At 45.6% G+C, this 243,189-nt stretch overlaps 3 protein-coding genes and 2 long non-coding RNA genes across 15 annotated transcripts; 4 read left to right on the top strand and 1 right to left on the bottom strand.

Annotated features, from left to right (window-relative positions):
* The first annotated feature begins 3,406 nt into the window (after window positions 1-3,406).
* On the top strand, window positions 3,407-35,844 carry Atp6v1c1 (ATPase H+ transporting V1 subunit C1). Of its 2 annotated transcripts, none has more exons than XM_048457129.3 (13): window positions 3,407-3,567; window positions 17,173-17,336; window positions 18,473-18,540; window positions 19,944-20,029; window positions 21,308-21,402; window positions 21,957-22,048; window positions 23,652-23,750; window positions 25,642-25,710; window positions 29,999-30,091; window positions 30,210-30,303; window positions 31,846-31,943; window positions 33,533-33,659; window positions 34,971-35,844. In XM_048457129.3, exons 2-13 carry the CDS (start codon window positions 17,205-17,207, stop codon window positions 35,064-35,066), a joined length of 1,149 nt encoding a protein of 382 aa, XP_048313086.1. In that variant the 5' UTR covers window positions 3,407-3,567; window positions 17,173-17,204; the 3' UTR covers window positions 35,067-35,844. The 2 variants fall into 2 exon arrangements, with proteins under 2 accessions (XP_048313086.1, XP_048313087.1); XM_048457130.3 differs by lacking the exon at window positions 3,407-3,567 and adding an exon at window positions 3,626-3,762.
* A 43,978-nt stretch (window positions 35,845-79,822) lies between these two features.
* Window positions 79,823-138,053, top strand: Baalc (BAALC binder of MAP3K1 and KLF4). 3 transcript variants are annotated; one of them, XR_015735585.1, is made up of 5 exons: window positions 79,823-80,873; window positions 124,658-124,806; window positions 134,013-134,167; window positions 135,244-135,327; window positions 135,866-138,053. XR_015735585.1 is itself a non-coding variant. In XM_087898736.1 (3 exons), the coding sequence occupies exons 1-3, from the start codon at window positions 80,714-80,716 to the stop codon at window positions 135,974-135,976; spliced, it is 420 nt and encodes a 139-aa protein (XP_087754862.1). In that variant the 5' UTR covers window positions 80,562-80,713; the 3' UTR covers window positions 135,977-138,053. The 3 variants fall into 3 exon arrangements, 1 of the variants encoding a protein (XP_087754862.1); XR_015735584.1 differs by lacking the exon at window positions 135,244-135,327 and having other exon boundaries at window positions 79,825-80,873; XM_087898736.1 differs by lacking the exons at window positions 134,013-134,167; window positions 135,244-135,327 and having other exon boundaries at window positions 80,562-80,873.
* Window positions 138,054-139,152: 1,099 nt separating this feature from the next.
* Window positions 139,153-153,462, top strand: LOC146891116 (uncharacterized). 2 transcript variants are annotated; one of them, XR_014998085.2, is made up of 4 exons: window positions 139,153-139,346; window positions 139,476-139,550; window positions 141,211-149,327; window positions 152,147-153,462. It is a non-coding gene; the product is annotated as an uncharacterized LOC146891116 (long non-coding RNA). The 2 variants fall into 2 exon arrangements; XR_014998084.2 differs by having other exon boundaries at window positions 141,211-148,717; window positions 149,205-153,462.
* Window positions 153,463-170,222: 16,760 nt separating this feature from the next.
* On the bottom strand, window positions 170,223-186,394 carry LOC146891115 (uncharacterized). Of its 2 annotated transcripts, XR_014998083.2 has the most exons (4): window positions 186,250-186,394; window positions 185,997-186,085; window positions 171,546-171,680; window positions 170,223-170,423 (listed from the first exon to the last, which is right to left on the bottom strand). It is a non-coding gene; the product is annotated as an uncharacterized LOC146891115 (long non-coding RNA). The 2 variants fall into 2 exon arrangements; XR_015735586.1 differs by lacking the exon at window positions 170,223-170,423 and having other exon boundaries at window positions 170,485-171,680.
* Fzd6 (frizzled class receptor 6) lies at window positions 185,343-216,622 on the top strand. Of its 6 annotated transcripts, none has more exons than XM_087898742.1 (7): window positions 185,343-185,366; window positions 186,513-186,828; window positions 204,163-204,359; window positions 209,248-210,265; window positions 212,017-212,165; window positions 213,338-213,766; window positions 214,861-216,622. In XM_087898742.1, the coding sequence occupies exons 2-7, from the start codon at window positions 186,652-186,654 to the stop codon at window positions 215,027-215,029; spliced, it is 2,139 nt and encodes a 712-aa protein (XP_087754868.1). In that variant the 5' UTR covers window positions 185,343-185,366; window positions 186,513-186,651; the 3' UTR covers window positions 215,030-216,622. The 6 variants fall into 6 exon arrangements, with proteins under 6 accessions (XP_087754868.1, XP_087754867.1, XP_087754864.1 ...); XM_087898741.1 differs by lacking the exon at window positions 185,343-185,366 and adding an exon at window positions 185,448-185,770; XM_087898738.1 differs by lacking the exon at window positions 185,343-185,366 and adding an exon at window positions 185,448-185,730 and having other exon boundaries at window positions 186,486-186,828.
* Window positions 216,623-243,189: the final 26,567 nt, after the last annotated feature.

The raw sequence follows: 243,189 nt of genomic DNA on the forward strand, positions 1-243,189 counted from the left end.
AAGGGTTTATGTCATCTTACAGCTTACAGTCCATCACTGAAGAAAGCAAAGTCAAGAATTCAAGCAAGAACCTGGTGGCAGGAACTGAAGCAGAGACCATGGAGGAACCCTGTATGCTGGCTTGCTCTCTAGGGCTTGCTCAGTTCGCTTTCTTATATAATCCAGAACTACTTGCCTAGGGGTGGCAATGACCACAGTGGCTATGCCCTCCCACATCAATCATTAATCAAGAAAATACTCCACAAACATGCTCAAGGAGGTCAGAGAGGGTACTAGCATCCCTGAAGCTGGAAGTGGTTGTAAGCTGCTTGGTGTGGGTGCTGGGAATGAACCCTAGTTCTCTGGAAGAGCAACAAGTTCTCTCAACCATGGAGCCATCTTTCTAGCCCTTTAAGCAGTTGTTTTTGAAGAATGAGCCATTCGGCAGTATTTTCCTTCCTTTCCAATGATTTTGTATTTTCACAGGTTGGAGCTATCAATGGAAGTCTGCTTTCTCTACACTGACCTTGTCTGCCATGATAAGAAGTTCAAACTTCTTCAGTCAAACTGCATTTTTCATGGTTTTCTTCTTTCTGATGAAGAGCTAAGAGCAGTCGGCGGTAATTGTCCCGCAGGCTGGATGTTACACTGTCATTAAATCCCTTGCTGAGCAACGTACTCTGTTACTTTTGAGTTTAGCCTTAAAATTTCAGGGCACAGCCAGAATGCAACCAAGTTCTTTTTCAGAACTGGATACAAAGGACTTCTAGCCTAGTTCTCAAAGAAGTCCTTGTTCGCCACTGAAATCTCATGAGCCAGTACTTCACTTACATTTTTGTGGGCATTCTGGTCTTCTGAAACCCACTCGGTATTGACTCATTAAGCTCTAGGTACAGCATTGTAGAGCTGCCCTAGCCCACAGTTTCAAGCTCTCCCACACTGTTTCTATAAACCTGTTTCAAAGGCTTAAGAAGCAATGTGTGTATTTATTAGACTGGCGATCCCATTTTTCCTAACAATTTGGGGTATTATTCGCCTTTTTTTGTGGTTGCCACAAAAGACAAAAAGCAGTTTAAAGGCAACAAACTGTGGTAGTTTGAATGACCTCTTGCACAGCCTCGGGCATTTGAATACTTGGTCCCTGGTGGGTAGGGTTGTTTGGGGGACGTTTAGGAGGTGTGGCATTGTTGGAGGAAATATGTCACATTTCCAATGTGCTTCCTGCTTCCAGTTTGTGGTTTGGTCTGTGAGCTCTCAGCTAGTCCAATTGCTATGCCTGTGAGCTGCCACACTTCCCCGCTGTGAGGGGAATGGACTCTTATCCTTCTGGAATATAAACCCAAATAAATATAAGTTGCCTTGGCCATGGTATGTAGTGATATTTTGTTTGTGATCTAACAAATAAAGCTTGCCTGAAGAGTGCAGAGCTAAGCCACTAGTTAGCCATAGAGGTCAGGCAGTGGAGGCAGGCTGGCGGATCTCTGTTAGTTCAAGGCCACCCTGAGCAATGTGAGATTGAACCTGTCTAAAAGAGAAACAGAGCTCACACAAAGCTCTTGGGATCACAGGGCTCTAATCCCAGTACTAGGGAGGTGGAGGCCGGAGTGAGATGACTGGGTGGAGAGAGGAATATAAGGCAGGAGGAGGCAGGAGCTCAGGGCAGTCTGAGGATTCGTAGGGACAGGATCTCCCCTTTGGTCTGAGCATTGGTAGAGGTAAGAACTCTAGTAGCTGGCTGCTCTGCTTCTCTGATCCTTCTGCTTTCACCCCTGATAGCTGACTCCGAGTTTTTATTATTAAGACCAATTAGAATTTGAGCTACGATGACGCTTTATTCCAACAATAGAAAAGCAACGAATACAGAAAGGGTTATTTTGCCTCACAGTTTGTAGCAGGGTGGTAAGAGCAAGCTAGCTCTGAAGGCAGGAGTCTGAGATGAGGGTCACGCTGTATTTATAGACAGGAAGCAGAGAGGTGAATGTTGGTGCTTAGATTGCTCCTTAAAAAAAAAAAAAGAATATGCCGGGCGGTGGTGGTACACACCTTTAATTCCAGCACTCAGGAGGCAGAGGCAGGCGAATCTCTGTGAGTTTGAGACCAGCTTGCTTGGTCTACAGAGAGAGACATGCCCTTCCCCCAGTAAAACCAACCAACCAAAAAAAAAAAAACAAATATTTTTTAAACATTTTTTAACTACATTTATTTGTATGTACACACGTGGGTGCTACCATGTATGTGCGGGGCCTGGAGACTATCTTGGTTCTGGCCTTCTACTATGTGGGTCCCGGGGTACAACTCAGGTCATCAGGCTTGGTGGCAAGTGCCTCTACCTGCTGAGCCTTCTCTCTAGCCCTTACTTATTTTTTTAAAGCCCTATTTTATTTGTATTTATGTGTATGAGTGTGTTTGTCTCCCTGGGTGGAGGCCAGATGAAGCTATCAGATCCCCTGGAGGTAGCTGGAGTCATAGGCGCTCCACGTGGGTGCTGGTAACAAACAGAATTCAGATCCTCTGCAAGAGCAGAATAAGCTCTTAACTCCGGAGCCATCCCTCCATCGCCGGCAAAAGTCATCCTGTGTTTGCTCCCAGCCCACGAGATGGTGCTGCCCATTCAGGGCGAGCGTTCTAAGTTAAAGTTGGCTGGAAACTCCCGCAAAGACACGCCCAGAGTTGTCTCCAAGTTGACAATGAAAGTCTATCATTACACATTCTAGTAAGGACAGCCAGGACTTCATGTCAGGAGTGCCCATTCCTTTGTGCATGGTCTCCATGACCTTTGGGCCTCCAGTTTGTTAAGCTGTAAATCTAAAAACAATTAAAATAGAAAAATCCTCCAACCCCGAGTTTCTAAAATTCTGAGATAGGTACCACCTATCTTCCCGTGGTTTGAGAGAGCGGCTCCATATCTTCTATTCTGGGACCCTAGGCCGATGGTTTCCCCGTCCTTGCGTCTATTATGAAACCGTCCTTGACCACCTGTAGTCATTTCGCTACCGCCTAAACCAGACACGGAGTTCCCCTGCTTAGCTAATCCTAAAAAAAAAAAAAAAAAAAAAAAAAAAAAAAAAAAAAAAACAGGTTGACAACGCTTGGCGCTCAGTAGCTAAAGCTGAACATTTCACGGAACGAAGGGGTACCAGATTGGATGAAACACGTCAATACGGCGAAGAGAACTTCTAGGGAGATTTCCCCGAAAGCTGAACTGTCCAATAAAACTTGCCATCGGGGCAGAAGGCTGGTGAGCCTGAATCGCGGGAATCTGCAGGCGGGCACGGGCCCCGGCAGCCGCCAACCCCGATCCGGTGCCACCGGGGGCGGAAAGCCCTGCCCACCCGGAAGCGCGCGCTGCTTCCTCCCAGCCCCGCCCACTTCGGCGGCCGTCACGACCGCGCGACGTAGGCGGAGCGGCGTGCGCTGCGGTCAGCTGACTGCTCGGGCTGGCACGTGACTCGCTCTGGGCGCAGGGGTCGAGGAAGCCGAGAGGCCGGAGCTTAGGTCCGGGAGGGATGGAGCGCTGAGCGGTTAACGTCTGCCCGGCTTCCCACCTCCGCACCCACCGCCACCGCCGCCTCCGAGACACCTTCCCGGGTCAGTGAGTGACAGCCCTGCCGGGAGTTGACACTGCAGTAGTTGCCGGGGAAGGATGGGGGCGGGCGCGGGGGCCTAGACTGTGGCGTCGGAGCTACAGCCGGCCTGGACGCCGGGTGTCCGCATCTCCGGGCCCAGGGTTGGTGTCTTCGGAAGAAGGGGCTTTGACGGGAACTCAGTGTGCAGAAGGGAGAGGTAAAGTACGTTCGGGTCCCTCTTGGGTTCGAGTCCCAGCCAGTGCTGGCCACTCGCGAGGGGGTGGAATGTAATAGAATGGCTCTCCAAGGAGGATCTGGGCTGGAGTGTTGTCTCCGCTGGGTGTTCTCGCCTCTCCGGGAGGAGAGGAAATGACAGTTTTGAGGGCCGAAGAGGTGCCTACCGCTGGCAGGGGGCGGTCATAGAGGACACAGGGTCATTGTAGGCAGTGGATGGAACAGGAACACAGGCAGCTAAAATCATTTCACTAGAATGTGGGGAGGGTAGGCAAAATCTCCTGAAAAGGAACTTGCGGGCAGCCTCTCATAAGGCAAATTGAATCACCTATGAGGCATAAGAGGGAAGCGGGTGCTCATTTTCAGAGGAAAAATGTAATGTGTGTGTGGTGGGGGTGGGCACTCAGTAGTTAGTGGTGTGCTGGGGTGTGACTAGCCAGGCCCTGGAGTTCGCACTGACGGTGAGAAGATAGGTCACAGGAGAACCGATGAAACTAGTAAAAACAGAGAGGAAAAAAGTATGGAGGAGAGAAAACTTGAATTTGGGTCTTGGCAGGCTAGCGGGGTTGGAGAACCGAGGAAGGAGAACTCTCTATTCAGGGAAGGCTCCAGGATTTGAGGGCTCCAGGATTTTGACGAGAGGGAAGGCATGTTTCGGGGTGCCACGGCCAGGTTTGAAGTCGGCTGCATTGTGGAGAAGTGGGGTTAGCTCTGAGGCGGAGTGACACCTGTCAACTAAGTGCACGCTCGGTACCAGATGCTATGGGGACGCCAAAGCTTAGAGAGCAGACTGGGTCTCTGTTCTTACCGAGTTTACTTACAATTATGCAGGAGGGAGGTTTTAATAATACTTGTACGAGTTGGGTGTGGTAGCACAGACCTTAAATCCTAGCACTTGGGAGGCAGAGCCAGCCAGAGCTGGATAGTGAGAGCCTGCCTGAAACACGGAGAGTGTTATCCAAGGGTAGACTGTGCTCCAGAGGAGCAATAGCGTGCTGCAGAGGTGTTTCCTAGGAGTAGGACCTCCGCGGGAGGGTCACAGAAGGCTTTGCAGAGGAGGTGACCTGGGGGAAGTTCTGAGAAGAGGTTGGTGTGAAGAGGGGATGACCAGGCAGGAGTGAAAAGAGCATACCAAGCTGAGGGAACAGAATCTTTCAAGGCCCTGAAATGAGAGGAGGAATATATCTTTCTAGAAATCAGGGGGAGCCTCGGATGGGGAGTGGACAGACTGGCAGAGATGCATGCACCTGTCGAGAGCTGGCTCGGGAGGCTCTCCAGGGCTTTCGTGTAAGAAGCACAGAGGATCCAGGGAAGATTGTAGGCTGTGGGGAGAGTCGGGCTGTGGCTTTGGAAGACATAGTTTTGTGAAGATATGGGTGGTGGTATAAGCCAATGAGACTAGCTCAGGGGCACTGCCGTCCACTGAAGGACTGTAAGGAATTGGGGAGGGAAAGGAAGATTACGTTCCACTTGCCCCTATCGGGAGCTCTAAGTCGACCTGAAGTGTACGGTGGAGGCCAGATCTTTCTGACGTTTGTTGGAGGAGACTCTTGTCAAAATGTGTTTAAATTTATCTCTTTGTAATGCCAACTATTGCCCTTTCCTGATTCATTGTGTAGATAGGAACCTATTTAGACTCTTGGGCTAGAAGCAGAGAAGCCGCGTAACTTTCATGGTTTTAGACCTCAGATGCAGTTCATGATGATTACCTGTGCCACATAAGAAGGGTAAGGTTTGGAGGTGCGTGGCATCTCAGATTCAAAGCTTCTGGTGAAACTTTACCTGGTTAGGTAGGGCCGCTTCAAGGGATTCTGCAGTTGGAGTTTGAGCTTTAGAAACAGCTTCTGGGAGCTGGGCCTGGTACCTGGTACACATTTAAATTCCAGCTCTGGGGAGGCGGAGACAGGAGGGCCTGCCCAAGTCTGAGCAGCCTGGCATATATAGTGAGTTGCAGACCAGCCAGGGCTGCATAGTAAGACCCTGTCTGGGAGAGCCCAGGGCTGCTTTCCTGTGAGCATGGGCAGCTGGAGAGATGAGGAGCAACAGGGCTAGCTGAAGTGCACCAGGTGTCCATCACAGCTCTGGCAACAAGCATGTCTTCATTGTGCTGAAGGATCCTTTTCCCTTTTGGTTCCTTTGCAGATACTAGATCAGATCTCAAGAAACAGTACTCTGCATCCTGAATGTTGAGAGCTGGGTGATTACTCTAATTCCAAATTTAAAACAAGGCAGGAGATTTTTATTTTATTTACTTATTTTGAGACAATGTCTCACTATGTAGCCCTGGCTGTCCTGTAACTAACACACACACTCTCTCTTTTTAAAAAAGATTTATTTATTATGTATACAGTGTTCTGCCTGTGTGTATGCCTGCACACCAGAAGAGGGCACCAGATCTCATAGATGGTTGTGAGCAACCATGTGGATGCTGGGACTTGAACTCAGGACCTCTAGAAGAGCAGACAGTACTCTTAACCCCTGAGCCATCTCTCTACGCCCCCTGGAACTCAATAATGTAGATGAAGCTGACTTCGAACTCAGAGATCTGCCTTCTGAGTGATGAGATTAAAGAACTGCTGATTGTGATGCAGGTCTTAATCTTTATACTTGGGAGGCAGAGGCAAATGAATCTCTGTGAGCTCAGTATCAGCCAGGGCTACTTATTGAGACGCATGGGTGAGGAGATAGTGGGAGTGGGCGGGGGGAGAGGCATTTCCTAAGTATTTAAAGTAGACTGAATGAATAGAAAGTTTTTGTTTTTTAATGAATTAACCCAATTATTTGGTATGTTAACTTTTTAAAAGAAATTATTTTTGTTCTGTGTGTATGAATGTTTTGTCTGCATGTATGTTATGTGTACCACATGTTCCCGGTTTCTGTGGGAGCCAGAAGAGGGCATTGGATCCCCTGGAGCTGGAGTTACTGGTGGTTGTGAGCTACCGTGTAAGTGTTGGGAGCTGAACCTGGGTCTTGTGCCATAGCAGCAGGTGCTCTTCCCTGCTGAGCCGTCTCCAGCCGTCTGTCAGCTCCACCCTTTAGCTTGTACTCGCCCGGTGCTTCTGAGCTGCAGTGCTAACGACAGTTTAGACATTTAGGCTGTCCTACGTCTAGACCATCCACCACGTCCTGATTAGCGATCCTCACATCTGAACAGCTCGAAATAGTCCTGTGCATTTCTCACGGAGACAGATAAGCATGCAGTATCCTATCTTGGACAAATACATGATGAAGATACAGAAAACAAGAGTAATATTTCTGTAAGCTCAGTTTGTCTTGATGGCTGTTAGTATTGACTACAGAAACTACATTTTACTATTTCTAATTGTTTGAAAACATTTGAGTTCTCTGTCAGTCTCGGTGCACTTACTAGCTGTGCCTTTGGACAGACAGCTTCGTTAACTGTTCTCTGCTCTGAAGGATCAGTGCTGACATCTGCTCTGAAGGAATTTAGCACCAAATTGCTGAACATACTGAAGCGCTTTTCATTACTCACGATTCAGTGTGTTGTCCTTGAAGCACTAAGAGGGGAAGTAGGGTGGGGTTCGGGGGATTGAGTCAGACTTGTACTTAGCCAGGCAGGCGTGCACTCAACAGGTTAGCCCTAGCCCTGATTTTAAGCCTTTAACTTGAATTTCAGACTTGGAGAGATCACCTTAGAGCAGAGTGCACCATGGTCTAGTCAGCATTATCAATGATCACCCAAGAGCGAAGGGAAGTGGCCTTCTGGGAGGGGTATGGATGGCTTCGGCTGTTCCTGTGATTTGCTTTGAGTGGCGGCAGGTAGGAGCGCTCACCACAGTTGCCCCTCAAGCCATCTTTTACTCAGGTTCTGGAGATAGAGCTTGGGTCTCCCAGTGGTGCAGCCAGGGCTCTTATGTACTGAGCCATCGCCTTGGCTCTGCTCTTTTGTTTTATGAGCTGGGGTTTCATACTCTAGCCCAGGCTGGCCTGGCGCTCCCTATAAAGTCCAGGCTGCTAGCCTCAAACTCCACCTTCCTGTCTCCTAGATGCTAAGATTCCAAACACGAGCCCCCTTAATGACTTTGAATAATAGACATGTTGGTCAATGTGTCAGTTCACGTACAGTAGCATTACCAGAAATGACTAGGCACTTTCCAATGTTTTGTTTTGCATGACTGACTGACTTTTATTCTTTTTGAATAGTCAGTGATGACCTTGAACTTCGGATCCAGCCTCCCTAGTGCTAGGAATACAGGTTTGTGCAACCACACACCGTTTATGTGGTGTTGGGGATAGAACTCGGGACTTCAGCCTTGCTAGGCAAGCACCGTGCCTTCCCCAGCTCCGAAGAGTGAATTTTGAGTAGACCGCAAGAGGACAGTGGACTGGGGTAGTAACTAGCAAGGGTACCATTTGCTGGGCTGGCTCTAACCGGCCTCAGTTTCCTGTTTGTCTGGTAGTCATCTGCATAAAAGCAAGGCTCTTTTTTCTCAGATCTGTTTCTTGACAAGTGGGATGACGAGATACTAGTTTATAAACTAAAGTGATCAAAGATTGTTTTCTTTCATATTTAAATGCACTGAAGACGTTTAGGTAGTTCCCCAAAATACAAAAACAGGGTTTCTCTGTGTTGCTCTGGCTGTCCTGGAACTCACTTTGTTTGGAGCCTGTCCTGGAACTAGCTCTTGTAGACCAGACTGTCCTCGAACTCACAGAGATCGGCCTGCCTCTGCCTCCCAAGTGCTGGAATTAAAGGTGTGCGCCACCACCACCCAGCAGGTTTATGTAGTTAATATTGTTTCACTTGAAAATAAACTTGAAAAAGTTACAATGTATTTATTGATTATACATGGTCCTAACAATTCTAAGAGCTCATGAATGCTGGAAATATCGAAAGGTGAGCACTCCCTGTAGTTGCTAGAAATGTTTAAACAGGCTAGGAATAAGCCCCTCCCACAACCACAAGTAAAAGGCCTTTGCTTTGAAGGTAAAATATTTTGTAATCAAAGAGGAAACATTCATTTTTATTTATAAAGCTTTAATGATATCGTAGGGATCAGATGTGTCAATTTTAAAACAAGTGTGTTGTGATAACTGTCTCATCTTGACCAAAGTTGAAGTGCCATTTGGAAAGCTATGACACCGCAGCCTGCAGCGGGCCATTTCCTTGGCCTGTTGAATGAGCTGCCTTTAGTCAGCATGGTTGTCCTTGTTGTCTAAGAACTTCATTTAGTATCCTTCCCTCTTCCTTGGTGGATGCCAAAATCAAAGAGGCCTCTGTCTTCTGTATCATGGCCCAATATTTCCACAGGACGCCACATACCCTGCACACGCTCAGTCGTTCCTGTTAGTTCTCCTACCTACTGCAGCAAGCACGGAAAAGCTGTTCTACTGTAGGGAGTAGTGGTAAAGAGAGAGGCGGTACGTCCTCATCTCTGGGACACACTTTCTCACAGTGTTTTCTTGACCTTTAAGACCTTTTTATTTAGTGTGTATATGTCTATGTCACAGTGCTTTTGTGTAGGTCATACACCTTTCGGGGGGTGGTCAGTCCTCCCTAACATGTGAGTCCTGGGGATTGGATTCAGTGGCAAGTGCTCCTCCCCACTGAGCTATCTTATGGCCCCTCCTCCCGATATTAATCCTTGGATCTGGAAGGCAAAGTATATTTTCAAGGACCAAAAAGGAAGTTATTTTGTACCTAGACCATCTTCCAGCCTTAATTCATGTGGAATTTAAATTACTGTTAGAGATGAGTGTATTTAAAAGAGAAGGTGTACTGCTAACCCGCCTGCCTGTCTGCTGTCCGTTCTTCCTTCTGAGACAAGGTCTTACTGGGTAGTTCAGGCTGACCTGGAACTTGGTTGTCACTTAGCCTAGCCTCAAACTTGCCTCAGTTTTCCAAGTGCTAGGGTTATAGGTGTGAGCCATGCAGCTGGGCTAATTATAGGCGTGAGCAACCGCAGCTGGACTCAAGCACTAACATCAGTGCAGCTTGGGGTACTTACTGGGACACGTTCCTGTTCTCTGCAGTTGTTCCTCTTTGGGGTTTGTCATCCACTCTCCAGTCACAGCAGCAATGCTAGCAGATCTGTGCAGGCCCAGTACACCCACCTTTTATGGTCCTGTGCAAGTTGCTACATTGTTGTTTTTATTTTACATTTAAGTTAGTGTGGTATGAGAGTAATTCTAGCCTTCAGATCAGCCTAGGTAAGAGACGTGACAATTAAACAATTCCAGAGCTTTGAACCCAGGCTTTCCCTTCCTTCTTGTGCTTTGTTCCCTTGGGCTGCTCCTGTGTTGGACTGAGGTTGTTTTCCTGTCTTGGCCTCTGCATGAGCCTCTCTCTCATCCCTTTCTTTATCTGTGTGCCTTTGCCTACCAGATCTGTGGCCATCATCGGGAGTTACTTGATAACAGGGGCTGCAGTTAATTTGTTTTGCTTCCCAGAGGCAACCCCATTCTGGGACTTGAGATGAATAAGATCCTGAATTGAAAACAGCGACTAGTTAAGTAGGAGATGAGACATAAAATACAGTTATAATGTTTACCTGGGTTTAATGAACTTGGATTGAGAGTGGTATAGTGAAATATATGTTGATTGATTTGGACTTAGTTGAGAAGATTACTTAGATACTTTATTTTTATTTTACATGCATTGATTTTTGCCTGTGTGTGTGCCTTTGTAAGGCTGTTGGGTCCCCTGGAGCTGTAGTTACAGACAGTTATGAGCTGCCTTGTGGGTGCTGGGAATTGAACCCCGGTCCTTTGGAAGAGCAGTCAGTGCTCTTAACCGCTGAGCTTGCATGTTTTTTATAAACAGAGGGTAATTTGTGCCGAGTGGACCTGAAGAGAGAGGCAGGCTTGAGGAGTGGCAGGAAAGCCTCATCTAAGATCTGATGGGCAGATTCAGATCTCGTTCCATGTGGAGCCAGAACTTGGTACATGTGTGTAATGAGTTATTCAGCCTCATGTTACCTGGAGGAAACAGCGTGGGCACAAAGCCGTCTGTCACTTGTCCATGTGACATTCAAAATGTTTTGTATTCTGTTCTTGGTAAGTTCACATACTCACTGAAGACAGGAATTCACTGTGTTTCCCAGCCTGGCCTGAGTTCCAGATCCTCCTGCCTCAGCTTCCCAGTGTTGGGATTATAGCTAAACTGTTTTCTCTCTCAAGACAAGCTCTCACTGGAATTAAAAGCACTTGCCACCATGTCTACCTAGCAAGTGTTCATTCTTGAGAAAAGCGGAAGTTTACCTAGATTTTATTTTGTTCTATACTCTTATCATTTGTTTCTGTTTGCTTAATAAGTGTGCTAGTTACCATCAAATGCATGCAAAAAGTGGGTTGATGTATATGTCTGTATGTGTTCAGACATGTCCACACACGTATCTTTCTAAATTCAGTGTAGTTAAAATCATTTTAGTGTTACAACTCTAGTGTTGCTGTGTGGTTCTTTGGAAACACTCTGCAATTAGCCATTTTTTTGTTTTGTTTTGTTTTTGTTTTCCAAGACAAGGTTTCTCTATGTGGTCCTGACTGTCCTGGAACACACTCTGTAGACGAGGTTGGCCTTGAACTTGGAAATCTGCCTGTCTCTGACCCCCAAGTGCTGGATTCAAAGGTGTGCTCCACTATGCCCAGCTATCTTTTGTTGCATAGTATTGCCAGTATTGCCACCTCTTACAACGTTAAACTCACTGTGTTAACATGGGGACACCTTCCTCCCCCGCCCCCAATATAAAGTCTCACTATGTAGCTCTGTCTTGGAACTCACTATGTGGACCAAGCTGGCCTTGAATTCGCTGATCCACCCGCTTCTGCCTCCTGAGTGCTGGATTTAAGGCATGCTCTACCATGCCTGCCTGGAAATACCTTATTTTGATAAAGTGATTCTGAAACTTGTTTATAATCTGATTTTTCTGTAGGATATTTTAAAAAATAATCTTTAAATTATTTAGTTTATTGTTACAGTGTTTGTGATGCATATGTGAGTTTGGATGCATGCATGCTGTGGTGTACATGTGAAGGCAGAAGACAACCTGCCAGAGCCAATTCTCTCCTTCCACAGAAAGGTAGCTTCAGTGTTAGGTGCTGTTCATCTCTCCGGCCTCTTCCTTTCCTTTTTTATGCAGTGATAAGCTGAGCTGGGACAGCTCCCGTCTTTATGTTGTCTGTGCAGTGCTGGCTCTGGCCCTTCTGTGGCATTGTCTGGAGCAGGCATGGGGTGGGTTTTCTCTGGCTGTGGTTCATGGTGAGATGACATTGCTGTTGGCCAGCCTTGATCCTGGTGCTTCACACATGGTTATAGTAGTGTAATGTAGTCTTGTCTTTCTCTTTTGTTTTATCTCCCCACTCTTCCTTTCTTTATCTGTGTGGAGCATCTTTGCCGCAGGCATTTGTGGAGCCAGAGAACAACTTTTTGGAGCCCTGTTTTCTCTCTTTCCATCTTCACATGGTTCTGGGAATCAAAGTGACGTAGTCAGGCCTGGTGGCAAGAGCCTTTCCCACTGGGCACTCCGCCTTGGACTCTGCCTTCCCACATCAAGAATCAGGAAAATGCTCCTCCAGCTTGCCTACAGCCTGGAGGCATTTTCTCTATGAAGTTTCCTCTTCCCAAATGACCTTAGCTTGTGTCAGGTTTACAAAAAGCTGCTCAGTACTGTACCCCAGACTGGCCTTGAACTTTTAATTACAAGTGTGTGCCACCACACCTGATTTTGTATATTTAAATCAGTGGTGACAAGATGTTACAGCTTCATTAACTCTTTTTTTTTAATATTTATTTATTATGTATACAATATTCTGTCTGTGTGTATGTCTGCAGGACAGAAGAGAGCACCAGACCTCATTTCAGATGGTTGTGAGCCACCATGTGGTTGCTGGGAATTGAACTCAGGACCTTTGGAAGAGCAGGCAATGCTCTTAACCTCTGAGCCATCTCTCCAGCCCCAGCTTCATTAACTCTTATGAGTGAATTGTATTTTGTTAGTCAAGACAGTGTAACACGAGGGCCGGGCTCTTTGGGGGTTTCTGTCCCACCCAGTCCCCCAGCCGTTTAGTCCCAGAGGAAAATCACAGAGAGATCTCCATAAGTTATAAAACTGATTGGCCCATTAGCTCAAGCTTCTTGTTAACTCTTGTAGCTTATATTAACCCATTGTTCTTATCAATGCTAGCCTCACGGCTCGGTACCTTTCACAGCTGGGCAGGTTATATCTTGCTTCTCAGTGATCTGGGCAGGAATGGCGAAGGGAGATTCCTGCTTCCCAGAATACTCCTGTTCTCTTTGTTCCACCTCTATTTCCTGTCTGGTTTACTTGCCTATACTTCCTGCCTGGTCAATCAGTGTTTATTCAAAATAAACAGATTGACAGAATACAGACAATTCTCCTGCACCAAGACATCTTATCAATAGAGTATGAATTTTATTTGTAATAAAATGAACATTTCTCTCATTATTACTCAAGTAATTCATGTTCATTGTTGCCCTTCTTCACAGATACAGTATTGCTTCTGTCTTTCTGCCTATACTTGTGAAATTTTTGCTGTCCATTGTCATTCATCCTGTTTAATGCTTTTTATTTTAAATTAAATGCAAAACACAAGACTGAGAAAGGGGGAAAGCTGGAGAACGTGACTGACTCTCCACACGGAAATAAATATCAGTTAGATCACAGTATCAAAGGTCATGACTAGCATGTCCACCAAACTAGCTTCTGACTAAAATGGGCTCACTTTCCCAACACAAACAGCTACAGATGTGGTCAGGCTAGGTGGAGACACTGCTTGTAGACTGCGGGTGACAGGAAGTGCCGGAGCCCAGAGAGTGACCGCGAGCTCTGTGGCCCCTCCCGACTCTCTCCCTTGCAGGTGCATTGCACTGAAGTTGGGAAGGAGACGGGGGCGGGGGGGGGGCAGAGCAGTTGATCTCAGACCGATTTTACATGGGAAGGCCTGTCTAGTTAGTTAAGTGAAGTTGACAGAGAAATACCAGGAGCCTGGAACGAGTAGACAGCTATAAACTGGCGTTGGTAGTGTGCCTCTGAGACCTGTGGGGCTCCTGTCCCTCCTCTTTCTTTCCTGTGTGTTTCTGCCATGATGTGCTATCTGACCACCTGCCTGAATGGAGTGCCGTCTAGACTAGACCTCTGTAGTATCGAGCCAAGTCAACATTTTATCTATAAATCAGTTATCTCAGGTTATAGTGGTACAGGGCTAATTGTGCATGCAAAGCCGATTGCGTTTCAAATTCTACCAGTGTACAAAACTCTAGAATTCAGTAGTAACTCAGTCTCAGTATTGTATATGTGTGTGTGTGTGTGTGTGTGTGTGTGTGTGTGTGTGTGTGTATGTATTTAATTTGTACACAGGAACTGGGGAGATAACTCCATCAGTAAAATGTTTGTTGTGCAAGCATGAGGGCCTAAATTCAATCTTAGGACTCATTAAAAAAAAAAAAAAAGCAAACAAGAAAAAGACCAGGTGTGCCTGTTGGTGCTTGTCATCCCAGTGCTAGCGAAGCTGAGACAGGTGGGTCCATGGGGCTCACTGGCCGGCCAAGCCTGCTAGGTGAGCTGAAGGCCAGTGAGAGGCCCTGCCTCAGAAAGGGTGGTGGATGTTGGAGGAGCACACCTAGGACTGCCCTCTGGCCCCTGCACTTGCACACATGTACATATATGTGAGCAAGTAATTTTAAAAGGAACTGTAAGAGAGGCATTCAAATGGCTGGTAACGTGAAAAGATAGTGAATTTCACACCTCGTGGGAATGTATTGTGGGAATGCAGGACACCCTGCCGCCCCTGGCGGCTGAAGACGGAGCAGGCGGGGTGACTGGAGCTGGAGCACGTCAGTAATGGAGAACAGAAATGCTCTCTTGCTGGAAAACAGTTTGGCAGCTGCTCTGAGGTCAAAGAGACCATAGTGATCTGCTTAGAAAGTGCACTTCTGGCTGGCAGTGGTGGCTCACGACTCTAAACCCAGAACTCGGGAGCCAGAGGCAGTCTGGTCTATAGTGTAAGTTTCCGGACAGCCAGGGATACACAGAGAAACCCTGTATTAACACCCCTCCCCCCAAAGTTCATTTCTGCAACGTTATCCCAAGATAAATGGAAACATGATTTCAGAGAATTCTTTGTTCATAAAATGTCTGGTGAGTTCCAGTGTCCATCTGCAGGTAAACAGAGCTTGTGGAGGCGCGCAGTGGTGTGGCAAGCAGTGCAGGAGCGTTTGCAGCGGCAGAAGCTGGGCCCACAGAGCACATTAGCAGTGGAACTCTGTGCCCGGGCTGACCGTGGAGTAGGACTGATTGGACGAACGAGGTCTGAGGTCGTAAGCGTGTGCCACTCCGCGTGCCTGACTTTGTTTCTGAGTTCTGGGACAGGGTCTCAAAGAACTCTCCCTGCCTCTGCCTTTCTTGTCTGGGGGGGGCTAAAAGCATGAGTCACTACAAAGGTTTATTTTGGTTTTGGCAGTGGTTTAACAGGTCCATATGTGGCTCAGGATTTGATTGAAGCCTTAAGACGGGTCTATTTAATTATGTGTAGATTAGATCAAGAGCAGGGAAAGGGAAAGTAGATAAGCAATTATAATTCAGTTTATCTCTTAGTTTATCATGCAATCCTCAAGGTTATTCACTCAACTATATTGAAGAAGTGCAGGCCAGGAAGGTGTGAAGTGGGTGAGGTGTTAGCTTTGCGAGCTGGGCCCAGCCAGGGCAGCCTGTGGTCACAGCTCCTGTGGTGAGGTGGAGACAGATGGAGGTCCCTCCAGAGAGCACAGCACAACAGAAACCAGATACTGCCTCAGCAAATAAACAACCCCCGTAGTCAGGTCTCTGACCTGCACACATGTGCAGTGGCACGCATGAATGCACACATGCACATGCTAGCATTCCTCTCTGGCCCAGCACAGGAAAGAGCCCTTTAGAGGACGCAGCCATCTGAGTCCAGGCTAGACCCGATCCCTCAGCTACACGACTAAGCTGTGAGCTTCTCAGGGTTATTGTGAGAACGGAACGTGGCAGCCTGGAGACCTGTGTGTTTTAGTACCAAATGCAAAGGCCACTTTGCCATCTTTTCTCATCTCCCTAAAGGGCTCCAGTTCAAAGCGAGACTTAGAGAGCTTTCTGGTTTTCCCAGACTCTGCTCTGCTGTGTGGAGAAAGATTTGTGACATTATTTCCTTTTATCCTGGTGAAAGCTTAGTGGAGGAGAAAGGCGTGTGCTATTTATAGATGCAAAATAGGGTCTTCAGTGTTTCTGGGAGTCTTTGGGACATCGTGGGCCAAAACGTTATAGAGTGGGGACATGGACATCTACTAGCCCACACAGAGTTAGAGCAGTTGGTTTCCTTACCTACTGTCTGAGAAGAGAGCACATAGAAAAATACACCCACAAGTACCCTTCCTTCACCAGATTTTCTGGTGTAAACATACAGCAAAACATCAGATTTCCCCTAACTGAGGCCACCAAGGAAATTGGTGTTATTAAAGGTGGCTCAGACTGGGCTGACATACAGGCTTGTAGCCCTATCTACTTGGCAGGCCTTGGATTTCTCCTGCCTAGGGTATAAGAGACTCCAAGCCTAACATAGGCAATTTAGTGAAACCCTGTCTCTGGGGGACTGGGAAAGGACTTGGTGTTTATCTGAGGTGCCTAAGGCCCCAGGTTTAATCTCCATATTGTTAAACAAACAAAACAACCAGAGGCTTAAAGATGCCAGTAGATTGTCTGATAGACCAGTGATAGTACAGTCAGAACAGTCTCCTGATTGCTATCTGGAGTAAAATAGTTTAGTGACTGTAGAGTATTAGGTGGAAGAAACCAGATATGGGAAAATAGCCCAGGCCAGTGGCCAAGACGGCCGTGCAGAGGCTGACAGCTGAGGGGGCTGCTGTCTTAGTACAGCAGGCCTGCCGTGCAGCCAGAAAGCCCTGTTTTCTTGTGTGTGTGCTTTTTGAGATGGATTCTCTGTGTAGCCCTGACTGTCCTGGAACTATGCAGACCAGGCTGACCTCAAACTCAAGAGATCCTCTGCCTCTATCTCCTGAGTGCTGGGATTAAAGGTGTGCACCATCATCACACAGCCAAGTCCTGTGTTCTTCACGGCAGGGAAAGGAAGAAAGAGGTGCCAGGCTTGGTGGCATGTTCCTGGGATTGCAGCCTTGGGAAGCCAAAGTGGGAAGAGTGCTTGAGCCCAAGTTTGAGGCCAGCTTGGGCAAAACATTGAGACCCTAGATTAAAACAGAGGTGAAGGAAAGAGGGGCCAAGATCCCAATATCCCCTTCAAATGCATTTCCCACCTTCCCTCCCCTTTTGTAGTCTCCAGTAGCAACTCTGGCTGGGGCCTCTGGGGCCATTTTAGATCCTGACTGATATAAGGTTGTACTTTAGATATTCAGTGTTACTGTTCTGCTTTAATATTACAGCTTCTCCGTTGATTTCCAAAGAGATAACAAACATGACTGAGTTCTGGCTCATATCTGCTCCTGGGGAGAAAACCTGTCAGCAAACATGGGAGAAACTCCACGCAGCAACTACTAAGAACAATAACCTCGCGGTTTCTTCCAAGTTCAACATTCCTGACTTAAAGGTGCGGCTGCGCGGTGCAGAAAACTGCAGTTGGGGAGCCCGGGAAGGGCATGCTTTGTTCTGTCAGAAGTGAATTCCTAGGTTCCTTGAGAAGTAAAGTCATTCCTCCCTGGCTGTTGACGTAATTTAGAATGGCTCCTGGTCTCTGGATGTCACAAGGAAGTCACCGAAGTCACATCTCATTCCCCTGTTTCTCTGAGTTATAGGAGAATCTTAGCATTTATTTTTAAATATGCAGGAATATTTCTGTTGTCGTTTATAGTCTGTTACCACAGTGCCTAGTTAGATATTACTTACCCCATTGAATTTTTTTTTGTTTTTGTTTTTTGAGACAGGGTTTCTCTGTATCTTTTGGAGCCTGTCCTGGAACTAGCTCTTGTAGACCAGGCTGGCCTCAAACTCACAGAGATCTGCCTGCCTCTGCCTCCTGAGTGCTGGTATTAAAGGCGTACACCAGCAGCCAGGCTAACAGCATTTTACTTCTAAAGCATGATCTTTGGCACACAGTTATGCATACAGAGTCATCAACAGGCCCTGATGGACAGCCACAAACCCACCCTGGGGCCTTGTTGTAAAGCAGGACTTCACATTACCATTGTCCCTGGCCTGTTTAAAGCAAGAACAGGCCTGCTTACTAAGTGCCAAGTTTTCATGAGTGGTGCTTTCTCCTTAGGGAATTAACTCATACATAAAAATGCACTTAAATGTCCCACAACCTTTTCTTTCTTTCTTTTTTGCTGTATTTTATAAAATAAAACTGGAGACTGTAAGGTTTGTGGCCTCTTCAAATAAAGATATATCATCTAGGTTTTGTTTGTTTTTTAAAGGTAAAGGGTGTGGAGCTGGGAGGACTGTTGTAAGCCTGGTCCCAGCCCTCTGTCAGCAGGGGCAGGGAGAGCAGGAGTTCAGGGTCAGCCTTGGCCACAGGGACTGGAAGGGAGACTGCCTCAAAGCAAAATAAAAACAGCCCCTCCCCTCTTAAGGGGTGGGAGCCAGATGTGTGCTGTGAGCCTGTCATCCCAGCACCTGGGGAGATGGGATGGGAGCCTGAGGTTCACCTCGATTACATGGTAAGACCTTCAGTTAAAAAGAGTGACAGTGAGGGAAGCTGAATACTAAGTTGAATTTCCCTTCTAGGTTGGTACGTTGGATGTCTTGGTTGGCTTGTCGGATGAACTGGCTAAACTGGATGCATTCGTAGAAGGGTAATGTATCTGCATGTGTGGGATTGGACAGTGAGATTCTGTTGTCAGCATCGGGTCTCTGGAGAGTCTTCCCACATGCTGTGTACTCTGCTAGGTGGATGATTTTGGGGAATGAGTGGATTCTTTTTTCATATGTCAATGTTTTGTGTATATTTGCGTGTGTGCACATGTGCATCTGTGTGTACCTGGGGTGTAAGAGCGTGTTCATGGAGGCACACGTGTGTGCAGGTGCCCATGGCAGTCAGGAAACAGTCTCTCAGTGGAGCCTGTGGGGATTGCAGACTCGGGTAAACCAAGCCCCAAGATCCTCCTGTCTGCTTTCCCTACATTGGGACTGCAAGCGTGTACCACTATGCTCAGCTCATTTCTTATTAGCAGACAATATTTCCTTATATTCATTATTATCAAATACTCCATTATATGTCATGTTTTATTAATCCATCAACTGATACACATTAGTTTATTCTTTTTGACTTATGTGTTGTTTTTTTTTGGTATGTATGTGTGCTCTGGTCCCATTTCTCATGAGTGCGTGTCTACCTGGGGTAGAATCGTTGGACTCTTTGGTTCTGTTCTGAGGAGTTATTTTGAAAGTGGCTGACCAGTTCACATTCACATTATCAGGGTTTGTTTTGTTATCTGAGACGTCTTCATAACTGCTAAGACCTCTATCTCTGCAGCCTCTTGTTTTTGCTTTGAGACAGATTTCACTGTTGAGCCCAGCCTGGCTTCCATTTGAGCATGATCCTGTTGCTTCAGCCTCCGAGGCTGGGACTGCAGTGTGCACCACCGTGCCCAGTTTGAGGAGCTGTTTTACAGAAGCCGGTGCAGTAAGGGAGTAATAGTCTCGGCCTTGTACTGGCAGTCTGTAGTAGTACGGAGCAAGGCCTGCTAGCCCCAGTCATATGGAGCAGTGAAGGGGTGAATGCCTGGACAGTGCTACATACCTGTTTCCGATCTGAGAGGCCGAGGCATGAAGACTACCTGGTCAAGCCTGGGCTGTGTAATGAGACCCTGGGTCATAAAACCAAGTTGGGGAAAAGCCTAAAATGAGTCAAGGTCTTACCCTTTAGAATGAAAAAGCAAGGAGGAAAAAAGCCAGTTGCTCTTAGAGTTGAAATTCCGCATGCAGCAGAGGTGGTCTTGACGTGCTGATTCTCCTGTGCCCACCTTGCGAGAGCTAGGATTGCGCAGTTTGCATGGCCTTCTTTCTAGATTGAGAAACACATTGCATTCAGTCCGTATACAACAGTTACGCAGTTTTTTTCCTATGACCAGATCCTGATCCACTTTATCCTTTAAATGTTTTATATAAGGTAGGAGTCATTATATAATATATCCTAGTATGACAGTTATTTTAATAGCTTTTTTTCCCTAAAAATGATTTTTTTTTAACTTCCTAGCGTGGTCAAGAAAGTGGCCCAGTACATGGCTGACGTGTTGGAGGACAGTAAAGATAAAGTTCAGGAGAACTTGCTGGCCAGTGGAGGTGAGCTGATCCTTTACGACTTACAGTTGTATATAATGTGAGTGGCTTAGAAACATAAGCAGAGAGGATGAGAAGCTGTAGGTGAGGATGCTCCTTTACCAGGGGGCTGTGAGGCTGCTGCTGCTGCTGCTGCCGCCGCCGCCGCCGCCGCCGCCAGTCACATCTGTCCCCTGGAGCACACTCTTCATGTCACTCTTAGGTGACACAGAATGTAGGGGAGGGCGCAGTGTTTGCTCTCCTGTCTGAAATGACTTACAGAATTAAAGCTGAGCTGAGCTTCTCAGCATCATTGCAGTTAGGTGCTCCTGTTTTCTGCTTAGTAGAATGATTGATTTATTACAGGGTAATGCCTCTTTCCCCTCAAAATGCTGCTTTTCTTAGTGCCCATAAGATAGACTACCAATGTATGTAGTCTAATAATAATTTATACTGAGCCTGTTCTGTAATGATGACTTTATAAAGAATGCTTTGATCTCATTATTGTTGATTTTATTTATTTAATTAATTTTGAGACAGGGTCTCACTGTGTAGCCCGGGCTGGTCTAGAATTTGTTAAGTAGACTAGGTTGGACTTGAACTCACAGAGGTTCTCCTGCCTCTTCCTAGGATTAAAGGTGTGTACTACCACAACCAATAATACTACTTTAAAAAAAATACTGGGGCTGGACAGATGGCTCAGAGGTTAAGAGCACATACTGCTCTTCCAGAGGACCTGAATTCAGTTCTTTGCACACACAGTGGATGACTCACAACAACTTGTAACTTCAGGAATCTTCTCTGGCCTCTGCAAGCATATGCACTCATCTGTACATACCTGCCCCTCCACCTCAGATATGTGACTAGAACATAAATTAAGTCTTAATTTCATTGTTTTTCTAATCTCATTCACATTTATTTTATCTTTGCCTATGTTAAAAAACAGCCTTGGTGTTAGAGAGATGGTTTAGGTTAAGAGCACTGGCTGCTCTTCCAGAGATCCTGAGTTCAATTCCCAGCAATTACATGGTGGCTCACAACCGTCTGTAATAATGAGGTCTGGTGTCCTCTTCTGGCCTGCAGGCACACATGCAGGCAGAACACTGTGTACATAATAAATAAATAAATCTTTTTAAAAGACTAGCAACAAAACAGACAGATGTAGTGGCTCGCGCCTTTAGTCCCAGCACTCAGGAGTCAGATGGATCTCTAAGTTTGAGGCCAGCCTGGTCTATAGAGTGAGTTCCAGGACAAAAAATAGTACAACTTCTCTTCAGTAATTAATTTATTACCTTATTTCAGTTGACTTGGTTACTTATATAACAAGGTTCCAGTGGGATATGGCCAAATATCCAATCAAGCAATCCCTGAAAAACATTTCTGAAATAATTGCCAAGGTAAGACAAAAATTGAGGCAGGTGGGATACACTGGTTTATAGAAAAATTTGTTTAAATTATATATTGTATGTTTTTGGTGTATGTGAAGTGTGTGTGTGTGTTTGTTTGTTATAGCTATGAAATGCTTTTTAGGATTTTCCTCTATTTTTTGAGGCAAGGTCTCTCTATGTAGTCCTGGCTGTCCTAGAACTCACTGTGTAGTCCAGGTTGGCCTCAAGCTCACAAAGATCCTTCTGCCTCTGCCTCTTAAGTGCTGGGATTAAAGGCATGTGCCACCACATCTGGTCTTGAGCCCTTTTAATTAGTAATCTTCAAATCTTGTGGGCTGGGTGCTTTTACTTGGTTGAAGAATTAATGTGACAGTAGCAGTCGAGTACATGGACTAATACAGTGTAAAAGATTCCTATGAAATTTTGTTAAAAACAAAGTTTCTTATTTTTTAAAATGTGCTTTTAAAGTTGTACTTTTAGTGTAATCACATACTCTTAGCTATTTAAATTGTACTAGTAGAGGCAAACCTTGGAAACGCTTGCCTGTTTTTCTTCTTTTGAAGGGAGTAACTCAGATTGATAATGACCTGAAGTCTCGAGCATCCGCATATAATAATCTGAAGGGGAATCTTCAGAATTTGGAGCGAAAGAATGCGTAAGCTCTCAAGTGTTGTGGCTGCTAAGTGTGTGGGAGTGTGGGGCCAGTTTGTGCTGTTTCTGTAATCAGTGATTTGTAGGGAGCTGGACGGACGGCTCAGCAGCTCAGAGTGCTGGCTGCTCTTGCAGAGGACCCGAGGTAGTCCCAGTACTCGCCTGTAACTGCACTTCTGGGCATCTGATGCCCTCTCCTGTCCGCAAGCTCCTCTACACAAGGCGTGCACAAAAACACTTCTTAATATTTTGTTAAATTTTCATGGAGAAAGTTAAGTAATTTTACAGAATTTGAGCAATTCAGAACAGATATGGAGCTGATTCATTAAACTTAAATGAATAAACTCATAAATTTATAAACTCATAAATTAAACTCATAAATTTACTTGTCACCTGGATGCTGGCTTATTTCCTTATCCATTTGGTATTTCACTGAAAATTTTGTAAGGTTAATTATTTTAAATCAAATCAATTATTGCATAGCAATTACGTACCACTTAAAATTTTATATAATAAACTGTTTATGCTGTAATGATTATTTTCTACTTTCTCTGTTTTCCAGGTTTAGGATTTGAAGCATTTGCTGTAACCATATTTAGATGATGTAATGTCACTGCACGTGTGGTTCAGGCTGTTTTCTTGTTGATTTCTGTGGGGGGGTGATGGGGGGACCCATACGAGTCAAGTGTTTTGTTTTTGTTTTATTTTAAATGTGTGAGAGTGTGGTGTTTGAGTGAGTGGTGCGCATGCTTTTGTGTGTACATGTAATGCACAGAGGAAGTCATCGGGTCCCCTCTGTCACTCTTGCAAGCCTCAGGGACCATCCTGTCTTCACGCCTCATAATTCTTGTGTTATAGGTATGTGCATGACTGTGCACAGCTTGTTACATGGATGCTGGTGTCTGGATTCAAGTCCACATGTGGCATAGCAAGTGCTACTAACCACCAAGTACAGTTTCAAGTATATAGCTATTGATAGCCAAAGGAAAAAGCTGGCTGGAGGTGGTCTCTGGCACAGACGAGACAGGACATTCTCATTCCTGGAAGACCAAATGAGGGCTGATTGGAAAGTTGATTATTGTGCTAGTTAACCAGAACTGTCTGGTAGGCGATATCAGGGAAGGGAGAGAACACAGAGGTGTGCTTAGGTGATGTAATTTCATAATTAGAATGAGTCGCTCTGGTGTCTGGTGACTGCTCCTTTCCCCGTCAAGGGGTGTAATTAGGAGACCTGAGCTGCAGTAATTAAAATAAGCACAGAGGCAGACATGAGAGGCAAACTTTGACAGACACTGACACTTCTCAGGTTGCAGGGTAGGATACACCTGCTACTGTTGACTTCTTAAATAAAATCTATGTATGACTGTTCTGCCTGCATATGTGTATGTGCACACCAGGTGTATGCCTGTTGTCCTTGGAGGTCAGGAGAGGGTGTCAGGTCCCTTGCAACTGAGCCGCTGTGTGGGTGTTGGGAATTGGACCTGGGTCCTCTGCAAGCACAAGTACTCTTAAGCAGTGAGCGTTTATGATGTGTGTTTAGCTTCTTTCTTTTCTTGTGTCATGGAAGCACACACTTACCCACCAATGAATCTCCTCTCATTCTTTAGGGGAAGTTTGCTGACTCGGAGCCTGGCAGAAATTGTGAAGAAAGACGACTTTGTTCTTGACTCAGAGTACCTGGTCACGCTGCTGGTGGTAGTCCCCAAGTACGTCTGTTACCAGAGTCTCTAAAACTCAAGTACAAATGGAACGTTTGTTCATGTGACATCAGTACAATTCGCTTCACAGTGTGGAGACCAGTTATAAATCAGTAGGCTAGGCTAACTAATAAACTAAGTAATTTTGTTATTAAAAGTTTAAACATACATATTTTAGATTTTTTTCAAAATCAGGCCATTGAATTGTTATTCTGATATTTATGATTAGTTGAGGTGAACTTGAACCCTGTAAGAATGAAGAATGTGTGCCGGGCGGTGGTGGTGTACATCCTTAATCCACACTCAGGAGGCAGAGGCAGGCAGATCACCATGAGTTCAAGACCAGCCTAGTCTACAGAGTGAGTCTCAGGACAGCCAAAGCTACACAGAGAAACCTTGTCTTGAAAAACCAAAAAGAAAAAAAGATGAAGAATATGTTTATTTGTTTTTTTCTATGAAGGGCTGCATAGTCTTTGTGGCCTGGCCAGCTGTCGTAGCTGCTCAGCTGTACCGTGTCAGTTGGTTATAGAGCTGAAGCAGCTGCAGAGGTGTGCAAAGAAATACAATTTTGTTTACTAACTTAAATGGACATAATTTGTTGACCTTTATATTTAATAACCCTTTGAAAACTCCTTTTTATGAGGCCTTCTATATGCCTATTTGAGCATGTGTAGTTTTGGAGAGGCCTGGTAAGAGCAGAACTGAGTTGTATGGCTTGTATGGTAGTGGAACGTGTCTTTATTTCCAGCACCCGGCAGACAGAGGCAGACATATCTCTGTAAGCCGAGGCCAACCTGGTTTTACCTAGCAGATATCCGGCCGGCCAGATACATAAAGACCCTGTCTCAAAGCAACAGCAGCAGCAAAAGCCTGTGTGAGAGAGAGACAGTCTTAATGGCCAAGGTCTTGTTGACATCTCTGGGGGAATCTGAGCTGCAATGGCAGACTGCATGAAGCTACCTTTGCTCAGTGTTTTTCTCTGGCTAGGTGGCTGGAAGGAAGAGAAACCACTGGTTCCCGGAGGAGGGCGGAGAGGAATAGTAGGGACTAGGTTTCCTGAGTTGGTGCATGCCTCCTCTGTTTTCTGCGTGTGTTGAGAAGAGCTAGGCTCTGCAAGGGTTGTCCTTGAGCTGGCACCTGGTCTGGCTGGCCTGGAGCATCTGCTGCCGCCTTCACATCCAGGCACTGGGCTCACGGGCAGCCCCGCTGTGCCCAGTGTGGAAAGCTTTGTTTCTTGTTTTCCTTACACAGCTCTTCCATAGAACATTGAGAACATTGGAGCACATTATTTATTCAAAATTTCTATTTATCTTTGCTTTTATAGCTTACAGGAAAATAACTTTTGCCCATATTTTTTTATTTGGCTTTCTTTAAAATTTATGATTAGAAAATGTCAGCTTTTGTACCTTAAAGTGGAACCCGGAGCCCTGCAGGTCACTGTACACAGTGAATCCCCCGTGCCTCCAGTACTGCACTGTAAGTCACACATGGCTGTACCTCAAGGGCCCGAAGCCAGCGGCCTTTCCTGAAAACTGTTGCACAGTATTCTGAGGCAGCATCATTTACTGCCACTGGCTTCCTCTCTGCTTCCTGGGGTGCACCCTGTTTTCTGTAAATAGAATTTTATTCAATCCGTTACAGTGACCACCAAATGGTAGTGATTTCCCAAGGCCTCTTCTCTTTTTAGAATGAGGTATGTTTTCCAACCACGTAGTTTAAGAATAACATAGAATCTGTACTGTGTTTTTCCACCTTAACAAACCAGTCCTCGGCTGAGCCTCTGTTGCAACAGTTATTAGCTTCGAGGGAGGCAGGCGATGTGTACTTCTTGCTTCACTCTGTGGGTTTGAGGCATGTTCTCAGTTTTGCTACATATATGTTTACTGTGCCTTTTTTGCAGGCTGAACCACAACGACTGGATTAAGCAGTATGAAACACTCGCGGAGATGGTAGTCCCAAGATCAAGCAAGTAAGTAGCTGTCTGGCAGCTCGTGGGATTAGGAAATACCTTCGTGGTCTGTGTTTTCTTTTCAGTGAATCTGTAATTTTAGAACCATCATTTTTACTTCATAAATTGTCAGCTCTAGTTATCATTTTATGTCTAGAAGGGACTTGGCACAGCCAGTTTGACCCCTTCATTTCTGTAGATGGAGATGTTTGAGGAGAATGAGATGAAGTTGTTTGCCCAGCCACACTTCTAGCTAACGGCAGGATGAGGACCAGAATAGCTACACCTCGATGCCTTCTGATTCTTGTCTGCTGTACACTCTGCCCACTAGGAACTAGCTGCATTTGCCTCCCAAAGGAATTGCACCAGGCATCTCCTGGATGCTGCACTGATCTCCAGATTTCATTATCAATTTGAGAAGAGATACGAGACTAGATCTGTACATCTTTAAAAAGCAATGGAATATTTGCCTTTTCAGTAAACACGTAGAGTTGCCACTTAATGTGTATTGCCATTTGTCACCTAAAGCAGCGTTGTGAAGCAGTTCAGGTGCTAATTTCCTCACAAGTAGGAAGCCATGTTGAGGTGATCTAAAGCACATGACTTTCAGTGCCCAGGGGCAAGGTAGTGCCATTGTAGCTCATGACCCATGTCATCAGCCCATGCCAGCTATTGCTGCCACAGATGTTCTCGTAAAAGAAGGCGTGGAAGACAGGGAGGAAGTGACGTTAGAAACGTCAAGCCAAGAAGTACTTTTTTTCCAGTTCATTGGGAGTTAGCTTAGTGTAATAGGAAATCATGGAACCTGTTGATGGTTCTTCTCAACTTGCTGTGTGACCTGGGCGAGTCTTTGAACTTCTCTGAGTCTCATTTTCTTGTCTCAAATGACCTAATTTGGGAGTTAAAGACTTGATAGAATGTATAAAATATAAGCCTGTACCATTGACACTTGACAAGTGTTGGTATTTTGAGAACTACAACTTTAGCTCATTATTTTTCCCGTCCATCTGAGGTAATACTCTCCATTAAAGCCAACTCTTCACATGGTAAACTGGAGACAGTGGTGTGTCTTGACAGGCATTCTCATTTGGGCTGTTGTTCCTGACTGTTGATGTGGTATTTAGGAAGCAGGTACCCAGGAGGAGGGTGAGGGGTCAGTGCGGAGTCTGCTAGAGGCAGCCATGCAAGGCAGGCTTGAGGGTTGGGTGTGGGTGCTGTGCAGGACGAGCAGCAGGAGGACTTTGAACACACTGTTTAGAGTTAGGTCTCCTGCTGCTCACTTCAGTGATTAAAGGCAGGCAGTGCTTGTCTCACTGGCCTTCTGGGTCCCTAGTCCGCCCCAGTCAGGGTGAACATTGCTCCTTCAGGTCCACTGTGTGAAGTGCACTTGGCACCACTGACTACGAAATGTGGCTGTTGAAATGTCCACGGAGGACTTAGAGCCAGCTCAGTAGCACCAGGAGGATCCTGCACTTCACATAAGCCAGCTAGGCGAGCTAGGCCTGGGGCACTGCCTGGACACCCACTGTTGAGGAGAGGGCCGTGTGGCTTGCAGCTGACACTTTGTGTGTGTGTGTGTGTGTGTGTGTGTGTGTGTGTGTGGTGTTGGGGGTCAGACCCAGAGCTAGGCAGGTGGTCTATTCTGAGCCTCATCTCACCCTGGTAACAAACATTTTAGTGATTTTAGTGGTGGTGGTGTTTTGGTGGGTTTTTTTTTTTTTTGAGTAATTACCTTGAGGCAGCCATTGTTTCAGTTCTTTACTCGAATTAAGTTAGTTAAATATGGATAGTAACAGGGCTAGAGAGGTGGCTCAGCAGTTAAGAGCATTGGCTACTCTGACAGAAGATTCAGGTTTGGTTCCCAGCACCAACATAGTTCACAACCATCCGTAACTGCAGTCCCAGGGAATCTGACTCTCTTCTGACTTCCAGTGACACCAAGCCACACGTGATGCACAAACATTTGCAGGCAAACACCAGTACTCTTGGTTTTGTTTGTTTATTTTTAGACAGGGTTTCTCTGTAGCTTTGGAGTTTGGAGCCTGTCCTGAAACTAGCTCTTGTAGACCAGGCTGGCCTCGAATTCACAGAAGTGCATCTGCCTCTGCTTCCTAAGTGCTGGGATTAAAGGTGTGTGCCACCACCGCCTGGCTACCCATACTTTTAAAAATAGATAGTAAAGAAATATGGATGGTATCACTTGACTGGCCTGCCTACCTGCCTTCCTTCCTTACTGTTTTTATTAAGACAGGTTCTCATGTAGCCCAGGCTAGCCCTGAACTCTTAATTTGCCTGCCTATAACTCCCAAGGACTGAGATGATAGGCCAGTTCCATTAGGACAAGCTTGACACGTTTTGTGGCTGTTTTAAATGTCTTCTGTTTTGCCTTCGTGCAAGATTTTATTAAATGGCCTTCCCCCTCTGTGCAGGATTTTATTAAATGGCCTTCTCCCTCTGTGCAGGATTTTGTTAAGTGGCCTTTCCCTCTCTGTATAAGGTATTATTATATGACTTTTCCCCCTCTATACAAGGTTTTATTAAATGGCCTTCCCTCCCCTGCTCTGTGCAGGATTTTATTAAATGGCCTTTCCCCCTTTGTGCAAGGTTTTACTAAATTTCTTTGTTGTTGTTTTGTTTTTAATTTTTTAAAAAACTTAAATGAAGATACCAACAAGAAATAACTGGAAGAGTCCTGTTCTCAGTAACCATGGTAACTCAGTTCTGGCAGGTTCTGTTGGAGGGCATCAACGGGCTCACAGAGCTTGAGCACAGCCTGAGGGATCTCTGCCTCATTCCTTCTGTAGGTAGTGTGGCTCACTCCTGGAGCTTTGGAGGCAGCTCACACGTTGGGTACACTGGGTTGGGTCTTTTTTTAAAAAAAACAAAAAAACTTGCTATATCAGTGATGACTCTTGGAGTAATGATTGAAAGAGGAATTTTGAAGTAGAAAAAAACTTTAAAATACCGTTTTCAGAAAATGCCATAATGAAACATAATACTGTGTATGTTAACTTTTAAAATTAAAGATGCCACCTTCAAGCCTGAATGTGGGAATAAGTTTTTTGTTTTGTTTGTTTTTGAGACAGGGTCGTGTCTCTCACTTTGGGCAGAATCATCCTGCTCCTGCCTCTACTCCCAGGTTCACGTTATACAAAAGGGTTTTTTAAGTGTGGGTGGAGCAGGCATCTGCGTAGGCCAGAGGGCAGCTTGTTTGGCAGTGGTGGGATCAGTTTGTTCCTTCCACCCTGTCAGCTCCAGGACACCAGACTTGACAGGAAGTGCTTTGATCTGCATTACCTTGCTGGTCTCCTGGCCTTCATTCTTCAATACACAAGCCTACCTGTTGACGAGATACTCTATGTTCAGGTTTTCAAATATCAGATGATTTGAAATCCTGCTGAAACCGGGATGTGTCTGATGTATGTAAAGGGTCTGTGCTGTCTCAGACGTTTCCGTGGCACATGCTCAGTAGATGTGACACTTTCCCTCTATGTCTCTCAGGGTGTGTGTGTTTGAGATGAGGTTTCACTATGTCACCATGACTGGTCTGGAATTCTCTCTGAAGACCAGGCTAGCCTCAAACTCCTGAGTGCTGAATGCTGGGGTCAAAGGTGTGCACCACCATGCCCCTCTCCTCTGCTTTTTAACTTGTCTGATTGGAGCGACTGGGGGTCGCTCGATGGTAGAGCTTTTGCCCAACATGTAGGAGGACCTGGTTTCCGTTACCTGCACCAGAAGCTTACAAAAGGCAGACTGGGCATCACATTTCTGTGACAGCTGGAGTTTCCTGGCGCTTGTGTCTGGAAAGTCTTTCTGCAGTGATGTCCATAGAGCTGTGGCTGGAAGTTAGGAGTTCCTTGACCCCGTCCAGCCTAAAAAGGAGCCCGGCACACAGAAGTGTATTCATTCGGAGCTGTTGAGATTGTTGCTTGTGAAATTCTGATTGGAGTGAATACCTGGGGTGTGAGGTGATGGCGGTGGAGCAGCCGAGCCTGACCTGATGGGCTTGCTGGGTTGGACCGGAAAGAGGATGAAATAGAAATAGCCCATGAGACAAGAACCGACAGTTTGACCAGCCAGCCTGGTGCTAGAAACTGAGCAGTGTGCTCTGTAGTGTGGCTTCCCTTAGGGAAGAGGGCGTTTAGTAAGTGTAAGGGAGGGTGTGTAGGCGTCCTAACAAGAGAGCATCGTAGACAGGACCATCTTCCCTGTTGGAGGCAGTGCAGATGAAGAGGGAGGCACTGCTTTGAGCTCCTCCCATTTCTGAATTCACAATAGTGTATAACTCACAGTGACTCTCCCCCTCTAGTGTTCTTTCAGAGGACCAAGACAGTTATCTGTGTAACGTCACCTTGTTTAGAAAAGCAGTTGATGATTTCCGACACAAAGCCAGAGAAAACAAGTAAGTTTGTCTGTGCTTCTCATAGATATATGCACGTGATCTTAATCTGTTGGATTGGCTGTATGTGGTGTGGACAAACTTGTTTGTTTTTTTTTTTTTTTTTTTGCTCCAAATTCAGGTTCATAGTTCGTGACTTCCAGTATAACGAGGAGGAGATGAAAGCAGATAAGGAAGAGATGAACAGGTTGTCTACGGACAAGAAGAAGCAGTTTGTATGTGACGTTCCTTAGCATGGCCAGAGCTCAGCAGACCATATGTGCTCTTGCCTGTCTTTGACTTGGAAAAGGGCAAAAGTTCTGGTTTTTCCTTTTAAGATAGTTGATTTTGGTTACTTTACTTCTTTTTTGAGATAGGTTTCATCCCAGAGGCCAGGCAGAGCTCACTCTGTGGCCCAGAGCTGTCTTGAGCTCTTGGTGATTCTCCTGACTCAGCTTCAGAGTGTTGGGATTATAGGCAGCCAGCAAACATCAGATCCCAACCGGTTACCAGTTCCCACGGCACTGGGGTTACAAACGTGTGTGTCCATGCCTGGCTTTTTTTTTTTTTTTAACTTGGGTTCAGGGATCTGACCTCAGGTCTTTATATGTGCACAGCACATGTCCTTTACCCAGAGCCATTGCGCTCCTGTTGCAATCTTCATTGGAACTTTTAGAGTTTATTTTACTTTTGAGTCTTAGGAAACTGGAAAAATGCATTCTAGAGATACCGAGTCTCAGAGAGAAACATCATGAAAAGCAGTTTATAATTTGGTACTAGAAAAATGAATGTATTGAGACTGAAGGTACGGCTCAGCAGAGTGCTTAACTAACTTACAAAGGCCCTGTGCCACACTGACAAAAACTGGTTGTGGTGGCATATACCTGTAATCCCAGCATTGGAGGAAGAAACAGGAATATCAGGAAATTCTAGGTCATTCTTGACTACACGAGAACTTGTCTCAAAAAGAAAGAAAGAAAAAGAAAAACCATATGTATTGATGTCCATCTGTATGAATTCCCAGAAGCTCGGGTTGTGTGCCAGAGATGCCTGTGTGAAGCACACCCCAAGTCCAGTGCAGGCCTTCTTCACAGCAGGGGCCAGGCTGACGCTGCTCGCTGCCCACCAGCCTGCTCTTCTTTGTAGCAAGTAAATGTCAGTGCCGTTGCCCACAGCAGATCAAAGAGCAAACATTTTGATCAGAACTTTTCACTTTATTGTATCCTCTTTGCCTTAATTAATTGCTTGGCACATCCAAATGATTCCATACGTTACCTAATTTAAGTGGTAGCTGAGTCAGTAATGATGTCTTTATAGGTGGACAGGAGAGGGATTGTCTTTACAGAAGTTTTTGATTGTGCTAAGTGCAAGTTCAACAAGAACTTGCTTTGTCAGGGAAGCAGGAGAACGCAGAAGATGAGCAGGTTTCAGAGCCTCAGAAGAAGGCATGGGGAATATCTGTGTCGTGAGAAGCTGCAGGCTGAGTTCTGTAAGTGCATTAACTAACTGAGTATTAGGTTGTGTGTTCAAACCCAGTTTTAACTGCTTTCCTGAAGACATGCCTTTTGCTGTCAGTAAGCCCGGCTCACCCGAGTCTGCTGAGGGTACAGCGTGGTAGCTTACCCTTCATTTAAGAGCGTGAAGGAAGGGGGTAGGGTGTCCAGTGTAATACCTGAAACTTGCATAATGTGGCTATTTACTTCTTTAAAAAGTTTGACTTTTCTAATTGCCATTTGCAAACCAAATTTGTGGTAATTTTGTGTTTTTTCTTTTTAAAGGGACCACTTGTGCGGTGGCTTAAAGTGAATTTCAGTGAGGCGTTTATTGCGTGGATTCATATAAAAGCACTAAGGGTTTTCGTCGAGTCTGTTTTAAGGTAAGAAAGTTGAGAAAGTTGGAGCTGTAGAGTTCAGTGTACTTCTCTGTCATGACTGCAGCCATGCAAAGGTGATTGGAGCAGCCACAGAGACAGGAGGCAGTGACTGTCAGGGTCACACAGCTTGTCATGTGCATATTGTCCTTTAACACCAGGCTCAGGAGAAGAGAGCCACACTGCTGCACTCTGTCTCTAATGTGTGGTCATGTACCTGTAATCCCAGCATTGATGAGAGGAGGTCTGAGCAGTAGTTAGTGTTTTCATTGTGGGGTACACAGTTATGCTATGTGCTTGTCTGGTTTCTGTGGTATCAGTTATTCAGCATGGTCACTTGTTTTGTTTGATACAGTCTCTTCCTGGCGGATTTCAAACTCATTTTTACCATAGGCCTCCTGAGTGCCCCACCACTGCTGTGCTTGCTCCACATGGCCTTTGGTGCAGTCTGGGATGTGTGATGCAGCACAGCCTTATATAGTAGAGCTTAGACCTGTAATTAGAAAGGCCTGAACTCCGCTAATGCAAAGGCAGTTTGGTAAATACTGAACCAGTAACCCAGTCATTTCCATGATAATCACCCAAGGAGTGTGCAGTGATGGACCGCACTACGCAAAGAAACCTTTAGCTCTAGCTCCATTGTAATTAGGTGTGCACTATCATTAAAAATTCATTTGTATGGTATTTTGCCTTTATGCACGTCTTGTGTGTCACAGTGCCCATGAAGTCCCGAAGAGTGGGCATCATATCCATTGGAGCTCAGTTCACTGAGTACATCTTGTGTGGTACATGATTGGTAATTAAGTGCAGAGTGAATTAATTATAAGGTACTAAACAAGTTGAGTGGGGTGGTTCACACTTTTAATCCCTACAGGCAGGCCACAGAGGCAGGAAAATCTCTGGATTCAAGGCCAGCTTCTGGTTTACACAGTTAGTGAGACCTTAACTTTTTTTTTAAAGCCAATGTTTGTTTAAATGAAGATTTCTTTCAGATATTTTGCATGTAGTTTGATTTTAAGATATGGTATAGAATTTAAATGTCTTTTTTGTTTTATTTTTATTTTTTTCAGCAAATTTTTTATTATTAAAAATTTCCACCTCCTCCCATCGCCCTCCCCTACCCCCCCCAAATGTGTTTTGCTCCTCTGTACATGTTGCTCCTATTAGAAATTATTTAAAAACTTACCTGCAACCATGCTTCTCATCTTTAAATTTTTAAAAATGTTTAAAGTAGGTATAGAAAGTCCCAATTTTTAATTATAAACATCTAGCCCTATGTTATTTTTATGTACTGGGCATATTTGTAGTTTACTGTGAAATTGAAAATTAATTGCATGATTGGTTTGCTTATTTTCCCTTCTGCTAAAGCCTAGGCTGGCCTCAAATGCACCCAAGCCTTTGTCTTAGCTTCCTCAGCATTGAGATCATGGACGTGAGCTGCCACCCCCAAAGTGGCTCAGTGTTTTTACATGCTAGTGCAGACTTGTAAAGGGATTATTAACATGATGCACGCTGTGTTTGCAGAGAGCCTTGCAGAGAGGGATATAAATACCTGTGTGCATTTACGCTCCGTACCACTTCTGCTGCTTTTTAAGGTATGGTTTGCCGGTGAACTTCCAGGCGATGCTCCTTCAGCCTAACAAGAAAACAGTGAAGAAACTAAGAGAAGTTTTATATGAACTGTACAAGCACCTCGACAGCAGCGCAGCCGCTATCATCGATGTAAGTACACGGAGGCTCAGCAGACGGAAGGCACTGCTGCATGAGTGTTCACTCAAGAGGGCGGCCCGTGTGTGCATGACCCAGGCCGCTTCTGTTCCCTGAGTGTCTCCCGCGGGGAGACTCAGCAAGGGCTTTCTTTTTTATACACTAGGTACAGCTGTTCTTGTTTGTAGAAGCCCATGATTATCTTATGATGGATCAGATGTTCACAGCTGCAGAAGTTCAGAAACAATCTTCACTTCTAGTTCTTAAAACTATAGATTGCAAAGAGAAAGAAAATAAGAAATTATTTTAATTTTGTTTGGTAGAAATAATGGAGTCAATAGATTAGCAATGTACATTTTTTTATTTGTTTTGGGAGGATACACATATGCCATGTGTATGGTTTTTTTTTTGTGTGTGTGTGTGTGTGTGTGTTACTTTTCCTTCTACCATGTGGGTCCCAGGGTTCAAACTTAGGTCATTGGGAGGCTTGGGGGCGAGCACCCTTGTCTTTGGCTCAGGTTGATCATTTTGAAGGGAATCGCCATTTCTCTGAAATGGTTTAAAGTTTTATGTTTGAGTGTGTTTGGCCTGCATGCATGTCTGAACATCAGTGAGTGCTTAATACTCAAGAGGCCGGAAGAGGGAGGCAGGTCCTCTGAGTCGAGCTGTGGGCAGCTGTGAGCAGCCCTGCGGGAGGCACCAGGTCCTGTGGAGGAAGAGCCCGTGTTCACGCCGCTCTGAACATGACAACAGTGTGTGTCACCATGTCAGCAGGCTTTTATTCACAGTTTAAATTACACATACCTTGCTGTTTTCACTTTAGGTGGTATCTCGTGTGTGTATTGGAATAATGAGAAATTAGGGGTTCTGGTAAGAGAAAATGCAGGAAATGACTTGCTATCTTTTCATAAAATCTTGGAGAAAATAAGAATCCTAAGTCTTTGGACAAACTTTGCTCTCAGTAAATTCTTACAAGGCACAAATAGACCTGAAATCTTTAAAACCACACTTGGTTTATTTGGATACTACATTTTGTAAGCCTTATCCCCTAAATCCAAGATTTGAAAAGTTAACTTTTACAGTTTACATGATAAAACACGGTTCAGTCACGGTTCAGTCACAGCTTTCAGCACTGGAACTCTGCTCAGTCCGGCCTTCCTGCGCGCCGTGTTTCCCAATTGACTCAGCAGCCTCAGACTCTACCCGTGCTTAAAGCAAAGAGAATGCCTAACTCAGATTAAATTAGTAAATGCTTAGCTTCAGCCAGATGAGGGGTCCATGTAAGGTCCTGTCAGGGGCTAACTGGCGTTTGTGATTTCTCCGTAGGCTCCTATGGATATTCCTGGCCTAAACCTGAGTCAGCAAGAATACTACCCCTATGTATATTACAAGATTGATTGCAACTTGCTGGAATTCAAGTAAAAATGAGCTCCTCCTAGACAGTCCTGTTCTTGTGTTGGTGTGTGCTCACAGAATTAAGTCTCGTAACCTCATGCCCTCTGCTTGCTCCTTCCCTTTTCCCTAGGTGAATTTTCTTATGTGGTCCACATCTCAACATTTGCTTTTTAAAGGAAAAGAAAATATATATATATATATTGTTTCTTTTTATTGATCAGGTCTGTAAATGTGTACTGAAAAAAATCAGAGTTTATTTATAAATAGAATAGCTTATTTAAAGAGGTATTTTCCTCCTTGATATCATGGTATGCATAATTCTGTGTGTTACTATTGTGCACAGCCTTGTTTACAGGAGAATGGTGTAAACATACCGTTTTGTTCACTGTATTTAGTAGACATAACTGTTTAGTAATTACTAAGTTGTGATGTAGAGCAATGTGACAACATTTGGGTGTGCGTTCTGAATTTTCCCAACTCTCTGTCAGCACTGTTGATCCCCACAGGACAGAATAAAGAACCTGTGCGCAGTGTGCTGTGTGTGTGACTTGAGAGGATGTCACTGTAGTACGGGCTCAGTGAAGGCACAGTCTAACTCAGTGGACTGCTTTCAGGGCTTCACTACTGCCGAGCTGTGAGCATTTGTGTCTGACTTGCATAGGATTTAATTGTGCCAAACTTGAGCCAGAGCACAAATTTGAGGGTTATTTTTCCAACACATGGTGATATTTATATTTGGACACCGGATGCCTAGTTCTCTTAAATAAGAAGAGGGGCCAGTTTTGAATAAAGTGTAGCAAAACTATGCAGCATTAGTCGTTTGTCTAATTCTTTATTTGTTCCCTAACATTCATAATCATAAAGACCGCACTCTGACTTGTTTGTTCTGCCATGGTCTGAAGATAGGCGGTACTGGCCTTTAACATTCCTGAAATGTGGTGGTCCTGTCCTCACCGTGTACTGCTTACAAGAGGGAGAGCTAGTCTCCACTGCTCTTCCCTTTCAGAAAGCTAGCCTGCAAGGTCTTCACTATTTGGGATTTTGTATTTTTGTTTCATAATTAGTTACTGTCTCCAAACATACAGATGTCTACACGATAGAACGGGAGAGATACCCCGTCCCTCTGATTTCCACCTTGAGAGGAAGTCTGTGGCCCTTTTCCATGTCCAGCATCTATCTGTCTATCGCCCCACTTTTCCCTCCTCCTTTCCTCCCTTCCCTTTCCCTCACCTAGAGCTTGTTTGAGTAGGCAAGGGTTATACTACCCACTCCCGTCACTCCAGGTCCACATGGCTGAGATGAGAGCGAGATCCTCCCCCTCCTGATCCTGCAGATCTACCGAGTCTCGCAGAACCAGTGGTGGGTGTTCAGGCTGTCAGAGTGTTCATTCTACTGTTGACACACCGTTGTGTACATCCGTGCACTTTGACTGCCGCCCTGTAAGGACTCTACGTGTGCACATAGTTCAGTGTTGACACTTGCTGCCAAATTATTGTCAGGGCTCTGAATTCCACATGAGTTAGAAGACAGGGTGTGGTTGTTGTTGAGGCAGAGTCTCAGGGTAATCTAGGTGGCCTGGAACTCACTGTGTAGACCAGGCTGGTCTTGAACTGAGAACTGCCTGCCTCAGCCTCATGCTGGGATCAAAGGCATCTGTGACACCTGGCAGGGGTGCAGCTTTGATTTTTTGTTTGTTTCCTGTAGATAAGAGAAAGCTGAGAACTGTTTTATTTGGTGTCAGAAACTTGGGGGATTTTTCTATCTTCCTTATTTTGCAAGTGTCTGGTGTTAATTCGTGTGTGTTTGAAGTTCTGGAGCTTCACTGTCCTTCTATCCGGTATCGTGTCACAGAGGGCTAAGAGGTGATGCTGAAGCCAGACCCACTACCTAAGGCTGGGAGCCGCTTCCCCGTGATTGATACAGGAACTTCAGGGCACACGCACTGTTAGGGGTTAGAAATGCTTACAAGTAGGGTTGGAGTTTGTGCCTGAAACACAGTCTTCAAGCCACTTGAGTGTCATTGAGTTCAGCCTGTGTTGAGTATTTACATTGTTGGTGGTGACCACCGTTGTGGAAAAGGACGGCTCCTGCTCACTTGTCTTCCCAGGGAGTCTCCTGAGTCCCCTCCTGTGTGAAACCTGGGTAGCTGTGACATCCTGGGAACACATGGAGACCGTTTTTACCTGTTGCTTCAGCCTTTCTCTGTGGTGATGGGAAGACTGGTTGGCCCGGTTCCACAAAGAAGTGAAAAAGCCACAAGTGCGCGTGCGCATGCATATGTTTATTGGTTGACTGACTGAACGTGTGATGCTGAGGATAGCACCCAGGGCCTGGCACATGCTAGGCAATCATTCCACCACGGAGTTACATTCCCCTGCCCTGACAGCTCGGGCTTCCAAACTTGAGTCAGTCATATTTGAACCTAACATTTCTGATTGCTGAGATCTTCCCATCCCCCTGTCTAATACAGACAGTGGTAGAAATGAGTTTGGAAGATGGACTAGACTGTTGTAGGAGACTGCTCGTGTGCTCTGGCTGCCCAGACTCCTGAAATAACCACACAGAAACTAAATTTTTTGCAAAACTGTTTGGCCAATAGCTTAAGAGTATTTCTGGCTAACTCATATCTTAAACTAACCCATCACCATTAATCTGTGTATCGCCACATGGCTGTGGCTTACCAGCAAAGTTTCGGCATGTCTGTCTGTTGCTGCAGCTCCATGGCTTCTCCTTGACTCCACCTTCTTTCTCCCAGTATTCAGTTTAGTTTTCCCCACCGACCTCTGTTCTGCCCTGCTCTGCTCTAGGCTCAAAGCAGTTTCTTTATTAACCAATGGTATTCACAGCGTACAGAAGGGAATCCCACCTTACCAGATCGTGTTGGTGTTTGGCAGAGCCAAGAGCAGGTCTAGGAAGGTGGGTTGTGCCATGTTAACTAATGCATGCTGGCCGTAGTAACCTACAGCATCAGCCCAGGTGGTTTTGACAATGCAAGCCTGCTGAAGCTGCTCTTAAACATGTGGAACATGTCCTGAGTGGATTTGGGAATGCACATACATCAAGTAGTGTCTTCAGGGATATACTTTGTGGATATTGACTCAGTAGTGTGAACATCTCTGTCTGCCCTCCCTCCCTCCCTCCCTCCCTCCCTCCCTCCCTCTCTCTCTCTCTCTCTCTCTCTCTCTTTCTTTCTTCCTTTCTTTTTTTCTTTCTTGACAGGCTTTCCTGGAATTGGCTTTGTAGACCAGGCTGACCTCTAACAGAGATCTTCCTGCCTCTGCCTTTCAAGTGCTGGGATTAAAGGTGTGTGCCACCACCACCTGGCCTACCTGCGCTCTAAATTATACTCAGGTGTTGGAAGTGAAGTAGGAATTGATGTAGAATTGAGAGTTTACTGTCAGCTTCTTTTTCGTTGTAAGAAAATGTACACAGGTTAAAAACCATATGCAAAAATATTGCAGACTGCCTACAGTGAAAACCTTTGCTGCCTTTTGAAAAAAACATGGTTGTTGTTTTATTAACATCAGTGAAAGAAATCACTTCTTCATTTCTTGATTAAAATCAAATGTAGTAAATCAGTGAAAGCCAGTTTGTTGTTCTGTGGAAAACACTAAAGTTTAGAGACCAGCACTCAGTTAAAAATTACTCAGTACAGCCTGGTCTGCATAGAGATTTCCAGGACAGCCAGGACTGTGTAGCGGGAAGATCCTGTCGCAAAAACAAACAAACAAAAAAACCAACAAAAAGAAAACAAAGACCTTAGAATATTTTAAATGATAAACTTATTCATAGTTTACATTTTTATAGTGTTAGGTCCTTTGTAAACATTTGGCTGTGGCGGCTTGAGAGGTGGCTTGGTAGGTAATAAGAAAGACGATCACACTGGAACCATTTCATTTCCCAGAAAGCCTGCCTTCGTAGTGTGTTTAAGTCCAAGTTCATTGTCTGAGAGAGAAGGGCTTGGAGCCAAACCCTAGTGTCCATCAGTCAGAGCAGCCTTTCATTGTTGGGCAGCTCTGCAGAAGAGCCAGCGATGGTCAGGATAAAGCATTTTGAAGTAGAAGGCAGCAACAAACGAGATTTCCTGCCAGTTACTGTGTGCTAAAATCAGCCGGCCTGTCCATGGGGACCTTAAGCTGTCTAATGAAAGTGCCATTCGTTATTAAACCAAGAGAGGTAGTTTACAGTCCTGCATAGATCTGGGGAGTAGTCCACATTGGAATCCATAGGCCTGTCGTCAGCCGGGGGGCCTGTCGTCAGCTGGGGGGCCTGCCTTTGTGAAGCTGCCTGCAAACTCTGCCTTAGGGCTCCTCAGGCCTGATTCAAACAGTGATTGCCATCTGTCCCAGACCGCGGTGGTCAGACCAGCTGCTCTGCCTTGTCCCCCATCACATCCCCACCATGTCTGGTCCACAGAGCCCTCTGAGCCTGCCTCCTCAGGCTGGTCCAAATACAGTGACCTTCCCTACCGAGCAAGGTCACATTTTATCTTTGGATTGAGAACCCCTGTTGCCATGATCCGTATGTTTATGAAATGTAAAGAAAATAAGACTTGGAAGGAGTGAATGGCTTGTATGAGGAAACCATAGAAGGCAAAGAGTGGAAGAAGGAACGCTGTCAATGACAGTGAAGGTAATACAGCACCACTGTGAGCCTGGAGGTGCTCACATTCTAAGAACAGGGGTCATTGTTTTTTCCTGGGAACTAGGTCCTCGGTTGGCCTCAGTGGATAACCTGTGGCGATTTTCTTTATAGGGGGTCTTAACCTTGCTCACTTAGTTCCGTTTTCCATAGCACAGATATCCCTGTTTTCATACTTACCCATTTTGTATTTGGATTGTACAGAGTTAACGTTTATTTGAAGCCCATAAAGTCACTTCCTATAAAAATCACGCCATGCAGGGCTTGTGTGTTGCCACAAGAGGGCACTCTAGTGCTGCTGAAAAGTGAAGGCTTTGCTTGTCCTCTGCCCAGGTGGTGGTTCTGAAATGTGTGTGTGGTTAAGAGAGGCCTACACTCAGTAGCATTCTGATTGGGGGTATTTTATTAAATCATTTTAATAGAAAAATTCTTAAAAAACACCAACTCATTCTGTGACTTAAATCTCTCACTCTGTCTGTCTATCTATCTATCTATCTATCTATCTATCTATCTATCTATCTACCTATCTATCTATTTCAGTCTCTCTATCATCTATCTATCTATCTATCTATCTATCTATCTATCTATCTATCTATCTATCTATCTATCTATCTATCTATCTATCTCAGTCTCTCTATCATCTGTCTGTCTGTCTGTCTACGTACCTACCTATCTATCTCTATCCATCATCTATCTTTCTATCATATCTATCTTTCATCTATTTATCTATCATCTATCTTCTGTCTGTCTGTCTATCTATCTAATCATCTATTACTATTGGCTGTTGTTACTGAGCTTGTACCATGAGCCATGCATTACTTTGGGCTCCTCTGGTCTAGAGTTCCAGACTGAGTGGGAGGAAAAAGCTGGGAGGGTACCAGTACTTATGTGCCTCCTACGGTCAGGGAATGCCACTGGCCTCTTCATGTTCCTGCCACCACGCCTGCCCACCGTGGTGACCCACCCCCTTTAAACTGTGAGCCCACGTGAGCCTCCTTCCCTTGAGTTGCTGTTGTCAGGTGTTTGATCACAAGAAGAAACGTACCTAATATGGTATCACGTGCCTGTCTAGGAAATCCAGCCCATAGACCCAGACTTTTTCAAATCCAGCCACACAGATCTAGCTGAAGATACCATTGCCCAAAATAATTGCGATGATACTGTAGATGGTCTGGGTTTGTTGCCAGTTGTGGTGGCCCATAGCTGTTGATCACCCGAAACACAGCTAACGTGACAGGAACAGACGTTTGACTTTTAATATGGTTAACCCGTGGCTCGTGGCCATACGGTGGCTATGCCTGGTACCGAGACCCTGTATCCTGTGTGTCCTCACACACCTGTAGCTCGTGGCCATACGGTGGCCGTGCCTGCTACCAAGTCCTTTATCTTAGTGCTGCCACGTGGCCTATGCCCTTCTTCCTTCTTGATGTCCCTGTAACTAGAAGAACCAGCCTCTCTGTGCCTTGGTCACCAGATGGGATTTCTCAACACTAAGAAGTGGAGAGGAAAGAGTGGCTCTCAGAGTCACTGTTGACGTGCCTTGGATTGCTGCAGACAGCACTCCCTTTATCACAAGAAGCACTGCATGCATTCAGTGCCCCCCATGCACGAGGATAAATGGTTACAGCACTGAAAGACCAAAAGCTGTTTCTGGTGGGAAATATTGAATCAGCAGAATTGAAAACACAGCTGTGTGCTTCTGATGGGAGCATCATTTCCTGTCAGGCAATGCCTACTTAGCGTTTGTTTTGTGCAGGGAGGGCTCTGCACCGGCTCTCGGGAGGCATCAAGGAGACGCTTGCTCTGCCCGGGTCCCTGAACTACATTATTCGTCTACACTGAGGATTTGTGGTTTCCAGAATGCCAAACAGGTGTGGCCTCTTGCGAGAAGCACAGAGGCCCTCAAGAAGAGACATTTGTCTAGGAAAGAGGTCTTGTTTCATGAGTGGTGTGCAGGTGAGGGCCTTGTCACTTCCTCAACAGAGGAACTGCCATGCCCAGCAGCAGGTTGGGGCCAAGGCGCTAAAAGTCACCATGCATATGCAGCCTGGGGCTGCCATCTGGCCCTTTGTACCTGCTATGTGGGACATTTGGGACCTATCCCCCGTCCCTCCCCTAGCTCTTCCTTTGCTGTCTCTTCCGTTCGCGTCCCTTCTCCAGTGTATTTGCTAGACCCTTAGTGGCCACTTTGTCCCCATCTCAGCTCACCTTCAGTTGGTCCTCTTAGCTCCGAGGCAGGAAACTCTGGCCACTGTTCTGAATCATGAGCTCATCTCCCACAAAGGGCTGTTGTTCAAGCTGGATCTTCTCACCTTTAAACCTGGCCTCTCTGGGCTTCCTGGAAGCAGAATCTTTAATGTTTGTTTTTTAACTTGATGGGAACATTTTTTTCTTTATTCTTATTTTATGTATAAAACATTCAGAATACTTTGCCTGTGTGTGTGTCTGTGCACCATATGGTTCAGTGCCTGCTGAGAGCAGAAGAGGGCATCAGATTTTCTGGTCCTGGAGTACAGGCATGGGTGCCAGGAATTGAACCCAGGTCCTCCAGGAGGGCAGCTGTTAAGCACTGAGCGTCTCACACACCTAAGAAAATTGAAACCACACAAAAACATAGGAAGTTCAAAGCAGCTAAACATGTGGATGAACTTTAAAGACATGCTAAGAAGCCAGACATGCACATACACACACACAAAAATCACACAATTTCATTATGTGAAACATAGGCAAATCCGTGAATTCAGAAAGCTTAGTGGTTGGCAGGCATCAGAGAGGAGGACATTTGTGACAACACCATTGGTAGAGGGTTTTTAAGAAAATGGGAAAGATTAGATAGTGTGGTAATGGCCGCACAACTTTGTGAACATACTAAAAAACCATCAGTGACACAATTTTTAGTTTTTATTTTGTGCGTATGAGTGTGTGAGTATGGTGTCCTCAGATGGCAGAGGAGGGTGTTGGATCCCCAGGAACTGGAGTCAGAGTTGGTTGTGAGCTGTCACATAGGCACTGGAAACTGAGCCAGGAGCCCTGGAAGAGCGACCATTTCTCCAGCCCCAAATGACACAACTTTGAAAAGATTAATTGTATTCTATGAAACTCAGTTTAAACAGCCTACCCAGGGCCACTTCAGCCTCCTGCAAACCTTCTTCTTCCCTGCTTGCTGTTCCAGAGAGTTCCCTTTCTTGGTCGCAGTGTCTGCAGAATCATTTATTCTTAGCGCTCTGAAGCTGCCTGGCTGAGGAGCTCCAGTCTGCGACTTGCCGAAAGATGACATCTTTGTTGCTCTAGTCCCTGCCATGTCCAGGTCACGGTGCCTTGGGCATTCATTCAGCAGTTGTTCACTGTGGGTGGGATCCTTACTCAGCACCTTTTGTTCTTAGTGGGGTTTCTCTGTGTAACCCTAACTGGCCCGGAACTTAGGACGTAGACCAGGCTGGTCTCAAAGATCTGCTTCACTCTGTCCCTAAGTGCTCGGGATTAAATTGCCACCACTCTCAGGCCTTGCTTGCTTGTTTAGAAAGCAAACCCATCTAGCTGGGCAGCACAGCAGCCCTTAGCCTCACTGGAGGGCTTTGGGGAGCTGTGTTAGTTCCTCATCGCTTGATAGGATGCCTGAGAGAAGCAGCAAGGGAGGAAGTGTCCTGGCTCAAGATTGGGGGTGAGGTTCACCATGGTGGGCGGGAGCATGGTGGGGTGTCTGCTCCTGTCTGCTGGCAGTAGTTGGCAAACAGAAGGGATGGTGCTGGGCTCTGACCCCCAACTGACCACTTCCCGCTGCAGGGCTCCACTTCCAAAACATCCCACAAGATGTCCCCAACAGTCCCAGCAGCTGGGGCCGACATTTTCAAACCAGTGGTGGTCGAATGGCCATTGTGGGGGCATTTCACGTTCAGACTATAGTGTTCCACCTCTGACATCGTGGGGCCATGGTGCAAAATGCGTTCAGTGTGACGTCAGAACTGGAGAGTTCTGTAGTCCCGGCATTGTTCAGATGGCCGAAGTCCCTGAGACTCACAGTAGTTTCTTGATCGACCCTGTTTTTAAAAAAGCGTGTGTGTGTGTGTGTGTGTGTGTGTGTGTGTGTGTGAGAGAGAGAGAGAGAGAGAGAGAGAGAGAGAGAGAGAGAGAGAGAGAGAGAGATAGGGAGAAACAGAGTGACAGTGTAAACATTTCCCATTCCAAAAGAGAAACGGGGCATAGCAAGGAGAAATGGAACAAACTGCAGGCCAAATTCCAGTAGGAAAACATCTAATCCGATGGGTCCTTGTCCAGCAATGTGGGCCCATGGTGACACGGCCCCTCTTCTGGGGCCCTTCTGCTGCCTGTGGCACAGGTGACCTTTGTCGTGGCCCAGCATCGCTGTCCTTAGAAGGACCCCTTCACTCCCCTCCATTGACCTCCTACAGGCTTACCAGCCTCCCTAAACAGTGCCACCAGCTGGGCCCAAAGGGTTCAAAATCCTCGCTGGCGCTGACGGTGCCGGGTCCGGGAGGCGCATAGGCCTGGAGGTTTGACCTTGCTGGAGGAAGTGAAGTGAGTCACTGGGCCTGGTTCCCAGCTTTGTTACCTTTCTCTTCCCCCTGACGCTCTCGTCTCGCTTGCTCCGACTTGCTCCCACCACAGTGCTGCTCTGCCTCTGGCCTGGCCCAGAATCAAGGAGACCAGTGGATGCAACTGAGCCAAAAATGCTTTCCTGCTTCAGTTGTTTCTCTCAGGCATTTTGGTCCCAGCGATAGAAACTCAGTACCGCAGGTTCGTCCATGTTTTCAAGGACAGCCCTGGCGGTGTTTAATCTATTCCTTCTGTTGTACCCAGCACATTCATCGTGGGCTCTGGGCCTGGCTCTCAAGTGGGTGAACTTACTGAGTCTAGTCTGCTCCAGGAAGCGGGCTAGACTCTGTGCTGGAAAGTTCTCTCCACCTTTCCCTCTACTTCTCTTTCTTTTTTTCTGGTGCTAAAAACTGCACGCAGGACCCCGTGGCTCCAGGCATCGACAACTTTTCACTTTGCAGCAGACATACTTAATCCTGTCCTACAAGTGACCATGAAATTGCAGATAGAATTCTATAGTTTGTAAGCATTATTTACTTGTTTATTCCATGTGTATGGATGTTTTACCTTTGTGTATGTCTTGTACCAAGTGCATTTTTGGTGTCGGGGAAGCCCTGCAGATGGTTCTAGGTCCTCTGGAACTAGGGTTATAGACAATTGTTAGCCTCCGTTTGTGGCTGCTGGGAACCAAACCGGGTTTTCTGCAGGAACAAGTGCCCTTCAGCACTGAGCCAGCAATCTCCTCGGCCCTGACACTTGCAAGCTTTATGTCTCAGTTCTTTTTCCATTGCTGTGATAAAATACCACAAACAAGGCAACTTACAAAAGGAAGGATTTATTTACTTTATGTACATGGTGCTCTATCTGCATGCACTCCTGCACACCAGGAGAGGGCATCCAGTCCCATTACAGATGGTTGTGAACCCCCATTTGTTTGCTGGGAATTGAACTCTGGAAGAGCGGCCTGCTCTTAGCCGCGGAGCCAGCTCTCCACCCCTGGAAAGTATTTTGAACTAACAGTTCCAGAGGGTTAGAGCCCACCCCCTTCATGAAGGGGAAGCGTGGCAGCAAACACCGCACGATAGCAAGAACAGCTGAGAGCACACATCTCAAAATGCAAACAGGAGACAGCAAATTTGAAATGGTGCCAGTCTTCAAGCTCTCAAAACCCACCCCTACATATGTCTTCCAGCAAGAACACCCCTCCTTGGCCTGCCTGCCCAGACAGGGCCACCATCTGGGAACCAAGTATTCAAATGCCTAAGACTAGGGGGCAGGAGCATCTCATGCAAACCAACACACTTTATTACCAATGTTTCGTAACTGTTCTGTCATTTCAAGTAATCACTGGCTCTGTAGCCCCCGTAGTCATACAGCATAGGACCACAGGTGGCTTTTTGTTTGCTTGTTTCGTGATAGGAGGTGATACTTCTGTCTGTCTTTTTTTTTTTTTTTTCTTTTTTCTTTCTTTTTTTTCCGAAACAGTCTGGTCTCTCTTTGTAGCCCTGGCTGTCCTGGAATTCACTCTGTAGACCAAGCTGGCCTCAAACTCACAGAGATCCTCCTGCTACTGCCTCTCGAGTGCTAGGATTAAAGGCGTTCCCCACCATTCTCCGTCAGAATAATGTTTTGCCAGTTCTGTGGGGAAGGGGCTGGAGAGATGACTGACGCTGTCTGTCTTTGGGATTTTTCCAGTGTGTTTATGCTTCTCGCTTCTGCTTCCTCCAGTGGGAAGAGCTGTCTTTATTTTAAACTGTCCCAGCACTGTGCTGAGAGACAATAATGATCACTACCTACTCCCAAAACAGAACACTTACAGAAACTCCGGCCTTGCTTCGCTCTTACTGCGCACACCAGGCATTTGCTTGGACGGCAGTGCAGAGTCCTTCACTACTACTTCTACTACTTCCTCCTTCTACTCAGGAGCGGAGTAGAGTCTAAGGCGAGATGGCGCCCTTGAAAACCTGGATTGAGAGCCTGAGAAGTGTTAGCTGACCTTAGGAATCTGAGCCCAAGCCCATGGAATCAGAGCTACCCTGAAAGGAAATGTCAGATTCTCCGTAGCTACAGCTTTTCAGATTCAGGCTGGCCGTGCGCCCTCACGTCAGTTCCGGCTCTTATATCCACAGCCAGGCTCACAGCTCCAGTCGCTCCTGACCCCCAGAGTTAGTTCCTGAGCTCACCACACGGTGCAGGGTGCTGTCCACACCCCGTCACCATCCCTCACTGGAAGGGAGGAGGCAGCGAGATGTATTTTCCATCTTCTTTCTTTTTAAAAACTGCCAGTGATTATTTATGTGTCTTACCGTTTGTGTGTGTTTGCTTCCTAGCTGCCTGATACCTACCCCCATCCTCTACTTTGTAATTTATGTGGCCAAAATGATACTATATTCTTTAATCTTGCTTCCTTTCTAGCTAATCTGATTTTCTTTTCCTCCTCCTCTTCCTTCTTTTTTCCTATAATCTAGAGAAATCCCTGTTAGTAAAGCAAGATCGGGTATTGTCTTAGGGTTACTGTTGCCGTGATAAAACATCATGTCCAAAGCAACCGGAGAAGGAAAGTGTTTTTTTGGCTTCTGCTTCCTCATCTCTGTTCATCCTCCAAGGAAGTCAGAACTGGAACACAAACAGGGCAGGAGCCTGGAGGCAGGAGCTGATGCAGAGGCCATGGAGGGGAGCTGCTTACTGACTTGCTCCCCATGGCTCGTTCAGCCTGCTTTCTTATAGAACCCAGGACCACCAGCCCAGGGATGGCACCACCCACAATGTGCTGGGCCCTCCCCCATCAACCACTAATTAAGAAAATGCCCTACAAGCCTGCCTACAGCATGATTTTATGGAGACATTTCCTCAATGGAGGCTCCCTCCTCTAAGACGAATCCAGCTTGCATTGGTTGACATAAAAACAGCCGGCACAAGGGACTATGGCAATGCATTAGAGTTCTTTAGAGAAAGGAAACCTCATATTTATGTGTAATTACAAAAATATCTACTACACAGAATTTGTCCTTCCTCTGTCCCTGTCAAAATCTGAAAGCCAAAAGGAGCCAGTGTCCCAGTTTGGAGGTCTTTCTCCCTGAGGCCAGCTAGCTGGGCACCCTAAGGCCGAGTCACACTGGCAGCTCTTGGGGCCATTTGTTGCTTGGTGTGTGCAGAAGTGACATCCAATGCCTCGAGACAGTGGTTTGCGTTTGAGGAGCGGCTTGAGTCTTACCCACGCCTGGTTGTCGCGAGGCACCTGTTACATTCTGTGCGTGCACTTTTGGCTGGTCTGTGCTCACCTATCTCCCATTGCCCACAAGAAATTCCCCAACTTTTCTCTCCCCAAACTCCTGCCCTCTCACCCTGTGCTTCAGATCTTGTCTTGTGTTGCACAGATTGGAGACACTGGACTCCCAGAGGTTAGCTGCTAAGGCCCTCCAGCTGAGCAGTGTGAGTGGCACATTCAGAACTTCCCCGCACTCCCTGTGTGTGTGCATGCACATGCATTTGTATGAGGGTGGCCTCGAGCTTCTGACGATGAACTTCTGATCATCCTGCCTCCGTCTCCTGAGTGTTGGGCTGTGCCACGATGCCTGGTTTATGTGGTGCTGGGGAATCAAACCCAGGGCTTCATGCATGTTAGGCCAGCACCCTGCTAACTGAGTTATATCTATCCCCAGACACAAATGGCAAATTGGGAGTTGATTTGAAGCAATTAATCTTACTGGACCTTGAAGCTGGCAGAATTCTGGGTGCTGGGCAATTGGACAAATGCTCACCACACTCCCCAGCATCTCTAGACATCCCTTGACAATGTCTTCATTGCTGGAAAATCTTCTTTTGCCAGCCTGCCTCTGCCCCTTCACCCATCTCTCTGTGTGTGTTCTTCTGTAGCTTTGCTTCCTGTGCTCTTGATTTTGCTGGGAGTGCTGAGTGTGTGTGTGTGTGTGTGTGTGTGTGTGTGTGTGTGTGTGTGTAAGGGAGCTGGGGGCTCTTTGTAACCCTCACATGCCTGCGGAGAGGCAACCTAAGGGAGGTCAGACAGCAGGTTGGTTCAGCATGGCTCAGTAGCCTTGCGATCGTGGGAGTCTCCGCAAGCTCGGCTGCTAGCAGAGAAATGAACTGTAAAGGCGAGAAGGCAACTCAGTTCAGCACGGCTTAACCAAACTGGTTCAAATTTCTGAAGTCGGACACCAAGATGGTTTATTTTGGACATATTTAAGTACAGTACAATTTCGGAACACTGTTTCCTGGTAGCGATCATCCCAGTCCATGTACACAACAAAGCTTAAGGTGTGACTGTATGGAAACTCTTTTGCAAAGTACATGTGACTTCTACCATGAATATGGGTTCTATAGCTTTAAGGGCCTAGGATGTGGTGTGTCATACAGATAGCATAGATGTCACCAACTCTAAAGGTGCATGTGACATCTCCCCTAAGGATGGGGTCCACCGGCTGTGAAACAAAACTGAAGATAAAGGCCTGCCTAGGGAGGAAGGGTCGGGCCAAACATTCTAGGGATTCAGATGTGGCCTGGCCCTACAGATAGCAAAAATTCCCAGGGTATTAACTACACTCAACCCCAGACTTCCGGGTGGAGAAACAGGTATACATCCCTTCCATTGAAGAGATAAGCCTGTGTGAGTTTAACATTTCTGATTTCCCTAGCTTATCTGTGAGCCTGTGCCCTCTCCAGTTGGTTTAAGCTTCAGGAGTCTGAGCCCAAGTCTGACTTGTCTCTGCGTGGTCTGGGAAGCTCCATTCCTGTTTCTCTCCAAACCCCGCCTGCTCAGAGAGTCTCTGAACAAAAGACAGACACCAGAAGCCCAGTTTTGCAAACTTGGCAGCTATGGCAGTGTCCTCCCCCAGGCTGTCAGCAGCCCAAGTCCCCACCTAAGCCCTCAGCTTTTGCCCACACACAGGGCACAAACCCAGCTTGTAGTGGACCCATCATCATTCCTCACTTACAGCCTATAAAGTCTCCCTGCCTTAGCTCGAGCGAGCCACTTCTCTGGCCTCATTCCGAGACCAGTAATCCAGCCAAGAGTTGCTTTGCTCAATATACCTGTTGTTACACTTTTTCAATTTGGTTTGATCTGGCTCACAGTCAGCAGAGAAACTCATTATGGGAGGGAGGAGCAGAAAGCCCATCAGCCTGTTTCTGCAGAGAAGAGGGTACTTCCAGGGCCCCTCCTGCTGCTACTGGACCCCACCAGTCATCGGTTTCATTCCTAAAAACCGCACAGTGCTGTCTTCGCTAGCCCCAGATGTGTGAAGACTGATGAACAGCCCTGACTGAGAGACGCCCAAATCTCGAAAGCAAAACTGAAAGCAGTTGTTATTGCTGGTGTAGGTGTTTGTCTGCTCCTGCTGCAGGCTCTACCTGGACCACGCTGGTCTAAGTTCACAAGGGAAATAGAACTGGGGCTCTGGTGGGAGCTTCATCCCACTGAGACTGTCCGTAGCAAAACAGCAGAGAACATTCATGATCGGAGGCTTTCCTGTTGGTCAGTAAAGGATTCAGATTGATACTTTTTATTCATTTGCTTTGGCCTTTTTGTTTTCATCATTTGTTTGAAACAGGGTCTCACCGTGTAGCTGCCAGTCTGTATCAGATGAATTAATGTAGCTCAGGCTAGTCTTGAACTCATGAACCTCCTGATTGCTCAGGAAGCTGAACGATTGCATCTTGATGTCACATTGTTTGGGACAAGCTGTCCAGCCCCCTTAATTGTTTAAAGACGTGGCAAGATTTACCCAGTAAACTGAGGGAGTCATATCAACCACACAGGATTTGATAAGCCAAACATGCATGACACATGTTTAAAACAGGCTCCCCTGACTTGTCTTCTGTGGGACTGGGGTGGACTAGCGAAGCAGCCACTGCAGGGCAGAACTGGAGAGGGGAGCTGAAGGCCACAGGGCGAGTGCCAGACCCTTGGGAAACCCTGCTTCAGTGTGTCCAAGGCTGAGTCACCTTCAATGTGTCATTTCTGCTCCCTCCAAACGAGAAGAGATTAAATACTCCATAGTTCCAGAAGCTATTTAATCATGTGTTATATTATGAGTGGGTGTGCTTCTAATATAATTGTGATTGTTTGATGTGCTATTTGGTATTCTGTTTTCTCTTATTAGTGCATTCTTATTTAATGTGCCTAATTATTCATTCTTAATCTTACTGCAAATGTTTTGTCTATTTGCTTCCAATGGAAAAGAAAGTGGAACTAGGTACTGATGATGGTGTTATCTGAACCATTTTTACTTATAGATGAAGTGCTCCCATGGCTTGACTTTTAGAAAGCAGTGAGGCCAGGGCTGGGGTACCACTCAGTGGTAACGCCCTTGTCTAGCCTGTGCAAGACCCTGAATTCAGCCTCCAGCATCTCGGGGCAGGGGAGGAAGAGGAAGAAGAAGAGGAGGAGGAGGCGGTCTTGACTCACTGCTGGGCAGAATGCCTGCTTGCCCACTGCCGCATTCCCAGATCCAAGCCACTTTTCATCTGCATGACTTCCACATCACTCGTCAGTCTGCACTGCTTCTACCAGCTGAGGCTGGTGGTGGGGACCATCTTCAGTTCTGTGCCGGTCTAGTGCTCATGGTGATGGTTCTGTCGGCAGGCCTGGATGCCTAACCCAGAGCTCTCCAGTCTGGGGTGCTGGTTTGCTAATGCTGTTGGGAGTGAATTGAAACATAGGAAGGAGTTGAGTCCAGAGCAGATTCCCCAGGGAGCCTGCCCAGGCTTGGGGGAGGGAGGGAGCAGGGCGGGTTTAGTTCCCTCTCTCCTTCATCCTGACAGGAAAGGGTCTTCAGACCACTTCTCAAAGATGCCTGTGCCCACCCAGGATGTTAAAAGGTAAGCTGGGAAGGGACTGATTGAGTCGGCATGGATGGATACCTCTTCGGGAGACTGCTGTGGCGGCCAACAGACCCTGTTGTCAGGTTTCAGCACCCACTGCTGGTGTCCACTCAGTAGACAGTCTGCCCCCACCCCCAGCCCTGTTTCTCTGTGGAAGAGCTCACTCTCCACACCACAGAGACAAGGGCCATTATGTTGTTTCATAGGGCTGGAGATCAAATCCAGGACATTACATATGCTGTGTGCATGCTCTACTATTGAGTTCCAGCACAAACAGACGAAAAATGTCAGATGTCCTGCTGGGGGCGGGGAGCACGTGACTGAGTTCTAACTAATGAGGTGTAAAGGGACCCTTACACCTAAGACTTATGGCCTAAGCGCATCTAGAAGACATGCCTTCTGCGTTTATTTATCTTGGTGCACGTGTGTGGGTGCACACGTCTGAGAACTCGTGGTCAGTTCTCCTTCCACCCGTGTGGGTCTCGGGGACTGACCTCTGGTTAGTTCGTGCCAGAGCCCTCTTGCTGGACGATGTTGCTCTGCTTTTGGATGCAGGGCTATGACCATGTAAGACTTGGCGCTGTGGCCATCATTCTTGCACTCATGAGGTGATGAGGAAAACCTCAACCCTCCGAGAGTAAGCTGCTCAAAAAGCCTGGAGATTGGCATCTGTTGCCAGGCTGTCTGTAGGCAGAAGGGTTATGTGGTCAGCAGTGTTGGTGTGAGATTCAGCCAGAGAGGGATGCATGTGTGGGGTTTGGAGGATGTTTGGCACACTCCAGCGGAGGCTCAAGGATGCTGACTTGATCCGGATGATCCTGACTCAAGGGCACCTTTGTTTATTGTTCATATTTTGAGATACGATCATGTTGTGTAAACCAGGCTCATCTCAAAGTCACTGTGTAGCCTAGGCAGGCCTTGAACTCTTGCCCCAGTCTCCCAGGTACGAGACTCCCAAGCTTTCATCACTGTGCCCGGCCTCTTGGCTCTTCCAGGGATCAAAGTCCCCTTCTTACAGGCCTGCTCATTCTCTCTTCTTCACCCAGTCCTTGCTGCCCTCCAAAGCCTGCTGAGAGGTTTTTCTTGCCTTAGCCAGACAGGTCTGGCCCAAACCTGTCAGTTTTTCTGTTGCTTGATTTGGTTTGGTTTGGTGGTTTTTGGTGAGACCGAGGCTTTTGAAGCTAAAGCAGGCACCACACACACACACACACACACACACACACACACACACTGAGCTATAACACTCTTTCTCGTACTTTATCAAGGAACCCAGGTGCTTCAGTGAGGAAAAGCCAAGAAGATGAGGCTGGGTCAGGGCAGGGTGTTGTTTGTTTGTTTGTTTGTTTTAACTCGTTCACTCTTTGCTCTTTCCTCTTTTGGGACCCCGCACCCAGCTCCCTAATAAATAACACACGGAGACTTATTATTACTTATGAATGCCCGGCCTTAGCTTGGCTAGTTTCTAGCCAACTTTTCTTAAATTAGCCTGTGTAATTAGCCTCTGGGCTTTTATCTTTCTCTGTTTCTGTATAACTTTCTTTACTTCTTACCCCATGGCTTGCTGTGTAGCTGGGTGGCTGGCCCCTGATGTCTTCCTCTTTTTCTTGATCCTCCTATTTACTCTCTCTGCCTGCCAGCCCACCTGCCCTTCCCCCGCCTTGCTGTTGGCCATCCAGCTCTTTAGTAGCCCATCAGGTGTTTTAGACAGGCAGAGTAACACAGCTTCACAGAGTTAAACAAATGCAACATGAAAGAATGCAACACATCTTTGCATCACTAAACAGATGTTCCACAGCATACAGGAATGTAACACATCTGTAGCTAAGATTCCACAATACAGGGGTCAGATGGTGGCAAGAGAATGTGGCTGTGTTTGTGAGGCAGGGTCGGGATGCTGTGTGAATGTTTTACTCTTTTGGCTTTTACGGGAGCCCACCAACCAGCTCTCAAATAAATCACACACAGAGGCTTATTCTTAGTTGTGAATGCCCGGCCTTAGCTTGGCTTGTTTCTGTATCCCTTTCCTTCCCTCTTACTGTGGCTGGCTGGGTGGCTGGCCCCTAATGTCCTCCTCTTCCTCGTTTCTCCTTTTGTTCTGTCTTCCAACCCTGCCTATCCTTGCTCCTGCCTCACTATTGGCCATTCATTTCTTTATTAGGACATCATGTGTTCTAGACAGGCACAGTAACACAGCTTCACAGAGTTAAACAAATGCAGTGTAAACAAAGGTCACACACCTGAAAATAATGTTCCCCAACATAGGGGTGAGGTGGGGTGGCGGGAGGATGGGGCTGTGTTTGTAAGGCAGGGTGGGGGGAGGATGGAATGAGGCTGAGGCTGTGGTACCAGGCCTGGTTTACGCTGTGCCGGGGTTTGAACCCAGGATTTTGTGGATGGTCAGCAAGCATGCTCACAGCTGAGCTGTTTCTCCAGTTTACACTTTGCTGTGGTCTTTTTCTTTGCCTTTTTCATCTGAGAACCATTTTTCCTAGCCAACTCTGCCAGGGGCTTCCCTGTGGGGACGAGGGGAAGACATCTCTGTCCTTGAGAAGAGGAGGTGAAACAGCGTACGAGGGTTAGTGGAGAGACAGCACAAAGCGGGCAGGGGATGGCAGCGAGGGCTGGTTGGTTTGTTTTGAGTTTTCCTTTTTTTAATCTCGTGTATGGGTGTTTTACCTGCATATATGTGTATCGTGTGCATGCAGTGACCGTGGAGGCCAGAAGAGGGCGTATGACCCATTGGGACTGCAGTCAGAGTTGTGAGCTGTCATGTGGGTGCTGGGACTCGAACCTAGAACCTCTGCCAGGGCAGCCAGTGCTCCTCACCACTGAGCCGTCTGTCCAGCTTTCAAGCAGGTTTGCTCTTAACTAATATGTCAGCATCACCAAAGAGAAGAGGTGAGGCAAAGGAGCCACGAAAGTGGGCAGTAGAGAAACCTGGAGCAGGAACACCCACTCTATGGCAGGAGACTGCCAGACAGGAATGGAAATAGTTGGCGCTGGTGTGGTTGCATGGAGGAGCAGGGGCAGGCAGATGCCAGAGGGCCCTGCCTCAGACAACAGGAACTCAGGGAAACACTTTTAGGGTGATTTCCTCTGGACCCCAGCTGGCAGAAGCCTCTGTGGGTGCCATCAGCACCTGCTCCTGAGGATTCTGTGCAGTGGTAGACACTGACGCAGGGAAGGCTGCTTTGCAGTGTGCGTGCATTTGTGACACTCATGAGAAGGAATTTGTGGAAACCCCTGGAATTCTCCTCCTCCTCCTCCTCCTCCTCCTCCTTCCCCCCTTCTTCTTTTTCCCCTACCCCTGGAACTCGCCTGTAGACCAGGCCGGCCTTGAACTCAGAGATCCTCCTACCTCTGCCTTCTCCAGTGCTGGGATTAAAAGTGTGTGCCATCACCACCCAGCTAGCAAAATAGTTTTAAGAAATTCTTTTTATTTCATTTAAATTTTAATTTTTAGTCAATATAATTTGCATTTTAGGAAATAGGACTTTTAAAGATCCAAACTCATGTTTTTTAGAATATTTTTTAATTTTTGAGATTGTAATTACAAAATTTCTCCCATAATTTTTAAACCTCATTTGAAGCTGGGATCTTTCTCATTTGTTTCCAGTCCCTAGTATTTTCTCTTCCTCAAATGCAGCAGTGTTTAATAAGGACTAAATATGCACACACTCAGCCATTGCAGATAGAAGGAAACCAAAACTGGCACTAAATCTTGTCAAAATGGCATTAATTGACATTAAAAGACATTAAAATCTTAATAGTAAAGTCAGACGTTGTGGTGTATACCTGTAATCCCTTGGGGGACTGAGACGGAAAGATTTTGTTTGAGGCCAGCTTGGACTACACCATGGGACTCTATTTCAAAAATCGAGAGCTGTCACCTGGCAGATGTTTGTCTGGCATGATGGGGTGCTAGGGTGGGATTGGTGTGTGTGTGGGGGGGTGTGGGTGTGCGCGTGCGTGCGTACGCACACACGTGCTCATGTGTGTGCACACGCTCATAGAACCAGAGTTACATTTCGTTTGTCACCTGATCTAGCCTCTAAAATTCTGGGCTGATAGGAGTCAAGGACACCCATCTTCACCCTGTCTTCAGCCAATGGCCAAAGAGTTGGTAATTGTACCAGGCCAGTCTGTCTTACACTGCCTGTGGTGTGGGGTTCTGGTTAGAGCCACCAGCTCGCTGCTCATCAACCATACACTGAACCAGGGTTGTTGTTGAACCATGAGTTCCTGAAGGGGAGCCTGAGCACAAAGATCCCCACATGGAAGGGACATCTGCTGGGTGCCCACTGTATGCTGGGTACCCACTATGTGCTGGGTGCCCACTGTGTGCTGGGTGCCCACTATGTGCTGGGTGCCCACTGTGTGCTGAGTGCCCACTGTGTGCCCACTGTGTTCTGGGTGCCCACTGTGTGCTGAGTGCCCACTGTGTTCTGGGTGCCCACTGTGTGCTGGGTGCCCACTGGGTGCCCACTGTGTTCTGGGTGCCCACTGTGTGCTGAATGCCCACTGTGTGCTGAATACCCACTGTGTTCTGGGTGCCCACTGTGTGCTGAATGCCCACTGTGTGCTGAATACCCACTGTGTTCTGGGTGCCCACTGTGTGCTGAGTGCCCACTGTGTTCTGCTGGGTGCCTACTATGTGGTGGATACCTGCTATGTGCTGGATGTCCATTATGTGCTGGGTGCCCACTGTGTGCTAGGTGCCCAGTGTCTGCTGGGTGCCCACTGTCTGTTGGCCCTTGTCAGCTACAGGAGATACAAAGAAAATAAAAGCAATTCTGACTCTGGAGACATCCCTGTCCTTTTCTTTAGCAATATAAGAAGGTTCAAAATATGGCTCTTCCTTCAGCTCAGCCCTGTGGAGCCTGTCCTTGTGCATGAAAAATGTCTGTGTCCTGGTCCATCCAGAGGAGAGGGAAGGCGGAAGCTCAGGTTAGGGATACTGGTGATTGACAACATCTCAGAGAGGACAGGAGGGGGTTCCGGGTTACAGATGTCCAGGGGAGGAAGCTCTGCCCTTCCACCTCCTCTGTTTGTGTAGGAGTGCTGGTCTGAGCTCTGTAAACCCATTTGAGCAAACCCATCTCTGCCCTGCCCTTGCCAACGCCCTGGGCCTAGGTCCAATCCCTTTGCCGTTTGTAAGTAGACTTGACTTTGAAGGATGGAGGCAGGGCGTGTCACTTCCTTAGAGAAGGGTGGAGAGGGAAAGGGGCTCTCTGTCGTGGATAGCTCTGTTTTTACCCAGATGCCACAAGTCCTCTGACACTCCCAACACAGAGGTCATCCCCCGTGGGAGGATAGAGCCTCCTCCAAAGGCACGTCCTGTTCTCCACAGGCTCCTAACCCTGGAGAGGCAGGTGTTCTCATGTTCCTTGTGCTGTGTGCTTAGTGGATGCAGTAACCAACCCACCTGAGCCTCGTCAGAAGGGTCTCAAGAGTTCGCAGATGGAATGAATCAAGCACCCAGACTCCACCACACCAAACTAAAAACATCAAAACCCATAGGCCAGGCTTTTCAACAGTAGGGGGCTCTGTTCACCCATACGATAAAGGGGGAAATTTCTTTTTTTTTCCAGTACAGACTTTCTATGGTACCTTGATTTTTAAAATTGCTTAGGGATAGAATAGCACATATTAAATTTAACAGATATTTAAGTAATTACTAAACTTTAAATTATGCTTTGAAAAATAAAACTACCTAAGGCTGGGAGTGTAGCTTAGTGATAGAGTGCACACACACATACACACGAGGCTCTGGCTTCACACCCAGTTTGCCCCTGCACAAAAGCCATTACAGAAAATTCTTAAAATGTGAGATCACATCTGCCACTTGCAGTGTCTGACCCTCGCCAGCCACGTGGCCGGGGTAATTGTCATAAATTCACGGTAGTGGCTCCAGCATTTGCAGATGGTTTGCTAAGTGTCACCCTGAGCTTCCGTCACTGTCTCGTTCAATCTTCAGAGCGGCCCTGTGGTGATCGTGGTGGCAGGAAATTGAGGACGGAGTCAGTCACCACCCGCAGTCACACCAGTCCTCCGCCGTCTGCCTGGCTCCAAAGTTGAGACCTTAACCACCGGCCCTACCACCCCCACCGTGTGGCAAATTACTTTTCCTTCTGGACTCTCAATGGTGGCCTGGAAAGCAGCCAGGCCTTCCTGGGGAAGCTCTCATTTAGAACTTGGAAGAGTAGGGAGCGATTATTACTCGTGATCTGAAAAAAGTTGGGGGCAGGAGGAGACACTCTAGCTTGTTCTGAAGTCTGGGGGAGCACTGTAGTTTGTTCTGAAGTCTGGGGGAGCACTCTAGTTTGTTTTGAAGTCTGGAGGAGAACACTAGATTGGTGTGAAGTCTGGAGGAGCACTCTAGCTTGTTCTGAAGTCTGGGGGAGCACTCTAGCTTGTGTTGAAGTCTGTGGGGAGCATGCTAGGTTGTCGTGAAGTCTGGGGGAGCACTCTAGCTTGTGTTGAAGTCTGCGGGGAGCATGCTAGGTTGTCGTGAAGTCTGGGGGAGCACTCTAGCTTGTGCTGAAGTCTGCAGGAGCATTGTAGCTAGTTCCAAAGTCTGCAGTTGAATGCAAGGCCACCAAGCCATTTAAGCCATTGCTGTTTTACCACTGATGGCATTTTGGGGAGATGTTTTTACTTTCAGGCCCAAGAGCCTTATTCTCTCTGTTGTCAGTTCAGGGCAAGGCCAGGTGGAAGGAAACTGAGATTCTTTACTTAGCTGAGGGTCAAATCTTCAGCCTTCTAGAATCCTCTTGGAAAGTAGAGATATTTGTGAGGCCTTCCCAGAACTCAGGTTGGACCGGTCAAGTGTTGCACAGGTGGACAGCATCATATGGTTCGGGCATCGCAAAGGGAAGGTTTTCTGTGGAGGATGTCAGCATTTCCCTCTGAGAGAAGCTTGGCGTGCCACCCAGAGAGGGCGGCTCTGCACGGGAATATTTTTGAGACTGATGCAGAATCCTCAGCAGTGACGTTGCAGTGACTCAGCTGGTGGGTGGAAGTGATTTAAATAATGATGGGATCAGCATCTCCCTCCTCCTACAATGTCACACATCACACATCACCGAATGCATGCTCGCTGGCCCGGGACCACTGACTCAGCGAGTCTGCGCAGTGTTGAAGTGGGGTGGGTCACAGGCCGTGCCTCAAAACCACGCGAACCGTTTCGCACGTGGGGAGCCATGTTTTTCTCTTCCTCAGAAACAAGCACAGAAAAACAAGGGTGGAAAAGGTCACCTTGTCCATCTACCCTCCAGTTTTGAAGCAGCCCCCTAGGAGTTAAGTGCAGCATAATTAGAGCCACCATTATCAGGAAGAGGCCACTTGAGTTAATTAGAAAGGGAAGCCACCCAATTGCAGTTAAAAACATGTAGAAATTGGTAGCATTTCTGAGAGCAAGAAGCTGCAGTGACTGAATAGAGCCGTTTACAGATATCTGTTCCAACGGAACAACAGGAGAATCAGTTCAGCTGAGAAGTGCAGGTCACGGCCCTGCTTGGAGCTAATGAGTGACCCAAACAGTGCCTTCACCAAGGCAGTCTGTGTCCTCCCTGACCCCCGTGCCTTCAGAGGTAAGGGGTCAATCGAGGACTCTGCTGGGGCCTGTGAAGGATTGCAGTGACCCCAGCAACAGCTAGCGTGGGAGGAAGTGAAGGGTGGTCTCCTAGGAGCCGCCTCCTCATGGATAAACATGAGTTTGAGGTAGAATAGAGATGCCAAGCACGGCTAGGGTGCACCTTATGAACTGGAAGCTGCCATGGTCAGAGGCTTCAGCTCCACACACACCCCCCACCCACCGCGTCGAAGTCAGGGGCTCCTGGTGCAGGGCTGAGCCCTGGAGGTTTGCTTTATGAGTATTGTGTTGGGCAGCATTCATACGCTGGGGGCATGGCTCGGTGTGCTTGAGGCCTTGGATTCTACCCCCAGAACAACCACGCAGCGAACAAATAAACTGCTGCGACTGTAAGGACGCATACGGATCGAATACGGTCTGGTTTTGCTGAAAACAAGCACTGTAGTGGCCGGGATCTGCAACACCAGCATGTGGGGGGCTGGCAAGGGCCCCCAAGGTCCAGGCCAGAGAGCCAGACTTCTCTCCCCTTTCCTTTCCCTTCTGTCTCTCTGAGCACTCACTTTAGGAAACCCGGAGCTGGAAATTCCTTCTTCCTTTCGGAGAGTCTCCTGCCATTGTTGGCTCTGTGACCTGGAAATGTCTCTCAAGCTGGCAGAGGCCAGGAAAGGGTGTCAGGTCCCTTGGGACTGGAGTTACAGACAATTGTGAGCTGCCCAACATGGGTGCTGGGAATCAAAGCTAGGTCCTCTGGAAGAGCAGCCAGGACTCTTAACTGCTGAGCTCCTGTCTCACATTCTTTTAGTAATTATGCAAAAAAAAATCTGTCTGTCTGCTTGTCTGTCCGTCTGTCTGTCTGCCAAGATGGCTTTTGCTCGCCATGCATCCCAGGCTGGTCTTGCCCTCCCTCATGATCCTTCTGCTTCCACTTCCATTTTATAGCTATGTGTCACCATGCCTACCTTACTTTTTTTTCTTTCTAGACAGTGTCTCACTATGTATCACTGGCTGAAACTCCTTCGTAAATCAGGCTGGCCTCTCACTCACAGAGATTCTCCTGCCTCTGCCTCCTGAGTGATGGGATTAAAGGTGTGAGCCACCGTACCCCACACCTGATATATTCTTAAAAGTCCAGTCAGCTCCACTCTTAGGAGTGTGCAGGAGGGGGTCGCGCTCCTGTGTCCAGAGAAGGACGTCGAGATCATGCTCACAGCAGTTTGTCCCTGGTAGCGCAAACCTGGAAACAACCCCAGCACACTCACTGAGAGGAGCCTGGATGAATGGATTGTACATCCACATAACAGAATACTGCTCCGTCATTGAAACAAGTCAGCCACATGTCAACTCACATTAGTGACTCTCCAAAACAGTGTGTTGCTCTAAAGAAACCAGACACAAAGACTACACACTGTGATCTAAAATGACAAATTAATCTCCAGTAGAGGAAGTGGCTTGATGGCCGGTTGCCTGCAACGGGAGCAGGAGACGTTGGCTGCAACGGGAAGGAGGGGTCTTTGCGAGATGAAGGCATGCCACGCTCTATGTCTGTGTTGCACTGAGGGTGCACATGTGTGCAGGTGTGCAGAGACCAGAGGTCAACCTGGGGTGTTGTTCCTCAGTTGGTACCTACCTTGTTTTGTTTGCTTAATGTCTTAAGAAATTTATTTTATGTGTATGAATGCTTTGCCTACATGGACGTATGTGTGTAACTGGGACCCAAAGAGCTCAAAAAAGAGCGTCAGATCCCATCCAACTGGAGTTGCAGGTGACTGTGAGCCACCATGTGGGTGCTTGGCATTGAAGCTGCGCCCTCCACAAGAGCAATTGCTCTACTTCACTGAGCCATCTCTCCAGATCCTATTGTTTAAGGTCATAGAGTAGACTGGGCTGGCTGGCCTCTCCATCCTGGGGTTATAAGCACGGCCACCAGACCCAGCTTTTTAGTTGGGTTCTGGGGACCAAACTTGGCTCCTCGGATGTGCAGGCAGGCACTTTTTTGACTGAACTAGCCCTGCCCCCATCGTTATGGCCTGTTTTGATTAATGGAGAGGAGAGTGCGTTGCGTGTATGGAGAATGACTGGAAGGTATTAGTCGTGTAGAGCATAGTTAAACTTGAACTATGCACAGAATTGGACATCTTTATCCATTCGTAGAGCCATGCTAAAAGACCTTGGACCAGGTACCTTCTCAACGATGGAAATTTAGTTCTTGGAGTTCTGGAGTCTGGAACCCAACCAGGATACAGCGTGCCAGGGTTGCTGTATCCTCACTGATGAAGGCAGGGGTGAGAGGGCAGCAAGTCTCTGGGATTTTTTTTTTATCAAGATGTGGGTACTATTCATGAGGACTCTGCTGTATGAACTAATCATGTCCAATGACCCCACTTACTGATACTGTCACCATGGGGCTTAGGTTTTGGTGGGAAACAGAAATACTCAGTCTCCAGCAGTGGGTATAACTGATTGACTATGAAACTGACTATGAAGTATACTTAAGTAAAGTTTATTCTAAGAAGTAATAATACATTTTCCTTTAAAAATTCTTGGAAGAAAAAAATTGCAATTTCTTTGTTCTCCAAGGTGAGGTCTGGTTCACATGGTGGCATCAGGGCAGATGCTCCAGTGTGTGTGGAGTATACCCAGTGCAGACCTTGCCCAGGGTCACCCCTAGTCCATCCCTGGTCTTTGTGAAGATGCAGGCAGAGGTTGGTTCATGAGAAGCACAGCAATCGCCGGCTTCACGCAGCTCCCCGGGGAAAGCCTTCGCTCTCAGAGTCACGTGCAGCCCACAGTCACGGTTTGCGTGAGTCACGATCATCTGTCTACAGGGCGGAAAGCTCTCTGATTCACTCGTGTCAAAGCTGATGGAAATATTAAGGGGTCTCTTCCTCAGGGGGAAAATAGAAAACCCTGTCTTTAAATATGTTGCTTCTTTGAAGAGATGCCACATCAGTTCACTGTGGAAGCGTTGATTTGCTTAGAAGAAATGCTTGTCAGGGTTTTGTATTTGGTTAAGGACAAAAAAATTTTTTCTTGGCAAAGACAGCGAAGGGCTTAGGAAAAGCAGCAGATTCTTGTCAGTGTTTGTGAAGGGCAGAGAAAAACCTGCTTCTTTTCTGTTGCAAGAGCCCGGGATCCTGCTTCTAAGGTTGGTGGCACGGTTGTATTTGCCATCAGCTGGGCAGAGGCTAGTTAGCTCACCTTCACCATAGCACAGGCAGGGCTAAAAGAACCTGAATTACAGTTCATGTAATTAAGGAGTCCCCACAAAGTTGGCAGATATCAGGATGGGATCTAAGAGAAGTGTTGAAAGAGGGTTGTGCACATTGGTCAGATACCCATTCCCTCGAAGGGGAGAGAGTGCACCAGCCTGCTGTGGTCAGCCCAGAAATCCTGCCTGCCAGAAGCTTATGGTGCCTGCCTGTCACTCCTGAAGTGGAGGAAAGAAGCTACGGTAGAAATGTGAAGTGTGAGTGTGGCGAGAGGAGCGGGGTGTCCGTGTGAGAGCGTGTATGTATGGCCGAGGTTAGTTTGGCTAGGGATACTGCTTCTGGACAGCTCGGAGCCCACCAACTTCACCCTCCCATGGCCATCCTGAGGTCTCTTTAGATTCTGGAAACAGGATCTGTGAGGTCAGTGACATTCTCAAACCGCTTCGGAAGAGTTGTGTTTGCATCATTCTTAGAAGCCAGGGTAACTGGAGAAGGAGCAGAAAGAGAAAGGCTAAAAGCCAGCTCTAAAGATTTCGCTTTCCTGGGCTTGATGGCAGTTCTGAATACTCATATGCATTAATTAGTAATTAAAAAGGAAGGGAAAATGAATTTGTTACGGTCTTAGTTAGGGTTACTGTTGCTGTCATGAAACACCATGACCAGAGTAACTTGGGGAGGAAAGGAAGTTTGATGCTTTGATGGAAGCATAAGGTAAATTAACCCTTTCCTCATCATGGAAGGAAGTCAGGGCAGGAACTCAAGCAGGGCAGGAACCTGGAGGCGGAGCTGATGCAGAGGCCTTGGAGGGTGCTGCTTACTGGCTTGCTTTTTATGGCTTGCTCAGCCGGCTTCCTTATAACATCCAGGACCCCGAGTCCAGAAAGGGCACCACTGACAATGGACTGGGCCCTCCCCTAGTCATTACTAACTAAGAAAAAATGTCCTACAGATTTGCCTACAGCCTGATCTTCGAGACATTTTCTCAACGGAGGCTCTCTGTTCTCAGGTGACACTAGTGTCTGTCACGTTGACATGAAGCTATCCAGGACAGCTATGAAGTAATTGAACAATTTAATAGAGAAAGAACACTAATTTGCTATGAGGTAAATTTTATTAGACACCAGAAAGCCAAGACTCATGCCCTCCTGCAAGAATGGGCCCAGCATTCCGCATTTTAGAAGCAGTAACAGTGGTGACAGACCGGAGGATGGTGGTTGAGATATAGAAAAGAAATGGAAATAGCATCTCTGGTCCCAAACTTTTGCTAATAATAAGTTGTATTTCTGAGTGGTACCCTGCTGTGGGACAATGGTCTAGTACCCTGTAAAGATTTGTTACTTGTATTGCATTGTATTAATAAATTAATCATAAATAATGTATTAATAAAATGCTGATTGGCCAGTAGCCAGGCAGGAAGTATAGGCTGGCTGGCCAGAACAGGAGAATTCTGGGAAGAGGAAAAGCTCAGTCTGCAGTCTTCATCCAGATGCAGAGGACACAAGATGAGAATGCCTCATTGATAAAAGGTTTCAAGCCATGTGGCTAACACAGACAAGAATTATGGGTTAATGTAGGATGTAAGAGTTAGTAAGAAGCCTGAGCTAATAGGCCAACCAGTTTATAGTTAATGTAGACCCCTGTGTGTTTCTTTGGGACTGAACGGCTGTGGAACGGGACGGGACAGAAATGTCAATCGACATTTTCAGAGGCAATGGGGTTGGTCTCCAGGCCTTCCCAGCACTCTGTGAGGGAAGTGGTCACCACCTCCATTCTGAGGAAGGCACTAGAGCATGAGGGGAGGTGCCCCAGCCTTCTTGTCAGGGGGCCTGGTGTCAGAGGCATCCCCGAGGAGGAGCTCTTCTGTTCTTCCAGAAGCACTTGACTGTCACCATGGGACCACAAATTGTCCTCTGACCTCCACAAGTACACTACTGGCTTGGGTGCAACACACGCACCCACACGCACCCACAACCCCTCCCCCCCCCACACACACACAGAGAGAGAGAGAGAGAGAGAGAGAGAGAGAGAGAGAGAGCAAGCATTCTGTAATGTTGAGGTGGTGGAACCTAAGTTGTATGGAGACCTCAGGCTGTTGGCGAGGGCAGGACCATGGGACATCCTCCAAGGGCAGACAGGCATGAAAAAGAGCCAGCTCAGGAGATGGGACAAGAGAGCTGGAGAGATGGAGTTACCAAGCTTTTGGTGCCCAGACACTTGCTCATTATCGCGAGGTGCTGGACACGGAGCCAAAGAATTTGGTATGTGCCTTGCTGAGTCTTGCTGTTGCTTGGGTCCCATCTTTCTCTGCCCCCGTTGCTCCCTTTTGGTGTTATTAGTTAGAAATACAGCAAAATCAGTTTCAGCTGATGCAGAAACTAGCCTAACCTTCTCAGGCTGTCAGTTCAAGCAAAGCTGGCTAAACTTGCGGGGAGTAGTTAGGTGTACCGAGTCAAGGGCTGTGTATGGCTCTTGCATATTTGATGATTGACAGCTATCCCGACATCCACTCCCTGTGGGGAAGGGTTTCATTCCCTTTAACTGTTTCAGATACCCCAATATTATGTGTATCACCGTGCTCCAAAACACCTTCCTAACCCTACAATCTCCTTGACTACTGTAACACTTGAAGATAGTTTAAGAAAATACATGTTAGGGCTGGAGAGATGGCTCAGCGGTTAAGAGCATTGCCTGCTCTTCTAAAGGTCCTGAGTTCAATTCCCAGCAACCACATGGTGGCTCACAACCACCTGTAATAAGATCTGGTGCCCTCTTCTGGTCTGCAGACAGAATATTGTATACATAATAAGTAAATAAATAAATATTAAAAAAAAAAGAAAATACATGTTAACCCAAGTCATATGGTCCAATAAATGGCAATGGTAAGAATATCATATCTCATTGCATTTTCCAAAAAATTGCCATATTTTTCTCTCCAGACACGTTCTTTCAGAACCTTGCTGCTCTTTCATCAAGAGGTGGAGCCTTCATCCCCACCCCTTAAGCCTAGTCCGAGGAAAGGGATGCTGGTGCTCATGAAAGATGGTGGTCCTGCCTGTCATCCTCCTTTGGAGGAGAGATAGATAGATAGATAGATAGATAGATAGATAGATAGATAGATAGATAGAGAGTAGGAGCCCTGCCATTGGTCGGCTGCGGCTTTCCAGGCTGAGTGTGAGTCCCAGCTATGAATTTTCGGGTAGCTCTTTCTCTGGTCATCATGTGGGTACAACTTTGAGAGGGGAAAGGGGAGAGGGAGGATGTATTGAGGGAGAGAGAGCCACATAGCACTAGGCAATAGTGCTTTGCTATTATTATTTGAGACCACCAAGTTTGGAACCAACTTGCTATGCAATAACAGTGAGGATGAAGATGATGATGATGATGATGGTGTGTGTGTGTGTGTTTATGTATACACAGTACACTTAAATGCTTTGTGGAGATTGCCTCATTTAATTTTGATTACCTCATAAGCATCTATACTCACTACAAGAGAAGTAATCTCTCCAAAGTCATATGGCTGTGAACCCGAGATTTCAGATCAGACAAGCTCTCTAACACCCAAAACCGAGCCCAGCTCCTAAAGCATCCCTGTCTTCTGCTGGGTCACAGCATGTTCTCTGAGTCACGTTTTTATTGCCCTGTCTCCCAGCAGCACAAAAGCACAGAGAGTGAGCAGAGGAGGATCCAGCAAGCCCTCACGCCTCTCTAACCGATGCCTGAACCCCAGTATTGCAGCCTTATTCCTTTAGTTTTCACATCGCGAGTTACTCATAAAAGTTCCGCCCAGGTGGTGGGATGTGGGTGAAAGCATGTTATCTCATATTAGTCATCATGTGTGGTCATACGTGATCGCTGAGGATGAGTTTAGAGGGAGCTAGGAAGCTTTCCTCTTGGAAGACTTTTTGTGTTGATGTTAGTTAGCAAATAAAGAAAAGGGCTTCACTCTGGGGTTTTCACGCACATGCGTCTTTATACTTTGTTCTTCATCCGCACCGCTGCCTCTTGTCCACCTCTCCCCTTTGCTGGAAGGTTTTTATGACAGCTGAGGCAGGGAGGGGAAGAAAGCAGAGCAGGTGAGGAGAGGAGCCGTGCAAACAGGACCAGACGCTCAGGAGGAACACGGTGCTGCTGAGTTTGGAGGACAGAGGCAAGCCTTCATCCCTACCATTGAAGATCGCATTGGAGGAAGAGCAGGCAGGATGGCTCAGTAGGTAGAGGCTGCCAAGCCTGAAGCCTGAGTTTGATTCCCCAGGACCCACATGATGGAAGGAGAGAGCCAACTCCTGCATTGTTCTCTGACCTCTGAACGCACTGGGGCACGTGCTCTCCATCCCGCCACACCCCAACAGTCACACTAGCAGGCTACAACAGGCAGGCCCTTCACTCATTCCAGGTGAGTGGAGCTGTATAGAGTACCGGATGGAGGCAGGTACTCCTCCACAGGCTGGGATATCGGAGGACACTTCCTGAGGAAGCCACAGCAGAGTTGTGGCTTAAAGGACAATGGTGAACCAGGCCAGCAGGAGATAGGAAGCCTCTAACAGAGCCCCCAGGCCAGCAGGAGGGAGGGTATCTAACAGAGCCCCCAGGCCAGCAGGCAGTGGGGCCTCTAACAGAGCCCCCAAGGCCAGCAGGAGGGGGGGGGTCTCTAACAGAGCCCCCAGGCCAGCAGGCAGTGGGGCCTCTAACAGAGCCCCCAGGCCAGCAGGAGGCAGAGTCTCTAGCTCGGCTGGTGCAGTAATTCACAAAAGCCTGGAGTGTTTAGCGCTGGAGGGCAGAGGGCTTGCTGGGGAGTACTGCGGGAGAGCCTGGTCTGGAGGTGGCAGGGGACCCTGGGAGCTGACAATTTTGACGCTGTCTCCTGGGTGATGGGGAGCCATGACAAGTCCTCCGCTCCTTTGTCACTTCTCTTACCTGGTATGGTTAACAGGTTCCTGTTAGCACCAATCCTGAAGTTAGGCCACACATTTCTTCAAAGTAGGAATCTTTCTTTTTCTTTTTGTTGTTGTTTTTTGTTTTTTCCAAACAGGGTTTCTCTGTGTAGTCATGGCTGTCGTGGAACTCAGTCTGTAGACCAGGCTGGCCTCGAACTCAGGGATCCACCTGCCTCTGCCTCTGTGAGTGGGGGATTAAAGGCGTGCACCACCATTGCCCATCCAAAGTAGGAATCTTGGAATGAACATTTTCATTTCTTTTTCTCACTTGTGCTAAGTAAGGTCTGCTGGGTAGGGTGCCCAGGACCGGATGTGGAGATAAGACATACTGGTCCACCCTCAGTGTGCTCAGTCTGCAGAGAGTTGGGGAGGGGCAGACACGCTCCACATAGTGACATAATGACAGACCGTCCATACCATGTGAGCCCTGAAGACCTCCATGAGGCTGAAAATGGCCCCTATTTCCTAGTGAGGTCCTACCGCCATGTGTCTCAGCATAACACATTGCTCTCATGCGTGTGGTGATGCCAGTGTAAACAAGCCTACTGAGAGGCCAATTATATGAACATATAGCAGATACAATTAATGCATGATACACACGGTGCTTGAGAATAAATGACTACATTACTGTATGGCATATGGGTTTGCTCTATGATACTATTGATTAAGTTTGCTCTTTGATAATTTCATACACACAAACATACACACACACACACACACACACACACACACTGCATTCTGATAACCTCCTACCCCCTCTTATTCCCCTCCCACCTCTGTTCCCTCCCCCTTCCCATGAGTCCATTCCCCATGTTCACATTATTTTATTTTGTTTTGTTTTGTTTCTCACTGATTTCCACTAGGGCTGTCTGCCTGATTCCAAGTTTAGAACCTACTCATTGCAGCCAGGTGGGCTCTCTGTAGGGCAGACAACTAAAGATGATGACCATCTGGTCCCTATAACACCAGTAGTCAATGGGGAAGGGTAGGGCCCTATGAGCCCCTCCCGGATTCACGATTGGCTGTGGACTCACACAATCTTGTGCAGACCCAGGGCAGGCCACCTTTGCTTCTGTGAGATCATGTTCGTCACAGCTGTATCTGAAAGATTTTCAGCCTTTAGGAAAGGAACAGACTTAAATCCAGAGGTGACACGCACTTCGGCTGTCAACAAGAACCTTTGCTATTGCGTCTATTTTGTTATTTATTGGTGTTTCTGTGTAGGTGTCTATGGGTATATGCAGTGTGTGTGAGTGCTCCCAGGGGCTAGATGAGGACATGGGATCCCCTGGAGCTGGAAGTACAGGTGATTGTGAGCTGCCTGTCATAGGTGCTGGGAATAGAACTCAGGTCCTGGGCAAGAGCAGCGAGTGTTCTTAACCCCTGGGCCAGGCCTTCATCCCCGTGTTCTCATTTGAAGTAATTTTATGTAAAAGAAGACCATTTCTCTGTAGGCAACCTTCACAGCAAGTTTTATTGTGCTGAAATTCTTGACTCTCGTCTGGTGAGAGCTTCAGCCAGACTCTGGCTGGGGTGTACCTTCTCTTTCCTTTACTTCCCCCTGATTCTCCACCCTGCGTCAGATCAACAGAAGATGCCATGAGGTCTATATTGTAAGAGAGAAATTAAGGATTCTATGCAAACACAAGTCTCAAATGTATGTGTTCTTATGTGTTTGTGTGTCTCTCTGTGTATTGTATTCGTGTCTGTGTCTCCCTGTATGTGTCTTTATATGTGTCTGTCTGTGTTTATGGTGTGTGTGTGTCTTAGTGTGTGTGCATCTGTGTTTGCAGGGGTGTGTGTGTGTGTTTGTATATGGGTCTCTGTGTCGGGTGTGTGTGTGTGTGTGTGTGTGTAGGATATAAACCTGAGCTCAGTCTTTAAAGACCAGCAGGAGCTGGTGCAAGATGTTTCTGGCAGGTTCTGAAGCAGCATGTCTGCACTCGCCCCCTAACATCAGGAGATGTCAGTCCAGAAGCCTCCAGGGCCTCTGCACCCAAACTTCTCTTGAGGAAAAAAGTCCTTCAGAAGGTGTTAATAGACAGATGTGCAGACAGAAAGCCGGCTCTGGAGAGCACAGTCAAGCTAGTTTGTCTTGTTCATTTTCTGGGAGCCTTTTATATGTTAATGTGCCGTTAACAGCAGAACTTGAGTTCTGCTCTCTGTGGAAGTTCTGGTAAGTTTATTAAGTGCACTCTTCAGCGGGTTGTGGAGTGAGGACCCCTCCCATCTCACACTGTCCTCAGAACCAATTACAGGGTCCAGAGACACTTCCAACAATCCATTGGGTGAGCACTGGTGGTTGCTGTGGCCTTGCTTATAGTTCCTTTCTTGCAGCGCACAATGCCTGTCTGTGCTCTATGCGCTACCATACAGTTCGCGAGCTTCGGGCAAGGGGCTGGAGGTTGAAACACACAAACACACAGAGACAGAGAGACAGAGAGACCGACCTCTAGTCAATAGCACCACGGAGGCTTATATACCCAACACAGTCAGGTGGGCCAACAGGTGAAAACCTTATCCTCTGATCCTCAAGGCCAAGGCAACACCTGCTAGTGAAGCAGAGCTGGTAAACAACTTTGACACAGCCTTTAGTAACTCAAATCAGAAGGAAAGTAAAGATCGCTAGCAGGGAAGAGCAGCTGGAGGCCAGGACTCCAAAGGGTCCCAACACTTCCTCACATGGCCTTTCTCCTTGCTACAGATGAATAGCTTGTGGCATGGTCTGTCCCCTGGAGTTCAGCCCCCATACTTGGTTCAGTGAAATGACAATGAACACACATTGGCTTGGCTAGTGGGAAGCCCAATGTTAACCACGCTGCTGAGGCCAGGCAGAAAGACAGGAAAATTAAGCAGCCATGGGAAGGAGAAAGGAACCCAGTGGAACCCAGTGCAGACTTTCACCAGCTGAGAGCCAAGAACTGCAGCTGTGAAGGCCACACAGAGACAAGATTGCTTTCATATAGGGTATCCTCAAATAAACACACTAAAATCGTGAGCATGCGTAAGACTAGGCCTGCGTGACTGTTGAATGCGACCTTTTCCCCTCCCAGATATTTTCTGGGAATCTCAGAGGCAAGACTAAACCTTTGTTTACAGGAAACACCTCCTAAGGTCCCCACAAGGCTGTGACCTAGGGTTTGATTTTACCAGCTGAGAGCCTAAATCAAGCATGTCATGAACACTCCATGATTTAAAAAAAAGAAAAAGAAAAGACTTACTTTGGGCTCCGCTGGAGAAGCCCACACCCAAGGTCTAGGGCGTGTCTTGTTCTTTCCTGAGTGTCTCTCTACTAACGTGCATATTTAAAACCTGTGTTTAAAGTGTCTGTTATGGTGAGGTGAGATGGTCAGTAGGTAACAATTTGTTGCAGAAATTTGATGACCTGAGTTTGACCCCCTAGAGCACATGGTGGAAATAGAGAAAACACACACACACACACACACACACACACGTACACGTGTGCATGCATACACACCATACACACGCAGAAAAAGCATTTTAAAAAATGCCAAAGCTAGAGAAATGTTTTAGAGGTTAAGAGCACTGGCTGCTCGTCCCAAATAGCCAGCACCCACGTCATGGCTCAAAATCCTCTGAAACCTCTGTTCCAGGTGATCCAGCACCCTCTTCCGGACTTCCTGGGCACCAAGCGTGCACATGGTGCACAGACTCACATGCAGGCAGAATACCCAAACAAAATAATTAAGTATTATTTCTAAAAAGTTATAAAATGTCTTGAAATTCTCTGCGGTGATGCCACGTATCCAACTTTGCCCGAGCGCAGGACCCTAAAATATGAGCAAGCTCCTTGGGCTGCGCTGTGGAGCTGCATCTTTGCCTCTGAATGTCCCTGACCCCGTGAAAGTCACAGAGGGAGGTAGGCGTGTCAGCAGGAGCAAGATCTGTGCTGTAGTTTTCAGTGCAGCAGAACCAGGAGAGGTTCCAAACTAGAGTCTCAAGACGTGGGTCTTAGTCTCCGGCAGCTGGCTGTGTGACGCTGGACAGTTCACACCGTCTCTGTTCTCTCTCCCGTAAAAAAAAAACAAAACAACAACAACAACAAAAAAACGGGAATGCTGCCGATGTGCCCACCTTAGGAGACTTGAACCAAGGGCGTGAACTTGATTTTGAAGCTAAGAAGTCTTGGAAGTGGCTCCTTACTACCATTCCCTCAAGAATGAATCAGCCTGGATCTAAGAATAAGATTACTTGCGCAGGGTCTCTGCGGTGCGGCTCAGCACCGATGCAGCCCACCGAGCTCCTCCCAGTTCTGGTCGGGAAGCTCGTACTGCCGAGCCCTGCACGCAGGTCCTCGCAGCTTTCATTTGACCCTGCGGCCCTAACTACACTTAGGGGAAGGAAGGTATGCCTCTTTTCTCAGGGATGCTGGCTGTGTCCTGGAAACCCTGGTGCTTTCCTGAGCAGCTGCTTGGCCTCAGGTGTAGTCACAGGGAGCCCAGGACAGATGGAGTGGGAATTGCTATCTGAGGCTGGGTGCCTCCTGGGTGCCTGGAGCCCAGTTGCACTACCTCCTCCCCCCACCCACCCCCAAGCTCTGTTTTGGCTCCTTCCCTTGTCTGACTTGTCCTTCTTCTCCATTAAATACCTGATGCTACAAAGGCCAAGGGTGTGGCTGATTCTCATAGTCAAAGAGCCTGACTCATGGGAGTCGTAAGAGCCCAGGATGGAGTGCAGTTTGCTCTAAGAATGGGATTGCAGTTAATGGCTGCTAACCGGCCCAGCAAAGAGGATCACAGGACCTCACACCACAGCGGAGTCCTGCCCCCAGAGGACAAAGTGGGGATGGAATGGGCCGTCGACCGCTTTCCTCACTGGAAGTAGGATGCTTGTGATGGCGCGTGATTAGCTGTCACATGTGTAGAAGTGAAAAATCAATAACGTATCCCTGAACTATCACAGCCTCTTATACTGTCGGTGGTTATGCTGGTTTGAAAGAAAATGGCCCCAAAAGGGAGCAGCACTATTGGGAGGTGTGGTTTTGTTGGAGTGGGTGTGACCTTGTTGGAGGAAGTGAGTCACCGGGGAGGCGGGATTTGAGGTATCATATATGCTCAAGCCACGTCCAGTGAGACATACTGCTTCCTGTTGCCTGCAAGATGTAGGACTCTCAGGTACTTTTCCAGCACCGTGTCTGCCTGCACACTGCTGTGCCCCACTGTGATGATAATGGACTGACCCTCTGAACTAAAACATTTTGTGCATGAGGGAATAAAACAGAAATTCTTTAAGACAAGGATGATAAGCCAACTCATTTTTTGTTTAATTTTTAAACTTTGTTTAATGTTTAATATTTTAATATTAAGGCCACAAACATTCAGGCTCCACATTAGCACAATCTATTTTTTTATTTTTTAGGATTTATTTTTATTATTTTTAATTATGTGTACATGTGTAGGTGTGTGTGTCTGTATGTAGGTATGCACATGTGAGTGCAGATGCCAGTGAAGCCAGAGGCATTAGATCCCCCAGAGCTGCAGTTATGGGTGGCTGTTGGCTGCCTGACTTGGTTGTTGAACTGAACTCAAGTCTTCTAGAAGAGCAGCAGGTGCTTTTAGCTGCCAGGTCCTTCATCAAGTGTGCTGTTTCTTCATATCCTTGTTTGAGAACCCTTCAGGAGAACAAGCACTGTAATTTCTACTTCTATTTATTTATTCATGGTTTATGTGTGTGTTTGTGTGCCTGTGTGTGTTTGTGTGAGTGTGTATGTGTGTGTGTGAGTGTGCCAGAAGTCCACACTGGATGTCTTACTCATTGCTTCTCATCTTATTTATTTATTTATTTACTTTGCATTACTGGGGATCAAACCTAGAGTATCAAGTTATAATCCCAACTCACTATTTTATTTCTTAATTTCTGCATTTGCGCGCGTGTGCGCGTGCACACACACACACACACACACACGTCAGAAGACAATTGGAAAGAGTATGTGTTCTCCCTCTACCACATGGGTCAGGCCTCCCCAACCTGATGAACTCTCTTCCAGGCCCTTCACCTTTTTAAATACCAGGTCTCACTGTGTAGTCCTGGTTGACTTGGAACTTGCTGTGTAGACCAGGTTGTCCTGGAATTCATGTTGATCTGCCTGCCAAGTGCTGGAATTAAAGCTGTGCACCACCCCTGCCAACTTTTCCACCGATCTGCGCATATCTTGTCTGCTGGACCTGGGATCTGAGGACCTGAAAGAATGCTGTAGACTACAGTCTAATGCTGTAGACAGTCTGGCTTCAGTTTCTGTGTACTTTTATGCATAAATGAAACAGAGAAAGCAATGATCTAAGGAAGACGGTTTGTGTTCAGAAAACATGTAAATATGCGTCGGTAAGCACATACTAAGCACCAACAGAGCAGTCCTTTCCCAGAACTTTCATGGGACAGAGCAATTGAAGCACAGTTGCCTGGTACATGCTATAAATTCTATCTGGGAAAGCGTGAAAGCAAGACAGAAGCCCACATCCAGATCTGCAGGCTGAGATGGCTCTTTTGTTTCCCAGCTGCCCAGACCCGAATAGTAACACAAAGACTGTATTAATAACAACATTTTTCAGTAAATAACTTAGGCATATTTCTAGCTAACTTTCACATCTTAAATTAACCCATTTCTATTAATCTGTGTATTGCCATGTGGGTGTGGCCTACAGGTAAGGTTCTGGCTGGCAGCTGGTGTCTTTCTCCTTCAGCAGCAACATGACGTCTCCCTGACTCCGCCTACTTTCTCTCTATATCTCTGTTTGTTTCCCATCTGACTTTACTCTACTAAGGCATTGGCCAAAACAGCTTCTTTAATAATCAATGATAATCAAACATATTCATAGCACACATAGGGGAATCCCACATCATCTCCCCTTTTCTGTCGAAATTAAAAGGAAAGTTTTACCTTTAACATAGTAAAATTACATATAACAAAACAGGTATCAAGTAAGAATTACAGTGACAATATTTATATCTACTTTATCTTTTATCATAACTAAGGAAAAGTATAATTATAACAATCTATTCTTCACCTCCATCAAAGACCCAAGAAGAATATACTATTACCTAAATTAATAGGAAGTACATTATAAGCAACTTCCAAAACTCTAGAACTGACAGAGATATCTCACTTCCTGGACAGTCACCAAAGTTCTTCTGTATTGTTGGGGCATCCATCTTCAGTCTACAGGCCCATAGTGTCCAGCAGGCTATGATCTGTGTGTGTGTGTGTGTGTTCACATGTTGAAATGTTATCCTTGAAATGTGAAACCTTTGGGGGAAGTGACCAAGTCATGGAAAATTAATTTCAGTTCTACAAAACGGATTAGAGGTCTTATAAAAGATTGACAAGAGCTAGCTTCATCTCTTCCACCCTGGGAGGACATCACAAGCAGAACGCAGCTTCAGCAGACACCGAATCTGCTGGGACCTGACCTTGGACTCCCAACCTCTAGAGCTGTTGTATTTTGTTGCTACAGCAGAAGTGGACAAAGACATTTACTGTCGGCATCTTCATCAGTTACGGAGGAAAGCACGATGAGGTTGCTGAGTGGTACAAGGCTTAGAGAGAGCAAAGTACACAGAATGCAAAGCTTAGAGCGTGCAAGGCAGAGAGTGCAAGGCTTAGTGTGTGCAAGGCTTAGAGAGAGCAAAGTACAGAGTGTGAAAGGCATAGAGAGTGTAAGGCTTAGTGTGTGCAAGGCTTAGAGAGAGCAAAGCTTAGAGCGTGCAAGGCATAGAGAGTTCAAGGCAAAGAACGTGCAAGGCTTAGAGCATGCAAGGCTTAGGCCTTGCACTTAGAGCACTTAGAGAATGCTCCCTGTGTGGAAGATGTCATAACCAGGAAGTCTGTTCTTCCTTTTTCCTAAAGAGAAGCAAAATTCTATGTTTATTGACTGAGATCTAGCTTCTAATTACCCTCTACTTGACATTTAATTCTTTGGCAAATTACTCAGATTTTCTTTGTTCTATTAGATGAGACAGACGCAGAGAACAGTATTATGAACTCACTCAGTGTTCTGTTAGAAGAAACAGTGGGGACTCTAAAGGTAATGCCAGCCAGGCATCATGGGGTGTGCCTGTAGCGCCAGCACTTGGGGGACTCAGGCTGAAGACAATAACTTCAGGACAGCCTAGGTGACGGAGTGGGAGGAGTCACTGACTCAGCTGCTCCCCTGGGCTGGGAAGACCGCTTGGTCAGTAAAAGCGGTGCTGATATTTCATGAGAACCTGAATTCAAACCCTCAGTGCCCACCTGATAGGTAGGCCTGACCATGCAAGGACCTGTAACCCCAAACATGTTGTGGGGGTGGAGACTGGAGGATTTCTGGGACTTCTGGCTGCTAGTCTAGTTTTTGGTTCAGTGAGAGAAACCCTATATCAGAGGAGTAAGATGCTTTCACAGGGGGTCTACACCCACCAGTCCATGTGCGTATGCCACACAGACACATGTACACAGACACACACACATGCATGTACACACAGAGACACACACCTGTGCACACACACACAGACACACATGCACACAAGACACTCCAGACACGCACGCGCACACACACCTGTGCACACACAGAGACACACGTACACACACAGACAGACAGACAGATGTATACACACACACACCCTGACTGACACTCTCAGAATTCACTTCTGAACAACTGGGGACGTGTCTTTCTGAATCTATTTTCAATATAGCAACCTTCCCTCTAACTATTTAACCTACAAGCTGAAGTTTTTTCATAAAGTTTTAAGAAATTGCCATCCTCCATTTCCCTCCCCAGATCCTTTCCGTGGCCCACACTTCCTTTTAAGAGAACGAATTGGATTTTCTTTGCATCTCACCAACGTGGGGCATAGCTACAGCCAAAGAAGCCATGAGCACAGGTGCTCGGAAACACGGGGAACGGCGTTCCCCCTTTCCCTGCGTTCTAATTGTGGGTGTATGACAAAGTGTTACCAGATATCAATCTAGGCACTGAGAGATCCTGAAGACCTTTCTCATCATTGAAAGAACCTGCTGAATGCCTAGAATCAATTTAAAGGAGCTAGCCACTCTTCTCGTGAGGACTGTTCCGTTTAAAGATTACCAGGCGGAGGAAAAATTAACCATGTCGTATTCAATTTAACTTTCAAATTTCACTTAAATGGGCAAATGTTCTGTGGCATATGAAGCTCCTTCCTCCCTCACTTCTCCCCTCCTTTCTTCACTCTCTCTTCCTCCCTCCCATCATGCAGTCTGTCCCCACACTCCTTCCTTTGTTCTCCTCCACTTCCCTCCCCCCCCCCCCCGTCAACTCCCCCTTTCCTTCTTTCTCCTCCTCCCTTTCCTCCCTTGCCATCCTTTCTAGCCTTTTATACCAAATAAAAAAAAATCTCCTTTCCCTCTTGCAGTTTTCTTCTTTTAGCCCCCCTCTTTTGGGACTGTCACGGAATGTTCCCCATTCATCGGCACCACCTGCATCCCAGGTGTACCGCTCTCTTCCTGGGAGATGCGATTGTTCTTTAAAGGCCGGACGCTTTTTCTCCAGAAGTAGGAACTGAATCAGTTTTCTGCTTTGGGATGCTAATTTTGGCTTCCCTTTCTTCGTAACTAAATTATAATTTGTAGATCAACAGGAAGCCATCTGCTCTCCGAGACTGAGGACCTGGAAGGGGTGTTTGGTGGAAAGGGCTCTCGGTGGGTGGAGTGGAGTGAGCTGGGGGCTGCAGTTCCAGTAGCTCCTTGAGTCTGGAGCAGGGAGGGCAAGACTCTTAGAGGCTGGGAATTTAGGGGTAAAAGCAATGCTGGGTGTATATATAGAGAGAAGTATGTCTACTCACTGGCCCAGAATTACTGCTGCTATTGCCTGCCACTCGGACCACTGTAAGGTTGTGCATTCTATCTTTACCCCTTTGAAGACAGGTCCTGGAAGACAGGCTAAGGTCCTGCTGAGCCCTCTCTTCTGGATGATTGTCTGCCACACCAAAGGTCTCCTTTCTAGTCACGACAGTTGGACAGAGCCCAGTTGCACTGGGCCAGAGAAATGAGACCTTGGTGGAAGAAGGGCACTGTGCCCTAGAGGCTCATTTTGGTTTCCTTGGAAACAAGTCGGATGTGGTACTCACCAGTTGGGGTCTTAAAGCTACAGATATCTAGAGAATCCCATCATATAACAAATACCCTTCAGCAAATAAAATATAAAATTATATTTATTTTTTTATGCCTGCATGTATGTCTGTGTACTATGGGTGTGCCTGGTGTCTGAGGAGGCCAGAAGAATGTAGAATCCTGGGACCGGAGCTGCCATGTGAGTACTGAGAATTGAACCTAGGTTGTCTGGAAGAGCAGTCAGTGCTCTTAACCATAGAGAAATCTCTCCAGTCTTCTCACTATTTTTAAAAAGATTTATTTATTTATTATGCATTTAGTGTTCTGCCTGCATGTATACCTGCTTGCCAGAAGAGAGCACCAAATCTCATTACAGATGGTTGTGAACCACCATATGGTTGCTGGGAATTGAACTCAGGACCTTTGGAAGAGCAGCCAGTGCTCTTAACTGCTGAGCCATCATCTCTCCAGACCCCCAGCAATAATTTTTAATACAGAATTTACTTCATTGCTCTAAGGACTTTGACCAAGGTTTGTTGATCCCAAGTTGCAGCTTCCACTCTTCAGAATTCTTCCTCCTCCTCTTCTGTTGTCTTCTCTTGGAATAGTATCTTAATGGACACCAGGCTGGCCTCCACTCTGTCTTGTATCTGAGGATGTAGAGAATGACCTTGAACACTTGTGCCTTCCGCCTCCACATCCTGTGTGCTGGGACCACACTGAGTCACCATCCCTGGTGCTGGGGATGGAACCAGGGGTTCATTCATGCTACCCATCTGAGTTAATCTAGCCACAGAATTCTCTCCCTCCAACCCGCTGCTTCGTTTCCCCTTCCTTGCTTCTTTCTTTCTAACTTTGTTCTTTCCTTCCTTCCTTCCTTTCTTCCTTCCTTCCTTCTTTCCTTCCTTTCTACCATGACTTTCCAGCTTTGTGGAAAATGATTGCTAGTTCATGGTAGTCAGGCTAAAGATTCTGAACAGATACTATATGATTTATGACATCTACTAGATTTTTACACAATTACATCTAATTTATTAAAGTTTATTTCTGAAGGCTTGGAAGGAAATTCCATTCCCAACTAGAGAATTGTAATTAAAAGGGCAGAGAGCCATTCGGTAAGCAGAGGCTTGACAGTCTGATCAAGACTCCAGCTCCGTGGAGAAAGCATGTGCTCTGACTTCAGATAGTCCCGCAGAGCTGCCTAGCTTTCCCCTCTTGTTTTCTCATTTTCCCACATGGCCCAGGCTGACCTTGAACTCCTCATGTACCTACAGGTGACATTGAACTGCTATCCTGTTCCTCCTCCAAAATTCTCGGATCATAGGCATAGACCACACACTCGAGTCTATGTGGTGCCAGGGACCAACTTGGGGCTTTATGCATGGTTGGCAAGGATGTTAGCAACTGAGCTGCAAACCCAGGAACCTCATTTGTCTTCAGACACGACGTTTCCCAGCTACTTGGTGAACACAAGATTGGCTCTTCCCTAGGTTTCACAGGACCAAGGCTCTTTGAATCTTTGGTCTTAAATACTAACAAGCAGGGAGTCCTTGGAAAAACAGAACTTTGCCCGGTAGATGATTCTGTAGGAATGATAGGAGGAAATGATATTGGTAGGAAGCAATCAGAGGTAACATCAGAAAGGAAGGAGAAAGGAACAAAGATGACCGCCCTTACCAGACTTCAACACTACGCCAGGAAAACTCACAACCATTGTCTTGTGAGGATGACTCCTTCAGAGATGCTGATGTTGCGTGTCTTGTCCCACAAGAGCAACGATAGCAACACAGTGCCCTCCACGTGATGGACACTCGTCTGTGTCCTTTATCTACACTCGTACAATTGTTGACTTCATTGGCAGTGACTGGAAGACTTCCCAGTGGTCCCTACAGCTTAAAGCTTCCTCAGCCTCACCAGAACCCATCTGAGGACTAAGCCTTACCCCACGGGCCTTGGAGGGGCATTGCCGGCCCACTTTCTGGCTGGGCAGGTGCAGAGAGAGCATGAACACACCGGACAAAGGAATGGTTTGTACTCTTGCAGAACAGATTGTGACGGTGTAAGATTTCATCGCGCTCTTTTAGAAGGGTATGTGATTAAACCATGAATTGTTCATTGCATGTGATAGTTTTGGACTTTAGTTGACTGCAGCTAGCTAAACAGAAAAAAAAATAAAACAGAAAGGGGGGACAACTGAGTCTTGACTTGCCCATCATTTCTAGACCCCTGCACCTAGCAGGCATCTCTAGTACTTTCCTCCTCAGTAACTGGCCCATTTTCTCACCTCCAAAGGCTCACCAGAATCTACGCTGGCCCCTCTGTCCGTTCATTCTCCCCTGGTTTTTGAGTAACAGCCTCCTAGAGCAGACCTGGTGATGCTGGTGAAATGTAACTTCAAACCTTCTACCCCCTCCCACTATTTTTTACAGCAAAGCCTACACCCTTTCCTTTGGTCTTTTCCAGCCTCGTCTACCTCATCCCATGCTCATGTAGTTTCCTTTGCTCAGCAGGTCCCAGTTGCAGGGCTTGCTTTGATTTTCTAGAGCTCTCCAGGCCCCTTCCAACCCAAGTACCTCTGTTCCAACCGCTCTTCAGGCGCTGTCATGGTAAAACACCAGGGTATAAAATAGTTCTTTACTGCCGAAATGAAGAAAACACAGTCTCTGTTAGACAGAGACGTTGAGACTTCTCTTTGGGAGCAGGTGCCTTCTGACATCATCATTATCATCATCATCATCATCATCATCATCATCATCATCACCATCAGTGTGATACTGGAGATTGAGCACAGCACCTCACAAAGACCCAATTGTTTTTATACCCGAGTATTCAGGGGAGGAAGCAAATGACGTCAGAGGACCTGGCCTAGTTTGCCTGCTCACCGTCTGTCTGAGGTTGCAGAGGCCTGTTGGGGCAGCCTAAAGGGAAGATAAGCCTGGGCTTTGTCTGGAGTATCCAAGTCTCTTTTCTGCCGGCCACAGGGACCTCCACCAGAGACTGGACTCTTGATAGCTTGAACCTAGTCTCTCCAAGAGGCTGTTTTATTACTATTCAGTGAGCACTCATTGGTGCTCTCACTGGTTGACGGTCCTGGTGGTCTTTTGCTTCCTTGGGACCAAAATTCAGAAGATCAGGAAGTTGCAGACCTGGCAGGGGCATTAGTGACATGCGTCTAGCTGCGTGCACTGTCTGAAATCATGGGCCCTGCTTACTACCCACCCTGTAAATAGGCACTGACTCTAACTTAACTTTCGGGGAGAACACCATCTCCCCAGTTTTCTAGTGATGTTTATCCATTGCTTTGAGAACAAGTGGCTCGAAAACTTGGGAGGTTTTCTGTGAGCTGTCAGAGCAATCCAGAAGGAGATGGTATGATAGGATGGATGGGTAGATGGATGACTGAATCAGCGGGCGGTGCATGGGTGGACCGATGATGGCTGACTGGTTGGGAGTCTAGGAGGTGGACTGAAGACCGAAGAGGGACCCCTTCCTTCTTCCCACCACCTGTCTGCTTCTCCTTAGCATGCTCTTTTGCAGAGCACTGAAGGAGGAACTTGCAGCGGGGCGGTGGGAGAGGCGAGGTTGGGGGGAGCTGGGGAAGGAGAGTGGAGAGGAGGAGGAGGGCCTTGGAGGCGGAGAGGAGGGGCGGCGGGCGCCCGGGGAGCCTGGTGCTGGCAGCGGCTCTGGCGCTTAGGGGACCGATGTCGCTGCCGCTGCCGCTGCGGCCGCCTCCTCGCGGGCCGGAGCTGCGTCGCTCCGGCTGAGCTGCAGCCGCAAGCCGCAAGTCGAGCGGCCGCTGGGTTTGCCCGCAAGACTGGAGGATGGGCTGCGGCGGGAGCCGGGCTGATGCCATCGAGCCCCGCTACTACGAGAGCTGGACCCGGGAGACCGAGTCCACCTGGCTCACCTACACCGACTCGGATGCGCTGCCCAGCGCCGCCGCCCCGGACAGCGGTCCGGAGGCGGGCGGCCTGCACGCGGGTGAGTGAGCCCCGTGCCCGCGAGGCCCGGCTGCCCGCAATCAGCTAGAGCTGCAGGGGAGCCCAGGGCAGCCAGGACCCCCGTGGCGTGCTTGCGGGTGGGGTGACAGAGGGACAGAATAGGACCTGCAAGCTGACCAGCTGCCAGAATGGAGCCCAGGGAGCGAGGTCAAGAACAGCTTCCCAGAGGACTGAGCTACCACCTCCTCTCTGCATCCTTTTGATCCAAAGCTTCTTGGCCTCAGCCAGCCAGTGCATATGCATTGGCCCGGGCGTGGGAGGGCGGGATAGGAGGACAGCCCACTTCACCCACAAACCTAACCCTCAGCTCACACCTCGTTTCCCACCTGAGCCAGTGGGCCTTTACCCAGCCATGGTCCAGCTTCTCTTCTGGCCATCTCTGTACTCAATTGGGTAATTCTCCATGCCCTGGGTCATTTGGCCCTCACATCTTTGATGTATGGACAAGAATCTTGAGCAGAATGTTCGGGGTGGAGCCTTTCTGTCTCCTCCTCCATCCCACCCTGCTGGGAATGAGCCCGTGGCTGGGCTTCAAAATTCTAACCTAGTTCAGGGCATCATTCATGCCTGCCCACCACCAGCGTCGCTCTCCAGCTCATTTGCCAAGTCGTTATGTCATAGTGAAGGACTTTTCTCCTATCCCAAGATGCTTGAGTGCTCTCTGTGAAGCAAGAAATAAATGGTTTCGACTATACAAGCTCTCACCTAGGTCATTCCTCGGACAGCAGAAATCAGACAAGGGTATGCAGAGAAGTTTCTGGTCTAGGCATGAGTCAGGATTTGAGTTTAAAGCAGACACACACACACACACACACACACACACATACATTGCCGAGGTAGATACTGTTGAGGTAGACGGATCTTTGATCCTAAATGTGTTGGTGATGTCTCAAAGAGAAACCAATGAAACCTCACCTCTTGTTACATAGATCAATATTTGGGTTTTTAAAGTTCTGTTGCCTGATCCCATTGTGTTGCATTACTTTATAATCTTGGGAATCAATATTCCCTTTAGTCCCAGCAATTGCTCCTTTTATTTTCTTACGGACACCAGATCTGGCTATATTGTCCAGACTGACTCTGAGCTCCTGGGCTCAAGTTTTCTTCCTCCCCCAGTCCCTGTCCTCCATGGTTGGGAGCCAGGCATGAGCCTCCCCTGCTTGCCTGGGAAAACTGTGGTCACACTGGATTCATCTGAAAACTGCTTGAGTCCCAATGACCACAATGGCTATTTGGTGGTGGTGCTGCTGCTGTGCCCAGTGGGTTCCCAAAGGATGTTCTGGCTGAATTTGGAGTCAGAAAGAGAATGAGCAGAGCCTCCGAAGGCTTCGTAAATGTTTGCTGTGCCAGCACTTTCCCAAGAAAGGGTCACCCTTCTCTGTAGAGTCCAAGGCCAGGGAAGCCCTGCCAGCAAACATGGTCGGAAAGATTGGGCCTGGAAAAGAAGGAAGTGCAGCTTCAAGGAACAGGTGTTTGGCTGGCACTCGCTCGGCGCACGTGTGTGTGTGCATGTGTTTATTGTATGGGTACAAAAGTTGCTATGGATTGGCTGAATAAGCACATACGTGTTCCTCATATTTTTCCCAGCATTTATTCATTATTTTCTGTTTATATATCATGAAATCTGGTTGCCTGTCCCAAATCTGGGACAGGCACACTCATAGATGGAACCTTGCCAAACAGGAACAGCCTTCCGAGGTCCTGAAGACAGTCTCATTCAGAGAAGGGCCTTACTTCCAGTCCAGGGACAGTGTCCGAGATGACCGCAGTGCCAATCAGTGTCAGAGTGGGGGGACACTCCTGAGGATCAAGAACGAACAAGGCGTGCATGGGCCTAAGTCCCCCCACCCCCGGCATGTGCCATCTGTTTACTTAGTAACTATTATGTGTTGCACATTCTGTTAGTCTGTGGACTTAGCAAACGCAGAGCGGAACCAGTGTGGTGAGTACATATATTCGTTTTCTACCTCCGCGTGTGGAATTACACTGGAGCAGCTCAGAGCAGCCCACGTTGTGGACGTTGTCCCCGTGGTTGGAATACAGGCCATTGCTTGGCTAGATCTTTGCTTAGGGTCCCGAGACTTCAGGCTTGCTCCTTTTTTATTGTTAATTAATTGAATTTTCCCAGCCTGATCATGGTTTCCCCTACTCCCAGTCCCCTTCCCTTGGTCTCCTTCTTTCTCTTTGAAAAGGATAGGCCTCTCATGAATATTGGTCAACCGTGGTATAAGAAGTTGCAGTGAGACTAGGCTTCTCGTCTCCTACTAAGGCTGGATGAGGCAACCAGGAGGAGGAGGAAAGGGTCCCAAAAGTAGGGGACAGCCAGAGACAGCTCCTGCCCCCACTGTCAGGAGTCTCCCAGGTGGACCAAGCTACGCAGCTGTAACATATATACAGAGTGCCTAGGTCAGTCCCATTCAGGGTTCCTGGTTGTCAGTTCAGTCTCTGTGAGCCCCTATGAGCCCAGATTAGTTGATTCTGTGGGTTTTCTTGTGGTACCCTTGATCCCTTTGGCTCCTATAATTCTTTCTTCCCCAAGCTCCCCTTAACGTTTGACTGTGGGCCTCTGCATCTGTTTCCATCAGTTGCTGGGTGAAGCCTCAGATGGCAAATGAGCTAGGCAGCAATTGATGAGTATAGCAGAACACCATTGGGAAACGTTTCATTGACTTTTTCTCTTTTTATTGCCAGTCCTGTTTGGTTCTATCCTGGGTCCCCAGGATGTCCAGTCTCTGGGTCCTGGCCCTCCAGGCACTGTCAGGGATGGGTTCCCTCTCACAGTATAGGTCTGAAGCCAGACTAGTCATTGGCTGGCCACTTCCGTAATTTCTGGGCCACCTTTGTCCTGGCTTACCTTGTAGGCAGGGCCAATGGTAGGCCGGAGGTTGTATGAGCCTAACTTTTATGGAGTGCGCTGGTACTGGTGGGGAAGGAAGGGGGGCTTGTTTGCTGTGGTTTCTGTCACCCTGGGCCAGGACTCCCCATTCTTGAGTTCCTCCCAACCCCCTAACCCCCACCCCATTTCATCTTTTGTGTCCCCATGTGTGAACCCAACCCCATGGCCTACGGTGCCTGTGCTGTGTAGGGAACCAGAATGCCAGTCTTTGTAACAATCCTTTTCTGACCGAGGCAGGCAGAAGAGCTGGATTTAAGACAGTGCAGGTTGTCAAATAACCAAGATGCCTTTGCTCTAGGATGGAGCTGGAGAGGACCCTAGAGGTCATCTGTCCAGGGCCAATGGACTTTCAGATCAATTGTCCCCATCTGGAAACTCCCTCAACCATGTACCTTCAGTTCCTCAGTTTTCCAGAAATCCCTCTTCCCGGGGTCCTGGTCCCTCTTCCTTGGTGTCAAATGGGCGCCACCTTTCTCATGGTGACCTTAACCCCTCTCTGTCTTCTGCGTTTAGAGGACGTGTGACACAAGGCTGGGCTCCAGGAAGGTTCTCTCCAGAAGGCTGAGAACCAACCGAGAAAGGTTTTCTCTGGATGAGCAGCACGCGCTCCACCCTGCCCTCCGGGTATCTCAGCTGTTCCATGTTTTCTTTTTCTCTCTTCCTTGTAGTTCCTGCAGCCGGACATCCCCCAACCTGAGTCAGCTTAGGGAAGTTCTCCCGGGTGTCTTTCTGACCCCACAGCTTCTGTTAAGAAAGTCTCTCCCCCAACTTTAACCCTTCCGTGGTTCCCCGCATGCCGATTCCACAAACCTGTCTACTGAGCAGCTCCATTCCAGCACAGGGGCCTTAGACTCTCACTCAGCTCCCACCCACCTTCCAGACTGAGGGGGTGTCATCTTGGTGTCATCTGACAAGCGTTCCGCGGATTTGTGCAAGAGTTCCGCGTTTTCCTGTGGGCGGTGGGAGGCTTATTTTTATGCCGGTTCCACAACTGAGTTTCTTGCCCGCCCCCCATTCCTCTCACGTACAGCCGACCCTGAGGTTCTGTTTCCTGCCTTTGGAGGTTGTTTCCAGCAGCCAGCAGAATGCAATTAAGTTTTCAGGTCCCACTGTCAGTAGGTTGGGATGGAAGACCTAGCTGAAACTGCAGCCGCTGGTGGTGTCCTTCCCCGGCCCGTATTTCTAAACTTATTGTAGAAGGGAATGGAGCTGGTCTGGCGTGGGTTGAGTCTCCTAAGATCATCAGTCTGCTGGACTGGACTGGTTATTTTGTTGTGCTTCTGTTGTGGAGGGGGGCTCTCCCAGGAGAGTCTGAGGTTGCCACAACCTGCCCAGTGCAGCTGTCCACTCACTGATGCCCCCTTAGTCCCTTTGCCATTTCATTGTCAGTCTCTCCTGAAAACTGCAAGTGTTGCCCATACATTTTTTCTAATCTATTTAGCGAGTAAAACACCTCAAGTCTTTCTCAAGTAGTTCTTTACAGTTTTAAATAATTGTGTTGGTATATAGATGGCACTTTGGAGAGCTGGGGCATGATTTACCTAAATGAGCTGTAAGACAAAGTGAAGATATTTAGTATTATCTTTAGCTACCATTTGCTGATGACTTCTGAAGGATCAGGCACTGTACTTGACATTTGATGTAAATCACCCCACTTAATGTATACAAGGATGAAATAGGAACCATTTCTTCCTGTGTTTGTAAGCCAGGGAAAGAGGCTTAGACTGTCACGAACAACTTCTCCATCCTAGAACTGGGATCCGGCTTTCTCTGATGACAAACTCCACTGTGGTGGTTTGAAAGAAAATGGCCCCCAAAAGGAGTGGCACTGTTAGGAGGTGTGAGGTGTGGCCTTGTTGGAGGAGGTGTGTCACTGTGGGGCCGGCTTTGAGGTCTCTTTTCTCAAGCTTCACTCGGTGTGACAGTCAGCCAACTTCCTGCTGCCTTCTGGTCAAGATGGAGCCAGCACCATGGCTGCCTGCACACTGCCATGCTCCCTGTCATGACGGACTGAACCTCTGAAACTATAAGCCACCACTTCAATTAAATGCTTTCTCATAAGAGTTGCCGTGGTCATGGTGTCTCTTCACAGCAATAAAAACCCAATGAAGACACCCCCACTCTTAAACGACCCCCAGTTAATGAGGGTTGGTTTTAGGATCTTTGATTTTCAGTTAGTGGAATGCAAGGTCTGCCTAATCTCTTGATGATCCCGCCTGATGTCTGATGTCTGGCAGCACGGTCCTCTGTCTTAGCCTCCTTCGTGTAGGATGCTTCTTCCACCTCTGCAGAGCACCTTCCTCAAAGACTCTTCCTATTTCCTGTCCCCACCTGATGAACCCCAGCCCTGTGGGCTCACAAACAGCTCTCTCAGTTCTGGGAGACGCAGTCTCCTCCTAAGGCTATGCCAGGTCAAATGTGCAACACTGCAATCTTCTCCCCTCTTGGGGCTTGACTTCATTCTCTAAATGTGTTGCTCACTCCATCCAAGTCTTTCCTTGACACGAGTGACCTTGGGTTAGAGCTAGGCTCCTGATGTTTGCTTAGCTGCATAAGACAGCACAGAGGACATCCTGAAGTGGCCCCTGAGTGCCCCTCTCCTGGCACAGGGAAGCGTCAGGTGAGACTTTGTTTGTCTGCTCTTGTTGGCATATTACCTTGATGACTCACAAACACTCATGATTGCTTAAAACTCTTAGATCTTCCTTTGTAATTAAATTGAAGTTCTGTGGCATCAGGAATATTGAGTTTTCTCTGCTGTAGATAGACCCAGCATTTGGGACAGTAATTGAATATAGATGGCACTCAATAAAAATTGAATGGGTGACTCCTTCCCTACCCTGCGAATCTGCATTAACACTCCATACAAAGTAACCCTATTTTGGATGTTTTTATTCTAAAAATTCATCTTAGTGGCTCCCAAATTACTTTTTTAAAGTTTATTGGCTTTTATTCACTTTGATAATGCTATGAAGAGAACCTTCTAGGTCTTCTCTCCTGTTCAGACTGAAGATGGAAGATCATTTGTTGCTCTGTTTGTTCAGTAGTCATTTAGTACAGGGATAAGTAGGTCATGCTTCTTTGTTTCAAGAAGCGAATCATAAACAAGAGACCAACTCAGAAACACCAACCAGGTCAGCATGGGCCAGGCTACAGGAGAAGGGCCGAGTGTTTCATTCAGCCTGGGGAATTGCTGTGTACATGGATTCTAGAAGAACCAAGGAAGCATGTGCCCTCATTGTCCCTTCCGAGAGGGAAAAGTGGAGGAAGGTGGTCTGACTTCACCGAGAGGTTTTCCAAGAGGGACAGTCCTGGGGAGAACCTCCAACCTAGGTCTTTCTGGGCATGAACCCCCACTCAGGTCCCACTCTCTAGACATCGGTTACAGCTGGTGCTTCTGTCTTAAGACAGTGATTGACTCATGTCTGCCACCATCAAGGGTGCTGGTTAGGTTAGGTAAGGAATGCCTGGCTGAACCGTGCCGGTGAGGGAGCTCCCTGGATGAATAAGCTAGGCAGTCTGTGTGTTCCCTTCCCCTCTGCACACCCGAGAAGATGTTCCTCCTCCTCCTCAGTTCCATTTATTCAGCTTTTTTAGTTCTTGCCTACTCTTGGTTCTATGGCGAGAAAATATTTCTTTCTGCTAAATGCATAGCTTTTATTTTATTTTTCTTATTATTTTTGTGTGAGTGACAGTGTGCATGGTGTGTATGGGCACGCATGCCACAGTACCCTGCAGATAGCGTGTATGGGCATGCATGCCACAGTACCCTGCAGATAGCGTGTATGGGCACGCATGCCACAGTACCCTGCAGATAATGTGTATGGGCACGCATGCCACAGTACCCTGCAGATAGTGTGTATGGGCATGCATGCCACAGTACCCTGTGGAGGGTGTGTATGGGCACACATGCCACAGTACCCTGCAGATAGCGTGTATGGGCACACATGCCACAGTACCCTGTGGAGGGTGTGTATGGGCATGCATGCCACAGTACCCTGCAGATAGCGTGTATGGGCACGCGTGCCATAGTACCCTGCAGATAGCGTGTATGGGCATGCATGCCACAGTACCCTGCAGATAGTGTTTATGGGCACGCGTGCCATAGTACCCTGCAGATGACGGGTATGGGCACGCATGCCACAGTACTCTGTGGACGGTGTGTATGGGCACGCGTGCCACAGTACCCTGCGGATGTCAGATCTCTCCTTCCCCCTTTCCGTGAGCTCCCAGGGTTGATCTAGCCTAAGATCATGGCAAGTTCCTTACCCACTAAACCATCTATCTCTTCAAGACAAACCTTTCGGTTATGAGGGATTTGTTTGTTTTGTAAATATTACTACAGGAAACAGGTGATAACAAACCCCAAGCGGTTTATACACTTCCAGGACGCCCCAAGTGGAAACCAATGCTGCAGCCGAGAATGTGTTATCCGCAAAGCTGCATGGCTCCTCTGGCAAAGGAGAAAGGAAGAAGGTGGCTAGCAAGATGGCTCCAGTTCTCATCCTAAGGGGATGGGTGGAGAGCAGGGGCAAGTAGCAAGGGCAAGAGAGGAAAGGAAGAATCGACGAGAGGGAGACACAGGTCATCCCCAGGAACTAAGGTGATGTGGCTGTTAGGATCAATATTTTGCTGTACTAGCATTTAAACTATTCTCATGTGTCAAAGGAGTACATAAGGTGAACATTTGTTAAAACGATGCGCGGCCACATGGAAGACACTGCTTAGATGGCAGCATGTTTTTCAAGCATGAACAATATCCTGGGTTTGAACCCAAACACCTCATAAAACCACATGTGGTGACAGACTTGTAGCCCCAACATGGAGGTAAAGATAGCAAGGTCGTAAGTTCAAGGTTATCTTCTTCTAACATAGCAAGCGTGAGTCTGAGCTACAAGTGTTAATATTGAAATACGTAACTTTTTTTATTTTGCGGTTTCAGGATTTAAAATTCAGGGCCTTTTACATACTAGGCAAGTCTACCTCCCCACCCCTGGAAATAATTTAAAAATAAGGTCATGCTTTCCTAACCTTAAATCTTGTAGAATGGTCCTCTGCCATGGAATTCTGTGTTGTTTCCTTCTGCCTTGCTTTCCTGCAAGATTAGCATGGTCCAGAGGCCAGGGCACTGCTTCATGGCAGCCGTTTCATGAGAGGGAATGTTTATGGAGCAAGCTTTCTGTCTTTCTCTCCCCCTCTGAGACATGTCTCTCTATGGCTGTCCTGGAACTCACTCTGTAGACCAATCTAGTCTCAAACTCAGAGATCCACCTATCTCTGCCTCCCAAGTGCTGGGATTAACGGTGAGCACTCCCATTCCTATACTATGCCTGGCTTGTGGAGGTTTCTTGTGCAGGGCGATGTGTGTGCTTAACCTGGGGGCTTCTGTCAGGGATGCTTCAGACAGCCAGTTGGCAGACTAAGAGCTGACTGCATTCCCTGTGGAAGTTCCAAATAAATAAATATATAAATGAATAAATAATGAGAATTCCGTGCTTGTGGGCTTTAGCACAGGAGGAAACCAGAGGGTTGTAGAAAATAGCAGGGCTGTTGGGAAAACCGGTTGCCATAACAACGGGGCATGGCATTGGTTACAAAGGAGCTGCAGTGGCCTATGCACACTTCCTAAGAGGAGGGATGCAGGCTTCAGGACCTCAGTGAACTACAGGCATGTCTGAAACCAAGGCCCCATTTAATTATTTTCACTAAGAACCGCCTTCCAGACAGTCAGGGTGTTGCAGTGAGGCTCAGGCTCGGGCTTGTTGGTGGGGTTGATAAGGGATGAGCGTGCCTCCACACCTGAATGTAGTCATTGTCTCACGAGCATTGTTTGCATTCATTGAATACCTCTCCAGGGCCAAGCACCCCACAGTTATTACCTAACCCAGTTATCTCCGTCTTACAGATGGGGGAGGCAAAGAGGTAACGTTGCCTGTCTAAACGCCTGCAGGTTGTAAGAGGTGGGTGTGTCTGAGGACCCAGCCTGTCTCACTTTGTACCCGGTGGTCTTTCCTAATGGCAGCTCCTCGGTCAGGCTGCTAACCCTGCTTCTCGTTGCTGTTTACCTAATATCTATGGCAGCTGTCGGGTTGACCCCTCACAGCTCCGTTCCAGGGCTTTTTGCTCTGGCTGGGGGAGTGTTTTGACGGAGCTGGGATCACTGTCACGCTATTCTCAGGGGATCATGACTTCCTGTTGCCCACTAACTGTGGAGGCAGCCGCCGCCTGCCTCTGGAGGCTTTCTCTCCAGCTGTCATCCAATAATTTCCCCGCAGGTCTCCCACACTCAACTTGACTAGAAAGCTCTTAGGCTCTTTGTCCTGTGGCCTCTGCCACAGCCACTTTCCATGCCTGCCCCCACCACTGTCTCAAGCTGATGAATGCTGATGATACTGCTGGTTGTAAACTCACGGAGACGGGGAGGCTGTAGGTCAAGGTCTGCAAATGTCTGTAAAGGCTGAATAGTTGATATTCTAGGCTGTGGGGGGGCCACATGATGATTTCTTTTGCAGTTTCTCCAGCTTCTCAGTTTTCAGTGCCAGCTCAGCCACAGACAACTCAGGCACAAACCTGTCTGTGCTCCAATGCCGACTTTTGGTCTGGATTTTAAAATGTTGATTATTTTTTTATTCTCTCTCTCCCTCCTACCACATCTGTATCTGTGTGTGTATGAATACATGTTTGTGTGTGCAGGTGCCTTGCAGAGGCCAGGAGAGAATATTGAGTCCTAGTTTTTTTAAATTAGCTTATTTATTCAGCGTCTGTTTTTGAGTATTTGCAGGGTGGGGGTTAGAGAACAGCTTGTGGGAATAGACTCTCCTTCTACCAGGTCGGTCCCAAGAACCGAATTCAGCCATCAAGCTTCCATACCCACTGGGCCATCCCACCAGTCCCAACCTGGTCACACTCTTGTCCTAGGTAGATCTTTGGTGTTGTTAGATTTCAGACTCAAAGCCTTCAAGGTCAGAGTTGGTAGAGAGGACAGAAAGGGGGGCTGGGTTCTGCTGTTACTAGTCCCAACACTCGAAGACACTTTTTGAGAAATTGTCTCTATATGTAGTTCTGGTCCAGAACTCTTTGTGTAGACCAGGCTAGCCTCCAGACTCACAGAAATTCACCTGCTTCTGCCTCCCAAGTACTGGCGTTAATACATGCACTGTTACATGTGACAGAAGGGAGTTTTTTTTTTAAAGACTGCTAAATAACTTCTGATAAGTTAGCATGCTAAAGAATGTGTATTAGAGACTATTTATTATTCATAATTCATTTTATACTCTTAACTGGAGAGGCAGCTTGTGGCATCACCCACAAGCTTATCGGTAGGCGTGAGGATAAATAGAGTGTGGCTAGATGCTGTACCGGTTTAGGAACGTGGCGATAGGGACATTTTCCTCTAAGATCCAGGAATGACCTCACTTGTCACAGGTAGCTGACTAGGTAAGCTTACAATTCTGCATAGGATTTCCCTTCTGTTAAGTGTCCCTAGGTCCAATTAGACAACTGTTGGTTCCGTCCAAGGTCTAAGTGCCAGTATTGTCCCTTTAGGGATGTCGTGCCTTGCTGGTCATGACTGTATGGTGTTACGGTTGGGCAGGACTACTGACTGTTTCCTCCCTTGGCCACTCACATATTGCTTTTTGGTCCTAAGAAAGCCTGTCCTCAGAGAGCAGGCTTTCAAGCGAGATGCAGCCCAAATCCTCTGAGTTCTGTGTCCAAAGCCACAGTGTCTTCAGTGTCCCCTCCTCTCCCCAGGAGCCGTTAGGCCTTTGGAGGTGGAGTATTTGAGACTGAACTGCACTGAGCAGGTTCTCCTCCTACCTGGAGGAACTGTGCCTATCCAAGTGGGAGAAGAAGTCTGGTGACTCAGCGGTCACATCTTCAGTCAAATAACTCAGTTTCTCTAAGTTATCTTCAGGGCACAGACTTTTAAATAAACAAAACAACAACTTTTTTCAGGAAGGAGTAAGGGCAGCCATTAAGATCTGCTGTGTTGGGAAAGAATCTGGAATTGTTTCTTTATGAAGAGTTTTCTCTCCAACCCCTTCTCCTCCTTCCAAGGCTATATAGTGTCACCGGCTCCCCAGTTTCAGACACAGAGGTATAGCTCATATTGCATCTTTACTTCTGCTTAGACTCAGCTAACGGAGTCAGTGTTTGCTGATCTCTTTCCTGCTTTCAAATGTCTAATATTCTTGGTAGTTTTGATCGGAATGTGTTATGGGCAGAATTATTTGCTCAAGAAAGGTGTGCTCAAACCCCGATTCCCTTATTTGTAGGGAATTTGCTCACAGAATTGAGTAAAATGGTATCATAAAGGATTAAGGTGAACTCTGATCCAATGATTTGTAAGAAGGATGCCATTGGATACAAGCCCAGAGAGGGAAATGCCACCTGAAGATGGAGGTAGGGATTACAGGAACACCAAGGGCTACACACACACACACACACACACACACACACACACGAAGCCGAGAGAGATGCCAATGATGATCAGGTTCCATCTTACAGCCTACACGAAGGACCCACTACTGACAACTGTGACTTCGTGTCTCACTTCCAGATAGTGAGCTAGATGATGGGATTCTGCTTCAGGCCATTTGCTGATGCTACTGCGGTGTCCCCTGTCAAGAGAGCAATGCCCGTGGGTGGGGAAAGGGTGCTGAGATGGTTTCAGGATCTGCTGTGTTGCATGCAGGCAACCATTCACATAGTGGAAGTCTCCCAACCGTGACTGGTTAGCATGCCACCTCGGACAGGATAGCGAGTGCTTATCTCACCAGGGTCTCTGTGCCAGAGAAGCATGGAAAGGAGACATGGGGAATGCGGACTCCTCCGCCGACCGGCTACTTAAGCTGCTTCAGAGTTCAGTGCTCTGGCTTCCAGAGTGCGGTGTGCCATGCTTCTTATTTAGAAGTGCGGTGTACAAGGGAGGCTAGCCTCCAGGCCATGCCTGTGTTTTCTCCCTCTGGTTTGGGGTTCTTTGTTATAATAGCTCTTCAAAGCTAATATGGATGGGTATCAGGTTATACATTTTAGCCTTCTTAGAGGGATGTGCTTCAAGAACTTTCGGTGTTCTTCTTCTTAAAAATGGAAGGTACTTTGAGAAGGGGCAGGTGGTTTTCTCCAGAACAGGAATTTATGTTATATTATTTTTTATCTGGCAATTTTATTAAGTAAATACGGTTTTCCTTCAATATTATGAAATTGTTGCTGTGTAGCATACATCTGTACACATCTCAATTTTCTGGGTAAATTTTTTAGAAACCTGTTTGAAAACGATCAAGCCAGACAGAGGCAGCTGAGCTTGAGAGAGGATAGCCGGGAAAGAAGTACCCAAGCAGGAGACACGAACAAACATGCCTCCCTCTACTGCGAACCCACAGTCCCTAACTGCCTCTTCCCTTAAAGGCTGCCAGAATTCCAACTTGGTTTTTCAGATTCTCCCATGCAATGCAGATTTTAGCCTGCACACAAAGGCACCTACTTCTAGAAGTCCTTAGAAGGAAGGACTTTTAGGAATTTTGGAAAGATTTCTGGAAACTCTTCTAAGGACTTCCCGTTGTATGTGTGGCTTCCTCTCCCGTCCAGGCCCGAGCACGCATCCGTCACCAGCGGATTCACTTGCCCTGAGGCTGGCGCTCTTCAGTTCTAAAGGACACATTCATAAAAGCTGGCTCCACAGAGACTGGGGTGAGCTAAGGACAGCAGTGAGGAAAGGCTGCCCGGCAGGCCTCCCCCTCTGTACCTCTGCAAACCCCTCTGTTCAAGTGGGACCTGAATGAACTCAGGAAACCCAGACAAGAAGAGTGCAGGCAGGGCTCACTAATGGGGAAGTACCCAGAAATCTGGTTTCCATGACAAGAGCAGATCCTGTGTCAGCCAGAATGCTAATTCTCCAAAAGAATAAATTAACAACTTCCTGAATGCACCTGGGTACCCAAAGTTCCCCCGGAATTTTCTTTCTGCCTCAACTTCCTTGGCATCGTTAGTCCATGTTTTTAAAAAATGACAAACAAGACATTCACAAGCCGGGGCTGTGTAGCCAACAGTACCAACCTGCTTATTTTTTTTTTTTTGTCATTTCTTTTATTTGAAGGGACTTTTGTTTTTACTTTTAAAAAAATGTTTATTTATTTATGAGATAGGGTCTCACTATGTTGCCCCGGAACTCATTCTGTAGGCCAGGCTGGTCTTGAACTCTCAGAGATCTGCTTGCCTCTACCTCTCAAGTGCCGTAATCAAAGATGTGCAACCACACCTGGCTGTTTTTACTTTATTTTGAAGTTAACATTGTTTGTGTACATATTTATGAGTTACAGTGTAAAATATCTATACATGCATACAGCACGCAATTGCTTAGTCAGGGCGGTTAGCATTCCATGCCCCTCCTTAAAGTCTAGGATCTTCAGTGTGTGTGGCCAGGCCCCCTGTTAGCTCCCCTTCATGAGTGCTGGCTCCCTCTTTGGGCCTTTGCTCTGTTCTTCCTGCTCCAGACCCAGCTCCTGCCTGTGTTGGCTTCTGCTGCTTCAGTTCCAGCAAACTTTTCTAGACTAAGTTGAAAACAATGATCGGATCGTATTTCAGACATCGATCGCTGACCCCCATTCTCACCCCACTGTTTTGATTTCAGACTCCCCACCTCCCCCAGTAAAGAGAGCATTTGATTCGTTTCTGGCAAAGTGATCTTTTGATAAAAATCATTACGGGTAAATTACAATTTGGCAGAATGACCCAAGAAAACATCTCTTGCTCTGAGAAAGCAGTCAAAGGTCACCAGGATCCCTTGGTGACCTCTGCTCTGGCTTATTCATTACCAACTGAGGCAAATTTCTCCACCTTCTGGGCTGGTTTCCCTGTAAAGTGGAGACAGATGCCAGCTTTGCAGATGTAAGGGTTGCTCGAATGGCTTTCTGAAAACCTACCACTTACCTTAAACTGTACACATTAAACTTGGCAAGGCCACTCTTTACCACTTATAAACAACCAGAATGCAAAAACAATCCACAGGTGTGCCCCTCCCCCCACAACTAGGAAGCCAGTGACATTCTGAGTAATAGTCAGCATTTAAGACACCAATTACCCAAATTCCTTTGGTATAGAAATTTATAGAAATTAAATTGTAAGTATTATTTTTAGTGCTAGAAGAACAGTACGCTTACTCTCTACTCTGTCCACCAAGTAAGTTGCCAGCTTTGGAGGATGAGGACCATTGTCTGAGTCACCATCATGATTGCCCAGCGCTGCCAACTTAACCACACGCCACTGACAGGCACATGTAAAGATGGAGACTGTGCACCCCACGATACGGGCTCCATCGTCTCCAGCACAGAGTCCCTGTGCAGTCATGTGACAGGCAATGACTCCGTTTAGAAGCTGTCATCCAAGAAGTCATTTTGTTCCACAAAACACAGAGAGAGGTCTCACCCGTATATCCCTTTCTTCATGTAGCAAGACAGTTCATGGAGTTGGTACCAACTTAGCCTTTAAAATGATGTAGACAAGAGTACTACATTATGGCGTAGCTCCAAGTTCAGGTCACTTAGACGAGTTCAAATTTGTTTATAATTTTTCCCATAATTATATTCCAAATGGAAGCATTTAGAAGATGTATCCTAAGGTCCTACCCCCATCAGGAGCTTGCTAACCACTTCATTTTTAGGAAAATTGAACAACAACCAGCCTGAAGCAGACTTTTGACTAAGGGTAATTTTTTTATGAAACTGATGTCAACACTAAGCACTAAGACCATAAATTTAGCCTTCACATTTCAGGCTAAATTAACTGCATTTCAACGATTCCATGCTTCAAAATTAACTAGATTTCAGCAATTCCATGTCTCAGAAAATCAAGAAGGGTTAGAATAAGTGTTACTCAGTTTAAGCCCTGACAATGTTAAACTTCTATCTAAGTAACTGGCAGCAGTGCTGCCGGCAGCGAGCGTGAGCCACGGGATGTGTGAGTGTGTCCCTGCACACAGCCCTGCCTTCTCCTCAGAAGCTGGGAGGTCCTGGAGAAAACACCTCCAAATCCCACCACACAGAGAAGGCAAAAGACCCCATTCCCACAACGAACAAGGCCAACCTTAGAGAACACAGCAGCTTCCATCCAGACTCGACCCAGGGAAGGGAAACGGCATCTGCAGGGTCCAGGGAGCTCCGGGAACAGCCAACCCCCAGGTGTGAATGCATTAGACTTTGGAAAGGGGCTGCATTCTGAATCCATTCCTCCAGCCTCCTCCGTTTTGATAAGAATTTCGTAGTAAAGAATAAATACACATGTTCCAATTTGGTTGGGAAACCCCTTTGATCAAATAATAATAACAGAGGAACAACAGATCTACCACACAAGCCCAAAGAAGCCAAAGCAACAACAAACTATGTCAGAATGTTCTGGAAATAAAAGCCATCTGTGTGTTTGCCAACGACAAACAGAAGTGTCAGGAATTTATACCATGCAGATCCTTGGGGATCTGACTGTAAAGCCAATTTCTGCGCTGAGTCCTGCTCCTACATGACACAGCCTGTCGTGAAGCAGGCTTCTCTCTCTAGCGAAGGCTTTGGGAACACGCTGCAGGAATGCAGCCAGTTAGCTGACTTTCTCTGCACATCCCATGAAATGCGTGTATGGGCAAGGGGCAGGAGAAAGCCTGGATGAATGCATTCGGGAATGATTAATGGAAATATATAAAATGCAAGAGTGATTCATTAGCATTTGGGCTTGAAAGGGCCCTGAGGATACAGCCAACCACTTCTCTAGACTCATGCCAGGCGGTGTTGGAGAACGCTTGTTCGTTTCCCGGCCACTCAGCCCCGAAATAATCACACAGAAACTGTATTAATTAAATCACTGCCTGGCCCATTAGCTCTAGCTTCTTATTGGCTAACATTTACATATTAATTTAACCCATTTCTATTAATCTGTGTATCGTCACGTGGCTGTGGCTTACCAGGTAATGTTCCATCTGGCTCCAGCGGGGCTACATGGTTTCTCACTGACTCCTCCTTCTTTCCTCCTTTTTTCTAGCATTTAGTTTAGTTTTTCCTCTCCCTCTGTTCCCTGCACAGGCCCAAGACAGTTTCTTTATTAACCAGTGGTAACCACAGCATACAGGGGGAATCCCACATCAGGAAGGCGCCTGCACTACATAAGCCTGGGCAGTGCCGGTAGCCATGAGGTCTGGTGGGAGAGCACAGGGGATCTAGCGGGCTAGAAGCTGAAGGAGGCCCTGCCTGCAGTGGTAAGCCTGTTGGTCAAGTGTGGTAAGCTGAATGGCACAGACACGTGATCATGCTCAGCCCCTTGTGGAGGATGGATTCCTCAGTAACTCATCCTTTCAAACACTGTGGGCTGCAAGGACTCAGGTTTCCAACAGTTTCTTAGCCTTATCCCTGTGGCTTAACACTGGCGAGTCCAGAGGAGGAAAGAGGTCAGAAGGTAGACCCTCAGCAAGGAGAATCTGGTAGGGTCTCCAAATTAAGAACTTTAAATTGGAAAATATTTTTTTTAAAGATTTATTTATTTATTATGTATACAACATTCCTTCCATGTATGCTTGCATGCCAGAAGAGGGCACCAGATCTCATTATAGATGGCCGTGAGCCACCATGTGGTTGCTGGGAATTGAACTCAGGACCTCTGGAAGAGCAGTCAGTGCTCTTAACCTCTGAGCCATCTCTCCAGCCCCTGGAAAACATATTTTTTTTTAAAAAAAAATAACCACTAACATAGAAAACTGGGAGAAGGACTCAATGGCCATAGATAATGCTTGGATATAAAAAACAGTAATAAAAAGAAAAACAATCCCTTAGAATGACTAGACCCCCATGGGAGGAAGGATATTTCCCATGTTGCTTTTCTCAGTGGTGCTGGGGGTAAGATTGCTTTTGGGATGCACCCCACTGAGGGTGAAAGAAGCTCAGTTCAAAATAGAACTAAATGGTAAGGACATTTAGCCTGGAGTTGTGATGGTGCTGAGGCTGGGTGTCTCGGGGGTCAGCTCCTTCCTAACGACCTACCCTCAGCCAACAGCAAGATCAACATAGCTAGTCCAGGCGTCAGGGTCTCACACAACAACATGCAGCTTGCTTCTCATAGACACTCTCTAGAGGATCAGGAAGCATAGCATCCCTCCATGTAGACCTCCCAGCGGACTTCTAAGGGGAAAAGGGGAAGGTGCCAGAGCCCCTGGTGAAGATTGGTAACCCCCTAGGTGACAAAGTTAAAGCCATGCAATGCGTTCCTCAAAACCTCTACCCCGAGATCAATGAGTTCAAGGCCTTTGGAATTCATCATTAAATTAAATTAAAGAAGAAAATATATTTTACACCCATATTCACACAGAGGGGGCGATTAGCTTAGCAAGTGTTTATGGATGAGCTGTTATGTAAAAAGGACTGTTCCGGGCCCTGTGGGGTAGTGACAAAACCCAAGTCCTTGTTCTCATGCTGCCTTCTAAGTATAGGGCAGTGGAAAAGCACATGGCTGTGTTAGAATTCAGTGTTCTGGGGAAACTAAATGCAGCAGAGGACAAGACAGCATGCAGGGGGAGCCTCCTTCTGAAGGAGCTGAGGAGGCCCGGCCGCCCTGCTAAGAAAGGAGGCCACCCACCTCTACACTCCTGAAGTGCTATACGGTCTAATTTTCCTCATGCGCCCCTGGGGGAAATTGTCTCTGCAGCCTGCCATTCGGAAATCTTTCCCTGTGCTTCTCTGGGTCGACAGAGGTTGACATGGATGGGGCCTGTGACAAGGGATCAGACTGGGCCTTATCTTAAGAGGAGCTTGAGGGTGCATCAGACCTTGGCTGAGTCTTTCTAGCCAGGGAGGCCTGCAGCAAGCGGACACTCGGGCTTCAAGTATGGCCACCATGGAATTGCTAACAATCAGCACAAAGGCTGGAGTAAACTATCCAGCCCACAACCTTTACTCCATGTCTTCCCGTTAACCTAAGACATAGAATGAGTGAAATCGGTCTGAGTTACGGCAGACATGGTTGCATCCTGTGGGATCTAGGTTGCTGAGTACTGAGTTATTGTGCAGTCCCTGAAGGCAGAGTGGGAAAGCATCCATCCTGTGCGCAGCAGCAAATCCCTGTCGCGGTTGAAATAACCGACCGCAAGCTTCTTATCTTCCAGGACTGTAGGTCAGAAGCCTGATGTGATCTCATTGGGTGAACCACACACAACTGTAACCAATCACCGTATGGTTTCCTTCTCCCTCAGGTTTGCGTGTGTAAGCAAACGACTCTGGCTCCTTCAGCAAATCCCCAAGGTCGAGCTGTCAAGACTCAGGACGAACCTGAGTTCCATCCCCAGGGCCTTTAAGAGAGAAGTAGAAAACTGACGCCGGCGAGCTGCTCTCTGACCTCTACATGTGTGCAGTGGCACGCACACACCCCACACGCTCACACACAGGTACATAAGCAAATAATGGCCATTTTAAAACTTAAAAAACTTCCCAAAGTCCTCCCTTCTTGCCAAGCTCCACTGGGCAGTCCCAACTGTTTCCTCTCCGCCTCAAGGCCTCTTCTTCCAGAGACAGTCTTGCAGCCTCCTCAGAGATTCTTGACCCAATTTACCCAAGCAACACCTCCTTGCTCTCTGTCAGCATGAGCCTCTCTGCTCACACACTACCCCGTCCCTCTGAGACACACTGGGTTGAAACAGCCATTTCTGGAATTTACTCTCTGAGGCTGTAAGTAAATGTCCGGGAGATTGAAGAGACAGCAACAGGTAATCTTGAGCCAGGCCGTTTGGTCTCTGTTTCAAGTTTATGGACTTTTCCAAGTTCAGTTCTAACATCCTCGGGTATCGCTGGTCTCAGGGGTCAGAGGTTACATGAAAAGCAATGAGTACACTTTGGGCTGAGGAGGCAGCTCAGTGGTTAAAGCAGCAAGGTCAGATTTTGGAATCAGTACTGTCAGAGGCAAAGTAAATCCTGGCAGGGTGTGGTGGTCGACCTGTAATTCTTGCTTTGAAAGGCAGAGGCAACTCCCAGAGCAAGCTGACTAGAGGCTAGCTCCATTGGCCAGCGCTGGGTTTCACTGAGAGACCCTGTCTCAATGAAAAGCAATGGAAGAAGGTTTCCCACATCAGTCGCTGGCTTTCACAGGGACGTGCACACATACACATGCACAGGCATGCACATGTAGACACGCACAACACACACACACACACACACACACACACACACACGGAAAGGAAAAGCAAAGAGAATATTTCACTGCCCCGACTTCTGTTGTTTCCTCAAGAGCCCGGAAAGGCCTCTGAGGGTGTCGCACACTGTACTGGCCTGGTGCAGGTTCGTTACTAGGGGTCCTAGTTTTACCTTTCAACAGAATCCTGTCTCCTTAGCAACTTCTTCATTCACCATTTCACCCCACTCTTGCCTCACACATCCAGACCCTGGTGTCTCTTTCAAATCCATTTCCTTAGACTCCAGGTGTGACTGGTACTTTCAGTGGGCACGGAAGCCCTCTCTCAACGCCATAGCAACTAACACCGCTATACAGCGGTTCTGAGCTGGATAGTTTTGCCTAGAGAAGGCACCTGCTGCTGTCAAGAGACATTTTTGGGTTGTTAGAGCCGAGGGCATGGGTGATGGTGATATCCCAAGTGGTAGACAGAGGCCCGGGTGCCGCTACATAGATAGCCCCAGGACTTACAGCTCCCGCCCCCAGCCTGTGCCCAAATGCCAAGAGTGAGGGCCTTCAGATGCACCCAGTGGAGCTCAGGCACCCGGAGCACACGGAGCTAAGACATGAAATAGGAGAGGAGGCCCGGCTTTCTGTGTTCTGCCGTCATCCATAGCAAGCTCCTTGCTTTTGCTCGCATTCTACTCTGCTTCACGGGGCCGGGTTGAGCACGGGAGACAGATCTGAGGACAATCGTTGATTCCCCGGTAAATTATTCCCCTCATCTCACCAGGGGCTGCCCAGGTGAGGCTTGCCAGCTGACTTCTCTTTCTTTTGGGGTGAGTGATTTAGGACAGCTGCTTAGTGTGTGATGCAAACTCACTGCTGGTATCCACCAGTCGTAAGGCATGGGTGGAGACTACAGGGCACATTCCAGCTTCTGTGCAAGCAAGGCAGGGACTCCTGGATGGTGGTGGTCGAGCTTGTGTAGGAATGTGCAGGGCCACCCTTGTGGTCCATGCAGCACATCAGTTAGGATTCCTGGTGGCCTAAATAAGCAAACATCAGTATCTGAAACCAGGGTAGCACTCTGAGCAAAACTGGGGATGTCCTGAGCGCCAGGAACAGGAAGGCTGAGGGTCAGGCTGGCTTAGAAACAGACTGGCTTCAAGGCTCACGTGACACCAGAGACCAGGGTTTCACTCTCCATTTCTCAAGCCCCTTCTTCAGCGTCAACTGCATCAGAAGCTCTCTTCCTCCCTGTGCCCAGACTCCATCAGGGACTCACTGTACCTCCCAGATTCATGTCCAATGGGACTCACAGCCCTTTTCTGGTAGGTCCCGCCTAAGTCCTAGGATTACTGAGGATGAGTGATGGCCCGGAACAAATTACACCTCCATGAAAATGCACGAGAAGGCCTTTGGTCACGTGCTCTAATTCACCCAACGTGGTCTGAAAGCAGGGCAGAGTTATTGGGGAAAGCTGGGAGTCAGTGTGCATGCTTCAAAATTGTAGGTTCCAAAGAATATAGACTTTGGCGTAATAGTAGGTGGGTCAGAAAGGGAAGCTAACAAACGGGAGTGTCCTTTTAAAACTAGAAGGGATATTGTGTTGGGGGTGCAGGCTGTATTAGCGAAAGGACTGGCCAAGAAACACATAGGTTTTATTTGTTTGTTTGAGACAAGAGTATCACGCAGCTTGGCTAACCTTGAATTTGCTACACAGTAGAGAATGACCTTGAGCTCCTGACTCTCCTCCTTCCACTCCCAGCCCTCCTGCTTCCACTTCCACCCACCATGACACCCAACCCAGTGTAGGGACTTCCAAAGGATTCTCTGGCTGCACATAATTAGGAGAACAACCCCTCTCTCAGCCTGTCAGTGTCGGAAGGTTATAGACAGCGACCTGTGCTGTGCATGACACTAAGATATATTCTCTGGAGAGCTATATGTCTTTTTAACATTTATTTATTCATGTTTTGTGCTTTCCTTGAAAGTTGATTATGAAATTTCATAGTTTTAATAGCAACGTTATTTAGTAACCCCACCATTGTCTTTGGAACACTGAAAAGTGTCAGTTGAAGTAATTTCCCCCTCAATTTCAAAGGGCTTTTTTTTTTCAACATAGTCTCCAAACAATTTTTTTTTAAAAAATGGAGGGTTCTGATCTTAGGCAACAGGGCAAGCTGGCATGAAGAAAATAAAACTGTGCTGTGGTGTGGAAAGATTCATTCTTCCTCCGTGAGGAGGAGGCACTGAGGGATGGAGAGGAACTCCAGTGAAGGGTGTCAGCTGGAGGCAAGGGGGAGGGAGCCGGACCCCTCAGGTGAGAACAGAAGCCGAGTCAGGAGCCACCTGAGGAAATCCACAGGCAACAGAGTCGCATTTGGTGACAGGGAATGAAGGAGAGAGGACGCTTGTCCCTTGTTGGGATCAGAGGTGAGCAAGCTGGTGGCAGTCGAGGAGAACCCGCTTGACGGTTGGGGTTGTGAACTAGTTCAGACTGGACATACCGAGTCTAAAGTTACTTGAGAGAACCCTAGTGGAAAAGGCAGACTGCAGTTGGTTCTGCAGGGATGTGAATGGTGTTTCCTGATTCTCCCCCGTCTTAAATACAAAGCTCTCTTAAGTACATTTTGCTCAGCTCAGCCCCTTGTGCTTCTTGAGCAGAAGTGAGCAGAAGTCCTCACTGCCTCCTGCCTCCGCTATCCTAACAGCCAAGTCTTCCTTCCTCCAGTCCCTTCTTTAACACAGCATCCTTTGTCCTTGGTGTCTTTGCTCCTATTTTCATGATGACCTAAATTTTGTTTCCTTGATTATTTAATTTAGTATTCACTGAAGGGCGATGTAAAGCATGGCACTGTCTTAATGTGCCATGTCAAGGACGTAGACCATTCTCTAGCTTGGGTGTTGAATATCGTTCTCTTTCCTGGACCGCTGAGACTAAAGTATGAGCATGAATTAGTTGACTTTCCGTCTTTTCTAATTTCTGTTTCACACTTTCCCACTGGATGTATTTAGGGGTGATGATGGTACTCTGTATCCCCACAATCCAGGAGAGCCTGGCGAATGTCTAGAGTTTGTACAACTTCTTCCGTTGCTGGTTGAGATGAACTGACAGGTCAATAGAACTGAAGGTCACATTTAAGTCCATACAGTGAAGACGGACGGACGTGGTTTCTGAGACAGAAACGTGATAGAATAGAAAGGAACGAGATTCGAAGGGTGCTGCCAGCAAGATGGCTCAGACCTGAGTTCAACCCCTGGAACCCACGCAGTACACGAAGAGAGCTGACTCCCCAAGCTGTTTTTTGGCCTCCACACAAGCTGTGGTGCGTGTACCACAAAGCAGATGATTTCAAAGACACTACACATGAAAAAAAGAAAATTCTTAGGGTGGCTATCTTTTTCTCCCACATCAACCAGCAATAGAGAAAACGTCCCATAGATGTGTGCATAAGCCAATCTAACGGAGGCAGGTTTTTTTTTTTTAATTGAGCTCTAAATTTTTCTCTGTTTCCCTCCCTTCCTCTCCCCTCCCCAATCAATCCTTCCCCAAGGTCCCCATGCTTCCAATTTACTCAGGAGATCTTGTCTTTTTCTACTTCCTGAAGGTGTAAGTCACAGACAATCCCACACCAGTTTGGAATTATGATTAATAGAATGGTTATTTATTCAAAGGGGAAAAAACTTACAGATTACTGTCCCAGACAACAGCCCTTCCGCGCGAAAGGAGTCCAGGAGCCGGAAGTGAAGCCGGAAGCCAGAGAGAGAGTGGAGGACAGCCGCCGCTTTTTTTAAAGAGAGAGAGACCACGCCCCAATGGGGTGGTAACTCAGCGGCGATTGGCTGAAGGAGCGGAAGGAGCTCCCGCAGCATCTCCCCCTTTTGTTTAAGTAAGAGGGTTCTAAGCCTACTACAAAATTATATACAATAAGTACAAACCTACAAAATTATATACAATAAATACAAATATTCTATTCTAACTAGCTTAAGTCTTGTATAACAAATAACTTGGCCAAGTCATGAAAGGAAAGTAACTACATTTATATAATCTTCAATCCCATTGAAGATCTGAGAAGGGAAATAATGTTACCTGAGTAATTAGGAAGTGCAACCAAACAACTTCCAGAACATGTAACAAATCACAGGGACAACTGGCTACCTGGGCAAACACCCAAAGTCACATTTGCAGCCTTGAAGCAACCAACTTTGGCTAAGGTCTGACGTAACTGGCATACCATTTTCAAAGGCAAGAAACTTTTCAAAACTATCTTACCCTGTCTTGGCAGGATATGACAGTCCTGTTTTATCCATTTACGAATATTCTGTAATTCTGTCAGTAGTTGAGGTATGGGCATTTTTTTACCCAAAGGCCAGTTCTGGCAAGAAGAAAGGCTCCAGGTGGAGTGTCTTTGGTGCTCAACATTCTCTCGGGAACAGATCAGTGTTGCCAGGAAGGATTGTGTCTCCCTACCACAGAACTCTGAGTTAGATTAAAGGCCATTTTCTACAGCTCTTTGAAGAGGTTGAAGATTATCTATCTATACTGAATATAATCTCTATGTATCTAAAGAACCTGATTAGTCTAATTATAAATGACAAACTTAGATGACTATTGATCTATATAATTCTCAATACCTATCTAACTTAAAGACTGAGACAATAAACAACTGTGCAATAAATGAGGACAATGTGACCTCCAAATTTAAACAACGTGCAAGTATACATTGCAATATGGTAAATATATATATCAATACATAAACAGTATATAAGTATCTTAATCAGAGGTAGAAGTGTACAATGCAATATGGTAAATATACATATGTCAATACAATATATATATATCAATACATAAAAATGTTCTAAACAGAGGTAGAAGAATGCATACATACAATAGTCAACATAATTTAACTTTGTATCAATATATAAGAATCGATACCAATATATTTGTCTAAAAACAATAACTCACAAGTACAAATCTATTATTCCATAATCCAATTATCCCTTTTTTTTTAATGATTCCTGCACTTATAAAATTCCTCCCCCAACCCTCAACCGTACACTAATTATAACCAACCCCTAAATGATGTCCCTAAACCCAAGGACAAACTTTACTGAGAGAGGGGACATTGTTCTCTAGAATTACTTCCAGTTGTCATGGGGGTGACGTTCTTTCTGGGGGATCCTGTGAAAGCAAAATGATGGTTAAATTTCAAGATCAATGTCTTTTAAAATTGCAAATAGTCTCTGAGTATTTTGTGGAGGTCTGGCCAGAATGTTGTACAAGATGTGCACCATTTCAGTTAACCACGTTGGAACTGTCTTGTGCAGCTGGTACCCAAAACAGGCCTTGTAGTAGTGCTATCAGTATCATGATGTCATCTCAACCAGGTGGAGTTGTTGTTATGGGGCCCCATCTTCTTCCTGGAAACTTCAAATGTCACTGTAGGAAAAACTCATTGTTCATTGTGGAAAACTTAAACAGTAATCATATAGACATATACAGACATACATATATTCAATGAAAGGCATGATAGATATTTTTAATGAAAGGTATGGTAGATATGAAGAAAAGTAAAGATGTTTTCTAAACTCATATTTCTTTCTGTCCCATATCATGGCTCTTGACATGAGACAGAAACTCCAGAAACTCTGGGTTTTTCTTTCAACAACAGGCTTGGAATTAGAGAGGGACTGAGCCAGAGTCCAACACCAAAACCAGCTCTATAAATTTAGAAATATGATTTAGTATATTTTACTTAGAGAACCTATTCAGTTTTCTTGATAGTCCCTATTGGGCCGTTATTTTCCATCTGTCAGTATTCAAATATCCAGGGTCCCTTGAACTTTTCAAAGATCAGTGTTTTCCTGTGGAGATAAGAACAGAACCCTGCCCCCATTCTATATGTTTTTCTTACCACCTGTATGAATATCATCATTGTAGATGAGCTGTCATTTCTCCTTTCCAAGAGGTTTCTCCTCTTCAAATCGAACCTTTATTAATTTTGATGGTATCCACAATTTTTCTTCTCCTGTGGAAACAAGAGCAAAACCCCTTCCCCAACGTAGCACATCTCCTGGCTTCCATTGAGAGGTCAGCACGTCTTTGAAATAAACAGGTTGGTTTAGTTCAGAAGTTTTTTCCATTATCCAATGCCTCTCTGCTGCTGTTGTTCCTTTCTCATTAGCATTAAGAAAATTCAAGGTTAATAAAGCATTATGCAATCTATTTCTGGGGGTATCTTTCAACCCTTTCTGTTTGTTCAGCATATCCTTTATAGTACGATTTGATCTTTCTATAACTGCCTGACCTGTAGGATTATTTGGTATACCTGTAATGTGTTTTATAATAAGCAAAAAAGCGTTTCATTTTCTTAGATACATATGCTGGACCATTGTCTGTCTTTATTTGTGCAGGTATACCCATGATGGCCATAACTTCCAATAAATGTGTGATTACTGAATCAGCCTTTTCTGAGCTCAGGGCAGTTGCCCATTGAAAATCTGAATATGTGTCTATGGTGTGGTGTACATATTTTAATTTACCAAATTCCATAAAATGGAACACATCCATCTGCCAGATTTCATTCCTTTGAGTACCCTTTGGGTTACTACCTGCAGGCAACGGTGTTTGATTATAGAAAGAACAAGTAGGACATCTCTTTATAATGTCCTTAGCTTGTTGCCATGTAATGGAAAACTCTTTCTTTAAGCCTTTACTATTGACATGATGTTTTTTATGAAATTCTGAGACCTACAGAACGCTTCCAATCAATAATTGGTCAATTTCAGTGTTACCTTGTGCTAGAGGGCCAGGCAGACTGGTATGGGACCGGATGTGTGTTATGTACATTGGACAAAGCCTATTCCTAATTATGTCCTGTACCTGGATAAACAATGAAGTCATTTTACTTGGTTTATGAGGTATAAATATCCACTCTAAAATAATATCTTCCCTCTGCATTAAAATCCCTGTAGGAGAAATTCTGGAAGGCAGTATGACTAGGATGGAACTAAGATTCGGGTTGACTCTATCCACATGTGCCTCCTGTAATTTTTCCTCAATCATTGTCAGTTCCTTTTCTGCTTCAACTGTCAATTTTCTGGGACTATTCAAATCTTTATCACCATCTAAGGTTTTGTTTAAATGAACTATTAGATCAGGTGTTATCCCAACAACTGGTCGTAGACTGGAAATGTCACCTAACAATCTTTGGAAGTCATTAAGAGTCCATAACCGGTCTCTCCTAATTTGTGCCTTTTGCGTTCGAATTTTCTCTAACCCTATTCTGTAACCTAGGTAATTAATAGAACCTCCTCTTTGAATCTTTTCAGGGGCAATTTGTAATCCCCACCTAGGCAAGACTTTCTTTACTTCTTCAAACATACTTTCCAAAATATCTTTATTTGAATCAGATAATAAAATGTCATCCATGTAATGATAAATTATGGACTTGGGAAATTGCTTACGAATTATTTCCAATGGCTTATTAACAAAATATTGACACAATGTGGGACTATTGAGCATCCCCTGTGGGAGGACAGTCCATTGATATCTCCTAGTAGGCTGAGAATTATTATAAGTAGGCACTGTGAAGGCAAATTTTTCCCTATCCTTTTCTTGCAAAGGTATAATGAAAAAACAATCTTTCAAATCAATAACTATAAGAGGCCATCCTCTTGGTAATAGAGAAGGCAAAGGAATTCCCATAGGTTGAATTACCTTGTTGACAGCTCTTAGATCTGTCACCATTCTCCATTTACCAGATTTCTTTTTTACAACAAACACAGGAGAATTCCAAGGGCTGGTTGATTCTTCAATATGTTTAGCATCTAGTTGCTCTTGTACCAGCTGTTCCAAAGCCTGTAATTTATCTTCAGCTAGAGGCCACTGCTTGATCCATATTGGCTTCTCAGTTAGCCATTTTAAAGGTAGGGCTGTTGGTACCTCTAAAGGTTTACTACTGGCTGTATGTTCTTGTACAGCCTGAATGACTGGTGACCTTTTTCCACAATACCTCATTATATCCTTCCCAGAATTGTGAGTTCCTGGAACTACAGGAATGTTAATCTGGATATTCCATTGCTGTAGCAGGTCACGACCCCATAAATTTATTGCAATGTTGGCTATATATGGTCTTAGTCTTCCTATTTGCCCTTCAGGCCCTATGCATTCCACCCATCTTGTGCTTTGTTTTACATGAGATAGGGTTCCAATTCCCAGGAACTGAACATCTACCTCTTGAAGAGGCCAATTCAGATGCCAAGATTCTGGAGTAATTATACTTACATCCGCACCTGTGTCTAATAAGCCTTCAGTAAAAATGCCATTTATACAGACTCTTAGCTTTGGTCTTTGATTGTTAATAGAAGTTTGCCAAAATATACGTTTACTCTGTCCTACTGAATTTTTTGACTCATTCTCCACATGTAATTCATCATTTAGACCAGTATTACTTTTTACGGCAGATATTGGAGTTTTCAATTTTCTTGGTGAGACACATTTTCCACTGTAACTGGGAATGACTGGGCCACTTTTGGCTTAGGGGCCTGCGAGAGGCCCCTCAAGAAGTTTCCCGATGGTATTGGGTTGCCTTGTCTGTCTGTTGTTGACCTGCATTTATTGACCAGTGTCGGCCTTTACCGCATCTCCTACATATACCTGAAGGCTGAGGTCTCTTACTTTTGTCATTCCCAGAGGAGATATTATTCCTAGAATTTCTTTGCCTGCAATCCCTTTTCAGATGTCCTAATTTACCACAATTAAAACACCTGGTAGTTTGATGTCTCCTCATAGCTTTAGAAATCGCTTCTCCTACCCAGGATTATTGCTAAACATCTCAACATTCATTGTATGCTGTATCCATTCTTCCATAAGTGCTGATCTAGATCTTAAAGGCCCAATTATCTTTTTACATTCAGTATTTGCATTTTCAAAAGCTAGAGATTCAAGAAGTATTCGTCTAGCTTCTGAGTCTGTTACCCCTATGTTCAGTGCAATTAATCTTTGCACAAAGTCAGTAAAGGGTTCTCTCTGTCCCTGCCTAACCCTGGTATATGATTCGGCCCTTTTTGTTGGATCTTGTATTCTATTCAAAGCATTCAAGGCTGCTTTGTGACATAAGGACAGCACTTCTTCGTCATAAAGAGCTTGGACCTGTGGATCAACATATGCTCCTCCACCAAGAATTTAATCGGGGAAACCTCCACACCTTTTGCTCTACCTTGCTGTTCCATATGTTTGGATTCTTCTCTGAAATAAATTTCAAACATCAAGGAAGGTCCATCATCTAAAACTGCAGACACTAGCTGAGAAAAATCATCTGGGGTAGCTCTGACATTAGAAGCCCAAGTCCTGATCATTTCCTTAACAAATGCAGAGTGCAAGCCATAATTAACGACAGCTTGCTTAATTTCTTTTAAATCATTCATTGCTATTGGTGTCCATCTAGTTTCTTTGACTCCCTTTGAGCCTTTAGAAGTTGACCCTTTGTCAGAATAAATTACAGGGTATGTTGTTAGAACCCTGGGTAAGCCAGTTCTAACAGCTGGTGGTGGCATTGTATCCTGTCCTTGTGCCTTCTTACTCTGTTCACCAGCTCCAATAATTTCTTCAATCATTTCTAATCTTTTTATCATTGTCTCCCTTAAATCTTGAATCTCCTGACCTACCCGTGTTTCTAGGAATTTTACTAAGGTATCAGTTTTTTGGTTCCCATTCTGGAGGTACATTCTATCTGGTACCTTATCAAAACTTTGTGGTAACATCTGAACGTCAAATTCAACAGCCTGAACCCTTTCAGGTAACTTCCTAGTATCCTTGGACATGGAGTCAATTTTATCTATCATAGTATCCACTTGTTCAGATCACCCCTGCTTTTCAATAATTTTAATCCTTTCAACTAGTTGTTCATTATTAGTCCGTAAAATTCGTATCTTTCTTAATGATAAAATATTGAAAAGAAAACTGAAACCTAGTAACAAGTAAATTAATGTATCCCCATAGTCATATAAACCTTGCATGACATAATCCATTGTATTAATAAAGAAAACAGTAAAATTGGCATTGGAGGGCTGGAGAGATGGCTCAGAGGTTAAGAGCATTGCCTGCTCTTCCAAAGGTCCTGAGTTCAATTCCCAGCAACCACATGGTGGCTCACAACCATCGCTAATGAGGTCTGGTGCCCTCTTCTGGCCTTCAGGCATACATTCAGACTGAATATTGTATACATAATAAATAAATTAATTAATTAATTTAAAAAAAATTTTTAAAAAATTGGCATTGGAAACAAAAACTGCCATATTACCTCTTGTCTAGTAGGTGGTGCTGTTGCCAAGTTGCGACTAGAACCACTGCTAAGGTGACGGAAACGGGGTCCTGTTTCAGTGTCTGCCTTAGTGTTTGTTAAAACTTGGAAATATAAGTTGCTCAACAAAGAAAATGTAATTAAATCAATTCCATACACGGAACCAGAAACCCAGAATCCAGGGGTAGAAAAGAGCAACCTGGAAGCCGAGTATGCCTCTACGTGACTGAGTCGTTCTGATTCACGCCACTAAAGCGCCGCACTTACAAGGGAAATTTAAAAACAACTCAAAAAAGAGCAAACCAGGCAGGCAGAGACTGTCCCGAGCCTGTGGAGCTTGGGAGGCGTGGGGTTTAATTGAACTGTTGACTCCACACACAGGGCACAGGCCACAGCTGAGGGAGGGCTCGTGACTAGCCGAGCTGGCAGCAAGCAGTTGAGTGGGGGGAGGGTTGTTCTACAACTAAACATGGGGCGCCAGATGAAGGCGTAAGTCACAGACAATCCCACACCAGTTTGGAATTATGATTAATAGAATGGTTATTTATTCAAAGGGGAAAAAACTTACAAATTATCATACCAGACAACAGCCTCTCCGCGCGAACAGGAAAGGAGTCTAGGAGCCGGAAGCCAGAGAGAGAGTGGAAGACAGCCACTGCCTTTTTCAAAGAGAGAGAGACCACGCCCCAATGGGCTGGTAACTCAGCGGCGATTGGCTGAAGGAGCGGAAGGAGCTCCCGCAGCAACTTCCCATGAAGATTAGATCTATGTATGTCTCTCTTAGGGTCCTCATTGTTGTCTAGGTTCTTAGGGATTGTGGTTTGTAGGCTGGCTTTCTTTGCTTTATGTTTTAAAACCACCTATGAGTGAGTACATGTGATAATTGTCTTTCTGAGTCTGGGTTATCTCACTCAAAATAATGTTTTCGAGCTCCATCCATTTTCTTGCAAAATTCAAGATATCGTTATTTTTTTCTGCTGTGTAGTACTCCGTTGTGTAAATATACCCCATTTTCCTTATCCATTCTTTGGTTGAAGGGAATTTAGTTTGTTTCTAGGTTCTGGCTATGACAAACAATGCTGCTATGAACATAGTTGAGCACATGTCCTTGTGGCACGATTGGGCATCCTTTGGATATATACCCAAAAGTGGTATTACTGGGTCTTGAGGAAGGTTGTTTTGTAATTTTCTGAGAAATCACCACAATGACATCCAAAGGGGCCGTACCAGCTTGTACTCCCATCAGCAATGCAGGAGCGCGTTCCCATCAGCAATGAAGGAGTGCACTCCCACCAGCAATGCAGGAGTGTTCCCTTTACCCCACAACCTCATGGAGACTGTTTTTCAGCTGAGGTTTCCTCTTCCCAAGTGACTGGGTTCTCTCAAATCGACTGCTGAAACTAACCCTGACATCTTGGTTCCATTATGACACACCAACAAAACTTCTGTTTCAAAATGGAATCGGCATGAAAGGTGAAGTCAGCTCCCAGGTGCCGCTGCAGACTTCATGCCTGACAATGTCCTAACGCCTGCACTGGATAAACAAGCGCCACTCACGAGTTGCAAAGCCAACCGCTTCTACTTCCAGAACCTCCTGGAACTTGTCAAGACAGGAGAGCTTGAATTTGTCAAGACAGGAGAGCTTGAATTTGTCAAGAAAGGGGAGCTTGAATTTGATTTGTTTGGTGAGAAACATCTGCTTAAACTTCTATTCTGAACAATCTCACAAAAGCTGAAATGACAGGGATAGGAAATAAGAGTATATTGCCACAGTTCAGAAATAAAAAATTAAGCCAGCTGTGGGGTTTAATTGATTCTGCCATCTTCATGGCTGCTACAGAGGAGAGCTACATGTTTAAACATGGACAGGAATGACATGGTGGCTGGTCGTCCTGAGCCCATTCACACCTTTCCCTCCGGAGGGTGGTTGCAGATGTTATTCTAATCAATGTATACCAGCATTTTCTGTTTTCTCCACTTTTTTCCCAATACTGTATTGCTTTCAGGGGAGGATTTTTTTGTTTTGTTTGTTTACTGTATATTTTCTGTTTGTTTCAGACAGGGTCTCCCTATGTAGTCCTGACTAGCCTGGGACTTTTTATGTAGATCAGGCTGGCCTCAAACTCAGGGGGATCCACTTGCCTCTGCTACCTGAGTTCAGGGAACTTTTTAACAAAAAGCTCCTTTCTAAAGTGGTGCTTTGAGTCACAGCCTTCTGAGAGAGATTTCCAATGTATGAAGTCTAGGGTTGGAAGATAATATCTTAGAAATACCTTCTAATAGCCAGGAAAAATCACAAAGAGAAAGGCAGCCATTTAGGATCCCTGCCTCCAAACTGGCATCTGGGTCCTCTTTGTTTTGGGGTGCCATTACCTAGCGGACAACATCCATGCTTCTTAACCAGTGACATATGGCCACCAAGAGTTGACTTCTGTGTTTCCTTGGCTGGTCCTGTGCATTGCTGGTTTCTCTAAGATGCCTTTCTCCAGCACCTCTGAGGTCCTCCCACCCCCATGCACCCCACTTTGCTTTGGGCCCTCTTCCCCCATCCTTAGGACAGAGCATGGCACCCCAGTGAGGCTCAGAACGCTATAATCTGCTTCCCAAGTAGAGTTTTCTCTGGCACTGTTTTTCTTCTGCATGACAAAGATCCAGGAGCTAGCCAGGCATCCAATAATCTGTCCTACAGAAGCTTCGGGCTCTATTTTCATCCCTGCCGCATGAGTCACATTGCAGCCTTCTGCTCACTGGGAGTGCTTGAACCCCGACAGAACACCGGTCCGCTGTCAACCTGGTCTCTCACTTCTTGTTTCCAATCTTTAACCTCCTGGTTACACTGGTCCCTCAGGGCCTCTTGAGCTCCCGGTCTACCTGCCTTTGGAGGTGGCCACCCCTGACCAGACAAGAGGGAAAGTTGTTAACTTGGCAAAGCTGATTGTAGATGACATCTTCTTGTCCCTACCCATTTCTCCCACCTCCTCTCTATGTTCCCTTTGCTCTCAGGAAAGGATCTGAAATCAAACATTTGTACGTTGTCTGTGCCTGGAGGTGGGGAGGTATGAAATTAATCCTGACTGTGTGCCAGCTCGCCTACTCTCTTTGCTTTGATCACCTATCTTTGATGTAGATATCATGATTCTCACTTTATATCTGAGGAAATTGAGGCTTAGCGATGTTAAGTAGTAGGGCAATGACTAAGACAGTAGATAGAACAAGATGTCTTTGGGGCTGCACAGACCTGGGTTTGGAGTCTTCGCTGGCTGACTATCTTTGGACTTTTCTGGGCCACTGGGCTCTGGTTTATTGCCACTGCAGAGTTTGACACTGGAGTGACCAAAAACATGGTAGATGTGATTGTCTCTGCAAGGCCCAGAGCTTGCAAGAGTGCCGAGCTGGGATGGGCTCCAAGGCAGTGCCTGCTCTGCTATAGCACTTGCCTTCCAGCGAGTCCAGCACCAACGGCACTCACTGAGTGAGCAGAAATCTAAGTCACAGACTCACACATTGCTAGGGATCCCTAATAGAACAAAACAGACTCAGAGGTGTGGGCAGGGAACTCAAGCCCTGCTCTGACCCCCAAGATAAATGTCATAAAGGTGTATGTCCAAGTTTGATGTACATGTGTGGAGGGCTATGGGGGCCAGAGATCAGCTGTTGGAGCCCATGTGGCTCCAACACAGATATGTGGGCTCCAACATAAATATCTATTTTCCCTAACTGGACTGGGGAGGTGCAAGGAATAACCAGACACAACTTATACCATTATTACGGAACAAGGCATTTCAGGCTTCCTCCTCCTGAAGATTTCCCCTGAAGATCTCTCCTGAAGATCTCCTCAAGATCTCTGCGTTTATTCTCCAAACATCTTTTATACCAATACATAAACTGGGCAGGAAAATACATCATCATTCTGTCTCCTAGGTAACCAGGTGAATAGCCTTTTGTCACGTCCGCATCTACCTGTCTGCTGAGTGTGCTAGCTGTCATGTAGGCCTGAATTAGCATCTCTATAAGGCATCCTCTAAATTACAAAGAAAGGGAGCAGATGTCAGGCAGAGACAGCCTGTCTGCAGGGCTATGTGATCACTTAGGATGGGCCCAATGGCTTCAGAGCCTGGCTGCTACATCATAAAGAAATATGGGCCTACAATCAGCACCGGGTGTGTGTCCATGTTTGATGTACGTGTGTGGAGGGCGATGGGTGCCACAGGTCAGAACAGCATGCCCTTTTTTAAACACTCTCCACCTTAGGTTTTGAGACAGGATCTCTTACTGAACTTGAAGCTTGAACTGAACTGAACAGCTTGCTAGACTGACTGGCTAGGAAGCCCTAGGGACCCTCCTGTCTGCTTCCCCAATGCTGGGATTATAAGATGTGTTACTGCACCCAGTCCCCTGCCCCTTCCCCAGCATGGGCACTGGGAATTGAACTCAGACTCTCCACTTACATGCCGAGTATTTTACCAACCAAGTCATCTCCCAAGGCCGAGACTTCTCCTCTTTTTCTGTAGTAAAATCTCCTTGACATCCTCTGACCCTCAGACTCTTACTAACTGGGCAGAGATTCAACACAAGCATCATTCTTTTCTCCCTGTGTCCCCCCCACCCCACCCTACCCTCTGCATTTCTATTTCTTCCCTACCTAAACCCAGCTGGCTGGGTCCTGTTCGGGTACGTCCAGGAGTTACCCAGGTTTCCCAACTCAGAAGCAAGTCCGAGTTGGCTCCAGCAGACAGAAATCCTTCACCTTTAGAGGCCTGAAGATGAAGAGGATGTAAGATATCAACGGCTTCTGTTTGCTCTCTGCCACAGGAGAATGCGGCTCAGCAGGATCACGTTCGGTCTCTCCCTTGAGCTCAGAAGCAAGCTCTGAGGTCATCCTAACAAGAGCCTTGTACCTGTGAAAGACACAGAGAGGGAGAGAGAGGCAGGGTCACGTTACCACGTTCTCACTCGTGAAATGGACATTTTGATTCTCTGACGCCAACGATACTGTAAAAGACGCTATTCTCTGCTCTCAGTTGGCGTTGTTATAACAGAAAGCACGGGACTGGGAAGTTTACAAAGAGCAGAAACCCAAGATCAAAACACTGGTTGTTTCCCAGAGACCTGATCCTGGGGAATGACACCATCCAGGTGTCCTCACACAGCAGAAGGAGCAGAAGGGCAGCGGGAGGCTGAATATCATACCCTCACAAGGTGGAGGAGTCAGGCAGGCCTTGCATAGTGTAGAGCCCTGATGACAATAACTCCAAAGGTCCCCACCTCTTCACACCACAGTGAGGGTGACGTCTCAGTGTGATTTTTGTACAATTCATAGCACCTGTGCAAGGAACTTCAGTTATTAGAGAAAAGGAATGAGTGTTTGGGAGGTTGGGAACCCTCTTCTTCAGTTGCACAAAGTTGGCCCTGCCAACATTTCAATCCTAGAACCAGATGCTTGAAGCTCAGACCCTCCAGACATCCCCAGAGGGTATCATTATCCAATACCCCTGTCCATCACACACAATGCAGGCTGTGGCGAGTGGAAGGGAAGCCCCAGAAGACTCTCACCCATACCATCCCCGGCCCTGCTGTGAGTGGGTGTCGAGGTCCCTGAAAGCAAGGCAGGGAAACATCCAAGGGAGGTGAATGATAAAACTTGGGACCTCTCATAAGGATGGTTCTATTGATGGAGGGTGCAGAGTACATGGGGTCTCTCATAAGGGTGGTTCTATTCCCTGAGAGACAAAGCTCAGGATTGAGACCTAATACCCCGGATTTTGGAGGATTCAGAAAGGCTGACTCTATAGAATAACAAAGAGCTCACCGGATTGTTAGACAACATCTACTCCAGCCTTCTGGGTGAAAAGTCCTCAGTCATTTTCTTCCTTTGAAGAATAAAGGCCTTCATTTTTAACAGTTCTGGGTTTTCTAGTGTTTTCTGTGAGCTGCCTGTCCTACACATAGGACTCGGTGTCTCTACAACCTTCAGGGAGCGTTTGAAGACCTGCTGTCCCTAGAGAGCTCTGACTTTTGAGAATTGCCCTACGGCACAACCCATCCACGGGCACATAGCACAAGCTGGGGCTTCAGGAGGAACATGGAGAAGGCTTGCATTACTGTCCTAGTCTGTGCTCAGATGCCAGCCTTCATGGGAGCCTCTGGGGAGTCACAGTAAGCTGCAGAGGAGCAGGGGCAAGCAGCTGAATGACTACGGCAGGGCTCTGCCTTGTCCAGATCTGCCATCTGTAAGATCTTTCCACTCAGCTTCCTGAGACCAGGGCAGGAAGCAGCTGCCTGCATGGTTCATGTTTGTGCCCACGTAGCTTGTCATTGCGACTGTTTGGGAAATCAAGAATAAAAAACTACATCAACAGCTACAGGCCTAACATCAGCTTCTTCCCACAGTAAGGTTTCTACTGCAGCAGTCTGCTTACAGGTCAGGACTCCTCCAGACATTTCCTGAGTGCCTCATATATACACAAGACAGGCACTGTCTTCATTTTAATGGAGCCTTTCAGATAGCATGCCAGGCAGCATGGAAGAATCATTCCAACCGTTATAAAAATTCAAAGAGGAAGGGTAAGACCGTGGGGGAAGTGGGGAGCCCAGCCCTGTGCAGGAAAGCCCTTGGAGAAGCCAGACTTACTCAGAGATGGAGTGTAGAGCAAAGACTGCATGTTTGTTTCCCGGCCACTCAGACCCAAATAACCACACAAAAACTGTATTAATTACAACATTGTTTGACCAATAGCTCAAGCATATTCCTAGCTAGCTCTTATATCTTAAATTAACCCATTTCTATTAATCTGTGTATCAGCATGGGGCTGTGTCTTCTGGCATCTTTCTCCTTCGGCAGCTACATGGTGTCTCTTTGACTTCACCAACTCTCTCTCTCTCTCTCTCTCTCTCTCTCTCTCTCTTTATATATATATATATATATATATATATATATATATATATATATATATATATATATATATCTGCTCAGGTTTCACACTGGCTCTACTCCACTAGCATACAGAGGGGAAGCCCACATCAATGGAGAAGGCTGTGGGGAATGCTTCTAAATAAAACAGACAGTACCATAGGATTCTGTGTAGCTTCAGATGTCCCATGGGCCTACAGCAGAGAGGACAGGGAAGGGGGGCTGAACCCCAGGCTAGGAACAGCAGGAGAGCCCATAGAGTGGGGTGTAGGGTTTATGTCCAAAGGCACTGTGTAGTTGCTGAAGGGCTGGAGTTAACTGATAACTCTCAAAGATTTCTCTCACTGCCCAGTAAGGAATGGAACCCAAAGCCACTGTTCCTTCTTTACTTAGCTTGGCAGCCCCTTCCTGTCTCCTTGGGTGGGTTACCACATGTCCACAGCACCTTGCTTGTTGAGCTGCCTTGGAATCATTTCCCGTCTCAGAACAGATAGTCACAATCCTGTCGGGAGAGGAGATTTATCAGGTCATCTGGCCACGCTCTTGGCCTGAGAGCTCTGGGGTATGACAGTAAGCCTGGGAAATGCTTCCTGGAATTATGTTTAACCCGACATCAGTAACCCAGAAGGCTGACTTCATGGGTCTAAGGAGGAGAAAACACACCAAAATAGCTTAATTCAATCCCTTGTCCTCTTACTGGGTGCTCTGCAGTGTGGCTTAATTCTGAAAGCAAGCCACTTAGATCCTAGAGATCTATTCTGCCCTCAAAGGACTAAGGCTATGGTGTGTGTGTGTGTGTGAGCATGCGTGTGTGTATGCATGCATGCGTGTGTGTGTGTGTGTGTGTGTGTGTGTGTGTATATATATAAATATGTGCACATCATGTTTGCAGGAGCACACAGTAGCCAGAAGAAGGCATCAGATGCCCTGGCACTGGATTTATAGGTGTCTGTGGGTTGCCATGTGCCATGGACAGGGAGAACACCACCCTGTTTTCCTGAAGAGCAGTAATATGTTCTAACCATCACATCGCCTCTGTCCTGCGGCGGATCTCTTCAGAGTAACAAGCAAAAGTCATTTATGTTGATGACACAGCACATTTCATTACCACCTAAGCCGGAGAGGAAACAACTGTGACTCACTGGGATGTTCTCTTGTTTGGGTTTGAGGAGTTCCGCTTTTCTTAAAATGAGACTAAGTACAAATGCTCACAAAAGCAAAGATCTTAGAGTTTACAAACCCACGATAGAGCCCTGACCCTGGCACCAACTGTAGGTCCCTAGACAAGGACCTGAACCTGCCAGAGCCTCTGTATCCTCTCAAAAAAGAGAAGGAAGGGAAGAATCAAAATGGTTCGGAAAAGGTGAGGGCAGGAGTGACCAGCGGCCTTCCAGGAGCCTTTCTGTCCTTGCACCCTAGGCCCCAAGCACGAGGATGGCATGAGCCTGCAGGTGTAGATTTCCATACCTCAGATGCTTAGCCTGGCTTTCAAATGCTGCTCAAGAATCCCCTGCCTGGTGGGAAGTCAGTCATCAGAGCAGCTGGAATGCATTCATCCTCACACGCCCTTGGACTGCCCCGTGGGTGCCACCGCCTGCCAGTCCCAGAGGCCAGATGTCCACCAGGCAGTCCCAGAGGCCGGACGTCTCATTCACTGATTTTAGGAAGGTTGAACTTTGGAGAATAGAAAAATACAGCCATTTATTAATTATCATGTATTCTTTATGCCCTATTTGTCATTACATTTGATTGCAATTTTTATAGTATATTCAAATAAATATAATAACTAAAAATACAAAATTTCTGGCTGGATATAAAGTTATTACTGAGAATATGCAGAATACATTATAGATCTGTTTTTAAAATCATCTTTTATTTCATAATGTAACTGGAAAAATGTAGAACTGTTACAATGACCCCTTTCCCAATTTTGTGGTTCTGGTCCCATTTGTTATCCAATAATACATACATACATACATACACACACACATACATACATGCACATACACACACGCACACATACATACATATATACACACATACATACATAATTATCAGCTTGCTGGATATCCTCCTGGTCCATTTTCTGTGGACCAGAAGAATAAACCCATAATGGCATAGGCTATAACTGACTTTCCCAACATGAAACCTGCCGCTCATGGACCCCTCTGCTCCGGCTGCTTCTCCATCCTCACAACGTGCCGGGTTTCTAACTCTATCAGTCCACTTCACACTTCAGAACTGTTGTGTAGAAGACAAACAATGGTGCGCCCTTTAGCCCCAGCACTCAGGAAAGTAGAGGAAGGCGGATCTCTGCAAGTTCGAGGCTAGCCTGTTTAGAGTGAGTTCCAAGACAGCAAGGGCTGCACAGAAAGAAACCCCTGTCCAAAAAAAACCAATAAATAAACATGTGGTGGCTCACAACCACGTGTAACTCCAGATACAGGGAATATGGTGCCCCCTTTGACCTTCCAGGTGACCAGACACGTGTTTTCCATCGAGATATATCAGACAAAACATCCATATACATAAAATAAAAATAAATAATAGCACCCCCCCGCCCCCGACAGAATTTCCCTGTGTAGCCCTGACTGTCCTGGAACTCACTTTTAGAGTGCTGGTCTCAAACTCAGATCTGCCTGTCTCTGCCTCTGCCTACTGAGCACTGGGATTAAAAGTGTACACTACCACCATCCAGCAATAATAAATCTTAAAAAATATATTTATGGTGAATTCTCAACCTTACCCCTAACTTTGAAATATAATTGTATTTGGAGACAGAGCCTTTGAAAGATAATCTGAGTGGGCTTGAGTCTAATGTGGCAGCTATCTTTATATAAAGGACAAGTTAGGAAACACCCTGTGAAGACCCAGGGAGACGGTGTCCATCTATACGCACAGGAGAGAGGCCTCCAGGGAAATCAAACTACTTATTTACTTATTTAGACAAGGTCTTGCTATATAGACCAGGCCGATCTAGAACTCACCATGGGCCTGGTTCAGCTGAGATTACAGGCAGGCATCATGCTCGGTTTGAAACCAGCCTTTTCACACCTTCCCCTTGGACTGCGAGAAAAAAAAAAATTGTTGGGGTTTGTTGTGTTGTTTCTAGCAGAGCAGCGCACAACCCATGCATTTTAAATGTTTAGGAGAACTATTCAAGGGAGAGAAGAAGGAAGGAGAGGGGCGGAGAAGTGTTTGGGGCAACCTGGGAGGAAGATGGATGTTGGCGTGTTCATAGTAACCCACCTTAGAAGCAGCAAGCGCATGACATTAGAGGGAGCTGAACTTGTATTATAGCTTAGGTCAGTACAGCCGGAAGTAACTATGGAGACCTGGAGAGGACAGCCTTCAGCTCTATGAAAATCTTGGAGGAGAGATGATAGGGAGCCGCCACTGAAGGGTCAGAGAGAGCCAAGGAAGTAGGCGGAGTTTAGGGCCGCCACTCCCCTCCACAGCCTGTGTGTCACCTGCTGGGTGTCCTTATTGGGGGTAGAATTCAGACCTCACTTCCACAGCACTGGCAGACAGTTGCTGTGGCTGCTGCCCCCAGTTCCAGCCAGTTCAGAAGTTAGGCTCTCCCCCCCAGCTGCTGTTGGATTAGTCCAGATGTTTCTCTTCAGTCAAGAAAAGAGTCTGAAATGTGTTGCTCACGGGTTTTTTCCCCTTTTAATACCCGCTCTCTTTAACTGTAATTTGGTTGTATAGCCACCTGCACCACCAATTTTAGAACATTTTCATTACCTGGGGGAAAAATACCATTACCTATTAAGAGTCATTTTTCATCTCCTCCAATACCTACGCCCTTGGCAATCAAGCTGCCTTCCCGTCTCTAGAATTGCCTGTTTCTGAATATTTTATAAGGTATAATCATATGCTACCTTCTGTAATTGGCTTCTCAGTCAATATGTTTCAAGCTTAGCTAGTGTATAGCATACATCAGTAATTCATCATCTGTATTACCAAATAATATTCATCCACCCACCAACTGGTGGGATGTTTGGTCTATTTCTCTTTTTTAGTTACTAGGAGTGGTGAGTCTCCCCCCTCACCTAGGCTAAACCTGAGAGCGCGCCTCAAGACATGCTCAGTGACTTCCATAGTGACTCTAAACCCCACCACCAAATTGGCAACCAAGATTAACCTTTACAAATGTTTGTGTGAATGCTTCTGTGTGGCTATTTTCGTGTCTCTTAGATATGTACCTAGAAGTGGCATTGCTGGACCACAGAGACTGTGTCTTCCTTTCTGAAAGCCTGGCCAAGGGAAAGCAGGCGGAACCCTGCTCAGCACACCCATCACAGAAGTGGTGTAGGGGCTTCCTGGTTCTCCACAGCTGCATCAGTGCTTAGTCTCCATCTTTTGCTTTCTTAAATCATAAGTGGTAACTTCTTACAGCTTGGGATATTCTTGGCCGCTTGTATGTGTTCTTTGTGTGGACATCCACTCAGCATCCACTCAGCATCCACTCAGGTCTTTTGCTCATACATCAGTTGAATCGTTTGTTTTCTTTCACTACTGGACTGCAAGAGCGGGGATTTAATTTTTGAAAGTTCTCTCCCATCCTATGGATTACCTTTTTATGTCCATGGCCACCTATGCATTTGATGATGTCCAATTGTGGATTTCATCATTTCTATTTGTGCTTTGGGGTCATTTTCCAGGAACTGTTGCCTAACCTAATATCATGAATATTTGCCAGTTATATCTTAAGGAAATATTTAACAGTTTTAGCCTTTACTTTTACATCTTTGGTTCCTTGTAATTTAACTTTTGTGTTGGTTGTGAGGTAGGGGACTCCCCCCCCCCCACCAATTCTTCTGCACATGAGTCTCTAACGTATCTGTTGAGAAATTGTTTCCTTTTTGAATAATTTTGACATCCTTGTCCAAAATCAATTGCCCAGGAATGCAAGGGTTACTGAATAGTTTATTAGGATATCTGATAATACCTATGCCAAAGGTCACATATCACATTATATAACATGTGCAATTTGCAATTATTCATCAGACTAAAGAAATGGCAGGCAGACACCATCCTATTCTAGTTCATTTTGAAAATTAGAAGACAAACTCTCAGTAAGTGGTTGAGTAGTAATAACTTAATTTATACCTCAATTCAGACAAAATTACCATGGGGCATGTGTTCTGGATCGGAGCCTAGACAGGGCTCGATGAGCCAGGGATCCATCTGATGTGACATCAGAGACTCTTCCCAAATACAGCACCAAGGTCTTACACTTTGAGTCCTGTCATTGAGGGAAAGCACTTGCAGGCACTTCTTCATGACTTTGGGCAGACTTTCTAATCACCTTGACCGGGAGGAGCCAGGTGCTGGGGTTAGGGAGTACGCTTGTTCTCTGTGTGGCTGCCAGCTGCCATTTTAAACCCCTCTCTCTATTCTGCCCTCCTATGTGGCTTCATTTCTAAGCCAGAAGCTTCGTCAGGAAGCTGCTGGTTACAGTATACCAGGCATAGGCACACCAGTTTCCTATCTTTGGGCATAGTAGGTAATTTGGTTTGTCTTTTGGACAGGATGGAAATTGTGTGGAGGATGTTAAAAAAAAAAAAAGGCACTCTAGGAGCATACAAATTTTAAGGAGCTAGCAAATTTATCTTACTTTATTAAACTGTTCTGGAATTCACTGTGAGAAAATGAAGATTTTTGCCTATAACCCTGAAGACCAACAAGAGTATTAATCTGTGAGATATAGACAGGCAGGTCTGTCTGTACATAGCTACATCTACAGTCATAATATAATAAACCTTTGAAGTCTCTGAAACCCTCTGCCTCAGAGTCTAGGGTGCTTTCAGAAATCCACATTCCCGAGGCTCTCCTGAATCAGAAGTCTGGGCAGCAGATGTTAGAATCTGTGTCTTAAGGCATCCCTGGAGGGTCTCCTAAACCCCTAAATCGAGAGCTGCCGACTTGGGAGCGTCCTGAGGACGAAACACTTGCATCCCAAGTGTCAGAAAAGCACAGATCTGGAGTTAAACTTTAATTTCCTCTCCAGGCTGGAGTCGGGATACAGTGATAAGCCCATGGTAGATGCACAGATGGGGCCCGGCGCCTAGCACCATACAGGGACCATGTTTATTGGATGAGAATAAAGGATTCCAGGTTCACAGGACACTGTGAGGATTAAATGGGACAATGTACATAAAGGCTCTAACAATGCCTGGCACAGACATTGTTATTTATTTATGCCCATATTATTTATGGCATGGCACCAGCTGTCTCTTCCCCAGGCCCCTCTCATTAGCCACGTTGGTTACATTCTTGACTTATGAGTCACACAATCAGCTAGGCGCTTTACGATTGATCTATGGAGCCTGATAAATAAGCTGAGAAATTCTGATGAGAAGCTGAAACAGGGTCAGTCAGGCCACTGACCACTGCCAGGTGTAGTTTTCTCAGGACAACCAGCAACGAACCCAGTGGTCCTATCATGAGGATTTAACTTGTATTTCTTAGTTCTAAAAACGTGCCAAAATTGATAAGTACAGAACATCACAAAAAGCAATATCTTCCCCTTCATTATCCAGAAGTATACCCTATGGAAACAAACCCTGCTGGTTACTCTCAGCCACAGCAGGTGTCTCTGCATGGTTGCTCTCAGCTGCAGCAGGTATCTCTGCATGGTGCAGCCAGATGGTGTGCAGGCCCCACTGGCTCCGAAGGACCCTGGCTTGGAGTCAAGGCTTAGTGGCTGCCATCTTGAAATTCTTAGTTATTCTCTCTTTGACCTTAAGTCTTACCAGTGAAATTCAATGCCCCTGAGTACAGCACCCTACTGTGAGCCACACCCTGATGGCCATCTAGCCTAGGCTGGTGGAGGAGAGTGGACACCCTCACGGGCTGCTCCCTCACCCCATAACTCCTGCAGCATCTGGCCGGCTTCTCCTGCTCTTGGCAGGTTCCCTCCGTGCTTTGCGGCCCTTTTTCACTTACAAATAAGGTACCTTTTATGCTTCATGAATTCCCCCCTTGTCCCTCTCTCGCTTTTCAGTGAGGCTGTTTATTTAAAGTTCTATGTTTCTTGGCATTTGTCATGGGAGACGCTTGCTCAGTTCTATTGGTGGAGATGGGGAGGGGGGAGGAACCCAGTGTAACCTTCAAGTGAGTGACCTTAGTTCTAGGAATTTATCCCAAGAGAAAACTAAGTAAAATTACTAATCAAAAGGAGTATTATTCCAGTAACATTATTGCTAGGAAGTTAGAGGGGATTGATTAAATGATGGCCTTTCCATACAGCCAGCAGACGTGTTAAAAATAACAGGGCTGAATGGGCAATGGTGAGGAAAAGGTGTCATCAATGTGTTAATGAAAAAATGTCAAGCAACAAAATTACTTTAAAATCTCATTTTTATATAAAAATACACATGCTTATAGGTAAAGACAGCTTTACATGGTAGTTTCTGGGAGGCGTTTGGGCTGCCCTCTTTTCCGCCATCTTGAGATTGTTTATAATGCCTGCCATTTGCAGCCTCTGGTGCCATCCTCTCCTTGCCTTCCAGGTGTGCTGGAAGATGGACTGTCCTCCAATGGTGTGCTCCGACCTGCTGTCCCAGAGAAGAAGATGACCTGTGGGACACAGTGTCCCAACTCCCAGAGCCTCAGCTCAGGCCCTCTGACCCAGAAACAGAATGGCCTTTGGACCACAGAGGTAGGGCCGCGGCCCCAGAACCAACTGGGGACTGGAGAATGGGTGGAGTTCACTTAAGTGGGACTGCCGGCCTCAGGGATGGAGATTCTCCACCCCTCCATTTAAGATTACGGCAAACCTCACTGAAATCCTCTCCCCGTGGGCTATAGGGTTTCCGTTAACTTGCAGAAATGTATCCTCGAGTGAAGTAATGAAGCCTGTGGTAAGAAGTAAACTTGGCGTTTTATCTCACATCCTCCAACCAATTGGTCAGTGCAAGGGTCCCTGAGGGCGATTCTTGTAAAATATGATAACATCATTACCTTTAAACCCTTGCTGTTGGCAAGGCGGCAGGCTGTGGTCCCTGGAGCTGGCTGTCATCTCTGACCCTTTCTCCCTGGAGCTCTTGGTTGGAGGCCCTCCTCCTGCTCTGCCCGGCTCCTCCACAGAGGGACTGCAGCCCAGAACAAACGTTCTGAGGAGGCTGGGCTCTGTGCCCTCTCTTCTTCCTCCTACCCAGTGCCCCCTCCCCCCACTAACTGTCTGCTTCAGAACCTACTGCCACCTCTCCCAGCTCCCGCATCTGCCCCCTGAGGGCACAGCTGCCCACCCAATGATGGGATTCTTGCTGGCATCATGAGTTGCCCTTAGAGGCTTTGATCAGCAAACTGGTTGCTAACTCATCTCTGAAGCTCACTCACTGAGTAAGCTTGCAGGAATCAATCTCTCAGACCCTCGGGTTTCTTAGACAGATTAGGGAAATGAAATGACAGACACCCAAGGAAAAAAGACGGGTCTGCTCTTGTCAACTGAGATGCACATAACATTGGCAAGGAGGCCAAACAGGACAGCTTGGCACTCAACACAAGGACCCTATTAATGCTAATGGAGCCCTACTGCTAACTAACAGTAGGTAGTTGACAGCATCCTCCCAGGGCCTGGCATTGGCTACCTTGCCTGTGCACAAGCTGACCTCTAGGAGAATGAGTCATCATTCATATATACCAAAGCAACCGTGCTCACCAGTTTGGTGAGAGTTCTAGTGAAGGTTCCGGTCTATGTCTCCCATCCTCCTCCCCGTACTTGGGTCTCCACTCTTACGGCCAGAATGAGCTCTAGCAGAGAGGTGGCAGATTGACCTGGGAAGTGGCCTGAGCCCTGTGCTCGTTTTCCCTATGTATTGGATGGCACAGTTAGTTCTACATATGTGATGGAGATGGGCATGATCCTTTCCACCGACCAAGGTGGAGCAAAGCATCATAACACCTGGGTGGGACTGTAGCCCTGGTGGCAGAGTCTTCCCTAGCAGTATGAAACCTTGAACTCAATCCCCAGCACTGGGGAATCAGAGTACTCAGGAGATGGAGTTAGGAAGGTTAAAAGTTCAAAGTTATCCTGAGCTATGTTTTCACAGCAGTGAGAAAACCAACATGCACACATTGACTATCACAATTCCAATTTCAAATTTGAAACTCTTCCTGAGTGAGCAGCACACAGTACAACCCTTCTTTCATGATGCTGGCCAGCAGCAGCGAAGAGGGTAACAGCTTTCAGTCGGCCTGGAAATCACCAGGGACCCAGCTGAGAGCCCGCAGTGAGCTGAAGTCTTTAAGCTGGAGTGTTCGGAATGTTAGAAATGCTACATACATTTCTCAACTTGTATTGGGTTTACTGGTATATAAGTTGCCACGATGTTGGAATTTTACTGCACTTCCCTTGTGCGCCGTCACCTGGGGGATGGTTCTTCTCCAGCAGCCGCCTTTGGAGAAGCCGCCTTTGGAGCAGCCTCAAACACACACCTCTTGCAGTTTTCTGGTTCAGATTTACCAGAAAAATGTGGGGATTAAAGACGAACCTTGCTAGGCCTCAAGAGTTTCCTCATTAGTTCCTACGAGCACTCTCAGGTTCCCTTCGAGTGCTGTTCAGATGCCAGGCACTGTTTGAGTGCCAAGAACCCAGGAGTGGGAAAGAGAGAGGCACTGTTTCCTCCAAGTGCCAGCTGCCATCAGCGTGAGAGTCAGATCGGAAGATAAATGACGTTGTTGTCGCAGACTTGACTGTGCTCTGAGAGACCTGGGAGTCACCACTGCGGGTAGTGACTTCTCTGTTGGCACCTATGCCCCCCACGGGTTCAAATTCGCTTCTGGAGGGCGATGGGACTTAATGAACAGTACCAATGGTGGCGAGCAACAGTCCTCTGTGTTTGGACAAACAAACCCTGTATCTTTTTCTTCAGTTCCTTCTGGTCCTTGCTTTCTGGCCAGCCATCAATAGGTGTTAACTGGAAGAACAATTGCACCAACAATGGTCTTTCATAAGTTGGAGCTGACTGTCTCAGTAGGGAGCTCTGTGTGCCCTGCTTCCCCTGATTATTTGGGGCCGTACTGACCCCACAACCTTTACGACGTCATTGGTCATTGGCTTGTTCTCCTTCACTCACTTCCCCATCCTGTGCTCCACAAACACAAGAGGCGCCTCTGTTGCTCTCTGTTAGGTAAGGGAATCCAAGAACTCTGGGCTTTCCAAGATCCTCTGCACCTTGATATGCCATTTTCTTCTGGCTTACAGTTCATCTCATCCCTTAAAAGTCAAACAGGCAAACTCTCTCAAGGCCAGCTCAGCAGGTAAGGGTGCTTCCTACCAAGCCTGAGTTTGATACCAGGAACCTGTGTGATAGAAAGAGAGAACCGATCCCTGAACCTTATCCTCTCATCTCCACAGGTACTCTAGCGCAAACACGCACAGGCGCAAACACACACACACACACACACAAATAGAACTCTCCACTGGGGCTGGAGAGAAGGCCCAGCAGTCAAGAGCACTTGTTGTACTTGCAGGGGACTGAGAGTCAGTTCCCAGCACCCACATGATGGTTTTACCACTGTGAAAGGTACAGAGGGTCTTGTGCCCAGATATAAACACTAGGAGAACCAGGAATGTCAAGCATGCAGGGTTGTCTCTTCAAAAGGAGAGATGTGTCATCTGTTTCCTGCCCAGAAGGTTGGGAGTGGGCACGGTCGATGACCTGGCAACCTTTGCCCTGTCTGCGTGGCCAAGACCACCCTGGACCCCCCCACCAGACCCTTATCTTGAGCTTGTTGTTCTCAGCTGACCTAGAGAACCCAAGTTTACACATGATGTCACATGCACTTTACAGAGAGTTTCAGTGTAGTCATGTTCTAGGTTTTATGGGGCACTCAGGATTGAGTTAATTATCACCAGGAAACTCACCGGATCGTGCTGTGCTTAAACATGTCTAAAATAAACTATGTGGGATCAGGCTCTCGAAGTTTGAACCAGCACTGGCTTCTCAGTTACGTTGACTAGAACTGCCTTCTTGATTGGTTAGGGTGTTTACAGAGCATGCCCACTTGCTCCCATGCAGGCCCACTTCCCGCTCCCACCCTCACCCCTCCAACCATGTGTAACTCCAGTCCCAGGGAATCTGATGCCCTCTTCTGACCTCCACAGGGGCATAAACACACAGAGGCAAAAAAATCTAAGCAAAACAAAACAAAACCAGACCCCGTCAGATATTAGTCAGAGGTAGACATGCCACTTGAACGCAGCCTACGAGGCTTTCATGTCTCCAAAGCTCCAACGCTTTATTGTTTTTGGCAAAGTGACCAGACGCTAATGGAATCACCCATTGTCTGGATTAATTCTCGGCTAAGGGACTTGCTACAGAAGTTTCCACCCCCAGAGTCTGCCCAACAATGCTTGGCAATGTGCGGCCTCCTATAGGAAGAAGGGGTGAAGCCCCACAGAGTTCAAAGAAAAGGGTCAGCTTGGGGTTTCTCTCAGACTATGGTAAAGTGAGGCGCATCATGGAAGAACTTGGGAGGAGTTTGTCTTAGAAAAACAGAAGCAGGAGGCTACATGAAGGGAGGGAACAGATGGAACCACGGGGGTGGGGGCAGAGGGAAGGCTGTCCATAGCGCACTTGGGAGCGCTGAGCAGCCCGCCTGGGAAAAGGAAGGGATCTATTATAGCCCTGTGAGAAGTTTCTGTAGAGATTTGGCCTGCAGCAAAACCAGTTCAGTTAGATGGTGCTCGAGCCACAGCCCTCCGTATTCATTATATTCTCCCTTTGACCGTCCAGTCCTCTTCAGGTTTAATGCACCTGCTAGGTGCTCATAACTACATACTGGTTGAGTGAGACTAACCTAGAAGCTCACTGTGATTAAAGGGGGCGGGGCTCCCCACCCCCACCCCCGCACCAGCTCTGCTCTGACATCACTGTGTCATGGCATCTCTGTGATCATCCCGGAAATCATCTCCTTGAGGCTCATGGGGGAAAAGCAAGACATCCTTGTGACCCTTGGCGAAGCCCAGTAGGTTAAGTCAAAGCAGGTCTGCTCCTGCTGTGGAAGGCTAGCGGCTGACCTCTAGTGGAGTTGGAGTATCCCCTGATTAACCCCAGGTTAATGCTCTAAATTCCCATGGAATTTGGGGACTAGCGGTTTCTTTAGCGGAGATCTGACAGAAGTCTAAGACCTCGCAGTGCAGCCTGCAAGACCCTGCTCTTTAATCCTCTGAGAGGTAAGGGAGGGGTGAAACTAACACACCTGGCTTACTACGTGCCAGACACTATATATGTCATTGTTTTTTATATGTTTGTTTGTTTGGTTTGGTTTGGTTTTCTTGAGACAGGGCTTCCTTGTATAACAGCCCTAGCTGTTCTGGAACTCGTTCTGTAGACCAGGCTGGCCTTGAGCTCACAGAGATCCACCTGCCTCTGCCACCCAAGTGCTGGGATTAAAGGCATGCACCACTACTGCCTGGGCTATAAGGCATTGTTTTTAACCTCCACGACTCTGTCCTTCCCCACCTGGGAAAACAGAGGCCCACCCAGCAGGATGCAGCGAGCTGTGCCTCCCAAGCCCATGCCTTTTCCTTCATTACCTGAACCACAATGTTGGAGGAGTCAGTGTGAGCTTGATCAGAGTTCATCAGTACGTGGGACCTGGAGCCACGGTCTTTCTTTTGGATTGTCACCTACAGGCCACTGTCCTCGGCAAACCGCATCAGCCCGAACGGCTTCAGTGCCTTGCTGTGCAAGCGAGCACAGTGTTCCAAAGGAGATAGAAGGAGCAATCAATGATTTACATAACTGAAAGCCAGGGGGGACGTTCTAGGGCTTTCAGGCAGGACTGACAGGTTCTGTACCTAGGAGCTCTCTCTCTCTCCAGCTTTCTGTGTCCCTCCCCACTTCACTCTGGTTTCAGAGACAAAATCTTATGCAACCTAAAATGGCCTTGACTTCAGTAAGCAGCTGAGTATACCCTTGAACTTCTGGTCCTCCAGCCTGCACCTTCCCAGGTGTTAGGATTAAAGCCGTGTGTCACTATACCTCTCCTTTGCTTTCTGAAAGTCTATCTGCACATGTCTGGTCTACCATGGGACTGGCACCAAGCTAGATCCCACAGTGTTAGTCTGTGCTAAGCCAAGAACATCTCTATTTCCATTTGGGGTGGAACTGTGAAGAGGCTGAGCAAATCTTGCTGCCATCTTGAGTCTAGGCGGAGCCTCCACCATGTCCTTCCTCGCCCCAGGGGATGAGCCGGATCAGGAACTTCTGAACCCCAAGGGAGACAAGTTCATCTGGGGTGGAGGCTGCCAAGACATCACCGCAGTCTATCTGGCTACCCCGGAGAATGGCAGCCAGCAAATGACTCTTAATTAAAGAGGCCGTGTCCCGGGGACTCAAAGCTGTGACTCACAGGGTTCCAGACCCACAGAAATGAAAACGAGACAAGAATAAAATAAGCTGTCAGGAGGGGTGAGAAACAGGAGGTGGCCCATTAGTGAGAGTCGGTGGTGACAGAGCTCACAAAGCAAGAATATTAGAAGTGAAGGAAGGGCTGCATTAACAGGTAGCTGTGAAAGCGGAGGGTGCCAAATAGGTTTCTCTCATCATCAAACAGAAGTGTGAGATATTTTTTTAAACCAGTAATTGCAATACAGACACTTATTTTTCCTTGTTAAAAGAGGGGTGGGAAAGGCTTGGCTGGCTGAAAACCACATCAGAGGGGGTAACTATATTCCTACAAAGTGATCCAAAGGGACACAGGGGTTTAACTGTTCTGGATACCTCTGCAGCCTCACCAAAGAAGAGAAAATGGAAACTATCTGACATTATAGTTCCCCCCTTTCCTCTCCCTTAGGCTTAGAATTTGTAACAATCACTTTTCTCATGGCTGCTGCAAAATATCTGACAAAAGCAAGTGAGAGAAGGGCGGGCTAATTTGGGCTCGGAGTTTGAAGAGATTGTGTCAGCTCACAGTTTGAGGGACACGATCACCATGGCGGTGCCGGCAGGATGACAGAAACCCCAGGTGGCTGGTGGTACCCTGTCCACGGTCTGGAGGCGGGGAACAGACAGAACTAGGGCTGAGCTCTGAAATCTGAAGTCCTTCCCCCAGTAAGACACCTCCTCTCAGGACACAGCCTCTCCTGAAAGTTCAAGGACATTCCCAAACAGCACTACCAGCAGGGGACCAAACCTTTGAGCCGATGGGAGACTCTAAAGCTTCCAAGCTGTAACTAGACTGCAGTAGTTACCAACGTGATGTCCTCACCGGAATGAAAGCTTTGGCACTTTCCCGGGCTGATGTCTCAGCCTCCAAATAGTCTTTAAAATATTGCAAGAAATGTCTTTTTCTGCGCTGGTGAGGTGGCTTCAGAGGGTAAAGGCACTTGCTCTCCAGCCTTATCTGACTTTCCATGTCCAGGGCCCACATAGCAGAAGAAGACCCCCAACTTCCTCAAGTGTCCACAGAAGCACTGTATCATGGGTTCCCACCCTTGACCACCCACAAATGAATGAACCAATAAATAATTAATGTAAATCAGAAGCAGGGGAAAGTGGTCAATTCTAACTGGTCTGCTAAACTTAATTCAGTAATTATTTGAAAATGGATTTGTCATAGCTGGAAACTTGCTACATGCCTTATTGGCATCAAACCCTAGCGTGTCTATTATCCACCGGCCTGTCTCTTTCAGGATGACTTTTACCACTTAGTCGCTGCTGCAGTGGTCCTCGGCTTCCGCCGAACAGATAAAGTAGCAGTTGGTGTGTTCACCATACCTTTTCAAGGGACATTAATGACAATAGCCACCACTGGAGTGACTGGACTGCTAGGGCCGGAGGAGGTTTCCAGACCACGAGCCTTTTAATTTTAAAGTGAGTCATTCACGAGCAAACTGGAAGTTGGTCCACTTATTGGAAGCAACACATTTAAGGTTCTCAAACATCTGGAAAGCAGACATCGTGTCCTTGTTTCTCAGGTGAATGACTGAGACACAAGTTAATGCAATTAACTTGTTAATTAACAAGTTAATGCAACGTATCGTGTGACCTCAGGTGGTGGCAAGGCCTGTGCTCTGTGTGCGCATTCTACAGACTGATGGTGTATGTTCTGTGTGCGCATTCTACAGACTGTAGTATGTGTTCTGTGTGTCTGTTCTACAGACTGATGGTGTATGTTCTGTGTGCGCATTCTACAGACTGTAGCGTGTGTTCTGTGTGTCTGCTCTTCTACAGACTGCTGCTATACTCACTTAACAAGCTTCCTCACTATCTTCAGAACTCAGTCATCTGTACTCCGGAGCTGCTGTGAGAAAAACCATTTTGTAGTCTTCAGCTCTTTGTTCCAACTTAGAAATTATGAATAATCCTTATCCTTAATTTTTGCTCCGAGTATTAAAACTTAAACACAGGCTGAAGTGGGGCCAGGGGAAGCTGAGAGGGTAAAATGCTTGCTGTACAGGTGTAAGAACCTGAGATTGGATCCCCAGCACACATAGAAATTTTGGCATGGCAGCCTGTGCTTGTAACCTCAGGGTTTGGGGCAGGGGACAAACAGAGGAGACAAGTGAACTCTTGGTCTTGCTAGGGAAACCGCTGAAATAGTGAGCCCTCCCTTTCTGTGAAAGAACCTGTCTGAAAAACTAAGATGGAAACTAATGAAGACTCACAAAGCTGACCTCTGGTCCCTACCAGGCTCACACGCGTGCACACATGTGTACACACACACACACACACACACACACACACACACACAAATAAACGACTGCAATAGAACAGGGCTTTCACTTTCTGTGAATAATTCATAATCAACCTTCGTGAATTATTCTCAAAAGGCTCTCTTGCCTCCCACCAATCAGAGAGAAATGTTTCTGTCAGTCTGGCTCATTTCAAGTACAGCCTCTGTCTCCTATTCCCTGATGACTTTTAAAGCTTCTATGTACCAACAACCTGTGAAAGTCAGACAGATGGGCCTCACCATCACCGGGCCTTTCTTTGGGACACTCTCATTGTTTTGTTTTGTTTTCTACACAAAGTCGTGTGTAGTTAGTAGGTGTGTTCAAGGAGAAGTTCAATGTGAGGTGGAAGATGGAGCAACTTCTTAAGAAGAATGCTTCAAGAATGGATAAATAGATACATATATAGATAATGATAGCTCGCTAGCTAGATGATAGGTATTTAGGTAGGTAGGTAGGTAGGTAGATAATAGAATGTAATAGGTAAACTGATAGATGATAAATATAGATAGATGCTTGATAGGTACATAAATGATAGATAGATAGATAGATAGATAGATAGATAGATAGATAGACAGACAGATAGATAGATGATAGATTATAACCAGGCATATCTAATTTAAAGTTCAAGAGACCAAGTTCTATGCTTCTGGGAAAAAAATAAACCCATAAAAATCTTTGCTAGTTATGGTGTTAGTTTAGGCTTGAAAGAAAAACATAAGGCAGAACTCTAAATTGTATCCACTACTGGTTATTAAAGCAAGGGTGCATCAATGGGGCAGTGTGTTCACCCATCTATCTACCCACCCATACATAATACACCAACTACCCACCCACCCATCCATCTACCATCCATATATCCACCCTTCCATCCGTCTACCCACCCATTCATCTGTCTACCATCCATCTAGCCACCCACCCATCCACCATCCATCTACCTACCCATCCATCTACCCACTTACCCATCCATTCACCCACCCATCCATCATCCATCTATCCATCCATCCATTCACCCACCCATCCATCTATCCATCCATCCATCCACTTATCAAATCATCCACCATCCATCCAGTCATCCAACCAGCCAAAGTTAAACTGGGGGCTTGCTCTGTCTCAGTACTGTGCTAGACACTGGGGATATCACAATAGAGATAATGAATTTGGTCTTTTAAAATTGGTAGGTAAGATTAAAGATGAAAGAACCGAAGCTGTCCTTGAACACTGGAGTTACCAAAACAATTATTTTAAGTCTGGCTCCCTAGAAGCAGAGCCCAAGATTATAATTCTTCCTCAAGAAACTGATTGATGCCTACATCGTAGCAAGGAAGCAGGTCAGGTAAGAGTTTCAGGTTCAGCAAGTACATGAGTTCTGTTGAGCAGATGTAGTACAATCTCGCTTTGATTCTGCTAGGAGCTGTGGGGTATACGTGACATTGTATTTGTTGTTCTGTGACGCAAGAGGGCTAGAATTTCTTTATCCCCGGGAATAAGGTGTAACCTCTCTGGCACCTCTAGTGTATTGGCACCAATCAGGTGAGGATAACGTTTTGTAAAAACCAAACCAAACCAAAAAGGTGATGATTCATTAGCTTCCAGGACTCAGCAACTGGGAGCTGCATGCATCTTCTGAGAAGGTCCAGCGGAAGACACCAGAAGTATCAGAAGCACACGGGTTTCTTGCTACTTATGAGAGAGCCTTAGCTATCATTTACAGATAGAACCCAATAGAATGGTGTGTTTGTTCCAGTGCTGCAAGAATCCACCATTTCTTGGATGTACTTCAGCTGACATGGATGGCTTGTGTTGAGGACCCATGTGGTATGGAAAATGGGTGACTAGTCACATGGAATCACACCCCGTGTGGGGAGACTCTCAGGTTGTTACGCTGTTCCTGCAGGGTCTGAGACTGTGTGTCAGGAAGCAGATGTGACCTGTCATCATACGGGGTATTCATCAGGAAGTGCCAATAGGATGTGATGGGGAAGGGAGAGCTGGAAATAGGAGCAGGTGGAGGGATGCTGACCGTTGTTGGGGGCTCTGGGAACAAACGGCTTGCCAGAGCTGGGCTGGCTTGGGCTGTGATGATCTGGTGTTTGTATCTCTTTCCTCCGACATTAAACAGCCTCGAGAAGGGCACAAGCTTAGATGAGGTGGCTCCCCGAAGCTGAGGTCACCCCTGCAAGGGCAGCTAGAGGCTCTTTGCTGGCTGTTCCCTGTCCCCCAGCTGCCGCTGTCCAGAAGATCCTCCCTGGAATGAAAGTCAGTGACAAACGACTTGTAGGGTCATTTTGCACTCACTGCCATTTCCTGGGATCTGCTCCCCAATCAAACTTGCTTTCACTTTGTGAGAAGTGTGGGGAGATGGGAACATGTTGAAAAACCTACAGTTTAGTTAATGCTTTTGTATTTAAGGTTAATTCTGGACTTTCATCGGGGATCTGTCTTCACCTAAAACTAGACAATTCTGTTTTGTGATTTCTCTTTATTTAATAACAGGTACTGTTCCAGATGTTATACATGTGTTACCTTATTTAATGCTTACAAAAGTCATATGAGGTAGATAATATTACCCCCTACTTCACAGACAAGGAAGTTCCAAACTGGTGAAGTTTGAAATGTCTGCCCCGTGGAACTACATAGCCTGTGTTTGAGCCAAATCTGACCCTGAATCTCAAAACGTTAACCATGCCACTAAGACCAACTATGACAATGTTCTTACTTCCCTTTAATCCCAGTGAATTCATTCATTCACCTGTGTTTCATGGGCATATCTTACCCAGGCCCTGCCCTAGCTTGAGAGTCAACAGAGAAACCTCTGAGAATGACCATGTACCAAGGCATTGCATGTTACCCCCCATTTTTGAGTGCAATGTTTATGCTTTTATGGAGCATTGAAATTTTTAATTAAGAAAAGTCTCTGAAGAGGGCCTTACATGTGTGAGTCCCCTTCCTGTCTGCGTCACCTCGAGACAAATGGGATGAACTCTGGGTATTTGCCAGGAACTGAATTCACTGTTTTCGACCTTTTTCACAGGCTAAAAGGGATGCCAAGAGAATGTCTGCAAAAGAAGTCACTATTAACGTTACAGAGAATATCCGACAGATGGACAGAAGTAAAAGAATCCCAAAGAACTGCATCGATTAGCAGTGCCTGGATGTAGGAGCAGATGAACTCTTTGTGGAGCCTAATCAAGAATCTTAAGAAAGAAGTGTCGCTTGCTAAACATGGCTGCCTCTGCATATCTGTAGCGGTGGCTTGACCAGGCAACACACAGCCACCCGTGCTGTGAGGACCTTCTCAGCTTCCTGCTTATCACGTGCAAAAAAAAAAAAAAAAAAGAAAAAAAAAAGAAAAAGAAAGTATGGAAAAGTTCTGAAATATGTTCTGAAGCTGCCAAAAATGTGGTTTGTTTTTCCCCGTTGCAGCTTCTGCAGCCTGGTTAGCCATGGTAGCCATGGTGAAATTGGGTCTGTGAGTGACACAGACAAAGAGGAGTGAATTTCCTGGGGCGAGGATCACCAGGTAGTGTGAAGCTCGCACACAGCGTGTGGTCTTCCACAGGCCCCTTCTTTCCTCCTTTGTAAGAACAGCTATCACAAAACCTACTGTTTCCACCGTGGAGTTGGCTCTCATCCAACTCTAACCCAGAAACAGAAAACCCCCCCAAAAAAAAAAAAAAAACAGAAAAACTCAGTTTGAGATAGATCGATCCCAGTGGCACACGTCGACGTCACCAGGGCCCGCAGAGTATCTGTGAGAGGTGTCCAGGACAGTCACACCGGCTCATCTTGTACCTGGAAAGGCCTCCCAGGCTGGCATCTGGACACTGGCCTCCAAATCAGAATATGGCAATGTCTGTGGCCATCGCATCTAACCTGCTGGCCCTCTGGGATCTAGTTACATGTGGCTTTTCCTCATAGCTTTCTGGTTCCCTTTTATTCTCATGACCTCCAGTCAGGTCACGCACAGTTGTAATCCAAGACTGGATACCGCTCATGGGAGGGAAGTGACTTAGGAAGACAGGGTGGGGCACGTGATGCCCCCGTGACTTTTCTGCATACAGCCCCAAGGACTAAGGTTTCTGCAAAATAGTTGGTTTTGGAAGCCAGAACCTGGTTGACGTATATTCATGTTGACATATGACAACAGGCAGCCAAGTGAAATGATGTTTGGAGAGGAATATTTTGTCTAGCATTTTGAAATACATCTTCCTGCAAAGGATAACGTAGCATGAGTTTGAGAGGCCTGTTAACGTGCTTGGGCTTAGGCAAGGAGTAGTCTGAGACGCATTAAACTGTACCAACAAACTGCACATCAGCAGCCGTAGCAGCCTGCTGACGTGTTTATATGGCGCAGGCCAAGAGAAGTAGCCTCGGCAGACTAAAATGAGGGTGTCCACTCCTTTCTCCGGTATTATTTCTCCAACCGGGTAGAACGGTAGATTGCATCTTAGTTAGTATTAAACATTCACTGCCAACCTTGTGCCAGCTACGGTAACAGATGTGGGAGAATTTGGAGTCTGGGCAGTCACGACACCACCTTCTGACTCTGTGGGTGAGCTTGATACTCAAGAGACCGAATTGGACCCTACCGCACAGGACCAATTACGGCAATGGAGTCTCAGCTTTGGTTAAAGGTAACTCTGTCAATCACAAGTGTAGGTGTTTTCCTGATCTCTGACCATGCCTTTGCTGTATACCCCACAGTTTACCCAAACCTCTCTCATCTTGACTCCTTGTCAAAGGGCTTTTAGGGAACTTCATGTTCTGACAATTTAACTGATAAAACAGAAGCAAGCCCCGTGACTCCCGTGTCCTTGTGGCACTGCTCGGCAGGCGTCCTGCCACCAGGTTGGCAGCGGTGCCATCCTGTGATCTCAAGGGCTTGCTCTCCAGGGCATGCGCGCTGTGTTTTGACATGCTGCTTCCCCAGCTGATGAGCTGTCAGCCACGGGCTGAGGCCAGCTTCTCCTCCCGACTCTGTGTTTGCCTGGGTTCACTGATGCACGTTGTTTGGAATTTACCATCTGCAAAAGTTGCCTCTGCATATAATAGCATCCTCGCTTCAGAGAAGAAGGGCTGCAGGGAGGGCCGATGATCTGGCCACGGCGTTGAGATTTCCATCTGGCAATTTTTAAGACGGGAACTGATTCTTACTATCCTATTGGATAACATTTTCCATTTCGGAGTTTGTGTCAATAAAGTCATTAATTTCAAACATGTGTGGGTTGTTACGGACTCTTTACTGGAAGCTTAAGTCTGTATGCGCAGCTGCGTAGGATTTTTCTTTTAAACAAAGGTGTTTTACAGAAGTGATCTCTCTGTGCGTCCTTCAAACAGCCTCGTGCATTAGGGGGAAAGGGGAATGCCACCAGCTCCATTACACCTGCAGAGGTGTTTATAGGCATTGCCTGGGGTGCCAAACAGGAAAGCCAACCACAAGGTCAGTGCTTTCCCGTCCATTCCTGGTGCCTGTCTCAGAATGTCCAGCCTAGCCGTAAGACTCAGTCATTTAGAGGGGGAGCTGTCGCGTCTCCTGAAACTGAGCCATACCCAGCTTATGAGGACATGGGATGATTGGAGAGGGCCAAAATTAGAAAGCCGGGTCTAGCCTGAGCTCACCACAGCCTTCTGGACAGGGTGAGCCTGACCTGGCATGAGAAGGCACTCTGCATTAAGGTCGGAAAGCAAATTGATAGTTGAGGGAAGTCAGAAAGTGTACTTCTTGTAATAACTGCCTAATGCATACACATACTATATTACGTAGAGAAGAGTGGGAGGTGAGGGTTCCCTAGGTTGCTGCCAATGCCCTGAACTCATGGCGTGTGGCGTTGGCAGACTGCTCCTCCAGTTGCCCATCTCCACAGTGCTGCGGGCACCCAGTCCTAATTGTGCTGTGTTGAAGATCTACTAAGCGCCATTGTGGCCACTCCCCAATGTCACAGAAATACCTCCCCTCCGTATCTACTCTCTGAGCAGGGTTCCTAAGGAGGGGCTCTGCTGCAGACATCTGGTGAAGGGTTTATTCAGCTGTCATTCTGTACAAATTCTGGAATCCCATGGACGTGCTCCAGCAGGCATCCCTCATCGGGAGCACCATGCACATTCTCTCCTTCTCAGCTACCAGGATGCCCGTTTAGAGTAAAGATGGCACTTGTAAGTCTCCCTTTCTGCCTGCTGCTTAGAATATGGAGGTAAGAGCTGGAGCAGTGTTGGTCCCCTGGGCTGTCAGGTGGCCTTGGAAGTGGAAGTTAGGCCACCGAGTAACACATTAGCCCGGGATCCTGGTTCCATGCAGCCTCCCTGAGCCTTGAGCTGTACATACTTGACTGTGTGTCACCATGAAATATGTGTTTGCTTCATTTAATCTGCTCTTGCCGGCTGTGATTCATCAGCAAACCTAATTTAAATTGGCAGAGAAAATTTCATCTTCTTTAGAAGAACCGGAAGGTCTCTGCCGCTGAGTCCCTGGGCGCCAAGATTTCTGAACCTCAAGTCTACATGAGCTATAACTGGTGAGTCCGATGGTGAGGGTCCCACCGTGACTCATGTGACTTACACATCATAACTTTGAGTTTGTGTGTGGCTGAGGTGTACGACTTTGCAACCCCTACTCCAATACCTGCTTTTCTTGTTCTTTTAAGGTCATTCAAATGCAGATTCTCTCATCCTTTCCACAAGTCTGAGAAGCAGCTAATTTTGGAACATTTCCCGAGGAGGTAAATTACAAATATGACCCAAGAGCTAAAATTATAAATTTGCTCACTTTCATATACTATATTTACTAAAAATCTTTACTGTGCCAGAAATAGGAAATTATTGCAATCACCTATTTGCTGCTTTTGTTTCTACTATATTAGCTCCACAAAGTCAGGGGCCATGTCTGTTTTATTTCCAATTTCTAGCACATTGAAACTTTTCCATAAATATAGACTGCGTTTTGATCTTATCCCCCCGCCCAATCTCTTGGATCCCTTTTCCACCCCCGCTGGCCTCTTCTTCACAACTAATCCCCTCCTCGGTTCTCCATGAAACATTACTTTAATGAGATTCTTTGTACAGCCCTCTCCTGGCCCTGTCTCGGAAGATAGGAGGGTTCTTTGCATCAGTATAGAGAAAACTGCTTCCCTGGGCTTTATCTCTGGCTCTCAGGAGGGAAAATAGCCAGAGCTTTCCTCTTGGAACATTTTCTAGAGTGTCGTTAGCTCAATCCTTCTGCCAATCTGACATCTTTGTGGCCGCAGGCTCCATGACTCTCCCGTGACAATTTGGCCAAGTTATTAAAACAGGAAATGCCTACATCTTTCAACAATTCCGTTTTGAACTCTAGGTGTTGTGGACTGAACTGCACACCCTCCAAACTCCCATGCCGACGTCCTAAACCAGAGTGTCCAGAGTATGACTTTATTTGGAGATGGGTGTTTAAAGAGCCCACAGAGACAAATGAGGTCATGGGGTGGGCCCTAACCTAATGTAACCTTGGTCCTTCTACAAAGGAGAGGTCAGGACACACAGACACATGGAGGGGGAACCCCTGTGAGATGCCAGAGGATGATGTCCACATACAGACCAAGGTTCCCCCAGTCTCGGACATTAAGACCTGGTTATGAGAACAACAGTGTCCTGTTAGGTCACCAGGGCTGTGGGACTCAGTGAAGGCATCCTTAGTGAGCTGGTACAACACCCTAGAAAAATACTTGGATATTTCCAGAATTTGGGTGTATGGGCCACTTCTCAGTCTTTTGGAACCCGGATTCAAAGCAGTAAGAGTAAGGGGACAGGGGGACACAGCTCCACGGGAAATGCTGCGCCATCTACTTCCCTTAACCCTTTGAGCTCCCCAGGGATCTGCCAACTGGTCGGCCACCGGCCTTCCTTGGCTGGAGGGCTTTCTCTAACCCCTTCCAGGACATTACTGCTATGGATGCTCAGTCACTTCCTTGCCCATCCCAGCATCCTTCCCTAAACGACTGATTCTGGAAGCCACTCAGCTTTAGGTGGGTAATGCTAAGACAGGAATTTTGTGTGAGCTCCTAGAATTTTCCCCTGATGTGTTCATTCCAGTTACCCAGCAGGCAGCGAGTTTAACAAGACACCCTTTATTGCATGCTCCTCTGATTGGTCTCCGGGGCAGGTACACTGCTGGAGCTGCAGGCTTCAAGATGAGCACCGTTCTTTCTCCTGTCACACCATAGATTTCAAGGACTTGGTTTCTTCTGCCACTTTCTCCTGTGCATGCTCAGAATATCAGAAAAGTCTTCGGTTGTCAGTGTGCCTCCCTTGGCTTCCTGGAAACTCTAAATGTTTTGCTTGAGTACGGCACCACAGCAAGTTGATTTTATGGCAAAACAAACAGGTAAGTGTTCTGTTTTACTTTAGAGACACAAGAAATGCCGTGGAAAGAATCCCCCCAGAAATGCCTTGGCGGAAGTCGGTAGCCCCGCGAGTTCGTGAGACGGGCTGGAGTAGAACAAGTCTGTAGAATATTAGAAGCAGTGACAACGGAGGGAACAAGCATGCATCGTGTTTAAAGGCACCTGGCGCTAAAACAAGACACCCGTGACAACAGAAAACCGCTTGCTAAGATAAACGGCGGGACCAGGATTTTGCGATCCACACAACAGAGCAGAGTCGGACCAAATTTGATAACCGCTTATACTTGCTTTTGACAAACTTATTTGCCCTTTGAACTCGTTCTGCCCTTGGAACCTCCCTATGTGAACGTGTGTATCACACACTACCTCCTATGAAGACTCCACAGCCCTTTCTGTAACTTTGTCACATGCTGAAAAGATAGCTGAAATTTTGTTTGCCTTTTAAATTTTATTTAATTATCCGAAGGTTGTCTCCTTATGTTTTAATAGACAAAGCGACTGCTGGATGACCTGAGAAGCAAAGAGGTAGCCAGAGGGCCTGTGAAAAGCCGAGATGACACAAGTTTCCCTAGCAGAAGACAGGTCCCAGCTTGAAGTCTCCAGCTGTGTGTCCTGGGGCGCATGACGGAGCTCCTGAGACTCCTTCCCTTCAGTGGAGTAACATCATCTTTTGAGGGTGTATTGTAGGATTAAGTGAGATAACAAATGTAGATAATACGGCTCCTGCCACGGGATAATGATCGCTCTGATGTCAGGTACCGTTCTAGGCGCCTTGCACACGTTATCTCTGCTCCATCAACACCCTGCCCAGGTAAGCCTTACCAACCCCGCTTTACATACGAGGAAACATACTGAAAGGCTCCCAGAACCAAATGGTGAGGAAGCCACAGAGCTGGGCTTTGAACTTACGTCTGCCTGTCTGTAGAAAGCTATGGTCTGGTCTGTCTACTGGGCTCAGGAGAGGTCCATTGCCTGTCTGTCTTGGGGAAAGGCGAGCGGTTTCACAGCTCTTTGATAGCGTCACCCTTGCAACACTTACAGCTTGCCAGGGCTAATCAGGGAGGAAGTATGGCAGCTCACGTCCAAGCCTGCAGAATTTGACCTTCGATTCTCTTGACTCTCCTGAGCAGCAGAGCCCAGCAGTCCTCTGAGTTGTGCCGGGGCCTTAGTCCTCTGATGGTAACACTAATAAATCCGGGGGGCACCTCAGGTTCATTGTGAATCTAAGCCTTATGGAGCTGTCATCGCAGAGGAAGGGGAAGCCTGAGCTAGGTGGGTCCTCCAAGGAGAAATGAAATGCAGACTGCAGTGAAATCACTTAGAGGGTGAGGCAGGAGGATCATTTGAGTCAATCTGTTCAATACCAGCCTGGGCAGCCTGAGACTAACTCAGTCAAACAAGCCACCATGAGGACATCTTGAGTCAGTCTCTGGGGTTTGAAGGGGCCTCACCACCTTCCTTTGCGGCCATGCGTAAACCGTTTCAGCTCTCTGTATTCTGGTTTGCCTGTGTACACAGTGGGGCTCACAGCACCTCCTGGTTTGGGGGGCACTTAGTAGGGCTACAGACAAAGTGCTCAGCGTTGGTGTTTCTCAGCATGTCGGGATGAAGACAAGACTTTGTGCTGAACTCAGTTTCGTCATGGATGTTCCAGCTCTCAGAGGAACATGTCCGGAAAGCTGGCTCTCCCTTTAAGCGCTTTGTTCTTGAAGGGCACAAAATGTGTTTTAGCATGAAAAGCAAAACCCAGAGACAGATACAGGAGTTCAACCTGACAATCAGGAAAGCAAAACAGCCAAGCCACTACGAGCTCTTACCTCTATGAAATCTTCGAACTGAAAAGAGAGCGAGTTCCTGTCTGATTCGCCTTATATTCCTCTTTAGTGCTGGCATGAAGGGTGTGCACCACCACCACCCAGCCTGTATGGCTAACTAGTGTGACTGCTGGGATTAAAGGTGTGCACCACCACCACCCAGCCTGTATGGCTAACTAGTGTGACTGCTGGGATTAAAGGTGTGCACCACACCACCCAGCCTGTATGGCTAACTAGTGTGACTGCTGGATTAAAGGTGTGTGCCACCACCACCTGGCTGACTTGCGTGGCTGTTTTGTGTTCTGATCTTCAGGCAAGCTTTATTTATTAAAATATAAATAATATATCACTGCAATCATGTTAAGCTAAGCACCTCTTCCTCAATACAGAATTACACTAGGCACATGGACTCAGCCATGGACAGAAGCACTGACTCCAGGGGACCTAGATGAAGGAAGTTTTCTTGTTGGTGGGAAGAATAAGACCCCCTTCTTTGCCTGCAGCCTAGTGATCTGCATCACATCTGCCACCTCAGCTGAAGCCTGTGACCCTCCCTGTCTGTCCTCACAGCTGCAGTCCAAATGGCTACTGCTTAGCTCTCAGTGGACACCCCAGCACCCAGTGGGTGATACAACAGGCCTCTGCCAAAGGAGGATTTGAGATGAAACCCGAGTGAGCAAGAGGAAAAGGGACGAAAGGGACCAAGAACCCGCGAAGAAAGCAGTCCAGACCAGAACAAATGCAAAGACACTGGACATGGATTTGATGGTGAGAGACAAGGGCTGGGAAGGGATGGGAGGATAAGGCAGAGGTCGTAGCTGGAGCATTTCATGTGCCACGACGGAGAGGTAGGTTTTGTTTGGAAAAGGTCCTTCTGGCTACTACTGGAAGTGCTGTCAAATGGATCTGAGATGTTCTAGAGTCTACAGAACTTTTTGATTCTGCCTGAAATTTGTATAGAGACAGAAGAAATCAAAGCAAGTTCCTGGATTTTTGGTAAAAACTGTCAGATGGTTAATAGTGTCAGCAGCTGGGGAAAGAGTAGATACATAGGAAGGACAGGTTTGGGACGGGGAGCTCAAGAGTTTTGTTTGGACATTAAGACACTGGATGCTTATCAGACATTTGAGCAGAGATGGAAAGGGGGCAGGTGGGAATCTAAGTTTGCAGCTCAGACATTAAAGGGGTGATCAGGCCTAAAGACAATATTTTATATTGTGTGATATTTAAATCCGTGGGACTGCCTGAGCTCATTTCAGAATATCCATGGAATACACTTTTCCTTCCTCATTTTGTGTGGGAAACTCTGCTCAGAGATGCTATGTCACGTGGTTTTACTTAATCCGTCGTGGAATAAAGATTAGAACACAAATCTAACTCTTGGAAAGACGGCATAGAGAAGGTAGGATGGCCGAGCTTTCATTACTAACACCATGAGAGTCCTAGGCAAACAAAGACACCTTGGTTACCCCTTTCTAAGACCAACCACCTTCTCTGCTGGTGACAGCAGATTTAGTAGAAGTAATCACAATGAATGGCATTATTCTCATCTTCAAAGGAAGACGTTTTCCCCATCCTGTTTACTTTTTTCTATGTCCATGAGATACAATCATTGTGAAGATTTAGCTTTCTCTGAGAGGACATTACAGAAGGAGTTGCTGTGTTTCCCTGCTGCAGGACAGGAAAAACCATCTTTCCTATCATTCCACACTGGGAACCCTCAAGATGGAGGTAATAATCCAAGTCACTATGGCAGGAACCGGGTAGAAGACGAGATGGAAGGAATAAGATGCCCCAAACTGAGTTCAGCATCACCCCAACTTCCCTGGCTAGCTCTCCCTCCATTCTCCACTGTACCATTTTCTTCCTAGACTGTAGCCTAGACTACATATCCTTCCTTACTGTTTGCTGTTCTCTTCCTTCTCTGCTCCCATCATCTTCCTCATACTCATCAGGATGCTACACATGGACAGGAGCTCATGCATCCTCCAAACTGTCTAACACAAACCCTGGAGGAACCTCTGCGGTCTCTTCTGTTCTTGGGTCTTGTTTCGAGGTTCCAAATGTCTCTTATATCTGCATTCTGTCCTTGTGTCTCCCAACCACCACCTTAGCTCCCAGGTTTCTGCGAAAGTCCCGTCTGTCTCTCCCACTCACCTATGCCTAATTTGGGTGCCACACTGCTGACAAAGTTATCTTTATGTAAAGCAAATGCGTCGCTGTCCTGGCTGCCCTCGAGTTTCAGACTCACAGATAGCTGCTAGCTGGCTCCGTGACTGCTTCAAAGTCGGGCTCATTCCAGCACCTCCGGTCACTTCTGTGCCTGGGGTAGGTGATGTGGGGTGTCAAGCAGGTCCTTTCAGGAGTCCTCCTGCGGAAGTGAGAGCTTCCCCTAACGTCTGAAATTGTTTGCTTGTGGAAGCAGTTCAGTGGCGAGCGTAATATGAAGGGGAGTCTGACTTCCTCTCCTTTGGGACCCCTACCTGCCTCTTCCCTCTCAGCAGCTAAATCCAGCCCTGCTCAGGGCAGCTGCAGCACAGGCAAGGAGTGGGGCGTGGTGGGAGCGTTCCCCTGAGAACAAAGAGATACGATCTTGCTCTGCCACTTTCAATATCTGAACCTCCCTTGCCTCATCTAGAAACTGGAAATGCTCAGTATACACTAACTGCCTTAGGGTTTCGGTCGCTGTGGCAAACACCATGACCAGAAGTACCTTGGGAGGAAAGGGCTTATTTCAGCCTAGAACTCTCAGGTCTCTTTAAAAGGAAGTCAGATCCTGAAGCAGAAGCCATGATGGATGCTGCTTACTGGCTTGTTCTCCATAGCTTACTCAGCCTGCTTTCTCATAAAATTCTGGACAACCTGCCCAGGGTGGCACCACTCCCATGGGCTGGGCCCACCTACAATAATCATTAATCAAAAAATGCCCTACAGACAATCTGGATGGAGGCATTGTCTTATCGAGGTTCTTCTTCCTGGACAACCTTAGCTTGTGTCAAGTCGACAAAAAGAAAACCTAACCAGCAAACTAACCAAACCTCACCCTTCCCTTTGTTTTTTGCAGTTCTCAGTGCTTGAATTAACCAAGTTCTCAACACGGCAGTTTTCACACACACACACACACACACACACACACACACCCCGGGTCTCTGCAGCTCCCACCAGACCTGCACACATTTGGAACCACCACTAGTCCCCTTCAATGCCGCCCGCCGCCTTCTCAGCACCCATCCCGTGTTCTGGGCCAGGCACTACGACCCTGGACCATCTTTTCCTCCACTGCTACTGGGTAGCTCCAAAGCTACTTCAATCTTCAGTAAAGCCTCTTTTATTCTCTTTATTACCTGTACTCTCCCTGTCTATCTCATGCCCCGCCTCTCTTTCTACATAGTGCATGTAAAATCCATGGATCTGTGTTACAGAAGACCTTATCTCTGTCTACTAAGCAATTAGAAAACCTCACCTCCTTACCATAAATTGTGTAGGAAAGCCATGTCCCATAGGAAACACTATGTTGAAAATTTTTTATGTTCAACAAGTTCTTCTTAGGTTGAGGGTCCTTATGAGATATAAAGCATTAGCAGGGTTTATGGCCTAAAAGCTTTCTTTGGACTCTGTCCACTCATTTGTTCATTAACCAAGCCCTTACCAGGTATTTTAGGGACTAGGGACATATAGAAGACTTGAACAGAGTTCCAACCTTGACTGCCATAGAGAGCTGAAGTATAACATGGTAAAGACAATAAGAAATCAACAAAAAAAGCAAACATAAGCACAGATATTCGATCATTCCAGACTACAGAGACATGCCTTGAAGGAGTCAAACTAAATTTTTAGAAAACCCCACCATATATAGACGGGGTCAAGGCAACACTACGCATTGACCACATGCATCCTAAATGCCAAGCAATGTATGCGCATACACCACAGTCTCAGACTTGCGAGATGATAGTCCCCAAACTATGGTGGGAATTGTCACCTGCCTTGCATAATGTCACAGGAAGTACTTAGAAGTTGTGAGCCAGTTGACTAGCCCGAAGTATCAAATTCCTGGACACAATCAGATAGCACTGGAGGGTCGCAGGTCACCTGACCTCCTCACAGGTAGGTAGGTGTTCTGAGAAATAGAGCCAGCTCTCTGAAGCCCCATGAATCTGTGCCTCAGCCAGAAGGCTTAAGTATCCCAGGAATCAGTGACGGGTCCTGGGAGAGATAAGATGCAGGATCCTACACCCTAGAGACAGAGTGAGACAGCCTCAGAGACAAGCCAGGCAAACTGTCCCTTTCGACGGCTGAAGACAGAGTTCCTTCTGACATCTTGTCCTTAAAAACAGCAGCATCTCCATCTGGGGTCAGAGAAAGGGATCATTTATTTATTGGCAATTTTTAAAAGATTTATTTATTTATTTATTATGTATACAGTGTTCTGTCTGCATAAATCCCTGCACAAGAGAAGAGGGTACCGGATCTCAACACAGATGGTTGTGAGCCACCATGTGGGTGCTGGGAATTGAACTCGACCTCTGGAAGAACAACCAGCGCTCTTAACCACTGAGCCATCTCTCCAGTCCCTATGCCTAAAATACATTAGATTTCTGGTTGGTTAAATCTATAGATGCAGAAAGCCAATTGCATATTGCTTAATGTAAAATTTTTGTTAAAGTACTAATAAGCACTAATCAGATACAAATTACACAGCTTTGTTTTCAGAGACAGTTCCTTTCCATGGGTCTTCCTGAGGCTTAGCTCCAGAGTGACTGGCAGTTCTCTGCATCAATTTCTAAGGAAGTAAAAGTTTTCAAAATACATGCTCATTATAGAAAAATACAGAGATACTTTCTTTTTTAAAAAAAAAGTCACTCTCCAGGGGCTGAAGAGATGGCTCAGCTGTTAAGAGCACTGACTGCTCTTCCTGAAGACCAGGGTTCAATTCCCAGCACCCACATGACAGCTCACAACTATTTGTAACTCCAAGATCTGACACCCTCACACCAACAGACATGTAGGCAAAACACCAATGCACATAAAATAAAAATAAATATGAAAAAATAATTTAAAAAGTCACACCTCATCTTACTTTGCAAAGCTAATTGTGGCTGAGCCATTGTGGTCATGTTGAGACAGTAAGGGAGGGGCATTTGTCATTTGGGAATACAAACCTAGGGGGATTTTCCCTTCTCTCTCATAGGTAAATACCATCAATCTCTCTTGTGCCTCTGACTGACTGTCTGTTCTGTCCTGTCCTGGCTCAGTCCTCCCACAGGAAGGAGTCTGGCAGCCACAGAACTAGCCAGAGGACAGACCAGCTACAGGAAGGTCAGGAGGTGATGGCATTTCCCAGGCCCCACCCTGTTCCGCACACCCCCAGGTGGGGGTGGGGAGCGGGGCAGGGGAGCCAGGCTCCCTTCCTTGAGGATCCTTAGTTTCTGAGTTGCTTTAGTTTAGAAGGCAAGGATTTTAAAAACCTGCCTCCGAACTCCACTCCTTTAAATCCTGTATCACGTACTTCACATCTGTGGAGATTAACTTTCAGTGTGAGTTTGGGAGGAACACCATGCCATGATTCAAGCCCTCGCAGTCAGTTACAACTGAAGTGACCCAGGGAGAACCGGCTGACCCTCTGCTGTCTCCTCCTTACATCCTTGTTGGAGCAGACACTGGACACTGATCACATCCCCAAAGACGGCAGCAAATAACGTAAGCAAAACTCCAGGGGAGGGGCTCTGAGTGAGAAGAAATAACCCCGGCTTTGGAGCTGGCCCGATGTCTGCTCAAACCCTGGCCCGACCAACTACTACTCATGTGACTGGGAATGAATTACCTACTGACTTCAAGTCTACACCCTCCTCCCCGTGAAACAGAGGGTGGGCTAGAGATGAAAGGGCTCAGGTCAAAGCCAGGACAAGGAGCTGGCATATATAAAACATGAAGCTGCCAGGTACAGGGCAGGCATGCAGCAAGTGTTTGTGCTTGCCCTTCCCTTTGATAGGAGATAGAGACACCAGAGACTGGCATTCTTCTGAGGAAGGGGACAGGCTCCACAGACCTCCTACTTAGAACAGACTAGAAGGCAGGCCTGGATAGAAAAGGGCACGGGGTCACACTGCAATTTTCTCTCATGTTTAATCATAGGGAAATGTAAAACGCAGTTCCTAAGGACATTAATATGCTTTATTTTCCAAAGATTTGTTTCAGTTTTAATTATGTGTGTGGGGTGTATGCACACTGAGTGCAGGTATCCATGGAGACCAGAAGAGGGCATCAGATCCCTGGAGGAGGCATTACAGGCAGTTCTGAGCTGCCCAAGGTGGGTGCAGATTCAGATCCTCTGCAAGAACAGATGTACTCTTAACCACAGAACCATCTCTTATAATATGGTTTAGCTAAAGCTATGGCATATACTACAGAATCTATACAGTGAGTATTCAGAACTTTTCTAAGGTATTTTTAGACGCTGTAACTTATGTGGCTGTTCTGTTCCACACACTTTAGTTGCTGGTTCTCTAATGGTGACTACATGAGATCTTTACAACTTGTCCATTCTCTACAGCAATACTCAGAAAGGTCCTGAAGAATAATCAAACTTAAATTCTTTCATTTCAACAAACTATAACTTATCTAAGATATTCCGTCTCTTCTCTGGCTACAGAGGAAGGGCTAGATGGGTCTGTCTTTCTGTCTACCGATGGAGACAGTCCCAGGTTGGACTGTCAGCGTCTCGGGATGAAAGCTGCCAGGGAAGACGGTATTCGGGTCATCAGGAGAGAGCAAGGCCTGCGTGAGAACATGAGTCACACGTTATTTTACACCTTAGAGGGCTCACAGAACCGTCTCTGGAGATAAATCTGGTGCCAGAGAAGCCCCTGGACAGGCTGAGGGCAGTAGGCACAGGAAATGCAGAAGGGCAGAGGACTATGGCTTTCCTGCCTGGAGAGAAGAAAGGAAGGATCCACTGGGAAGGTCAGCCAGCTGATGTGGGCTGGTCGCTGTCCCTGCTCTGTGAGGATCTGAGGGAAACAGCTGGCAACCAGCTGAGCCTAGAGCCTGACAGTTGGTGATTTTTGGGTCAGGTTTCTTTTTGCTCTTAGCACTGAAGAAGAAAGGCTAGCCTCACACAGATAGTGACTCACAGTCACAAGGCTTTCTCACCCCCTTCAAGGATATAGATATAAGCACTATATAAAGAGAGGAAAAAAGTCCACACAGCTCTCAGGGAACCTGGGCCATTTAGCCTGATAGCGCCATTCAGTTTGGCTAACAACACCCCTGCCCCCCCCATCCATACACACAGAGATAGCAGGTTAACATTTTCTCATAAAAGCTATTTGATATAAACGCGTATTTTGTGTGCATAGTATGGTCTAAGAACTTGGGAGAGGGATGTATCTATTCAAAGTCCAATTACCCCGTTCCTAGCTAGCTGCATAGCAATCTTGTTAGGATGCAGCTTCCTTGACCATGAGATGAGATGACAGAGCTGTCACAGATCTGATGGGAGCGTGAGGTGCTGCTGCTGGGTACCCAGGGAACCTGCCAAGGCAGCGACTGATGCTTGAAATCCGAGGGCCATGTGTCTTGAGTTGTTTGCCCAGTATGGAAGTACTTGGGATGGAATCTGGTTCTTAGCAGGGGCTGGTGACCCCGAGCCACTGTGGGCCAGGCTGCTCTTCCTCTCTCCCCCCAAAACTAGTCACCTGTGTTAACCTTCAGTACAAGTTGTTTTAGAGACATCTTTCTCTTCCCAACAAACTTCTCTTAAACCAGGAGATAATTATCCAAGTATTTCCTAAAACAATGCTTAAAACTCATCTCTACATGACCACATGTAAATAACAAGGACTATTAATTAATACTTCAAAATGTTATCTCTTACAGCTACTGTGTTTTATAACCCCGAAGCCAGGAAACTCCCCTGTACCCATAGTCTGACAATGGACAAACAGAGTACTTGGAATTGAGACTTCCCCAAATCATCTTGACTATAGTCTATAACTGAAATGTATTCATTTCTAAGCATTGCTAAGAAGGACATTTCTATTAATATTTTTAAGAGAAATACCAACCTAAGCAACTGCTCACTGAATTTTAAGTATTGTTTCCTCAGATTTGGTTTAAAGTCCAAGTGACTCGCGAGCAACTTTGTCCATTTGGTAACTCGGAGACCCTTTGAAGCTTTAAATTGCAGAATGTCTTTGAGAATTTGGTGCAAGGACAAAATGCACACCTCCCAAGGACGCAGGCTGCTTCCCTTTCTGGTTCTGTGACTCGTTGTGCCTCCCTTTTTGTTAGCTCTTTGGGACCGCAAACAGGAAACAGTTGTCAACTCATGTTCCTCTCTCTTATGCATTGGCTTTTTTTTAAAAAATGATCCTTGTTCTGATTTTTCTTTGTATTTAAGTTTTATTTGGAGTTTTAAATTATTATTTGAGTGATTTTTATCTTCTTGTGAGTGGTATTATATTATTTGTGGAGTTGAATAAAACAAATTAAACAAATCAAGCCTAATGTGGAAAACATAGGTCATGCGGCTCCTGTGTTATCAGGGATTATCTTTGGTATCAAAGAACCAGCTTTAAAAATCAATACTATAAATATAAAATTATAGCTCGTGAGCATCAAAAAGAGAGGTAAGGGGTCTTCGAACAGAGGAGGACATTCTTGTGGACAGAATATAAACACCTTTGCTGCATTTCTTTTGGAATCTATCTTTCTATTGCAAGCTAAATCCATGTCTATCAAAAGCAATAATAAAATCACCTACAGACTTGCAAGAAATAAAGGCATGCCCTATGCTAGACCCCACTCTCGGGAAATTTAATTTACTTAACCATGTCTGAAGGACTACCCCTTCCTTAGGAAGTAGAATTTGGGGTTACAACTGTCGGTAATTATGGGAGGCTGAAGACTACAGGTTCAAGTATGAGTTAAGGTTGGCCAATAGTGAAACCCAGGGAGAGGAGGAGGAGAAAGAAGAAAAGCCATAAATACTTGAAGGAGGTCAGTTTGTAAAGAAAAGCATCTTATTTTGGTTTGCTGTTCTGGACCTTGTTGAAACCAGGCTCTGTTCTTCTCTGCTACTTTATTTTGTGTAAAGCAGTAGTTTGTAAATTTTTCTCTTCTGTGCAGGGCTCCCGCTCTACCTCTGTCTGCTGTAACCCAAGGCTAATGGTAATAGAGCCACAGCACTGGTGGGGGCAGAACCTGTCCTTGCTGGCTTCCTGAAGCTGTTCATCATCCCGGCAGGGATGTTCTAGGACATCTGAGTGCTCCATCTGGTCCCTGGGAATCCGTCCACGAAGGTCACCCTGAATCTCAACCTCTCTCAATGCCCTTCGAGGCCCACCCCAATGGATAAGGAAAGGCTTGGGGCCCTCTGATGCTCTCCCAGACTAGTGTAAGACTTGAGGGAGTGTGCGCTGGCTTGGGTTCTGCCTACCAGAAAAGCTACTGGGTCTATTCTGTGGCCTGACCAGGTAGGTCTGAGGAAGTGTTATGAGGCTTATCACCTCCTGGATAGTTAGCAGAGAACAGGGGCCTTCTCTCCGTTGGGGTTCCTTCAGTTTGTCTGTGTAAATGGATACTGCTCATTCGTTCCTAGACGCCCAGACCCAAAACCACACGGAAGCTATATTAACTACAACACTCCTTGGTCTCTTAGCTCGGACTTCTTATTAACTAACTCTTACATCTGAAATTAACCTATTTCTATTATTTGTATCACCACGAGGCTGTGGCCTACTGGTAAGGTTCTGGGACATCTTTCTCTTTTGGCAGCTACATGGCATCTCCCTGACTCTGCCTACTCTTTCTCTCTATCTGTTTGGATTTCCTGCCTGACTTGACTCTGCTAAGCCATTGGCTGAAACAACTTTATTCATTATCCAATAAAAGCAACACATATACAGAAGGACAGCCACATCATGTCTGAGGTTTCTATTTCCTTTCTCGAGGATCTGGTGATAAATCTAGTACAGCAATCTGCCTGGGGACCCATAGCATCCATCCATGTCCTGCCTTCCTTCTTCCTGCCCCTCCCTTTTCCAAACTTAGTCCAAAGGTTGTTTATCTCACCAGGGCAAGAACTTGCTTTGCATGGAAAATTTAGATTTGTGGTGTCAACTTTGACTTGGGTTCTTTAAAGGCATCACACAGCCTGCTGGGTATTTTCTGCCATATGTGCTTTCTCCTTTTCTCCCTGCTAACGGAGCATAGATCCTATCTATGTCAGCTGTATGTCACGTGTTCCTGGATATCTTGATGTTCTGCGGCCACATGACTACAGCCTGGCAAGTAAAGTTGAAGTCAGGATTTCTGGAGTGGCCACCTGATGGCTGGAATTGTTGAAAGAACACTACTTCCCCATACCCCACCCTACCCCCACTTTTTTTTTTATTTTCTATTGTCTCAGATGTGAATTCATTGTTATTCAATAAAATCTGACATTGTAAACAGACACAAATGTGTTCATCTATGTTTCTAGCTTGGGGCGCTCATGACAGAGTACAAGGTTAGGACCTTCATCTGATGGTGGGCTTCTTGCTGGAAGAACCCCTCTGACTCTCTAGGATTGTGAGCTCTTACTTTTCATTAATTTCTGTGTGTGTGTGTGTGTGTGTGTGTGTGATGCCTATGCACCAAATGTATGACTATTACCAGAAGAGGCCAGAAAAGTGTGTTGGATCCCCGGGAACTGAAGTCACAGATGATTGTAGCCACTGTATGGGTGCTGGGAACAAACCTGGGTCCCTCTGGAGGAGCAGCCAGTGCTCTACCCGCTGAGCGGTTTCTCCAGTCTCAAGAGCTTAGTTTTCAAATGTTCACATATTATTAAATATCTTTCTGCCAAAGCAAGGAAAACCATCTTTTATCTTTCTCTGGAATCTGATGAACTTGTCGACAGGGAACTGTACCACAACCTTTGAGAAGAAGTAGAGCAGAGGGAAAGATGTCAGGACATGCTGAGGAAAGGAAGGCCACGCAGAGGCTTCCTGCGAGGGCAAGGCATGTCTGGGCAAAGATGCCCCACACACCTCAGCAGTTCACAGCTATCAATACATTCCTGAGGAATTGCCGCAGGTGGCAGAGCCATGACCTCATCCCCCTCTGATCAGAGCAATGAGCTTCCCTAACCCCACCCCTAACGACAGCAAATGTGTTCTTCTCACAGATGGAAACCGACAAGCTTGAAGTGCATGGTGACGGGTTTGTGTTCTCAGGAACCCCACCCTGACCCCAGTACAAGCCACCTTACCTAAGAGAATCACGGACATGAGCTCAGTCAGACACAGTGAACTCTCCTGAGCCATATGGAGACCAGAGACACAGATTCCGGCATGCTGAGAAATCTATACACAGTCCAGAAAACGGTGATCTACCAACTCTCTCACATACACCAAAGATTCAACTTCAACACCATTGCTTTTGAATTTTGATTTAAGACTAAAGAAATTCTTTCATCATTAAGACAGAGCGGGAGAAGATACTCCCCACTATAAGGTCACAGATTTGCAAAATCCAGGAAGGAAAGGGAAAAAAATCAAACCATGAAATGTCACCATAGACATCTCTGTTGCGGGAGATCTGTTTGGGTTGATTGCTCCAAGATCACCAATAGTCTCGGACCTCGGTTCAGAGGGCTGAGTCCACATTCAGCTTCAGGACGGACCAAAGAGTTTCCTGGTGGACTCAAAGGGAACTAGAAGGACACATGGAGGAGGAAGAGGAGCTGAGGGGTTACCCAGCCTTTTCGATCCAGGAAGTGTAGAGGGGCAGGATCTCGTTTTCGTCATCCTGTGGATCTCTTGGGTTTACTACCTGATATTTATCCCTGGGTTTTATTTTTTAATAAATGATAAAAGGAATTGCAGTACAGCTTCTGCTGTTAGCTTAACAATTAGTCTTGTGAAATTGGATTCGCATGTGTAAGGAACTAGTGTTAGTCCCTAATCAAATTAGCTTGCGGTGGGCCACTTATGTCTCCTAATTTTTTAGGTGCCATAAATGTGTAATTATTTGTTAATTAAAAACAAAACCCAGCGTCAACATCCTGTGCTGGACTGTAACAATTGCCACTGTCCCTTTGGTGTAAACTCGCCTTTGACCTCCACGTGTGCACGGTGGCAACATTCTGTGCTGGACTGTAACAACTGCCACTGTCCCTTTGGTGTAAACTCACCTTTGGCCTCCACGTGTGCACGGTGGCATGGGCCATGTGTCCCCTGCCAAACAGTCTCAGTCTCGTAAAACCAAGAAATCCGCACAAGCCTTCTACTTTCTCCTCAAAATTTGTGTTCTTGTCTGGAGCGAATTTCTCATCCATAAGGCTTATACCAGAGATTAAAATGTTACACTTGGCAGTTTTCACATCTAGTTTCCTCTGGCTACACTTGCCATGCAAAAATACCGTGTATTTATTGGAAGGATTTTTATACCAAGCCCCCATGTGTTGGGAATAAGAAAAACGCGTTTGAACACAGAATTGCGCATCTCTACATTCCTGTCTGTCTCCAATAGAAATGCATGGAATGTGTTCACTCGTGCGATCCTGTCGGTAGAAAAAGCTTACACAAGGAAGAGTTGAGAAGTCTCTTTACAACAAGAAGTCTTGGTCAGCATCCCCAAAGATGCTGTCTGTAGATAACATACTGTCTGCATCTTAGTCTCCAATGGAACCCAAGGCTCCAGGCTGGAGGCTTTAATTCAGTGTGGGTGTTAAGAAGAACTAGGCACAGCCCTTCCAATGAGGTCAAGGCGCTCCTGATAAGTAGGCAGCATACCGGCGCTTCTCCACACAAGGCGGCATCTGTCTACTCCATGATGAACTGTGGAATACAGAACTCCTAGTGCAAATGACTTAGAAGAGTCCTTCAGGTAAAACAGAATGCAGGGTTTCATTAAATATCACCTCAAAACATACTGCCTGTTAGAGCCATAAACCTTATCGCCAAATTTACCTCCTTTCCTGGTTAGCGTTTGTGGCTCTAACTCAGGTGTTTGGTGTTGCTCCTTGCACTGTTACCTCAGGACGTTCGTTTGCTTGAATCAACCGTAAGGAGTTTTCGAACTCTCTTCACAACGGCCTCATCACTAGTCAACCTGGCGGGAAGTCTGTGAGAATGTTTCCCTGGTTTTCTGACGGTTGGGCTTAGGCTGTCTTACCCACAGTGGAAGAGTTCTATGAATGTCTACCAAGCCCAGTTCTCACCAAGTCCTCTGCCATCTGAGCTACGTTCCCAGACCACGGCAAGTTTAATGTTTGCATTTATTCACAAGTCACTTTGAAGTCTCTGCCCCTCCAACTTACATAATGTTTAAATCCCAAGTTACTAAAAATGATTCCTAAGACTATGACAAGTTCCATTGGATTATGATTGTGTTCACTAAACAGAACACAGGGTTTCGGGAACCACCAAGGCTGGTTGCTTAAGGACTGAGGCTGTCTGTTGCTTAGTAGCCGAGTGACTGCCTAGCATACAGAGGCTGTGGTCCGGATTCTCAGCACAGCGAACAATACAACATCCAGCATATTGCTTTAGTGCCTTGATCAAGTTCAAGGCTTTCTGGATGCCCCCATGAATTTATAGTCAGCGCCTCCAAAGGATCACAGGGACTACCAAGCTTTTGAGGATGAACTCTTTTCAGGAGGTCTCACCACACATAGACATACATGTTTCCAGTCATCCAGTCCTTTAAGGGCCAACTTATCTTCCTTACGAACCATTTATTTTGATATGCTTTTTTTCATTATGACCAGTTTCCAAACAGGTGGCACACAGCTTCCCAAAGGTAATACGTACCCTCACGCCACACACTGACTCTTCGGCACCTCCCGTGGTTATGCCCTCCTTCACCACGTAACCTCATGTAGATCTGTTGAACTCTTGATGCCTTGTCTTATAGCAACCTGACCATTGCTATAAGACAGTCTTCCGTTGAGACTTTTTGTTTACTGTCTAACCTAGTGAGGCACATGAAGTCTCCCGGCAAGCCCCAATTCTAGCCCTGAAACCCGATCAATTTCTGTTATTGAACTCAGTTTCAGGCACTCAAGACTTCCCTACATGAACCAGACCTATCTGCTGCAATTTCCAAATTCAGTCCAGACCAAGAAATGTGTCTGGAAGTGTTATTAAAGAGCAGTCCTAAGGACTGGAGCAAAGGCTCAGGGGTTAAGAGCATCTGCTGCTCTTCCAGAAGACCCAGGTTCAATTCCTAGCACCCACATGGTGGCTCACCAATATCTTTAATTCCAGTTTAGGGGATCTGATGCCTTCTCCTGGCCCCTGCTGGCACCAGCACACGGGTGTCACACATACATACGTGCAGGTGAAACACCTATCCATGCAACTTAAAAGAAAAAGAGTGAGCCTCGAGCCAACTACCCGGAAGAAGGCAGTGACGAGGTCGAGGAGCAGCGGGAGGAGTGGGACGGAAGAGGAGAACAACTTTCTCCTTAGCATAACCTGTATCGGGCCACATCTTCAGATTGCTCCAAGATCAGAGGATGCTGTGCCTGTGTAACAGCTCTGTGTCTACAGAGCAACGTTCAAACAGGGAGAATCAGGACCGTTTAATAAGAGTGAAGAAAGGGTTAATGAAATTATCAGTGCTCTGCTCTGTCTTTACACGAAGGATCATGCCTAAATTATCCGGAGAATTTGGTCTTTGAAAGACCGGTGTTATTACTGATATAAAAAATATTGTCATTAACATAAATTATACTGCTGTTGTGACCACATGGCATGTCAGCAGAGGTCCAAAGTGCATAAAAGCTTCTTAGAGCTGACAGAATCTGAGGCAGAATTGAGGGAGGGATTTAAAAGCCCTTAATAAATGGGAAAGTGACAATAAATGCCAGTCATTATTATTAGCTGAACTAAGGAAGGCTTATTCAGTTCGACATTTAAGTTCATGTTGAAAAAAAATCACCAGCCAGTTTCCAATTCAGTCCCAAGGCAGTATTTATTGGTGCCATCTGCTGGAAGTTCCTGAAAAACTGATGAAGCAAGGATGAACCGCATGACGAGAAGAACGATACACTCTACTATATTCATTCTCTGAACACTGAACTTCACGTGGGCAATGTTCCTGGGATGTGCTTCTCAGATTCGATTCTGCCGTGTAAACATTTGGGGCTTCGTGAACTACAGTGTTTGCTCACTCGCTCATTCATTCACTCACTCACTCATTCATTCATTCATTCAAAGAGGATTTTGAGTTGTCTGTCAGAGCCCTGTGCCAAGCAGCAGGCATGTGAGGAGGTGTGTGAGGAGGTGTGTGAGGAGGTGTGTGAGGAGGTGTGTGAGGAGGCGTGTGAGGAGGCGTGTGAGGAGGTGTGACCAGCTAAGCAGCCCGTCAGAGCTTGAACGCCAGTAGATCTCCTAAATGTAGTTAGCACAGCGGAATAAATAAAAACTCCAGAGGGGAACTAAGGTCGGGACTTCTTAAACTCAGAGAGGGTGGTACTTCTCCAAAAAGTACTGAAATCTACCAGACAGGGGAAGAGAGAATTACTAAGAAAAGATTCATTTGAGAGAATGCAGCCACCAGCAAGTAGAGGCAGGGTTCGAGAAAGCCAAGCTCTCCTCAATCCTGTGAAATAGCTCTGTGTCACATGGCCCTGACGATTGCTGGGTAGTCAAATCGGGGTAGTCATCTGTCTCTCCATTGGACCATAAATTTCAACATAAAATGTGAATTCCCTGAAAACAAATTTAACGATCCTAAAACCTAGACCTGCTATCCCCGCTGATGAATCAGGTCAGTGAGATGAGCTGTCTCATGGCTTAGAAGATCCACCCCAGTTGGTTTATTAATCCTGCAACAGCGCAATCTTGCATTTTATGTGACTGAAATTTGTGGATCCAATCTATGGAATGTTGCCGTGGATTTACAGGTGTGTGAAAGTTACCAGGGGTTCCCAGACTTTAAGTATGCTTCCAAATCGCCTGAAGGGCTTCTTAAAATATAGGTTGCTGCGTCCCATTCCAGCTTTCTCATTCCAAAGGTGCAGGGAGGGGCTGAGAACATGGAGTCGAAGAAGTTCCCAACTGTGGCAGCTGAGGACGGTACCTGAGTGCTTCTGGTTTAGATTGACAGCATGAACTTAGAGACAATAAAAGCATTACAGTCATCAGACTTACAAGCCTCTTAAGATGGTTTGTTCTGACCTTAAAGACACAGGGCCATTGAGATGGCCCAGTGGACAAAGGCAAGCCACCAAGTCGGACATCTTGAGTTCAATCCTGGTATAGTTGAAGAACTGACTTCCCCTAAATTGCCCTCTGAGCCCCGTATGTGTTCCATAACATGCACAGAAGCTCCCGAGTGTGAACTCATGCACACACACGCACATGCACACACATACCCAGAGGCACACATACATGTACACTAAATAAACAAACAAATGAATAATTTTTTTAAAAAGTAGCACAGATTTATATTGAAAAATAAGGACAATTGTAAGGAAGAATTATTTCACTTTAAATCCCAACACCAAGAAATAACCACAATTAAAATTTGCTATATTCCTTTTCATATTTCTCTTGCTTGGGTATATATATATATATATTATATATTCAATTTTATATTTCCCCCTTTAGATGTTATATCAGAATATTATTTATAAATCAGCCACCACAGAGGACAATCATCAGGTTCTTTCCCCTGAGAAACTAAGGACTCAGATCATGGGAAGTTCTGTTTCGTTTTGTCTTTCAAGACAGGGTTTCTCTGTGTAACAGCTCCGGCTGTTTCAGAATTTGCTCTTGGACTCGGAGATCCCCCTGCATCTGCTTCCCCAGTGCACTACCACCGCCAGGCTTTGGGGATTTCTTGAAAATGGATAGAAGCTGCCAGCAAACACTGGAGGAAAAAGGAAGCTGGGGGTCCCCACTCCACATTTACTGTTTGTCATTAGAGCTGATTCCAGGACGTGAGTTTTCTTGCTTTCCTATAACTGCCTAATGCTTGGGCCTGAAGGAATCTTTCATCAAACCCTGGGTGCTTGCAATAAATAGGATGGAACCAAAAGCATCTACTCCGGCAATAAATCAAGAGCAAGGATGAATGGTGTGGAAGCCCTTCTGTATATGTGTTGCTTTTATTGGTTAATGAATAAAGAAGCTGTTTTCGGCCAATGGCTTAACAGAATAGAGCCAAACTGGAAGAGATATATAGAGAGAAAGAAGGCAGAGACAGGAGAAGCCATGTAGCCCTGCCGGAGACAGATGCTGAACCGAACTTTACTAGGTAAGTCACAGCCATGTGGCGATACACAGATTAATAGAAATGGGTTAGTTTAGGATATAAGAGTTAGCCAGAAATACGCTTAAGCTATTGGCCAAACAGTATTGCAAATAATATAGTTTCTGTGTGAGTATTTCGGGAGTCTGGGCAGCCGGGAAATGAACAAGCAGCTTCCCGCCTACAGATGGAGCCTCCAAAAGAGAGACTGAGCAGCCCATCCGCCTTCATTAGGGTTCCTATTGCTTCGATGGAACACCATGACCAAAAGCAACTTGGGGAGAAAAGGGTTTATATGGCTTCCACTTCCATATCGCTGTTCATCATTGAAGGAAGTCAGGACAGTAACTTAAACAGAACAGGATCCTGGAGGCAGGAGCTGATGCAGAGGCCATGGAGGGGAGCTGCTTATTGGCTTGCTTTCCCTGGCTTGCTCGCCGGCTTTCTTGCAGAACCTGGGACCACCAACCCAGGGATGGCTCTACCCACAGTGGACTGGGCCCTCCCCTATCAATCTCTAATTAAGAAAATGCCCTACAGGCTTCCCCAAAGCCTGGCCTTAAGGAGGCATTTTCTCAGCAGAGGTTCCCTCCTCTCAGATGACTCAGTTTGTGTCAAGTTGATGCAGCACCCACACAGTCCTCTTAACAGCCACCAGCAACCAAGCCCAGGACCTCCGCAAGAGCAGTGAGTTCTCCTAACTGCTGAGCCATCGCTCCCATCACCAGACAGATTCTCCCAGAGTGGCTGTTTCTCCATTGTCTTGTGTCCTGTATACCGTGTGTTAGCTTTTAAGTACCTGCGGTTGAAAAGCTAACTGTAGGAGGAAAACCTGACTTTGACTGAGCTCCTTCCTCTCTCAGTCTGGAACCTTCCTTGCTCTCCTTTCCTTTGCCTCTCCCAGCTCGGCAGCTGATGGAAGAAGAATGAATAAGTTGGGGAGTCAATGATCAAATATCAAGCAAATAATAGGAACGATCATAATCCAGGCTTTTCCCACCCTCTGTGTTCTCGTCCCTTTAACCATGGTGAACAGTGCTAACTTTGACTGAGAACAGTGCTAACTTTGACAAAGAACACTGCTAACTTTGACAGAGAACAGTGCTAACTTGGAAAGCATTAAGAAGAATTTGCTTCAGTTGGTTTTTCTCAATGCTAAGACTAGCTGATTAAGCACGAACTAGCCCAATTAATTGTGCTTGCATTCCTAGGACAATTTCACATGAAACCTGACTGTAAGTAAATAGCTGTAAGGTTAATATCATTCCCAACCTGATCTGAAACTACCTAGGAGACCAGCCTTGAGCATATCTGTGAGGGGGTTTCTGGATTAGGCTAATTTAGGTGGGGATTTCGGCATAAATGTGGGCGATGTCATTCCCTGGGCTGGGGTCTCAGACTGAATAAGGAGAAAGTCAACTGAGTTCCAGGCTCACAGATTGTTTTGTCACCTGGATGCGGCGTGGCCAGCTGCTTTGGGCTCATGTCTTCCTCGCCACAAAGGATTGACCCTCAAACTGTGAGGCCGAGAAACCCTTCTCTCCTTGAGTTGAGCTGGTCAGGTGCTTCATCAACATAAAGGTAACTGTTACAACAGACAACTATTCCTGATGAGAGTAAAATCCAATGGCTTCAGACCTCTAAACGTTTTTAAATTCTGTAAATAATGAACGTTTACCAAATAAAAGAGTTATAACTTCCCTTCCCAAGGCCTTGTCTTTGTTTAGTCCTCGCTCTCGGTAATGATAACCGCGTTGCTTTGTCAAACCTGAGCTCTTTTCATTTCCATGGCTAAAAATTCAGAATCCTCTAGGCAGAAAACTCCAGGTGTTTCAAATAGAGACTTAACCAAGAAGAATAGCTACAATGCTTCTGGAAGGGCTAGAAGGCACACACACACACACACACACATACACACACACACACACACACACACAGAATCAGGACAGTGAGATATTCGGGATTAGTAACTGGGAATCTGCTGACTCCCTAAGGCTAGAGAACAACAGGCCCATGGGCATTCATCTCTGTTTCTCTTTGTTGCTGCCATCCACTGCCCACCAGCAGCTGTGGCTCGGTCACCCTTCAGTCACCAAAGGACACTTAGTCTGTCGCTGTCTCCTGTTGCCAGAGAAAGAACAGGGCTCCTCTTACCTCCTGAAGTGCTCTGATGTCACCTGGAAGTTTCCCGACAGGAAATGATCTCTGGGTCTAGAATTCCATTCTTTGCAGCAGAACTTTCTACAGAGATGCAAATGTCTTTTAAACTGTGTGAGGTAGATCAGTAGCCACCAGTCACATGGGGGTGGTGCAGTGCCTTTTTCTGATCTTTTTCTAAGTTAGTGTAGCTGGAACAGTCACGCATGGCTGATGGGCATCAGGCTGGACTACACAGATTCAGCACCTGTGATATGCCCCAGATGTAGACAGCTGGATTTGACTAAGGCAAGTGACCGGTGGACGAGAGTACTCAGGAAGTTACCCTCGTCTGTCACTCACTACCTGTGCAATCTGGGACACGACTCTCTATTTCTGGAAGCCATCAATTAAAACAGTAGTGATATAACTGTGCGTGCTGTTGCTTTCTTGCAATTCCAGGGCATGAGAGGCTGTTGTGGCAGGGGTGAGGGGGACAAGCTGGAGACCAGGTCACAGAGTGAATTCCAGTTCCTGTCACATGGTGGGTACCCAAGGAAAAACAAACAATGTCAACCTTTCTCCTAGGCTTACAGAGCCATTGTCGGAACTAAACAGAAAGATGAAACTATTCAACAAATGCCTGGCTCAGGTGAATGCCCAATAAACACTCATTACCATCATCATTGTTGGGTCCAAGGGGGTCGTGCAAAGATGGGAACAGACCACCAAAGTCTAATAAACCAGGAACAAATTTTATTCCAGAAACCAGAAAAACAGGAAAAAATAAAAATAAAAAATAAAAAAATCTCCATAGGGCACAAAAAGCTTATCAGCTAGCTGAGACCACAGCCAGAGATGGATTTTGTTAAGCTGTGACAAAGGGTGGTTTCTGAACCCAGTTTTTTATTAATAGTAGGGGCATCAAGCATTAGGTCTGAACAAAGGAATTTTTACAATCTCAAGGTAAAACTCAGATACAGATTGGAATCTCGAGATAAAACTCAGATACAGACTGCTTTACTTTACAGTCTCCATTAACAGAGTTTTTCAGTTAAACTAGTGTTTATACTTAATCTATTGTCGTCCTTGGTACTTCCAGGTGGTGTTCACTGAAACCCTGTGCACCCCCCTTTGATGTTGCCAGTTTCACACAGCAAGGATAATGTGTAACTCAGAGGTCATTTATCTATTTCCTAAAAGCTGACTCAGCTCATATCCAGAGGCTAGCTCTCAGTTTGCAGAGAGATGCTTTGGCCTCATAAATAGAGCTATAGGTTGTAAAGCAGAGTAGCTAATCCTTTTTGTTGTTGTTGTTTTTGAGATAGGGTTTCTCTGTAGCTTTGGAGGCTGTCCTGGAACTCGCTCTTGTAGACCAGGCTGGCCTCGAACTCACAGAGATCCACCTCTGCCTCTGCCTCCCGAGTGCTGGGATAAAGGCATGCGCCACCACTGCCTGGTTTTTTAACAGTCTATTCTTGGTGCGGGAGAATTATCTGTATTCTGTCAATCATGTATTTTAATAAAACGCTGATTGGCCAGGCAGGCAGTATAGGCGGGAAAGCCAGACAGGAAGTAGGGGTGGAGAAAAGAGACTGGGAGTATTCTGGAAGCAGAGCTCCCTCAGCCACTCCTGTACAGACCACCGAAGAGGCAACATGTAAGCTGTCACAATGAGAAAGGTACGGAGCCATTATGGCTAACATAGATCAGAATAATGGGTTAAGATAAGTTATAAGAACTAATAAGTAGCCTGACCTAATGGGCCAATCAGTTTATAACCTTATGGAGTCTTGTGTGTGATTTTCCTTGGGACTTGCTGGCTTGTTGGGGTACTGGGCGGGACAGAAACCCCAACAAGCCGGCCCTCGTGTTACAAATGGCGCCAACGTGGATAACTGAATCCACATAAAGCATGAGAAAGCTTGGGAAAGAATAGAGTAAAGCACGTTTTCTTGGTAGCAGCAATTTCTCAGGTCTGCTCTGTTTGCTAGAGCAAGCAAGCAAGTGCTCTCATCTAAGAGAGGCTTCCTGACTCAGCTTTAGCTGCAAAACCTTGCAGCTCATTAAGAGGTCCTGCCACGAAACACTTAAATGGTGTTGGTGAAAAGCTGAACGCATGCTTTTCGGGTTTTCAGCAGTAGCAGGAAAAAAGCTGTGCTGTTTTAAAATGCCGGCTTTCTGGGCTGTCCTGCCAAGGCAATCTCTGACTCTTTCAGGCAGGCAGTCCGACTGAGTGTGGTCTGTGAGCAGAATGCTGCAGCTTGCTTGCTAGCAGGGACCTTGAAATGCCACAGAGTTGTGGCAATAAAAATGGCTTCAGCAGTACCTCTGCCATGAAGCTGGAAAGCTAAGAAATGGCCTAGATCCAGCCGTCAAAGCCATGGTTTTTAGACTCATGTGGTCAAAAAAAAAAAAGAGAGAGAGATACAGTAAAGAGAGGTTCAAAGACGAAAAAAACCTCTAACTGGTTTACTATGTGTTAAAAATATATACAGGCTAAAGGTTAAAGTTCTTAGGGTAAAAAGGGAAGAAAGAGAGTAGTTGGGTGTGGTAGAACACACCTTTAATCCCAATGCCTGGGAGGCAGAGGTACGTTGACCTCTGAAACTTCAAGGGACAGAGGTAGAGATTGACCTCTGTGACTTCAAGGTGTGGTAGCACACGCCTTTAATCCCAATGCCTGGGAGACAGAGACAGACAGATCTCTGTGAGTTCAAGGTGTGGTAGCATACACCTTTGAGCCCAGCACTGGGGAGGCAGAGACAGAAGAATCTCTGTGAGTTCAAGGACAGCCTGGTCTACAGAGTTATTCCAGGACAAAGATATATACAGAGAACCTATCTCAAAAAGCCAAAAGTTAAAAGTAGAAATAAAAAAAAAATAGAGGTTAAAATAAAGCTGCATAAAGATGGAAAATACACAGAGAATCGTGATACTGTATGCTATTATGCTCTCTTTGAATTGTTTGAATGCTGAGGAAGGAGCAACAGCTGCTAAAGGACTGTTGTTTATAAATACTGCTGAACTAACCCAAAATAGGTATTTTGAAAATACCTTGGCTTCAAAACTAAAGTCAAAAGGTTTGTTACTTTGGAGAAGAGATTTTGCTTTTGTTTCCACAGAAAATGAGAGGTTGTGGATTCATTCTGAGTTAAGAAAAATCCAGTATGACCAAGGGAGGCCACCTGAGAAATCTCCGACAGGAACAGATGGCCCAGATGTCTGAGTTATATATCCAGAACAGATTCAAGACTGCTGCCTAAGATGATGAAGACTCACAGGATACTTCAGTCAGGACTTGATTATAACTCTAAATTTTCTTTAGGTCCCCATAAGATTATCAGCACCCCCAACCAGCAGGAAGTAGCCTGAAATACTACGCCCACATTCCCAACAAATGGACTATGGGTATTTGCCTTTGTTTAAAAAAAAAAAAAAAGAGGGAAATGGTGCGGGAGAATTATCTGTATTCTGTCAATCATGTATTTTAATAAAACGCTGATTGGCCAGGCAGGCAGTATAGGCGGGAAAGCCAGACAGGAAGTAGGGGTGGAGAAAAGAGACTGGGAGTATTCTGGAAGCAGAGCTCCCTCAGCCACTCCTGTACAGACCACCGAAGAGGCAACATGTAAGCTGTCACAATGAGAAAGGTACGGAGCCATTATGGCTAACATAGATCAGAATAATGGGTTAAGATAAGTTATAAGAACTAATAAGTAGCCTGACCTAATGGGCCAATCAGTTTATAACCTTATGGAGTCTTGTGTGTGATTTTCCTTGGGACTTGCTGGCTTGTTGGGGTACTGGGCGGGACAGAAACCCCAACAAGCCGGCCCTCGTGTTACATATTCTCATTCTCCTAGGCTTACAACTTTATATTTCTTTATTTCTACATTTCTATTTCTGAAATCTACATTTTTATATTCTTATTTTTGGACCCTTCAGTCATCAAAATAATTATTTCCAGAACTTTGGTCTCAGGGGAGGAGAGTGGTATTGCGGAAAATTGGTCAAATTTGTCTCCAAGTGCTTCTTTCACCTTTAAATCTGTGATGTACTTTTATCTGTTTATTTTTCCTTTTTATATTATCCTTTGTCCCTTTGACTAGCAATCAACTTCAGTCTCTTTTATTCTTATAATATGTATTATAGCCTTACTATTCATTATCATGGTGTTACAGCCATATGCTATAGAAAGTTTACCTAATTATCATACGCCGTGGAAGTTCAGGATGATGTCAAATGTTTGTTGAACCTGGTACAGTAGCAGAAGTCTCTTACTGCTTGTTCTTTGACTGCCAACACTGGTTTTGGTTTTTTTGATGACACTATTATGACATCCTAAGAGGTTTCAGTCATGACACATTGCATTGCGTGTTTACGTTTATGTCTTTCTTATCAAGATGATAAGAGATGCAGAAATGTTTGCAGATGTGTTTGTAGTGCGGCTCTAATATAGTATAGAGACTTAACTTCTTATGAAATGTAACGTTTGTGCCAAACCTAGCCATCTCTCCCACAGTCTCCTCTGCGCTCACAGACTGCGCTCTGGAGACTTATCTCTCACACAAACAATGTGGATGAGGCCTCCATATTGGCAGTTGCTTAAAGAAGAATCTCCCAGAGGAAATCTTAGAAATTTCACAAGACAGATTCATCCTTGTAACTGTGTTCAAGGCGCGCCTGATCACAGCTCATGCTGCTAGTGAGACACACCTAGGAATGAGAGGGTTCTCACACCAGGAAAAGAAAACTAAATGCGTTTTCATTGCTCAACTATATTATTAAATGTGTAACATTTTTGTAGATAACATGTAAGGGTAAATATAAAAGGAATGTTGGGTTCTGATTCATCCAACAATAGCAAGATTCGCCTGCGCTCAGCTCCAATGGCTGCTGTTGATATGTGACAACGTGGCCAGAGGGACACGGTCCTCTACCGGAGCCAGACAAGTTCATGTGTTTTTCCCATGGAAATTTAGTTAACACTAATGGGAGCTCTTCTATTCAGCTAAAACTAAAGCCAAAACCAAAAATCCCAGGACCAACAGCCTTATTCATTATGTTTGGGAGGTAATCTTTAGTGCAATCATTTGCCAAAGCTCCCTGCCCCCCTTTCTTTCCTGATAGGATTTCTCTATGTAACGGTGCTGGCTGTCCTGGAAATCACTTTAGAGACCAGGCTGGCCTCAGACTCAGAGATCTGCCTGCCTCTGCTTCCCAAATGTTAAGATTGAAAATATGTCCCACTGCCAGGCGGTGGTGGCCCATGCCTTTAATCCCAGCACTTGGGAGGCAGAGGCAGGCAGATCTCTGAGTTTGAGGCCAGGCTGGTCCACAAGAGCTAGTTCCAGGACAGCTAGGACTGTAACACAGAAAAACCCTCTCTTGAAAAACTATGTCCCACCACACCTGGCTGGGACTCCATTTTTTTTTTCAAAGACATCCCTGTGCATTTAGAAGGCAGAAGTGAATAATTGAATAATTTTCTCTGATCATTTTTTCAAACAATTTTAATTTTTTTTTTAGATTTTAATTTACCTTATTTTATGTGTATGGGTGTTTTGTCTGCATATAGATCTACGCACCATGTGCTTTCCTGCTGCTTGCGGAGAAGGGCATCAGATACCCTAGAATTACAGATGGTTGTGACCCTGACAACTGAACCCAGGTCCTCTGGAAGGGGCCTTAATGACTGAGCCGTCATCTCTCCTGCCCCAGCTTTCTCTGATCTTCTTTTCTACCTCTGAGCACTATTTAAGCAGCGGAGGGAAATCAGCTGCCGGTGGTTAGTGCTTTGCCTAAATCATGGTACCTAGTGTCTTCTCAGTCACTGCTCCTGTGAGCCCTGTGCTCTGCGAGACCACATGAGATCCTGGCACAGCATGCAGACAGAGGAGAGCAACTTCCCCTAAACTCAACTTTCCAAAAAGTCATACTCAATCACCAAAGTCAGAGGGACTTGGCACATTCTTGGAGAGCTTATATTAGAAAGCAATATGTAAGCTCAGAGTCTCTGTTTCCGTGGACTTTCCACAGGACACCCACAATCTAGTTCTGATGGAGGAATACTGGGACATCAGGGTGAACGCGAACCACGACCTGTTACGATGTAAGGTGATCTGAGGACGCTGACTTTGCCTCTTTCCTAGCATGTTGTGGTAAAGACTCCAAGAGCAGCAGCAGCTGGGTCCAAGCTCCCTGTTGAGTATTCTCAGGACGGCAAGCTGTACCTAATGAAAGTGCAGTCCATAAAGCCCAGTTTCCACCTGGTGGAAAGTTCAGGCACTCTCTAAATGGCAGGCATTGTGAAAGGGCTTACGTGCCTTCTCCAATAAAATTCTCACACCAAAAGTATGAATGATTATAGTCTTGATTTTGTAGGTTTTTATAAATTGAGACTCAAATTAGAATCAGCACATGGCTGAGCCAGGATTCCATCCCAGATATGCTAAACCACAAAGACCAGTTATACAATTGTGACACTACACGGCTTAGAACACCGTGACCAAAACAACTTGTAAGAGAAACGTTAACTGGGCTTATATTTTCAGAGGCTTAGAGTCCATGATGGTGGATCAAAGGCATAGTGGCAGGAACAGCCGAGAGGTCACGTCTTGATCTGATATTTGGAGGCAGGGAGATACTAGCAATGGAATGAGTCTTTTCAAACCTCAGAGCCACCTCCTCCCACCCCAGTGACACACTTCCTAATCCTTCCCACACAGTTCCACCATGGGGGACCAAGCTGGGGATCAAGCCTTCAAACATGGGTGCATTATCATTAGAACCACCACATGTCTCCTTACCAGAAGCAAGGAAGCAAGTAGAAAGAATGCTTCCTTCTCAGAGAAGTCAGCTCCCCAACATGAGAGTTTCCATCCTCCCCAGAAATGGAATGTCTGCAAATCAAGTTCAGAAAAACATGAGACAGGCTTTTGTAAAATGCTTTTGCAGGGGACCAAATACTGGGCAAATTGGTCTAGGCAGACCTAATAGTCGTGCATAAGATCCAAGGTAATTTGGGTTTTCTCCCTTAAATACAGCTTCTCCAGAGCTCATGGTAGTTAGAGAATGTCTCAAATTGCTGTTTTTCTTGCTGAATATAGCTGCCAACACTTCAGCTATAGTTAAACCAGTCCCACCAGGAGAAAAGCCAAGGAATGTGTCCTTCAATATTTTCTGCCCAGTCCAGCAGCATATAGCTATGTGCTGTAAGATTTCTTGAGTGAGAACTTCATTTGACAAGCTGGCTGAAACATGATCTCTCTAGAAATGTCTTCGCCTGTCTAGTTTTCCTCTGCAATTAGGAAATACCACTCATTTTTCTGCCTCTGTGTGGTGTGTGTGTGTGGGGGGGGGGGTGGTGTGTTTAGTCACCTCTTAGCACCTAGACACAGTGCCTTTCCATATACAATGCATTAGGGCTCCATAATTATTGACTGAAGGCAGAGCCATGAGAACCCCCTTCACCACTCCACCCCCGCCATGCTGCGAGGGCCCTGGTGATCCTCCAGGCAGCACTTCCTTTTGCTTCCACCCCCTATCTGCTGTTTTAGGACAGTTCTATAATATCAACTCCTTCTCCCTATACTTTATAAAGGCCCCAACAGGGACCTCCTAAATCCTCCGTCCCTTTAAATTAGCCATGGGACACCCCCAAAAGCAAGATGCTAGTCTTATTCTGGGAAGTTTGGGGAATTATTTTCTTTCTTAAGATTCATTTACATTTTTATGTGCATGGGCGTTCTGCATGCATGTGCACCACCAACAGGAAAATAAACTAAAATATTGATATTTATCAGCTGTAACTTTGAAATAAAATTTCTCACATTTATTTGCATTTGTTGTATCTAAAACTCATTGTTAAGACTAATGTCAAAGGTTTTCTGAAGTCATACGGTCTCAGGTCTTACATTTAAGTCTTATTCATTTCAAGTTCATTTTTACATCTGGTTCAGATAAAGAAGGATTCAATATATGCAGGGTCTCGTGTGGTACCATACAAAGTTTTTGGTTTCTGAAAAAAAAAAAAAGCCCCACTCAGATTTTGATATGAACAGCATTAAATCTAGATCACGTTGGGTGGCATAAACATTTTAACGGCATTAATTCTTATAATCTAAGAATTTCTTCCTTCTATTTTTAGGGCAGTTTTAAAAACCACACAGAGTCATTAGCAGCCCATGAAATACAATCAGGTATAAAATTAGGTTTTCTCATCAAAGGAACACAGTTATTATATAAATCACTAAGCTTGTGGCAAGAAGCCCTAGATATTAGCTAGTAGCTGGAGGGAAAAATACTACTTGTACTATTTGACTTAATGTGACTGCTTTGCTAAATAAAAATAAAAAGATAGATATTAAATATTAAAGATGCCCAGATGGCAGGTAGTGAGCCACTGGAAACAAAACCTAGCAAGTAAACGCATAGAAACAAAGTGTGAGCCAAAGCAGCAACAGGTGAGCCCGTTTTTCTTCAGCATTATAAATCTCTTTATTTGCAAATGGCAATACCAGAACTCCACAGAGGCAATCCCATGCATCAGGCTGTCATTAAAATATGTGGCTCTGTCCCATATTTACGTGTCATGTTACTAGTGCCCTGAGAGTTCACTTTTCCAGTCACAGTGGAGGCAGATTTGAAGGCAAATCATGTTTATATAGATATATAGATTAAATAAAGGTGAACCACCATGCCGCAAACACTGTCTCACTTAGATTTTAAAGCAGAAAGCCACAGGCTATGCATTTCATGTGGAAGTTCATTTTAAAGGAAAAACTATTCTCTAGGTCATGTTCACAGACACCCTTAAGTCAATGCAAAATCACAAATCTCACTTGCAGGGACCTGAGTCGTGGAAGGAGCTTTCGAGGCTTAAGAGAAGATGGAGTCGGAAGAGAATTTCAGAGGGGAAGGGACGCACACAAGCACTATGCTTTTCTAAATGACCCTTGGTAAAATATCAGAGCTGAAGAAATTTAGTATTGCATGTGTCTGCAAAGCCTGGTGAGAAGCCCAGATGTCTGGGTAAGTAACAAAATGAAAACATCTACAGTTTATAAATTACATATTTACTTCAAACACTGATTATATTCTGTATTAGTTACTCTGCTGTTTCAGGGTTAAACATCCTAACCAAGGCAACTTATGAAGGAAGAGTTCTTTTGGGCTTCGGGTTCCAGGGGGTTAGAGTCCAGAATGGTGGGGACAGCGAAGCAGCAAGCAGTAGGCATAGTGGCTGGAGTCGGGAGCAGAGAGCTTACACCTTGAACTGCAAGAAAAAGCAGAGAGAACAAACTGGAGGTAACATTGAGTGCAGGCGGATTTTTTTCTGTGTCCTAGCAGTCACTCCCAAACAACCACAGGAAATTTAATATTAGTTATAAATGCTCGGCCGATAGCTTAGGCTTGTCTCCAGCCAGCTCTTACAACCCAAACTAACCCATTTCTCTTCATCTCTGTGCCGCCCCAGGCTCGCTTACCTCATCTGTGTACTTCCCAGGTAGCTTCTTCCGCATCTGGCTCAAGACTCCTCAGATTCCGCCCTTCTTCCCAGCATTCCCTCTGCCCTGGAAGTCCTGCCTACCTATCCATCTATAAGCTTTTCATTAACAATGAGAACAACATATATTTATAGTATACAGGGATTGCTGCACAGCAACTGAGTGGAAACAGTACAGAGACTTTTAATCTCAAAGCCTGCCCCTACCGACATACTCCCTTCCTCCAGCGAGACCGCGTCAACTGAGTCTCCTCAAACAGAACCACCAACTTGGGACTAAGAGTTAGAATGTCCAAGACCATGGAGGACATTTCTCATTCCAACCACCACACATCCATTTCAGCAAAAAAATCATTTAATGTTGTGTTATAATATTTTTCGAAACAGGGTATCACTTTGTACACATTGACCTATAAAGCCCATGGCAAGTCTCCTGCTTCCACTTACCAAGTGTTGGTTTAATAGCTATGAACCACTAGGCCTACCTATGATGAAAGTTTTACAGAGCAGTGTTTTACTAACAATAATATCAAATTAAGTAACTTTCCTAACTCCTGTCCTTGTGGTTTTTATTCTGAATTTCAGGGGCTGAACCCAGGGCCTCATGCACAGCAGGCAAGTCTTGTACCACTGAGCTGCACTACCGACTTCGCTTTGGGAATTTTTAAAGAGCTTTGAGAGACTTGCCCTCTTAAGGCTGGAATTACCGATAAATACCTAAAGTGATACGTATTTCCAAAAATGAAACACTGGAGCTTCTGATCTGGCACATAAAGAACTTAGAAATGATTGCTTTGATCTAAACAATAAATAAAAACTTGAGCAAATACAAATCAACACCTCTTCTTGGATCTGTCAGAGAAGCAAGGCCACGGGAGAGAATGGCTTCACGGCAAAAGCAGAAGCCATTAGCCAAACCCTCAGGGGAAACAGGTAGAGGACGGAACACCAGCACAGTTGTCACTGAGAGATAAAGGTCCCAAGGACCTCGTCTTTGGGGGCCACCCACATTGCTGTGAGTTCTACTTTCAGGATCTCCAAGAAAAATCCCTTTCTGCCTCCGGGAGGGAGGGGAGAGGAAGCAGTCACTTTGAAATTAGGACTACTGTAATTCGATCTTGATTTCTCCCGCAAGGCCCTCTGTGAAAGGCTTGGTCCCCAGCCCGAATGCTGTTGAGAGGTGGTAGGACCTTTAAGAGGCAGGGTGGCTGCAGGATGGAGGGAGGGAGCTGACTCCTGGAAGCTGTCTCCTGACTCGCGTAGCTCCTCAGGGCACGCAGGCAGAGCCTCCTAGGAGGTTTGCCAACTCAGAGGGCTGTGCCCACAAGGACAGTGGGGATGAGTATCTTTCTATCTCTCTGCTTCCTGGCTTGCAGGAGATGAGGAGCTGTCTCCACCACACTTTCCAGACATGACTGCCTGACCACACGCTCCAAAGCGACAGGGACAAGTGACCACAGACAGAAACCATGAGTCAAAATAAAATTTTCCTCTCACAAGGCGCTTATCTCGAGTATCGCCGCACGATAGAAGGTGGACAGATACAGTGTCGGGCGCTGTTTAGCTTACAAAAACCTGCTCTCAGGAGAAACTACTAGAACCTAAACTATGAGGAGCCCATGGCAACTGGAGGAGGTCAGGCATTCAACATCACCCCTTCTAGCCACCTGGCCTGTCAAAGGGGATTGAAAACTTAAGATGTTCCTGTGAATTCCCAGCTGAAAGTCTCCAGATCACAAAGGCTAGAAGGAATCCAAGGTCCCCTGCAATAGCTCCCCCGCCCACTGCACACGGGGACACCATGTTACAAAAACCCCATCTTTCCCCACTCCGCGGCCCAGTGGATCATGTTCAGCTTTTAGCAAAAATCACGAGGCACAATACAAAGTCAGTCAGAGAAAAAGTAAACCTCAGAACAAGTTTCAGATACAGCAGCGACATTGGAATTTTTAGACTAGCAACTTAAACTAGCGACAGTGAACATGCCAAGGGCTGTGACGAAAACAGTAGGAAATATACAAAAACAAGTGGGAAAGCGTAAGAAACAGAAATTTTAAGGAAGAATGAATTAAAAATTCCTGGATATTAAAAAACACTGTAGGTCCTAGAGTTGGCCCAGCTGTTAAGGGCACTCACTGCTCTTGCAAAGGACCTGGGTTCAGTTCCCAGCATCCACATGATGACTCAAAACTGCCTGTAACTCCAGTTGCAGGGGATCAGACAGCCTCTTGCCCCTGTGGGTACCAGGCATGTGCAAGGTACACTACATACACACGGGCAAAAAAAAAATAAAATAAATGGATCTTTTTAAAGGGAACCACTGTAATAAAAATAAAGAATTCCTATGATGGGTTCATCAATATTAGTAGATTGGAGATTTTTGAAGAGAGATGCTCTGAGCTCAAGATAAATCAATAAGAACTTGTAAACCCCAAAACAGAAAAGCAATGAAATACAATATCCAATACTGGCTAGGCTAAAAACTGTCACTGATGGAACAGCAGAAGGATAAAAGTAAAAAAAAAAAAATTATTTAAAGTCACATGATTGAGAATGTCCAAGATCAATACTAGGCAGCAAAGATGTCAAGATTAATTCCCCAGCATTTCCTCCAGAAGACAAAATAGAGGGACTATTTTCGAGCACATTTATGAAAGCAGCATTGCCCTAAAAGTTGGACAAAACATCATACACACAAGTACCTCTCATGAATGTAGACATAAAATGCCTTAATTATCAAATAATTCAACAGTGTATAAAAATAACTGTGGTAGCTGGAAAGATGGCTTCACTGTTAAGAACACATATGCTCTTGCAGAGGGCTTGAGTTCAGTGTCCACCACCCACATCAGGAAGTTCACAACTGCCCAAGTCTGCAGGGGGAGCCAACAACTCTGGCCTCCATGTGCACCTGCACATACCTGCATGTGCCCCCACACAAAGTTGGGGTGCACATATATACACCTGTATGTTGTGAGATAATTTATTCCATTGTGGAAAGATATGTCACTGTGATTGGTTTAATAAAAACCTAAACAGCCAATAGCAAGGCAGGAGGTAGAGCAGGGACTTCTGGGTAGAGAGAGCTCTGGGAAGGAGAAAGGCAGAATCACCAGAAGGGCTCAGGAGAAGCAGCACTGGGACCATACAGATGAGGTAATAAAGCCATGAGGAAGAAAATAAATTAATAGAAATTGGTTAATTTAAGTTATAAGAGCTAGTTAGAAACAAACCTAAGCTACCAACCTGTAACATGAAGGGCTTGTTTGTTTGTGTTTCTGTCCTGCCCGGTCCCCCAGCTGTTTAGTCCCAGAGAAAAATCACATAAAGGACTCCGTAAGTTATAAAGCTGATTGGCCCTTTAGGTCAGGCTTCTTACTGGCTAACTCTCACATCTTGATTAACCCATTTTTCTGATCTATGTTAGCCATGTGGCTCAGTACCTTTTTCAGTGGGGCAGCTCACATCCTGCTGCTTCGGTGACCTGGGCAGGAGTGGGAGGAATCAACTTCCTCCTCCCCAGAATTCTCATTTCCACTTCCTGTCTGGTTTTCCCACCTACACCTCCTGTCTGGCCAATCAGCATTTATTTAAAACATGATTGACAGAATACAGACAATTCTCCCGCACCACCAACCAAGTTTTCAAAATTAATAAGTCTCCATGCATTATTGGGGAGCCAGTAATCCTGACGAAAAAGTCTGACTTTACATATACACATAATTAAAAATAAATTAAAAGTATTTTAATTTTAACCTCTGAGAACTAACTCAGAGGTTAAGTTCACTTGCCACAGAGAACCCATGTTTGGTTCCTAGCACCCACACCAAGAAGCACAGAACTGCCTAAAATTCTTGTTCTAGGGGATCTAAAGCCTTCATCTGGTCTTTGTGGTCACTACATGATTGTGGTGCATATAAGACAAGCAGTCACTCTCTCTCTCACACACACACATACACATAAACACAATTTTAAATTTAAAAGTAAAGAGCAAGATTAAGTCATTTAAAAATTGCACATCAGGACTGTCACTGCCCAGGAGCAGGCCATATCAGTCAGAAGAGGTGAGTGACCCACCTACCCGTGGAACTCCCCCACTCTCTAGATCCTAAATTTGGTCCCCAAAGACCCATTCCGCTTCCCCCACATCCTGTCCCATTGCCCACTCCATTGAAGTGCACTTGACCCCACCTCTGTGGACTCCAACTGCCCAATGGCAGGCCATACCTGACAGAAGAGCAGGTGCGAGTCAAGAGAGCCAGAAAAACAGATGACGAACTCAGGCAGAGATGCCCTGCTGGACCAGAGCTACCATCAGCTACCAGAGCCACAGACAAGCAGTCCACCAGTGGATCTCCTCCACTCACGCACTGAACCAGTACCTGCCCTCCTCATCACTGTAGCCCACTGCCCAACTTGGACAGAGACACCCCGCCCCCCCGCCTCCCCCCCCCCCCCCCCCCGCTGCACCAAAGACCAAGCTAGCTGCCAGAAGGCCAGACCCCAACTTGGACAGAGACTGGATCAGAGATCACACCGCCATCAGATATCCAGGCCACAAAGGGCAGAAGATCAAAGAGAAAACAAAAACTGAAGAATAAAACACCCATCCAACAAAGACAAACTCAGAAATTAGCACCCAGATTTAAAATCATCCCAAACCTAGATGCCTAAATCCCAGTTGAAGAACACAATCAACAATAGTCAAGGCAACATAGCACCACTAGAGCCCAGCTATCCTACACTAGCAAGACCTAAATGTTCTAGCACAACCAAAGCACACAAAAAGGGCCACCTTTATGAAGATGATACAGGTCAGTAAAGAGGGAAAAAAAAACCTTTAAAGAAATCAGGAAAAGACAAACAAATAATTGGAGGAAATAAATGACTCCCTTAAAGAATTCCAAGAAAACAAGCAAACAAACAGGTGAAGGAAACTATTCAAGACTTGCAAATGGAAATAGAAGTAATAAAGAAAACACAAACTAGCCGAGCAGTGGTGGCTCACACCTTTAATCCCAGTACTCAGGGAGACAGAAAAGGTGAATCTCTGTGAGTTTGAGGCCAGTCTGGTCTACAGAGTGAATTCTAGGACAGCCAGAGAGACAGAGAGATCTTGTCGAGAGAGAGAGAGAGAGACAGAGAGAGAGAGGAAAAGAACAGAAAACACAAACGAGGGATTCTGAAGCGGAAAATGTAGATAAGTGAACAGTAACTACAGCTGCAAGCATCACCAACAGAATACACGAGATGGAAGAGAGAATCTCTGGCATTGAAGATACTATAGAAAAAATACATTCATAGGCCTGAAGTTAATAGAAGGGCAGAGAAGGCTCCTGTGAGAGGTCATGGGCTTGGGTTGACTATGTGGAATGCATGTGTTTGGTGGGTCATTAGGTATTATCATGTAGGTAAAGGCTGACAGAAATGTTAAAGGAAATGTTAAATTTAAAACACTCCTAACACAAACTATCCAGAAATCTGGGACACTATGAAAAGACAAACCTAAAAATAATTGGGGACAGAAGAAGAAGAAGAACCCCAACTCAAAAACCCCAAAAATATATTAAACAAACGTCTTAGGTTTTCTATTGTTGTGAAGAGACACAATGATCACCAGCAACTCTTAGAAAGGAAAACATTTAATGGGGTGGCTTATAGTTTCAGAGATTCAGTCTTTTATTATCATGGTAGAACACGGCAGTATGCAGGAAGACGTGGTGCTGGAGAGAAGCTAGCACCAGGAAGTGGTCTGTCTTACTGGGTGTAGCCTTGAGCATATGAGACCTCAAAGCCCATCTCCACAGTGACATATTTCCTCCAACAAGACCACACCTATCCCCAACAAAACCACACCTCCTAATAGTGCCACTCCCTTTGGGGGCATTTTCTTTCAAATCACCACAACAAAATCATAGAAAAATTTTCTGAGTTAAAGAAGGACAAACCCATAAAGGTACAAGAAGTTTACAAAACAAAGATGGGATCAGAAAAAGAAATCCCTGTGTCACATAATTATTAAAATACTAAACATTGAGAACAAAGAAAAATATTAAAAGCTGCAAGGGAAAAAGACCAAGTAGTATATAAAGGAGACCTATTGGAATAATACCTGACTTCTCAATGGAGACTGTCCAGAAGGGCCTGGACAGATGGCTTATAGACTCTAAGAGACCATGAGTATCAGTCCAGACTACTACACCCAGCAAAACTTTCAATCATCATAGAAGGAGAAAACAAGGTATTTCATGACAAAGTCAAATTTAAACAGTCTCTATTTACAAATCAAGCCCTGTAAAAGGTACTAGAATGAAAACTCCAACCCAAGGAAGGTAACTACACTCATGAAAACATTGGAAATAAATTATCTCATACCACCAAAACCCAAAGAAGGGAAATACACACACACACACACACACACACACACACACACACACACAAGAGCACACACACTACTACTACCACCAATAACAAAATAACAGGAAATAACAATCATTGGCCGTTAATATTTTTCAATAACAATGAACTCAATTCTCCAATAAAAAGACCCAGGCTAACAGAATGGAGAAAAAAACAGGACCCATCCTTCTGCTACATATAAGAAAGACACCTCAACATCAAAGATAGACATTACCTCAGAGTAAAAGATTGGAAAAAAGATTGTCCAAGCAAATGGACCCAATAAGCAAGCTGGTATAGCTATTCTAATATCTAACAAAATAGACTTCAAACCAAAATGAATTAGGCTCACTGTTCATGCATACAGAGATGAGGTTCCTTTAAAAGGCCCTGCTGTGCAACAGAGCACTTGCGCAGTCTGCGTGTTAGGTAAAAATGTGTCTGTTGCATGCAAACACAGCAGCTGCCCAGTGCTGGGATGGTTGGGGATAGTCAGAATGATTAGCACAAAGGGGGTGGAGCCAGCCACAAGGATGTTTGCTAAGCTAGCCTCACTGAGGAGGCCCTAAAATTTAAGGTTCAGCTCTTGTAGTTAGAGGATGCTGCAGACATGCAGAAAGCCAGGTTCAAGCTGAAAAAAAAAAAACTCTGAACAGATACAGTATGTTTAAAACTGTGTTTATATGTTTTAAAAAAGAAAGGAATACGAGTATAGACAGTCATAGAAAAAAAGAGTTTAAAAATAATAAAGTCTTTTAAGAGAGTAAAGTAATATAAAATAAATAAGTCACATAAGGACGGAAAATACACAGGGAGTCTGGGTCCTGTATGGTGCTTTGTTGACTCTGAATTTTTTAAATGCTAATAAACAAAAAGCAACAGCTGCTGAGAGGCACTGGATTATGAAAAATGCTAAATTAAATTAAACCAACTTTTATATTTTTAAAATGTCTTAGTGGGGCAGTAGTGGTGCACACCTTTAATCCCAGCATTCGGGAGGCAGAGACAGGTGAACCTTTGTGAGTTTGAGGCCAGCCTGGTCTGCAGAGTGAGTTCCAGGACAGGCTTCAAAGCTACAGAGAAACCCTGTCTCAGAAAAAAAAAAAAATGTCTTAACTTCGAATGGAAGTCAGAAAATATGTTGTGCTGGGGAAAGGTTATGCTTTAGTTTCCACAAGAAACAAAAATCTATGAATTTCTTCAAAATTAATAAAGATCAGATTTGATCAGGGAAGACCTGTTGAAAATCTTGGCTACAGACATAAAGAAAAAAAAGCAAGAAAGACTACAAGACAGGTGACATATGTGCTGATCTCTCTACATGGCAACAGCCCTGAGACTGGATGAAACACAGTAAATCTTGTTGGCTACTAAGTTCTCATGACAGTTTGGTTACATAGTCCCAATGGACTTATAAAGTTGACAGATGCCTTTTACCTGCTCAAATATGGAAGAGAGTCATCTTTAACTGACTTGTACACAACACACATTCCATACTTGTGTTAATACAGATATATATGTTACCTTTAGAAGTTTGTGTGTTTTCAGAAAGAAAAATGAGACAGACACCAATGCAAACAAGTAGCCCAGGTGACCCAGCCTCTCAGAATGCCTCTGTTAGAGTTTCCTCAAAATTCTGCATCCAGAACAACTTCACAACTGCTAGCTGCGATGGCCCAGTCTCACAGACTACAGGACTTCAGATACACTCTTCACTTTCCCATCAAACAGAGACTAAACAAAGCAACACAGCTTTCCCAAGACTTGACCATGATTTCAGTTTTCTCAGGGTCCCCTAGAATTGCCGAGCCCCCAGACAACAGGAAGCAGTCTAGAGAACACGAAACCCACATTCCCAAGCGATAGGGTGGGTGGTTTTTGTTGCTCAATGGATTATAGATGTTTATCATAATTTAAGAGGGTTGCTTGTCAGTTATTGTTGGCCATGCTCAGGGAAAAATACTGAAAAAAAGGAGAGTGGATTCAGGGCTGTCTTTCTGAAAAGAGAAAGGGGAAGGACATAGCACAGAAATGATAGGATAAAAGAGTGGATTGCTGAGTCTGCTTTTGGACTAAAAAACAACTACTAATCTCAAATATTTCACATTGGTACAGATTTTTATATACAGATACAAATTGAAGGTTATCTTGTGTTATAATATATATATTATATATAATGCAATGTAAATTTCTAGTCCTTGAAAGTTATTATTGCAAACTATTTAGGATAATAAAGAAATGCAGGTTAGTAGTTAGTCTTCTACAACAATCAAACTTGTAGTCATGTTAGGTATGTTTTCAGGGTCAAAAAGAGATTTAGATAGAGAGGTAGTCTTCAAACACTTCAGAGACCTACAGAATATGGCATTTAAAATATTTTAATAACCTAAGGTTTTTTCATGGCAGTGAGACACGTCTGCTCTTGGCAGCATCAATCTACTTCAGAAAAGAATTTTAGACATCAGAGAACCTCTATATGGAGTTTTGTTGTGGGATATTTGTACACTGTGTAAAATATAATGGTTTGTTTTGGTATAATAAAAAGCTATAGCTAGGAAGGAGGTATAGGCAGGACTTCCCAGAAGAGAGAGAATTCTGGGAGGAAGAAGATTGAGTTGCCAGCCAAACATAGAGGAAGCAGCACAAGCAATATGGAGAGATGTGGTAATGAGCCATGGGACAGAAGGTAGACTAAAATAAATTAATTAAAGTTAGTTAAGTTAACTAAAGTTAGTTAAGTTAATTTAAGTTAGACTAGCTAGTGGGAGAAGCCTAAGTTAAGGAAGAGCTTTCGTAATTACTAATGAAAGACTCCCGTGGGCGTCTTCCCTCGGGAGAGACCCCGTGCCCAAAGATCAGTCGAAAACACGCAGCCGGATGCAACAGCAAGAGGTTTATTGGATACACAGGTACCTGTGGGCGACAAGTCTCTCGGAGGACTTGCGCGCGCCTGCAGGTTGGGGATGAGGGGTTCTTATAGGAGAGCAAAAGCGCGGGTACAGAAGCAAAAAAGCTTTCATTTCATTGGTCAATTTAAATAAGGCTAAGCTGAGTGGCACACTCCTGACCTTTTACCTAAATACCAAGGAGGGGGTTGTCCAGACCCACCTGGATACCAAGGAGGGGGTTGTGCTACCTGTTTTTTTTATCTCTTCCTGCCTTCCTAGCTTGGCTGGCGACTAGATGTCTGATTGCACAGCCCCTGACTCGTGAGAGGCCCGCTCTGTACGTGACTCAGGCCTCGCAATCCTCTCTTTGTTTCTATGGTCAGACCATAAATCCCTGTCTTGCAGCCAGATAAGGCTGCCCTGCTCTAACTTCAAGTATCTTTGTTTAGCATTTCGGAGGTCCTGAATTAAGCCTGTTATTTGTTCAGCACTCCAGAGGCCCTGACTAGGCTTGTTATCTGTTCATCCTTTGCAAAACGTTATAACTGTGGTTAAAGTTAAAACGAGTTGGGGTCCTTCACTAAGAAGCCTCCACATCATTATTTTAGAGCTGGCAGTTCAAAGAAAACATCTGACTATAGAGTTTGTTTTCATTTGTGACAAAGTTAGCCACCGGGCAAAGAAAATGTCCTTATCTGAACTGTTGACAGTATGCTGTCCTAACTGGACAAGCAGGACATAAAGGAAGGCAACGGCTGAAGGTAGAACATTCTTCAAAATTCCTACTTCACTGAAGAGTCTGTCATATATTCTAGGCCTGTAGGCCAAAGATGGCTGCCCCAACATTACAGAGGTACCTGGGTGACTGTTCAGGCAGTCAGATATCTCTGTCATTTCTATAGTTTTGGAAGTTGTTTGCTCTATATTTCCTCTTTACTCAGGCAATATTTTATCCTTCTTGGATCTCTGATGGGGGTTGAAGACTAGATAGTCATGCCATTTTCTTTGAATAAGTTTGTTATTCAAAAAATAAACTTACAAGAAAGATGTAAAGTTTATAAGGTTGAGAGACATAAAAGCTTAAGTTGTTTATTTAAGAAAATGTTTTAAGGTTTAAAGGGATATTTTTAGGCTGGTAACACAAGATATGATAGAAAGTGGTTTAGGTATAAAACTTTGGACTCATCAAGACAGGATAGATAGTAAAATATTTTCTCTGAATTTCCCAAATACAAATGGGCTGGACATTGTAAATGTAACTCTTGCCTGATAACTGATCTTATTATATATAGTTTTGCTGTGTTAGAGTTAAACCCTTTCCCCTTTATTTAGACAAAAAAGGGAAAATGTTGCAGAATTTTTACATATACTGTAAAGATGTGTCTCTGTCTAACATGCCTTCTGATTGGTTTTATAAAGAGCTGAATGGCCAATAACGAGGCAGGAGAGGGCAGGTGGAACTTCCTGGAAGAGAAGGGAAGTGTAGAAGGATTCTAGGCCTGCAGATTTTTGCCAACAGACTTAGAGCAAGTCAGAGGTGCTGTACTGAAAACAAGTAAACACCACATGATGGAATGTTGATTAATAAACTGGTTGGTTTAAGTGGTGGGTGGGGGAAAAGCCTAAGCTAAGGCCATGATTTCATAACTAATAAAAAGTCTCCGTGTTATTTTGGGATCGAGCAATCCAAAAAAGGTTCAACTACAGGAGATGGAGTAGGACATTTCATACTCATCAAAGGAAAAATCCACCCAATGACATTCAGTTCTTAACATCCATGCCTAAACGCATGGGCACCTACATTTGTATAAGAAACATCACTAAAGCTTAAATCACACATTAATCCTCACACATTAGCAGTGGGAGACTTCAGTACCTAACTCTAATGAATGAACAGGGCATCCAAACACAAACTAAATGAGAAATAATGGAACCAACAGATCAAATGGCTCTAACAGATATCTACAGAGCATTTCATCCAAACACAAAAGAGTATACCTTCTTCTCAGCACCTTACAGAACATTCTCCCAAACTGATCAAATACTTGGTCCCAAAGCAAGTCTCAACAGATAAACATTATATGTCACAACCATCATTTATCCTATGGATCAACATTTTAGAATCAATGTAGACAGTTTATCACATGACTAGGCTAAAGAAGGAAAGTCACATGATCACATCCAAGATTACAGAAAAGTATTTGACAAAATTTGTCTCTTAGAAAACTGGGGCTGGAAGGGGATGTCGTCAAGCTGTGAAGGAAGAAGCTGTGTAAAGAACACACAGCTAACAGATGGGATGGGGGGGGGATCACCAGAGAAGAACAGATCAGAGAGTGGGGTGGGAGATTTTGCATGCTGAGAGAGAAAAACATCTACCTTGCAAAACTGGCTCCAAATTAAAAGGGAAAATCTGCTCCAATTTTCAGTGACCACATCCCCAGCTGTATATGAGATAAACATGAAGAACCCAAGAAAGAAAAGACGAGCACAACCATCACTGTCAGAAAACAAAAATCCGTGCCTTATAGACGATGATGTGTAGGCAAAGGGGCTGAACACTGTCCAGGGTCACACAGTTGGCAGGTCCCAGAGCTCAGCTTTGAAGCCAGCAATTCTGACCTCTCAAGCATGTGTTCTCAATCTTATGCCACTGAAGTAAGCTTTTTATATTGAAAGACACGGATGATCCAGATAATTGTCCGAATGTTCCACATCCACCCTCTAATGTCCCCAAATCATTTTAGTTCATCACTACTCTCTATATAATTAAATGCAATTAAGGATAAAAATAGACTGCACTTCTGTTAAAGAAAAAAACCCTCTAAATCACATGGTATATGTTTATGGATTTCAAATGTATCACATTAAAATGCCACTACCTGGTTCAGGTATTCTAGCCTAACCATAGAAATCTTCACAAAGCTTGTAAGAGCAGGGGAGCCGCAGAAATTTTTTTCTTCTGTATTTTGATCAGGGGCTCATGTTGTATCTCAGAGTGACCTTCAGGTAGCTCTGTAACCTAGACTGGCATAGAATTTAAATCCTTCAGTCTCAGGCTTCTGAGTACCGGAATACCAGGCCCGTGACACTACACCCAACTGAGAAATATTCCTTCTATACAGAAACTTAGAAATTTTGTGAGCAATATTCCTCGCGTGTAGAAGGCGAATTCTCCACAGAGGAACGTCCTACATAGAAACCCATTCTGCAGTACGTAAACTGTCTGAGTTTGAATGATATTAAGATTAATTAAGATAATATTAAATTTTCTTTAACACTACCTCGGCATTTACACTTGTTCTATGCTTTTGCTTTTTTGTTTTGTTTCAAAGCAGGGTTTGTGTGTGTGTGTGTGTGTGTGTGTGTGTGTGTGTGTATAGCCTGGCTGTCCAGGAACTCGGAGATAGGCCTGCCTCTGCCATCCAGAGTGTTGGGATTAAAGGAGAGCGCCACCATGCCCTGCTTGTCCTAAACTGTGGGTAAAGCTGGAAAAGAATTCTCCTCTCCAAATTCATCTCCATTTTAATGTTTTGCAAATCTCAACTCTCTTCTGGATATTCAGTGGTGCTCTTTATCCCAGGTAATGACATGCGACATTTTTCTATAGCACAGTGGATTCGGCTAACAGCAGTCTCAGGTTTTTACAGGCTGGAAATGGAGTGTCCCATAGTAGGCATGCTATTGCTAGTAGGCACAGAGCCTTGGGTTCTCTCCCCATTAGGAACAACAACAACAAAAAAGTCAATTTGCATTTGCCAAAGCGTTTCAGCAAGTTTGTTTGTGCCTCACACCAGTCCTGCAGATTAGATGTAAGAATGTAAAAAGACAAAAAGAAAAAAAATTAGTACCCATCGTTGTTCCCACTTATGCTGTCTCCATAGAGAGGGCTCTAAGCACTCCCACGCCCCTTTTAGGTAATTTAACTTCTTCACCGTGGCAGAGCTGGTGCTACAAATCACGTTGACTAAAGCAGCTGAGCTTCTGTGGGGCTTTTCCATCAGGAAAGCTGTAGAACCAGCGGAGCTGGAGTTCCCTCGGCACCTGCCGTCGACGGGGTGGCCAGAGCGCCCGAGGTAATGGGCTTTTTTAGGCAAGTCCTCGGAAAGTTACAGGCGGGCCAACTCCGGTCTCCGAAGTCACCACGGAGCAGATCCACGCGCGGGAGGTGTGTTCCGAAGCGGGGGAGTCGGCTGTCGGTGAATCCTAGGCTGGATCCGCCGGGCGGCTCGACGGGGGCCAGGCAAGCGAAGAGGTCGCCCGCTCAGCGGCGGCGGGGGTGGGAGGGGCGGGGCGGGCAGGGCGGGGCGCAGGGCCGGTCCCACCGCCGCCGCCGCTGCCGCCGCGAGCCCCAACCTGCCCGGCAGACCTGGCGGCGCACGCAGTCTCGCGGGATCGCCCAGCTCTCGCTCCCCCCGAGGCCCCGGAGGCGGTGGAGGCCCGGACGCTGCCCCCCACCCCGCCGTACCCCACCCCAGAGCATCCCACCCCGGCCGGGCGAACCGGCGGACAGGGACGGAGAGCCACCCGAGGTGAGGCGACGCGGTCGACCCGACGGGGCGGGCGCCGCAGGTGCGTCTGACTCCGGGGTCCCCGCAGGCCCCGGGACACCACGGCTCGGCTGCAGGCCGGGGACAGGTGCCCAGGCGCGGGGCACCGGGAGTTCAGGGGAGTCCCCCACCCACACCGGTGCCAGGAGCTGCGGATGGAAGGTTTGCGCTGGGTGGGACGCGGGTCGGAGAGGGCACGGGTGAGCGCACCGAAGGGAAGTGTGAGATTAACACCATTGTAGACTCACCAGGCTGGCCCGCTCTTCCCTGGGGACCTCGGTCAACCCGGCCAGACAGCGGCCTCTTGAGAAAACAGGAAAAGCATATCCGCGGAAGACTGCCGTGGGAGCGAGTGCTAAAGTTAGAGAACTCTGGGTCTCAGGGAATCCCACTGGGACTGTTTTTCCCCCAATAGCGAGATTACCAAGGTTACCGAGGGACCCTTGGCTGCAGGCCTCCACACCTCCCTTCCAGCCCTTTCCCCACCTCCAACCTGCTCACCCCACGTTGGCCCAGCGTTTCTTCCTAAACCTTCCATCAGCTGCTCTCCAGAATGGAAGCTTCCTTAGCAAAATGATACATTCCATGCCGAGGCAGGTGGAAACGCATCTCTAGGGTGGAACTTTCCATCATCTCCCCCCCCCCCCCCCCGTGTCAGTTACCTAGAATGAAGTTTGACGTGCACTTGATTGAGTGACAGATGTGGCTGATAACACACTTTGGGTTTGTTTTTACAGCAGCTGACCCAGAACTCATTTTTTCAGGAAACAGCTTCCCGCAAAACGGTGAAAATAATGGCATGAGGCGTTTGAACGTTTTTTATCTCTGAATGGGAATCTTCTGACGATGAGAGGGGTTTAAGGTTAACCCTAGCCATGCGGTAAAATCGGAAGTCTGAAGAAAATGGAAATGGCTCCATTTCTGTTGCTGTGCCTTATCCTACCCTTGGTAAGAGGACACAGCCTCTTCACCTGTGAGCCGATCACGGTCCCCAGATGTATGAAAATGGCTTACAACATGACCTTCTTCCCCAACCTGATGGGTCACTACGACCAGGGGGCTGCTGCTGTGGAGATGGAGGTCAGTCATATAAATTAATATAAGTTAGTTTATATGTAGTTTTTTAATTAGCACTTTTTAATCTTTAAATATAGTGTTTTTGTTTTGTTTTACCAATCATGTTTTTAAAATTACTTTTGAAGATATAGTTCTTGCCCCCCCCATGTTTCGTGCACATTAATTTGTTTAGAAGAAGGGTTAGTTCATAATGAATGGTGATTGCAGATGACCGAAACATTTCGCTTTTCTGAGTTTTGAATGGTTGCTTCTCTGAAATGGTGAATTCTGAATTCTTTCAATGGTTGAGCTAAAGTTGAAGAAACTTGAGCATTTTTTTTAAAGATACTTGTCATTTGGTTTAGTTTTTCCAAAGCCAATAAATTACTGAAACATTTTGACATTAAGGACAATGTTTACCAGAAAAGTGACTTTTTCTCAGGCATGACATTACGTATGTGTTCTTTCTGTAAGTTACTTGTGAGAAGAAACTCCACTTGTGGGGTGAAGAGCGGGGTGACACTAAAGATTGCCCCAGGTGCCTCGGTTACCTACCTGTCTCTGGTTTAGAGATAGGCAAATGTCTGAGGGAGGTGTGGGAAGAAAGAGCTACCTGTGGAGACAGGAGCCTGCCCTGCCACACAGATCTGTTAGGTTGATAAGTTTGGTGAAGGAAAGAAGAGACAGTGTTGTTGTTTTGTAATCTTTCTCTAGAAAAGCTCAAGGCAGTAAAGCTTTCACTAAAGTCAGCCTGTCTCCATAGAGAGGAAACCCCTAGAAACAGAATCTGGCGAGGACTTTTACAACTGGCTCTGTTTGGTCTTGCAGCTTTGATGGTCTTCCATTGTCTCCTTGAATAGCTGTCTGACCACCTCGTTCTGAACTCCCATCTGGGCTGGACAGTTTTGGATACTAAGAGGCAACTTTAAGAGAGTCACAAGTTACAATGTTGTAGTTTCAGTAGTTTCCTAGCCCAATGCAAAAGTCTTCTCCCCTGTATCAGATAAGGGGCGCTGAGGACTGAACACGGCCTCTCCCACCAAAGCAGCACGGTCTCCCACTAAGCCACATCCTCAACCCCGTAACACTCAACAAAGGATTCGGGGAGACTTCCGTTGATTAATCAGGACCCTAAGTATGTGTGGGAACACCAGCAGGTGCTAATTACTGCCTTCCTTCTTGCTTTCTCCCATGATGCTATATTCCAGCTCATTTTCTAGTGAGCGTTCTTCAAGCACCTGTTTTAATCTGGCTTCCTCTCTGTGTAGGAGCTGTGTGCATTTTAAGTATGAATGCTGGCAGTGACCTTGTAAATTACTAACATTTACCCTGAGTTCCTTCATGAGGATGGCAGGGGAGGTCAGAAGGACAACACTCGGCTGTGGGAAAGGCTTTCTTGAAGACAGTAAAACTGGTTTCTGTCACATGTAGTTTTTTTTTTTTAGACAAATGTTTGTTTTATACCTTAAAAAGTTTTGTTTTTTGTTTGTTTTTTGTTTGTTTTTTTACTTACATAGCTTCTTCCTCAGGTAGTTTTATGTCTAGACCCCCTCAAGAAGGGTTTTCCTCTTTATTTGTGTGCAGACATTTCCAGTCTCTTCCTGTATCTTCACGCACCACGCGCTCCTGGCTTTGGCATTGTCCAGGTTCCCGGCTACACGTCCAGTGAATTAGTTTTAAGATACGGACTGAAGAATTTCGTGGCTGTCATGACAACCACTTGTTGCTTTGTTCTTTTCTTGTCTTTTTGCAAAGACTTTTTCTTTTGAGACGGTATCTTGCTTAATTGCCCAGTCTGATCTTGAACAATCTCTGGAGGTCAGGTAGGCCTTCAACTTAAAACCTTCCTCCTGCTTCTTCCCCAGTGGCAGGGCTGAGAAATCTGCCAGTAGGACAGGATGTCTTTTCTTTTTTAATGAACAGGGTCTTCGAGTGTTTTCCAGACTGACCTAGAACTGGCTGTCTAGCCCGGGCTGGTTTTGAGCTCCTGGTCCTCCTGCCTCCATGTTCTGAATGCTGGAAATATAGGCACTCACCACCATGCCTGCCCCAGATGTATTTTCTTAGATACCAAGAATTCCATGTAGGTCAAGAGATCTATCCCATTTCTCTCTTTTAAAAGATTATTATTATTATTACTATTATTATTATTATTATATGTGTGTGTATATGTACGGTGTTGTGTGTGTGTGTACATGACAGATGGGTCATGCACAGTGCCAGTGTGGATGTCAGAAACTCTATGTGGAGATGGGCTTTCTCTTTCCACTAAGAGTTCTGGGGATCTAACTCAGGTTGTCAGACGAGTGCCTTCCCCACTGAGCCACCTTGTCAACTCTTCTCTCCTTTGATGGACTCCGTTTTCATTTTCTGCTAGCTAGTCTCTTTTACTGAGTTTAGGTAGTTATGGGACTTTGTTAATCTGTGATGAGATAAGATAGAACACTGGCTCTCAAAGTTTAGTTCCTAGACAGCTGCTTCTGAGCACCTTAGAAACCCAGATCTCTGAAGACCGCATGGCTGTTTAACAAGCTCTTCCAGTGTTATGATTTGTTAAAGTTTAAGACCCACTAGTTAAACCTTTCCCACGAAGGGCCACATATATTGGGTTTTATAGACCAGCAGGCTCTGCCACAACTGTCCACCTTTGCTATTTGGGCAGGAAAGCTGCTGTGGACAGTCTATGAACAAATAAGCATGGCTTTGTTTGGTAAACTTCCATGTGTCTGCAAAAGGGGGCAGTAGGCAGGCCTGCGAGCTGTACCTTGCTAGCCCTTGCTTTACAGATAGAATATCATGGGATAAATAAACATATTATGCATTCTTAATAGTATGTTACCCAGGCTGTATCTTATTTACTGTCTACACGAATTATTCATTTGTGTGTGGTAGGGCACAGAGAGGCCAGACAGAGGAATATGTGGGTGTCTTTCTCCGTTCTGTCTTTCTACCGTACTGTCTTGAGATGTGATCTCTCATTGAGCTGGAATCTCACTGCTTTGGCTAGGCTATCTGGCCAGCAAGTCTTGGGACTTACCTGTCTCTGCCCCCCATTGTTGGGGTCACAGGCATGCATGCACAGCCATGCTCAGCTTCTTATGTGGGTACTGGGAACTCAACATTAGATTTCTATGCTTAGGGCTCTTACTGCTTGTGGGTGGTTTGAAAGAGAAAGGCCCCTTAGGCCTTCACAAGGTGTGAATACTTCATCCCCAGCTGGTGAAACTATTTGGGAAGGATTACGAGGGGCGGCCTTGCTTGGAGGAGGTGTGTCGCTGTGGGTAGGCTTTGAGGTTTCAGAAAACTGATACCTTTCTCAGTCTCTGTCTCTGTCTCTGTCTCTCTCTCTCTCACACACACACACACTCTCGCTCTCGCTCTCTGCCTCCTGCTTGTGGATCAACATGTGAGCTCTCAGCTACTGCTCCAGCACCATGCCAGCTTGCCACCATGCTCCCACCCGGATGGTCATGGACTCTAACCCTTTGGAACCATAAGCCCCAAATAAACTCTTTCTTCTGTAAGTTGCTTTGGTCATGGTGTTTTATCACAGCAATAAAAAATATCTAAGACACTCCTTGGGCCATCCTGCCAGACTCCAAGTGTGAATTTAAATTTTTTAATTATCATTTTGAACTGTGTGTATGTGCATATGCTTGTGTGAAAGCATTGCATGTGAGTGCAGGTACCTGCAGAGACCAGAAGAAGGCACAGATGCCCTGGAGCTGGAATAACAGGCAGTGATAAGCTACCGGAAATGGGTCCTCTACAAGAGCCAGCAAACACTTTTTACTGCTGCGCCATCTCTCCAGCTCCACTCTCCTCCACCATCTGAGTTTTGTTGTTTTTGAGACAACTTCTCACTACATGACTTTGTCTGCCTTGCCATGTAGACCAGGCTAGCCTCTAGCTCATAGAGATCCACCCACCTCTTTGCCTCTGGAGTGCTGGTATTGGACCACCCTACCTCACTCTATATGAATTTCAAGATAAATTTATCACAGGTCAAAAGGATCTTAAAATAAGAGATTCCCATTTTTCCTCCTCTTTTTATTACCTAAGCATAAGGTCTTTTGTGTTACAAAGAGTTAAGTGTGGCTCTGAGTGGTAGCTTGGCTTTGTAATAAAAGGATGTTGTGCAATTGAACTCTCCCCGGTGGGAAAACAAATGGTGGCTGCTTTTCCATTATGTTTCCTTTGTTTTCTGTCTAGAGCATCGTTTCAGAACTTATGAGGCTGGCATCCTGTGCGAGAATGATTTCATTCCCTAGGACTGAGGTTGCTCTAGGGAAAATGGAAACAGGAATATCGTATTATTCTTTGTTGAGGTCCAGGCTGAAGCAGAGTCTTGCGTTGTGTTTAGACCAGCATGTGGCCATTCTGCTTTTAAACAGTGTAAAGGAAGTAAGCCATAAAAACAAACAACTTTTGTACCTGTTGATATGTACTATTAAAGAGTTAATATTCAATTAAAAATAAAAGGAATGGTCAGAAACAGGAACTACAGATTCTTTTTTTTTTTTAAAGCAAGGTGGGGAGGAAAGGGTTTATTTTATTTTTTTTTTAGATTTATTTATTTATTATGTATACAGTATTATTCTGCATGTATGCCTACAGGCCAGAAGAGGACACCAGATCTCATTACAGATGGTTGTAAGCCACCATGTGGGTGCTGGGAATTGAACTCAGGACCTTTGGAAGGGCAAGCAGCGCTCTTAACCACTGAGCCATCTCTCCAGCCCCAGGAACTACAGATTCTAAAAAAAAAAGTGTTTCTGTTGTACAGTGACTTTTTTAGATGCTTGCTTTGTGTGTGTGTGTGTGTGTGTGTGTGTGTGTGTGTGTGTGTGTGTGTGTGTGCTTTTGGAGGAATCCCGGGGACTCTGTCCTGCCATCGTTTGCCACCTCTCTTCATTCTTACACCCAAGTCTCTGAAGGAGAGCAGATGTTTCTTGTAGCCCAGCTACATTGTTGCTAGGGCGCACTGTGTAAAATGGCTGTAGCTATCCACAGGTACTCTAGGAGCCACGGAGGTGAAGTAAACACTTCAGAGTGCGCTCAGCTGGAAGTGTCATGGCTGCTGTAGACCCCTCTGCTCACCTTCCCTTGGGATGTTGGGTTGTAGACACAGGGAAGGTTCCTTGACTGTTTCTGGGTCTTCAGGGTAAAGGTAGACTCCCATGTGAGCAGAAAGGGGTCTGTGGATACGCCCAGAGTTCCCATCTCATTTCTTGGTACCCTGTAGTCTAGGATGCTGTTAGTCATACTCTCTGAAGAGCCTGTCCACACAGGGAAGATTGTGGTGATTGAGAATGCAGGTAATAATAAGTATTTTTCCCTCTATTTCATGTATTTGCAGTGTGTGCTTGTGTGCGGTGTACTTAAAGGGGTCAGAGAACAGCCTCTTAGCATAGGTTCCCTCCTTCCCCCTTTCTGTGGCTCAAGGCAAGGTTGTGAAAGCATTGTACCCAAAGAACCACGTCCATCCGTGTCTTTTAAATCTTCAGGACACCATCTGCTATTTTTGTGGGGTGAATTAGTACCTCTAGATAATTAATAAGTTCTTTTCAGAGAGCTTAAAAACAGTAAGTGTGTCAGGCAGCCTGGGTGACACAGAGGCAGCCTGGGGTACAGAGGCAGCCTGGGATACAGAGGCAGCCTGGGATACCCCAGAGCAGTTCACTGCCTCTTTGCTCACTAAAGTCTGTCACTGTCTTTTATCAGCGGCTCTGGAGATTGCTTGACTGTCTCTCAGGTCTCATCACAATCACTAGACGGCAGCTTTCTTTCTGGTGCCCTTTTCTAGCAGGAAGCGAGCCTTGCGCAAACGTGGGCTGTCCTGAGCGTGACCTAGAGTAGAGAGCATAAGTTCTGAAATGAAAATTAGACACTTGCAACCCCTTGCCACGTACCGACAGGATTCTGACCCACTCTTCAGGGAAAGGATGAATGTTCCTCATCAGTAACTGAGATAAGCCCAGCCGAAATAGTGCTGCAGGGCCACTCTGCTTAGATTTACCCTTGATCTTTTCTTTAAAAAAAGAGAAAAAAATCAAATCCCTTCCTTTCTCTCAGTACCACAGTTAGAAATTCTAGTCCCCCCCTTTTCAGGACTTTTGGTACAGCCAACCCCAGGTGCTTTTTGCTGCATACTTCACTGAGACTAGCTGGTATCCGTCCAACAAGTTATTTGAGTGCATAGATCAATAATAGAGACACTGTTCAATTACGAGGCATATGACAATGAATCAGATAGACCTCCGTGCTCTCGTGGAATTTATAGTCTCACCAAAGAAATGTAAAATGATCCATCTGGTCTTGTCTTACTATTTCATTATAGTTTTCAGCAAAGGTTTGTATTCTTAGATTGCCTTTTGCCCACAGCTGCTCATTAAGCAAATGCCTTATTTTGTTTACAAAATGCACATTTAGAACTAATTTAATACTATTAGAACTATTTTAATATTATTTTGCTCTCATCATTGCTTTATTTCTTTTTTATGTTTTTGGTTCTTTGCACTCCGTAAAAGGAACCTCCTTGGGTTTCTGTTTTCTCCCTAAGGTAGGGCATTTGGACCAGTCAGGCAGAAAAGGAGTTGACTAGAGTAGCAGTGGGCAGCTCAGGGCAGCTCAGGGCACCTCGGGGCAGCTGGCATACTTAACAGGCAGATGGGAATTGGAGCCCAGGTTTCAAGGAAACAAACTACACCCAAGACCCTGATATAGGAGGAGTCTACCTAGGAGAACTTAGAATTTCACTGAGGGCAGATGCTGACGGGAGGGGATCCGGGGTCTGACTTACATAGCTGCACAGTCCATCTGGATGTGGCGATGTATTAAGGACTCCAGACTGTTTGCTGCCCTGCTTTGGGCATCCTGACCCCTCAGCAATAGCCAGCTCAACCCCAAGGGGAAGTCATATCATTGAATTTAGATTTTTCTTCCTGCCACTATGACCCCTTTGTTCTAGAGCCTTAACAATCGAATCTTGGAATAATGAGAAAAAACAAAAACAAAACAAAACAAAACCCTGATTGACTCCACAGAGTGGCTATTTAGTCTACATGGTTCAGAGCTTCCTCTGCATTGAAACCTTTTGGCTCACGTTCACACACAGCCTAATCACTGGACAGTATAGGCTCGTTTGGAAAAATGTGCTCACAATGCTTTTCCAGATTCCAGTCTCAAGTCCTCCCATCTTCCTCCTTAAAATAACCATGTGGGGCCGGCAAGAGGGCTTAGCAAGTACAGGATCTGAGGTGTATCCTTGGGACCCAAGTGGTAGAAGAGAAAACAAACTCAGAAGTTGTCCTCTGACACTCTCTCTCTCTCTCTCTCTCTCTCACACACACACACACACACACACACTCACACACACACTCACACACACACACTCACACACACACACTTACACACACACACACACTCACACTCACACACACATACACACACACACACAGAACAAATTTTCTTTTTACAATATCCCTATCTGGTTATTAGTCATATTCTGTTAGTGTAGCTTCTTATCTCAGACTGCCTTTCAGCTTATAGTATGGGTAAGATATAATAGTTAAAATTCTATTTACTTAGGGCCCTCTCTGAATAAAGTTGACATGATATGACCCTTGGCTGGGCTAGCTTGTATAAGCCAGGCTGTTATTGTTCCTCTTCTGTCACTTAGTCAAAGGGAGCTCTCCACGAGGCCGTCAGTGCTGCGACTGCTGTTTGTTCCGTCGTTCTGGTCTTGAATGCAGGGCCTTGGGTGTGCCAGGCAAGCTGTCCAAAAGTGAGCTGCACCCCAGTCCACCAGCAATTTCTAAGGAAAAAAACAGCAATGGCAGAAGTAGAAATTCTAAGACCTTAAACAATAACAATCCGCTTATGGTGCTGCTCCTTGTCTTTCGGATATGCTTAGTCGCTTGAAGACGGAATGCTATTGGGTGAGTTCAATAGCTCCTAGTTCATGAGAAGTGACTTAGGTTGGTGATCTAGATGTTATTTAGATTCTCTAGATACCCCCATTGTTTTGCTCACTGTTAGGACTCTTATGTCTCACCGTGGATCTGGAGCATAGGCCTCTAGCCTCAGTGTAATGAGTGTGAGTCTGACGTCTGAGAAACGGTGCTGTGGCTCAGGGTCTCTGCGGGAATTAGGATGCAGAGCTGAAGAGCAGACTTCAGGCAGTGTGGATCTCATCTGAAGGGTTACCAGATAGATCTCTGGTCCCACCCCAGTTCCCAAGTCAGTAGATCTGAGATCGAGCGGCAAATCTGCCTTTCTAAGAAGTTCCTGAGAGTTGCTTTAGCTGTTGATCTACGGACTACTCTTTGAGAATTCTTTCCTAAGGTAAGTTAGCCCTGGATGCACCACTGGCCCTTCTGTGTGTGCTAAAGAGCACTGGCCAGGTTAGAGCTGCCTGCAGGTGCCATGGCCACACGGTTTGTCGCGGTAAGGAAACTACATCTGAAAAAGAATCTTCACCGTGCACATAGGGTTGCTTAAGACTACATACTTAGAACACATCTAGTTTCACTGGGATGTTAAAATGGGCAAGGAGTGGGAATTACTGGTTTTGATGGTGTCTCTGGTCTCAGAAAGCCCTGTTTATCTACATTAATTTTTTTTAATTTTCTACCGTGATAGAGAAAAGCTCTTACTACCTTGTGTTTGGCTCTTTTCCTCATGGTAATGTTTGTAGAAAACCAAGATGGTGATTGTACTTTTGCTAGATAAAACTATTTAAGGCATACACATAGAGATTTTATAGGTGACAGTGGACTGACTTAGTCCAAAGTCCATGTACTGTCTGGCCTCCAAAAACCCTGTTTCTGAAGCTAGCACACCACATCCAGATTCTCTGAGAAACAAGCCCATGGTTGTTGTTGTTGTTGTTGTTGTTGTTGTTGTTGTTATTTTTACTCTTTGGCTCTTTGTGGGGGAGCCACCCAGCTCCCAAATAAATCACACAGAGTCTTATTCTTTCTTATGAATGCCCAGCCTTAGCTTGGCTTGCTTCTAGCAGCTTTTCTTTACTTAAATTATCCTGTCTACCTTCTGGGCTTTTATCTTTATTCCATACCTTTCTTTACTTCTTACTCCATGGCTGACTGTGTAGTTGAGTGGCTGGCCCCATTGCATCCTCCTCTTCCTTTTTTCATTCCTTGATCTCCTCCCAAGATTTCTCCTGTTTATTCTCTCTGCCTGCCAACCCCGCCTATCCTTTCTCCTGCCTTGCTATTGGCCATTCAGCTCTTAATTAGACCAATCAGGTGTTTTAGACAAACAAGGTAACACAGCTTCACAGAGTTAAACAAATGCAACACAAAAGAGTGCAACATTTTCGCATCATTAAACAAGTGTTCCACAGCATAAACAAATGTAACACATCTTCAGTTCATATTCCACAACACATATTTATATAAAATTGTGTTCCTTTTTTCCATCTTTCTCTGGTCCCTCAGAAGAAAATCTCAACATTGTCTTGCAACTAGTTTTAGCTTTTTGTTTTCAGATTTTGATTTGACCCTCACAATTTATGCCAGAGTGGAACTCTTGGTTGAAGAATTAAAGAGTGATGGAGAGAGCCAGGCGGTGGTGGTGCACGCCTTTAATCCCAGCACTTGGGAGGCAGAGGCAGGCAGGTCTCTGTGAGTTCGAGGCCGACCTGGTCTACAAAGCGAGTTCCAGGACAGGCTCCAAAGCTACAGAGAAACCCTGTCTCAAGATAGAGATAGAGATAGAGAGAGAGAGATAGAGAGAGAGAGAGAGAGAGAGCGCAGAGATTTGCAAAGTAAAACTTTCCAAGAAGGAAGACCTTGCCTCAAAGCGCATGAAACAGCACTCTGACCTTGTCACACATCGTCATTGTCATCAGGATGCTGGGTTCCGCTGCATCCTAAGCACTGTCAGATACGGTCTGTGGAAAGAAAAGCATCAAACTGATAGAACTTGACAGCCTGGAGCATCAAACTGTGTATTTGGTTTTCAGCTTCTTGAGCTCTCAGTCCTTTTTAAGTCTCTTATTTTAGCCAGGCAGTGGTGGCGCAGGCCTTTAATCCCAGCACTTGAGGGAGGCAGAGGCAGGTGGATCTAAGTGAGTTCAAGGCCAACATGGGCTACAGAACAAGTTCCAGGACAGTTCCAAAGCTACAGAGAAACCCCGTCTTGAAAAACAAAAAACAAACAAACAAAACAAAACAAACGTCTCGTGTTTTACTCCGTACGAGTCAGGAAATGAGGGCACCAGTCATCCCGTTCTCTGAACGGTGCTCTTGGAACCTTTGCTCCACACCGCCATCTTTGTGGTCTTCACTCTGCTCTTGAGTTCTCTGGTGGCAGCTGTGCAGGTGATCTCCTGTTGTCTTCCTTCATTGGATGGGTCTTTCCCACGTGCACTCAGGAGCCAAGAGATTGCAAGACTAGTTCAATCTGACATCTCTGCATCGTATGTTGCCAGATTTTCATTTCTGAATGGTAATAGGATGCTAACTGCTTCTGGCCTCCAGTTGGCCGGAGACTCAATTCTAGAATTTGTTCCATTTACCGAGATCATTTACAATCCATTCTTTGTGGAATTTCCATGCTAGTTGGTCTTTTTGGTTCATTGGGGGCTGGCGGTAGTGGGGTGGGGGATGAATGGATCTTGAACAGCTTGTAGGCTTCATGATGAGGCTGGCCAATCAGATTCAGATCTTGGGCAGCCATGCAAGGCCTTTGGCAACAGTTGATCTCAACTTTGGCAGCCATATCACCTAATCTATTTACATCTCTCTTCTGCACAGTCTCTTCTTAACAGTCCTACACCTAAGGCATCTAGATGGCCAGGCCTGTGAGTTTGCTATCAGAGAGCCTCCCTGTCCCCTTCTCAGCTTCTCTAACATCTTCCCTACTTTGGGATTCCCAAGTACTGCTGAAGAGATGGAGAGTGAGTATTCACGCGGGTTGCCTACCAAAAGAGCGCTGTGCTGTGTAGGAGTTTAGCGCTGCCACGCACGTCTCTGTTGCTTTTCATAACCACTATCGTGGTTATCGTTTTCATAACCGCTATCGTGAATGTCCTTAGGGGTCATGTAGGAACCTTCTCTCATTTCTGTCTGAGAATACCCTGAGACTCAGACACAAAAAATTATCTTGTAATAATTTTTTATAATTAAATAGTATTTAGATTTAATAGGATTTATAGAACTGGCAGCATATCCTGTCCATTAGAAGATCATATAAAATAATCCCCTGTTCTTGTTCTCATATCCCTTTACTCTATTTTAGCTGGTTTTATTTATTTCTTTTTTCAGAACGGAATAGAGGTGTGAAATTCCCTGTCACTTGCCCTCTCCTCCCTGGTTTCTGGTACTAATGGTAGCTGTTCTGTCTAAGGGTTTCAGCCAAGGATTGACCCTTGAAGGAACCCACTTTACACTTCTCCGAGGGTGAAAACTTCAATTAACAAGACACTTATTTTTTATTTATTTGGTTTTCAAGACAGGATTTCTCTGTGTAGCCCTTGGCTGTCCTGAATCTCTCTCTGTAGACCAGGCTAGCCTTAAACTCACAGAGATTCGCCTGCCTCTGCCTCCCAAGTGCTGAGGTTAAAAGCGTACGCCACCACCGCCCATCTGGACTATTTTAATAATTATTAAATGCTAGACCCTCAAAAGTGTTGTTGATACTTTTTATTTGTGTGACCTTCTTTGAGACTACAATAGAAAAATGAAAAATACATGCATTAGCTCACGAACACATAGGCTCCCTAGAAGGTCAAGATAGTTCACCAAGTAGGAAAAATAAATGGAAAAACAAATTGAAGCGTTTGAGCATTTATTTCCCCCAAAGTTTGCATGGCACTCTCTGTGCAAATACCCATAATTATACCATAGAATTCAGAGTATAAAACTGAAGGACATAAGGAATATCACAGGTTAGGTTTTTAGTATTTGCATCTAAAGGTTTGGTTTCCAGATATGCAGCATGAACATTCTGTGGGAAAACATTGATTCCTAACAAGACTTTTACTTCAAAAGATTGGGAAAAGACTCTTATCCTGTCTGTGTTTTCAAGTGATTTTTAGGCTGAGTCCAGTAGCAGGCTGACCCATTGTTTGAAGTAGTGCGTGATTCTAAATTATTCGCTCCAGAGTTACCTGTGCACACTCGAGAGGTCCGTGCATTGTTTGGGATGATAGCCGCTACCTGAGGGCTTTGATGTGTGTCCTGTGAGTTTCTGTTGTTGTAGATTTCCAGTCCTTTCCTGCCACATCCCCTCCAGTCCTTGTTGGATTGGGGAAGGTTTGCTTGTTTTGTGGCTGGAGAGAGATTTTCAGCAAGACCTGGGGTAAAGAGTTCAGAGGACAGACTGGGGCCACGTGGGCTAGAGTCTCCTGTGGCCGACCACGTGGGCTAGAGTCTCCTGTGGCCGACAACTTTGTCACTGCACAGGTTACTTAACCTCTCAGAGCTTGACCTGATCTGCAAGGTTGTTTCTCAGGGTTATCGTGGTGTCTGAAAAGGCTTGTTGTCAGTTTTGATAATTATAAGGTTTGTAATATTATAATAAGAATTTATGGAAGTATAAGAGTTGAAATCCACAGTTGAGGTTCTGCTAACAGTAACAGTGAGTCCAGCATAGATTTGAAATTTCCAAAATAACTTGCAATAAGAAATTGGCACATCTCCTTGTGATCTGAAGGCTTGGCCCAGCCCTGTGATGTCGAGGTGCCGTGAGGTCACTGTGGAAGGGGACCTAGAGAAGCCTCTCAGCAGGCAGGGTTTCCTCCCCGGCAGAGCAGCTGTGCCTTTGTTTGCTCAGTGTGTCAGGCTCTTTTGTTCTTCCCACTTAACTGTTTATTGGCTAGACAAGGTTTACACAGATGTTTTGAGAACTCAAAGGTCCTCTAAGGCCCCAAGACTAAGTCCTGCGTCTTTTCTTCTTAGTCCGCATCAACTTGAAAGTTGGTGATTTCTGTTGGATCTGACCCAAGGCCATGTGTTCTTTGTCCTGCACAGGTTTTAAATGTATAAATTAAAGTGCCAGGACTCAAGATTCGGGAGATTTCTTACCTAAAAAATGAGGTTCTTTTTTTCTTAATCTATGCAAAATTGGCGTCTTGACGATTCTGTGCTCACATCTCCAAGGAAAGGTCTGTGGGATCTAGGTGGCAGCTGCTGTTAGCCACTCCCCTGTCTCACACACCATAACTGGTGAGTCTGGCCTTCAGACATAGTTTTAAGTTTTCAGTTTCTGATCTAGTCTCTTTTCTGCGTATACATGTCAATGTTGCTATAGTAGGTAAACTATTTGTGTCAGGGCTTTCTAGAGGAAAAGAACCCATGGAATAAATATGTATTAAAAGTAGATTCATTAGGTCGGCTTTCATATGGCATACTGGGTGCTCCAACAATGGCTAGCGGGATGCTGGAGAGGCTGAGAAACCAGAACTGCTCAGCATCCCACACCTTGCTGCACTTGTCCTGAAGGAATCTGCAGAGCAGAAGTACATGTGTGACATTCCTCTTGCCATTGGACTGGACATCAGTTCTTGCGTGCTGGCCGCCGGCTCACTATGGCAATGTAAGGCAGTTTCTCTGTTAGAATACAGAACTGTACCTGTGCATTCTTTCTACTGAAGAATCTGGCTGTCAGACACTTAAGGAGCCCTATCACATTCATAAAGGTTATTTAAGTCTTTCACCTTTACCTCAGCTATGCTAGACTATTCAGGGCCTTCCGTGGTACGACTGCTGGGCTCTAGTGGAGACATAATTGTCCTGGCTGTTATTGATTGTGTTTTTATGCTGGCGTCTAGACATCTGGGATTGGAAAGATTGTATCTAGGTGCTGGTATTTTGTCTTTGTTGGGTGGGTGTTTTGTTCTTTGGTTTCTATTTCCTCTCTTGTTCTTAGGAGTGTGTGGTGTCTGTGTGTTGCCTGTAGGAAAATTTGGGGTCCTGATAGGTATGGGCACTGGGGGTTCCAGGTAAAATGTGTTTCTGGGTATTGGGACCTGTTGATAGAGGTTTCTGTCCCACCAGGTCCCACAGCCATTCAGTCCCAAAGAAACACAGAGGTCTACATTAATCATAAACTGGTTGGCCTATTAGCTCAGGCTTCTTATAACTCTTATAATTTATATTAGCCCATAATTCTTGTCTGTGTTAACCATGTGGCTTGGTACCTTTTTCAGAGAGGCATTCTCATCTTGCTTCCTCTGTGTCTGGGTGATGACTGCAGACTGACCGTTTCCCCTTTCCAGAATTCTCCTGTTCTTGTTGCCCCGCATCTACTTCCTGCCTGGTTGCCCTGCCTATACTTCCTGCCTGGCTACTGGCCAATCAACATTTTATTAAAATATAAGTGGCAGGGTAAAAGACCATTGTCCCACAGCAGGGACCTGAGACTTAGGAATGTGGAGGGGTTGGGGGTGGTGGAGGTGCCTCCCAGGAGGGAGGAAAGCAGGGTATTCCATCAGGATCTGCTAAGTTAGCCCACTGGGTATGGGGCAGAAAGTGAGGGAGGCCATAGCCGAATGTTTGCTAAAGAGCCAGGGATGAGACTGGGGGATTGGACTTGGAGGAATAGAAGGAGAGGTGAAGATCTGCAGTCAGCTTACCTGCTTCTCTGGCAGAACAGAACAAACAGAAGGAAAAGAGCCCAGAGAAAGCCCAAGAAAGAGACCCACCATTCATCCACTCCGGAACCCATAGAAACCATAGACTGGAAACCATAGTGTATATGCAAAGGGCCTGTAGGTAGAGAAGAATGAATATATATATATATATATATATATATATATATATATATATATATATATATATAAAACTAAGATAAAAATATTTTTAAAGGAAAACTCTGACAGGCCAGTAAGAGACAAACAGCCTCCAAAGATGCCGCTGAGTTCCTTCCCTGTTGGCCGTCTACGGCTGAGCAACTTTTAAGAGTAGTTTGCTTTCCCCAGTGAGACTCCCTTGAGGGAAACTAAATTTTCATTGCAAGTGGTTGTCTGCTGGAGACATCTCTGGGATAGGAGTGGGGACACCTGTCCGCTCTCCCTTTTAGCTCTGGGATGCCATCTGGTGCAGACCCGTCCGTTCAAGTCGTCTCTGTCTCTGAGAGTTCGTGTGCACACAGATCCTGTTGATGTAGCATTTCTTGGTGTCCTCCACCCCCTCTGACTGGCACACTGTTTTAGCCTCCTTTTCTGCCAGGGTTCCTGATCCCTGACAAGAGAAATTTGATGTGGACATTCCTCTTAGGGCTGACTGTTCCAAGATCTTACTCTGGTTGTAGGTCTCTGTATTTGTTCCCACCTGCCGCAGGAGGAAGTTTCTCCGTATATACTGTACTTTTCAGTTTGAAAGTTAATTTTTAAAAGTCCTTCCAGGGCCAAACATATCATTATTTTACCCTAACCTAAATATTTGGCTAGATATAGAATTTTGTGTTGAAAGGGACTTTCCATCTGAAATTTAGAAGTATTTCTTCATTACCTTCTAGCGCCTGATATATTTTCAAATATTTGGAATTAAATCCTTTGCCTATGTCCTCCTTTGGACACAGTTGAGATCTTCTCTTTGCTGGCCTAATGCTTTGTTTTAGGCATGGTTTGTCATTGTTCATCCGTCCTCTGCATAGGCATTTGTCACCCAGTTATAGTTTACAGGTGACGTCATTGGGCAGCAGACACTGCGCTAGGCTCTGGGGACACAGCAGTGAGTGGAACAGAGGGCCTTCCTCGTTTCATTTGATCCTAGTGGTGAAGGCAAACCTTATGAAACAAACATTACCTAACAACTTCTTAGGTATAGGTAAGGACAAGCTGCAGTAGGGGGGTGGAAAGAGAGGGTGAGTAGGTAGAGGGTGCCTCTCCAGGTGACAGGTGACAGGTGAGCAGGCTCTAGTAAGGTCTAAAGTCACAGTTGTGGCAGCGTGTAAAGATGTGAGGCAGAAGCGCCATGGAATGAGGGCAAGCAGAGGAGAGCAAGGGGAGCCAGGGCCAGGGATGTGAGGCTGGAGCACAGGGTAACGGCTCTGCCGGAGAGCAGGGTAACGGCTCTGCCAGAGCACATGGTAACGGCTGGTAGCACAGTAACGGCTCTCCCGGTTCTCTTGGCATCCTTGAGCAAGGACAAACTTAGATCTTAAAGAATCACATTTGTGGGGCTATGGATTGGTATGGGTGTAAGATTAGCAAGCACGAGATACAGTGAGACTCATAGGGGTCTTTGCAGTGGGCTAGGAAAGATACAGTGACTCTAGCATGGTGGTAATAATGGGAAGTGGTTGAATTCGAAGTATAGTTTGAAGGAGGAATTGTAGGATTTGTTGGTAGGCTGATATAAAGTGAAGGAAAAACAGTAAAGAATGAATTCTTTCATTATTTTCAAGATTCTTGGCCTGAACAGCTTGGGCGTCATGAGATGGGACATTTGGGGGCAGTTTGGACACAGCGGGGCTGAGTGTGGGGTGCTTGACGACAGCCAAGTGGAGCTGTCGGGACGCAGATGTTCACATCTGGAGAGCACAGAGAGGCGGTGCTGGTGGGTTTCCCTGGAGCCGTGTTCTGGCAGGAGGCACAAGATCTGAGCTGTAGAGCGTTTCTTTATTTAGAATCAACAAATAGACGATCAAAAGAGGAGCGGTCAGTGAAGTGGATAGGGATCCAAAAACGTTAGTGTCCTGTAAGACAAAAGGGAAATGTTCAGAAAGAGGGACTGTGTCGGTTGGTGACACAGACAGAATGGAGACTTGGAATTTCCTGTTGGACTCAGAGTGGCGGCTGTCACAAGTGGCTTCCCATTCTGTTCCTTTCACTTCTGCCACAGTTGTGATTTCTGACCTCACTAGAGCCTGCTCACCTGTCACCTGGAGAGGCACCCTCTGCCTACATCCTTACTAGAGCGTCTGTCTCCTTCCACCCCCTACTGCAGCTTGTCCTTACCTATACCTAAGAAGTTGTTAGGTAATGTTTGTTTCGTAAGGTTTGCCTTCACCACTAGGATCAAATGAAACGAGGAAGGCCCTCTGTTCCACTCACTGCTGTGTCCCCAGAGCCTAGCGCAGTGTCTGCTGCCCAATGACGTCACCTGTAAACTATAACTGAGTGACACATACCTGTGCAGAGGACGGATGAACCATGACAAAGCGTGTTTTCTAAAAAAAATGGTCTAACCTATGAAATGATAGTTGCCTTCATGTTGGATGAAGGACTCACACATAAATCTCACGGACTTTAGAAAGTTAGTACCTCAAGAATTAATCTCCCTGAAAGAAAGAGTTAAAGACTCATTTAGAGGCTCAGTGGAAAAGTCTATCCGAACGCATCCATGATGAACGTCCTTCTAACTGTGCCTTTCTGTCCTTTAATAGCACTTTCTGCCTGTCGCGAACCTGGAATGCTCGCCAAAGGTTGAACTATTCCTTTGCCAAGCTTTCGTACCAACGTGCACAGAGCAAATCCATGTGGTTCCACCATGTCGTAAACTATGTGAGAAAGTGTATTCTGATTGCAAAAGTTTAATTGACACCTTCGGGATCCGGTGGCCGGAAGAACTTGAGTGTAACAGGTGAGTTTATTCTTCACTGAAAATGAAAACTGTAAATACTGAATCCTAATGGAGTTTTATATTATTAGCTCTCTGTGTGAATCCTAATGGAGTTTTATATTGTTAGCTCTCTGCGATATTGCTAACAGTAGTCAACTCAACGCTTGTTTGCCGCCCACTTAAGAGGCAGACACAGTAGTGGTGAGCGCGGTTGACTTCTGGTTAGCAGTAAACAGACTTAGTTCTTGCTCTCCGGGAACTTACAGTGAGGAAGAAAGGGCAGATGGTCATCAAGTAATTGTGCCAGGGAGTGCGCTGGTGCCTGTGAGAGACACAGCGAAGGGGCGGGCACAATTATATGAGAACCCTGCTGCCTTTTACCTAAACTGGGGCTGGGGAGTGGTCAAGAAGGAGCTGACCTCAAGTATGAAGACTAAGGCTGAGCTGCTTAGCTGATGAGGGGAAGAACATTCTAGACAACTAGAAGCAACTTGTTTGGTATCTTGTGGCAGGAAAGAGCTTGGCATAGCAGGGCATTAACATGCCTGTGAGAAGCTGAGCATGTGTCACATGCCTGTCCCCTTAGTGCTCAGGAGGCTGTGCCAGGCGGATTCAGAGTTCAAGGCTATGTTGTGAGACCCTGGCTCGAATAACAAATAAAACAAACACAAGCCAGTGTAGTTGTAGTGATGAGGGGCCAGAGGAGGAGACAGAAGCAGCAGGCCCCTAGCAGGTCTTCTGCCGAGAGCAGGGGCTCCCAGGTGTGTTGGGGTAGGAGTGGCTTCTGTGTAGAGCAGGGCTCTCTCACTGTGGTCTCATGAGGGCTGTGGGAAAGCTCTCCTTGGGAGTTCACCTCAGGACTTCAGGCCGCCTCCCTTTTCCAGCGTTGATGAGTCGGGAGTTCACCTCAGCTGCCTCTGAGAGTTCAGCCCTTTATGTACATTTTTTGGCAAGATGTCAATCATTTGGTCACAGCTGAACTAATAAGAAAAGTGCAAAATGTGCGCCCAGAAAGGAGGGAGGAATCTGAGGATGAGGCGGCACCACTGTGGAGGAGTCTCCCCTCTTACTGGAGTTGGGGGTGGGGGAGACAAAGGACAGATACAGGGCTGAGGATGTGGAGGGAGTGGGAGAGAAAGTTAGACACATGAACGACCTTCAGGAAACTGGGTGTTGAAACAGAGGAAGAGGGTGTGGCAGCCAGAAGGAAGCCCAGGAGATTTCCTCTAATGAGATAAGTGGTGAGAATCGGAAAGCACAGAGAAAATAAACACAGAGTTTATCTGTGGTTAGGGCTTTATTGGACAGATTTCGTACAAAGATAAAGGGGCAATGGCGGACTATTAAAGACCTTCCAGGATCGAGGGAAAGCAGGCACGTACAAGGCAGAAGGAACAGTCCATAGAAGTGCAAGGAGGAGGCAGGATCCCAAGCACAAATGTGATAGATAGAGGCACCTCCATTGTAATGGTGGGATGGGGTCAGGATGGGCCTGAAGGGTAGGGCTGTGTGGTTACCAAGGCTTTTAGAGAAGGCAGGAGCCTGCTAGTGTCTGTTGGGAAGTAGCTGGTGCCTGGGTCCTGTTGAGCCGGGGAGGTGGGTTTGGGTTATAACTTTGACAGACAGGTGGAACAAGTGAAAGAGTGAGCAGGTTGTAGAGGCTTTGTGTCACTTTAGGAAATGTGGGTTACCCTGAGTTAGTGGATGCTCTGGTCCCTCGAAACATTCTGCAGCAGTGGTAGGTGCATGGGCCTGTCACCTGGGAAGCAGATATTTGGGTTTATCTGTGTGATAAGTTTTATCAGATGGATACAGTGCAAAGGTGAGAAAGGGTAGCGTGGGGGGCTGGAGGGATGGCTTAGGAGCATTTGTTGTTCTTGTAGATGACCTGGGTTTGATTCTCGAGCACCCACGTGACAGTGCACAACTTACTGTCCTGTTCCAGGGGATCTGATGCCCTCTTCTAGCCTTTGAGGGCACCGGGCATCCACACAGAGATAGAGAGACAAACACTCATTCACACAGAATAAATAATAAAAGGGAAGAGTAAGATGAAGGAACAATGAAAGGGTATTACTCCAACATTGGTTAGCCTGTGACTGTCTGAACGGATGGGGACTGAGGGGGAAAAGTTAAAGAACTGCCATGTGAAAGCAGGAAGTCCCAGGGAGGTTTGAAAGGGCGTTATAGACAGTTCCCGAAAACACGCTGTAAGGTGAGCGCTTACAGAGCAGAGGCCGGGTACCCCACAGGAGATGGCCAGATTCCCAGGTCACCATAACTAAAGGTAGCTGGAGTGGGGGTTACCACTGGAGAGAAGAAAGTTCAGAAGCCAGAGTTTAATGAGCTGTCGACAAGAAGGGTCGAGTCATGGAGGGCGGTGCCAGCAGGAGAGAAAACGCGAGGCCCCTCCCGTGATCTTCACGGCCTTTTAACAATATGCCCCCCTGTCCTACGCACTGAAGATGTGCAGAAAAGAGTTCCCATTGTCCTGGATCTTACATCTTAGTGTCAGGAGGATGAAATAAATAAAGTCTAGGTGTTTTCAGAGGTAGTGTCTGTGGGAAAGACGCTTGCTCTCTCTGGGGTTGCCGGCGCAGTTTCAAAGTGTGGAGGTCGTGACTCACAGACAGCAGCTGGTATCAATGTGACATTTCCTCCTCTTTTCAGAGTTTTAATCTATAAAGTTGGATTTTGTTGAGAAATATTGTTTTCTTATATCAAGTCAAATTTGTTTTATGTTTGGGGATACCTGATAGGTCACAGTGGGAAGTGGAATCTCCATCTCTTTTATAAAATTGTGTGAACCCAACACCAAACCATACATATCTCACTAGTATAGAGCAGACGAACATCTCTTTTTAAACTATTAATTGATCATTAGAAATATTCTCATTTCTTCTTAGATGTAAAAATGGTCTTCAAGGTTTTGTGGCATCATATCTTGCAAACACGAAAGTAGAATTTCTGACTGCAGCCCAAGTGTGAACCTGCTGGAAGCCCTGACACCCACACAGGCAGCTTCTGTTTGACTATGGGAAGCTGGAGGAATGGCACACTTCAGGCTCTGGGTCCCCAGGATGATGCCTCTGTCCTTCCAAGTGTCTTTGCTTTGGAGCTGGTGGGAAAAGCACCCCAGCTGTTGGAGGCACAGGTCCCCAGCCTGTCGGGGCTCAGGCACACTTTTTATGCCAGGACCGTGTTGCCAGTGGGTCAGCGTCTCTCCTCCCAACTGAACCTCCTTCCCGCCCTCTCCTGCCTGTTTTTCCCCGTAGCGCAGACTGTCCAGTTGTGGAAGTGTTGGGATCTTATTTCTCTGCCCTCTTGCTTTCCCTCATTTTCAGTCTTCCATAGCCACACGTTCTCCCTAAATGTGTACTTGTCCCGTTTGCAAGAAAACGTACTTTGAGGTTGGAAAGACAGCTTGTGTTGCTCTTGCAGAGGCCTGGAGTTTGGGTCCCAGCACCCGGATCAGGTGGCTCACAGCTGCTTGTAGTTCAAGCTTCTGGAGGACCCGACCCTGCTCACCTTCACGCGACCAGCGTTCACGTGCACACACACACACAGAAACATAAAATTGAAAATTTTTTAAGAAAGAAAATGTACTTTCCTTTTGTAATCCACCAGCAAGTGCTTTCACCACCCAGATGACTGGGCTGTTTTGTTGCTTTATTTTAAAAGAGAATAAACAGAAGTAAGTGATGGTACAGTTTTTAAATAAAGTTGAAAGATTGTGAGCATTCATTTTGGAGGAATTTATTTCCGTCTCCCTGTCTTTGTTTTGAGACAGAGTCTCCCTCTGTAGTCCTAGCTGACCTTGAACTCACTCTGTGAACCAGACTGCCTCTGTCTCCTGAATCAGGTGTGTGCCACCACACACACACCCCTGCCAAAAGTACGTTCTATGGACGAGCAGCCAGTGCTCTTAACCACTGAACCGTCTCCGCAGCCTCTTAGTCTCTATTTTCACCTTCGCCTGCTCTATTCTGAGTGCATTCGCATTGTTTTTAAACCATATAGACCCTTCAAAAATAACACCAGTGCACCCAAATTCAGCTCAGGGTACAGCTCTGCACAGAAGAGAATTAGCTGTGTGTTGCTCCAGCAAACAGCCAGTCAGGCTGGTGATGGAGCAAGCTGGTCCTCACACTGTCCTGATGGCTGCCTTGTCCTTCTGAGACTGTAAGCTCCACCTGTCACCTTTCACAGCCTCCATAGTTTTGTCCCCTTGGTCACGTGATTAGCCGTCATTGCTGCGAACATTAGAGAAAGAATGTAGGATGGGGGCAGGACTCAGTGAAAACAGCACTTGTCCCGCGTGTGCAGAGGCTCACACTCCTCAGTCCCGCGTGTGCAGAGGCTCACACTCAGTCCCGCGTGTGCAGAGGCTCACACTCCTCAATCCCGCGTGTGCAGAGGCTCACACTCCTCAGTCCCATGCACCTGGAAATGAAGAGCAGCTGATTTCCTTGGGATTTATATTTCGTATGCCATAGTTAGGCAAGCCAGTATTTTGTCTGGAGATTACCGAATTAAGTAGACTACACATCCTCTTAAATAGTCTGTCTTAGCAGAAAATGTTTAAAATTATGATGTGACTTAATTATATTCTGAGGGAGTAGATTTTTATGGCTTCCTGTCTTCTTGTTGATGCAGTTATGTGAGCTGAGGCTTCATGAACAACCAGTTTTTAGTTGGTTTCAAAACTCTACCCAACGCTAGCTAAAGATAATCCCTCAGCGTTGGGCTCAACAAGGTCGTGGTTTATACTGGGAAAGCATAGGAGAAAGTGGAGTAGACCTGAGAGGGCTTGGGGAAGAGGCATGAACTGATCAGAGTGCATTGCGGGCCTGCCTGAAGTTCTCAGAGAATGCTGACCTCACACACTGAGTCTCAGTGATCTTTACAGGCTGCCACCCTGTGATGAAGCTGCTCCCGTGACTCCCGATCCGCACACAGAGCTCGCTGGTCCTCAGAGGAAAACAGAACAAGTCCCGAGAGACATTGGCTTTTGGTGTCCAAAGCATCTTAAGGCTTCGGGAGAACAAGGCTACAAGTTTCTGGGAATGGACCAGTGTGCCCCTCCCTGCCCCAACATGTATTTCAAAAGCGATGAGCTGGACTTTGCCAAGAGCTTCATAGGAATCGTCTCAATCTTCTGCCTTTGTGCGACACTGTTCACGTTCCTCACGTTTCTAATTGACGTCCGGCGGTTCCGATACCCCGAGAGACCAATCATCTACTACTCTGTCTGCTACAGCATCGTTTCTCTCATGTACTTCGTGGGGTTTCTGCTGGGCAATAGCACAGCCTGTAACAAGGCGGACGAGAAGCTGGAGCTCGGGGACACGGTTGTTCTGGGGTCGAAGAACAAGGCTTGCAGCGTGGTCTTTATGTTTCTGTATTTTTTCACAATGGCTGGCACGGTGTGGTGGGTAATTCTCACCATTACTTGGTTCTTGGCTGCGGGAAGGAAGTGGAGCTGCGAGGCCATCGAGCAGAAAGCGGTGTGGTTCCACGCCGTTGCCTGGGGCATGCCTGGTTTCCTGACTGTCATGTTGCTCGCTATGAACAAAGTCGAGGGGGACAATATTAGCGGCGTTTGCTTCGTCGGCCTGTATGATCTGGATGCCTCTCGGTACTTTGTCCTTTTGCCCCTGTGCCTCTGTGTGTTTGTGGGGCTGTCTCTCTTGCTAGCCGGCATCATTTCCTTGAATCACGTCCGGCAAGTCATACAGCACGACGGCCGAAACCAAGAGAAACTCAAGAAATTCATGATTCGAATTGGAGTCTTCAGCGGCCTGTATCTCGTGCCCCTGGTGACCCTTCTTGGTTGCTATGTCTATGAGCTCGTGAACAGGATCACCTGGGAGATAACTTGGTTCTCCGACCATTGTCGCCAGTACCGCATCCCATGTCCTTATCAGGTAGGAACTGTCAACGCCACTGTTTGCTTTTCATGTCCTTGCAGTGCACTTGTGTTAGTCATGGTCAGGAAACGAGACTTCGGCTTGAGAAGGCAAAGCAGACGTAGGGGGCCATCCCCTGTGCACCAGTCAGACTGGGCGACGTGCTCAGAGTTCACCCCTCAAGCGGTCACTCTAGTTACAGTTAGAATACAGCAAGTCTCCTGCACTTATTTTAAGCATTAGATCAAAAACAATTAAATTGGGTTATAAAAGCAGATTAGCAATTATGAAGAATAGGCCTCATCAGGGGATTAAAAGGAAAAGTAAATTCTACTGAATTGGAGAGGTTTGTTTGCTTTTATTTTTTTTTTTCACCTCCTCTATTAGTAGGAAAATGCTGTGTTTGGGTTTAACCTTTTGCGTAGTGTGTGGTCCTAAAAATAGAATTTGATGTTTGCCCGGCCCATCCTGTCATTCTTAACTGAGAAAAACGCACAATTGAAAATGTTTCTTGTGTCTCTGATGCTTATGATTAGTGTAAGGAGCTGTTTTTAAAATTAAAAATTGTAAACTCCTGAAAATATATAATTTCTTAAAGCATTTCAGTTGAATTGTTAAATAAAAATTTGGGGGTTTTTAAAAGGAAAATTTTGGCAGTGTGCAGTGTGCCTGTGTGCTTGGAAGGTTGAGGTAGAATTGTTGAGTTTGAAGGCAGCCTGGGCAATGCAGTAAGACTCTCCAATAACTTTTTAATCTAAGACAGCTTTGACGTGTCTGGGGATGTAGCCTAGTGGCAGAGGACTTGTGGAACCTGTGTAAGGCCCTGGACATTCGCTCCCCTCCCTCCTGCTCTCCCTCTTTATTCCTGATCTTTGACTTCTCCTGAAGACTCACTTTGGATAATACAAGGATGGCACTGGGTGGGGGTGACCTAGATGTGTGTAGATGGGGGCTAGGTAAGTAGCCCTCAAAGAACAAGCCTCGCAAAGCAAAGCTCTGCCTGTGCTGAAGTGTGGGTGGGGCTCCTGGGCAAATTAATAAACAAAAATGCAATCTGCATAACACTTGAACACTCAGGATAGTATTTGAAAATGTTTGTATAAACAAAAGCATGATCTTACTTTTCATGAAATTTCTACATTTTCACATCTTAATATTTGTTCTGTGATAACCAAACAAATCTTATTATCATGTGCATTGATGCAGAAGGCTAGAAAATATGAGTTTGATTGTTTGTTAATTTTTTTCTTTTTATGCATCTGAGTGTTTGCCTACATGTATGTATATGTACCACATGTATGCCTGGTGCCACGAAGGACAAGAGAGGGCCCTGGTATAGAGTTATGGATGGTTGCAGTGCACCATGTGGTGCCGGGACCAAGCAACAAGTGCTCTCAATGGCTGAGACATCCCTCTAGCCCCTAAGTACATTTTAAACATAGATTATAGTGAAGGAAAATAGGTAAATACTTGCAGACAAATATTTTAATGATTATGAGAGGCCCCTGTACCAATAGGAGAGCAAAAGGTTAAAAGGTCATGCCAAGATCCTGAGACTCATAAATATTTTTCTCTGTTGAGAGCCATATTTTGATATACTTAAAAGTTCCTTGTTCAGAATGTCATAAAAATGTATTGAACTTAAAATATTGCTTCTCATATTATTTATTTCAAACTTTTTGCAGTGAAACAGACTGAAGATGTGTAGTCTGCTCACATTCTACCTTGACAATGTGGATTTTCTTCATGTTATTATTTTGGTTTTGTAGGCAAACCCGAAAGCTCGACCAGAACTGGCTCTATTCATGATCAAATATCTGATGACACTAATTGTTGGCATCTCTGCGGTCTTCTGGGTTGGAAGCAAAAAGACCTGCACGGAATGGGCTGGGTTCTTTAGGCGAAACCGCAAACGAGAGTAAGCGCAGACTCATTGCCTTAAGATTGTTTTAAAGGAAACAGAACAAAATGTCGATGTTTTTACCTAAAATGATAACAATTCAAACTAATGGGATGTTCTGTAATATCAGTGTATGCTTAGGGTTCATTTTGATTCTTTATATATATATTGTGTATAATGTGCTATAGATTTTTTATTTCCTACTGATTTAATTATTGAACTCTTTGTAGTACAAATTTCATAACTGTAGCTGTAGGGGGGCCTACTTGTAGCCCCCACATTTGATGGCTAGAGGCAGGAAAATGGCAAATTTGAGGTTCACTTGGATAGCAAGACCCTGCCTCCAAAATATTTTAATTCCGAACTATATGCTTTTTCGCTAAGAATGTTTGACGGCTGGAAATTACATCTAACAAGCACTTTGTTATCTTTATTGTTGTCTGTGTTGTATCTCATATTTATGTACCCATATGTTGACAGAAGCTTCTGTCCCACCCGGTCCCACAGCCGTTCAGTTCCAAAGAAATACACAGAGGTTTGTTTTAATTATAAACTGATTGGCCTATTAGCTCAGGCTTCTTATTAATTAATTCTTACATCTTAAGTTAGCCCATAATTGGCTCAGTACCTTATATCAGCGAAGCATTCTCATCTTGCTTCCTCTGTGTCTGGGTGACAACTGCAGCCCAAACCTTTCCTCTTCCCAGAATTCTCTTCTGGTTGCTCCGCCTATACTTCCTGCCTGGCTACTGACCAGTCAGCATTTTGTTAAACCAGTACAACTGACAAACCAATACAGGGAACAAGACTGTAGTCCCACAGCACCCACACTCACGTCACTAGAACTTGTCAACTTTCACATTAGGAAGCAGAGGCCATAGGTGATGCTGTGTCCTCTTTCTCTGGCTTACCCTTATGTTTAGCATATCTCTGTGTGACACAAAAACAGTCAATCCCACTGCTGATTTGTGTTTCCTTTGCCTTCAGGCTTTGATTTCTGACTGTTTTAACTTCTCACTAGTATGCTGCTTCTGTTAGCAAAAGCAAAAAAGGTGTTTACACAAAAGATTTCATGATCTAGGAACCCCGTTTTTGTAAATGCTACAGACCATATAGAACTCTTAACTGAGGAGAGTCTGCCTGTAACCCTTACGATGGACTGAGCACTTTCTCCCTGGGTTTCCCCGCAGCCCCATCAGTGAAAGCCGGCGAGTGCTGCAAGAATCCTGTGAGTTCTTCCTGAAGCACAATTCTAAGGTGAAACACAAGAAGAAACATGGCAAACCAGGGGCGCATAAGCTGAAGGTCATTTCCAAGTCCATGGGAACCAGCACAGGAGGGACGGCAGACCACGGCACCTCTGCCATTGCCATTGCTGACCATGACTACCTAGGACAGGAAACTTCCACAGACATCCAGACCTCCCCAGAAGCATCCGTGAAAGAGGCAAGAGCAGACAGAGCAAACACGCCCAGAGCGAAGGAACAGGACTGTGCAGAACCTGCTTCCCTGGCAGCTTCCAGCTCCAAACTCCCTGTGGAACAGAATGACAGGAAAGGCCGAGCCGGCAGTGTGAAGGAAAAAAGCACTGTGTCGGAAGGGGCTCCGAGTGAAGGAAGGTGAGGCTAACCGACTGTTGTCTGATTGTCGTCATTTGAAATAGAGCATTATTATTATTTTTTTGGCACATATTGCATCTGGAATGAAAGTATTTTATGATAAGATACTGATACTTTTAATTCAAGGAAGTTTGGTTTCAGCCAGTAGATGTGCTACTTAATAGTTTAATTCCTAGTTTTAAGAAGTCTTAATATGTTTGAGTTGGACAGTGATGTTCATTTCCTGTAATTGCTAAGAATAATTTGACAGTTAGGTAAGTGTATAAAGTGTATCTGAAATGCAGGCCAGACTCCCATCAGACCTCATAGCCGAGCATGGCGGTCCATGCCTGTAATCCCAGCGCTGCAGAGCTGGGGTTGTGAGGGTCATGAATTTGAGGCCAACCCAGGTTACATACACTGCAAGTTCAAGGCCAGCCTGAGTTATAAAAGTAGCAAGAAAGAAGCATCTCAAGGAAACAGGACACATTGTATCATTCTGTATCTACGGTGATTTTTATACAAAGATGATTATTAAATGTTTTTTGTTTCCAAACATGAAAAGATATGGTGGGTTTTCCCCAATGGTCAAAAGTAACCAAAGCACAGGGCTGCTTGTGTTTTGGGGGATCCCCCATGCCCAGAATGTTGATAGTTGACTATAGCAAACTCAAGGCTGTTCTACCTAAGCCGTTTCAGACAGGGCTGAATATACTTCGTGTTCCCATAGTGCTTCCGTATGCCTGGCTGTAACTAGTTAGATGCTTTACCCTCCCCTGGGTTTGAGCTGAGGTCTTGCCCATCCTTGTATTCCTCAAACTGTGTTTTAACACTGCTGGGGAGTCAGAACGCTGGGAGCAGGAATCTGCCTGAGAAAGTGTTCCCTGCGAGATACCAGGCTCGGCCATACAGGACAGCACTGGGTGAAGTCTCTGAAGTCAGCGAAGGTTGTATCTGAGAAAATTATTAGTGATTTGAAGTGTTACCCAAGAGCTTTAGGGGATTGTCTTCTGATAGCGCCAGAGCTGCTTGCGGGTAAATGAGCAGCAGTTAGAGGGATTGTTGACATCCTTTGTGCCTCTGCATGTACGCATGCCAACTTTCTTCTCTTCTAGGGTAAGCCCCAAGAGTGATGTCACTGAGACTGGCCTGGTCAAGCGCAACAGTTTGCAGGTCCCCAGTTCTTCAGAACCCAGCAGCCTCAAAGGTTCCGCCTCTCTGCTTGTGCGCTCAGCCTCCGGAGTTAGGAAAGAGCAGGGTGCAGCTGCTCATTCAGACACTTGAAGAAACATTTTTATCTCCTCACCCGGGAGGTGACAATGCATTTGTCTCCTTTACAAAACCACTGCTGAGCGGGGAGACTAACAGAGTGGTAGAGCCCTCACCCCAATACTTGAGGACCTAGGTTCATCTCCCAGCACTGCAGAAAAAAAAAATCACGGTTACATTCGTCTTTGCACTTAAACTAGCTTTGTCTACTGTCTAGTTGTTTGTTTGTTTGTTGTTTGAGACAGGGTTTCTCTTTGTAGCCCTGGCTGTCCTGGAACTCACTCTGTAGACCAGGCTGGCTTCAGACTTAAAGATCCGCCTGCCTCTGCCTTCTGAGTGCTGGGGTTAAAGGCGTGTGCCACCACTGCTGGCTTTTTGTCTACTGTTATACTTGGGGTGGAGGGGGGGGCACAGATTTCAAGAATAATACAATGCATTTATACCTGGAAAAGTGGAAACATTCAGGTTAATAATATTTTTGAACTGTAGGGGTGGGGAGGGCATTAGAGGAATCTTTCTTCCATTTGTGAAGATTCTTTCATTAAAGTATTTTAAGATGTTATGCTGTTTCATTCTTTTGTTATAAAACCAGGATTTTTCTTTACTGAAGTATTTAAAACTCATCATTGAACCTTTTATATGTAAATATATATATTTGAAAATAGACTTATGTATTTGAAATTTTTTGAAAATCCTGAAAAGTTGATTCAAATATTTTTATGATGTTAGTCTTGTATTTTGATAACACTTTGATACTATGGTAGCTGTTACACTGACTTTTTCAGAAACTTGTAAAACAGCATTCTTGTGTGAGTTTTATAAGTGTTGACATTTGAAGATTTCACAGGTCTTTGAAAGGAGATGCCTGTGCATACAGTGTCCCTCCTTGATTGCCCTGCCCCCTACCTTCTGCATCTTAAATTAGCAGGTAAAATGTTAGTTTTATAAATTACACCAAGCTGCTGAGTTCCTTTTTTATTTTTTAAGGTTTTGTGACTGCTCAAGATTGAATTATAGATATTTATAGTTGCTCATAAATTTTTATTTTATTACTTTTTTTGAGACATGGTCTTACTATGTAAACCCTGTCCTGGAACTCAGTGTATAGACCAGGCTGGCCTTGAACTAACAGAATGTCACCTGCCTCTGCCTCCCCAGTGCTAGGACTAAAGGCTTCAGCCACCACATTTATTTTTCATCCTTCTTTAAAACTTAAATTTTTTAGGCTACTACAGACACTTGGTATTGTATCTTTTTCAGATGTCATGCAAAATTCATATCTGCAACAAACCATGCAAAAGAAAGTGTGCTAACAACAGTAGGGACACAGATGGGGGTGTAACCCTGCATGAACAGATGTAGTTTGAACAACATACTTGAAAACACTAAGGAATTTCTTTAATTTTGTTTCTCATTAAGTATTATTTCATGAGCAGCATTTTCTAGGATGCTTTTGACCTGTTTGATCTTCTGCTAAAGTTTAAATTAAAATTATCATGTACTGTATGGAAAATGTTGTAAATGCTAACTTTTCCACATTTGTGAACTTTGTACACAAGAACTTTTTTGTGTGATCTTTTCATCAATAAAATTTTCTTTGTATAAAGACTTGTAGTATGTGACGAGATATTTAAGTACTGACACAGGAAATGGTGTAATTTTTCAGATTAATGATGGCGTAGCTAATAAACCAGAAGCTTCTTTTTAACTGAGGACAATGAGGACAGTGCATTTGTCAGTGTCTTGTACCAGTTGTTCTCTTTAGGGCCACCAACCAGCTCCCAAATCATGACGCAGACACTGATTGTCAGTTAGGAATATTTGGCCTTAGTTCAGGCTTGTTCCTGGCTAGCTTTTTAAATTTATATTAACCTGTTTCTCTTCCTTCATGTTTTGCCTCTGTACTTTTTACCTTTCTTTCATTCTGTATGTCCTACTCCATGTCTGGCTGGTGGGCTCTGGATATCTCCTGCTCTTTCTCCCCCATTCTCTCTCAAGCCTAGATTTCTCCTCTCATTCTCTCTGCCTTCCAGCCCAGCCCAGCCCAGCCCAGCCCAGCCCAGCCCCAGTCCATCTCTCTACTCCTGGCTATTGGCCGCTTACCTTTTTATTAGACCAATCAGGTACCTTAGGCAGGCCAAGCAACACATCTTTTCATCATTAAACAAATGCAGCATAAACAAATGTAACATATCTTTGCCTTGTTAAAGTAATATTCTACAACATAAACAAATGCAACACGTCTTTACATAGCTAAAGTAGTATCCCACAACAGTTTCTTCTCAAAGTATATGTTATGTAGCTATATTTTCTGTAACATATTAGAACCAATGGGAGACCTGCTGGATAGGGCAAAGGGAGCCAGGGCCCCTGCATGTGTGTTCCCAACAGTGAATTTGGTCATTTGAACAAACCTCCCCACGTTCATTCTCAAAAGCAGTGCAGTGAAGTAATATTGCCTTCCAGGTACTAAACAGAGGATAAAGCAATGAGGAATTGGGGGGTAAGCTCTGGGAGAAGGGAAGTTCCGTCGCCAACCCCAGCGTCTGCAGCTTTTGTCTGGGGCCTTTAGCTGATATGAAATGTTATCGAGGAGGTGTTACGGGAAGAGCCTCAGAGACTGCAGTTGTCACAGGAGAAAAGGGCCAGGACCTACAGTCAATTTAGAATTGTGACCTCAACAGGCTGAAAGCAATGTCTTAACGCTCTCTGGTATGGCTGGGAAAACTCCCACCCTGACACTGGATTAAGGTAGTTCTGTGAGAGGAACCCTTGTGCAGCAGGCAGAAGCAAATCGAAATCCTTTGGAGGAGGAGAGTTTTGTTTATACCTGTGAATGTGTTTGCTTTGAGACAGGCTTGCTGGCCTAAGTTGGCCTACATTTTGCTATGTGCTCCATGCTAGCCTCTGGGTTGGCAATCCTGCCTAATCCTCCTGAGTGCTGGGACTACAGGCCCACACTACTATATTTGGCCTTCTACAAAACTCTTTTTAACAATAGTATCTAGGGGGCTGGAGAGATGGTTCAGCAACTAGGAGCACGCGTTCCTAGAGGGATCTGGGAATCTGTTGATTCCCAGCACCTACAACCATCCCTAACTCCAGTTCCAGGGATCTAATGCCGTCTAATGTCCTCTCTGGGCACCTGATATTCAGGTGAGGCACAGATGTGCACACAGGCAAAATACTCATCCACATAAAATATCTATATGTAAATTTTTAAAAATAGTATCTATTAGACCAGATATGGTGGTACGCGTTTTTAATCCCAGCACTCAAGAGGAAGAGGCAGTTCTCTGTGGTTTTAAGTTCAGTCTGGTCTATATAGTTCCAGGACAGCCAGGTCTATGTAGAGAGACCCTATCTCAAAGCCAAAAAAGTGTTTATTCTATAATAAATGTGGCATGATTGACAAAAATAAATCCATTTTAAAAAATCCTAATCTATTTTACATTTTTTTTCCAAAATAGTGATAGGCAAAAAGTGTTACTAAACATGTTTTTATGTCAGTATTAGTTAACATTAGACTAGCTGCCATGGTTAATAAGCCTCCCAATCTTAGAAATACAAGTCTTGCCTGTACCTAACAGGTACAGTGTTCCTGAGATTATTCAACCCGCCCTTGACCACGCCCATCCTTCCCCCGGAGGAAGGCTACACGGGCAGAAGTAGTACTCTCTCACTACTACCCATTTGCCAGAATGTGGGCATAAATCCATACCTGGCAGCCAGAGGGGCTGAGACATATTCAGGGATGCTGGTGAGGGAGGAGAAACAGGCTTGGCAAGCCAACAGCCAACCTTTCAATAGGGCGATGTGCTAAATAAATCTACTAGTGTAATGGCACCCTTCAATTCTTTCAATAGCCTTCCTTGATTACAGCTTATCGTTTAATATATAACTGAGTTGGATATTATTGATTTGTTTAATGTAAAAAAAAACTGTATACACGTTCATGTATTCTTGGCTTAGTACTTATAAATAGAAAGCTTGAGTTTTAAAGACATTCATTTTGAATACCTTGAAGGAACATTGAAAGTATTATTAAATTTGAAAGAAAACTTGTGTGTGTATGTGTGTGTGTTATGAAGTCAGTTTTTAACTCAAAAGGGGTCCAGAAACTTAAAGGTGACATTAATTTTATAAGACTTGCATAGCACTTTGGGACTGGAGAGATGGCTCAGTGGTGAAGAGTACTGGTTGACCTTCCAAAGGACCTGGGTTTGATTCCCAGAACCCAGGGGATGGCTCACAACCATCCCAGAAGAGATTTGACACCTTTTTAGCCTCCACAGGCACCAGGGATGCATATGGTGCTCAGACATACATGCAGATGAAATACCCATATGCATAAAATAGATACATTTTTTTAAAAAATCACATAGCATTTTCAATTAAAGAAATTTGGCCTAAAATGCATAAGACCTTTGGATTTACAGTTGCTGCAGTAAAGTTTGCATGAACAGTGTGCGACCATACTCAAAAGTCATCCAAGACGTGGTGAGAAAGTCTCAGGGATCCTCACCAGAATTACACGGAACAGAAGGCCTCTTAAGGACCAGATCATCCACAGAAATCTGTAACGGCTGCACTCCTCACGGTTTTGAAGAAATCTTACCTAATCTTTCCAGGTATAACCAGTCTGGAATTTCCAGCTGTCATCAAAATCGGTTTTCCTGCTGCCTCAGTTCTACCCAGAAATGTGCCACCAGTGGGTGTGTCCACGAGCTGCCTCTGGAAAACACGGCATCACCAAGGCAACAGTGAGTGCACACGCCCAGCAGGAGACGAAAGATGTAATTTCTAATAACCACACGGAGCCCCGCTGCTGCCTCTCTGCTTGGGAAGCAGGATCTGCAATAGCTCACTGCCCACAGTCCAAGTCCCAGAGTTTGATTCCGGGTGGCAAAGGCCTCGCAGCAGCACAGTGTCACGTGCAGAGGAGTCCGGCTGCTGCGAACTCACACTGGCAATGTGTTCATCCAGAGAACGAGGGAAGCTTAAACAGCTAAGCTGAAATGTCCGAACACCTCGAGCCCCAGAGTCAGCTGGTGGTGGGAAGTGAGGTTCGTGGGAATCATTGCCGGAGGAGGGAGGCCTGCTGGGGCAGCTGCCAAAGAATTGGAATGTGTGGTGGTAAGTGCTCAACGCGAGTGGAAAGAGGTTGCTGAGATGGATTAGGTGTAGAGCCAAACCTGAGGTTTCCATTTTCCATCCCCAGAAGAAAAGTAGACAAGAAAATCTTTGATGGAAATCTTTCTAATTTTCTGCCACAAAAGGAGGTAAGGGTTAAAGTTTTGATTAAAATGTCCTTTTAAAAAGTTTTCCAGCCGGGCGATGGTGACACACGTCTTTAATCCCAGCACTGAGGAGACAGAGGCAGAGGCAGTTGGAGCTCTATGAGTTCAAGGCCAGCCTGATCTAGAGAGTGAGTTCCAAGGTAGCGAAGGCTACACAGAGAACCATTGTCTCGAACCAAACCAAAGTTTTCCAAATAAATTATTTTGCAGACATACACTTTAAATGTGCATATACTTTGTGTTTCCTATGCATCTTTCATATATGCCGAATTTCAGCATACATATGCAAAGATTCTGCTAACTCCTCACACACGTATATATAATGTAAGCAGATCACTACATACTATTACTTATAGCATATTTCTTTAAATCTTTTGCTGTTGTTTTTGTCTTTGTTTTTAGATAGCATCTCACGAGGTAGACCTGCCTAACCTTGAACCTGTGGTAATCCTGTCTCTGCCTCTCCAGTGCTGGGATTCCAGGTCTGTGCTGACACAGTCAGCTCAGATTATGTTTTATTTTTATAATTTATTTCATGTGCATTGGTGTGAAGGTATCAGCTCCCCTGGAACTGGAGTTACAGACAGTTATGAGCCGCCATATGGGTGCTGGGAATTGAAGCCAGGTCCTCTGGAAGAGCAACCAGTGCTCTTAACCACTGAGCCATTTCTCCAGCCAGGGTAAGAAGTGTGAAATCAACAGTGAGTGAGAAATATTTTTCCTAAACTCAGAAGAAAATAAATCACTGTAATGTTCTCGCTATAATTTCTCAAAAGTATTAGCTAGTTTGTGGACTGATTTCCTTAGGGATCGATCCTAGGGATTCCAGGAATTCGTTTGTCTGAGTAGACGCCACGCTATAGCTAGGGAAGCTGGCAGGCCCAGTGGTTTGTGCGCTTCCAATTGCTTCACTTGAAAATGCCTTGCTCTGTCAAAGCCGGTCACTGGCAAACCCTTGCTGGCATGTTGTATCTCTTACCCACTCCCACAGTTGGGACAGGCAGTCTGGGAAAAGAGCAGCATAGTGTGCCTAAACTGTCCCCCTTGGCAGGCTCTGGGCAAACAGAAAGAACAAACCGGCAGGCCTGCGTTTCCTCAACTGACAGTCATCACTGCCTCTTGGTCTCTGGCCCTCGGACTCCGGGTGTCACACGTGTCTGGCTGAAGATCTTTTTGGTCTGGATGGAATCACAGACGGTCAGAGAGGCTGCCCTGACAGTCCCAGTAGCTCACAAGCTGGCCTCCCAAATCCAGGTTTTAGCCCTCAGCCCTGGGAACTGGAGACTTTTGGCTGCAAGCTTTCAAAGCTGGGGGCTTATTTCTTTGGGTACTCAAGTCAGAGGCTCATTGCTTACACTGAGAGCCTTGGGTCCTGAGGCTCTTGGCCTCCTATTGGGTGTTACAGCCCTGAGCTATGGCTATTGGGTGCCTGCCCTTTAGGGGCTATCTAGCTACCCCCTTGTTGCTACTCCCACCATAGCACTAAAAGCCCATGATTTTGTCCACTCAGAATCAAATTAAAATGCAATAATGACTATGAGTGAACAAAGTTGAAGCCTGTACAGGGCCTAACGCTATAACACTTGGCAAGATGTGGTCGTGGGAGCGGGTGTCAGTGTGCAGTCTCCCAGGCTAACCCCGGAAAAGGGGCAAGCAGCCTGTCTATCTAGCCAGAGGACGGGTGTGGCACACTCCTTCTAGGATTACAAATCCAGCCTGCCACGTGCTTGTTGGGACCCTTTGGAGTCCTGGCCTCCAGCTGCTCTTCCCCGCTTGTGATCTTTACTTTCCTTCTGATTTGAGTTACTGAAAGCTGTGTCAAAGTTGTTTACCAGCTCTGCTTCACGAGCACGTGTTGCCTTGGCCTTGAGGATCAGAGGATAAGGTTTTCACCTGTTGGCCCTCCTGACTGTTGGGTATATGAGCCTCCATGGTGCTATTGAATAAAGGGCTTCTTACCAGTGACTAGAGGTTCGTGTCTCTGTCTCTCTGTATGTGTGTGTTTGTGTGTTTCAACCTCCAGCCCCTTGCCCGAAGCTCGGGAACTGTGTGATAGTGCATAGAGCACAGACAGGCGTTGTGCGCTGCACAGACCTACTTCCAAGTTCTCCAGCCACAAGCCTGCAGTTGCACACTTTTTACCAGAGTCATTCTTCATCCCAGACATCGCTGAAGGCTGCTATTGTGAGCTCAAAAGCAGGCAGGGGCGAGGTCCTCTGTAGTCCTCGCAGGCTGGACTCCTGGGAGGGAGGCTACAACTGATAGAATCTCTGCTAATGTAGACTGCAACACTGTAGCTAGGGCGGCTCTCCTGAAGCGGAAGTTTGTGCGTTCAGAAACAGCCATAGCTGTAGTGTTTCTGGCAGCCCGAGTGGAGTTTCCACCCATGAGATTACTGAGGTGGCAGAGATGCCATGATGACAAGTCGGTCAGTTGTCAATAGAGGGCCTGCTTGGGTGACATCTCGTCAGGGCAGCCAGGAACAGCAGATGCAAGAGAAGGGCCTCCCAGGTTGCTCTGTCAGACTGCCGGGATCTCCAACAGCTTAGCCTACTAAACGTTACAGAGTGTTCCCAATGTAGACCTATTTATTATTAATATCACTTGAAACAGGGTCTTGTGTGTCCCAGACTTGCTTCAAACATGCCTTGTAGTTGAGGATGACCTTGAATTTTTGATCTTCCATCCTTGTCCTCCACAGGGCTGAGGGGACAGACATGTGCAGCCATGTTCTGTCTTTATAGTGCTGGGGCCTGAATCTAGGAATCCAAGCAAGCAAGACAAACACGACACCAGCTGTTACACCCTCATTCTCTAGACTTACTGGTAATAGCATTCTTTTTTCTCAAAAAAAAAATAGTTCTTTGAGGATTTCACGCAGTGTGCTTTTATCATATTTGGTTTTGGTCCTCCATCTCCTCCCAGATCCCCCTCTTCCATATCCAGCCAACCTTGTGCCTTTTTTCTTTAAATGCTCATTAAGTCCAGTTTGTGCTGCCTGTATGTTCTTGTGTGTGTGGCCTTCCACTGGTGCATGGTTGACTTACCAGAGCAACACTCTCACAAAACAAAACAATAACACCTGACTCCCCCTCCTAGCAGCTGTCAGTTTCCAATAGTCCCTTGGCTAGGGGTGGGAGCCTCCTGCCCACGTCCCATCTCCATGCTGGAACTGGGTGGTTGAGGTTGCACAGATCCCACACATGCTGTCACAGCCGCTGTGAGTTCATTCGTGAAGTTGACCTGTGGTGTCCAGAAGATACTGGTCCCTCGCAGTCATCCACTGCCTCTGCCTCTTCTATCTGTCTTCCCTCTCTTGTGGATGATGCCTGAGCTGTGGGAGAGAGGATACAATCTACATATGTCCTAGTTGAGGCTGAACAGTCTGCAGCCTTTTATTCTCTCGACATCAGCCAGTTATGGGTCTCAAGTTAGTCGCTGTCTGCTGGGAACAGAATCTTCTCTAGTGAAAGTTCATAGATGCATTAATCCAGGAGTGTGACCACAAACCATTAGAGGTCAGTTTAATACTATGTCCATTAGAAGAATAATAGTAATAGTTTCTTGCCTAGATCCTAGGACCAATCTGGTAACAGAGTCTTGGACTGACAGTGGTGCTGGGTATGGGCTTTATCTTGGGATGGGACTTAATCCAAGCAGACAGTGATGTTTGTGTTGCTACTGCACTTACAGGCGTGTCTCGCCAGGTCTGTCGTTATCGTAGCTTGCAGAACCCACGGCTGGGTAAGGCTGAAGATTACTTTTCTCCACCAGTGTATACATGGAGATACCTGTTCATCCATGTTCACTGCCTCCCTGTTCCCAATAGCTAGGAAATGGAAACAGTCTAGATATCGATCAACTAACAAATGGATAATGAAAATGTGATATATTTAAACATCAACATTCTTCTTGTTGCTGTTGTTTTGAAACAGTTTCTTACTATGTAGCCCTAGCTAACCAGGAGCTCACTATGTAGACCAGACTGGATTCGAACTCACAGAGATCTCCCTGTGTTGGTGGAGGCTGCTTGTTTGTTCCTGGCTGCTTAGCCCCGAAATAATCACACAGAAACTATATTATTTAAATCACTGGTTGGCCAATCACTTAAGCATATTGCTAGCTAGCTCTTAAATCTTTGGTTAACCTATTTCTATTATTTTATATTTTACCATGAGGTTTGTGGAACCTACCAGCAAGGTTCCAACAGACGGTTTGTGTCTTTCCCCTCTGGCACCTGCATGGTGTCTCGAGACACCACTGTCTTTCTCCCAGCATTCAGTTTAGTTTTCCTGCCAAGCTCTACTCTGCCCTGTCACAGGCAAATCCAGCTTCTTTATTCATTAACCAATAAAAGCAACACATATACAGAAGGAATTCTCACACCATGCCTGCCTCTGCCTTTCTAGTGTTGGCATTAAAGGTGCACACCACCACCACCTGGCTAAAATACTAGCATTCTTTTGTTTTGTTTTGGTTTTGATTTTTTCAAGACAGAGTTTCTCTGTAGCTCTGAAACTTGTCCTGGAACTCGCTCTGTAGACCAGACTGACTTCAGCTCACATAGATCTGATGCCTGCCTCTGCTTTTTTAGTACTGGGATTAAAGGTGTGTGCCACCACTGCCTGGCTAAACATTAGTATTCTTAATAGTATCTTACAGTACCTAATTCCTAGCCAGATACCTCTGGAGAGAGCTAGGTCTTTCCACCCTTCTCATGGGTAAGTTTTCCAGACATCATATGGTCCAAAGGTGTTTTGTTCTTGTTATTGCTGTAGTCCAGCTGCTAGAGGTGGAACCTGGGGCTTCAAGCATGCTACATGATTGTTTTTTGAGCTAGACACCTGGCTCCCCAAAGGTGTTTTTCATGAGATGAGGGATCTCCTAGGTTTTTAAGGCCAGACAGAGCCTAAATGTTCACAAAATGCTCAAGAGACTGCATGCATATGGCCTCCACTCAACAAGTATACAGTGAAGCAAAAACTGAATTTGTACATGTGAGGGATTGAGAATACATAAGGAATTGCAGTTTTAAAAAGAATGAACAGAAATGTACGTACTTCAGTATCAACACCTCCGGGGACAAACAAGAAATTGAATTATGTTTATAGACAGCAATGTCATGTGAGCAGTTCTAGGGAGCAACACTTTAGGTTTACTGTGACTACATATATGTAAGTTTAGCAAGCTTCTATTATATGCTTAGTTTGACACTGCTAGTAAATCAGGGCACATCGCACATATCTGTGTGTGTATTCTGTGTGTGTATATCCAGATGCGTGTGAAGACAACTGGCCTAATGATACTCTGTATTTTACCACCATTCTAGAATCATTCACTAGATAAACTTTCCTGTTCCTCCTCCTCTCCCGTTTTTCAGAAGACACAGCATATTTCTTTCTGGAACATGGCACACAAATTTTGTTTATTCATTCTGCATATGGAGGCTATCAGAAAATATATGGCTGCTGTGGCTGATCCTTCCTCCTACTGTAGCTGGGTTTAAAGCTTAGATAAGAGACTGCGTCTCTGGCTAGAAAGCCTAGAAAGACTTGGCATGTCTCAGTCTCTCAGTCCTAGGCTGAATTCTAAATTAAATATTTCAAGATGCCTTTGGTCAGCCAAGCCTGACTCTTGGTATGCAGACATGAGCAAATCACTAAGAAAAATAATTAAAACCCTGTCTTTGGATATGCAGCTTGGAAACCAGAATATCTGTTGAACCTATTAACAGTGACTCATAGCCACATGAGTTAAATAGACTGAGGAATTAAGTGTTTAGATCATAGTTTTTGGATGTGCTAAGATGTAAAATAATTGTAACTCCAAAAGAAAATTGGGTTTGAATTAGAGATACTGGACCTGATTTCTAACCTCAAGGCCAAGAACTGGCTAATAATACACCCTGTTAGGCTCAGACATGAGAGGAACACCCCCTTCTCCCTCAGCCACCTCTGTTCCAAGTCTCTCGAAGGCAGGCGGGCAGAAGAGGTTTTGAGGCAGTCATGGCGTGACATGCATTCTCGTGTCTGGTGGAATGTCTAACGGTCTCAGAACATAAGGAGTTCTGGTGACAAACTGTAAAAGAAGGAAAACTGCTTGGGGATCCCCGGGAGCTCCATTGTGTCTGGATTCCCTCCATCAGTCAGAGGAGGAGAAAGCTGGTCACGGGCACACCGCTAGCTGGTCAGAGGAGGAGAAAGCTGGTCACAGGCACACCGCTAGCTGGTCTGAACGTATCCTTGTCCTTGGGTACCACAGAGCCACAGCGCTAGGACCTTGGGGTTCTTGGGGCTCCGGTGGCCCAATCCAACCCTCTGGAAAGGAGCTGATACACAGGTTCACTTCAAAACGAATGTTTACAGGATGTGACCTCCGATCAAAGGCAACCAAGTTACGGATTTTACTCAGGGTTCCTGACTCATATGCTGATTGGTGGACCCCCTCAGAAACATTCTGCCGACTGAGGGAAACAGAGACAACCGTGTACACTGAGAATAAGTGGCCTGGAATTAGGTGAGTGGCGGCTAGGGTCAGAAGGTGGTGTTCTGTGTCTAGCACCCACTTTTCTGTCCAATCTCCAGGTACACGCCTTCTCCCTAAGCCTTACCCAAAGTTCTGACAGAAAACAACAGTTACATTAACACATCTGTGTCCTCAGCCAGAGGTTTTGTCACCGACAGCATCCATCCCATCCCGCCGCTCCTGCTCTTCGCAGAACCCCGGTCTCAGGCAGTTCTATTGTGGGTGGGGCAAGGGCCCACAAGTTGCTTCTTGGTCGGCCATAGTCCGCTGTGGTTGTCATAGTCACTGGTTCATTGTATTTGGTTGGATGCGTGGCCGGGTTATGGCCACCGAGGGGAAAAACAGAGAAGTGTCCTTTTGGAAGGATTCCCTTCCTCTCAGGAGGTAAGGCCAGAAGTCGCCACCTTCTTCCTCCGGGCGCTGCTGCATCTGAGCAGGAACATCTGGACCAAATGTTACCGAGGGAAGAGGGCAGCATGAAGACGAAACTGGAGCCCCGAGGACAGCGAAAACCTGAGGAAACAAAAGCCCTGAGTCACCGGGTTGCTTACTAACTCTGGATCTGTGCCCCTTCTGAACTCCTTTTTAATGAGAGGAAATAATAATAAGTTGTCTTATTGTTTCAAGTTGTATCAAGTTCATCTTCTCTGTGTGTGTGTCTATGTGTGCATGTGTGTGTAAGCGCATGTGGAGGCCAGAGGTGCCTTTCCCACCAGTCTTTCTGAGACAAAGTCTCTCACTAAGCCCGGAGCGCACTGATTCTGCTAGGTTGACTGGCCAGTAAACTCCAGAGATCCAGCTAGTCTCACTGCCCCACCTCCCAGTGACTGTGTTGCAGACACACACTACTGTGCCTGGCTTTTTTAAATTGGTGCAGGGGATCTGAACTCAGATCCTTGTCTGCGTTCATGGCAGGTATTTTAACCAACTGAGCCATCTCCTCAGCCCTGAGTTTCTATTATTGTTGCGAGAAGCATATTAATCAGTTCAGTAATCGGTGTGATGCTTATATCCAAATGCAGAGGGCCTGTTACATGAAAGACAGTCAATGTCTATCAAAATAGTCTAAGACTATCCATCAGACCCTGTGATGATTTCAAATAGAGGTGCATCATTCCAACTAAGTGAGCCTGAATCTCAGCTTGTTTAAGCTTCAAGCTGAGTACCAAAGTTAGAGAGGGCCGGTGAGATAGATAGAGATGTTGTTGGTAAAGGCACTTGCCACCCTAACAACCTGAGTTTGACCCTTGAACTCACATGGTGGAAGGAGAATACTGACTCCATAACCACTGTGTTGGGGAATATTCGATCATACTGTGAACCCCGAGTTTCCATTTGTACCGATTAAAATAAAATTAACCCTGGGTCAGGAGGCTGAGTGAGCAACTAGTTGACAGAAAAAAATCATAGAGCATCAGAGGGCCTCCAGGGGAGACAGAGAGACACCAGGAGTAGTAGGGCGGGGTTTGGAGAGGTGCGGCCTTTCTGGGTTGGGGAAGCAGAAGCCTGGGTCTTTTGGAACTCCCAGCAAGGAGGGAAGTCTAGCTAATTGTGACCCAGCCTCTCTGAGCTCACAGGTTTTCACCCCAGCCTTTGGATCTCTGGTCTTATTTATAAACAGAATGAGAGCGATTTAGTTAAAGCTGCCGTGAGCAGCAGCGACAGAGCCAGTGCCGGTGACTGTGGAGTCGCAGTTGCTGGCTGAAATGGCAGTAGGTTACGGCGCAGCCACTGTGCCGAAGATAAAGCAACAATATTGTGTCATGTGCACATGCACACACACAATGTAAAAGGTAAAAATAAATTAAGACATGGTGGGATTTATGTAGAGCAAGGACATCTGGAAATCTCTTGATGGGCAGGGGTAGCAGGGAAAGTCACAGTTACTATCAAACTGGGGCAATACGCTTTCTGCGTCCAGAGACTTCAACCTTAAATACAAAATCATTGAAAATTCTGCTCTCAACCTGAGTTAAGAGTGATGGGAGAGAGTCAGGGATAAGCTTTCCTCAGTATACTGTCTGGTGAGAAGCCCAACCAAACACAATGAGCCTTGCGCATACCAGGTTGAGAGTCTTTTGCCGTGCCCTGAGCTCCTACTCTCTTTGGTACTTAGGGAAGTGCCACTCCAGTGGAGATGCTTTGACAATTGCCACCGCTGAAGGGAATTTTGCAGCAGAGCAGTGGCAATTCTAGGGAGTGTTTGTTAAAACCATGATCTTGGCCTGAGGGTTCAGTTCAGCAGTAAAGTGTTTCCTCGTACTCATAGGGCTCTTGGGTTTCGTCCCCAACACTGCCCCAAAATACGACCCTGAGCTTTGTGTGGGTTCCTGTGTCAGTAACGGATTGTTTACCCAGCCTTCTCCATTTTAAAATCATTTTTATCTTTTAGAGCAGTTTTAGATTTACAGGAAAAAAAATCAATGGATGGTGCAAAGCCTTCTCCTGTCCCCTGTCGCAACACATGAAGCCTTCTCCTGCCTCCTTGCCCCAACACATGAAGCTACCCAAGTTCCCACCAGAGCGGTGTATTTGTAGCCACTGGCAAACCTATCTATTACAGATAACTCATCCAAGGCCTGTAGTTTCCACCAGGGCTCTCTCCTAGTGTCACGTGTTCCCAGGGTTCAGACAAAGGCACCACAACCATGTGTCTACCATCACACATCTCCTAAGGTGGTGGCACTGGCTTAACATACCTTCCTTCCCCACAACTCTTCCCACATGTTCATTTTCCAAAAGGCTCTCTAGTTAGATTTATATGCCTAATCAGACTGGCTTCTTTCACTTCAGAACGTGCATTTAAAGTTCCTCCGTACCTTCTCATGCTAGCCCCTCAGCTGGCTTTCAGTGTTAATACTTTGTTGTCTAAATGTGCCACGGCTTATTCATTCACCTGTCGAGGGCTCCTGGTTGCTTCCAAATTGTTGTAACTATGAATAAAACTCTATAAGCATGCACTTCTATGTATGTATGTGTACTTACAGAGTTTGTGTAGACATAACCTTTCAACTCCTTTGACTAACTACAAAGGAGTGTGATTGCTGGGTCACATGGTAAGAGTATGTTTAGTTTTAAAACAACTGCCAGACCATTCCCAAGTGAACCATTTTTACATTTCATTGTTTCTACTGAGTGTTATTATTTTTTTATCTGTTTGTTCGATTTTGTTTGGTTTTTCAAGACAAGGCTCTGTGTAGCCTTGGCTGTCCTGGAACTCGCTCTGTAGACCAGGCTGGCCTTGAACTCCTTGAGCTGGGATGAAAACCGTGTGCCTCTACCGCCTCTGAAGGTTCCTATTGTCCTACATCCTCACCAGTACTTGGGGTGGCTCTAAAAGGCGCACAACAGCATCATATGGCTTTCCTCTTTTGATCATACAATGACATACGATGCTGGGCGACCTTTTCATGCCACTTGCTGTCCGCATATCTTCTTTGGTGAAGCAACTTTTCAGGTTTTATTTGCCCATTTTTAAGTTACGTTAATTTCCTACTGTTGAGTCAAACATTTAACGTCATTTTAGTGACAGGTTTTAAGGGATTGGCCCCTTCTCAACCTGACTCCACCCATCTGTCCTAGATGCTCTGGTCATTGTATGAACAAGGACGATAATTTCAGGTCAATTTGATGCTAATTATTTAACATCTAAGGGCCAGCTCATTGCTTTAAATACTGTGAAAGATATAATACCATCTTTGCAGTGTTTGGGGACAATAGATACGGCAATTAAAAAATTAGTCAATGCAGGAAGGCACAAAAAGCATGTTGGTCAATTGTGGCATTCCGTCAGAGCATTTATCACAAAACTCTTGGTGACAATCAAAACCCAAATTTCCTGTACATACACACATGAAGGTCGTTTTGTGAACATTAGATAAATTGCTAAGGCATTCTTGAGAAACATGTGAGCTTTCAGATGGCTCACCCCCTCACTGTCACCGCGTGTTGAATCATTGCAGCAGAGCGAAAGAGGGTGCAGTCATGACCTGACCCCGCTTCAGACGTGAAGACCAGAGGACGACTGTGTGTGAAGACATTCATCAAAGGATTCAGATTTAGTATTTAGATGCAAAAACACAAAGAGATCACCATGGAAACCAACAGCCATGGAGCTAATGTGCGTGCATGTTTGTTGTCATAGAGGCAGGGAAGGAACCAGTAACAGCAATTTGAAAATTAAAAGTCTAATAATGGACTTCCTACCGAGGGACTAACACTCCAGGAACTTGAAGACTGTGGATAGTGTGGAGAAGGACATCAGCCTGTGAGACAGCCTAAACAGTTCGGAGAACCGTTGGGAGATAACAAAAGACTACAGAGAACAGACTGACTGGGAAATCCAGCCTGTCAGTGACATTGTCCAGATGAACTCATGACTTTTCAGTAAATGGGGCCCTCAAATGTCACTCCCAAAGGAGAAGCAGCACATTCTATCGAGACTAATCTCCAAAGGGAAGCAGGAAGCAAACATTTTACAGACATGACACCCAGTGAACAAGGACATTTGTGCTAGTTTGGGGCACTTTGCATAAAGCATTCACCCAGAAAGGTCTTCTGTGGAACCCTCCATTGCAAGCAGAAATCAATTCCCTTAAGAACACAACTGGAAAGCGCCAGTACAAGAAGAGGTTGGTATGGAGAATTGATACCTTGAAGGGACTTCGCAGGTCTTCTTTGGACTTAGATCTAGTGGCCCCGGTACTTTATCCTAAGCCTGCCCCCTAGAGGTCTCCCATTTCCACAAGGTACCTAGATGGAAACTAATGGGGAGATCACCAAACCAAAGTACCTTTCTGATTACAGGGTGATTCGCCCACCCGCTGCAGTAAGACTGCATTCTGTGGCACGCACTCCGAGCTGTCTCCCCACAGCTAACTACCAAAGAGGAGCCCTTTGCTAGAAGAACCTGATTATGAATATAATCAGCTATGTCCCTGGAAATTTACAAGCTCAGTGAATTATTTCAGCAACAAACATGTGAAACAGTCTTGACCAATGAGAGGTTGGGGATGTCTACCTAGAGGATTCTGGGAAGAACTGTATCAGTCTTGAAAGGGTATGTCCATGTTTGGGAACAGTTAGGAAGGTGCTGTGGTTAAAAGACAAAGGCAAGGACACAGAAGGCGTAAGCAACACCAGGGTTTCAGTAACATCAATTCGCTCCAAAGCCCACGGCTCACCTCTTTGTCCCCACACATCCACCCATCTCATCTTTTTCTGGCTTTGGAGCATGCAGCTTGGGCACTGAATTAACATCTCTTCTAGCTCTGGGATACTTACACAGATCATGCTTTCTGTAGCATCAGTAAAGAAATTAGGAGGTCAACAGTGTCCACAAACTTATGAATTATTAATTTAATTGAGAATTAGAAGGAAGAGGCAGCAAGGTTTCTCTGATGATTTTAATAAAACCACCCAATTATAATATCTAATAATATTGCTAAGAGGTTATTTTCAAATTATTGCAAGGCACGTAAGAAAGAAAATTGTCAAAACTTTTTTTTCTATACAGTAGTTAGTCATATAGCAATATGGTTATTGTTATCGTTGGCAAGAAACTATTTTGTTGTGCTTGGTTGTTGTTATCTAGGTAGTCATGCATTTACTGTTTTATATCTAAACCCCTTGGTTCTCCTTTTCCTCATCACCAAGTCCTATTCTGTCACTTAGTTTTTGGAGAGGTTCATCTCTATTCGGTTTGCTCTGTTGCTAAATACCTTGCAAGGTGAGAGCAACCAATATTGTAAGGTTTTGGGGGGGTTGTTATTTTGGGGTGTCTTGACTTTATATCGACAAAGCAAATCCATGCATCAAGCTCGTGGAACTGAAGGAAAAATAGCAAAAAACCGCACCTAAACTAATGGCTGTGAGAATGGTCTATGGTGGGGAGGGGGGAGGACGGGCTATATTTCGTAAAGCTAAATGTTTAGGGATGTAATTCCAAAACTCCTGCTTACTTTGGTTTCCTTTTATCTCAAAACAGGCAGCTCTTTGTGCCTTGAGAGACACGCAGGCTGCAGAGTCATCCGAGCTTCCCAGAAATGCCTTTAATCTTGACCACTTTCAACCCAGATCTCCATGGTGAATTATTTTCCGAGGATTCTTACAATAAAGAGTCTGTCCGGAAGACGCTGATTGGAAAAACAAATCCTCCTGTACATAGAACATAATGAAGAGGGGAAAACTGGGCACAGCCTCAGGTAACTTAATAAAAAGGAAGAAAGTTTGACAGGAAATGAAAGACTCCCCAAGTTGAAAGTGTGTTGCACACAGAGCCAATGAAATGTGCCTCTTGCAGGTCTCGCAGTGCTTGCTCTGAAGCCCTGCAGCAGACGCCAGGTCCCAGTTATATAAACATCTAGAAATAAAAAAGGGATGCATGCAGAATATACTCGCCATAATTGCAGGCCAGGGAGTTTGGGTCATCTTTCACCAATAATTTAGATTCTATAATTTTCCATCAACTAGTAGTATTCTCTAAGAGTCCTAGCCATTTGTGGGCTGTAAGGATGCTAGCCATCTCTGAGGTGAGACTATGGGTAGGTCAAACTGACTGGCAATCTAGAAATTTACGGCTGGAGGGGAAGCCACCACAGCACTGAAGTTTAAAGCGGACCATGTGACAGCGCTCCACTCCTCCTTCCAGGACTGGTTGGCCCTGTGTGCCCTCAGAATCATCCTCGTGTTCCTCCTGCTTGCCCTGACCACCACAAGCTCCTTCCCAGGCTTCAGTTGGGCTTGGCCAACTAATGCATAGATTAGATGCCAGCCTTTTGTTTGACTTCTTTTTCTTTTTCCATGTGGAACTTTGACTTATAAAAATAATTATAATGAATAGTTATGAGTTCTCTTTTAGAGTCGGATATTATGTTGAGGCAGCATTCTCTTGATGTTTTTCATTAGTTCAGTAGCCGCCCCTTAGGCAACTGCTGCCCTAACCCGGAAGTTGCCGCTCCAGGGCTACCAGCAGCGGTGGTTTGGCTACGTGGTTTGGCTATGCGCACTCTCCCACTGCTGCTGAAGGAAACTTTCTCTAGATCTCTATCCCTCTAAGAACTCAGGACTCAAAGACTGAGGTGAGATTCTGTTCGCTCAGACAGGCTGAACAGCAAGCAGCTAACTTCCTCTCTCCTAAAACAGCATCCTTCTGCTCGACCCCCACTTAAGAACCCCAACTACACACGGCTCCTCCCACCACTTCCTGTCAGTTAGTTGCTGACTCCGCCTCCTGACCCCAGGTTAATTTTATTTAACCAAACAGAAGTCTTTGCATCACTGAATAAATACTCCACACCACAAATGAACGTAACACATCTTAAATTAATATTCCTTAAATCAATCTCCTCATGCAGTCCTATGAAGATACACGATCATGACATTCATTTGCCAAAACTGGATTTTAGGTAGCTTGCTCATTAAGTGGTTAGATCAGAATTCAGCCAGAATCTACATAGTTTCTACCTTCTAGTCCATAGGTAAGTCCCTGCACCCAAAGGGAAAATTGTTCTGTTCTATGGCTATGAAAATGTGGGTAAAGGTTAAATATACTAAAATTACAACTACTAACATAAGTTGCTCTCATTTATGTATTGAAGTCATAAGATACAGGCATTGAATTAGGTGATCTTAAAAGTTCAATACTGCAATTCCTTGGTGTGGTGGGGTTGTATTAGAACTTGCATTACGGATAAACTGTACTAAGTAATTCTAACCCACTCACTTCCCTCCCTAATCTTTCCGTAGAGTTTGTTCCTGCTTGTTTGAGAATGGGTGCTATATATGCATGGGGAAAAATACAGTCTTCAGCTACTTTCAGTTATTAACTGCTTAAATATTCTTATTTTTCCTTCATAGCAGTGAAGGTTGAACCCAGGGTTTCATAGAGCTTTAGTCTGAGATATTTAAAGTCTTGATCTGAAGAATCAAGATATTTAGTCTTGATCTGAAGAATCAAGTTTCTCTTAAGCTTTTAAGGTCAACATAGAATCCTTGGGTTCAGCTGGCTCAACCGTTTACAAGATTTAATTGTCCTAAAACTCAGATCTAAGTAGAAACCAAGTTGAATAAATTAGTCTACATGTTTTAATCTACATTTACAAATTTATTGCACTGGATTGTCTCGGGTACAAAATTCCTATCAAGGAAAAGTTAAAAGTATAGTAAGTTTTTTTGTTTTGTTTTGTTTTGTTCTTTTAAGTGTCCCAGCACTTCTTACCCAGGAGACTAAGGGACTGGTGCTGTGGCTCAGAGACAGAGGGTCCAACACAGTAAGGCTGGGTGTTCAACTCCCTGCACCCAAAGGGAAAAGAATCTACAAATTTTCGGGATTATAATTGTAGTGACTAGGTCTTATTAAACTTCTAAAACCTTTACAAATATGATTAACTTAGATTATTCATTTAGAATTAATATTACTATCCACTGTAAAATTTTCTTAAGTATGACAAATACTCAGAATTAACTCAATCGTGTCATGACAACTATTGCAAGACTTCTCTACCGCAAGGCACTGACTAGTCCCGGACTGAGTATCCTAGACTTGAGGGACCAGTTCCTCAGTCACTGCTCCTTAGCTGCGGCTCTCTCTAGCTGGGGGGTGCCTGACTGGATCTCTAATAGAACCCTATTTAGTTTAATGTGGCTTTAGGGCTCTTACCATCCAGCAACACCCTGGTGTGGCTATTGGTGTTATTGGGAATCTCCGCTCAGGTCTTACTCCTCCCATCCCAGACCCCGCCCTTCAGAAAGCCTGCTAAGGGTCAGCTCCGCCCCTGGAGCTGCTCACGACCACGCCTACAGGGTATTTAAGACCTGGTCACCAGCCCAGCAGGTGATTTCTCTCCTGCCTTTCCAAGAGTCACTAGGAGTTGTTTGGCTCTGTTTATTAAATCTGGACTTATTAATTCGGCCCGATATGACTTATTGCATGGGCAGAGGAACCCAATAATGGGGAATCCAATACTGATCAGGTGTATCAAGGCCTTCATTCCACCATTGATGTTCCGAAGGATTCCTGCTCTTAGCTGACCCTACCTGGTTGGTAACTTCATCTGTGAGGAGGATTTTTTTTCCCAGCATGGACAATGGACAGATGGATGGAACTTTTTATTAATTATATAATTTCATTGTTTTTTATCATTTAAAACTGGTTTAAATTTGAATATATTTTGATCCCATTCTTCCCCTTCCCCAAGTCCTTCCAGATCCACTCCCATTGCTACTCACTCGACTTTAGGTTCATTCTCAAAAAATAAACATAAACCTGATCTGAGAACAAAACCCCCAACAGCAAGAAAAATAAATAAAACACCACCCAATAAACAAAGAAACAAAACCTCCCCAAACTAAGTAAATAAAAGCCCACACACAAAACACCTGTGGAGTCCGAGTATACGTTTGCCAGCTGACCATGAGGCCTGTCCTGGAGCGTTGATCTACTCAGTGTCTCACCGCTGGAGAAAACTGACTCCCCCTCCCAGCAGGCAAAGGGGACAGGTCAACTAACCTTTACCTAGTGGCTAGGTGGTCATTCATTCATTTATATAAATACAAAAAATAAAATATAATAAGATAAAACAAAAACTATCACATCAAAGATGGACAAGACAAAGCAAAAGAAGGAAAAGAGCCCAAGGGAAGGTACAAGAATCAGAGACCCTCTTGTTCATACACCCAGGAATCCCATAAAAACATCAAACTAGAAACCCTGACATAGATGTAGAGGACCTGGTACAGACCCGTGCAGCCCTGGGCATGCTGCCTCCGTCTCTGTGAGTTCCTGTGAGCTTTGTGCTGTTGGTTTAGAGGGCCTGGCTTTCCTGGTGTCCTCCGTCCCCTCTGGCTCTTGTACTAGTTCTGACTCCTCTTCCGTGGGGTTCTCTGAGCCCCAAGAGGAGGGATCTGATGGAGACATCCCGTTTAGGGCTGAGTGTTGCAGGGTTTCACATCTCTGTGTAATGGCCGGCTGTGGGTCTCTGTGTTTGCTCTCATCTCCTGCAGAAGGAAGCTTCTCTGATGAAGGCTGAGCCAGGCACTCATCTATGAATAAAGCAGATGTCATTAGGGGTCATTTTATCGCTAGGTTTTTTCTTCTTTTTGTAGACCAGTGTTATTTGGCTTTCTCCTATCTAGTCTCAGGTCCTTGGTTACCTAAGCAGTGTCAGTGGGCATCTATCTTGTGGATGGAGTGGGCCTTAAGTCAAAGCAGTTACTGCTTGGCGACTCCCACCAGCTGTGTGCCACCGGTGCCCTAGCCTGTCTTGCAAGCAGTACACTATTATAAATAAAGCTTTGTGGCTCCCTTGGCATTTTCATTCCTCTTCTGAGAGCCTGCAGAGCATGTTCCTGTACCAAAGACGCTGGAACACAGGGTGAAGGCTCTGTGTAGGCGCTGACTTGACTTCTCCGTCTTCAATGAGTTGTCTGGGTGCTGTCTTCGGCTTTGCCTTCAGTTTGTGGAGATCAGCCTGCAGCTGGCTATAACCTGGGTTATCCTCACTTTCTCACTTATGAGAGTCAGTGTGTCCGGCCTTTGTGAGACCTTTGAGATATTTTAGAGTTGAGTTTTGTGCAGGGTGAAAAGTATGGATCTATTTGCATTCTTTGATATGTAGCTATTCAGTTTGACCAGCACCATTTGTTGAAGATGTTGGTTTTTTCCTGTAGTTGTATTTCATTTGTATTTTAATAAATAAAGTTTGCCTAAAGATCAGAACACAAAACAACCACACTCGTCACCCACATAGACCAGGCAGTGGTGGCACACACCTTTAATCCCGGTAACCACATTAGTTAGCCATAGAGACTGGCGGTGATGGTGCACATTTTTAATCCCACCACTAGAGAGGAATATAAGGTGGAATGAGACAAGAATTCGCTCTCTTTCAATCTGAAGACTTCACAGAGGCAAGAGCTCTCTAGTGGCTTTGGCCGCTTTGCTTTTCTGATCTTCAGGTTGAACCCCAGTGTCTGTCTCTGTGTTTCATTATTTGTGTCACATTTTCCTAGTGTATATTTCTGGCTTCTTTATTTTTATCAGTTGTCTGTAGGTGTGTGGACTTACTTCTAAATCTTTGATTTTATTCCGTTGATTAATATGTCCGTTTTTGTGCCAATGTCATGCTGTTTATATTACTGTAGCTTTGTAGTACAGTTTGAGATTGGGGATGGTGATAGCTCCAGAAGTTCTTTTATTATTCAACAATATATTTTTTGCTCCTGACAACAGGTGTCTTGGCCAATACAGTAAACCAAATCAAGCCAAACTGGAAAAGTAAAACAATAGGTTTAGCTGAGCAAAAGCAGCTCCCAGGCAAGTTCTCCAGACCCAGAGATGAAGACCAGAGAAGCCACGCACCAGAACCGAAGCAGGGAGACTTTATAGGCTGTGGGCAGGGGTGATGATGTACCTGCCACAAGCTGGGTTTGTGCCCAAGTGTAGTCAAAAGCTGAGTGCCTAGGTGGATATTTGGCCTGCTGGTGGTAACAGGGGAGAATGTAGCAATAGTCGCCAAGAATGAAGAACTGGACTTTTTGTCACCTTTTCTTTGTTCGGGGACTCTCTGAGCAGATGGGGTTTAGAGAAAGAGACAGGAATGAGGTTTTCCAGGTTGTGTAGGGACAAACTGGAGGTTCCAGGTGAACATCAAGATTCTTTTAGTTATCTTGGGGATTTTTGTGTGATTCAATTTGAAGATAAAAATTGTTCTTCCGGATGAGCTAAAAAAAAAATTAAAAAAAAAGAAAGAAAGAAAATTGTCCTTCCAAGTTCTATTAAGAATTGTGTGGAAATTATCTTGGGGTTGCACTGAGTCTGTAAACTGCTTTTGGTAGGGTGGCAATTTTTACTATATTAATTCTACTGATCTATGAGCATGACAGGTCCTTTTATCTTCCAATATCTTCAATTTTTTCTTCAATGTCTTAAAGTTTTTGTTATACAAGTCTTTCACTTGCCTGTTTGTAGTTACCCGAAGATATTCTATATGATTTGAGACTATTGTAAACAATGTTTTCCCCCTATTTTTGTGAGTTGGTTTTGTAGCTAGCTACTTTGCTGAAGGAGTTTAGCAGCTGTAAGAGCTTCCTGAAGGAATTTTTCAGGTCACTTTTGTATAGTATCATATCATCTGCAAATAAAGATAATTTGACTTCTTCCTTCATAATTTGTGTTTCTTTGATCCCCTACAGTTGTCTTACTGCTCTAGGTAAAACTTGAAGTTCTGTGTTGGACAAACACAGAGAGTGTGTACAGCCTTGTCTTGTTCCTGATATTAGTGGAACTTGAGTTTCATTCCATATATTTTGATATTTACTGTGGGCTTGCTATAAACTGTCTTTATTATGTTGAGGTATGTCCCTTATATCACTAATCTTTGAAGGACTGTTGGATTTTGTCAAAGGCCTTTTCTGCAACCAATGAGATCCTGTGGTTTTTGTCTTCCAGTCTGTTTATATGGTGGATTACATTTATTAATTTATGAATGTTGAATCATCCCTATGTTTTGGGGATGAAGCCTTCCTGATCATGGTGGATGACCTTTTCGATGTGTTCTTGGATTCAGTTCACAAGTATTTTATTGAGTACTTTCGCATCTGTGTTCAGAAGAGAAGGCGATTTGTAATTCTTTTTCTTTTGGTGGTCTTTATGGTTAAAGACAACTATGGCCTCATATAATAAATTGAACAATATCCCCTCTGTTTCTATTTTTTGGAATAATTAAAGATTATTGGCATTAACTCTTCTTTGAAAGTCTGGTAGAATTCTGTACTAAAACCATCTGGCCCTAGGCTTTTTTTTTTTTTTTTTTTTTGATTGGGAGACTTTTAATGACTGCTTCTGTTTCACTAGTGTCTATAGATCTGTTTAAATTGCCTATCAGATCTTGATTTAACTTTGGTAAGTGATACTTATCAAAAAATCATCTATTCATTTTAGATTTTCCAGTTTTGGTAAATTTTTTTAGTACATTTTTTTTAAAAAGTATGCCATTATGATTCTCTGGATTTCCTCAGTATCTGTTATTATGTCCCCCTTTAGGTTCTGATTTTGTTCATTTGGCTATTCTCTCTCTCTGCCTTTTAGTTAATCTGGGTAAGGGTTTGCCAAACTTACTGAATTTCTCAAAAAAAAAACCCAACTTTTTGTTTCATTGGTTTTTTTTTTAAATTGTTCTCTTTATGCTTTATTGATTTCGGACCTAGGCTGACTATTTCTTGCTAACTACTCCTTTTGGATATGACTTCTTTTTATGTTCTAGAGCTTTCAGGTGTGCTGTTAAGTTGCTAGTGTAAGACCACTAATTTTTAAAATGTAGGCACTTAGTGTTATGAATTTTCCTTTTAGCACTGCTTTCAATGTGTCTCATAGGTTTGGATAGGTTATATATTTTCCCTCTGATGCGGGAGAATTATCTGTATTCTGTCAATCATGTATTTTAATAAAACGCTGATTGGCCAGGCAGGAAGTATAGGTGGGTCAACCAGACAGGAAGTAGAGGCGGGGCAATGAGAACAGAAATATTCTGGGAAGCAGGAAGCTCCCTCTCCAGTTCTGCCCAGACCACCAGAGAGGAAAGATGTAAGCTGCCCCCCCACCCGCTGGAAAAGGTACTGGGCCATGTGGCTAACGTAGATAAGGAAAATGGGGTAACATAAGTTATAAGAGCTAATAAGTAGCCTGACCTAATGGGCCAATCAGTTTATAACCTAATGTAGACTCCGTGTGATTTTCTTTGGAATGCCGGTTGTGGGGTACCAGGCAGGACAGAAACCCCAACAAGCTGGCCCCCTCATGTTACATCCCTCAACTCTAGGAAGTCTTTAATCTCTTTGTTACTTTCTGCCTTGAACCATTTTTCATTCTGTAGAGAATGTTTGGGTCCCGTGAGTTTGTAAGATTTCTGCTGTTGTTGACATCCAGTTTTAATCCCTAGGGCTGCAGGAAGTTATTTCAATTTTTTTGTATTTGCTGAGACTCTCTTTGTGTCTAAGTGGTCAGTTTCAGAGAAAGTTCTGTGAGGTATATAAGAAGGTATATTCCTTTATGTTTGGATAAAATGTTTTGTAAATATCTGTTAGGTTCATTGGGTTTATAACTTTGGTCAGCTCCCACATTTCTCTGTTTGGACAACCTGTCCATTGGTAGAAGTGGGCTATTAAAGTCTCCCACAGTCAGTGTGTGAGTGTCGATATGTAATTTAAGCTGTAAGAGTATTTCTTTTACAAACTTAAGTGCCTTGGGTTTGGTGCACAGATGCTAAGAATTGCAATGTTGGGCAATTTTTCCTTTGATGAGTATGTAATGTCCTTTACTGTCTCTTCTGATGAGTTTTGGTTTGAAGCCTATTCTGCCAGATACTAAAATGACAATACCAGTTTGTTTCTGAGGTCCATGTGCTTGGGATATCTTTTCCAACTCTTTACCCTGGTGTGATGTCTATCCTTGATGATAAGGTGTGTTTCTTGGATATAGCAGGAGGATGGATTCTGTTTTCACACCTATTCTGTTAATCTGTATATTTTGTCAGGGAATCGAGATGATGTTGAGGGATTTTGATAATCAATGATTGTTGAACCATATCATTTTGTTGTTATTGATGGTGGTGGTGCTGTTTGAAAACTTCCTTTTTTTTCTTTTGGACTTTGCTGGTCTGGGATTATTATTTTTTTTCTGTGTTTTCCTAGGTGTAGTTAATCTTTTAGGTGAGAGTTTACATTCTAGCCCCTTGTGGAGAGCTAGATTTTTAAAATATATATTGCTTAAATTTGGTTTTATCATGGAATGTCTAATTATCTCTATTTATGGTGAATGAAAGTTTTGCTGGGTGTGGTAGTTGGGGCTGATGTTTGGGGTCTCTTAGAGTCTGCAGGACATCTGTCCAGGCCCTTCTGGCTTTTAGGGTCTCCATTGAGAAGTTGAGTGTAATTCTAATAGATAGAATTTGTCTGTAGATGCTACTTGGGCTTTTCCCCTTGTGGTTTCCAATATTCTTTCTCTGTTCTGTACTTTTAATGTTTTGATTATTTTGTGTCAAGGGGACTTTGTTTTCTGATTCAGTCTGTTTGGTGTTTTGTATTTTTCTTATACTTTGTTAGGTGTCTTCTTTTGGGTTAGGAAAACTTTCTTCTATCATTTTGCTGAAAATATTTTCTGTGTCTTTGATCTGTGTTTCTTCTCCTTTCTCTATTTCTAATATTCTTAGAATTGGTCTTTTCATGGTGTCCTAGATTTATTGGAATTTTTTTTTGGCTAGGAGTTTTTTTAGATGTAACATCTTCTTTGATCTATGTATTCATTTCTTCTATCATGTCTTCAATGTCTGAGATTCTGTCTTCCATCTCTTGTATTCTGTTGGGTGATGCTTGCCTCCGTGTTGCTGTTCAAGTTTCTGTATTTCTCATTTCCAGATTTTCCTCAGTTTGTGTTTTCTTTATTGATTCTATTTCCACTTACAAGTCTTGGATGATTTTATTCATTTCCTTTTTATGAACCTCAATCAAATGCATAGAGGTTGCTTTAAAGTCTTCCACCTATGCTTCTGCTATGCTGGAATATTTACAGTCTGCTGTGGTAGGGTTATTTAGCTCTAGTGGAGACATAATTGTCCTGGCTGCTATTGTGTTTTTACACTGTCATCTAGACATCTGGAATTGGGGAGACTGTAATTCTAGATGCTGATATCTGGTCTTGTCTTTGTTGGGTGGGTGTTTTGTTCCTGATGTTGTTGTTGTTTGTTTGTTTGTTTGTTTTCTTTCTCCCTGGTTCTTAGGAGAATCTGGCACTTGTGTGCTGCCTGTAGGAAAATCTTCGGGAGTCCTGACAGGAGTGGGCACTGGGGGTTCCAGATAAAATGTGCTTCTGGGTATTGGGAGCTGACACTTAGGGCTGGGGAGTGTCTGGGGTGGTGGAGGGGCTTAACGAGAGGGAGGAAAGCTGGCCATGGGAGCAGAGAGAGAAGAGGGTCACAGTAAAAGGACTGCTACAGAGCCAAGCATGAGACTGGGGATTGGACGTGGAGGAATGGAAGGAGAGGTGAGACCAGCAGTTAGCGTCCTTGCTTCTCTGGCAGGAGGGGCCTGTGGGTTCCCAGGGGGCGCCTGCTGGAGCTGGGGGTGGGGGAGCGGTAGGCAAGGCAAGAGCTGGGGAAGGGAGTTTAGGAGGGAAAGATCTGTAATAGGCTGCTGCAGGCACTGGGCTTCAGAGCTGGGGGCGGGGTGAAGCTAGGGATTGGACCTGGAGGACTTGAGCAACAGGTGAAGATCTGCAGGTGGCCTACCTTCTCCCCGGCAGCGACAGCGAGGGCCACTGAAACCACTGAATGTGGTCATTGTCCAAGAGCCTCAGTT

The sequence above is a fragment of the Myodes glareolus genome, chromosome 19 (assembly GCF_982192425.1).
Source record: "Myodes glareolus chromosome 19, mMyoGla1.1, whole genome shotgun sequence".
Taxonomy (NCBI): domain Eukaryota; kingdom Metazoa; phylum Chordata; class Mammalia; order Rodentia; family Cricetidae; genus Myodes; species Myodes glareolus.

What these genes read in the sequence shown, in the direction of transcription:
- Atp6v1c1 (XM_048457129.3), top strand. Translation starts at nt 17,205, where the DNA reads ATGACTGAGTTCTGGCTCATATCTGCTCCTGGGGAGAAAACCTGTCAG. An exon ending in TCAACATTCCTGACTTAAAG is followed by an intron (nt 17,337 to 18,472) that starts GTGCGGCTGCGC and finishes TTTCCCTTCTAG; the next exon opens with GTTGGTACGTTGGATGTCTT. An exon ending in TTTCTGAAATAATTGCCAAG is followed by an intron (nt 21,403 to 21,956) that starts GTAAGACAAAAA and finishes CTTCTTTTGAAG; the next exon opens with GGAGTAACTCAGATTGATAA.
- Baalc (XM_087898736.1), top strand. Translation starts at nt 80,714, where the DNA reads ATGGGCTGCGGCGGGAGCCGGGCTGATGCCATCGAGCCCCGCTACTAC. An exon ending in GGCGGGCGGCCTGCACGCGG is followed by an intron (nt 80,874 to 124,657) that starts GTGAGTGAGCCC and finishes CTTGCCTTCCAG; the next exon opens with GTGTGCTGGAAGATGGACTG. An exon ending in ATGGCCTTTGGACCACAGAG is followed by an intron (nt 124,807 to 135,865) that starts GTAGGGCCGCGG and finishes CCTTTTTCACAG; the next exon opens with GCTAAAAGGGATGCCAAGAG.
- Fzd6 (XM_087898742.1), top strand. Translation starts at nt 186,652, where the DNA reads ATGGAAATGGCTCCATTTCTGTTGCTGTGCCTTATCCTACCCTTGGTA. An exon ending in CTGCTGCTGTGGAGATGGAG is followed by an intron (nt 186,829 to 204,162) that starts GTCAGTCATATA and finishes GTCCTTTAATAG; the next exon opens with CACTTTCTGCCTGTCGCGAA. An exon ending in GGGGCTCCGAGTGAAGGAAG is followed by an intron (nt 213,767 to 214,860) that starts GTGAGGCTAACC and finishes CTTCTCTTCTAG; the next exon opens with GGTAAGCCCCAAGAGTGATG.